The sequence below is a fragment of the Somniosus microcephalus genome, chromosome 7 (genome assembly GCF_052327205.1).
Source record: "Somniosus microcephalus isolate GS21.2 chromosome 7, FLI_Smic_1.0, whole genome shotgun sequence".
In the NCBI taxonomy this organism is placed as follows: Eukaryota; Metazoa; Chordata; class Chondrichthyes; order Squaliformes; family Somniosidae; genus Somniosus; species Somniosus microcephalus.
Window position 1 is genome coordinate 273928138 of NC_140993.1, and position 288358 is coordinate 274216495.

Consider the following 288358-nt stretch of genomic DNA (forward strand, 5'->3'; position numbering starts at 1 on the left):
AGCAAGACATCCTTGCTCCTGTACTCGAATCCTCTCGCTACGAAGGCCAACATACCATTTGCCGCCTTAACCGCCTGCTGCACCTGCATGCTTACCTTCAGCGACTGGTGCACAAGGACACCCAGGTCTCGTTGCACTTCCCCTTCTCCCAATCTAAGTCTGGGACTTGCGACAGCTGTGAGGAATGTGTGTGTGATTGATTGGGGGAAAATATAAAGATGCTTCTGATCTTCTCAGCTCACATGTACACAGTTCCTTCAGGTTGGTCTCCAAGCATTACTTTTCCTCCTTTGCCCCCTGCTGCTGGACGAGGAGGACCGTCAATAGTGCCAAGTAATCTGAACCATGCCAGTTTGAGTGATGTCAACAGATACCTGAACCGATGGATGTGCGTGGCCCGCTAAAATAAAATCTGGGGCTAACATAGAATCATAGAAATTTACGGCACAGAAGGAGGCCATTCGGCCCATCGTGTCTTTGCTGTCCGAAAATCGCCCCTCCCTATCTCTACTCTCCTCCAGCCCCACAACCCCCGAGATATCTGCGCTCCTCTAATTCTGCCCTCTTGAGGATCCCTGATTATAATCACTCCACCATTGGTGGCCGTGCCTTCTGTTGCCTGGGCCCTAAGATCTGGAATTCCCTCCCTAAACCTCTCCACCTCTCTACCTCTCTTTCCTCCTTTAAGACGCTCCTTAAAACTTACCTCTTTGACCAAGCTTTTGGTCACCTGCCCTAATTCATCCTTATGTGGATCGGTGTCAAAGTTTTTGTCTTAAAATACTCCTGTACAGCGCCTTGGGATGTTTTACTAAGTTAAATGCGCTATATAAATACAAGTTGTTGTTGCTGAAACATAGCTATCCAGCCTTAATCCCACACTCCAGCTCTTGGTCCGCAGCCCTGTATGTTACGGCACTTCAAGTGCACATCCAAGCACTTTTTTGAGAGGGTGCCGGTCAGTTCCTTCAGTAACCTCTAGATGGCACCTTCACTTGTTTGTTTCCCTTTGCTAATTGTTACTAGTTTCTCCTGTGTTTATTACTTAACTGCCTTTTATCAGGTTTATTGGTTTCACCTGTTTTTGCTTGTATTTAAGTTCTGTGGTTCCCCCCCCCTCTGGGCTCAGTCTTGACAAGGGGCTGACAAGTTGCTCAGTCTTGACAAGCTGGTTGCCTGATGGTAGCTTGTCTTGAGTTCCTATCTTGACTAGCCGTTTGCCTATGTGGTAGCTTGTCTTGAGCTCCTATGTTTGTAACTGTTTACCTGTGTGATTCTAGTAAAGTACTGTTATTTAAGACTGCATACCTGCTTCTCGCCTCGTCTGTCTGCACTTGGGTCCAGAACCAGCCTCGCCCTGACAGCACGGCCCCGTGACACTTTTTAAATGCGATGTGGGTTTCTGCCTCTACCACCCTTTCAGGCAGTGAGTTCCAGACCCCCACCACCCATAACATTCTGCTTACAATGATGCTTTGACTATAATGGACTGAAAATCACTGACAGCGTGTGTCCAATTTTCCGGCATGCAAATCTCAGCTGGAGGTGAAAGTTTACCCATATTGTCTTTTGGAGCCCTCTTGAGTCCAATAAAGGCCATTCTGTGAGGACACTCGGCCATCTACCACCACTACTGTGGCTGAACTGGTCCATCCTCTGGAGAATCACTCTGTGGTTTCATCAAGTTCGGGAGTGGGATTAGTCTGGGTAGCTCAAGTGGAGAAGTACACTTGATAGGCCGGATGGCCTGTTTCTCTACTGGAGCATTCTCTGGGGCCAATTCTCCTGCCCCTTGCCCCTGGGGCTTTCCTAGGTAGAGGGACTGAGGCGTGGTAGTGCTTGGCCTGTGACTGCAGCAGGTGCAGACCCGGCAGAACCAGTTAAATGGGGTGAGATGGGACGCTCTTGCCTTCCGGCTTCATTTTCTGACTGTTGGGAAGCTCCGCACAGGGGCATCCTGCATAATCAGATAAGACCATAAGACGTAGGAGCAGGAGTCGGTCATTCGGCCCCTCGAGCCTGCTCCGCCATTCAATAAGATCATGGCTGATCTGATCTTGGCCTCAACTCCACTTCCCTGCCCGCTCCCCATAACCCTCGACTCCCCTATCGTTCAAAAATCTGTCTATCTCCACCTTAAATATATTCAATGACCCAGCCTCCACAGCTCTCTGGGGAAGAGAATTCCACAGATTCACGACCCTCTGAGAGAAGAAATTCTTCCTCATCTCAGTCTTAAATGGGTGCCCCCTTATTCTGAAATTATGCCCCCTAGTTCTAGATTCCCCCATGAGGGGAAACATCCTCTCTGCATCTACCCTGTCAAGCCCCCTCAGAATCTTATATGTTTCAATAAGATCCCCTCTCATTCTTCTAAACTCCAATGAGTATAAGAATTAATAATGAGCCACAGAATGGAGACACTAGGACAGGTGACCAAAAACTTGGTCAAAAAGGTCGGTTTTAATGAAGCATCTTAAAGGAGGAGAGAGAGGTGGAGAGGTTTAAAGAGGGAAATCCAGAGCTTAGGGTTTAAATAGCTGTCAACCATTTAACAGTAGAGAGTTTAAATACCGTTATATAATCCTAAATGTGCTTGGTAGCCCGTGCTGTTCTCTCCGGGATCAGTTCTGATTGATGGAAACCATTAAGTTTGCTGCCTTGTACAGATAATGCTTAATGAGACGATGGTGCTGAAATCATTACTTTAAAATCTATCACATTTATCTAAAGCTACCGAACCAGAAATCTATAACAATAGTCACTTTTTTTCCTGATTGGATGAAATGAAACTAGACTATGTACATCTAGAAAGAGTATCAGTCATTCATCTCCCATTCTTGTCTGTGTGTCAGTAAAGCCTGTCGCTCATTGAACCTGCATCAAGCTCCATGTAGATGAATTGAAACTTGTGTGGGGCGGGGGAGGGACGTACCGTGTCTAGCGTCTATGTCAATGTAATATATCATTCTCCAGTTTTCTGTGCATTATGTCCAGTGAGTTGATGATGTCCTGCATCAATTTCATGATGTACAAATTTGCTTCAGTGGATAATGTGAATTAAGGGTTATACTTTGCTCTTTTCATCAATTGTCAATTACCCATCCATCATCGAAATGAATGAACCAGAATCAAGCTGGTGGTTGTGATCAATCTTTGCTTCCAAAGTTTTAATGCAATCTGAGTCATTAACATTAGTGAATGAAAACCAGCCAATCAGGACCCCCCCCCCTTAATAACCATGCCTTCTCATTTCTCAAGCCCCTCGATGGGCATACACTCGGCCAACAGAAGAAATCACACTCACGTTTCATCGAAATGAGCCAACAAAGATTGTGCACATCAATAATCTGACTCTGGCTGCCATTGCTCACCCAAATGCCACAGCAATTATATAACCCTCTGTACAAGGCAACAATTTAATGGTTCCCATTATTCAGAAATGATCCCAGGGGCGCACAGCACCAGCTGCCGAGCACAGAGGATTATACAATAGTATGGGGTGCCTATTGGCAGTCCAACCCAATCCAACCAACGCTGGCATCTTACATACACAAATAAGAGAACTTACAGCTGGTAGGTCCACCACATTGATATATATATATATATATAATAATGTCGTACGTGTCAGTAGTGTAAAGATACTTGTTGATCTCCCGTGGCAAAGTTCTGAAATTGCTCATTTTTGGCAAATTCTGTTCATCAAAGAAATGTGCAAGTCTTGAGGCCGTAATCCCAAACACATTATGCACTAGATACAGTAGTGTTGTGGCTGTGTTACTGGGCTAATAATCCAGAAAACATGAGTTCAGATCCTAGCGTGGAAGTTTAAGAATTTAAATTCAGTTTAAAAGAAATCTGGAAATAGAAAGCTGGTGTCAGTAAAAGTGTTAGATTGTTGCAACAAGCCATCTGGTTCACTAATGTCATAGGGAACGGTAGCATAGTGGCTATGTTACTGGACTAGTAATCCAGAGTATGTGAGTTCAAGTCCCACCATAGCAGCTGGGAATTTAAATTCAATTAATTAAATTTGGAATAATAAAGCTAGTAATGGTGACCATGAAACTATCAGATTGTTGTAAAAATCCATCTGGTTCACTAATGTCCTTTAGGGAAGGAAATCTGCTGTCTTTACCCGGTCTGGCCTATATGTGACTCCAGACCCACAACAATGTGGTTGACTTTTAACTGCCCTCTGAAATCTTGGCTCACCCCCTCCTTCTCAAGGGCAATAAATGCTGGCCTTGCCAGCGACACCCACATCCCAGGAACAAATAAAAAAAATGCTCTCTAGGGAAGGAAGAGGGCTGTCTGTACCTGGTCTGGCCTGTATGCGACTTCACTCCAACACCAATGTGATTCACTCTTAACAGCCTTCTGAAGTAGCATAGCCTAGTTTTCCTCAGATGCACTGAAGTGTAAAATAGTAGTGTCGCAGAGTGAAGTTATATTGCAACTGCAGACTTGGCACTTGCCCCTGTACTTACATTGAACATTAATATTCTCTGAAATATTCGCCTGCTGTGGCCACAGTCACTCGTCAAATTACACAGTCCCAGGTTTATTTTGTTAAATTATTATTTCTAGTTCCCCCCCCACCCTGAAGGTGCTCTCTCTTCCTGGTACGTGCCCCATGATGAGTCACCTTCACCAAAATCAACCTTTCTACTTGTGTGAGTCTGGACAGTGGCAACATTCGAACATAAGAAATAGGAGCAGGAGCCGGCCATTTGGCCCCTCGAGCCTGCTCCGCCATTCAATAAGATTAAGGCTGATCTGATCGTGGCCTCAACTCCACTTCCCTGCCCACTCCCCATAACCCTTGACTCCTCTATAGTTCAAAAATCTGTCTATCTCCACCTTAAATATATTCAATGACCCAGCCTCCACAGCTCTCTGGGGAAGAGAATTCCAAAGATTCACGACCCTCTGAGAGAAGAAATTCCTCCTCATCTCCGTTTTAAATGAGTGCCCCCTTATTCTGAAACTATGCCCCCTAGTTCTAGATTCCCCCACGAGAGGAAATATCCACTCAGCATCTACCCTGTCGAGCCCCCTCAAAATCTTATGGGGGAGAAATTCGGTTGCTAGCGCCACCGATTAACGCCTAAAGAGGCCGAGAAGTGGGGCGCTAGCCAATTTCCGGGCGGGCGCAAAGCGCCTAGCGCCTCGCCCCATATTGAGCATGCATTTAGCGCCAACGCTAAATCTTAGCGCCCGCTCATGGGTGCAGGCAGATTATGACGTCATTTCGGTGTGCAACGCCTTTTGGGCGCCCCGGACCGGAAATTCAGTGGCACCCCCCCTCCGTAGTGCCTGGCGCTATTAGTGACAGCTTACAGGGAACCTTACCCAATCACTCTCGGCCTGGGGGGGGCGTTATTTAAAGGGGACTGGTGTGGTTTAAAAACGGCAGCCATTTCTGGAGCACAACTTCCTCGAGAGCTACAAAGAGTTGCTGAGCTGCACACTGAGAGCCATTTGACCACTGAGCCAGCACAGGCAGACGATCTTCAGCCTTCTGACTATCACCTTGCTGTTGGTGAGCCTTAACAATGGGGAACCTTCCTGTGGGCACTTATTATGGGGGCTGCATTGGAGGGGAACGTCCTGCTGCTGAATCATCTGGAAAGGGCACTGAGATGCAGGGAGAGGGGGGCAGGCATGGCCAGACGGAGGAGGGCCAACAGATGCCGCCACAGCAGACCTTACGCTGGCAGGGTTTTCCGACAGCAGTTTTCCTACATGAACATGTCAGAGGAGCAGTGTGTCAGAAGGCTGCGATTTAGAAAGGAGGTGGTGACTGAGCTGTGCCAGCTGCTTCAGCCAGATCTGCAGCCTCAGATAAGGTGCAGGACATCTCTGTTGGTCGCTGAGAAGATGCCTGCTGGCCTGAACTTCTACGCGAGCGGCTCTTCTCAGGCTGTGCGTCAGAGGCTGATCAGAAGTAGCTTCTAGGCCTCTCTCACGGAATGCTTGCTGCCATTCCAAGAACAGGAATGGAACCGGTCTGATACCCCCAAGCCTGTGAAGGGCAAGATGCATGTAAATAGCAGGCATGGCCATTGTAAATGAAGAAAGTGTTTCATTACACAAAATGTGATTCCTTCAAACATGAGAAAGCTATGGCAACAGAAAGCAAACTAATACACTGACACATAACTGCCTCTCACACCCGGGAGACTGTCCAAAACATAAATCACATTCTGACCATCTTCCTTGGCCTTGATTGCACTGCGCCAACCAAAGCATCCAATGCCCCATCAGTGAGGCGTTCCGCAGTCTGCCTCACCCTTTCCATGTCTTGCTAGGCTGGTGCGCCACAGGTAGGCTCCCACCGCTTTGAAGGCCTACAAGGCAGTGAGTGTGTCTGGTGATGCCAATTGACCTGCCCCTTTAAGAGCTGGCCGGCGCCACTGTGTCTCAGGGAAAGTGATTATTGACAGCACCCTCGCTGTGCCCCGCCGCCGCGAAATTGGGTTGCGCCGCCAGGTTAGCGCCTGATTTAGCGCCGCAATCACCCTCGGGCGCAACAACCCAGTATCATGCCAGGTGGTGCTAAATCGCGACTGGCGCTAGGCTTTGCGCTTTGCCAGAACTAGCACCCCAAACGGGGCTATACCCAATTTCTCCCCGTATATGTTTCAATAAGGTCACCTCTCATTCTTCTAAACTCCAATGAGTATAGGCTCAACCTGCTCAACCTTTCTTCATAAGACAACCCCTTCATCTCCGGAATCAACCTCGTGAACCTTCTCTGAACTGTCTCCAGTGCAAGTATATCCTTCCTTAAATAAGGAGACCAAAACTGTACGCAGTACTCCAGGTGTGGTCTCACCAATGCCCTGTACAGTTGTAGTAACACCTTTCTACTTTTGCAGAGCTCTGAGATGCAGAGGGATCTGGGTGTCCTAGTGTATGGTTAGTATGCAGGTACAGCAAGTAATTAGGAAAACTAATAGAATGTTATTGTTTATTGCGAGGGGAATTGAATACAAAAGTCGGGAGGTTATGCTTCAGTTATACAGGGCACTGGTGGGACCATATCTGGAGTACTGTGTACAGTATTGGTCTCCTTATTTAAGGAAGGATGTAAATGCCTTGGAAGCAGTTCAGAGAAGGTTTACTAGACTAATACCTGGAATGGGTGGGTTGTCTTATGAGGAAAGGTTGGACAGGCTGGGCTTATATCCGCCGGAGTTTAGAAGAGGAAGAGGTGACTTGATTGAAACATATAAGATCCTGAGGGGTCTGGACAGGGTGGATGTGGAGAGGATGTTTCCTCTTGTGGGAGAATCTAGAACTAGGGGTCACTGTTTAAAAATAAGGGGTCGCCCATTTAAGACAGAGATGAGGAGAAATTTTTTCTCACAGAGGGTCGTGAGTCTTTGGAACTCTCTTCCTCAGCGGGCGGTGGAAGCAGAGTCTTTGAATATTTTTAAGGCAGAGGTAGATAGATTCTTGATAAGCAAGGGGGTGAAAGGTTATTGGGGGTAGGCGGGTATGTGGAGTAATCAGATCAGCCATGATCTTATTGAATGGCGGAGCAGGCTCGAGGGGCCGAGTGGCCGACTCCTGCTTATAATTCGTATGTTCGTGTACTCCATCCCCCTTGCAATAAAGGCCAATATTCCATTTGCCTTCCTAATTACTTGCTGTACCTGCACGCTAACTTTTTGTGTTTCATGTATGAGGACTCCCCGATCCCTGTACCACAGCATTCTATAGTCTCTCTCCATTTAAATAATATTTTGCTTTTTTATTCTTCCTGATAAAGTGGATAACCTCACATTTTCCCACATTATACTCCATCTGCCAAATTTTTGCCCACTCACTGAACCTGTCTATATCACTTTGCAGGCTCTGTGTCCTCCTCACAATTTGTTTTCCCACCTATCTTTGTATCATCAGCAAATTTGACTACATTACACTCGATCCCCTCATCCAAGTCATTAATATAGATTGTAATAGTTGAGGCCCCAGCACTGATCCCTGTGGCAAACAGGCTATTCTCCATTGGGGGCATCAGATCCAAGCCTGACTGTGATATCCGAGTGGTAAGGTCAGAAACTGAGAGAAGCGAGATATTAGGAACAAAACCCAACTGTTTATTTACCCGGTGTAGCAGAGAAACATCTCTTACAGGCTGCAGGCAAGACACACAATTCTTACTGCACGATGGCAAGATGGAGGATTCACCTCTGAGTCATACCCATAATGCAATGCCACATTACCATATAAACTGGTGTACCAGGACATTGAATACATGACCCATTACCTTAAAAACTGGTGAATGTGAACCCTTAAGATTTGGCTCCATCTGGTGGATAACTTAAACATTACATCCCAGATTACTATACTGACCATCCTCAACCTCGTGTTACACACCGGCACATTTGGCCGGATAGTGATCAGGAGTTGGAAGCCCGTTTGATAGCCCCTTCTTTGACAGGCACTGAGATCAATTGTATGTCTTCCCCGATCCTGGCAATAATCAACTAAGTTGACACAGAGAACGGGATCTTCCTGGCACCCATGGTTCAGCTGCTAGCCTTTACTAGTTGATGTCAGGGGAGCTCCCAGCGATTATTTTTAAACCTATTTGAGGCTTTCTCCCTTCCCCCTCCCCAGGATTGTATGTCCATAACTTTTTTCCAGTTTAGAATTTCTAAAATTCAATAAAGTGACCATTATTAACTTAGGTTGTAAATTTAATTTACTGGTCTTGAAATTCACTGCTTCTGAACTCACGCCCCCATCCCGCCCCACCGCCGCCCCGCCCCGCGACAATGGCCATGTTTGGGGTGTGGTGGAGGGAAGCTCCGCCCCCAACAGGCTGAGGCAAGTCTGGGACTTGGAGCATTGGGGTTTTTGGGGCAACTGTCTTAGGAGATGACACTATTCAAAATAGTTTAACAAAAGGGTGTTCTTCTGCTGTGAAGCAATAATTTCACAACCAGTTTAAAGAAAGGTAGAATTTTCATTTACATAGCGTCATTCACATCCTCAGGATGTCCCAGAACACTGCAGAGAAAATTAAATACTTTCGAAGAGTAGTCACTTATGTTTTGTAGGGGAACCAAGCAGCCAATTTGCACACAGCACGATCCTACAATTAGCAGCAAGATAAATGAGCTGTTGATAGGAGGCATAAACGTTGGCCAACATACCCTGGTCTTCAAATAGTGCCATGGGATCCTTTATGTCCACCTGAATGGGGCCTCAGTTGAAAGACATCTCATCTGAAAGATGGCACCTCCGACAGTGCAGCGTTCCCTCAGTATTGCACTGGACTGTCAGCCTGGTTTATGCACTCGAGTCCCTGGAGTGGGGCTTGAACCCACAACCTTCTGATTAAGGTGTGCTACTGAGCCGCCTGTCAGAATGATTGGCAACAGTGAATCGATGGCCAGAAACTTCTGTGGGCCACGAATTGGGCATGCTGATCTCTACGCCCAACTGCTCCAGATACATTCTCGCCAGGTGAAGTTCTGTACGTGGAGCACTAAATTATAAAATTTATCCCAATAAGTTCAGTAGATAAACTGCAAGATTTTGACCGACATCTACTGGCCTTGATGTTACAGATGTGATACTAGGCTGTGGAATACAGATGGGATGCTGATGTATGAATTTACAGATGGGGATACTAGTCTACTAAAGTAAGACTTCCAAGTAGTACCAGTTACTAGTTAGATGGCGCATATGCAAGCCACACAATATTGTATCTGCCAACTTGCCCCACAGCAATTCCTTGGACAATCGGCCAAATCTTCCTAGAAAAATAATAGCGCCATTATTAATCCGCAAGTAGGCTAGCAGGTTCCAGGGATGAAGAGATATCGCATGAGTTGCAAATCTCAAGAACTTGCTTCACACAAACGCCATCTCACTCTTAGCATTCCTGTTATTTTTAATAACTTACTGGATTTGTATATTAATTGCCGATTAAACTCACTACAGAAAGTTAATTAATAGCATAATTCCCTTTTAACAATGTGATAATTGTTAATACAATGCTAATCAATCTCTCTGGCCCAGAAATGGAATAATTTAAACTATTGAATTTCATTTCTGCATGTAGTAAATTGTTGTTAGAGTTCTTAAAAATGTCAAATTTAATTTTTTTTTCTTACTTTTCCTTTCTGTCTCTTTTTTCTCTCTCAATCAAATGTGAAAATACTCAACTGGAGGAGGGCTAATTTCAGGGAGTTGAAAGGGGATCTGGCCCAGGTGGATTGGATTCAAAGATTGGCAGGTAAAACTATAAGTGAGCAATGGGAAGCCTTCAAAGAGGAGATAGCTCGGGTCGAAACCAGACACATTCCCACAAGGGGGAAAGGAAGGCAATCCAAAGCCAGAGCTCCCTGAATGACTAAAGATATAGAGGTTAAAAGGAAACAGAAAAAGGAGGTTTATGATAAATGTCATAGAATCATAGAATACTTACAGCAGAGAAGGAGGCCATTCGGCCCGTCGTGCCTGTGCTGGCTCTTTGAACGAGCAGTGGTGCTCAGTCCCACACCCCCGCTTTGTGTCCGTGACCCCGTCATTTCCTCATCACCCAGAACCCGTCCAACTCCCTTTTAAAATTATTTATGGAATCAGCTTCCACCACCTTTTCAGGTCAAGCGTTCCAGATCCCGACAACTCTCTGAGTGAAAAGAATTCTCCCCATCTCCCCTCTCGATCTTTTGCCAATGATTTTCAATCTCTGACCTCTGGTTATTGACCCACTCGCCAGAGGGAAGAGTTTTTCTCTCCCTGCACTATCAAAACCTCCATTAGGTCACATCTTGACCTTCTCTGTTACAAGGAGAACAGTCCGAACTTTTCCAACCTCTCCTCATTACTGAAATCCCTCATCCCTGGTAACATCCTCTGTACCTGTGCTAAGGCCGCGACATCTTTCCTGAAATGTAGTTTCCAGAATTGTCCACAACACTCCAGCTGAGGCCAAACCACTGAGTTATAAAGTTTAGCAAGATCTCTTTGTTTTTATAATCTATTCCTCTATTTATAAACCTAAGTAACCCATATGCTTGTCTAACCATCTGATCAACTTGCGCTGCCACCTTTAAGGATTTGTGTAAATGGACACCGAGGTCTCTCTGCTCATCGACACTTTTCACAATCACACCATTTATCGTTTACTGTCTTTCCAGATTCGTCCCCCAAAGCCCATCACTTCACTCTTCTCCGCATTGACCTCCATCTGCCCTGCTTCTGTCCATTTCACCATCCTGTCTGGGTCATCCTGAAGTCTACAACTATCCTCATCACCATCTACTACTTCGCCAAGTTTTGTATCATCTGCAAACTTTATGATGCTGCTCCCTACACCCATGTGTCGGTCATTTATAAAAATTGAAGAGTAATGGACCCAAAACTGACCCTTGAGGAGCACCACTGGAAACCACCCCCCAGACTGAAAAACATCCATCCAACACCCTCTGCTTCCCGTCACTGACCAATTCCGTTTCTATGGGCTTCCATCTTGTTAACAAGCCTCCTGTGTGGCACTTTGTTGAATGCCTTCCGAAAGTCTATATACACGTCTACTGCACTACCTTGATCAACCTTCGCTGTTACCTCAAAGAATTCAATCAAGTTAGTCAGACACGATTTGCCTTTAACAAATCCATGGTCAGTCTCCATGATTAACCCATGCCTTTCCAAATGAAAGTTTATTTTGTCCCTGATAATGGCTTCCAATAACTTTTCAATAATGTTAGGTTGACTGGCCTAGTTTCCCCGAGTTATCCCTCTCCCCTTTCTTGAATAGTGGTCTAACATTACCAACCCTCCAGTCCTCCGGCACTGCTCCTGTATCCATTGAGGATTGAAAGATTGTGACCAACGCCTCTGCTATTTCTACCGTTGCTTCTTTCAGCAACCTCGGATGCATTCCATCCGGACCAGGTGATTTACCAACTTTCACTAATGCTAACCTTCACTAGCTGTTCCTATCCTGTCCATAACTTCCCTCTCTTCTTTTAGTATAACCTTCACATCATCCACTTCTTTTGTGAGGAAAGATGCAAAGTATTCATTTAATACTTTAGCCATGTCCTCTGCCTCTACAAGGTCTTTAATAGGCCCAACTTTTTCCCTTGCTAGTCGTATATACTTTATATATTTATAAAATGTTTTAGGGTTCAATTTAATGTTGCCTGCTAATCTTTTCTCGAAACCTCTCTTTGCCTCCCCTATTAACTTTTTTCAATTCCCTCCTGTACTTTCCATAATCTTCCAGGTTATTAACTGAATCTTGCACCTGACATTTGCCATAAGCCTCTTTTTTCTGTTTTATTTTAACTTTTATTTCCTTTATCATCCAGGGCGCATTAGCGTTGGATGCTCTACCTTTTCCCTTCACAGGAATCTGCCTAGTTCGTAGCTGATCTCTCTCATCCCTCCATTGCTCTGTTACTACTTGACCCTGCAATCGCCTTTTCCAATCTACCTGCGCTCGGCCCCTTCTTAAATCTCTGAAATTATTTTCTGGTTTCTTTCCATAATTACTTTGAACCAAATTGTGTTGTAGTCACGGTTAGCTAGATGACCTCCTACTGCAGTACACTCCAGCTGCCCGAGTTCATTTCCCAGAACCAGATCCAACACTGCTTCCATCCTTGTTGGACTGGAGACATATTGATTGAGAAAGTTTTTCTGTGCCCAGATCAGAAATTCCTCTCCTTCCCTGCCCTTAGCACAATACTAACCCCAGTTGATATTAAGGTAATTAAAATCTAATATCACTACTCTATGTTTGTTACACGCCTTTGAAATTTGCTGACAAATTTGCTCACTAGCTCCTTCTGTCTGTTTGGAGCTCTATTAAAAACTCCCAACAATGAGCTGAATTTTAATGGAGAAGGCGGGTTGGGAGTGGGGAGGCTCCGAAGTTGTCGGGAAACCCGGGAGAACGGGTTTCCCATAGGCCCTGCTGAATTTAATGGCAGGGCCTGATTTGCATGAGAAGCCTCGGTTTTCCACATGCAGCCAGCCAAATTGAGAGGCTGGCTGGCTACGGGCGGGTAGGCCTGCGGCACTAGGCCACAGAGAGGAGGGAGGGAAGGATCGCATGGTGGCCGGGGGGGGGCGGCCAGTGGAGCACGGGGCGGGGGGGTGGTGGTGTCTGAAGGAATGGGGGGCTGAGAGCAGCACGTGGGGGGGTATGGGGGAGAAGAGTCTGAAGGGATCATGGGCCGGGAGCAGCACGAAGTGGTGACCAAAGTAGTTAGCAGGGGAATGTCTATGGATGTTATTTATATGGACTTCCAGAAGGCATTTGATAAAGTCCCTCATAACAGACTGTTAGCTAAAGTTGAAGCTCATGGAATTGAAGGCAAATTATTGACCTGGTTAGGAAATTGGCTGAGCGGCAGGAGACAGAGAGTGGGGATAATGGGTAGGTACTCCAATTGGCAGGATGTCACTAGTGGTGTTCCGCAAAGATCTGTGTTGGGGCCTCAATTATTCACAACATTTATTAACCACTTAGATGATGGGATAGAAAGCCACATATCAAAGTTTGCCAACGAGACAAAGATAGGCGGCATTGTAAGCAGTGTAGATGGTAGCATAAAATTACAAAGAGATATTGATAGATTAAGTGAATGAGCGAAACTGTGGCAAATGGATTTCAATGTAGACAAGTGTGAGGTCATCCACTTTGGTCCTAAAATGGATAGAACAGAATACTTTCTAAATGGTGAAAGGCTAGAAGCGGTGGCGGTCCAAAGAGACTCGGGGGGTCCAGGTACATAGATCATTAAAATGTCATGGACAGGTACAGGAAATAATCAAAAAGGCTAATGGAATGCTAGCCTTTATATCCAGAGGATGACAATACAAGGGGTTAGAAGCAATGTTCCCCCTAATGTTCTTTTGGGTGCGCAGTCCTTTTAACGGCCCATTCAAGATCTCCTGATAAGTGGCCTGTGCAGGACCTCCAGACAGCTGTGTGGCCGCACAGCTTAGAGCGAACGTTACTTACAAGTCATGCTACAGCTACACAAAGCCCTGGTTAGACCACACCTGGAATACTGTGTTCGGTTCTGGGCACCACACCTTAGGAAGGATATATTGGCCTTGGAGGGAGTGCAGCGTAGGTTTACCAGAAAGATACCCGGACTCCAAGGGTTAAGTTACGAGGAGAGATTACACAAATTAGGGTTGTATTCCCTGGAATTTAGAAGATTAAGGGGTGATCTGATCGAAGTTTTCAAGATATTCAACACTTATAACAAAGCTGTAAATATTTCCCATGTAAACAGTTGCTTGTTACAACATAGCTGGAGTCTGTAGCTAATTGATGACACTGTGGATTAGTCTCGGAGCTCCCTTTCTGCCAGCTCCAGTAGCTGTTTTTCATTTGATGTCAAGGCAATTCTGAGGTAAGCTTGAATTTTTTATTTCAATTTGTTCACTTTTTTAAAAAAGTTTTTTTTTTAGCCTGTTGCTGCCAACCTGGTGGACTCCCCGGCATTGCCCCAGTTCTCTGGCGTCCTGCTTCTCTTTGCCCCACCTGCGGCCTACACCTGTGCCCCACTGATGTTGGATTTGACACCAATGACCCTTTCCACAATTTTAGTTTCTAGTCTTAAACCTGTAACGAAACACTCCACAACACAAAGTTCTTTTATAAGATTTATTCCATACACAAAAAACAGATCATACATTACCGATCTGGGAGCTACTAACAATCCTGACTTGGTCCTAGCCGGCAGCTTGTCTCTTCCCAGGAATAGGCTTGACTTAAGCTGCCTGTGCTTTTGCTATTTAAGCTCTAAAATCACAAACCTACGTGACCACTGGCTTCCTGTGTTATCAGTTATCTCGGTACATCTGCTCCACGCATGATTATATCAGGAGGAGAAAAACAACTCCATATAAAGCAAACTGATAAGGCAAAACTGGAAACTAAGTAAGGCTGCGTCTATCACAAGTAGTAGAAACTAATGATATGGGATCTTTTGGTTTTTGTGGTTAGCCTGGCCTGGGTCTAAGCAAGGTCATGGAGCTATTATTATATTCACATCCAGACATTGTGGTTTTACCCGTCTGGTTCAAGACCGTTCTGCTTGCGGCAGAATTTTGGAGAATCGCTAACAGTTAACATTAACTCCTATAGTTCTGCTGTTCTTCAATGTGACCAGAATGCCTCCGGCATGTTTCAACCTCTTCCAAATACTCCCCGATTCTGTTAAATCTGAATCAGAAAAAGAATGTGGCAATAAAACAAGTGAAATGGGATATTAACAAATGGGTCCAATTTCAGCACGTCATGACAGAAAAATGTTGCTGTACAGCATCCGCAATTAGAGTGCGCGGTTGGGATATACAAACAGGCTGTGCAATACAGCAGGAGACAAGAAAAAGAACCCCTAACATTAAAAAGATAAGTATAGTATACATGACAAAAACAGCAGCAACAACAGCATGCATTTATATAGCACCTATAACACAGAAAAAAATCTGTTCAACTATAAACTGTTGTAGTTCATCAATATAAAATAACAGCTGTCATCACCATCTGATCGCCATGAAAGATATGGTCAAGCAGTTTGCGTGGTTTGTTTGAGCTGTACTCTAATGAGTTTATGATATTTCATTTAATGTAGAGACCTTTGCAGATGTTAAGCTTTGGGATCTCCTACTGTGGATACCATTGCTGGTGGCTATAGACATCTGGGTTCGCAACCTTGGTGTCATATTTGACCCTGAAATAAGCTTCCGGCCATATATCCATGCCAGAACTAAGACCGCCTATTTCCACCTCTGTAACATCGCCCAACTCCGCCCCTACCTCAGCTCATCCGCTGCTGAAACCTTCATCCATGTCTTTGCTACCTCCAGACTTGACTATTCCAATGCATTCCTGGCTGGCCTCCCACATTCTACCCTACGTAAACTTGAGGTCATCCAAAACTCGGCTGCCCGTGTCCTAACCCGCACCAAGTCCCGTTCGCCCATCACCCCTGTGCTCGCCGACCTACATTGGCTCCTGGTTAAGCAACGCCTCGATTTCAAAATTCTCATCCTTGTTTTCAAATCCCTCTATAGCCTCGCCCCTCCCTATCTCTGTAACCTCCTCCAGCCCCACAACTCCCCGAGATATCTGCGTTCCTCTAATTCTGGCCCCTTGAGCATCCTCGATTTTAATCGCTCCACCATTGTTGCCGTTCCTTCAGCTGCCAAGGCCCTAAGCTCTGGAATTCCCTCCCTAAACCTCTCCGCCTCTTGTTCCTCTTTTAAGAGGATCCTTAAAACCTCCCTCTTTGACCAAGCTTTTGGTCATCTGCCCTAATTTCACCTTATGTGGCTCGGTGTCAAATTTTGTTTTATGTAACAGTCTGGTGAAGCACCTTGGGGGACATTTTAGGTGCTATATATATACAAGTTGTTGTTCTATCTCATTACAGAGGCTTTATGGCCAGGGCAAAGCAAGAAGGTAATTTCTCATCAGAGGGGACACAAGGGGAAACTGAAGCATTCTTCTCATTGAAAATATGTGGTGTCTGGCCAGGATTCTGAACGTGGTTTCCAATTGTCATTCTCTTGAACATGGGGAGTTGGAAGCCACAGTCCTTTACTGAACTGTCAAACAACCTGCGTGGTTAAAGCCCATTTGATCAGGTGCAGAGGCTGTGGGTCATTTTGTCTAACCTGAATCTCAGAATTTTAACCAATCACTACTGCAGAAGGTTAAAGGTCTGCCACAAACACTTAACATGAGGTCATTGTCCATCCTGTGTATCAGTGTAGCCATGGTGGCTTCAAAGGTGTCAGAAAGGTCTCCATTGTGTAAAGGAAGAGTTTCAGGAACAATGACATAAGTGCTGGTCAAAGAAGCAGTGCAGGGAGCCAATAGGGCCCTGGGGCATGGCCAAATTCCTGAACAGGGCTCATCAAACTGCTTTGTGGATTCCACTGGCCAGTATTGGAGAGTCCAGTGCCTGCAGTTCCCACGTGAGGGCTGGGAAGAGGAGAAAATTGGCAGGCTTCCAAGTTGGTTGCTTGTGATTTGGAGATGCACAGTGATGCACAGGTGTCTCTGAATTTACTGTCCAATCTCAGGTGCTTGGATGTGAGTTTACTACCTGCTTTCTTAACTGGTGTGATGGCTGTTTTGTGTTCTTGTTTCCTTACATGAGCAGCTTTCTAGGTTTGTTGCTCTGGTGTACAAGAGGTGCTTACTAAGCCTGTTTAAAGCAGTTTGTTTAATGGCTCTCTAGCCTTCTGGTGCTTTTGTTGCTGGGTTGCCAAGTCTCATATTTGCTTCAGGTATCACTGGGTTTGGGCACTCTATACTTCTAGGCATGATGTAGGTGATTAGGAAGGCCTTGATAGTTTCCTAATGTAATATGGAGAAGCTGTGGCGTCCTCATTTTTGGTTATGTGCTGGCAAAGTTGAGGTCATCCTATGGGAATGAACTGTGGCATGCCAAGAAAAACAAGGTTGAAATGGCATCACTCGGGATAGTGTGGCACATTAGTTAGAGTGAGCTGGAGGGCGACCAAAGCCTGGTCTGATATGGACATGGTACTGATACTGCAGCTCAGGCCTCAAGACATGTGTGACTGCTTCAGGAAGGTGTTTATTCTGGACTCTACCTCATTAGGGTCAGATTAGAGGCTGAAGGGAAATGTTCAGAGTCTACAGTAAAGTAACTGGTCTCATCCATCTCAAATTCTACACAGGGAAGCACCAGAGAGAACAAGTTGGGCACGTGTATTCCTGCAGTCTAAAATACAGCCTTTCTGAAGGCCTACGCAGTCACAAAACACTCCAACTACAGTCTTTTGCTGTAGATTTCCACAATTAATTTATTTTCACTGCAAGAAAGTTCTCAGATACCAGAAACAACTGGAAGAAATCCTCGGTCCGTTACATTGTTAGCTTTGATTCCATTAACGAACATTACATTTTATTTTGTCGTGAAAAATAGAAAAATATTCGAGACTTTTGATACCTGCGTCTGAACAGCCTAACATGATATTGGGGTCATTCATAGAATTGATTGTATAAATTACCTCTAATTATCTCGTGTGTATTCCTAAAATGCAGGTTGCAATTCAGTCCGTTTCACAATAAAAAGAAAAGTATAGTTTCCCAATGACTGTGTGACTAGCAGAATTGCCCATGTTCTAATTAGCTCAGATGATTGATATCATGCTGTGGGTGGAACAATGCTGTAATGGAGATCGATACATACAGGTACACAGTCAATCTTGTCAGCATGAATTGACTTAATTCTAAGGAGGAACACAAATTAGAACAAAAAAACAGACATTCCCAACAGCCAACAGCAGCACACCAGAAAGAAAGACTTGCACTTGCACTGCGCCTTCACATCTCTTGTGAAACACCCAAAGGGCATCTCGTACATTAACCTTTGTAATGTAGACAAAAATGGTAGCCAATTTGTACAGAGCAAGATCTCTTGTTGTTAAATAGGCATATGTAGCAGCTAACTTGTAAATAACAAGATCCCATATTGTTAAATAGGCAAATATGGCGGCTAATGTGCACTGGGTCTTTTTGCTTTTATAGATCCTCCTTAAACCATATGGTGACATGAATCAGTCATTCATGAAAGAAAGACTTATGAAATAATAGTGAGTGGCCTACGGGTGGCGCTGTCCAGGGAGAGTATAAATACTCGGACACGGGCCCAGCTTGCACAGGACATTCTTAACAGGAACTAGTGAAGGACATAACTAGACCTCCATGTTGTAAAACAGTTGATTAAAGCTTTGTTTAACTCTTAGACCAAGTGCCTAGTAGTTTTCTTACGTCAATATGAATCAGAAGGGTTGGGTTCAGGCCCCACTCCAGACGAGTGGAGCCTGGATCACTGACTCTGACTACTGGATTAATATTCAGCGGCGGTATTTGCATCTGAGTGATGCAGGTGCCCTCCTCTCTGCATCGTAAAGGGTAGGTGGGGTTATTTAGCCTTGGTTACTGCTCACCTAGGATTTCGAAGATAAAAACCGTGAGAAAAGGAATGGGAAACCACCTCTGCTACTGTTCCCTAGTAAGTGGCTCAAGAATCTCATGTACGAGATGAGTTAGGACCTGCCTCTAGGGCAGAACACAACAGACAGATGAACAGTGACAGTAATAGGGCTGTTCAAGCCACTGTGAACTTCGAATTTGACATTTACTTTAACTAAATTCCACCGGATAATGAACAATTAGCACATCAGCAATAACAATGAGAATGGAGGATGTAGACTGGCAAACACTTCAAAGAAAAATCACCCTGATTAATATTTACTTAACGTATAAAATTGGGTCTTTGATTAAAAGTATTTTGTCCCATTTGCTGTTTTCTTTTTGGGGGGCTGGGGAGGGGTGGGGTGAGAAATGGCTATTTTCTTTTCCTCGATTTTGCTTTCCTGAATTCTCCTTAAACCATTAAACGTGATCAGACCAGCTCTCCCATTGTTACAGAACCAGGACTGCCACTTCTCTATCATTCATTTTACACTACCGCACAAAGCCCAAATGACCCCCATAGAGTTAACACACCCTAAAGCTTTATCTTTTGTAATCATTGAAAGAATTCCTCACCCAAGGTAAGGGTAAAGAACTAACAGAATCAACTGAAGAGAGGATCGGAGGGGATATTTACAAGGCTGTAAAGTAGTCTCAGTGGGCAGCACCCTGTCTCTGAGTCTGAAGGTTGTGGGTTCAAGTGCCACTCCAGGGACTTGAGCACATAAATCTAGGCTGACACTCCCAGTGCAGTGCTGAGGGAGTGCCGCACTGTCGGAGGTGCTGTCTTTCAGATGAGATGTTAAACCGAGGCCCCGTCTGCTCTCTCAGGTGGACGTAAAAGATCCCACGGCCACTATTTCAAAGAATAGAGCAGGGGGAGTTCTCCCTGGTGTCCTGGGGCCAATATTTATCCCTCAACCAACATAACAAAAACAGATTATCTGGTCATTATCACATTGCTGTTTGTGGGAGCTTGCTGTGCACAAATTGGCTGCCGTGTTTCCCACATTACAACAGTGACTCCACTTCAAAAGTACTTCATTGGCTATAAAGCGCTTTGAGATGTCCGGTGGTCGAGAAAGGTGCTATATAAATGCAAGTCTGTCTTTCTTTCTTTCAAACGCCTGAGAAATTTCTGTAAAAATGGAACATGATCTAGCAGTCTCTCTACTCCAGATCCGTTCTCTCCGACCTGGGTAGCAGAATTATTTAATTCAGATTAAAAGATGCAAAGTCACTTAAAAAAATATTTTCTTATTTACCTATTAACTGTTTAAGGAGGCTCAGATTAGAATTCTCAAGCTTCAACGGTGAAAAAAATAAAATAAAATTAGAAACTTTTTGTTTGGATTAGTACAGAATAATCTCACAACATAATTATAATATGACTGTTTAATCATAAACATTTACCTTTAATTGATGATGAATATTTGATTTTAGATAAGTGCAATTTTTTTTTCTTAACCCTTAGACATCTGGATAAGTTCGAGAGAAATGACCGTCTCCCTGGGCTGGCCAGTTCCTCACGTTTTCAGCTCATACATTGTGATGGTGAAGCATACAGTAAATTATACAATGAAAGCTACTAAGCTGTCAGGAGTTGTCTTATTATGTACATCCTACAAAAATAATCACAAATAAAACCTTCAAATGAAAATGTAAACACTTGAATTCTGCTTAACCTGTTCTCTCTCTCCTACTTTCAATGAAATTAGTAAATTTAATTAATTTTAGCTCTTTTCTAGCTTTAAACCTTTAAATATCTACTTTTTTCACTTGGTTCCGACTCTCCATTTTGGAAATGGGAGTTCCAAAAAGGTGGATTTTCATTGGCTGTAAGCAGGCTTTAAAGACAGGTTTTGCAGCCAATGAGACGGCCCTAAATCTTGACTAGATTGCCTCGGTTGTGTCAAACACAGGATCAGTTCGACCTCTGATGTACAAAAGGGGCATCGAACCAGGAGCAGGGTCTGCCAAATAAATCTACTTAATAGCGCCTCCCAGAGCCCAAGTGCACGTCGATGAGCGAGATCTTCCAACAGCACTGTGGCTTGGTTTGGTTAAAATGAGGCTGCTTCTTTTTAAATCTGTTTGTTTTTTCAATCTGCTCCTTGATTGGGCTTCATTTAAGTCCAGGGCAGTTGAGTAGCCTGCTCGCTCCTTGGCCTGTACCAGTGCCACTCTGAATCTGACTGCTCGGAGGTATGTGAGGACTGTTTGGGCGATCTCGCCGATTGTTTCAGAAAGTGCCTGACCTCCACTGTTTCCACCCAGCAACACGGCTGAGATCAGACACTCATCACCTGAGGGAAACTTATTTATGGTCTTGTAGATTTTTATAATCACAGAATCACAGAAACCCCACAGTGCAGATAGAGGCCATTTCGTCCCATCGAGCCTGCACTGACACATATCCCACCCGATCCCCGTAACCCCACGTATTTAATCCCCCTAACACCAAGGGTCAATTTTATCATAGCCAATCAACCTAACCTGCACATCTTTGGACCATAATGGTCCGCAGGCAATCAGCATCTTGATTTATACCTACCCAGATATAATATTTGGAGATAATAAAAACTTAAAGGGTTTGTGTCTGCATTTATGTCTAATTGATAATGGACTACATTCAACCAACCATACCAAAATGCCCAACATAATCAGATCCAATAACAAACACACGTCTTGTGGTGCCTCATCCTTTTTAAGAAGCATGTCAAGCTTTTGTCACAGAGGTGGTCGCCAGCTTTCTTCTCTGGTTATGGTGCCGTAAGTCACAGAGACATCAATTTCGATAAGAATGCCTTCAAAAACTGCGAGCCGCTGTGAATAACAATTGATTTTTTTCCTTTGCCATAAAGCTCTTTAACAATGTACAGGATGATATAAAATATAATCTGCACTCAGATGAGAAGCTGACTTTCTTGGTCGACTAAAACTGACAATTATTATGTTGCAGGACTTTAATATTCTGGAGCATGTCCCAAGTGGACGTGCTCCAAAACTAATGTGTGATCCCGGGAGCCGTTCAGATACCGAGGAGGCAAACGATTTTGAGGTTAAACCACAACTCACTTTAGCCGAAAAACTATATGATAGTCACATGATAACACAACCAGCAAACGTGACGCAGGAACAGGTGTTGTTTGAAAACACACAGTACAGCACATACTCCATGAAAACACACGCAGGTTAAAAAAAAAATCCATCCCTGTACTGGATGCCCAATAACGTGGAAATGGACAATAACGATGTTTAAACTGTCCTTGCCATTGTTAGGTTTTGTAGGGCTAGGATAGTACCAAACCCTTTACAACTGCAGATAATACTGAACTCTCTCTCCAATCGGGGAGAGGAATGCCAAGATTTTCAGCATATCTGGGTTTCATGAAGCATTTCTGAACTCCTTCGTTATTTCGACACAGTCTTTTTGATAGTCTGACTGTCCGCAATGGACCACAAGACAGTTCACCGTTGCTGATAATGTGAGACAAGGATGGCAAGTACCACAGTAAGTAACATCACCTTCACTACACAGACTCGGTGTAACATCAGATATTGACAAGGATATCAAGTGGCACAAAGCCCTTCTTCTTCCCGCTGCGCACCTTAATGAAGCCATTAATCTCTTCACCCTTGTCCACGCAGATCTGCAAATAGAGGGAAGCGTTTAGCAGCAAACTGCACGAGATCCAAGTGGCAACATTAAAACTAGCAGCAATACTCTAGAAGCTCATTCTCAGGAGCTGTGACTGCACACGTGACAGCCAGTTTTAATGCTAATTAACTCCGTCTATCTTATTTCAGATGGGGACATGCGATAAGATCAAAGTCTAATCAGATGCTCCGATGAAACTGCGAGTCATTTTTAACTGCACCGCTTGTGCGGGGACATGGTGGAGCAGAGCGCCCGCCCTTTATACAACCCGCCCGATTTTTGTTCCATTGATTCACCTCTCCAGGTTACCATCCCAGGCCATGAAGTCGAAAATTACCCCCCCCGTATCTTTGAAGGTGAATGTATTATTTAAACTTTTGTGTACATTGCAAAAAGGTTATTAAACTTTTCAGTTAGATAAACCAGCATTCAAAGGTGCTCTGGCGCAAGTGGCAGAAAATACACTGATGCATTTCCGTCATTTGAATATTGCTGGAAAATTGGAAAGCCCTAAGAATGGGAGGGGGGCCCCCAGCAGAATGGGCCCCGGATATATTTCCCTCCCCAGTTCTTTTTCAGTTTGTTATAATGTACTCTTTAGAACCTGAGGATTCACGCAGTGGTTTTGTGAACCAGGATATTAAGCCCATATCTAAGGCCAGCCACAAGCAAAAGAAATGGAGCTGGTCATCTCGTTCAAATACATACACAGAGATGAGTTGCTCCAAACAGAAACAGGCAGATGCTTATCCTGGGTAAGTTAACACAACCATTATAAGAACATAAGAGGTAAGAGCAGGAGTCGGCCATTCGGCCCCTCGAGCCTGCTCCACCATTCAATAAGATGGCTGATCATCGACCTCAACTCCACTTTCCCGCCTGATCTCCATATCCCTCGATTCCCCTAGAGTCCAAAAATCTATCGATCTCAGCCTTGATTACACAGGCTGCATTTTCATAGGCTCCTGCGAAATATTTGCTGTGTCATTTACAGAACATTCCACACACATTCTGTCCAATGCACTCAGAACCTGAGGGGAAACAATCCTCTTTTGGGAAAGTGAATGAATTTGCAGGACCTCATCAGGGGTGTATCTGCAATTTCCTGCAGCCAGTTGGATATGGTGTGACTGTGAGGTGACAACGCAGCCAGTCACTGCAGAGAACCGGGGACGAGTCTGTGGTGTAAAAATTTAGTGCCGCCATTAGTTGGTAATCAAACAGAGTTAGTCATGGGTTAATATGTAGCTGATAAGGTCCACCAGCCGGTATGGTTCCGAGGTGAAAATGACACAAATGCTCCTGTATAAGCAACTTATCCTTGGCCTGAGAATTTGATGATTCCTTGTCCCAGAGTCTCTTTCTCTTGTATCAGTTCCCTTTCTGCTGTCACAGAAATATAAGCTTTGCTCACTACCAATGACAATCCACTACAGCAGTATTTAATCCTCTGTGTTAACATAAAGTTGGGATAATTTCAGCAAAGGTAGAACTAACATTAAGTGAATTTATCCAGGCCAGATCCATTGCAATTTACCCGGGCCAGATCCATTCTCAACCCAATTTCAGTGGGTTGAGAACGGATCTGGCCCGGCTAAGTTGGAATCAAAGATTGGCAGGCAAAACTGTAATCGAACAATGGGCTGCTTTTAAAGAGATGGTTCGGGTACAATCGAGGTACATTCTCAAGAGGGGGAAAGGTAGGGCAACCAAAGTCAGAGCTCCCTGGATGACGAAAGAGATAGCGAGTAAGGTTAACCAAAAAAGGGGGGCGTATGACAGATGTCAGGTTGAGAATACAAGTGCGAACTAGGCTGAATATAACTAGGGAAAAAATAGGATATGAAAGAAAACTAGCAAGAAATATAAAAGCAGATTGTAAGAGTTTCTACAAGTATGTAAAAAGGAAAAGAGTAGCCAAAGTAAATGTTGGTCCCTTAGAGGCTGAGACGGGAGAAATTATTATGAGGAATAAGGAAATGGCAGAAATGTTAAACAAATATTTTGTATCTGTCTTCACAGTAGAAGACACAAAAAGCATAGAAAATATGGTGGGGAACCAAGGGTCTGATGAGAGTGAGGAACTTAACGCAATTAATATAAGTAGAGAAAAAGTACTAGAGAAACTAATGGGACTAAAAGCCGACAAATCCCCTGGACCTGAGGGCCCACATCCTGGGGTTCTAAAAGAGGTGGCTGAAGAGGTTTTGATCTTCCAAAATTCCCTAGATTCTGGAGAGGTCCTGGATTAAATTTCTGCCCTTTTATCCCAGAAGAATAATGAGGCAGATCCACTACCCAGTTAATGTGGAATTTGAAAGGACTTGTCCTGTAACGATTAGGAAATGATCCATTAATTACATTACCACAACCACAATGACCTTTTAAGTGAGGCTTCATTTACTGTACAGGTAGACTACCCTTTATCCGGACTTCCGAAAACCGAAACCCTCTAAAAACCGAAGGTTTTTTCGTTCAGCGTAAGTCGTGCGTACGACTTACGCTGAACGAAAAAACCTTCGGTTTTTAGAGGGTTCCGGTTGCGGAAGTTCGGATAAAGGGTAAGTCGTGCGCACGACCCCCCGCCAGCCCCGACCCCGCCAGCCCCGACAACCGCCGACCCCCCCGGCCCCGACAACCGCCGACCCCGCCAGCCGCCAGCCCCGCCAGCCGCCGACCCCCCCGCGGACCCCGCCAGCCCCGACAACCGCCGACCCCGCCAGCCCCGACAATCGCCGACCCCCCCGCGGACCCGCCGGCCCCGACAACCGCTGACCCCGCCAGCCCCGACAACCGCCGACCCCCCCGCGGACCCCGCCAGCCCCGACAACCCCCCCCTCCGCGTACCCCGCCGGCCCCGACTGACTTACGCTGAGCGTCAGCGTAAGTCGTGCGCACGACCCCCCGCCGACCCACCTTCCGAAATCCGAAATTCTCCTTTATCCGAAACTCGGCTGGTCCCGAGGTTTTCGGATAAAGGACAGTCTACCTGTAATAACAACAGAAAATGCTGGAAAAACTCAGCAGGCCAGGCAACATCCGTGGAGAGAGAAATAGAGTCAACGTTTCGGGTCGAAACCCTTCTTCAGAACTGAGAGGAAAGGCAGGAAGTGAAACAAAAGGCAGTTTGGGGGCTGGGAAATGGGGGAGTGGATGAAAGAAGAGACATTGAGAGATACTCAAGGTGAGACGAGATGGTAATAGGACAGGTAAAGAAACAAACAATGGCTCTAGATGAAGTGTGAAATGCGCTGGCAGAGTGAGAGACAGCTGCCATGTGGGAGAGAGAAAAAAGGAAAAGGCACAAACCAAAGGTGTGGATAAAAAATATAAAAATATAATCGGGGCCGAGGTTATGATCTGAAATTGTTGAACTCGATATTGAGTCCGGAAGGCTGTAAAATGCCTAATTGGAAGATGAGGTGCTGTTCCTCGAGTTTACGGTGAGCTTCCGTGGAACAATGCAAGAGGCCAAGGACGGTGAGGTCTGAGTGGGAATGGAACGGTGAATTGAAATGACAGGCGACCGGAAGCTCGGGGTCATCCTTACGGACTGAACGGAGGTGTTCCGCAAAGCGGTCACCCAATCTGCGTTTGGTCTCCCCAATGTAGAGGAGGCCACATCGTGAGCAGTGAATGCAGTATACTAGATTGCAAGAAGTAGGCTTCATTTACTGTTGTTTTATTTACACTCTATAGCTGTGATATGGCTGAATAGGGCTGATTTTCCAAATGCTTGGAGCCTCCCCCACTGGGAGCACATTTTGGGAAATCGCTCCACAGTTTTCTGGACGGAAATGGTTGGAGCTCGCTCGGGATTTCTCGATATGTTGCCTCGGTGGGCGAGACTCCGTGCTGGGAGGATAGGTTTAGACAGTCACCCCCTAAGTGATCATCAGTGTCAATCAATGTGCCTGTTGGGTCGTCATGTACTTGAACCTTGGCGGTGACAGCAGTGTGAACTCTGGTGGGCAAACTACTGTTGATGGAAATGGGTTTCGACTGCAATGCAATTCGTGTGGGAATGATTGCTGAGGATGGGTGACTGCAGGCATTCTTTCCTCTCGGTTATATGGGTTGACATGCACTGCCTGAGGTCAATTTTGACTGCCTTCGCCTAGCGTTAACGGGGCAATAATAGCCTGAAAATGGAGTTGGGAGCCTTATCGCTCCATTAACACCAGATATGTGGCCGGCTCCATTTTGAAAGTAGCTGACCATTGGGTGGCCAAAATGCTCGTCTGTTTCAGGCAACAGACCCCTTTTAATATGGAAATCGGGGTCTTATGACGTAAAGAGGACACCGATTGTCATTTTAGGTCAAAACTGGTTGGCGCCTGTGCAGCTTCTACTTATCCACCAAGAGGCAGAATCCTAGGGGGTGATTTTCTGAATGGGAAGCTTTTGGAGGCGGGACTCCCACTTGTCGGGTTTCAGTCCCGCCTCTATCAGCTTCTGGCCAACCAGCGTGATTTTCCCCTGACTGACCTTGTTAAGCCCGCCCGGCGGGCTCAGCAGGCCAATTAGGGCGAAGCCGGTGGCAGAGCACGTCAACGTATGACATGTCATCTGTCAAGAATTTTTGAAAGAAGAAATGTCATTGTTTGACAGCTCTGTGAAGCTATCGAACACTGACATTCTGTGTAGCTTGATAAGGTCTTGCATCAACCTTCTTTCTTTTACAGAAATGAGATGTTTGTTGCGTATGAGAATGCAACGGACATCTCTCATCTGCAACACGGAGGTGCGAGACTCTCCGCATAGAAACCGACTGAAGCCTGCAGGAAGAAACAAAGGTAAGTACACTTTTAAAAACACTTTGCACGTACCTCAGATACTCACCTCTCCACTCTTGCACCCATCACTTACCTTCACACCACACCTTTGCAACCCCCTCGACCCCCGCAGACCCAGTACTCGCCTCGCCGGCGGGTTTCGGAGCCTTCTGTAAGCACAGAATCCTATTTTCTGCCTGTTAACTACCTGGTAACAGGCAGTTAATAGGCTTTAATCCCTTCCCGCCTCCAAGGAGACGGGACCCGGCGCGGGACGGCTACCCGCCTCCTGGGAACATGGCATGGAGGCGGGTTGGGGATGGGTTTACTACCCGCCCCCAAATTCTGCCATTTTCCCGGCAGTCCCGCCTCCCGCCTCCCCAGGGCTGAGGAAATCGCCCCCCTATTGTTTGTTTCTATTAGTTCCCATGTAGAAGATCCATGGCAGGATTTTTGTGGATTAATTGGAAACAGGAATAGTGTCTTTCGGGTTGAAGGAGGATTCGGAACAAATATAATGTTAAAATCTGCTAAAGGTACAAAATTAGGGGACTTAAAAATAACAGAGCACAACATGACCAAGCATAGAGGGATGTGGATTAAATGGGGGATTGGGCTGACAACAACAACTTGCATTTATATAGCACCTTTAACACAGTAAAACGTCCCAAGGTGCTGCACTAGAGCGGACAGTCTATTGATGGATATTTTTTGCTGTTGGAAGGAGTGGTGGAGCAGTCTATGTAATAGACTGTAGCACGGGATCGCGATGCATCCATTTTACAGGCCTGAAACGGGCGCCTGAGGTTCCAAGATGGCGGACTGCGTGTGGGGTGATCATTCCGTGCCCAAAGTCTGCCGCCTGCCCTGATGGTAAAGGCTCCGCCGTAGACCTTGAGGGGGCGTGCCAATGTTTCGGTGGGCGGGCCGGCCCATTCAATTTTTTGCTCATGCCCGGTTATTTCCAACGTGAAGCTGGTGAGCGGCGCTGCGAGGAACCTACAGACTGCTGCAGACAGCTTAGTGGGAGGAACATTGGTGCTCGCCTGAAACAGGTTTTAAATGTCAGCTGTGGCTCAGTGGGCAGCACACTCGCCTCTGAGTCAGAAGGTTGTGGGTTCACAGTCCCACTCCAGGGACTTGAGCACATAAAGCTAGGCTGACACTCCAGTGCAGTACTGAGGGAGTGCTGCACTGTCGGAGGTGCCATCTTTCAGATGAGAGGTTAAACCGAGGCCCCGTCTGCTCTCTCAGGTGGATGCAAAAGATCCCATGGCACTATTTCGAAGAAGAGCAGGGGAGTTATCCCGGTATCCTGGCCAATATTTATCCCTCAATAAACATCATTAAAAACAGATTATCTGGTCATTATCACATTCCTGTTTGTGGGAGCTTGCTGTGCACGAACTGGCTGCTGCATTTTGCACATTACAACAGTGACTACACTTCAAATAGTACTTCATTGGCTGTAAAGCGCTTTGAGACGTCCGGTGGTCGCGAAAGGCGCTATAGAAATACAAGTCTTTCTTTTTTCTTTTAGCATATGTAAATAGGGCCTAACGTCGGTTTAAGGTCCCTTTGTGAAATTCGATTGCCAATGACCGCTGTGATCAGTAATCTCAGGTGCTCAGCAGCCAAACCTGTATTTTTTAAAGGGACTGCTGGAGGCTGCCACCAGAAAGACAAGTTTTAATTTTTTTTGCTTACCGTATTGTGGAGCCGGAAGGTGCAGGAGTTCCCATCCTGGCTCCAAATTAAATCCGTGGGCCTCTGTTTGCTCCCCTCCGCCCCCCGCCCCCCGCCCCCCCACCCGCCCAGACTCTCCTTACCACCTTGGCTGGAATCCAAGCTGGCCAATAGTGCTGCCCCTCAGGACCGGTGAGCTGTCTCTGGGGCCGTGACTGGTGGCTGCAGCTCACCGGTAAACATAGAAGATAGGAGCAGGAGTAGGCCATTCGACCCCTCGAGCCCGCTCCGCCATTCAATGCGATCATGGCTGATCATCCAAATTCAGTACCCTGTCCCTGCTTTCTCCCCATATCCCTTGATCCCCTTAGCCTTAAGAAATATATCTAACTCCTTCTTGAATATATTTAATGGCCCAGAAATTCGGGTCTCCACGGGTGAGTACGCACAGGGTACTCACCCGTAGGCCCAATGGAAGTGCCGGTTTCCTGCATGCACTGTGCATGCGCGGGAAACCGGCACTTCCATTCCCCTGAAAGCAGGGGTTCAGAGGTCGAACGCGTGCGCGAGAGAGGCTGCGCGTGCACATCGAACTTCGTTTTTTTTTACAGGTTTTCCCAGGAGGGTAAATAGTTAATTCATGTAATTTATAGTTTATTTAAAAAATGTGATTAAAAAAAAAAATTATTTGAAGATTTAGTGATGTTTTGGGGCCCGTAGTATTTCTAAGTTTTGACAGGTCTTCCAGTCAGACTTATGAATGGAGCATTCCCTGCTCCGATTGGTTCCCCATGGCCCACGTGATCCCAGGGGACACATCGAACTAACTGCGCCCCTGGGATGCGCAAGCACTGCGCGCCGGCAGTTGGAGCAGGCCCAGGATTGTAATTCCACGGGGGCCCACAGCTCAACGGCGGGCGCGCAAGGTAAGTGTAGGTCGGGGGCTTACACCCGCGGGAAGCCCCCGACCCGAATTTCTGGACCATTTAATGAATTGGCCTCAACTGTTTTCTGTGGTAGAGAATTCCACAGGTTCACCACTCTCTGGGTGAAGAAATTCCTCCTCATCTCAGTCCTAAATGGCTTACCCCTTATCCTTAGCCTGTGACCCCTGGTTCTGGACTCCCCCGCCATCGGGAACAGCCTTCCTGCATCGAATCTGTCTAGTCCTATTAGAATTTTATAAGTTTCAATGAGATCCCCTCTAGCGAATATAAGCCTAATCGACCCATTCTCTCTTCATACGTCATTCCTACCATCCCAGGTATTAGTTTGGTGAATCTTCGCTGCACTCCCTCCATGGCAAGAACATCTTTCCTCAGATAAGGTGACCTAAACTGCACACAATACTCAAGGTGTGGTCTCACCAAGGCCCTGTACAATTGCAGCAAGACATCCTTGCTCCTGTACTCGAACCCTCTCGCTACGAAGGCCAACATACCATTTGCCTTCTTAACCGCCTGCTGCACCTGCATGCTTACCTTCAGCGACTGGTGCACAAGGACACGCAGGTCTCGTTGCACTTCCCCTTTTCCCAATCTATTGCCGTTCAGATAATAATCTGCCTTCCTGTTTTTGCCACCAAAGTGGATAACCTCACATTAACCACATTATACTGCACCTGCCATGCATCTGCCCAATCGCCCAATGTAATAAACAAATGAGGTCGGCAGACCAGTCTGCCCTGGTCCTGCCAGTGGCCTCTTCAGGAGCATGCGATGCAACCGGATCGCTTCCCGATTCAGGCATGAACCAACTTTTAGGCCAGTGTTTTTTTTGTTTATGTTGGGAGTCTTTCCCAGATCTGTACTATGGAAAAGGGAAAGGACGGTGATTGGATGGAGGCTAGGGAAAACAAAACCATGGAAGGGCAGGCTGGAATTCCTGGGGCTTGCTGGATATCCTAGGTCATGCTCGTGAGGAATTGAAAACTCCCTGGAGCTACTGATTGCAGGAAGCAGTGAAGTGGTTGAGAGGGAAAGAAACCACTGACTGAGTGTGGATGCACTGGGAGACCAGGAGGGGACTGCTACTGTTGAACTTGTAGTGAGTTAGTCACATTTAGGTCTCTCAGTACAGAGGCCCAAGATTATTCCGTCCACTTTGCTGATAGAATAAATTCAGAAATCATTTGCAACGAAACCATGTCACTACCACCTACTCATGAATGCACGCTTCCCTTAAAACGTCGAGCCACAATTTGACGAGAGGATAATTTGGAGATGTTATTATGTGAACTTTATTTCTTTTCCCCATTGTTAAGACAAAACCGAAGGGGCTTTTAGGCGCTAATTACCTGATTTTCTTTCATATTTATCTGTCCTTCTTCTTTGGAGCCTGTGAATGGTTTGGTGCATCTGAAGACTTTCTCTCCCACCAGCACTCTCTGAACAAACGTTGCAGGAAAATATCCAACTCGCTCAGCAATTTTACCCTGGCAAATGGAGAAGAAAAAGAAACAATAAAGGAGGGATCATTTCACGTGAATCCAGGAGAATCAGAACTACAATGTTACAGCCCGGTCTCTGACCCATGCTGATATCTAGCCAGGCTCCTCACTGGCACTACTGTGTCGTGACCTTGCCTCACGAAGACTGGAGGGGGAGGGGGGACGCCATGCTCTGTCCATTCATGTTTTTCATTCAACCCAGACTGAAGGGATTAAAATCTTCCGTGGTTGGCTCTAAGGATAAACTGGGCCCAGGCAGTTTTAACCCAGTGTCTAATGGGCATTGTCCACAGCACAAAGTTGCCTCTACTTTAGCACTAATAGGCACTGTTATAAATCTCAACATCAAGAAGTTACTTATGACATAATGCTGGACGGCCAGCTGGTGGCGCCGTCCAAGGAGTATAAATACTCGGGCGTCGGCCCCAGCTTGCCAGGGACATTTTTTAAGATAAGGAACTAGTGAAGTACAACTAGACCGCCATGTTCTGAAACAAGTTGATTAAAGCCTTGCTTTATACTCAAACCAAGTGCGTAGTGAGTTTTATTACGTCAGGCACTAAACTAGCAGATTGACTTAGAGATGCAACAGGTTGGCTGGTCTGGGAAATGGGAATCTCGTGCTGTAGGTTCTGTTCAGAGGTTGTGCTTGAGAAATATTGCTGGGTAGAGTAGAGGGAGCTTCATTGCATAGCCCCAAAATTGCAAGACTCCATCTGATTGTCCAATGGGAGCACAGGTCAGGTTTGGAGGTCAGTGTACCTATTTCACTGTACTCTGGATTTTCTGGCCATTAAAATTAATTGGGAATGCCTGAATCGGGCACGGTGACCTCTGTGCTTGGTCTTCCAGACAGGCTGGTACATTTGGTTGCTATTTAATAAGGGATTATTCATCATTCCTGTTAGTTACTTTCCTGGCAGCTCTACACAGTTAAAGAAAACACACTGGAGGAAGATTTCCTATCTAGAGTGTAATGAAATCCTAAACATGCTCTTTATCAACTTCCTCCTTTGCTTATTTACTGGTTTACTGACAGGCCCTGGGTTATATCATCTTGGATTTCTCAGTCATTCTCGCAGCATTGGTAACCGGCACACCAACATGTGGAAACAGGGATACTGTATTTCAACACGCTGCCCCATGACACACAGTGCAACCTCCACATGGGAAGTTCATAATCTCTGATACACCGTCACATCCAGGCTTCACATATACCTACACTATCATCTTACTGCAATGAACTTGCTGGGGAGGATATAAATAGGTTTGTTATCACGAGGAGTTTGATTCAGTGAAATTATTGGCGGTTGAGAGACATGTTGAGCGGTTGCCTGTGAGAGTGGTTGCTGGTGCTGTTGCTGTGGCTTAACAGCGCGCAGAGGGAATTTAACACCTCCTTCAATTTTTTTTCAGGTCTTCATTTTAATCCATTAACAAAGTTAAACCCTTAATCCTCTTACTGGTGGTGCTACACCACTGATCAAGCAGCTGATTATTCGGTTCCTCCTTCCCCTTTTCCCTCTGTAAAATCAATAAGGGTCCAGTGCTTTCAACAATAGTCATACTACATTCTGATTATTAGGATTATTTATTAATGATGGCCAAGTATAGCACAGGAGTCGTATTGCAATACCAGCTTGGCTCAGTTAGTAGCATTTGTGCCTCCGAGTCGGAAGATCGTAGGTTCAGCACCCATTTAAGACTGAGATGAGGAGGAATTTCTTCACTCAGAGGGTTGTGAATCTTTGGAATTCTCTGCCCCAGAGGACTGTGGATGCTGAATCATTGGGGCCGATTTTCCTGGAGCCGTCAGGCGGGCTTTCAGGCGTGTGGGGGGGAAAAAAAATCACAAAAATAGGGGCTCGCGACCCCCCCCCACCTGATTCCCCGCCCTGTCCGACTTTCGCCCCGGCGTTTCAATGCGACCCAAATCAGTCCCGCCTGCAGCAGGCGGGATTGGTCTTTAGGCACCCTAATCACCAATAATTGGCATCTATAATGCCATTTTAAGGGGCCCTTGCTATTTTCAGCCTTTTCCCACGCTAAACACGCCTGGTGGGAACACCGCTGATGAACGCTGGCGTGAACAATATCAGCTCGCTTACTTTCAGCTGCAGGTCAATCAGGAAAGAAGAGATTTAATCAGACAGCACTTGTAGGTTGCAGGACCTTGTTGTTTCAGGCTTGGGGCAACTTGTTCAAGGCTTAGGCACAGCTGTGGAAGGTTGGAGCCTCACACACTTCTCCAGTGTGAGCTCCTGTGAAGCACCGCTCGGCACCCTCACTCAGCGCTTCCTCAATGGAGGCATCTACCAGAAGTATGGGAGGCCCTTTTCCCCTTCCCTTCATGCCATTAGAGGATCTCCAGCAGCAGAGGCGTCAGCAGCAGAACCAGGAACAGCAGGATCAGCAGCAGGAGCGTCAGGCTGCTGCTCACTTACCTGAAGCTGCACAGGCCAGAAGGGGCCAGCGCTTGGATGTGGCTTGAGAGCACCTTGCTGCGCATCAGGGGGCCAGTGGGACCTGTTTCTGCACTGGCAGTCCTACTCAGAAGGACTTCCATGAAGATCTGGTTTCTCTGTTCAATAGATGCCCATCGCTCCTCAAGAGATGTCATTCTATTATGAACACTCACCATGTTTTCCATACCCTGGCGACTTATCTCCTCCATGGAGGTTGCCATCCTTTCCGTGGTGCTCTGTTCATGCGCCAATGACTACACAAAGGCTCAGCTCATCTTCGCTATGGACTCCTCCATTCACTCCACACTCACAGCGACCCTGGAGACAAAACCTGCCAGAGACTCCTGCATCTGTGCATGGAGATCCATCACCTCTTCTCTTGCGGATGGACCCAGAGGCAGAGGGTCAACATGCAGCTGAGCTGAGCTGGCAGAGTCCTGCGCCCTCCAACGAGGACTCTACACTGCTGTCCCTGTCTCCACAATCTGCTGATGCTCACTTGTGAGCTGTGATACACCAGGTGACAACACTACTCTATGTCCCGAAGGTCCCCCTGAGGTGTGAGTGTCTGCGCTGGTGCTGGGTGCGCTTACTTCTTCTGACACTGCGCCCTCAGAGGTTGGAGCTTCCTCTGGGGAGTCTGGCTGCACAGCCTCTTCCTCCTCCACAGTGGGGACGGGGGCTCTGGATGGTACGTGGGGGAGTAAAGGAAGGAGCTAGAGATGTAATGCCAAGGTTCTTCTGGTGACTCCCAGCGAGTTGACATCTGCTGACACCTGCATCCATGCAACCTTGGTCTCAGTGGGAGGCCTCTTCCTCCCTGACCTAGGGAAGAGGACCTCCCTGTGGGCCCCAACCTCATCCAATAATGCCTGCAGTGAATTTGAAGGCAGCTCGGGGTCTGGCACTGGCCACAGCTGCTGCAGGCTCCTCTGCCATCCTGTATGGTTCGTTTGGAAGCCTTCAGAGGATGCAGTGCTTGCTGTGGACCTTGAAAGCACCACGAATGATGACATCATACTGTGGGTCTTTCTGACTGGAAATAGTCAATTAGCAAGGGTTCCCACACGCTGGAAATGAATTGGCCAATTGAGGAAAAATTGCATCGATGTGGGAGACCCATTTAGATTCGTGTCGGAACCCGACATTCGGGGAACCCGACAATTCCCCGCAACTGCGGGAAAATCGGCCCCATTGAGTATAATCAAGGCTGAGATAAATAGATTTTTGGACTCTAGGGGAATCAAGGGTTATGGGGATCGGTCGGGAAAGTGGAGTTGAGGTTGAAGATCAGCCATGATCTTATTGAATGGCGGAGCAGGCTCGAGGGGCCGCGTGGCGGAGCAGGCTCAAGGGGCCGTGTGGCGGAGCGGGCTCGAGGGGCCGTGTGGCGGAGCAGGCTCAAGGGGCCGTGTGGCAGAGCAGGCTCGAGGGGCCGTGTGGCGGAGCAGGCTCAAGGGGCCGTGTGGCGGAGCGGGCTTGAGGGGCCGCGTGGTGGAGCGGGCTCGAGGGGCCGCGTGGCGGAGCAGGCTCAAGGGGCCGTGTGGCGGAGCGGGCTCGAGGGGCCGTGTGGCAGAGCAGGCTCGAGGGGCCGTGTGGCGGAGCAGGCTCAAGGGGCCGTGTGGCAGAGCAGGCTCGAGGGGCCGTGTGGCGGAGCAGGCTCGAGGGGCCGTGTGGCGGAGCGGGCTCGAGGGGCCGTGTGGCGGAGCGGGCTCGAGGGGCCGCGTGGCGGAGCGGGCTCGAGGGGCCGTGTGGCGGAGCAGGCTCGAGGGGCCGTGTGGCAGAGCAGGCTCGAGGGGCCGTGTGGCGGAGCAGGCTCGAGGGGCCGTGTGGCGGAGCAGGCTCGAGGGGCCGTGTGGCGGAGCGGGCTCGAGGGGCCGCGTGGCGGAGCGGGCTCGAGGGGCCGCGTGGCGGAGCAGGCTCAAGGGGCCGTGTAGCGGAGCGGGCTCGAGGGGCCGTATGGCCGACTCCTGCTCCTAATTCTTATGTTCTTATGTTCGACCGTCACCAACAAAAATAAATGACCAGGCCACTACCTTATTGCTATTTGTGCGACATTGCTATGTGCAATTGCCAAAGTAACAACAACGACTACACTTCCAAAGTAATTCATTGCACGCCGAGTGCTGTGGGATGTCCCAAGGCACTCTAAGTTATTTTGTCTATTGATTGTGGGGTAGATGTGCAGCCAAGCCGGCTTCAAGATCAGCTGTGCAGTACCAGCTGGAAGGAGAGGGTGAATGAAGTACAATTATTAAATAATAGATTAACTTTTCATTGATCAAAATGAAGAAATCTAGTGCTTAAAAATAGTGAAAGAAATAAATAAGGTACTAATATAACCCGGTAGCGAAGCTAAAGGCCCACCGCTCCTGAGAGTACATTTGTAAATTATTAAGAGCTGTACCAGCACTGGAACATGCTGCTTCGAACCATACAGCCGTATCTATGCCTTTGTGATGTGGCGGGCAGGGGTGGGTTGGATGTGTGACTGTGACTGCTGAGGGGGGACGGGGGGGGGGGGGTGGGGGGGGGGAAGGCATTTTAACCCCCAAAGACGGGCAGGTTAAAAATCTGAACCCTGACCCCAACCCGCCCACATCCAGTTTTAACGGAGGCGGAGCGAAGCGGGCGGCCAACCAACCCGCTCGCAGGAGGCGGGCTGGCAATTTAAATATCATAATGAGGCTGGGAGCCTCACATTGAACCACCATTTTAAATTTAACCCTTTCCGGCCGGTCGGGTTTCGTCGGCCTGTTGAAAATTCAACTGTCACTTCATATTTGCTTTTCTTTATGTTAAAAATCGTTGCGTTATAGTATATGAAATGCTTGAAATTAACCAAAATGCATATGGTAGCATAGTGGTTATGTTACTGGACTAGTAATTCAGAGAAAATTAGCTTCAAATCGCAGCATAGCAGTTTGAAAATTTGAATTCAATTTGAAAAAAAGTCAATAAATCTGGAAATAAAAAACTGGCATCAGTAACAGTGACCATGAAGTTGTTGGATTGTTGGAATAGCCCACTGGTTCACTAATGTCCTTTAGGGAAGGGAACCTGCCGTCCTCACTGGATCTGGGCCTATATGTGACTCCAGTCCCACACAAATATGGATGACTCTTAACTACCCTCTGAAGTGGCATCGAATCAGGACACGGTAAAAGCGCACCCAGACCAGTCGACCCTGCAGAGTCCTCCTCACCAACAGCTGGAGACTTGCACCGAAATCGGGAGAGCTGTCACACAGATTAGTTAAGCAACAGCCAGACATGGTCCTACTCACAGATTCGTACCTTTCAGCCAAAGTCCTAGACTCCTCCATCATCATCTGTGGCACGACAGGCCCACCAGAGGTGGGGGCATAGGAACATAGGAACAGGAGGAGGCCATTCAGCCCCTCGAGCCTGTTCCACCATTCAATGAGGTCATGGCTGACCTGTACCTTAACTCCATATATCTGCCTTGGCTCCATATCCCTTGGCTAGCAAAAATCTATCGATCTCAGATTTAAAATTATTAATTGAGCTATTTGTAGGAGAGAGTTCCACACGTCCACCACCCCTTGTGTGAAGAAGTGTTTCCTAACTTCTCTCCTGAATGGCCTGGCTCTGAGTTTAAGGTTATGTCCCCTTATCCTAGATTCCTCCAACAGCGGAAAAGGTTTCTCTCCCTCGACTCCATCAAATCCTTTCAAAATCCTAAAAACCTCAATTAAATCATCCCTTAACCTTCTACATTCCAAGGAATACAAGCCTAGTTTATGTAATCTCTCCACGTAATCTAACCCTTGGAGCCCGGGTAACATTCTAGTGAATCTATACTGCACTCCCTCTAAGGCCAATACATCCTTCCTAAGGTGTGGTGCCCAGAACGGCTCCCAGTGCTCCAGGTGTGGTCTAACCAGGGTTTTGTACAGCTACAACAAATCTTCCCTTTTATATTCCAGCCCTCTAATTATAAAGGCTAACATTCTATTAGTCTTTTTGATTACTTTTTAGTACCTGATATTTTTGTACATTTTAGTGATCTGTGTACATGAACTCCTAACTCTCTTTAATGTCCACTGTTTCTAGCTTTTCATCATTTTAAAGAATATTCGGATTGATCCTTTTTGGGGGCCAAAATGGATGAACTCACATTTACCTGTGTTTGAAATCCATCTGCCACAGTTTGCCCACTCACTTAATCTATCAATGTCTCTTTGTAATTTTATGCTCCCATCTACACTACTTACTATGCCAACAATCTTTGTGCCATTGGCAAACTTAGATATATGGCTCTCTCTTGCATTATCAAAGTGGTATTCAGTGGGTGCGGGGGGGGGGGGTGGCGGGGGGTGGATATGGCCCTCGCAGTTCTCAGCGGTGACTCCGGACCATGTGAAGTCTCATAGTTTCAGGTCAAACATGGGTAAGGAAACCTCCTGCTGATTACCACCTACTGCCCTCCCTCAGCTGATGAATCAGTACTCCTCCATGTTGAACACCACTTGGAAGAAGCACTGAGGATAGTAAGGGTACAGAATGTACTCTGGGTGTGAGATTTCATTGTCCATCACCAAGCGTGGCTCGGTAGTACCACTACTGACCGAGCTGGCTGATCCCTTAAGGACAATAGCTGCCAGACTGGACCTACAGCAGGTTGTGAAAGAACCAGCACGAGGTAATAACCGACTTGACCTCGTCCTCACCAATCAACCCGTCTACGCATCTGTCCATGACAGCATTGGTAGGAGTGACCACTGCACAGTCCTTGTGGAGACCAAATCCCATCTCACACTGAGGACACCTTCTGTCGTGTTGTGTGGCACTACCACCGTGCTAAATGAGACAGATTAATAACAGATCTAGCAGCTCAAAACTGGGCAACTATGAGGTGCTGTGGGGGCATCGGCAGCAGCAGAACTGTTTACCACCACAATCTGTAATCTCATGGCTCGGTATATCCCTCATCACCTCGAGGTCCCCATCATCACAGGTGCCAGTCTTCAGCCAATTCGATTCACTCCACGTGACATCAAGAAATGGCTGAGTGCACTGGACACAGCAAAGGCTATGGGCCCCGACAACACAAGACTTGTGCTCCAGAACTAGCTGTGACCCGAGCTAAGCTGTTCCAGTACAGCTACAACACTGGCATCTACCTGACAATGTGGAAAGCTGCCCAGATATGTCCTGTCCACAAAAAAGCAGGCCAATTACTGTCCAATCAGCCTACTCTCAATCATCAGCAAAGTGATGGAAGGAGTCGTTAACAGTGCATCCCATTCTTGACACGTGCCTTGTAGGTGGTGTAGAGGCTTCTGATGCACAGACTACAAGAGCTAGTTGCTCTTGATCATTAAAAATAACAGAAAATGCTGGAAAAACTCAGCAGGCCAGGCAACATCCGTGGAGAGAGAAATAGCGTCAACGTTTCAGGTCGAAACCCTTTGTCAAGACTGAAGAAGCACAGGAAATGAAACAGATTAAAAGGCCAGTTTGAGGGTTGGGAGAGAACAAAAGAGAAGTGAAGAGACATTAAGAGGTATTCAAAACCAGACGAGATGGTGATAGGACTAGTGGAGACAAAAGATGGCTCTAGATTAGGTGTGAAATGCGCTGGCAGAATGGGAGACAGCTGCCATGTGGGAGAGAGAAAAAAGGGGGAAGGGCCAAAACAAAGGTGTGGATAAAAAATATAAGTAAAAATGTAATAGGGGCCGAGGTTATGATCTGAAATTGTTAAACTCGATATTGAGTCTGGAAGGCTGTAACGTGCCTAATCGGAAGTGCTCTTGATCTTTGCCAGGTAAGTGTGCCGGGGACTGCGGATATGATTGGTGGAATAATGCTGGGTGCGAGCAGTCTGGTTCTGGTGCTTGCTGATCTCCCAGGCATGGCTCCTTTCATCGAGCACCATTTCCACAAAGTAATATCACAATTGAGGGGCGAGATTTTCAAGTTGTCACCTGGGCATGAAACCTTGTGCTGCGGATTGGCCTGTTTCTATAACAAGTAGCCAATCCACAAGGGCAGTTTTACACCCCGGGGCAGCCAGTTGAGAATCTACCCCAGGGTTTGTTCAAAACAATCCCCACCATTAATTTTATGTTGTCTTGCCAACCAGCATGGGACTTTGTAGTACGCAGCTCGATAGCTTGTTCCCTGAACTGCAGTGAAAGTTTACATTCAAGGAGCCCCTTTGGATTTACACTCTCCTTACACAATTTTCCCTTTCTGCTGAACTCTTCTGCTTTAATTACATGCATACAGTTTTGCAGGGATTATTTTATGCATGAATAAAAAATTAAGGAGCAATTAAAATGATGAAATTATGCCTTGTAAAGAAAGAACTTGCATTTCTTTAGCGCCTTTCACGACTTCAGGACGTCCCAAAGCGCTTTACAGCCAATGAAATACTTTTGAAATATAGTCACTGTTATAATGTAGGAAGCGTGGCAACCAATTTGTGCACAGCAAGCTCCCACAGACAGCAATGAGATCATGACCAGATAATCTGTTTTACTCATGTTGGTTGAGGGATATATATTAGCCCCAGGACACCAGGAGAACTCTTTGAATAATGTCATGGGATCTTTTACATCCATCTAAGAGGGCAGGTGGGGCCCCGGTTTAACATCTCATCCAAAAGACGGCATCTCTGGCAGTGCAGCACAGGTGAGGTACTGCAAGGAGGTGTCAGCCTAGATTATTGTGCTGAAACCTCTGGAATGGGACTATGAACCCACGACCTTCTGATTCAGAGGCAAAAGTGCGAACGCTGCGCCAAAGCTGACAATGTACAGTGCTGAGGGAGTGCTGCACTGTCAGAGATGCCACCTTTCAGATGAGACGTTAAAGCCGAGGCCCCGTCTGCCCTCTTGTGTGGGCAATAAAGATCCCATCCCACTATTCGAAGAAGAGAAGAGGAGTTCTCCCGATGTCCTGGCCAACATTTATCCCTCAACCAACTCCTAAAAATCAGATGACCTGTTCATTTCTCTCACTGGTGTTTATGGGATCTTGCTGTGCACAAATTGGCTGCTGCATTTCCTTAATTACAGGAAACTCTTTGGTATCCGGCACCGACAGGACCGGCGTGTTGCTGGTTGATTAAAAATTCCGGATAACGGAGAGGGTTATCTACCGAGGCTATTTTTAACAAACAAAAATAAAAAAAATCAAGAAATGTGCAGTATAATTGGGTACTCACCTACAGAATGTTGTGTTAAATGGACTCGGACTCAGCAACATTTCCGGTTATTGAAGTGTTCGGATCGGAAGAGACTTCCAACAGCGCCAAGAAGCCGAGTAGTGGAAGTTTGGAGAACTACCCCCACTGACTAACTCGGCCACCGCGGGAGACTCGGACTCGGACTCGGCAACATTTCCGGTTATTGAGGTGTTCGGATCAGAAGAGACTTCCGACAGCGCCAAGAATCCGAGTAGTGGAAGTTTGGAGAACTACCCCCGCTAACTAACTCGGCCACCGCGGGAGACTCGGACTCGGACTCGGCAACATTTCCGGTTATTGAGGTGTTCGGATCAGAAGAGACTTCCGACAGCGCCAAGAATCCGAGTAGTGGAAGTTTGGAGAACTACCCCCGCTGACTAACTCGGCCACCGCCGGAGACTCGGACTCGGCAACATTTCCGGTTATTGAGGTGTTGTTTTCGGAGTATAAGTTTTGCCGGTTATTAGGGAATTCCGGATATTTAGGTGCCGTTTAAACGAGAGTTTCCTGTACAACAGTGACTACATTTTTTTAAAAAGGTACTTTATTGGCTGTTAGGTGTTTGGGGACATCCTGAGGTTTCTGAAAGGCACTATCGAAATGCAAGATTTTCTTTCGGTCAGCTATGCCCTCTGACCTCCCCAGTCACCCTTTCCTGCTTCTCTTTTTTTCTTCAAGACGTCTGCCGATACAAAATGAGAGTCCTGCTGGCCCCCTCTGCCGCACCAGCTTTTATTGTTAGTTATCCGTGAACTGTACGCAGGAAGTCCAAGGCTGCTGAAAGTTGCACAGGGTGCCCTGAACTGACCTTTAGCAAGTCCTCAACAGGCTAAACACAACTTACTCTCAGACTGTGATCACTACGCTGGTTGCATGGGTAGAGTATAAGAATGATAATGGCCCGGATTTTCCGATCCCTACGGGTGGGTACGCGCTGTGTACTCACCCACAGGGACACCGGAAATGCCGGTTTCAGGCATGTCAAGAATCCTCTTGACAGATCCTCCGCCTGCCCTGGAGAAGGGCCTCTGCGGGGGGGGAGTTCCGCTTTCTGCACAACCTCCGCCCGCTGAAAACCCTTAGAAATCTAACGCCCGGTAAAGGCCTGCGTAAGGCCTGCTTTTACCAGCATAAGAGTTTAAAATATTTTTTTTCCCCACTCATTTATAATTTAAAAATACTTTAAAAAAAGATAAGTTTATTTTTAGCCCTGTAAAAAACTAAATTACCTTTTTCAAAAAATTCATTTTTGTTTAAAATATTTAATTTATTGATGTAATTTTAACTCATTTTAAAAATGTGATTAAAAAAATAATTTATTTAATGTTTTACTGTGTTTTTGGGGTGACCTCCATTCATATATTTGACAGGTCTATCTGTCAAAAGTATGAAGGGAGGTTCCCTTCTCCCATTGGCTCCCCATGGCCCACGTGATCCCAGGGAGGTTTGCGAACCGCCTGCACCCCTGGGATACGTGGGCCCTGCGCATTTCGACTGTGGAGAGGCCCAGGAGAAGAAGTATACGGACCTCGGGAGCCCTCGGGTAAGTTCGTAGATTTTTTTTCCCGATAGGAGGCCTCCGCACGCAGGAAGTCTCCTATCAGAAATTAATGGCCAATAAATGGACAAAGGCTCCATTAGACCCAATCCACAACAACACCCAATTTGCGTGTGACATAAATATATTCATCGGAGGAATGTCTAGATTAAGTATTTGTGCAAAAGCATCTTCCTCTGTAAGTCTCCTTCTGAACCAGACCATCTGTCGTCTTATTTTTTGAAAAATGTGCAGAATGAACCAGCTGTCAGTCCTTTCTTGCTGGAGAGGTTTTGGCCATGAATCTCATGCTGCTTCTGCTACTGTGAGGTCTGTCTAACGCATCACTCCCCAGCAGGGAGAACAACAACAGCAGATATTTATATAGCACCTTTAACGTAGTAAAACGTCCCAAAGCGCTTCACAGGAGTATTTTAAGACAAAAAATTTGACACCGATCCACATAAGGATAAATTAGGGCAGGTGACCAAAAGCTTGGTTGAAGAGGTAGGTTTTAAGGAGTGTCTTAAAGGAGGAAAGAGAGGTAGCGAAGCGGAGAGGTTTAGGCAGGGAATTCCAGAGCTTAAGGCCGAGGCAACAGAAGGCACGGCCACCAATGGTTGAGCGAATGTTGAAATCCAGGCGCTGCTTAACCGGGAGCCAATGTAGGTCAGCGAGCACAGAAGCTGGAACTGGCACCTTGATGGGGAAGTGTGCCAGTATTAACCGGAATGGAGGGGGTGGGGAGAGTGCTAACGCTAATTGAAAGGGAGGAGAAGGGGAGTGTCAGCCTGAACTGGGGAGAGAATAGTGCCAAATAACAACAGAAAATGCTGGAAAAACTCAGCAGGCCAGGCAACATCCGTGGAGAGAAATTAGAGTCGACGTTTCGGGTCGAAACCCTTTTTCAAAACTGGAAAGGAAATGAAATAGATCGAAAGGCAGGGCTGGGAGAGAACAAAAGAAGTGAAGAGACATTAAGAGGTATTCAAAACCAGACGAGATGGTGATAGGACTAGTGGAGACAAAAGACGGCTCTAGATTAGGTGTGAAATGTTCAGGCAGAATGGGAGACAGCTGCCATGTGGGAGAGAGAAAAAAAGGAAAGGGGGGGGGAGGGAAAAACCAAAACAAAGGGGTGGATAAAAAATATAAGTAAAAATGTGATAGGGGCCGAGGTTATGATCTGAAATTGTTGAACTCGATATTGAGTCCGGAAGGCTGTAAAGTGTCTAATCGGAAGATGAGGTGCTGTTCCTCGAATTTACATTAAGCTTCCGTGGAACAATGCAAGAGCCCGAGTACAGTGAGGTCCGAGTGGGAATGGAGCGGTGAATTAAAATGACAGGCGACCAGAAGCTCGGGGTCACCCTTATGGACTGAACGGAGGTGTTCCGCAAAGCGGTCACCCAATCTGCGTTTGGTCTCCCCAATGTAGAGGAAACCGCATCGTGAGCAGCGAATACAGTATACTAGATTGCAAGAAGTACAAGTAAATTGCTGTTTCACCTGGAAGGGGTGTTTGGGGCCCTGGACAGTGGGAAGGGGGGAGGTATAGGGGCAGGTGTTACATCTCCTGCGCTTGCACGGGAAGGTGCCAGGCGAAGGGGAAGGGGTGCTGGGGGTGATAGAGGAGTGGACTAGGGTGTCTCGGAGGGAGCGGTCCCTGTGGAATGCTGAAAGGGGAGGGGAGGGGAAGATGCGTTTGGTGGTGGGATCACTTTGGAGGTAGCGGAAATGGCGGAGGATGATCCGTTGAATGTGGAGGCTGGTGGGGTGAAAGGTGAGGACAAGGGGAACCCTATCGTGGTTCCGGGAGGGAGGGGCAGGGGTGAGGGCAGAAGTGTGGGAGATAGAACAGACACGGTCGAGGGCCGTGTCAACCACGGTAGAGGGGAATCCTTGGTTGAGGAAAAAGGAAGACATGTCAGAAGCACTGGTGTGGAACGGACGTACAATCCCTCTACACCTCCATCCCCCACCAGGGTGGCCTGAGGGCGCTCCGCTTCTTCCTTGAACAGAGGCCCGACCAGTCCCCATCCACCACTACCCTCCTCCGCCTGGCTGAACTGGTTCTCACATTGAACAATTTCTCCTTTAACTCCACTCATTTCCTCCAAATCAAAGGTGTTGCTATGGGTACCCGCATGGGTCCTAGCTATGCCTGCCTTTTCGTGGGATATGTGGAACACTCTTTGTTCCAGTCCTACTCAGGTCCCCTCCCTCACCTCTTTTTCTATCTCTGGGGATAGGTTATTGACCAATATTCACTACAAGCCCACTGACACCTACAGCTACCTGGACTACACTTCCTCCCACTCCGCCTCCTGTAAGGACTCTATTCCATTCTCCCAGTTTCTCCGTCTCCGCCGCATCTGCTCCGACGATGCCACCTTCCACACCAGTGCTTCCGACATGTCTTCCTTTTTCCTCAACTGAGGATTCCCCTCTACCGTGGTTGACACGGCCCTCGACCGTGTCCATTCTATTTCCCGCACTTCTGCCCTCACCCCTGCCCCTCCCTCCCGGAACCACGATAGGGTTCCCCTTGTCCTCACCTTTCACCCCACCAGCCTCCACATTCAACGGATCATCCTCCGCTATTTCCGCTACCCCCAAAGTGATCCCACCACCAAACGCATCTTCCCCTCCCCTTTCAGCATTCCATAGGGACCGCTCCCTCCGAGACACCCTAGTCCACTCCTCTATCACCCCCAGCACCCCTTCCACTTCGCCTGGCACCTTCCCGTGCAAGCGGAGGAGATGTAACACCTGCCCATATACCTCCCCCCTTCCCACTGTCCAGTGCCCCAAACACCCCTTCCAGGTGAAACAGCGATTTACTTGTACTTCTTGCAATCTAGTATACTGTATTCGCTGCTCACGATGCGGTCTCCTCTACATTGGGGAGACCAAACGCAGATTGGGTGACCGCTTTGCGGAACACCTCCGTTCAGTCCGTAAGGGTGACCCTGAGCTTCCGGACGCCTGTCATTTTAATTCACCGCCCCATTCCCACTCGGACTTCACCGTCCTCGGCCTCTTGTATTGTTCCATGGAAGCTCAGCGTAAACTCGAGGAACAGCACCTCATCTTCCGATTAGGTACTTTACAGCCTTCCGGACTCAATATCGAGTTCAGCAATTTCAGATCATAACCTCGGCCCCTATTACATTTTTACTTATATTTTTATCCACCCCTTTGTTTTGGTTTTTCCCTCCCCCCCCCCTTTTTCTCTCTCCCACATGGCAGCTGTCTCCCATTCTGCCAGAACATTTCACACCTAATCTAGAGCCGTCTTTTGTCTCCACTAGTCCTATCACCATCTCGTCTGGTTTTGAATACCTCTTAATGTCTCTTCACTTCTTTTGTTCTCTCCCAGCCCTGCCTTTCTATCTATTTCATTTCCTTTCCAGTCTTGACACGAAACGTTGACTCTAATTTCTCTCCACGGATGTTGCCTGGCCTGCTGAGTTTTTCCAGCATTTTCTGTTGTTATTTCGGATTTCCAGCATCTGCAGTATTTTGCTTTCGTACTAGAGAACAGTGCCAGTTTGAACCAGGCAGGCAAGAGCACCAGTTCAGGCTGGGTTGGAGGGGAGAAGAGTGCCAGGGGGGTGAGGGTGTGGGGTGGAGAGGGAGATGAGAGTCAGCATGAATTGATGGGTTGGAGAGGGAGAGAGTATCTGTGTGAGCGGGTCGGGAGGAGGGTGAATGGAGCACAGTGCCTCTTAAAACTGCCGCCTTGAGCTGGGGTGGGGGGAGATCGAATGTCGGAGAATGATTGTTGAGGTAACTTTTGGAGAAGTGCTTTGTGTGTTAAAAACCCAAATAGGATTCTGTTGTCTCTTTCTCAGATTAAAAATTATTCAACTGTGCTTTAAAGTGTTAAAAATGAACCAAAATACAAAATTTTTAGTCCAGACAAGAATGTCCCCAGAGCCCGCTAGTAAACCATCACTAATTTCCACACTTGTCGGTTTGGGGAGTGGGTGTGGCAGGGGAACACATTTAAGAACATAAGAAATAGGAGCAGGAGTCGGCCATTCGGCCCTTCGAGCCTGATCCGCCATTCAATAAGATCATGGTTGATCTTTGACCTCAACTCCACCTTCCCGCACTAGCCCCATATCCCTTGATTCCCTTAATATCCAAAAATCTATTGATCTCTGTCTTGAATATACTCAACGACTGAGCCTCCACAGCCCTCTGGGGTAGAGAATTCCAAAGATTCACTACCCTCTGAGTGAAGAAATTTCTCCTCATTTCGGTCCTAAATGGCCGACCCCTTATTCTGAGACTGTGACCCCTGGTTCTAGACTCCTCAACCAGGGAAAACATCCTCCCTGTATCTACCCTGTCAAGCCCTGTAAGAATTTTGTATGTTTCAATGAGATCACCACTCATTCTTCAAAACTCCAGAGAATATAGGCCTAGTCTACTCGATCTCTCCTCATAGGACAATCCCCCCATCCCAGGAACCAGTCTGGTGAACCTTCGTTGCTTTCCCTCAAAGGCAAGTGCAAGTATATTCTTCCTTCGATAAGGAGATCAAGACTGTCCACATTACTCCAGGTGTGATCTCACCAAGGCCCTGTATGATGCAGCAATACTTCTTTACTCTTATACTCTAATCCTTTCGTAATAAAGGCCAACATGCCATTTGCTTTCCTAATTGTTTGTTGTATCTGCATATGAACTTTCAGTGATTTGTGTACAAGGACACCCAGGTCCCTCTGAGCACCAACATTTCCCAATCTCTCACCATTTAAAAAATATTCTGCTTTTCTATTTTTCCTAGCAAAGTGGATAACTTCACATTTCTCCACATTATATTCCATCTGCCATGTTCTTGCCCACTCACTTAACCTGTCTATATGCCTTTGCAGCCTCTTTGTGTTCTTCTTACAACTTACTTTCCCACCTGGCTTTGTATCATCAGCAAACTTGGACACTCAGTCCCCTCATTCTCAATCAATGCTAATATATTATCCCCAATCTCATGAGCCCCAATTTTGTGGAATAATCTCTTGCGCGGCACCTTATCGAATGTGTTCTGAAAATACAAACACACTACATCCACTGGTTCCCCATACCTACCTTGCTAGTTACGTCCTCAAAAAACTATTAGATTTGTCAAACACGATTTCCCTTTCATAAATACGCGTTGACTCCGCCCAATCATTTTATGACTTTCTAAGTGCCCTGTTACCATGTACCTAATAATAGATTCCAGCATTTTCCATTCTACTGATGTCAGGCTAACTGGTCTACAGTTCCCTGTTTTCTCTCTTCCTCCTTTCTTGAATAGCGGGCTTACATTCGCTACATTCGAATCCACTGGGAGCATTCTATAATCTAGGGAAATCTGGAAGATCAAAACCAATGCATCCACCATCTCTAGGATGTAGGCCATCAGATCCAGGGGATTTGTCGGCTTTTGGTCCCATTAATTTCTCCAGTACGATTTCTTTACTAATACTAATTTCTGTAAGTTCCTCATTCTCACTAGACCCTTGGTTCCGATGCTCCCCTAATTTTTTTTTGGATGCACAGCCCATTCACACTTTAGCGCCTGCGTGAAAATTAACATTGAAAAAGGCGGTCCCAGGCTGCGCGGGACCAGCAAAGAGCTGCGTGGTCCTGTAGCTGCGCAGCTTAGAGGGAACGTTGCTTGGCTCCTCATTATTTATGGAATGTTTTTTGTGTCTTCTTCTTTGAAGACAGATATAAAGTATTTGTTTAATGTCTCTGCCATTTCCTTATTCCCCATTATAATGGGCCGGATTTTCCGATCGGAGGCTCTCAGCGGGCGGATGTCTCCAATTGGGAAAAATCTACGCACTTACCTGCTGGCTCCGTAGGTCCCGACACTTCCGATCCTGGGCCTCTCCAGGTCCGCGCGCGCAGAGGCCCAGGTATCACAGGGTGCAGGCGGTTCACAGGCGCCCCTGGGATCACGTGGACCATGGGGAACCAATCAAAGAAGGGAATCTCCCTTCACACTTTTGACAGGTCTCTCCGCACAGAACTGTCAAAAGTATGAATGGGGATCACTAAAAAAAGTTAAACATTAAATAATTTTTAAAAAAATCACCTATTTAAAATTAGTTAAAATGACATTTAATGAAATATTTTAAACAAATATTTAATTTTAAAAAAAATTAAAGTTTTTTACGGGGCTAAAAATAAACTTACCTTTTTTACCAGGTGTAAGATTTTTAAAGGTTTTCTGCAGGTGGAGGTTGTGCAGAAAGCGGAACTCTCCCCCCCGCAGAGGCCCTTCACCAGGGCAGGTGGAGGATCTGCCAAGAGCATTCTTCACAGATCGGAAGTGCCGGGTTTTAGTGCGTGCGCTTCGCATTCCTGAAATCGGCACTTGCGAGGCCCCTACGGGAGCGTACACACCCGTGGGGGTCGGAACATCCGGGCCAATATCGCTGTCTCTGCCTGTAAGGGACCCACGTTTACTTTTGCTAACCTCTTCCTTTTTACTTTCCTATCGAAGCTATTTTGCTGTCTTTTGCTAGTTTACTCTCATTCTATTTTCTCTCTCTATCAATTTCTTGGTCCTCCTTTGCTGAATTCTAAAATCCTCCCAATCCGCAGGCCTACTACTGTTTCTGGCCACATTATAAGCCTCTTCCTTTAATCTAATACTATCTTTAAATTTCTCCTGTTAACCATGGTTGGACCATTTTACTTGTGGGCTTTTTATTCCTTAAGGGAATGTATATACGTTGTGAATTATGAATTATTTCTTTAAAGGTTTGCCATTGCTTATCTACCGTCATATCTTTTAATCTAGTTTCCTAACCTATCTTAGCCAACTCGCCCCCTCATACCTACGTAATTTGCTTTGTTCAGATTTAAGACTATACTTTCAGACTTAACTAAATCACTCTTGAACGCAACATAAAATTCTATCATATTATGATCACTGTTCCCCAGAGGCTCCTTTTGTACAAGGTTATTAATTAACCCTGTCTCATTGCATAATACTAGATCTAAAATAACCAATTCCCTAGTTTGTTCCACGAAATACTGGTCTAGAAAACTATCTTGAATACATTCCATGAACTCGTCCTCTGCACTAATTAATGCAAATTTTGCTTGCCCAGTCTATATGAAAGTTAAAGTCCCCCATGATTACTACATTACTGAAACGACTGCACACAATTTTTAGTGTGCGGCCTGCAGCCCTGAGTGGAATTATCCCATAGTCAACAAGATGAGGTTCAAATCCTCAACTGATTTGAAAAAGGAAATGAATTAAAACCCTGTTTTCTCCCAGTGATATATTATTTGTTGCGACTGGGAGAAAAAGGTTTTAAAATAGAAAAAGAAATAATTAAAGAGTCGCTTTCAATACAGTCGAGAAATTGTCTCTTTACAGAAGAAAAAGGGGTGAATTTTTGTCTTTAATATGTGAGCAGTAACCTGGCAGAGCGGGTCTCCACCCGATATAGAATTTAACCAATTTTAATTTCACTGAAATCCACGGAAATGAAAATCGGTGGGTCCCATAACAAGTGGGTGATCTGCTCCTCCAGGCTACTGCCCATGGGGTGTAGACAAAATCTTACCCGTCCCATAACAAGTGGGTGATCTGCTCCTCCAGGCTACTGCCCATGGGGTGTGGACAAAATCTTACTCGTCCCATAACAAGTGGGTGATCTGCTCCTCCAGGCTACAGCCCATGGGGTGTAGACAAAATCTTACCCCAAAAAGTAAGTGCAGAGCCCATTTTCATTGCAGGCTCCAAAAATATTCAGAAATGCATCAATTAAACTCTCAAACATTTCTGGGACACCCCATGAAAATAAACGTGCGTTCAACATTTGTATTTCGCTTTAGAGTAGGGAAAGATTACTTCCTCTGGTTGTGGAGTCAGTGACCAAGGAGTCATCAATTTTAAGTTGTCACTGAGAATGAGGAGAGAGGTTTGGAGAATTATCTTTACACGGAGCTTGGGAGCGTTGAATGCTTTGTCGCAGGGAGTGGTTGAAGCAGAAACCCTTACATCTTTTAAGGGAAGAGTAGATAAACATTTGAAGCAGAGAAAGATACCGGCACATGGAGCAGTGGGATTATTTTTGGATTATTCTCGCAAGGAGCTGACACAGCCTAAGATGGGGCAAATGGCCTCCTTCTATGCTGTAAATTTCTATGGTTCCAAGGTAACTGAGTCTGATGCAGAAGGCTGTCAAATAACTTTTCCCGAGTTCTGCACATGGCCCTTACAACAGTCACCGCAATGGATTCACTAAATCGAACCTCCTAATTTGTTCAGTAAATGCTCAGATACCATTCTCCATGCTACTAGCCGTCATTCTGATGGGTGCATGAAAGATGGTCTAACCTATAACAGAAAATCTTGGATTTATATAGCGGCTTTCACAACCACCGGACGTCTCAAAGCGCTTTACAGCCAATGAAGTACTTTTTGAAGTGGAGTCACTGCTGTAATGTGGGAAACGTGGCAGCCAGCTCCCACAAACAGCAATGTGATAATGACCAGATAATCTGTTTTAGTGATGTTGGTTGAGGGATAAATATTGGCGAGGACAGCGGGGAGAACTCCCCTGCTCTTCTTCGAAATAGTGGCCGTGGGATCTTTTACGTCCACCTGAGAGAGCAGAGGGGCCTCGGTTTAACGTCTCATCCGAAAGACGGCCCTGCCGGCAATGCAGCACTCCCTCAGCACTGCACTGGGAGTGTCAGCCTAGCTTTATGTGCTCAAGTCCCTGGAGTGGGACTTTGAACCCACAACCTTCTGACTCAGAGGCAAGTGTGCTGCCCACTGAGCCACAGCGGACACTATAAGTGCAGTGGCTTGTTTTTATTGTGTGCAGCGAGTGTGTTCAGAGTGATGAGGGACCGTTTTTGTTCCATCTTGTGACCCTGTACAACTGCAGCAAGACATCCTTGCTCCTGTACTCAAATCCTCTCGCTATGAAGGCCAACATACCATTTGCCTTCTTAACCGCCTGCTGCACCTGCATACTTACCTTCAGCGACTGGTGCACAAGGACACCCAGGTCTCATTGCACTTCCCCTTCTCCCAAACTATTGCCGTTCAGATAATAATCTGCCTTCCTGTTTTTGCCACCAAAGTGGATAACCTCGCATTTATCCACATTATACTACAGGGCCTTGGTGAGACCACACCTTGAGTATTGTGTGCAGTTTTGGTCGCCTTATCTGAGGAAGGATGTTCTTGCCATGGAGGGAGTGCAGCGAAGATTCACCAGATGATACCTGGGATGGCAGGAATGACGTATGAGGAGAGATTGGGTCGATTGGGCTTATATTCACTGGAGTTTAGAAGAATGAGAGGGGATCTCATTGAAACTTATAAAATTCTAACAGGATTAGACAGACTAGATGCAGGAAGGATGTTCCCGATGGCGGGGGAGTCCAGAACCAGGGGTCACAGTCTCAGGATACGGGGTAGGACATTTAGGACTGAGATGAGGAGGAATTTCTTCACCCAGAGAGTGGTGAACCTGTGGAATTCTCTACCACAAAAGGCAGTTGAGGCCAATTTATTAAATATATTCAAGAAGGAGTTAGATATATTTCTTAAGGCTAAAGGGATCAAGGGATATGGGAAGAAAGCAGGGACAGGGTACTGAATTTGGATGATCAGCCATGATCTCATTAAATGGCGGAGCAGGCTCGAGGGGCCGAATGGCCTACTCCTGCTCCTATCTTCTATGTTTCCATCATTCTGTGGCAGTCCGCTGTGCCACCTGTATTTGAACCACTACGGCAAGTCAAAGGCTGGCTACTGGGCGACAAGGGTTATCCACTCATGACATGGCTCATGACCCATGCACACGTTCACAGCAGGCATACAATGAGAGCCATGCTGCCACAAGGAACATTATAGAGCACAACACTGGTGTCGTCAAGCAACGCTTCCGCTGCCTGGACCGCTCTGGAGGAGCCCTGCAGTACTCGGCAGAGCGCGTCAAGATTTGTGGTGGAATGCTGCACGCTGCACCACCTGGCCATTATGAGGGCACAGCCCTTGCCATCACCTATCAGGCGCGAAGCTGAGGAGCAGGAGCACGAGGAGGAGGAGGAAGTGGAACAGGAAGTTGAGGAAGTGGACAATGTTTGTATGCGGACAGAATTGTAGAATTCTACTGCACAGAAGGAGAAGAGTGCTAGCTTTCTGAAAGAGCGATCCACTTTGGTCCATGCCCCTGCCCTTTCCATATCCTTTTAAATGTTTCTTTTTCAAATATTTATCCAATTCCCTTTACAAAGCTTTCACAACTATTTCTAGTGGGCTATTCCGTGTCTTACCAACCCTCGGCATAAAAAAATTCTCCCACATCTCAAAAAATAACTGTCCCAAAAACTGGTTGTGCGTGATGTGATTTTTGTTACATATCAGAGATGATCCTTAGCAGCGAGCGTGGGGAATGCGAGTCAGAGAATCCCGGCTGCAGTACTGTAGCTCTGCCTTTAACCCGCCCGCTCTGTTAGTGCAGATTCCCCACAAGTAGCATGCGATTGCCCTTAATTGTACAGGGCCTTGGTGAGACCACACCTGGAGTACTGGGCACAGTTCTGGTCTCCTTATCCTAGGAAGGATATACTTGCCTTAGAGGCGGTGCAACGACGGTTCACTAGATTGATTCCTGGGGTGAGAGGGCTGTCCTATGAGGAGAGATTGTGTAGATTGGGCCGATACTCTCTGGAGTTTAGAAGAATGAGAGGTGATCTCATTGAAACATACAGGATTCTGAGGGGGATTGACAGGGTAGATGCTGAGAGGTTGTTTCCCCCTGGCTGGGGAGTCTAGAACTAGGGGGCATAGTCTCAGGATAAGGGGTCGGCCATTTAAGACTGAGATGAGAAGGAATTTCTTCACTCAGAGGGTTGTGAATCTTTGGAATTCTCTGCCCCAGAGGGCTGTGGATGTTGAGTCATTGAGTATATTCAAGGCTGAGATCGATAGATTTTTGGATATTAAGGGAATCGAGGGATATGGAGATCGGGCGGGAAAGTGGAGTTGAGGTCAATGATCGGCCATGATCTTACTGAATGGCGGAGCAGGCTCGAGGGGCCGTGTGGCCGACTCCTGCTCCTATTTCTTATGTTCTTAATATTTCCGGATGTTTTTCCTTCCTTAACTACTGATGAAACAGGTTCAGAGGACAATCCTCTGCGTGGAATGTATAGCAAAAATATAACTGCAATAACGCAGAACGTATTCAAGATTTAGTTACACATAACACACAGGGAAGTCTCTCCCCCAACCTTTGACCAGAGATGTCTGAGATTACACAGCCGTGTTCAGGCATGTTTATTTGGATTCGGACGTGTATAGGCCTAACTTTCCGAAGCACAAATGTGCGGTTCGAAAGTCGGCCTTTATTTGTCTGTGATCTTGTAATATTTTTACTCATTATTAACGTGCTTTAGATTTCCTGGTTACCGAGGACTAGTGCCGCGGGGGGGATTTGCACGATCTCCAGCTGTGTACATCATTTCCCTGGGGTCTTCACTGTTCATCCGCCGAAGTTATGGCGGGAGATTTACCCCCAGGTGTTTATTCGCTGGGGGAATTATTTCCGATTACAGCTTACAAGATTAAGGAGCCTTACCTTCCACCATTCATCATTAGAGTCGTCGAGCAGAGAAACTCTGTCCCCAACCCTGTGATTTTAAGCAAAGAGATAATGTTAGCCTTTAAGTGAGCAGAACAACCTTAAAACTTCCTCAAATGACAGAGAAGGAGGGATCCTGTTAATATTTGATACTGTAGGAATGTCTAGTTCCTATCCAAAAGACTGAGGTCCACTCAGGCGATCAAATAAACGAGGTTTAATGAAAACTAACAGAGTTTAACGGATAACTACAGGAGAACATCGAATATAGGTCTAGTCAGTTCAGAGGCTCCACGAGGACTGCTTGGGTGGTCCCGTGGCTGACGTCATGACATCATCACGTTTTTCCCACCGGTGGGGGATCACATGATGAACGGCGTGACGTCATCGCGTTTACCTGCGTTATTAAAGTGATCGCGCTCTGTACATTTAAACAGTGAAAACAAAGATACAGACTCAGGCTGTAGCCAACATATTATTAAAGGGAATTATATACAATTGATTGGAGTCCCTTAGTGGCTCCGCCACATGCGCCCCCCCCAGAATTGTCTTTGATAGCAAAAGTAAAACGGCGAGGAGGCCTGACAAGCCTGTCAGATCGACTTCTGTAGCCTTGAAGCAGAAGCTGATGGATGGCGGGCGAGCTGGCGGGCGGTTGCATGTGATCTGGCACGGCGACTGTGGGCGGTCGGCCACGTTTCGGCGGTTGTGCGATCTCGACTGGGCGGTCAAGGTCCAAGTGAGCCGGCTTCAACCGGTCAACCGAAATGTGGTCCGGTTTACCTCCGACATCGACCGAAAAAGATTTGTCTCCCGGCTCGATCACACGGAAAGGACCAGTGTAAGGGGGTTTGAGCGGGTCCCGATGAGCGTCGTGGCGGATAAACACATAGTCGGCGTTCTTCAGCTCAGCTGGGATGTGGGAGCTTTGCAAGCCATGATGCAACGTAGGCACTGGAGCGAAACTTCTGGCTGCCTCCTGGTGGCTGATGAGCTGCTGAGACGCGGACCATGGCTCTGTTGGAGTCGGAAGGAAACCCCCTGGTACGTGTAGCGGCTGGCCATATACGAGCTCCGCCGAGGACGATTGAAGATCTTCTTTAGGTGCCGGACGAAGACCCAAAAGGACCCATGGAAGCCTGTCCACCCAGCCTGCGCCTTGAAGGCTGGCTCGCAGTGCGGCTTTGAGCGACCTGTGGAATCGTTCGCACAGGCCATTCACCTGTGGATGGTAGGCAGTGGTGCGATGTAGCTTGACGCTGAGCCCCTGAGCCACAGCGTTCCAGAGCTCCGAAGAAAACTGCGGCCCACGATCGGACGAGATGTCCGCCGGTACCCCGAAGCGGGCGACCCAAGAGGAGATGAATGCCCTGGCAACGTCTGCGGAAGTGGTGGATGACAGAGGAACCGCCTCCGGCCATCGAGTGGTGTGGTCCACCATTGTAAGAAGATGAGTAGACCCGTGCGAAGGCGGAAGTGGCCCCACCAGGTCCACATGCACATGATCAAACCTCCGTTCCGGAACGGCGAAAGTGGCCAATGGAGCCTTGACGTGACGCTGCACCTTGGCCTTTTGACAGACCACGCAGGTGTTGGCCCAGTCGCGAACATCCATGTGCATGCCCCGCCACACGAATTTGGACGACATCAACTGTTGCGAGGCCTTCATGCCAGGGTGCGACAACCCGTGTATGGCGTCAAAAACTTTTCGGCGCCAGGCGACCGGGACGATAGGGCGAGGATCTCCTACGGAGACGTCGCAGAGTAGCGTAGTGCCCGTGGCATGGAATTTGACGTCGGCCGCTTGGAGGCTAGAGGGGTTGGTTCTGTAAGATTGGACCTCCGGATCCGAGGCTTGATCTGCAGCCATGAGGGCATAGTCGATGCCGAGCTGGACTGCATGAACGGTCGCGCGGGAGAGGCAATGCGCCACCAGGTTGTCCTTACCGGACACATGCTGAATGTCAGTGGTGAATTCTGAGATAAACGTCAACTGACGTTGTTGCCGAGCTGACCACGGTTCGGCGGTCTTGGCCATAGTGAACATTAGTGGCTTATGTCCACAAAAGCCATGAACGGACATCCCTCTAGCAAGAACCGGAAATGGCGGATGGCCAGATAAAGGGCCAGCAACTCCCGGTCGAACGTGCTGTACTTTCGTTTGTTTCACCGTAGTTGACGGCTGAAAAACGCCAGTGGTTGCCACGTCACCTGCACCCACTGCTCCTGCACTGCGCCGATGGCGTAGTCTGATGCGTCGGCGGTAAGGGCGATGGTGGCACCTGGCAGCGGGTGTGCCAGCATGATTGCTTTGGCTAAAGCGCCTTTTGTGTCGACGAACGCCTGGTCCATGTCGACCGTCCAGCCAATCGGATCCTTGCCGGACTTGCCCTTGAGTGCCTCGTACAGGGGCTGCATGAGCAGAGCTGCATTAGGAACGAACCGGTGATAAAAAGTTACCATCCCGAGGAACTCCTGCAGGGCCTTGACGGTCTGCGGGCGCGGGAACAAAGTACCTGCCTCCACCTTCGTTTGCAGGGGAATTGCGCCGTCCGATGTGATGCGATGGCCTAAAAAATCAATCTGCTGCAGGCCGAACTGGCACTTGGCCGGGTTGATGATCAAGCCGTGTTGACTGAGGCGTCTAAAGAGGGTACGCAAATGGCAGATGTGCTCCTCTTTATTAGGGCTGGCGATGAGGATGTCGTCGAGGTAGATGAAAAGAAACTTGAGGTCCCGAAGCACAGAGTCCATCAAGCGCTGGAAAGCCTGTGCAGCATTCTTCAATGCAAACGGCATCCGCAGAAATTTAAACAGGCCGAATGGGGTGATGACTGCAGTTTTCGGGACGTCTTGCGGGTGTACGGGGACCTGGTGGTAGCCACGGACAAGGTCGACTTTTGAAAAAATGGTATTTCCCACCAAATGTGCAGAGAAATCCTGAATATGAGGGATCGGGTACCGATCAGGAGTAGTGGCGTCGTTCAGGTGTCAGTAGTCGCCGCAAGGCCGCCATCCGCCACCAGGTTTCGGAACAATGTGGCGAGGCGAAGACCAGGGACTATTCGACCGGCAAATAATCCCTAGCCGCTCCATCGTGTCGAACTCCGCTTTCGCAGCCGCGAGCTTGCCAGGTTCGAGGCGCCGGGTCCGTGCGTAGATCGGGGAGCCAGTAGTGGTGATGTGATGTTCGACACCATGTTTCGTGGCCGTGGAAGAGAAAGTGGGTCTGGTCAGGTCTGGGAAATCTCAGAGGAGGCGAGTGAAGTCATCCAGAGGTGGGGACGCGCAGGAAACAGTGTGCGACACGGTGTTACCGCGGTGGCACGGGATGGAGTGAAAAGTGGCCGCATTGATCAACCGGCGGTGCCGTACATGCACCAGGAGGCCGTTGGCGCACAAAAGATCCGCCCCGAGGATGGCTTGAGAGACTTTGGCCGTGATGAAATCCCAATAAAACCGCTGGCCGCCGAAATACACCTGGACCCGCCGGCTTCCGAAGGTCCGAATGGCCCTGCCATTAGCCGCCTGGAGGGAGGGGCCATGCCCCCCGGCTTGTAGATCAAGATTTGACGCGGGTAGGATGCTACACTGCGCCCCGGTGTCGCAGAGGAAACGTCGACCAGATAGGGAGTCGTTGATGAAGAGGAGTTTTCCCGAATTACCGATTGCCATCGCAGCCGTGGGGTGCTTGTTATAACCGGTCCTCTTTCGACAGGGTGGCTGCTGGGTTTTTTTTTGAGCGAAAAACTGCAGGGTGGGCGGCAGCATCTTGCTTTCGCACCAAAACGGGCGTGGTAGAAGCACAATCCTGCAGGTTGAGGGGCTGGAGCGGCGTCTGTGAGGGATGGGCGCCTCGTGGCAGCGGAGTACTGCTGTGTCACCGCGAAGATCTTGTCCGCATCGGCAGCCAGCTCTGCGCAGTCGGTGACTTCCGACCTGGCTAGGGCAGCCTGAACTTGCTCCGGTAGCTGGCTGAGGAATAGCTCCCTGAAGAGGAAGCATTCTGGTTCGGAGCCCAGGAGCGTGAGCATTTGGCTCATGAGTTCGGATGGCTTGGAGTCCCCGAGGCCGGGCATATTGAGCAGCCGGTGGGCGCACTCCAAATTTGTGAGCCCGAAGACTTGTAACAACCGTGCCTTTATCGTATCATACTTGCGATCTTCTGGTGAATTACCAAGCAGGCTGACAATCTGCAAGACTGTGGCGCTGTCGAGGGCGGAGACCACGTGATAGTAACGGGTCTGATCTGCAACGATGTTCCTGATTGCGAACTGGGCTTCAGCCTGGATGAACCACGCGGCTGGCTGTTGCTCCCAGAATTGTGGTAGCTTTAAAGCAACGGCGTTCGATTCCATGTTCAGTAACTTCTGCGAAAACCGTTCGCAAAAGTCGGGGTCACCAATGTAGGAATATCTAGTTCCTATCCAAAAGACTGAGGTCCACTCAGGCGATCAAATAAATGAGGTTTAATGAAAACTAACAGAGTTTAACGGATAACTACAGGAGAACATCGAATATAGGTCTAGTCAGTTCGGAGGCTCCACGAGGACTGCTTGGGCGGTCCCGTGGCTGACGTCATGACGTCATCACATTTTTCCCGCCAGTGGGGGAATCATGTGATGAACGGCGTGACGTCATCGCGTTTACCCACGCTATTAAAGTGATCGCGCTCTGTACATGTAAACAGTGAAAACAAAGATACAGACTCAGGCTGTAGCCAACATATTATTAAAGGGAATTACAGGTAGACTATCCTTTATCCGAAAACCTCGGGACCAGCCGAGTTTCGGATAAAGGAGAATTTCGGATTTCGGAAGGTGGGTCGGCAGGGGTCCGCGGGGGGGGTCGGCGGGGGTCCGCGGGGGGGGGGTCGGCGGGGGGTCGTGCGCACGACTTACGCTGACGCTCAGCGTAAGTCAGTTGGGGCCGGCGGGGTCCGCGGGCGGGTCGGCGGTTGTCGGGGCTGGCGGGGTCGGCGGTTGTCGGGGCCGGCGGGGTCCGCGGGGGGGATCGGCGGTTGTCGGGGCCGGCGGGGTCCGCGGGGGGGTCGGCGGTTGTCGGGGCCGGCGGGGTCCGCGGGGGGGTCGGCGGTTGGCGGGGTCGGCAGTTGTCGGGGCCGGCGGGGTCCGCGGGGGGGTCGGCGGTTGGCGGGGTCGGCGGTTGTCGGGGCCGGCGGGGTCCGCGGGGGGGTCGGCGGCTGTCGGGGCTGGCGGGGTCGGCGGTTGTCTGGGCCGGCGGGGTCCGCGGGGGGGTCGGCGGTTGTCGGGGCTGGCGGGGTCGGCGGTTGTCTGGGCCGGCGGGGTCCGCGGGGGGGGGTCAGCGGGGGGTCGTGCGCACGACTTACCCTTTATCCGAACTTCCGAAACCGGAACCCTCTAAAAACCGAAGGTTTTTTCGTTCGTACGCACGACTTACGCTGAACGAAAAAACCTTCGGTTTTTAGAGGGTTTCGGTTTTCGGAAGTCCGGATAAAGGGTAGTCTACCTGTATATACAATTGATTGGAGTCCCTTAGTGGCTCCACCACAATACGAATATTATTCCCCGCTCCAGCACATATGTCAAGGCCGACACGTGTGTACAGTACCGAGGGAGTGCTACACCGTCGGAGGTGGCGGCTTTCAATTTAAATATCTGACTACTCAGAAGGGTGTCACTGGTTGAAGACGAGCAGGGAGTTACATAAGAACATAAGAAATAGGAGCAGGAGTCGGCCATTTGGCCCTTCGAGCCTGCTCCGCCATTCAATGAGATCATGGCTGATCTTCTGCCTCAACTCCATTCACCGGCCCTATCGCCATATCCCTTGATGCCCTCACTAGTCAGAAATCTTTCGACTTCTGTTTTGAATATACCCAATGACTGAGCCTCCACAGCCCTCTGGGGTAGAGAATTCCAAAGATTCACCACCCTCTGTGTGAAGAAATTTCTTCTCATCTCAGTCCTGAATGGCCTACCCTTTATCCTGAGGCTGTGGCCCCTGGTTCTAGACTCCCCAGCTAAGGGAAACATTCTCCCAGCATCCACCCCATCAAGCCCTGTAATAATTTGGTACGCTTCAATGAGATCCCCTCTCATGCTTCTGAATTCAAGAGAATACAGGCCCAGTTTACTCAATCTCTTCTCGTACGACAGTCCCGCCATGCCAGGAATCAATCTCGTGAACCTTCCTGGTTCTCCTGGTGTCCTGGTTAGCATCCTTGCCTCCATTAACACCAACAAAAATAAATTACTGGGTCATTTATTCACTTGCTGTTCATGGAATCTTGCTGTGCTGCTCCGTTAGCCTACACAACACCCGTGAAGGCCCTTCAAGAGTAAACTACCTTGGGAGGTCCCGGGAATGGGATAAGCTGTGACATCAATGCAAATTCTTTACATGGAAACAAAATGTGAGCTACAAGAAATATACAGGAAACTTTGTTATATCCGGCACCGACAGGACCGAGCTGTTGCCGATCTATCAAAACTGCCGGACATACCAGCGTTAATGTTGAAGCATACGGAGGTTTTCATCTCCGTATCTGACAACAAACACTGTTGCTTAGCAACAGCTTCAAACAGTTGGCCCGTACCTTGGAAGCATCTCTGTAGCTTAGCAACAGCTTCAGAGAGACTTTCCAGAGCCTGACTGTTGGGAAAAAAAAGCCACGAGAAGAAAAAAAACCTAACAAAACGGCTCCTGATTTCTGCCGGTAGATCGAGGTTTCCGGACATACAACCTCCGGATAAACCAAAGTCTCCTGTATTTTGCATTTCAGTAAATGTTGGATTTATTGACCTACTCTGATGACTCACTGACTGGATGCACTATGTAGTGTGGGGATTGGCCTCCTTATTTAAGGAAGGATATACTTGCATTGGAGGCAGGTCAGAGAAGGTTCACTAGGTTGATTCCGGAGATGAGGGGGTTGATTTATGAGGAAAGGTTGAGCATGTTGGGCCTATACTCATTGGAATTTAGAAGAATGAGAGGGGATCTTATTGAAACATATAAGGTTCTGAGGGGGCTTGACAAGGTAGATGCAGAGAGGATGTTTCCCCTTGTGAGGAAATCTAGAACTCGGGGGCATAGTTTCAGAATAAAGGGCCGCCCTTTTAGAACTGAGATGAGGAGGAATTTCTTCTCTCTGAGGGTCGTGAATCTGTGGAATTCTCTGCCCCAGAGAGCCGTGGAGGCTGGGTCATTAAATACATTTAAGGTGGAGATAGACAGATTTTTGCAAGATAAGGGAGTGAAGGGTTATGGGGAGCAGGCGGGGAAGTGGCTTTGAGCACGAGATCAGCCATGATCTTACTGAATGGCGGAGCAGGCTCGAGGGGCCAAGTGGCCTTTTCCTGCTCCTATTTCTTATGTTCTTAGAGCAGAAAGATCCCGGGTTTCACTTTGGGTCAATGTTGAGTTCAGTTAGCTTGGCTGCTGGAGGGTACTATCATTGGTCTCAGCGATCCTTGGCTAGGGCTGGAAACAATCAGTCAAGGATCCTGCTGCTAATTGCTCTGCAGTGACCAGTGTGAATGTCTGGTCAGGTCAGAAGAGGTTCAGTTGTAATGGCCCGTCCCCAAACCTTTCTCTCCGTGGTTGAATAGCCCATTTGATATTCACTCTCTCCGTTCATCACCGCTGGGGCACAATCCTGGAATTCCCTACCTAACAAATTAGTTTAAACCCTCCCCCACAGCACCAGTTAACCTCTGCACGAGGACACTGGTCCCAGCCCTGTTCAGGTGCAACCCATCCAGCTTGTAAACAGGTCCCTCATGCCCCGAAACTGGTCCCAATGCTCCATGATTCCGAAGCCCTCCCTCCTGAATCACTTCTCCAGCCACGTATTTGACGTAATAAAACTCACTACGCACTTGGTTCGAGCATAAAGCAAGGCTTTAATCAACTTGTTTCAGAACATGGAAGTCTAGTTGTACTTCACTAGTTCCTTGTCTTACAAAATGTCCCTGGCATGCTGGGGCCCACGCCCGAGTATTTATACTCCTTGGACGGCGCCACCAGCTGGCCGTCCAGCATTATTTCATAAGTAGTTTCTTGATGATGAGATTTATAACAGCATTCACTTGCACTATCTTCCTGTTTCTGTACTCACTCGCACGTGGCCCTGCGAGTAATCCAGAGATTACCACCTTTGAGGTCCTGTTCTTTAATCTTTTTCCTAGCTCCTGAAACTCTGCCTGTAGGACCTCAACCCTTTTCCTACTCATGTCATTGGTTCCAATATGGACCACGACCTTCTGGCTGTTGCCCTTCCCCTCACGGAATGTCCTACATTGAAGCACTGAAGTGATTAGCGCTTTCTATGAGCCCATCGTAAACCTAGCTGGCAGAGCAGAGAGTAGTGCTGGATATCGCTTTGTTCTGACCTCTGTTTGTTTAGTATTACTTTCTGCTGAGCAATGGAACTTTCACAGGCACTTGTAAAGTTTCCATTATAAATCAGGAGAACAAGCCAGTTACATTAAAGCACTGGCTGCGGCGACGATACGTCTTCCAATGAAACCTTGCAGGCACTCAAAGCACAAAGCAGTCTCTGGAACTCGAGCTCCATTCGTTTGAAACAGTGCCAAGAGAAGTTTTGACAGGCAAAACTGGAATTGCTGATACTTTGGAAAGAGGAGAGATGAAATTGAAAGGGACTATTTTTAAGCCCAGGCCTCATTTAATTCAAACCGGCGAGCTGTGGGTGCTAAACGGGCATCTCAATGCAGCTTGCTGGATTGCAGGCTGGCTAATATTGAAATTTGGTAATATTTTACTTAAATAAAAACAGAAAATGCTGGAAATACTCAGCAGGTCAGGCAGCATCTGTGGAGAGCGAGAAACAGAGTTAACGGCCCAGAAATTCGGGACTCCACGGGTGAGTACGCACGAGGTACTCACCCGTAGGCCCAATGGAAGTGCCGGTTTCGTGCATGCACTGCGCATGTGCGGGACACCGGAACTTCCGTTCCCTTAAAGGAAGGGGTTCCGAAGTCGAACGCGTGCGCCGGAGAGGCAGCGCGTGCGCCTGGAACTTACGTTTTTTTTGCAGGTTTCTCCGGGAGGGTAAGTCTCCAGGAGTTACACTTTTAAAAAGCAGGCGCAAGGCCTGCTTTTAACAAGGTAAGTGGTGAATTAATTAAAATTAAAACATTTTTTCCACAGGTTTATTATTTTTAAATACTTTAAAGAAAGGTAAGTTTATTTTTAGCCCCGTTAGAAAATGTAATTAATTTTTTCAAAAATTTAAATTATTGTTTAATATAGTTATTTTATGTAATTTATAGTTATTTTAAAAATGTGATTTAAAAAAAAAAATTATTTGAAGTTTTAGTGATGTTTTGGGGCTTATAGTATTTATAGGTTTGACAGCTCTTCCTGTCAATTTTACGAATGAAGCATTCCCTGCTACCATTGGCTCTCCATGGCCCACGTGATCCCCGGGGATGCATCGAACTAACTGCGCCCCTGGGATACGCAAGCACTGCGCGCCGGCAGTTGGAGGAGGCCCAGGATCGGAATCCCACGCGGGCCCACAGCTCAACGGCCGGCGCGCTAGGTAAGTGCAGGTCGGGGGCTTGCACCCGCGGGAAGCCTCCGACCCGAATTTCTGGCCCAATGTTTCAGGTCGATGACCCTTCGTCAGAACTGGAAAAAGTTAGAGATGGAACAGGTTTTTAAGCAAGTGTAGGGGCAGGGAGAGGGGGGAGGGGAGGAAAGAACAAAAGGGAAGGTCTGTGATAGGGTAGAAGGCAGGAGAGATTAAGAGACAAAAGGGATGATGGTGCGAGGCAAAAGGAGACGGTAATGGGACAAGTTAAGAAACAAAAGGTGGCTCTAGATGAGGTGTAAATGGCAATGGCAGAATGATCGACAGCTGCCATGTGAGAGAGAGAAGAAAAAAATAATAGGGACAGAGGTTATAGTCTGAAATTGTTGAACTCGATGTTGAGTCCAGAAGGCTGTAAAGTGCCTAATCGAAAGATGAGGTGCTGTTCCTCGAGCTTACATTGAGCTTCATTGGAACAATGTAAGAGGCCGAGGACAGAGAGATCAGAGTGGGAGTGAAGTGGAGAATTAAAGTGACAGGCAACCGGAAGCTCGGGGTCACCCTTACAGACTGAATGGAGGTGTTCCGCAAAGCGGTCACCCAATCTGCGTTTGGTCTCCCCAATGTAGAGGAGACCGCATCGTGAGCAGTGAATACAGTATTTTACTTATATTGGGTAAGGACAAGGGTAGTCTTTATGAAGCAGTGCTCTTGGCGCAGTGGTTCACATACCCCACACGATTTCCCCTCCGAATCCCTGATATGTGCTCCTGTCACACAAAGCTCTATACCAGGAGCTCTGACGACATTCAAGGGGCTACAGGCCAAGTTTAGGCAACCTGTCCTCATAATTTAACACCCTAAGCCATAGTAACATTCTGACGTATCTGCAATTCAGGGCACAAGAACCTGGCGATAGGGGCTTGGAATGGGGACTTAAGAGATCCCAGGAGGATTCCTTGACTGGTAGCAGAGGAAAATCCAGCCCATAAAGCCCATCACACTGCTTCAAGCAGATTTGCACACATGATGATTTAACTACATGTGAGGAAGGCCAGCACATGTGAAGCAGTCATGTGGACCTCAGCTTATGTTGTTGGCAGTGTTGTTAAATAGTTTTGTAAAAATACATTACTTAAAAAGGCTAAAGCAGTACTGTCATCACAAAGTGAAGAAGTCTTTTATCATTAAAGCAAATCATTTTCCAGAGTTGGGAATGAACTGTTGTTACAAGTGTAAAATATAATTGTATATTTACTATTAATGAATGTTGTCTGAGAGAAAGAGAGCGAGTGTGTGAGAGAAAGACAGAGAGAAACAGTCAGAAAGAAAAAGAGAAAGTAAGAGACAGAGAGACAAGCAGAATTATTTTCTCGTTGCATTTTTTTTCAGTATCATACAGAGGCCGATAATATTCAGTGTAACTGATGCTCTGAATTTATTTGAATGGAGTGTGTCTGTTTTTAATCACAAGTCTCATTACCGGACAACTGTATACGAGGTTCATCAAGGCATCATTTGCGTTACAGACATGACCTTCTGACCATAATGTGGCTGATGCACCCGAGAAACAACCCATAAGAACATAGGACGTAGGAGCAGGAGTCGGTCATTCGGCCCCTCGAGCCTGCTCCGCCATTCAATAAGATCATGGCTGATCTGATCTTAGCCTCAACTCCACTTCCCTGCCCGCTCCCCATAACCCTCGACTCCCTTATCGTTCAAAAATCTGTCTATCTCCACCTCAAATATATTCAATGACTCCGCCTCCACAGCTCTCTGGGGCAGAGAATTCCAAAGATTCACGACCCTCTGAGAGAAGAAATTCCTCCTCATTTCCGTTTTAAATGGGTGCCCCCTTATTCTGAAATTATGCCCCCTAGTTCTAGATTCCCCCACGAGGGGAAACATCCTCTCAATGCCCACTGTAAGGGAGGGCTGGGTAGAACGGGAGAAGTTTTGTACTGGATGGCTCCAGCCTTCCACAAGGGTCATCAGTTTATCCTGAGGTTTGCCGTCAAAAGGCCAATGTGCCGCCATTGTGTCCCCTCCCCCAAAAAACGGTACTGTCAAAGCTGGAACTCCATCGCACTTGCACCACTATGCAGTCCTTACATGGTTTTAAGCTGAGTTAAAGATAGCCCCTGATCAGTTCCTGTACCGTGCTGAGTGAAGAGAGTAAGGGAAAACTACAAGTATTGCAAAAAAATCAAAATACAAGTGCTGGAAATGACACAGCAGATCAAACTTCCCTCCTGGGAGAGGCCCAGTTTTAATGAAGGCTCTGGGACAGTCATCTGTCTTTGCTCATTCTAGAGGCTGATGGACGTGATGGGGCTGATTTTACAAAGGGGAGGCTCCATGAAAGGAAAATCATGATGATTTCTTGAGACGTGCTCCTGTGGGATGTGGCTCCCTTTAGTGAGCGTGCGTTGGTAAAATCGACCCTAGCATTTCCTCCATTAATTAATAAAGATAAATGTGGCTCATGGCTTTTAACTTTGCTTTTTTTTGTGTTTCTGTATCTATATATATAGAGCTGATTCAAATGAATACCTTCATTATTACACCATCTGGTTCACCAACACAACACAGACCCCGCTGTCAGCTCATCCTGCGGAGTCTCACATAGAAAAAGCAAAGCGACCTGGCAGTGCAATAAATACAGGAGATGAAAAGATGGAAAAGCTCTCTCCTTCTTTTATTCCTTCTCCATTCCTTCTTTCCATGGTCAAATTAAACTTCATTATACATCTCTCATCATGTGTTACTTTTGCTTCAGTACGTCATAGAGTCATGGAAATTTCAGCAGAGAGAGATGGCCGTAAAACACATTGTGTTGCGCCACTGGAGTTCTTCAGTTGCAGACTTCCGCTCTAATATCCCATTCTCCGCGATGGACAAAGGAAGTAAGACTGGGAAAGGAGGATGTTTTAGCACCTTAAAGGGCAAAGGTAATAACTGGTGTGGGGTCAGCACACTCTGGACAATTATAATTATTTCTTGCAGTTACACAAAGCAAAGAGACCGCCTTCAGGATCTGAATAGGCAGGATCTAGCCTGGAGTGCGCTGAATAATTCAATGCAGCAAATTAGCGTGCTGGTGTTGAACCCAGACAAAAGAGAACATGAACAGTTTGATAGAGTAAAGTTTCTGATATAGAAGATTAAATCAGATTAAACTGGATACCTGCTGGTGCTTTAATTATTCTCTTAGCGGCTGAGAATTACAAGAACATTTTGCTCGATAAGTCAGAGGTCAGGAGATTAATAAAATTGCTTTCCAGCAGTTACACTTACTGCATTTCCAGATCGTCATTCTCTTGTGGTATGAATCTGTACAAGGCGACATAACTGAACTGCTGCAATGTGTCCTTGTGTTCCCGCCCTTTCAACTGCAAAAACACGAGAAATGGAAGTAAATAAAGTCACAAGTAACAAAGTGACTTCAGCCATCAGACTCCCTCCTGTCTGATTTACACCCCTTGATTTTGCCTCTATTTTCATATCTTTCATTGTACTTTGTCCTACCCACTTTCCCATGATTTCAACACTTCACCCAACACTTCAGACACTGCGACACATCAGGGAGGGGGAGAAGTACCTGGACTCTGTGTTTCAGGAGGTGGTCACACCTATGAAGTTAATTAATTCAGATGTAGCCCATGGTCAGGGACAGGACGGTGTGACTACAAGTGAGGCAGGTACGGGGATCCAGGAGGTAGAGCTGGAGGAGCCGCAGCCCTTGCTCTTGACCAACAGGTTCGAGGTTCTTACTCCCTGTGGGGACAGGAGCAGGGACTGCAAGGAGGATGAGCAACCTGGCCACAGCACCGTGGAATGGGGGGCCATTCAAGAGGGGGGAGTAAATAGAAATGTTATAGTGGTAGGGGATAGTATTATTAGGGGGATAGATAGAGTTCTCTGCAGCCGAGAGCGAGAGTCCCGAAGGCTGTGTTGCCTACCCGGTGCCAGGGTTAAGGACATCTCCTCTGGGCTGGAAAGAAACTTGCAGTGGGAGGGGGTGGATCCAGTTGTCGTGGTCCATGTTGGTACAAATGACGTAGATAGGACTAGGAAGCCGGTTCTGTTAAAGGAGTATGAGCAGCTAGGGGTCAAATTAAAAAACAGAACCTCAAGGGTAATAAGATTATTACCTGAGCCACGAGCGAATTTGGCTAGGACAAATAAAATTAGAGAGTTAAATGCGTGGCTCAAAGACTGGTGTGGGAGAAATGGGTTTTGCTTCCTGGGACACTGGCACCAGTACTGGGGCAGGAGGGAGCTGTTCCGCTGGGACGGGCTTCACTTGGCCAGTGCTGGGACTAGAGTCCTGGCGGATCATATAACTAGGGCTGTAAAGAGGGCTTTAAACTAACTAGTGGGGGGGAGGTTCCTAGAGAGCAAATAATAAAAATGACAACAGAGAAGGTCATAGACTTAGGTAGCAGTGGGGAAATTAAAAACCAGAGCGTGTCAGGAAGGGGCAGAAGGTATGGAGTAAAAGGTAAAGTAATAAAAAGGGCAAAAGCAGGAACTAAGTGTCACAAAACATATTTGAAAGTTCTCTATCTGAATGCACGCAGCATTCGTAACAAAATAGATGAGTTAATGGCACAAATAACTACATATGGGTATGATCTTGTGGCCATTACAGAAACATGGCTGCAGGGTGACAATGCCTGGGAATTAAACATACCAGGTTATTTAACGATCAGGAAGGACAGGCAGGAAGGAAGGGGAGGTGGGGTGGCTATGTTAATAAAGGAAGGAATCACTGTAATACAGAGAAATGATATTGGGTCAAAAGATCAGGATAATGAAACAGTTTGGGTGGAGGTAAGGAATAATAAGGGGAAAAAAACACTAGTGGGCATAGTCTATAGGCCTCCGAACAGTTGCAACTCTGTTGGACGGAGTATCAATCAGGAAATGGTTGAGGCTTGTAATAAGGGAGCATCTATAATTATGGGGGATTTTAACTATCATATTAATTGGACAAATCAAATTGGGCAGGGCTGCCTTGAGGATGAGTTCATTGAGTGTATTAGGGATGGGTTTCTTGAGCAGTATGTAACTGAACCGACCAGGGGGCAAGCAACCTTAGATCTGGTCCTGTGTAACGAGACAGGATTAATTAAAAATGTCCTAGTAAAGGATCCCCTTGGAATGAGTGACCATAACATGGTTGAATTCCATATTCAATTAGAGGGCGAGAAGGTTGGATCTCAAACAAGCGTGCTAAGCTCGAATAAAGGAGACTATGAAGGTATGAGAGCGGAATTGAGTAGAGTGGATTGGGAAAATAGATTAAAGGGTAAGACGATACATGATCAGTGGTGTACATTTAAGGAGTTATTTTACAACTTCCAAAAAATATATATTCCACTGAGAAGAAAAGGGTGTAAAAGAAAAGACAGCCATCCGTGGCTAAGTAAAGAAATTAAGGATAGTATTCGACTAAAAACAAGGGCATATAAGGTAGCCAAATCTAGTGGGAGGATAGAGGATTGGGAAAACTTTAAAAGACAGCAAAAAATAACAAAAAGATTGATTAAGAAAGGGAAGATAGATTATAAAAGTAAATTAGCAAAAAATATAAAAACAGATAGTAAGAGTTTTTATAGTTATATAAAAAGAAAAAGGGTGGCTAAAGTAAATGTTGGTCCCTTAGAGGATGAGACCGGGAAATTAATGGTGGGAAATATGGAGATGGCAAAAACACTGAATGAATATTTTGTATCAGTCTTTACAGTGGAAGACACCAAGAATATCCCAACACTGGACAAACAGGGGGCTATAGGGGGGGAGGAGCTAAACACGATCAAAATCACTAAGGAAGTGGTACTCGGTAAAATAATGGGACTCAAGGTGGATAAATCACCTGGACCTGATGGCTTACATCCTAGGGTCTTGAGGGAAGTGGCGGTAGGGATTGTGGATGCATTGGTAATAATTTTCCAAAACTCCCTGGACTCAGCAAAGGTCCCGGCAGACTGGAAAACTGCTAATGTAACGCCCTTATTTAAAAAGGGCAGTAGACAGAAGGCTGGAAACTATAGACCGGTTAGCCTAACATCTGTGGTAGGTAAAATATTGGAGTCCATTATTAAGGAGACAGTAACAGGACATTTGGATAATTATAATTTAATAGGACAAAGTCAGCATGGTTTTATGAAGGGGAAGTCATGTTTGACAAATTTGCTGGAGTTCTTTGAGGAAGTAACGTATAGGGTGGATAAAGGGGAACCAGTGGACGTAGTGTATTTAGACTTCCAAAAGGCATTTGACAAGGTGCCACACAAAAGATTATTGCTTAAGATAAAAAATCACGGGATTGGGGGTAATATTCTGGCATGGATAGAGGATTGGCTATCTAACAGAAGGCAGAGAGTTGGGATAAATGGTTCATTCTCAGACTGGCAATCAGTAACTAGTGGTGTTCCGCAGGGGTCAGTGCTGGGTCCCCAACTCTTTACAATCTATATTAACGATTTGGAGGAGGGGACCGAGTGTAACATATCAAAGTTTGCAGATGATACTAAGATGGGAGGGAAAGTAGTGAGTGAGGAGGACAAAAAACCTGCAAGGGGACATAGACAGGCTAAGTAAGTGGGCAGAGATTTGGCAGATGGAATACAATACTGGAAAGTGTGAGGTTATGTACTTTGGCAGGAAAAATCGTAGAGCAAGTTATTATCTTAATGGCAAGAAACTGGAAAGTACTGAAGTACAAAGGGATCTGGGGGTCCTGGTGCACGAAACTCAAAAGGTTAGTATGCAGGTGCAGCAAGTGATTAAGAAGGCCAATGGAATGTTGGCTTTCATTGCTAGGGGGATAGAATATAAAAATAGGGAGGTATTGCTTCAGTTGTACAAGGTATTGGTGAGACCGCACCTGGAATACTGCATACAGTTTTGGTGTCCATACTTAAGAAAAGACATACTTGCTCTTGAGTCAGTACAAAGAGGGTTCACTCGGTTAATCCCGGGGATGAGGGGATGGACATATGAGGAGAGGTTGAGTAGATTGGGACTCTACTCATTGGAGTTCAGAAGAATGAGAGGCGATCTTATTGAAACATATAAGATTGTGAAGGGGTTGGATCGGGTGGATGCGGGGAGGATGTTTCCGATGGTGGGTGAAACTAGAACTAGGGGGCATAATCTTAGAATAAGGGGCTGCTCTTTCAAAACTGAGATGAGGAGTATTATGTCCGTGTATGATTGAGACACGGACAGCAGGAGTTGAACAAAACAAGTCTTTACTGAATGAAGTCCATCGGGAAACTGAAACTACAGAGGCTCACTAGCGCCCTTTATACAGGGGTGGTCACTGCCGGTACTGCAGTCTGAGACCAGTTATTCTCTTAAAGGTACATACACAACAATTCCTCCCCTTTTAGATAAACAGTACATAACATTCATTTAACAACTAAATGATAACTAATTACAATCACAATTGCGGTTGCTAGATACATTGGTTAAGTTTAAGCAATTATAAGTTCAGTCTTTGAGGAGGCTTCCTGATTCTGTCTGGATAACGCCTCTTTGGGGTGTCAGGTTCTTCTGGCAAGGTTGAGTCAGGATCAATGTCGTTGTTTGGTTCATCTGCTTCCAATATCACCGATTCTGCGGTAGCTGCAACTGGTACGTCGATTTCATTGCCAGGTGTATCAGATCGTGGTGTGGAGTTGACGTTTTCCAGTGACTCTAGAATCTGGTCAGCATGGCGTCTTACAATGCTCTCTCCAACGTCCACGGTATACATGAGAGGTCCTTGCCATGTACAAATCGTTCCTGGCTGCCATTTCTCAGTGCGGTAGTCCCGGGCCAAAACTGGTTGACCTATCTTAAAACTCCTGGTCGGCCTTTCATTCATATTCTGAAACTGCCTGTTCTCCACATCTCTTCGGACGTTTGGCTTAACCAAATCCAAGCGGCATCGTAGTCTTCGATTGAAGAACATCATGGCTGGAGTTTGGTTGGTAACCGCATGTGTCGCATTCCGGTAGGCAAACAAGAAGTTGTCCACCTTGTGTTGTAGGGGTATATCTTCATTACACATTGCCTTGATAGCCTTCTTGAATGTTTGAACAAACCTCTCGGCCAATCCATTAGTGGCTGGATGATATGGGGCAGATGTGTAATGCTTAACACCATTGTTCTTTAAGAACCTCCGGAACTCTTCAGACACAAACTGTGGTCCATTGTCAGAGCAAATCTGTTCAGGCAGCCCATTGCTGGCGAATATGGTTCGTAAAACTGTGATAGTTTTTTCCGTGGTGGTTGAGGACATTTTTATTACCTCTGGCCACTTTGAATGTGCATCCACCGCAATTAAAAACATCGAGTCCATGAAGGGACCAGCAAAATCAATGTGCACCCTTTGCCATGGAGATGAGGGCCACTCCCATGGATGTAGAGGAGCTTGTGGTGGGGCGTTTTGGACCTTCTGGCATCCTGCACAGCTCTTGGTCATCTCTTTGATTTCTCTATCGATTCCCGGCCACCACACAAATGCTCTGGCTAAGTTCTTCATTTTTACCCCACCCAGATGACCCTCATGAAGCTCATTGAGCACTCTATCCGTCAACTTTGGTGGAATTACTACTCTGGATCCACACATCAAGGTTCCTCTGCACACTGACAGCTGTTCTCTTCTCGGCGAGAATGCTGGCAGCAGTGGTTCGCCATGTGCTGGCCATCCCTTCACCGTTAAATCATAGACCCGTGATAGTGTCGGGTCATTCCGTGTTTCCTTTTCTATGTTTGCATTCATCACAGGGAGACATTCGACTGTGGTCGAGTGGAATAACTCCATTGGATCCACTGCAAGGTCTTCTTCTTCCACCGTCGGCAACGGTAGGCGTGACAATCCATCAGCATTCCCATGCTGTTTAGTTCCTTTGTACTCGATGTCATATTGGTGTGCCCCTAGGAAAAGGGACCACCTCTGCAGCCGTTGCGCTGTCATTATCGGTACGCCCTTCTGAGGGTTGAAAATGGAGACAAGAGGTTGATGATCGGTTAGTAGAGTAAATTTTTGACCGTGCAGGTAGTGATTGAACTTCTTCACCCCCCACACCAGGCTGAGGGCCTCTCTGTCAATCTGGGCGTAGTTACGCTCGGCAGAAGTTAACGAGCGTGACGCAAAAGCTATCGGCCTCTCTAAACCATCAAGGAATTTATGTGACAGTACCGCCCCTATGCCGTAGGGAGATGCATCACACGCCAGTCTGATCGGCAGTGCTGGGTTGTAGTGAGCCAATACATCTCTTGAAGTGATTAAGTCCTTACTCTTCTGAAAGGCCCGCTTACAGTCATTGCTCCATTTCCATGCTACTCCCGTTCGTAGCAGGGCGTTCAGTGGGTGCAGAATTGTTGACAAGTTCGGCAAAAACTTATGGTAATAATTCACCAATCCGAGGAATGACCTCAGTTGCGACACATTTTCAGGCGCTGGGGCCTTAACAACCGCTTCAATTTTGTCAGGGGACTTATGTAACCCCTCTTCATCAATCACGTGGCCACAATACGATATCTGTTTCTTAAAAAACTCGCACTTGGGGCGGTTGGCTCGTAGCCCATGTTCCCGTAGTGTAGTGAGCACCTGTTCTAGGTTGTTAAGGTGATCACTGTCATCTTCACCTGTCACAAGAATGTCGTCCAAGTAACACTGAGTCCCCGGAATCCCTTGCAGGACTTGTTCCATCGCTCTTTGCCATATCGCCGGAGCCGATGCTACTCCGAATACCAATCGATGATACTGGTAAAGACCTTTGTGAGTGTTTATCGTGAGATACTTCCTAGAGGAATCTTCAACCTCCATCTGCAAGTATGCTTGTGCTAGGTCAATTTTTGTAAAACGCTTCCCTCCAGACAGTGAGGCGAAGATGTCTTCTATCCTTGGAAGAGGATATTGTACTGTGTGAAGGACTGGGTTCACCGTCACCTTGAAATCCCCACAGATGCGAACCTTCCTTGGCTCCTCAGACTTATTGCTTAACGTTTTCTTCATGACAGGAACGATGGGTGTCGCCCACTCGCTCCAGTCGACCTTAGACAACACACCTGCCTTCTCCAGATTCTCCAGCTCTGCCTCGACGGCTGGGCGAATTGCATATGGTACCGGTCTTGCTTTGAAAAACTTGGGAATTGCATTCTCTTCTATTTTTATCGAGGCGGTTACGCCTTTAAGAGTGCCCAGTTCTTGTTGAAATACCTCTTTGGCGTTAGCTAAGATTGTTGACAATCGTCCAGGAGTGACGTCTTCATCTTTTTTACCGTCCACCGTCATTGCATGAATGGAGTGCCAATCTAAGCTTATCTTCCTGATCCATTCACGTCCCAATAACGGTGGTCCACCATTTTGCAGTATGTAGAGATACAATTTCCGTATTTTCTTGCCGTTGTATTCGACAGGCACCCTTATTTTTCCTCTGGGGTATACTTTTTTCCCCGTATACATCGTCAAGACGATGGATGTCTCTCTCAAGGGTATGTGTGAGAATAGCCGCTCGTAGTCTCGTCGATTCATGACGGTTAGTGCTGATCCTGTATCCAATTCCATTTTAACTTGGGACCCTGCTATCGTGAGGGTGACCCAAATGGTTCGGTGATCCTCTTTTGCGATTACATTGTGAAGTTTGAGACAGCTTAGTCTCCTGTTCCCGGAGTCACTATCGCTCATCTGGTCTTCGGAACTACTGTCCGTCATCATTTGTACTTTCTTGTACGGTTCCTTAGTAGCCTTTTTGTTGTTGCTGGTCTTCTTCCCAGACCTGCAAACTCGTGCAATGTGTCCCATCTTTCCGCATTGCCTGCATATTTTGTCCTTGGACCAGCAGTCCTTCTGGTCATGGTTAGTTCTGCCGCCGCGATAACATTTTGCAAATCCCCGTGTCATTTCGTGGGTGCCGTATTCCTGTGGCTTTTGTTGAATTTCCGCAGCTCCCCTGGCTGCTGCTTCGTACGATACTGCCACGCTGAAAGCCTTATCTAGCGTCAGCTCTTTCTCTGAGAGTAACTTCTTCTGTGTTCCTTCACTCAGGAGTCCACAGACAAATTTGTCCCGTAGGGTATCTGCCAGTCCTGCTCCGAACTGGCAGTGCTTTGATAGCTTGCGTAGTTCCGTAAGGTACTCAGCATTGCTCTCATCTTTATGCTGAGTTCTCCTGTGGAATTTAAATCTTTCTGCTATCAACAGCGGTGCAGGGTTTAGGTGTTCCTGTAGGACAGCAACAATTTCGTTAAAACTCTTCGCCTTCGGTTTGGCTGGAGTAATCAGGTCCCGCAATAGGCCGTACGTTCTAGCGCCCATTAAATTTAGCAATACCGATGCCTTTTTCTCATCGGCTATTTCATTTGCTTCGCAATATACCTCGACTCTTTCCACATACGTGGTCCAGTCCTCTATTGTATTGTCAAAGGCAGTGATACAGCCAGTCTTCGGCATCTTGAAAACCTAAAATGGCGCCTCCCGCGCTTTGCCTTCTTCCCCGATTTAACAAAATGGCGCCTCCCGCGCTTTGCCTTCTTCCCCGCTGATTAAGATGGCTCCTCCCATGCTTTGCCTTCTTCCCCGCTGTTGCTAGCGCTGCTTTCCACGGTTTCCGTTGCAACCTGCAGCTCCTCGCGGTTTCCTGCGCGTTTAATATTTCTTTTTTTTCATTATTATTTTCCCGTCGTGGAACAACCCTGTGGGACTCTTGCCTCCCTCTTCTCGGGTCTATACGCAGCCCGGCTTCGTAGCACCGGCCGCGCCCTGTGTGCTCCACCCTCTCTCTCTCCTCTTCCCGACAACGCTGCTCGGCCCCGTTGCAAGCCACCCGCTTGAGTTCGCGACCGCCGCAGCCCAGGAAGGATCAGTGTACTACCTGCCACCAGCCCGATTAGCTGAGCACCGTCGACAGGAACCAGGCCCCGCTTTCGACAGCTTCTCCAGCAATCTTCAACTCCGCTAACACAGGGGCGGATGCCCATGGTCGACGCCCATTTCTACTGCTTCTTTCTGCCTTCTGGCCTCGACCTCTGCTCACTTCGCTGTCGGAGAGGCAGTACTGAGGGAACGCCGCACTGTCGGAGGGGCAGTACTGAGGGAGCGCCGCACTGTCGGAGGGGCAGTACTGAGGGAGCGCTGCACTGTCGGAGGGTCGGTACTGAGGGAGCGCCGCACTGTCGGAGGGACAGTACTGAGGGAGTGCCGCACTGTCGGAGGGGCAGTACTGAGGGAGCGCCGCACTGTCGGAGGGGCAGTGCTGAGGGAGTGCCGCACTGTCGGAGGGGCAGTACTGAGGGAGCGCCGCAGTGTCGGAGGGGCAGTACTGAGGGAGCGCCGCACTGTCGGAGGGGCAGTACTGAGGGAGCGCCGCACTGTCGGAGGGGCAGTACTGAGGGAGCGCCGCACTGTCGGAGGGGCAGTACTGAGGGAGCGCCGCACTGTCGGAGGGGCAGTACTGAGGGAGCGCCGCACTGTCGGAGGGACAGTACTGAGGGAGCGCCGCACTGTCGGAGGGGCAGTACTGAGGGAGCGCCGCACTGTCGGAGGGGCAGTACTGAGGGAGCGCCGCACTGTCGGAGGGGCAGTACTGAGGGAGCGCCGCACTGTCGGAGGGGCAGTACTGAGGGAGCGCCGCACTGTAGGAGGGGCAGTACTGAGGGAGCGCCGCACTGTTGGAGGGGCAGTACTGAGGGAGCGCCGCACTGTCGGAGAGGCAGTACTGAGGGAACGCCGCACTGTCGGAGGGGCAGTACTGAGGGAGCGCCGCACTGTCGGAGGGGCAGTACTGAAGGAGCGCCGCACTGTCGGAGGGGCAGTGCTGAGGGAGCGCCGCAGTGTCAGAGGGGCAGTACTGAGGGAGCGCCGCACTATCGGAGGGGCAGTACTGAGGGAGAGCCGCACTGTCGGAGGGGCAGTGCCGAGGGAGTGCTGCATGTCGGAGGGGCAGTACTGAGGGAATGCTGCACTGTCAGAGGGGCTGTACTGAGGGAGCACTGCACTGTTGGACGGGCAGTACTGAGGGAGTGCTGCACTGTCGGGGGGGCAGTACTGAGGGAATGCTGCACTGTCGGAGGGGCAGTACTGAGGGAGTGCTGCAGTGTTGGAGTTGCGATCTCTCAGATAAGAGGTTAAAAGCAAGGCCCCATCAGGTTGACGTAAAAGATCTCATGGCACTATTCGAAGAAGAGTAGGGGAGTTCTTCCCGGTATCATGGCTAATATTTATCTCTTAACCAACATCACTATCCAGTCATTATCTCATTGTTGATTGTGGGATCTTGCTGTGTGCAAATTGGCTGCTGTGTTTCCTATATTACATTGAAGTGACTGCACCTCCCAAAAAAACAGTACTTCATTGGCTGTAAAGGGCTTTGGGATGTCCTGAGGTTGTGAAAGGCGCCATAGAAATGCAGTTCTTTTTATCAGGAGAAAAGTGCTAAGATGAGGATATCAAAGGGTAAGAAAAGGAATTGAAGATTAATGGGCCATCTTTCGCTGTGGCAGGGCATCTAACAGTGTCTGTTCTTAGTTAGACTTGGCCTCGCACGCTTAGCTTTTTAAATTTTTGGGTGGCAAGCTGCTGAAAGCGCGAGCTGATAACAGCGCAGCGATGGAAACAGGGCATCTGGGACCTGAGTGAACAGGACAAGCAACTGTGTATCTCCCGAATCAGTCAGACTGAAGCGCAGGACCCAAGAAGAAAGTGTAAATGAGAGTGAGTGAATTCAATGTCAAATCAGGTACAGAAAGAGAAATAAAGAGAGGGAAAGAAAGGTTGGATTAAGAGAGAGAAAAAGAGAGACAGAAAGGAAAAGTAAAAAAAAATTAAAAATGTAAAATTTTACGGTCTAGAAATTCATTATAGCCCAGGAATGGGTGGTATCTTTAGAAATGTTTAAGAATTAAGCCAGGCGCTAATGCTTTAGACTGCATGCAAAATTCATCCTCACTACTCAAAGAAATGATTGGGGTGCTAATTCAAGTCTTAAAGGCCTCGTTCAGTGGCATTACACGCAAAGGATGGACCAATATCGGGTGCAGTCTAATCTCAACTCATCATTGCCACAGGCTTTTCCCAGTACTTAAAGGGGAGGTTCATTGATGGTGCAGCATCTCATTCTTAGCATTGCTGGCTGTGCAGCTGCCTCAGCGAGGAGAAGCACAAGAAGGAGAAGGAGCCGGAGGACTGAAGCAGGTGTGCTCATGGTAGATCCACCTCAGTCGGGTGGTCAGGGTGATTGAATGCTTCAACAAATGCTACATACCACCATCTGGACCACAAGCTTCACACACTGCCCAAAGCACCACACCCCCAGCACTCACCCAACAACAATCTCTACCTACCAACACTCACTCCCACATCTCATGCCTCGCACACAATGACAGCTATTCAACTATGACAGGCAGAAGGGTCATTAGTTATTAGAATGAATGTGATATGTGTGATACGTTTTTGCATAAATTTATTAATGGAGTTTGCAATATTTTGTGGTCTCTCTCATTTCACCATTGTGCCCAGGAGGACGCTGTGATAGGGCGTGACACAGGGATGGTATGATGTGCATGTGGTGCGTTTAAGTCATCCTGTTGTGAGGCTGGAGGTCTGTTTGAAGGAGGTAGCAGAGTTCTGTAATGCGGTGCCATCTAATACACCGCTCGTCGCTTAATTGAAGTCAGGAGAAGTGTTGTCGGAATACCCTCGGAGGGTAAAGCCTCCTGGTGAAAGCCCTGATGTCTCTCCTCATCCCTCTGCGCACATGTTCCCGTATTTCTCGCTGCCTGTGCTCCCTCCGCCGTAGATCGTGGAGGGCAAGGTGGCGCCTGAACAGCCCCATTAATGTTGGCAAGTGTAGCAGTTTGAATCTTTGAGCAATATATGGAGCCACTTTGTTGTTGCCAGAAGACTGCTGATACAAAAAAAGCTTGTAATTAAGCATAGGAACTGTTGGAGTGGGTGAAACTGACAAGAAACCACTGAAACTAACCTGCCCTGACAGCTGGGACTGATTAATGCTGATGCCTTTAAATAACATCGCTGGAGCCGGCTTCCTGGAGCTGCACGCCAGCTCTCCCTGTCGCTATCTGGTCCAGGCACTAAGGTAAGTGGCAACAATGAATTTTGCAGATCGGCAGCCAGTGACGTCACGATCTGCTTGGCGTTGAAGTCCCCAGCAGTACCTTGTACTGGTGGCGCAACGGTGGGGGGGGGGGGCGGATTTGCCGTGCGTCGCTGGACTCGCCTCGCCCTGGTGCTACTGCATCAGCGTCCCGTTACCGCCATCTGCTGGCACCAACAGGAGGCACTAAGGCACCAAAATTTTCCCCCTGCATTTTTTAAATCTCCAACAACAATTAAAACCTGAAGGAATGAGACTCCATACTTGTAATAATTGATTCTCAGTGCCAGAGAGGTTGTTTTCTGATAATTAACAGTTACCATGTCGTTATAAGGGTACTTAGACTGGAATAGACACTTTCTGTGGCGAGTTTCGTTCGTATCTATTGTGCAAATACAGTAATTTCATGCCGTTTAATGCATTTCAATGGTGAGCCAGCCAGAGAAATGCAGTTTTTGCGGAGCAGCACATCCTGGACAGTAACTTTTGGATATCTGCGTTTAACCACGCGTCTGCCCCTCGCCTGAAGTTGCTGTACCATTAGCCTCAACATTATTTTGACAGCATGTTCTGGGCCATTGTATTAGCTGAACTGTACAGTAACTTATCCCACTTTGCTAAAGTGCTTCAGGATAAAATCAGTCTAAGATTCGTCTTAGACATCTCCTTTAAGTGTGACACTTTAAAGCTCTCACTCCCTCAGAGTTTTTGTTTGGTTTGCATAGCAACGGTGAATGCACCACACCCTCACAAGACACTTGCCGGGGGGGGGGAATTTTAACCAAAAAATGGGAGGGTTGTGGTTGGGTGGGGAGTTAAAGTGTTAAAAGTCCAAATCCCGGCCCCAATGGGCGTGGGTGGGGGGTGGGGGGACAGCGGGCAGCCAACACATGTTCCCTGTGAGCTGTGTGGCCATGCAGCGCTCCAGCGATTCCACAGCCGGCTTTTCAAAAAGAAAAACGGTATTTTGAATGACCTGTGCAGCCCCTTAAAAGGCCTCCCCCACCCCCCGCAGCACCAAACAAAATTACAGGGAACATTGCAGCCAACCCACTCCCAGGAGGTGGGCCGCCCTTTTAAATGTGCCTCAGATTTAACCTCCATTTTAAATTTAACTGGAGCTGGTGGGGTTTTGCAGGCCTCATGAAACCCGCCAGCTAATGGAAGGCAAGGAATGCTGGATCTAGGAGGCAAGAGCCTTTACACTTAGCTCCTGGATCCAGTGTCCCTCCCTGACCCCCCCCCCCCCCCGTGATCAGAGACCACCCCATGAGGCCTCCGATCACCATCCCAGGCCCCCCCCGCCCCCCGCCATGCTCCTCTGTCCCCCGATCATGCTCCTTTGGCCCCTTGATGATCACCCGCCCCCCGAACTCCTCCGGCCCTCTGATGCTCACCTGTTATCCCCCCCGCCCCCTCCCCCACCTTGCTCTTGCAGCCCTCGGATGCTCAGCTGTTCCAACTTGCTCCTCCGATTGGTCCCGGCCCCCTCCCTATGCTCCTCCGCACCCCCCACCCGATCCCTTCCTCCCTCCTCTCTGCGGCCTAGTGCCGCAGGCCTCCCCACCCGCAGCCTCTCAGCCTCTCAATCTGGGTGGCTGCGGGCGGGAAACGGAGGTTTCCAATGGAAATCAGGCCTCTGCCGTTAAATTCGGCCGGACCCGAGGGAAACCCATTCACCCGGGTTTCCCAACCGCTTCCGAGCTCTCCCCCCCCGCCCCGCTTAAAATTCAGGCTTTTGGATCCTGAATTTTATATGGAGGTGGTATCGTGGAAGATAGAATTCAGTCGTCACTTTGCACCGACAGTTTAGATGTAATCCAAGTGCTGCTCCCTCTCTTCACACCGAATGTGTTAAATAACCAGGACACACACGCACGCACGGGCAGGCGCAGTGCTCTATGTCAAAGAGCTTTGTGCTACGTGAAGCCGTGTTGTTGCATTTTTACCTGGTGAAGTATGCCATAGAGGGAGTGCAACAAAGGTTCATGAGATTGATTCCTGGGATGGCGGGACTGTTGTATGAGAAGAGATTGAGTAAACTAGGCCTGTATTCTCTTGAATTCAGAAGAATGAGAGGGGATCTTATTGAAGCATACAAAATTATTACAGGGCTTGATAGGGTGGATGCTGGGAGAATGTTTCCCTTGGCTGGGGAGTCTAGAACCAGGGGCCACAGCCTCAGGATAAAGGGTAGGCCATTCAGAACTGAAATGAGAAGAAATTTCTTCACACAGAGGGTGGTGAATCTTTGGAATTCTCTACCCCAGAGGGCTGTGGAGGCTCAGTCATTGGGTATATTCAAAACAGAAGTCGATAGATTTCTGACTGGTAAGGGCATCAAGGGATATGGCGATAGGGCCGGTGAATGGAGTTGAGGCAGAAGATCAGCCATGATCTCATTGAATGGCGGAGCAGGCTCGAAGGGCCGAATGGCCGACTCCTGCTCCTATTTCTTGTTATGTTCTAAAAGGACTGATTCCCCGACTGGACAATCCCCACTCACAGGGAATCGCGGCCACTCAACAACTGATTATAGGGGCTGCACGCTCACGATTTCTCCCAAAGTGCTGCACTGAGATTGTCAAAATGGGGAAACCATCCTTGAAAGTTCTGCTTTTTTGGACACAGGGCCAATTTTCTGAGTGCAAGTTGCCGGCATGGATCGTTTCCCACCAGGCCTGAATATTGGGAAATTGTGGCCGCGCCCCAGACAATTTTCTATCTGTTGATCGAAATGGACTGAACATGGTGGGGAGCACAGCTGCCATGCCCTGCTGTGCTCGTCAGCTAGGCGAGGCTCTCAGTCGGCAGCCTGCATTCTGAAAATCTCACTTCGGGGAAAACCCACGATATGACTGAAGAGATCCCAGAATTTTGGAGAAGGTTTCTGGAAATTAATGGCCGGGATTTTCCTTGGAGCTGCTCCCGCTCCGTTGCTGTAACTTTGTCGGAAGTGCGGCTGAGCGGGAGCAGCTCTGAGGAAATTCCTGACGTACGCTTTTCAAATGTCTTCCTGGTCCAGGTACTTGAGATGTCTCTCTCAGGGGAAAAGTTCCCATTGGCGAATTTCACAAGCAAGCTCTTTGTACTGCGCGATACGTCAGGAACACTTTGAACAACAAAGCCAAATCAAAGTGCAGCATCATATTTAATTAAACCTATTTCTTATTACGGTGTGTCCCCTTAACTTTCTAGATGTGCTTTTCTAAACCTTGGCTCAGTGAGCAGCACTCTTGCATCTGAAGGTTGTCGGTTCAATCCCACTCCAGAGACTTGAGCACATGAATCTAGACTGACATGTCTGACACAGTGCAGTACTGAGGGAGTGCTGCACTGTCTGAGGTGCCGTCTTTCGAATGAGACGTTACACCGAGGCCCCATTAGCCCTCTCAGGTGGGCATAAAAGATCCCATGGCACTATTCGGAGAAGAGCAGGGGAGTTCTCCCTGGTGTCCTGGCCAATATTTATCCCTCAACCAACATTACTAAAAAACAGATTATCTGATCAATATCTCACTGCTGTTTGTGGGAGCTTTCTGTGCGCAAAGTGGCTGCAAGTTTGTTCTTCCTTTCTTTCTTTGTACCCTGGTGCCATGTCTAAGCACCTGCTGAGGGCTGGTTAACTAGAGGTGGTTGGCCTTTGGTCTGGTACGAAAGGCTTTGGAGGCAGAGGTGGACCCCATCTCCTGATAGCTGTGTCCCACTGTGGGCTGCATCTCTTGTTTAACTGCCTGCTTGGCTTGGCCTGCCCCCTGTTTCTTACATGCTCTTCCAGCAGACAGCCTAGGTGCTAAACTGGAGACCTGGCATATGCCGCTATCTTGAGAAACAACAGTATTACGTCAGTCAATTCTAGACGTGCCTTTGATAATGGGCCAAGGTTCAGGGTGACCAATGACCAGCAGGATGGCTGGTCTAATGGTTTTCACTAGACCCTGAAGGCCCTGAGAGTGTCTAAAGGCTGGGATTCAGAGCTCTTTCAAGCCTGTCCCCCAGGGCCTCTAGGGTTGTAGTATCTGGTTCAGCTGTAACATTTTTACTTCTGAGTCAGGTGGCCACGGGTTCAAGCCCCAATCCAGAGAAGAATCTAGGCTGACACTTCAATGTAGTACTGAGAGCGCGTTGCGCTGTTGGAGATGCTGTCTTGGATGAGACGCTAAACCGAAGTTCAGTCTGCCCTCTCAGGTAGAAGTAAAAGACTCATGGTACTATCGGAAGAGCAGGAGAGTTCTGCTCGTGTCCTGGCCAATATTCATCCCTGAGCCAACACCACTAAAACAAATTCTCTAGTGTTATGCATTGTGTGTTCTCCTCCCACCTGTGGTGGCGCTGTCACAGGAGATAAATGGTTGGGTGTTCTCGGTTAAGTTTAGCTCTCTTTGTTCGGAACTTTCCAGAACTTCCTTTCCTTCCAATAAAGCACTTCATGTTTGAATCTCTGGGTTCTGAGTCCTAAATTGTGTCTAGGTAGAAAGGTACCGACACAACATCTAGTCATTTATCTCATTGCTGTTTGTGGGACCTTACTGTTTGCAAATTAGCTGCTGCATTTGCCTGCATGACGACAGTGATTGCTTCAAAAGTACTTCATAGGATGTGAAAAGCAATAAATACAAGTTCTTTCTTCTTTTCGATGAGACGAGGCACCAACCTGTCCTGGGGTGTTGCGTTGGAAGGGGACAGTCGCAGAATGAAATGAAGTTGCCACAATGATGTGAGGAAAAAACATCCCTGGTCTTGCGTAAAAATCCAATGGATCAAATCAGGGCCCCGTTCATACGCCGCACCTCCCGGAGGAGTGATCTCAATGCCTGCAAATAGGTGTGATGTTCATCAAACATCCATCTTTTCATAGCAGGACCCATGATATCCGAACCTGCAGCTTCCTCAGTCAATGGAAGGCATCGCTGCAATCTCCCTCTTGCTCAGCGAGTTATTCAGTGCAGTATTCTCAACAGCGCAATCTAGAGATCCCCCCAGCTCTACCCCAGAGGAAAGTCTCTGAGCTGGTCTGTGGGGCAGTTAAGTCATGTGATGATGGTGGTGTAATTGAGAGGGATGAAGCACCAGAGATACAAGGAGCAGGACTGGCACCATCATCGTAATCACCACCAACACTTAAAGGACTTCTTCCCCCCTCCTCATCATCATTATTCTCCTCCTCCTCATCATCATTATTCTCCTCCTCCTCATCATCATTGTTCTCCTCCTCCTCCTCCTCCTCCTTGTTCTCCTCCTCCTCCTCCTTGTTCTCCTCCTCCTTGTTCTTCTCCTCCTCCTCCTCCTCCTTGTTCTTCTCCTCCTCCTCCTCGTTCTTCTCCTCCTCCTCCTCCTCCTCCTCCAGCCCCTCCTTTGCTGTGCAGGTCCTACGGAAGCAGATGAAATGAGGTAAGAATGTGTGTACAGCACTCAGAGAGAGTGACACGATAGGGACAGGTCTGGTGTTTAGTGGCAATTTGACCTTTAAAGTTCTGTAACAAGTGCAGGTACAGGTTCGCACCTACTCACCTGTAGCCGGTGCTGGCCCACAGGCCTTGCCATCCCTGCCTACCAAAGCCGTTTGCCTCTCCTGCAGCTTAGGTGTCTGCTCCTTGAGAGGTCAGCTGCCTTTTGTCTGGAAATCCCCCGCCACTGGCCTACAGGGTAGATAAAGGGGAGCCGGTGGATGTAGTATATTTGGATTTCCAAAAGGCATTCGATAAGGTGCTACATAAAAGGTTGTTATGCAAGATAAGAGCTCATGGATTGGAGGTAATGTATTAGCATAGATAGAGGATTGGTTAATGGACAGAAAGCAGAGAGTTGGGATAAACGGGTCATTCTCAGATTGGCAGGCTGTAACTAGTGGGGTGCCGCAAGATTCAGTGCTTGGGGCCTCAGCTATTTACAATCTATATTAATGACCTAGATGAAGGGACCGAGTGTAATGTATCCAAGTTTGCTGATGATACAAAGCTCGGTGGGACAGTAAGCTGTGAGGAGAACACACAGAGTCTGCGAAGGGATATAGATAGACTGAGTGAGTGGGCAGTAAGGTGACAGATGGAGTATAATGTAGGGAAATGTGAGGTTATTCACTTTGGTAGGAAGAATAGAAAAACAGTATATTTTTTAAATGGTGAGAAACTTTTAAATGTTGGTGTTCAGAGAGATTTAAGTGTCCTCGTAAAGGAAACACAGAGCGTTAGCATATAGGTACCGCAAGCATTTAGGAAGGCAAATGACATGTTGGTCTTTAATGCAAGGGGGTTGGAGTATAAGAGTAAGGAAGTCTTGCTACAATTGTACAGGGCCTTGGTGAGACCACACCTGGAGTACTGGGCACAGATTTGGTCTCCTTATCTAAGGAAGGATATACTTGCCTTTGAGGCGGTGCAACAAAGGTTCACTAGATTGATTCCTGGGATGAGAGGGCTGTCCTATGAGGAGAGATTGTGTAGAATGGGCCGATACTCTCTGGAGTTTTGAAGAATGAGAGGAGATTTCATTGAAACATAAAAGATTCTGAGGGGGATTGACAGGGTAGATGCTGAGAGATTGTTTCCCATGGCTGGAGATTCCAGAATTAGGGGGCATAGTCTCATTTAAGACTGAGACGAGGAGGAACTTCTTCACTCAGAGGGTTGCGAATCTTTGGAAATCTCTGTCCCAGAAGGCTGGATGCTCAGTCGTTGAGTATATTCAAGGTTGAGATAGATTTTTGGACTCTAGGGGAATCAATGGAAATGTGGGTTGGGCAGGAAAGTGGAGTTGAGGTCGATGATCAGCCATGATCTTATTGAGGGACGCAACAGGCTGGAGGGGCTGTATGGCCTACTCCTGCTCCTAATTCTTACGTATCTTTCCCGAGCATCGTGAGCCAGTTTCTCCCGGGACAATAAGAACAGCGAGAGATGAAGTTAAGTATCTGAAGGGATTCTTCCAGGTGGCAGCAGAGAGGAAGGACAATTGCTGGAAAGAAGCTGAAATATGAGAAGCTGGAGTTGTAAGAGGCAACATGTGAAAAAGGTGTGCAAGGGGAGTCCCAAACACAGGCTCCAAGTGTAAGAGTCGGACAGTTTGAATAGGGTGCACTGTCAATGAAGACTTGTCGCTCCATTCAAGAACTGAGTGATTACTTGGGGTGGCTTGCACGGTGCTAAATTGAAAAAGGACGGTCACCCTTCTCTTAACGCATCTGCCTTCGCTGGGCAGGGCATTTTTGTCCAGCACAGATCCACTGTCCTCGAGGTGGGAGGTGGAATTCAGTGCCACTGCCACCTCCCTCCATATGGATCTGGCCACTGCCTTTTGGAGGCCTCTTTCCCAGCGAGCCCAACAAGTGGCCTCTATACATGGTGGATCATATCCAGGAGGATCCTTCGGTCGGATCTGGAAAGCTCTGCCAGCCTCTCCCTGCCTCCACTTGCTTGAGGCCCAGTGTGTGAAGTTGGTGCCATGACGACGTCTTGAGAAATCACCAATAACTCCTGGGATCAGAAATCACTACAGTGACAAAAGTTGGAGGAGGAAACACACACCACTAACCTGCTGTCAACTTTTAATTTGCTGCAAGATTTTAGATTCTGCAACAGCAATCATTAGCATATTAATCATCCTTTTGTTCCGGACCAATCTTCACATGTGTATGGCTCAAGAAACTGGGAAGTATATTCTCTGTAGGTGCTATGGGTATGCGATCTCAACTCTAGTATTTAAAAGGACAATCCAAACTTGCAAGTTGAAGGAATTGGAGTTGGCTGTCAAGAGAACGGGAAGTGTCAGAATGGAATCTAGGCGGGCAAACCCGCTTCACTCAAGCCTCCCTGGGTGCACTGCTGGGACTCTGAGGGGTAGGAGAGAGATACTCTTCCCTAGCAACGGGAGGAAGAAGCTTGCAGCTGAGACAAAGGAGGCATTGTTGGAGGTTGAGGAGGAGGGTCAGCAGCAGGAGCGTGGCTTTCAGTGCAGAAAATGGTTTAATGACCTCAGCAGGTCAGGAAAGGTGAGTACAGTTCAACTACAACACTGGCATCTACCCATCCATGTGGAAAACTGCCCAGGTGTGTCCTGTCCACAAAAAGTAGGACAAATCCAATCGGCCCAATTACATTCTGCTCTCAATCATCAGCAAAGTGTTGGAATCTGTCATGGACAAAGCTATCAAGCGGCACTTACTCACCGATAACCTGCTCACCGATGCTCAGTTTGGGTTCCGCCAGGACCACTCGGCTCCAGCCCTCATTACAGCCTTGGTCCAAACATGGACAAAAGAGCTGAATTCCAGAGGTGAGGTGAGAGTGACTGCCCTTGACATCAAGGCAGTATTTGACCGAGTTTGGCATCAAGGAGCCCTAGTAAAACTGAAGTCAATGAGAATCGAGGGGGAAAACGCTCCACTGGCTGGAGTCATACCTAGCACAAATGAAGATGGTTGTGATTGTTGGAGGTCAATCATCTCAGCCCCAGGACATCACTGCAGGAGTTCCTCAGGGCAGTGTCCTAGGCCCAGCCATCTTCAGCTGCTTCATCAATGACCTTCCCTCCATCATAAGGTCAGAAATGGGGATGTTCACTGATGATTGCACAGTGTTCAGTTCCATTCACAACTCCTCAGATAATGAAGGACAAGGGCAGCAGGTGCATGGGAACACCACCACCTCCAAGTTCCCCTCCAAGTTACACACCATCCTGACTTGGAAATTTATCGCCGATTCTTCGTCGTCGCTGGGTCAAAATCCTGGAACTCCCTCCCTAACAGCACTGTGGAAGTACCTTCACCACACGGACTGCAGCGGTTCAAGAAGGCGGCTCACCACCACCTTCTCAAGTGCAATTAGGGATGGGCAATAAATGCCGGCCTTGCCAGTGACGCCCACATCCCATGAATGATGATGCTGTGTGCATCACCCCACCCCCTCAATCTGCCTTGTCAAACCTACTCCATCACATCACTCCTCACACCCATTTACCTTGCAGGCACACCCATCCTTCTCTTTCTATGCACTTCCTCACATCCTCATCTATCCATCTACCGCTGCCACTCACGCTTATCCTTATGCAATTTCATGCCTCTCCCTCATAGTCATCCTCACCAAATGCACTGCATCCATCGGGTGAACACCTGCCATTACTCTGACACATAGGTCTCTTTCCCTCCTTGCAGCAGGAGAGCACAGAACACCAGGGAGAGGGAGAGAACCAGAGGAAGCCCTCCGCAGATTACGTAGCTCACAACTGTAGAGGAGGAGACACTGGGAATAAGTGGAGTTATGGCTGATGGAGAAGGGGAGACAGGGAGCTCCCAGCTACCCGGTGACACAGTTAAACAAAAGCCGCCCACATGTCATACGGCAGTCATGTTGACTGTTTCAATAGTGAGCGAAATATAATCATCTTCATAAGGATCAGTTGCAACAATCTTACCTTGCTAGTACTCATTCATGCAGTTTATTTCTGACATGGCCCTCACGCGTGCAGCGGGAATTGGTGGATGTGACGGGTGACGAGTTCTCAGAGGAGTCGAGTCCTTCTGAGGGTGCACTGTCACAGGACTCATTCAGACCATGCACCAGCTCAGATACTCAGTGGGACCTGTTAGACAGATAGTTGGGTTTTTACCTGGGGGACTCACACTTCACGAGTGAGCACGAGCAGATGGTGGAGATAGGAAAGTAGTGGAGTGTCCGTGTCGGAGGGCGCAGCCCTCTCCAAGCTGTGCTCAGCTGGGCACAATGCTGTACCCCAGGGGCCATCGATGAAGAGGAGAATGATTGAGCAGCAGGAGATGATGTGAGATGCACAGACAGGCCTTCAAAGCAGACTCACCACCATTGCAGAGAGATTGGAAGAGTCCACCTCAAGCATGAGGTGGGTGATGTCGCAGCCCATTGAGATGATGTCTACTTCCATGGACAGTGTGGCCAGCGCCACGGAACATCATACGCTCCAATCCAATGAGTCCATGCATGCGTTGAACACCAACATGCAGACTCTGGATGCCAACATGTCTGCCACCTTAAACAGGTTGACAGACACGTTAGCCTTGACCTTACGGGGCCGCACTGATCTGCAGCACTGTTCTCCAGCAGAGTGGTAGCAGTGAAGTGCGGCTGGCCCATGAGAGGGATGATGGCGAATGAGGTCATGGAAGTGGGGACTCCACTCAAACGTTTCCACCTCACCCACAGCCCAGCTCTCAGTCAGTAGCCGACATGCTGCCTCGTGTCCCGATGGCCGGGTCTGCCCCAGCACAGGGGCAGGTGGAGCAGTCTTTGGCCGGGTCCTCACGGGCCCCAAAACCCAGAGTATATCGGCCATGAACATCTCAGCAGTCAGGGCAGGGACCTGAGCAGCCGACCTCTACCTCTGCTGAACCCTCACAGGTTGCACCATGTAGGAGTATCAGAGAAAGGAAGAGTTTGGCTTTGTAGTTGCACAAGGCTATGCCCATGGGTGTCTGAGAAGTTTTTTTTTAGGTCACATAAATGTTATTTTTTTTTCACCACTGTCCCGTCTTGTCCATTCTTGGGTGTTACGTGTTAAGTGGCCTTCTAACTTGTTTGATGATGAATGTGAAGACATGAATTGATGGGGACCAACGGGGGATGTTCATGGGGTGGTTGATTGTTTGCAGGACTGCTTTGTGTCAGTGGCATTTGGAGGTGGGGGTTGGGGGGAGGGGGAAGGGTGGCCGTTGCATTTTCTGGTGACATGGGTCCAACTGCTGCAACCTAAGTGAACTGTGTTTTAATAAGGGCATCCCTGGCAGCAATGTGAGCAGCTGGGGGGTGCATCGCCCTCATCACCCTCCTCCTCCCGCTCCGAATCATCCGAGGAGGATCTGAGCTTCTTGCTTTGTTCCTCCCGCTGGTTCCAGCCTTACTGTTGTGCAAAATGCAGCAAACCACGACTATTCTGGAGACCCTGGCTGGTACCGACTGAAGGGCGCCTCCAAAACTGTTGAGGCAGCTGACGCGCATCTGGTGGTGATATGGCATTCATTGTAGCGCTGTTGGGCTTCAGGGTTGAAATTTCTGACGGGTGTCATGAGTCAAGTTTGCAGTGGGTATCTCTTGTCACCTAGCAGACTCCCCTTAAGTCTGCTTTCAGGTCTGAAGAGGTCAGGGAGCTGAGACTGCTGCAGGACAAAAGCATCATTGCAGCTGCCCAGGAATCTTGCACACACCTGCAGAAAGATCTTTTTGTGGTTGCACAGCAGTTGCACTTTAATGGAGTGGAAGCCCTTGTGGTTGACAAACACTCCTGGTTGTTCTGGGGGTGCCCAGATGCCATGTGTGTGCAGTCGATGGTGCCCTGCCCCTGTGGGAAGCCAGCCAGAGCCCCAAAGCTGAGCGCCTGCTCATTCTGACTGGCGTCATCACAGGCAGGGCTGAGATAATTGCCGGCCCTGGCAAACGACCCATCAGTGACCGGTCTAATTTTTGTGGGCGGCCGACTGGGAGATCCTGGATATGTCTGCGGCCGAGTCTTGGCAGAATCCGGAGGCAAAAAAGTTGAGGGCGGTGGTGACTTTGTGAGCCACTGGCAATGCGTGGCCACCAGGTCCAGCAGGGAGCAGGTCTTCTTCTAGGAGAATGCAGATGTCCGCCACCACCTGACGCAACATCCTGAGCTTCCGGAGACACTGGTTGACGTAATAAAACTCACTACGCACTTGGTTTGAACATAAAGCAAGGCTTTAATCAACTTGTTTCAGGACATGGAGGTCTAGTTGTACTTCACTAGTTCCTTGTCTTACAAAATGTCCTGGAAAGCTGGGCCCACCCCCGAGGATTTATACTCCTTGGACGGCGCCACCAGCTGGCCGTCCAGTGTTATTTCATAAGTAGTTTCTTGATGATGATGAGATTTATAACATTCTTCCTGCCTAAAAGATTTGGAAGTCCGACGACTTCCTCTCAATGGATTAGGTGGACCATGAATAGCCGCAGTCTTTTAGATTTTTGTTTATGGCCAGAAGGCACGTCTCCCCAGACCGTGTCTTGGTCCCTGGGCCACTTGATCCGTACTGGTGGATCGACAGGGCCCGTGTTGCTCTGATCGACCCGAGGGAGGCTGGAGAGATCGTGACTCCGGGTACGGGTCCCCACAGGCGCAGAGCTGGCTTCGTCCTGTTGGATAGCCGGGGATTGACCGGCGTCCTGGCCTCGGGTGGCCATCCCACGGGGAGCGCTCGGCTCCCCGAGTGGATCCGGTGGGGCAGCCGGCAGATCTCTCGATGTCCCAGGTAGGGAGTCATCTTCGGGGGAGCGCAGAGTGTCAGCATCATCCCCGTGGGTCCCTCTATCGGTTGGGTCTGTGGAACCGGCCGGACAGGGAGCCAGGTCCCGGAGCGAAACGGTGGACCCCCGGCCATCAGGGTACCGCACGTGCGCAGACATGGGATTGACGTCCGTGAGTTCTACCTCGTCGACGAGCGGATTGTTTTTAGACAATTTGACGAATCTTCGGAGCAGCACGGGGCCGGGAGCTGCCAACCATGATGGTAGAGATGTCCCGTGGGTGGAGTGACGCTGGAAGCTGAAGAATCACTCGTGAGGCGTGACACTGGTAGACGTAGAAAGGAGAGACCTGATGGAATGCAACACGTCAGGGAGCATAGTTTCCCACTGCTGGTCTGGTAGGTTGCGTGACCTCAGCGCAAGACGAACAGTGTTCCAAATGATAGCGTTGTATCTCTCAACCTGTCCGTTACTGATGGGATGGTACGGTGTTGTTTTACTTGTGGCAATTCCCCGTTGGGAGAGATAACTTTTGAGTTTGCTTGACATGAAGGAGGGACCCCGATCAGAGTGGATGAAATTGGCCTTACCGCAAAGGGAAAAGACTTGATCAAGGCATTTGGTCACTGTGGAAGTAAGCATATTGGGACAGGGGAAAGAAAAGGGAAAGCGTGAATATTCGTCCACCATAGTCAGTAAGTAGGTGTTTCGCGTTGAGGAGGGCAATGGCCATTTAAAGTCAATGCTGAGTTGCTGCATTGGCTGCATAGCGTGTATGAGCGAGCCATCCGATGGACGGAAGAATTGCGGTTTTAATTCCGCACAAATTCTATAGGAGGAGCATGTTCTTTTCACATCTTTGTAGAAAATGGGAGATTTTTAGATCGCACAAAGTGCAACATACGGGTAACGCCAGGATGGCATAAGTCAGTATGAAGATCCGCAAGAGTCGAAGTTGACATAGAAGAGCAGAATGCCCGCGTGAGGGTATCCGGGGCCACATTCTCTTTGCCAGGTCGATAATGTATGGTGTATCCAAAGGTGGCCAATTCCATCCTCCAGAGTTGTATTTTGTTATTCTTGATCTTAGTGCGTTTCCGGTTATCCAGCATAAAGGCCACGGAGCGTTGATCGGTTATAAGTGTGAAATGGCGACGAGTGAGAAAATGACTCCATTTACGTACCGCTTCAATGATGGCCGTAGCCTCCTTCTCGACAGGAGGATAATGGAGCTCGCTACCCTGCAAAGTTCTGGACAGAAATGCAACGGGTCGACCACCTTGATTCAAGGTAGCAGAGATCGCCACATCCGATGCATCGCACTCGACCACGAAAGGAAGATTTTCATCCATGGAACGAAGCGTGGCTTTTTCCAGTTGTCGCTTGAGGAGGTTGAAAGCTGAAATGGCCGTTGCCTCCAACGGAAATGACTTTGCGTGAAGCAGGGGCTGGATCTTGTCGGAGAAGTGGGGTATCCACTTCACATAATAGACGAACATGCCGAGTGCCCGACGAAGAGAGCCGAGATTCATAGGGAGAGGGAGCTCCTGAAGCGGACGAAGTCGCTCCGGATCCGGTTTGATGACACCGTTGCCCACCCAGTAGCCAAGGATGTTGACTGATGGTACTGATTTCACAGATTTGGACTCATTTAAGGTTAAGTTGCGACGACGGAGAACGTCAAAAAATTTCTGGAGGTTGGCATCATACTCCTTCTGGTCATGACCAGCAATGGTGATATTATCCAGATATGGAAAAGTGTCCATTAAGTTCTCCTGTTTGACTAGGCTATCCATTGCCCATTGAAAGACAGCCACCCCATTGGTGACCCCAAATGGAAGGTGACAAAACTGGTAAAGCCGACCATTGGCCTCAAAGGACGTATACTTTTTGTCAGAGTCCTTTAACGGTACTTGATGGTATGCGCTCTTTAAATCAAAGGTTGAAAATACCTTGTAGTTAGCAAGGTTATTGACCATGTCATCGATGCGTGGTAGTGGGTAGGCATCCAGGTCAGTATACTAGTTAATAGTTTGCGAGTAATCGATGCAAAGACGTTTCTTGTGTTGCTTCAGAGGATTTTTAACAACGACGACTTGAGCCTGCCAGGAAGATGAACATGGCTCAATGGTACCGTCAGCTAGAAGGCGAGAGATTTCTGCCTCGATAAAGGATCGATCATCTTGGCTGAAACGTCGTGATTTAGTGACTATGGGCTTACATCGGGGGGAACGATTGGCAAACAAGGAGGGCTCGTCGAGCGAAGCTGCCGAAAGCACACAAAACGGTACTTTGGAAATAGTAAGCTCCAGCTTTGACCCTCCAAACTCGAAAGTGAGTCTTTTGTGTTGTTTCTGGAAATCCTGTCCCAGGAGCACATCACTGCATAGGTTCTTGAGCACCCCGAGCCGGGTGGAGAAATAAGTGTGGCCATTGAGAATAAGGTCGACAAGACAAAAGCCAGAAGAGTTGGTGGTCAGTGTCGTCAGAGCCATTGCAATTTCCCTGTCCAAGGGGTAAATACGCAGTTTTAACTTACTGACAGCCCGCTCACTAATGAAGCTGTCAGAGCTGCATGAGTCGATTAGTACACTCAAAATGTGTCCATTTACCGAAACTTTCGTGGCTGCATGGGACAGACTTTGGGAAAAAACAGCTGTGATGGGAGGAGGGGCAGTTTTACCCTTGACAGCTGTAACCTTAGTAGTGGTTCTTGGGGGAGGAGTAGTTTTATAGATTGCAGCTGTAACCTTAGTAGTGGCTCTTGGAGGAGCAGTTTTATAGATAGTAGCTGCAAAACTAACAGCGGCTCTTGACTGGCATACCTTAGAAAAGTGGCCTTTCTTGCTGCAATGATTGCAGGTTGCGTTACGAGTAGGACAAAATTTCCTATAGTGGAACGCACCTCCACAGAAGAAACACTTCCTCCCAGATTGCCAAGATGCCGCTAGGACGGGGTCGTCATCAGTGAAGGCTTCTAGGGTAGGATTGTCATCCGCTAAGTTAGAGTCATCATCAGTGAGGGCTTCTGCCCGAGACCTATCGAAGAAGTCATTAAAAGTGATAGCAGCAGCCCGTGCACGAGGTAAAAGATAGGTATCTGCATTCCTCTTTGCTAAGTCCAGGGAACATGCCTGGTCATAGGCAGCCTGTAACTCGAGGGTTTTATTCTCCAACAGACGCTGGAATATGAAGGGAGACGTAATTCCATTAATAAAGGAATCGTGAATTAGCTCCTTCTGGTACTGCTCAGCTGTGACAGCTTTAAGGTTACAATTCTTGCTGAGCCTGCGAAGCTTTTGAAGGAATTCGTCAAGTGATTCCCCGGGTTGTTGTTGAGTTGTGGCCAATAGATGCCGAGCAAAAATTTCATTTGGGGCCTTAACATATAGTCGCTGTAATATTAGGATAATGGAGTCATAGTCTACACAGTCTTCAATATAGTCAAACACATGAGGAGATACATAATTGGCAAGTATCTCTAATTTATCAGGAACATTCTCACCACACACCCTGAGGAAGTTGCTGAAGGTACGATACCAGTGTTTTCATACCTTAGCAGTTGTAGGTGAATTTGGGTCCAGGTCAAGACAGTCGGGTCTGAGTAGTTTGTCCATGATGGATTGATTACTATGCTGGAGTTCCCTTCTGCAGTTGAAGTCGTAGCTGGCTGTTCCCGAAATCACTCAGAGCGTGGAGTCGATATCAAGTTGATTAAATTGATGTAATAAAACTCACTACGCACTTGGTTTGAGTATAAAGCAAGGCTTTAATCAACTTGTTTCAGAACATGGAGGTCTAGTTGTACTTCACTAGTTCCTGTCTTACAAAATGTCCCGGGCAAGCTGGGCCCACGCCCGAGTATTTATACTCCTTGGATGGCGCCACCAGCTGGTCGTCCAGCGTTATTTCATGAGTAGTTTCTTGATGATGATGAGATTTATAACACTGGTGTTCTGACACGTCAAGGAAATTGAGCCTCTGCCTGTAGATGCTGCTTCATGGGTAATGCCTCCAGCGAGCTGCACCACTCTGCTGGTCACCTCGCTGCTGGTCACCTCGCTGCTGGTCACCTCGCTGCTGGTCACCACTCTGCTGGTCACCTCGCTGCTGGTCACCTCGCTGCTGGTCACCTCTCTGCTGGTCTCCTCTCTGCTGGTCACCTCTCTGTTGGTCACCTCTCTGCTGGTCACCTCGCTGCTGGTCACCTCGCTGCTGGTCACCTCTCTGGTGTGCAGCTACAGTTCTGTGAACAACAGGCTGTGGATGCTATGGCTGGTCATCTTGGTCCTCATCCGAGGTTCAATATTAGGCAGCATAAGCAGCACTCATCCTAACGTGATAGAGCAAACCTCCAAAGTGTTTTAGAAAGTTACCTCCAAAGTGTAGAAAGCAACCACTCAGCAAAAGTACGGTGAACAAACCCTTACCCAATAACAGGTAATAAAGTAGCTGTGAGTTCGGAGGACTTATTGGCATATTTCCCCTGAGACTGATTCAGCCCCCTCAATTACCGCTGTGCACTCACCTTGCTTTCACTGGCAAGTTTCAGGAATCTCGGAAAACCCGTGGACCCGATGTTAAACTAAAAAAAAGTGTTGAAATATCACTCTAATTGAGTGATTAACAATTGGCAATTGGCAAGCCGTCTCTCCAGAGAGGGTTCCGCGCACACAGCCCAACTCGCTCGAGTGAAAGACGGAAGTCGGTGGGCTGGAGCCGGCTACTTAACACACGGTCAATTTCACCGTTTATTACCCCCCCAACTCGTGCAGCCAAACCCAGGCGCTCCTGCAGATTAAAATCCAGCCCAATATCTCGGAATTACTGAATGACATTTCACTCCCAATATTTATTTCCCTCTCCTGGGAGAGTTATAACTCAACTCAATTTGCTTTTTTCTGTCAAGTTATAATTATGGATCCAGGCAGAGTCACTCGAATTTTGATCTTGAGTAGAAGGAGAGGAACTGAAATGCACAAGAGGCTGACTGCATCTTGTCACCACGTGACACAGGCTGATTAGGATGGACCTTTTGCTCCTGTTATTTTGCAGGCCGACCGACCCTGTGACAGGAGACATTTTTCTTTTAGAATCATATTTGATTCTCTTGCATGAAGCATCCATCATGTCCTGACAGATGCTGCTTATTTATCACAGAACACCGAAACCGTGGTAACACTGGCGATATTAAAGCTGAAACCAGCTGCATGTCACATAGTGGATTTCAGATAAATATTTATCATTTGTCAGGTTACACATTTGCTGTTATTAATATTTTTTTGAAAACTTGAAATGAGAACTACCTAGTTATTGACATGTATACTTCTAAAGGGATGTAATTACAGACCTGCTTAAAGTACTCTTTTATTCAAATATTTAATTGTTTTTTTTTAATAAAAGAACCACCAATTTTGAAGATGAAGAAAACCATAACTCCTTGCATTTGACATTATACAAAGGATGATTATCCAAGATGATCCTGACATTGTAAAAGGATTTGGCCGCAGGAAGGAGAGAGAGAGGCGTTGCTTAACCAAGCTGACCTGGGCAATCGTGGACTAGGTGCTGTCAAGCCTGTGGCTCTGGAGTTTTAGAATGTGGAGGTGGCAGCTGCAGCAGCAATGTGCTTGGAGTGGGAGGCTGCAAAGGATTGAGAGAGAATTAAGGCATTTAAAGCAGAAGCATGACAATGAAACAGTAATGGGATAGCAAAATACTGCGGATGCTGGAAATCCGAAATAACAACAGAAAATGCTGGAAAAACTCAGCAGGCCAGGCAACATCTGTGGAGAGAAAATAGAGTCAACGTTTCAGGTCGAAACCCTTCGTCAAGACTGGAAAAGCACAGGAAATGAAATAGATTAAGAGGCCAGGCTGGGAGAGAACAAAAGAGACGTGAAGAGACATTAAGATGTATTCAAAACGAGACGAGATGGTGATAGGACTAGTGGAGACAAAAGACGGCTCTAGATTAGGTGTGAAATGCGCTGGCAGAATGGGAGACAGCTGCCATGTGGGAGAGAGAAAAAGGGGGGGGGGGAAAGGGCCAAAACAAAGTTGTGGATAAAAAATATAAGTAAAAATGTAATGGGGGCCGAGGTTATGATCTGAAATTGTTGAACTCGATATTGAGTCCGGAAGGCTGTAAAGTGCATAATCGGAAGATGAGGTGCTGTTCCTCGAGCTAATGCCTTGGCAGATGGAAAGCCAAAGGAGGGGGAGTTGGGAGTTGGACAGGATGCTGGTGAAGGAATCAGCCCGAGCCTTTTCTAGGGGTGGAAGGAGATTGGAGGTGAGCAGGGAGATATTGATGTCGATTTAACCCAAGTAGAGTTGATCTTGGGTGTGATCAAACCTTGAAGGAGGCGAAGCCTGCAGAATGGAGACATTGAAGGGGCAGCCAGGATGTGCAGGGTGAAGCAGCCTGTGGACAGACACTGAGGCCGGAGTTTTGCGGGGGGGGGGGGGGGGTGGTCAGCGGGCGCGATCGGTGGCGGGTCGGGTGGGAAAGTTTTTTTCCCACAGCGGATTGTCAACCCGCTGTCAACCCGCTGCCTTTCCCAATGCAGGTCTGTCAACGCTGAGAAGACCCAACAAGCAGCAGTGGGGGACCTAATTAAAAGGGTTGTCAGATGCTTAACTGCCTTTTTTCACTTACCTTTTGTCTTTAACCTCATGACCATGGGATCCCCGCTGTGCACAGACCACGGCTGTCAAGCTGAGGCGGGAGTTCAGTAGCCATTGCTCCATCTGATTACTTGACAGCTTCAAATGTATAGTAAAAGCTCCCACCTGACTGATCATCACTTTCCTCAGGCAGAAGCATTTTCTCACTCCATTTCCAGCTCAGATTCTGCAGACTTTCCACTCTCACCTTATTGGAAGAACTCGCTCACCATTGACAGATTGCATCTGTCATCTGTACTTCACCTGCCATCTATTCCATCAACATGGGTGCCCTTTATACTCTCTCACCTTCGTCCTCTGAATCCCACCATGATCAGCCCCAACACCAGCAGCACCAACAACACCACCAACCTTCTCCGCAATCACCTGATGCTGCACAGGACACAGGGCATCAGCACCCGACCACATTGCTGCCCAGGAGGCCAGCGATGGCCTCACCATGGCCACATTTACTTCACTTGACAATGCACACCCTGGCTGCCACATGATGCACCAGGTTGGCACCACCCCACACCAACAACATAAAGCATCCCTACAATGCCAAGCTATTCCTTTCACAATCATCACCACTGCGGTAGCTTTTGCAGGTGGTTGTCAGATGGGTGGTGTTGTGTATGTAACCGTTTACCTTTAAGGGAACTATAGAATGTAACCGTTCGCCTTTAAGAGCACTACTTTAGGGTGGCACTATCTATTGGCTCATGTATACTGTAATACCGATAGTGACCACACCAGTATATAAGTGTTGTGATACGTTAACTAGGGCAGAATCGCCCGAGCCGCTGAATAGTAAAGACGTGTTTTATTCTGTTAACAGTGGAGTCTGTGATTATTTATAATACAACCCACAGACTTAACATTGGCGACGAGTCAGGATTCGAACCCTGCGGCAGTTGTTCCACGGCGGCTTCGTCCGAAGACAGGACGTTGAAGAGAGGTTTCAATCCTCACCAGTCTGGAACCGACAGGCTGGAAACGACAGGCATTAGGACCCTGAAGCCTCCATAACCTCGTGGGTAAGCCGCAGCGTTGGCTGCAAAGACAGGGCGATCGCAATCCCTGATAAGAGCCGCAGTGAAACGCGCGAGCGGGTAAGCCAGAGCCCGGGAGGGAGCGAGCAAGAGCCGCGCGAGCGGGTGAGCCAGAGGCCGGGGGCCGCTTTCAAGTGCGAGGGCAGCCGGGCCATCGATCGCATCCGCTGATAAGGCCCGCACTCGGCCTGAAAGTCAGCGTCGGGGAACGGGTGATAACCGCCATTGAAGTGGGCGGAGAGCGCCGAGAAGCGCGGGAAAACCACCATCGAAGTGGGCGGGGAGAGCGAGAAGCGCGGGAAAGCCGCCATTTTTCGCGGGGAAACCGCTGAAGAAGAAGGAAGAAGCGGGAAACCGCCATCTTGGAAATTATTAAGAATTTCAGGAAAGTAATAAGATTTTTCAGAAAGGCTGGTGTGTTCTCAAGAAGAGAGGGAAAATAAGTATAAGTACAGCAATACTTGTGGTGTTCTCAAGAAGAGAGAAGAAAATTAATTAGAATTTTCAGAAACAAGAAATAAGTAAAGCAATACTTGTGGTGTTCTCAAGAAGAGAGAAGAAAATTAATTAGAATTTTCAGAAACAAGAAATAAGTAAAGCAATACTGGTGGTGTTCTCAAGAAGAGAAGAAAATTAATAATAAGTAAAGAAATACTTGTGCTGTTCTCGGAAAGAGAAGAAGATGCCTAAGCGAGGAAATATTAATGATTTTAATGCTGAAATAGAAGACAGGGCCACGTATGGGGAACGCATAGGAATATATTGCGTAGCCATATACGCCAAGGCAATAACTTTGTTAAATTCGATGGGAGCAAAAACATACGGGCTCTTGAAACATCTAATAGCACCAGTTAAACCAGTGGACCAGACCTTCGAAGAGAGCGTAGCAGTGCTGAAGGATCACTTGAACCCCACACCGTTGATACTGGCTGAACGATTTAAATTTTACGCCAGAACCCAGAGGCAAGATGAAAGCAATGCGGAATACTTAGTCGAACTGCGTAAGCTAGCGAAATACTGCCAGCTTGGAGGGAATTTGACAGAGGCGCTGCGGGACAAGTTCGTATGCGGCTTGGCCAAAGAAGGAACGCAGAAGCGACTTCTGGAAGAAAACGACCTCACACTGGACAGGGCTGTCCTCATAGCTTCATCGCACGAAGCCGCAGCGAAAGGGACGGCGGAAATGCAGCTAAAGGCGGCGGCACTCGGGGTGGACCAAATGACTGCAAGCATTTCCAAATTCTACCGTTGTGGAAAGACAACGCACGACCAGAATCAGTGCTGGTTTAAGAATCAAGAGTGCAGGAAATGTGGCAAACTGGGTCACATCGCGAAGGTATGCAGGTCCAGAAAGAAGACCAACAAACAAAGGAAGCCACCACCACAAGAAAAGTACAACAAGGTGCATCAGGTGGCTGAAAAGAGTTCAGACGAACAAAATTCAGACTCAGACCCAAACAGCCAGGAGTTGGATAGTCTGAGAATCCACAATGTGGGTAAAGTAACTGATCTACAGACGATCTGGGTCACACTAAAAATAGCTGGAGTCCAAGTACGAATGGAGCTGGACACGGGATCAGCTGTATCAGTCATCAACCAAAAGGACTACCACCGACTATTCTCTCACATACCCTTAAGAAATACCAAGTTCGTATTACAGACATACACGGGGCATCGCGTATACCCCATGGGGAAGATAAGAGTCAAGGTGAGAGATAGGGGTAAAGTACACCCAAGAATGAATTTGTACGTACTACCTGAGGGAGGACCACCACTTCTAGGACGGGAGTGGATCAAGAAAATAGACATGGAATGGCACTACCGACAAGCAATGACGAGTGAGGACTCGGTGCAGACAAGCAGCTCAGACTCTGAGCCGGAAGACGATAAGTCCAGCTTATGTATGAAAAACAAGGTTAACATTAACTCACGGACTAAGGTTGGAAAATCGATGGCGTGCATAAAGACAGAGAATTCTGAGTCTGTTCAAGCTACAGACATATGCATTACGGAGGAACACCGGGCTCGAACTCAACGCTATTTCAAAGTACAACAACAATTAGAACAATTAAGTTACCGCCTCGTACAAGAGATGAAAACAATGAAAAAGTTCTATGACACCGAATGGGAGAGTCTGGAAAGACAACAGAACCTACTGGCTCAAGCAGAGAGCGACCATAGAGCCATCGTGACCAATTACCGATCACATCTCCCTGATGATGTTCAGGGGTTAGAATATTTGCATGATCTAGAGATACAGCAGAAGGGCAAATCACGCTGCACTGAGGATTTTGTTATGCAATTAGAGACGGAGCTAGTGCAGGCAAAGTTAAGAGAAGTTGAATCACAGGGTGCTCTTAAGGAGATGCAGAAACAAATCTTGGACATGGAAAAGAGAAACGCTTCTTTACCCGATGAGAATAATGTGGCCATGTTGCAAGAGGAGCTTATAGGGGCGAAACTGAAAGAAGCTAAGCAAAGGATGTTGGAACTTGAAACGCAGAACCAAATCAGCGGTAATCAGCTATGTCAAGCAGAGAAGGAGTGCAAGGGTCTACATGAGAAGGTGCAATATCTCTCAGCCCAAAATAAGGGACTACTCACTCAGTTAAATGAAAGTAAACGGGAAATGGCTGAGATGGACTGCAAGAATAAAGAAGAGTTGATGGCAGTGAGACTTCGAGAGGCAGATAGCATAGCAGCCTTGGCTGAACTCCAACAGGAAATTGCGAAAGAAACAAATGAAGAGGAATCTTCAGGAAGCCAGGATTTTATTCCAGTTCTTCTCTACGACTCCTTACAAGCAGAGTGCGAGAAGTTGAAAAAACAGTATGAACAGGCCCAGACTACAATTCTGGAGGGGGTTAACTCAGCAACCTCCGAAAAGCTAGTTTCGTTGGAAGTATATGAGCAACTAAAGGTTGAACATGAGCAAGAAGTCCAAAGGCTGCAGGAAATTCTTGAGGAGCTCAGGGCCAAGACAGACTCATCGGTAGAAGTTCCATACATAGATGAGGATGTAGAGGTGAAAGACATGGCAGAACTCATAAAAATATGGAAGGAAGCCCAAGACAAATATGAGGCGGCAATTACCGAGGTTGACCGACTTGAAGAACAGTTTCAACTGGGAATGGGCCCTGAACATGAGCTAGAGAGCATCGAGGCGCAACTTCTCCAAGCACTGGAAGCCAAAGTACAAGAGGAAGAGAAGATGAAAGCATTGGAGAAAATGATGGATGAAATGGAGGAGTACGCTGAATTACGTCCAGGGGAACAGGAGAATGGGGAAACAGCTACTTCAGTAGAAGGATTAAATAGCCTGATAACGAAATCCCTGAAGGAAGGGAAAGGATTGAACGCACAAATGAGGCCAGGAGGGAAGGAAGGGCAGACATCCGAGGAAGAGCAGGATGAATATGATTGCTTGAAGAAGGGTTTTGACCTGTTGAGTGACACCGAATGTTATGAGGATGTGGTCTGCCCAAATTGTGATGGGAACTCCCAAAGTGCTGAAATCCTGAGGAAGCACTTAAGGTCTAAGGAACATAGAGAGTTGGTGGCGCTACAGATGGCAGCCGGGAAAAGAGCTCGGAGAGTTTCAAAAAGGCAGAAAAGAAAAAGAAGCAGAAAATAATAACTGTTTAAAATATTATTACTTCTACTACCTCAGTCCGAACACTACGAAAGGTGCTAAATTTGTAAAAAAAATCCAGGGACATTATCAAGACAGCCAGTGGGTTGTATAAGTCCGCACTGCTGGTTCAACAGGACGAAAGTACAAGCTGTTAAAAAAAAAAGCTATGGAGGATGCTGTCTGGAACGAATTAATACCAGAGACTGAATTTATGAACTGTTCCCACAGAGACTGAACCTGTAAACTGATTCCACTGAGAGTATGTTTGTAAACTGTTATATGACGTTGACTCCATTGAGAGTATATTTGTAAATTGTTATATGACGTTGACTCCATCGAGAGTATATCTGCAAACTGTTTATATAAAGTTGAAGATTGTATGTTTAACGGGATTCTGTAAGTAATAAGCTAGGAAGGGAGGAGTGTTGTGTATGTAACCGTTTACCTTTAAGGGAACTATAGAATGTAACCGTTCGCCTTTAAGAGCAGTACTTTAGGGTGGCACTATCTATTGGCTCATGTATACTGTAATACCGATAGTGACCACACCAGTATATAAGTGTTGTGATACGTTAACTAGGGCAGAATCGCCCGAGCCGCTGAATAGTAAAGACGTGTTTTATTCTGTTAACAGTGGAGTCTGTGATTATTTATAATACAACCCACAGACTTAACAGGTGGAACCTAAATGAACCTCACAATAATGAGGCATTCCGGCAGCAATGTGCACCGCAGGTACTGTATTGCCTGCCTCCTCCTCCGCCCCACCTCAGAATCGTCTGAAGAGGCTCTGTGCCTTGTTCCTCCTGCAGGTTCAAACCTCGCTGCAGCGCAATGTTGTGGAGAGCACAGCACACCACAACCATTCTAGAGACCCTGGCATGAGTTTACTGAAGGGCGCCTCCAGATCTGTCCAGGCACCTGAAGTGCATCTTCATCATGCCGATGGCTTGTTCATTGACACATTTGGTGGTCATATGGCAGTCAGTGTATCGTGCCTAGGCCTCATTCCTCGATTTTCTGAGAGGTGTCATCAGCTATGTTTTAAGTGGGTATCCCTAGTCTCCGAGCAGCCAGCCAGCCGATAACTCTCCTTCCAGGTGTGAAGAGATCAGGGAGGGTGGACTGCCCCAGGATGAATGCATCATGGCAGCTGCCCAGGAATCTTGCACACACCTGCATAAAGATCTTTTTGTGGTTGCACGCCAGCTGCACATTGATGGAGTGGAAGCCGTTGTGGTTGACGAACATTCCTGGCTGATCTGTGACTGCCCTAATTGCCACCTGTGTGCAGTCGATGACTCCCTGCACCTGTGGGAAACCAGCCAGAGCCGTAAACCCAAGCGCCCGCTCATTCTGACTGGTGTCATCGCAGGCAAAGTTGACATAATTGGTAGCCCTGGCTACCATCAGTCACCTGTCTTGTGCATTTGTGTGCCGCCGACTGCGACATCCTGCAAATGTCTCCGGCAGAGCCCTGGAGTTTAGAAGAATGAGAGGGGATCTCATTGAAACTTATAAAATTCTAACAGGACTAGACAGACTAGATGCAGGAAGGATGTTCCTGATGGCCGGGGAGTCCAGAACCAGGGGTCACAGTCTAAAGATAAGGGGTAAGCCATTTAGGACTGAGATGAGGAGGAATTTCTTCACCCAGAGAGTGGTGAACCTGTGGAATTCTCTACCACACAAGGCAGTTGAGGTCAGTTCATTAAATATATTCAAGAAGGAGTTAGATATATTTCTTAAAGCTAAAGGGATCAAGGGATATGGGGAGAAGGCAGGGACAGGGTACTGAATTTGGATGATCAGCCATGATCTCATTGAATGGTGGAGCAGGCTCGAGAGGCCGAATGGCCTACTCCTGCTCCTATCTTCTATGTTTCTATGGAAGGAACCAAAAGCAACAATGTTGAGGGCAGTGGTGACTTTGACGGCCATTGGTAGAGCGTGGCCACCAGGTCCAGCTAGCAGCAGGTCTTGTTCCAGCAGGTGGAAAATGTCTGCCACTACCTGAGCCTCCTGAGACACTGGTGTTCTGACATGTCGAGGAAGCTTCTCCTCTGCCTGTAGGCCCTGTGTGCCGGGTACGGCCTCCATGAGCTGCACCTCTCTCTTGCTCCCCTCTCTCCTGTGGAGCTGCAGGTCGGTGACCAGCCGTCTGCTGCTGCTCCTGGTCCTCCTCTGAGGTCCAAAGTAACACAGCGTACATGGCACCTATGCTAATTTGATAGATCCGAGCTCCAAAGTGCAGATTAGATCACACAACCTCCAAAGTGTAGATGAGAGCACCAAAGTGTGTAAAGTAATCCCTCCGCACAAGTCCTCTGAACAAACCCTTTCACATAAGCAGGCAAAAAAGCAGCTGTGAGTGCGGAGTATTTATCGGCATATTTCCCGGTCATGGCTTCAGCCTCAATTGCCGCTGTCCTCTCGCCTCGCTTTCATTGGCGAGTTCCAGGAATCCCAGGAAACCCGTGGAGCCAAAGTTAAACTGTAAATCCCACATCAATATCACTCTAATTGGGCGAATAACATATTGAAATTGACAACCCGCCGCTCCCGAGGGGGTTGAGGGCTCGCGGCCTAACGCATTCAAGTGAAATGCGGAAGTCGGTGTGTTGGAGCGGTCTTCCTGGCGCGCTCGCATTTTTCCTGGATTTCACCCTCCCCCCCCCGACCCAAACCCATGTACTCATCCAAGTTAAAATTTCTCCCGCCCCCCCCCCTCAACGATGTTTCTACATTTTCTCTGCAAAACAAAATATTGTAAAAGCAGATTAAAAACAGCAACCAGCTTTAATCCTAGCAATCTTAAAAAGAGATTTTAATGTTGACTAGGGTGAAGTTGCTCCTGAAACATTAACTTGTCTGTTCTCCGGCCCTCTGTTCCCCGACTGTCCGTTCCCCGACCGTCCTGCTGAGTATTTCCAGCATTTTCTGTTCCTGTTTCAGGTTACCAGCATCTGCAGTATTTTGCTCTTTACTAAGTAGAAGAGCGAATGATCTACCAGCCCAGGGTGATGTTCTGTAATCAACAAATTGGGCCTATATTGTCAGGAGTTTAGAAGAATGAGAGGTGATCTCATTGAAACATATAAAATTCTTAGAGGGCTTGACAGGGTAGGTGCTAAGAGGCTCTTTCTCCTGGCTGGAGAATCTAGAACCAGGGGTCACAGTCTCAAGATAAGGGGTCGGCCATTTGGGACTGAGATGAGGAGAAATGTCTTCACTCAGAGGGTTATGAATCTTTGGAATTCTCTGCCCCAGAGGCTGTGGAGGCTCAGTCGAAGACTATATTTATAAGGACATAAGAAATAGGAGCAGGAGTCGGCCATTTGGCCCCTCGAGCCTGCTCCGCCATTCAATAAGATCATGGCTGATCTTCTACCTCATCTCCACTTTCCTGCACTATCCCCATATCCCTTGATTCCCTTAATATCCAAAAATCTATCGATCTCTGTCTTGAATATACTCAATGACTGAGTCTCCACAGCCCTCTGGGGTAGAGAATTCCAAAGATTCACCACCCTCTGAGTGAAGGCATTTCTCTTTGGCAAGTATATCCTTCCTTAGGTAAGGAGACCAAAACTGTCCACAATACTCCAGGTGTGGTCTCACCAGGGCCCTATATAATTGCAGTAAGACATCTTGGCCTAGAAAATCAGTCTGGAGACTTTTGGGGCGCTAAAGTCGGGCGTTCGCTAAAGTTAGCGCCCGCCGGAAAGTGTAGGCCACATCGCCGAAATTCAGTAGAGTTGGCCAAGAGTTTGGCCGAGCGCTGAAACTGGCGTTGCAATGCCCTCTTCAGGCGCTAAGCCGGCGATGCGGCCTGATAACGCCGAGGCCGGGCGCAGCGCAGGTGCGGTCATGTTTTGATTGACAGCAGACACCCTGACGCCGGCCAGCTCTTAAAGGGGGAAGGGTCGACTTTGACTGCTGCCACGCCCTGCATACTGGAGCCCTGCAGCTAGGCCTCAACACTGCTGGTGGGCCAAAATAGCGCCTGGAGCCATGGAGAGGGCCCGTGAACGAGCGCAGCGCTTCTCAGAGCATGCTCTGAGGGTGCTGATTAATGGTGTCGAAAACAAAAGAGAGATCTTGTGCCCGGACAGTGGCAAGAAGGCTCCCAGGAGCCAGTACAGGAAAGCCTGGAGGAAAATCGCCCGCAGGGTGTCATCCACCTGCGATGTCCCCAGGAGTGCGGACCAATGCCGCAAGAAGTACAACGACCTCACTCGGATGGTGAAGGTGAGTACCCTTTCCAGTGTCCTCCTCATCCTTGCATGTGCACCTCACATTATGGGCAAAGGGACCTCAAAGGACTAATGGGCAGCCCTCCTCCCGCAGCAATGGTACTGGCATGATCATCAATAGCACTTTCTGCACTTAACACACTGGCCAAGCTATTCGACCATGGGAGGCAGTGCACACAGCAACAGGGCACCACACTGGCCAAGCTATTCGACCATGGGAGGCAGTGCACACAGCAACAGGGCACCACACTGGCCAAGCTATTCGACCATGGGAGGCAGTGCACACAGCAACAGGGCACCACACTGGCCAAGCTATTCGACCATGGGAGGCAGTGCACACAGCAACAGGGCACCACACTGTACTTAGAGGCCGTCCTTTCTCTTGCAGGCCAAGCTGGCGCGGAATTTGAGGAACCAGTCTGTCACCGGTGGAGGCCGTCCCGAGTACCAGGCGCTCAGTGAGCTGGAGGAGAGCGTGGCTCGACTAATGCGTGCCCGGGTGACTGGCCCTGTTGCGATCGGAGATGCGGACCCTGTACTGGGACCCACTGGTAAGGACATGACCGGCTGGACCTCTGTCGTTGCCCTTGCGCTTCAGATCTACATCCTTTCGCACTGACCGACAAATGCGCATAATGCCACCACTCAGGCCTCCCTCGCTGACGCCCTGTCCTCACTCTAAAGCTACTCTTGTGCCTTCCTGCTTTCAGCTGGTGAGGAGGAGGTGGTCCCTGAAGCTCAGAGTGCCAGGCCCTTGGAGGAGGAGGACGACGAGGACCAGGAGGAAGGCGGCACATCGGGGGAACCCTCCTCCGCGCCAGGGGATGGCAATGGAGGGGAGACGTCTGGCTTGCAGGAGAGCCAGGGGGAAGTGTTGCAGGGGAGGGCAGATCCTGGGCCCAGTGGGCTCGAGGCACGCGGGAAGGGTCCGGCAGCACGCCGGCCTTCTCCCCAGAGGGGGGAGGTGTTGCAGGGGAGGGCAGATCCTGGGCCCAGTGGGCTCGAGGCACGCGGGAAGGGTCGGCCAGCTCGGCGGCCTTCTCCCCAGAGGGAGAGTCCGCCCTCCAGTCCGGAGACGGTCCTCGCCCAGGAGGTGCGCCTCCTCGATGAGATGTCGGCGGCGTCTGTGCGGCGCCACCAGGAGTTCATGGGGGTTGTGCAACAGATGCCTCAGGCCATTGAGTCCCTGGCTCATAGTGTGGTCGCTTTCGGGGAATCACAGGCCAGGGGGGTCGAACAACTCGCGGCAGTGCACGACAGGGGTGTCCAGCAACTCGCGGCAGCCCAGGACGCGACTCGCGAGATGAGTGGTGCCGTCCAGACACTGGCAGAGCTGATGCGGGCACATACCAGGGCAGTTCGGGCACTCACTTCTGCCACACTCGCTGTGGCGCGGAAGCATCGCCAGGGCACCCGCCGCCCTGCTGCAGCACAGCGGTCTGGCCTCCACCAGATTGCTGCGCTTGCTGCACTGCCAGCCCGGCCGAGTGCCAGTGTCTCTGGCGAGCAGCGCGCGCCTGCCATCAGCCAGCTTGCCCCCATTGGTGCAGCCGACACTGCCACTCCCCCAGCCAAGCTGCGACGAGTTGCTGCTGAGACTGATGCTGGCCAGCCACAGCTGCAGCAGTCAGCAGCCGGCCCCTCCCGGGCCGGGCCTCGTCTAGGCCGACCCCCAAGGGCATCTGCCGACACGCATTGTGGCCCTCATGAGCCTTCCCCCAGCCTTGCCACACCCGCAGGGCCCAGGTTGAGGCGGAGCAGCAGGTCGGGCAGGGGCCAGAGAAGCCTGTCTAAGGACTCGCCCTCTCGGCACACCCATTAGAGTGTGGTGATAGCGGTTTTTTTTATATTGGGGGGCTTGTGTTCTGGGGGGGCATTATTTTGGTAAGGCCGAGGATCAAGGCATTTTTTGTTTTTATGGGGGTGTTTGTGTTGTGGAGGGGGGGGCTTATTTTTGTAAGGCCGATGATGAAGGCCATTTGGATGGGCAAGTTTTGTTAGTCCTCCCCAGGTTTTGGGAGTGACAGATGTTTTTGACTGTTTTTTGGGGGTCTTGTCTGTTTTTCTGTTTCATGTGGGAAGGGCCCTGAGTTTGTGAAATAAAGCTTTTTATTTATTCAGCATGTCCACGTCTCAGGTTTCAAGTGGTTGTTGCGTTAACCGGCTGAGGGCTTGCGGTGCGGCTGCCTTCAGGTGCGTTCATTGCCACAGCCCATTCCTTGACAGGGGGGCCTAGAAGTGTCGATCAATAAGCCCCCGGCGGACGGCCCTTGGACCTTGTGGCTCCCTCCTGGGCTGGTACTCCTCCTCCTCCTCCTCCTCCTCATGGTCCTCCTGCTCGTCCTCCTGAGGTGGTGGTGCAATGTCAGGTGGCAGTGCCTGAGTCCTGCGGATAGCCAGGTTGTGCAGCATGCAGCACACGACGATGAACTGGGAGACTCTATCCGGCGAATACTGTAGAGATCCGCCGGAATGATCCAGGCAGCGGAACCGTTGCTTGAGGACGCCTATCGTTTGCTCTATGATGTTCCTTGTGGCTTGATGGCTTTCGTTGTATGCCTCCTCCGCTGGGGTCCTGGGCGCGCGGAGCGGGGTCATGAGCCATGTACACAAAGGGTAGCCCTTGTCCCCGATAAGCCATCCCCTTGGTGGAGGCTGTGCCTCGAACATGTCAGCCACAGTAGTCTGGCGCAGGATAAATGCATCGTGGCTGCTTCCTGGGAAGCGGGCATTGACAGCTAGGATGCGCTGCCTGTGGTCACACACCAGCTGTACATTTAGGGAATGGTAGCCCTTCCGGTTGCGGTAATCCTCGGCATTGTGGATAGGTGCCCGCATAGCCACATGCGTGCAGTCAATGGCGCCCTGCACCATGGGGAAGCGCGCGATCCTGCCAAATCCGACTGCACGCTGCTCCTGCCTCTGTCGGGTCATGGGGAAGGAGATGAATTGGTGTCTCCTCGCGAAAAGTGCATCGGTGACCTGCCGGATGCAGCGATGCGCGGCGAACTGGGAGATGTTCGCTATGTCCCCAGCAGCGGCTTGGAAGGAGCCGCTTGCATAAAAGTTCAGAGCCACCGTGACCTTCACTTCCACCGAGAGAGACGTCCTGCACATCAGCTGTGGACGCAGATCTCTGTGAAGCAGCTGGCAGATCTCTGCAACCACCTCCCTTCTGAAGCGCAGCCTCTTAACACAATGCGCCACAGTCATGGTGAGATAGGACACCTGCTGCCGGTATTGCCTGAGTGGGTAAGGTCTACGTTGCCGACGCCTGATGGCCCCTCTGCGTCTAGGCATGGCTGGCCCTCTCTCACAGCGTCTGCGAGCCCTTCGCACCTAATGCTGCAACTGAGGGTTGGACCCCCATACAGCCCCCATAATAAAGTTGAAAACAGTGAAATCAAATGAATCAAATGTCAAAGCACTGGCCAGAAGCCAAAAATACCTCTCCTATGTTGTCCCAAATCAGTAAGCTCTGTCCCTTGGTCTCTGTCCAGAAATCCAAAGCAGTAAAGTCATTGCAGCAAAATGGCTGGGCTTTATAGGTCAGTGTAAGTGTCCTTTAATTAGCGCTCCCCGAGGCCCACAGGGCCTCTGTTGCGTTCCACTTCACAGTTCTTAGCAGCGCCACACCCACATTGGGCGGGCGCCACTGAATTTCCGGTTTGGGGCGCACAAACAGCGTTGCACGACGAGATGACGTCATAAGCTGCGCGCACAGCTGAGTGGGCGCAAACACTTTGTGCCGGCGCTAAATGTCAACTGAATTTGGGCGTTGGCGCAGATCGGTCTGCGCCCGGGCGCTAAGTGCCTAGCGCTGGAAATATACCCCTCTTATGGCATTACCGGCTGGTGCAACCAACTGAATTTCTAGGCCCTTTACTCTTATACTCAAATCCTCTTGTAATAAAGGCCAACATACCATTTGCTTTCCTAATTACTTGCTGTACCTGCATGTTAACTGTCAGTGATTTGTGTACAAGGACCCCCAGGTCCCTCTGAACACCAACATTTCCCAATCTCTCACCATTTAAAAAATATTCTGCTTTTCTATTTTTCCTACCAAAGTGGATAACTTCACATTTCTTCACATTATATTCCATTTGCCATGTTCTTGCCCACTCACTTAGCCTGTCTATATCCCCTTGAGGCCTCTTTGCATCCTCCTCACAACTTACATTCCCACCCAGCTTTGTATCATCAGCAAACTTGGATATATTACATTTGGTCCCCTCATCCAAATCATTGATATAGATTGTGAATATCTGAGGCCCAAGCACTGATCCTTGTGGTACCCCACTAGTTACAGCCTGCCAACCCGAAAATGACCCGTTTATTCCTACTCTCTGTTTTCTGTCCATTAACCAACCCTCAATCCATGCTAGTATATTACCCCCAATCCCATGAGCCCTAATTTTGTTTAATAACCTCTTGTGTGGCACCTTATCGAATGCCTTCTGAAAATCCAAATACACCACATCCACTGGTTCCCCCTTATCTATTCTGCTAGTTACAACCTCAAAAAACTCTAACAGGTTTGTCCAACACGATTTCCCTTTCATAAATCCGTGTTGACTCTGCCCAATCCTATTATTATTTTCTAAGTGCCCTGTTACCACGTCCTTAATAATAAATTCTAGCATTTTCCCTATGACTGATGTCAGGCTAACTGGTCTGTAGTTCCCTGTTTTTCTCTCTCCCTCCTTTCTTAAATAATGGGGTTACATTTGCTACCTTCCAATCCGTGGGAACCTTTCTAAAATCCATGGAATTTTGGAAAATGACAACCAATAAAAAAAGAAAAGACTTACATTTATATAGTGCCTTTTTGGAGTGTAGTCACTGTTGTAATGTGGGAAACGCGGCAGCCAATTTGCGCACAGCAATCTCCCACAAACAGCAATGTGATGATGACCAGCTAAACTGTTTTGGTTGTGTTGATTGAGGGATAAATATTGGCCCCAGGACACCAGGGAGAACTCCCCTGTTGCTCTTCGAAATAGTGCCACGGGATCTTATACGTCCACCTGAGAGCTTGGTTTAACATCTCATCCGAAAGACGGCACCTCTGACAGTACAGCACTCCCTCAGCACTGCAGCCAATGCATCCACTATCTCTATAGCCGCCTCTTTCAAAACCCTAGGATGGAAGCCATCAGTTCCAGGGGATTTATCAGCTTTCAGTCCCATTCATTTCTCCAGTACTATTTTTTTCCTAATGCTAATTTCTTATTCAAGATTGAAATCAATAGATTTTTATGCCCAAAGGAATCAAGGGATATAGGTATAGGGCAAGAAAGTGGGATTGATGCAGCCATGATCTTATTGAATGGCGGAGCAGGCTCAAAGGGCTGTATGGCCGACTCCTGCTCCTACCTCTTATGTTCCTACAGAAGTTTCTGGTTCTGTATTATTATTGTTTGCATAAAAATGTAGGCACCAAAATCCCATGTCTCTGACCTCCACCTGTGAATCATCGCCAGTACTGATCCCGCTTGGAACTGTGGAGTCACCTCATTTAATTATGTATTGGCAGTTCAGTCGCGCAATCACATGTGGTGCGCTGGGGATACTTGACAATTAGGAACCGAGCCTCTGAGAAACCACTTTTAAAGCATGTTTTCAAGTGAAGGTAGTAGCAGAGGCCCCTACAGAAGAGAGCAAGGCATTACAGCGAGGCAGAAAAGAGCAATTTCAAGCATACACTCAGAACACAGCACTATGGAGCCAGCCTCTGGCTCACTGGTAGCTTTCCCGCCTCGGAGTCAGAAGGTGCAGGGATCGAACCCCACACCAGACAGTCCCGGCGAGTGGAGTCAGAAGGTGCAGGGATCGAACCCCACACCAGACAGTCCCGGCGAGTGGAGTCAGAAGGTGCAGGGATCGAACCCCACACCAGACAGTCCCAGCGAGTGGAGTCAGAAGGTGCAGGGATCGAACCCCACTTCAGACAGTCCGGGCGAGTGGAGTCAGAAGGTGCAGGGATCGAACCCCACACCAGACAGTCCCGGCGAGTGGAGTCAGAAGGTGCAGGGATCGAACCCCACACCAGACAGTCCCGGCGAGTGGAGTCAGAAGGTGCAGGGATCGAACCCCACACCAGACAGTCCCGGCGAGTGGAGTCAGAAGGTGCAGGGATCGAACCCCACACCAGACAGTCCCGGCGAGTGGAGTCAGAAGGTGCAGGGATCGAACCCCACTTCAGACAGTCCGGGCGAGTGGAGTCAGAAGGTGCAGGGATCGAACCCCACACCAGACAGTCCCGGCGAGTGGAGTCAGAAGGTGCAGGGATCGAACCCCACACCAGACAGTCCCGGCGAGTGGAGTCAGAAGGTGCAGGGATCGAACCCCACACCAGACAGTCCCGGCGAGTGGAGTCAGAAGGTGCAGGGATCGAACCCCACACCAGACAGTCCCGGCGAGTGGAGTCAGAAGGTGCAGGGATCGAACCCCACACCAGACAGTCCCGGCGAGTGGAGTCAGAAGGTGCAGGGATCGAACCCCACTCCAGACAGTCCCAGCGAGTGGAGTCAGAAGGTGCAGGGATCGAACCCCACACCAGACAGTCCCGGCGAGTGGAGTCAGAAGGTGCAGGGATCGAACCCCACACCAGACAGTCCCGGCGAGCGGAGTCAGAAGGTGCAGGGATCGAACCCCACTCCAGACAGTCCCGGCGAGTGGAGTCAGAAGGTGCAGGATTCGAACCCCACACCAGACAGTCCGGGCGAGTGGAGTCAGAAGGTGCAGGGATCGAACCCACTCCAGACAGTCCCAGCAAGTGGAGTCGGAGCATATGGAGGGAGTCATGGGAGAGCCTGGGTGCAGCCGTGCATCTTTGTGCAGTGCTTGTCAATGCCGTAGAATACTGACAGCAGAACTGTCAAAATCAATTTGGACATGGCCCCTTTAAGGAAACCGGCTAATGACATGTCATTAAATGACATCATCAGGCCCGCTTCCTATTAATTGGCCGGGAACCTCGCTGGGTGGGCTTAACAAGCCCAATCAAAAGAAAAATTGCTTGGAGTGTGTGGGCAGCGGGCTGGGACCGCGACACCGACCCCGGCCACCCTGGTTGGTGAAAGTGCGGCCTGTGAGTGGGATTCAGGCGAGAGTTGCTCGTGGAGTTTGTGCGAACGGTGCATGCCTGTCATAGTTCAGAGATGTCCTGGGGTAAATTTTTTAAAAAGGATGTCCGAAAATGTTCTCTTTTCACTATGTCTTCCTTATGTTTAGACGAGTTGCTAACTGTAAGTTGGAGGATACAATGTTTTATAAAGTCACTTTGGACCTGTGCTTCCCAAATCTTTCCACCACTGGGGATTTTCCTCGCCTCATGTCTGGACCTGTATAGACTAATTGATAGAGATTGATTGCTTGCGATGATTAATCAACAACTCCACTGTCATCATATTCTGCGACTGCCAGGATGGTAGAAGGCAAACTGCATGGATCTTGGTCTTTTCTTCTCCAGCAATTCCGATAAGGACAGGCACTTCACACGATGGCACGTACACAGTGTATTATTCTGCTGCTCAATGGCATCTGTGCAACCAAACCTGTCCCTTTGAGACCACAAGGGTTAATTGCTGTAACATCTCGAGGTAAATAGAAGCTAAGTACTCTGTGGGACATCCTGAGGTCCATTAGAAGGTATTTCTATTGTTAACCATATTTCTCTGTGCATTGCTCTTTTAAACATAGAAATTTGCACATGTGACAGACACATCTCATAACATTTTTTAAACGTAAATAAATGGCTGGAAGTGTGTTTTTTCTGCCTTGTAGGGTGAGATTTACCCAAACGGCCTCCCGAATCTTAAGCTGGAGAAGCTTTTGTTACTTGAAGCAAAATCAGTGCTTCTGCTGGAGTTGGCAATGACAATATGAGTGTTATTTGCAATTTAAACAATGGAGCATCTGAAATTTCAACAAAGGGGAAATAATGATGTCCTTCAGCCTTTATGGTACTTCAGCGCCCACCCCTCCTCACACACCTGTCCCTGCCCCTCCCACTCACTGCTTTCTCTTGCCACTGCCCTCCACCTCCCCCATCACTTCCGGGTAACACCGTCCTGAAGCATCAATTTTAATTTCCCCGTGCCTGACAAGAAGAGCATGTGCGAGGATAGAGTGGGTGGGAATGAGGTTAAAATACAGGCAAGCGTGGCAATCACCGGAGCCATGCTGCACACACGAGCCTCATGCCATTTTAAGAGGCGTGTTTTGAGCAGGATGTGAGGCTCTCGCCGCAGGTAGATGAGGACATCACTGAGATTCAAGTGTTGGGGTCCAATGACATCAATGAGACCCCAATGCTATTTTAACTTTATGTCGTGAGTCCAGCCTTGCCAAGGAAACCCAGCGCCATGGGGGAGCAGTTTCAGAAGCAGGCCGAGATGGTCAGTTAAGGAAATCTTAGGCCCCCCACCCCCCAACCCTGGGTTTCCTTCCAGCCCCTGTGCGCAGTCCCTGTTGGCTCCTTCCCTGAATGGCAGGGACCAAACCCCGCAGGTCCCCGGCTGACATCTTCTGAATGGCAGGGACCAACCCCGCAGGTCCCCGGCTGACGTCTTCTGAATGGCAGGGACCAACCCCGCAGGTCCCCGGCTGACGTCTTCTGCCACATTTACCTGTCTCCCACCCGCCAGCCTCATGTTATTAACACCGAGTATATAATCACACATGGGGGCAAAAATTCTGCTACACCAGTGCTGTCCAATACGTTAGCCACTGGCCACATATGGATAATTGGGAATCCCGATGTGGTTAATTGTATTTTTGATCAGTAAATCAAAAATGAGTAATAGACACCATCGTTGGGTATGTGACCTCAATACTCATATTCTCACAGCGTGTGCATGTGTACTTTAACATGTTCGTGCATTTGTTGATACAGTGATAGAGCAAAAAGCAGAGTGTGCGAGTGTTTCTCTTGATCGGCGATTGCTTTGTTCCCTTACTTTCTGAGTGGTGGTAGGAGTGCGATGGAATACTCTCCACTAGCCTGGATGAGTGCAGTTGCAACAACACTCAAGAAGCTCAACACCATCAACACGTTTGATTGGCACCCCATCCACCACCTTAACCATTCACTCCCTCCACCACCGGCGCACCGTGGCTGCAGCGTGTACCATCTACAAGATGCACTGCAGCAACTCGCCAAGGCTCCTTCGGCAGCACCTCCCAAACCCACGACCTCTTCCACCTAGAAGGACAAGGGCAGCAGGCACATGGAAACACCACCACCTCCAAGTTCCCCTCCAAGTCACACACCATCCTGACTTAGAAATATATCGCCGATCCTTCATCGTCGCTGGGTCAAAATCCTGGAACTCCCTCCCTAACAGCACTGTGGGAGTACCTTCACCACACAGACTGCAGCGGTTCAAGAAGGCGGCTCACCACCACCTTATCAAGGGCAACTAGGGATGGGCAATAAATGCTAGCCTTGCCAGCGACGCCCAGATCCCATAAGCGAATTAAAAAAGATGTTTGTTAAGTAAATATGCACGTGAAGTATATTTACCTCCACTGTAGGAGTGTCCAGCAAGGTGTTTCCATTTAAGTTAGAGCATGTGACTAAAACGGTGTTGCTGTTGTCACATCTGTCAGCAATGTTTATTGGACAAAACTGTTCGTCCTGTGTCAGGAGCGCATAATTACAAAATTGTGCACTCGCAGCCCCTGATTTTATGATATATGTCCCAGTGTGCAGCATGAGTGGGTGCAGAAGAATTAATCGCTGATAATTTGAACCCCAAAATACCCCAATACTCTCATAAGGTCAATAATTGAAATTGTATTGTTAAACCAAACGAGTACAAATAGCATAGTGGTAATGTCACTGGGCTAGTAATCCAAGAGACCTGGACTAATGATCCGGACATGAGTTCAAATCCCACCATGAGAATTTAAATTCAGTTAATTAAAAAAAAATCTAGAAAGGAAAAAGCTATAATGGTGACCATGAAACTAGCGGATTGTTGGGAAAAACCCATCTGGTTCACTAATCTGCCATCCTTACCTGGTCTGGTCTATATGTGACTCCAGACCCACAGCAATGTGGTTGACTCTGAAATGGCAGCTCACCACCTTCTCAAGGGCAATTAGGGATGGGCAATAAATGCTGACATCCCCAAAAACCCATGAACAAATTTTAAAAATAGCTCTGATCCATGAGCAATGCCATAGAAGATCTACTAATATAGATCACATGCATAATACATGTATATTAGTTACAGTAAGTGAAATGATACACTGGAGTAGATACACTGCCCGGGCATAAAACATCACCTGGGTACTACGTAAAACTGAAAGTCAGGTGGGGAGGATTGCAGACCCTGCCCAATTTCACCTCTGTTTAAGTTAACAGAAGGAAACATCTGGCAGGTTCTGGTACTGGCATTCAACTCTCCCTGCGCAACGTTCCTCCCGGTCCTTCATCCAGGCTATAATTCACGACACGCGGAATTCTACAACCATCAGTTTTTGTAATGATTGCAGTGTCATACCCTGTAACGCACAGTGCATCATTCAATCTGCTGAAAAAGTGCAGCTGTGTATTATCAGGCTGCGACCCCTCCAGGCTGCGTGGTCTAATTCCTGAGGTCAGTTAGAGGCTAATTGCTCTTAGACTTTCTCTTTTTTCGGTGATAATTTTTTTTAAAGTGTGATTTCTAATGGATAATGTTATGAATTTGCATTCCTGGTTCGGAGCTTCGTTCGCTGGAGCACGTATCGGGAAACCAAGGCTGTACGCCCCTTCATTTTCTACCGGTTAATGTTAAGGAATAGAAAATCATTGGGGAGCAAAGCATCAAATTCCTAATACGACCTCACTGTTGGCGAAGTTCTAGCCTAGGAGCGCCAGTTCATAAAATTCATGAACTACAAATGCAAAGAAAGAATTAAAAAGTTGGGGCCGTTTTTGTTAGGGCAGAGGAGACTATGGGGTGTTTTGATAGAAGTGTTTAAAATTATGAAGGGATGGGGCAGGATAGGTGGAAACAGAGGCCTAGAAATTGAGTGCCCTTAGCGCCGATTTTGCGGCGCTAGAGGGCCTAGCGCTGCAATTGGCGCCGGCGCCGAAATTGCCTGGGGCCCTTCCGCCGCGGTAGACCGGTAGCGCTGCGCCGGCACCGATGACGTCATCGGTGTGCGCAGCGTCCCGGTTGCCATGCCGACGGGCCCCAGCGCCGAAATTCAGTTGCGGCCGCCTCGCCCGTGGCAGCCGCAACTAAGACTCTGGCAACAGAGTCTTACAAGTCTTTGCGCCGGCGCATTAAAGGCCCCGCGGCGGCCGGCCGCTTTCCCGCCGGCCGCCTGGCCGCAGCTCCCTCCCCGGACTTCCCCCCCCCCCCCCCGGAACAGAAGCAAGCCCGGCACTTGTCCGAGGTGCCGGGCTCATTTTTAAAAAGATTTTCGCGGGCCGCGGCCGGGTGCAGGCAGCTCCTCCTTAAGGGAAGGAGGAGGCCTGCACTTCCCGAGCCTGCCGCACCGCATCGGGTGCCGCAGCGCCGGAATTGCGGCGCGAAACGGCAGTTAGCGCCGATTTACCGCCGCAAAGACCCTTCAGTAGCGCCGGCAGCCGTTTGGGCGCGGCCCTGCTGAATTTTTGGCGCGCGCAGGGGGACTTAGCGCCGGCACTAACTTCCGGCGCTAAAGCCCTGGCTAAGCCAAAACTCAATTTCTAGGCCAGAGTGTTTTCATTGTTTAAGGTGTCTAGAAAATGGGGACTAAAGTGCAAGATTTGGGACAGAGAGCAGGCAAAACTTGTAATACACAGAGCTTTGCGAGGTTGTGGAGTTCATTATTCGATTGAAGCGGAGACCCTGTCAGTATTTAAGAATAGGCTAGATAGGTGGTTGAAGGAAAGGGGAATAAAGGGATATGGGAATAGAGCAGGCACATGGGATTATAACCACTGCTCATGTGGAGGGTAAGTTCGGTCTGTTTATGTTGTGACTTCCATGTAACTATGTAAATCTTGTTAAGGTCAATTCGAAGTGATTTTCTGTTGCTAGGGAACTTACTCTGTAGATTGGAAATGATTGGGCTTCTTAATTTTCAGTGTGCCGCAGTGATTTGTAACAGTGAGACACATAAAAGGTGATGGACACGTCGGATAATCCTTCATGTCATGTAGTGTGATTCCATTCCCAAACTGCCCTGACCATGAGGGGATCACAGAACAATGTGATGCCAAACCAACTTTGTGAGGGTTGTTGCTGCCTCTTTTCTGACCTCGATAAATTCTGCTTTTCAGCTTTAGGGTGAATTTTTGTCGGTTATTTCTCTATATTATCTCCTAGAGGAATTCACGTCCTTTATAAGGATTGTGAAGTGCCATATTTCTAATGGATCATAAGCTCGAACAATTCACAACTCTTCTGAAAATACTGGCCTTGAAAAATTGCAGCAATGACAGACTATACTTGGAAGATCACTGTAAATCCCAAAATCTGGAATTTGAAAGGCTGTCGCATAATAGTTGCGATTATTCCACAACTCCTTTGAAAATATCAGATATAGTAAAAAGTGTAGAAATCTGGTGGAACCCACCGGAAAAAGGAAGGGACCTGGTAATGCCGGGTCCCCACCAGCTCCGTAAGTTCCAGGTGATCCGGGCAGAGACGCCTTTCGCCTCCGACGAGACCAATGGTGCCAAGGGGCCGGATTCTGGGTCATGGACATCCTACACTGGGAATTCCTGCCTCGCTAGTTCAGAGGGAACTTGGCTTGTTACTGGAGCCTAGTACTCCAGAGAGAAGAGGCACATCAGCCTGCAGATGAGCGCAAGCGAGTCCCACTGGGGGTGGCTGGGGACCCGTGAAGAAGAGATTGATAATTTAAAACAAAATATTGGATCAGCCCCCTTGGCCAGAGAGGGGGCTAAATGGGGTCTCTTGGTGGAGAGGAGGAGTGGTCAATGGACTTTCGGGCCATACGAGGTGTTGGAGATGTGCCTGTAATGGCATGGATACCCACCGACATTATGCAAATAGAGTGCCCTGCTGCTGTCCAGCAAACACAAGTGCTGGGGGGCACCAGCCTGCAGGGTTCGTGTGTAACTGCTGGGAATGCTGATTTTTGGGGCCTATAACTTCGTATTTCAAACAGGAGAATTTGAATTATTGACAAACCAAGGGGGAGGGTAAGAATCACAGTGTAAGACAGCACCAAGGTTGAAAATATAATCAGGGGCAAAATAAATCAGAAAGTAGTGACACTAAATTCGGGTTTTAAAAACCTGATTGTAGGTGGAAAGGAAAGACTATGGGAGGCAGTAAATTACACAATTTTGAGGCCCTCGGAGAGCACGAATGAGAGGAGGAACCTGAATAATGAGCCATTTCAACGGAGGGCAAGGAAGGTATTGCAGAAGAGCTTAGTATAGAAACAACAAAATTGTAAAACAATTATACACTTCAGTGGGGAGTAGAAGTGGCGAAATGGTTTGTGATTGGAGCTGTTGTTTCACAAATGGTTCCTAAGATGTTCTCATCAGGATTGTTCTCATATTCTTACCAGAGAAGTGGAAGGCTTCCGTTCTTCCCTGATGATGTTTTCGAGCCCATTCTCTAGAGAACCAAATACTACAAAGGAAAGTAAAACAGGCACTATTGCTGACAGTTCTGGTTTCATTTTCCGCGCCTGGTGTAACATTGCACTGCACGCCTCATTAAATTGGAAAAGGATGGATTTTAATATTAATCATTGGCAATTTTCAAAAAGCAAAATGTGAAACAGGACAATAATCAGAATGTGAGAACTGATCAATTACAAAGAATTGTGCTCACATACCATTAGGTCTAACTCAACTATGGACATTAATTAAATGCTACTTAAAATTTATATCAAAAAATACCCGATAAATGAACACAGGCACGCTGATGTAAGAAAACTACGAGGCACTTGGTCCGAGTATTAAACAAGGCTTTAATCAACTGTTTTTCAACATGGAGGTCTAGTTGTGTCCTTCACTAGTTCCTGTTAAGGAATGTCCTGAGCAAGCTGGGCACATGCCCGAGTATTTATACTCTCCCTGGACAGCGCCACCAGCAGGCTGCCCAGTATTACTTCATAAGTCATTCCCACATGAATGACAAGAGTATGAAGAGTTAGAATGTTCAGATGCTAAGCATTCAGGTCCCTGAATACTTCTAGCACACAGATAGTTGAAATACAGATTTGAGTTTCATGCTTACCGCTATCACTATACTTCCTGCTCAAACACGACAGTCTACCTGGAGTATCGGCAGCTTCCTCTGGGACTTCCGCCAGGTCCGAAGCCTGAGATAAGAGGAGAACAGTAAGGGCGTGCGGTCACAAATGGAAACTAAAACCATTCGCAAAGATGACAGTTCAACAACTTCAATATAGAGGTCCGTAACTTCCGATCGGAGACTTCCCGCGTGCGGAAAAAAGTCTACGCTCTTACCTGAGATCACGTGGGCCATGGGGAGCCAATAGGAGAAGGGAATCTCCCTTCATACACTTGACAGATAGACCCGTCAAATATATGAATGGAGATCACCCCAAAAACACAGTAAAACATTCAATAAATTTTAAAAAACCATCAAGTTTTTAAAATGAGTTAAAATTGCATTAAATCAAATATTTTAAACAAAAATTTAATTTTTTGAAAAAATAATTAAAGTTTTTTTACAGGGCTAAAAATAAACTTACCTTTTGTAAAAGTATTTTAAAATTATAAATGAGTGAAAAAAATTATTTTTCAAACTTTTTTCAACTCTTATGCTGGTAAAAGCAGGCCTCACGCAGGCTTTTACCGGGCGTTAGATTTCTAAGGGTTTTCAGCGGGCGGAGGTTGTGCAGAAAGCGGAACTCTCCCCTCGCGGAGACCCTTCTCCAGGGCAGGTGGAGGATCTGTCAGGAGGATTCTTCATAGATCGGAAATGCCGGTTCTCAGCGCACGCGCTTGGCATTCCTGAAACCGGCATTTCTGATGCCCCTACGGGTACGTACACAGCTCGTACCCACCCGTAGGCATCGGAATATATGGACACAATGTGTTAGTTAACAAAAATACAGCAGATGCTGGAAATCTGAAACAAAAACAGAAAAGGCTGGAAACGCAGAACAGGTCAGTCAGTATCTGTGGAGAGGGCAGTCAGTCAACAGTCAGTAAAAGGGGATGTATATATATATAAAAAACAGGCAAAACGACAAGAGAGGAAAGACCAATTGAATGACTGAGATGATCTATTAAATCAATCAATAGGCATTATCTTACATTTTCCTCAGACCTCACTTTGTTAGCTATTCATACAACCTTAGTTTTGATAACGTCTTTTATTTCTTCAATTCTATTACTTGACTGAGATGATCTGTTGCATTCTTCCACTGATGTTTCATCTGTGTCTGTTTGTCCATTTGTGTTTTTATGTTTCCCTCTTTTTCTGATTGTATTAATAGACCCATCTTTTATTTTTCAGTTTTGAAGAAGGTTACATACCCAAAACATTGACTGCCTGGGTTTACCATAGCTATAGATATGCTGGCCTTCATTACAAGAGGATTTGAGTACAGGAGTAAAGAAGTCTTACTCCAATTATACAGGACTTTGGTGAGACCACACCTGGAGTACTGTGTACAATTTTGGTCTCCTTGCCTAAGGAAGGATATACTTGCCATAGAGGGAGTGCAACGAAGGTTCACGAGATTGATTCCTGGGATGGCGGGACTGTCGTACAAGAAGAGATTGAGTAAACTAGGCCTGTATTCTCTTGAATTCAGAAGAATGAGAGGGGATCTCATTGAAGCATACAAAATTATTACAGGGCTTGATAGGGTGGATGCTGGGAGAATGTTTCCCTTGGCTGGGGAGTCTAGAACCAGGGGCCACAGCCTCAGGATAAAGGGTAGGCCATTCAGGACTGAGATGAGAGGAAATTTCTTCACACAGAGGGTGGTGAATCTTTGGAATTCTCTACCCCAGAGGGCTGTGGAGGCTCAGTCATTGGGTATATTCAAAACAGAAGTCGATAGATTTCTGACTAGTAAGGGCATCAAGAGATATTGCAATAGGGCCGGTGAATGGAGTTGAGGCAGAAGATCAGCCATGATCTCATTGAATGGCGGAGCAGGCTCGAGGGGCCGAATGGCCGACTCCTGCTCCTATTTCTTATGTTCTTATGTTATATAATACCCCAGTGAAGTCCTCAACTTCTTCCACTTCACTACCTTCTTTCTAGACTCTAGCTTAAACTTCTCTAATATTACTGCCCACTTCTTTACACCTATTGCACCCTCTGGAATTCTTTCTGCCAGCATTGTGACAAAATATGCGGTAAATTTTACAGTTTGGCACTCGCAGCACTGAGCATTGGTGACTGAAGCATGTAGCAGGGAATTTGGGTGCGGAGAGAAACCTGTGCTGGCTACAGAACCAAGCGTCCCGACTTCTGGGCCCAAATTCCTGGTCCGGGCTCCCGTTGTACGATGTCCTGCGCCTTTAGTGCTGAATCATTACATTTCCCCAATATTCAAGGTGTGCATTGACCAGTGAAATGTAGAGCACCGTGAATATGTAAGGCAAGGTGGGGGGGGGGGGGGGGGAGAAAGGGCAATTCTGCAAGTTGGCACCCACAGCAGGGGGGCAATGTTTGGAGGAAGGACGTCTCGGGTCCCTGCAAGTGCAACTCCCTGCTGGGATTTCGAGCTCCTGACAGAGAATCTCAACTGTTGCCCGCACACGTCAGGAGATTTTCATGGATGGAATATGGTGAGTGCTGCGCCCGCCTTTTCCAGATATGCACGCCTGGGGGGGGGGGGGGGGCAAGGCCCCTGCCGGCAGTGGGCATTTTGAAACCTCGGCCCTCTTGTGTAATTATATTAGCTCTGCCATTAACAGGGAGAATAAAAACAGGAACAAGGTCTTAGCTCAGACTACTGATCAGTGGGAGGACTGAGCTTCGACTGGTGTTAACCAGCCGGGATTAGTGAAGTCACAGTTTAACAATGAGCTGAACTCGATTGCCAAAAGGGTTACTTACGGAGTTACGCTGAGGCGAGTCAGACCCACTGCCAGACCCCGATTTCTTGGTTCTTTGAGCCAGGGAAGTTCCGAACCGGAGAGTTTCATACACTGGGTCTACTTTACTGCCGCAAGCTTCATCAGAAAATGAACAGAAAGAGACAAGTGAGCAGAGGGAAACTGGCAACAATGAGCCTCACAAATAAACAAGACGTACATCTGGCCTGAATACAAGGAAGGTCAGTACTTACCAATAGGCATCACCTCTTTGATGCACCCATATTGTTCATGGATTAATAATGGGGAGCTATAGTAACGCCGGAACCCCTTTGGCTATCAATAGAGAAAAAGCATCCGAGCAGTGATTAGTACAGGATGAGAACACAGAATCATACAGAAGGAATAACAACAGAAACAGAGTTAACGTTTCAGGTCTGGGACCCTTCATCAGACCTGAAACGTTAACTCTGTTTCTCTCTCCACGGATGCTGTCTGGCCTGCTGAGTATTTCCAGCGTTTTCTGTTGTTATTTCAGATTTCTGGCATCCGCAGTATTTTGCTATTATATCATACAGAAGGAAGCTATTCAACCCATCATTGCATTTGGGACATCCTGAGGTTGTAAAAGGTGCTATATAAATGCAATTCTTTCTTTCTTTATTTCCTTCATGCCCTCAGTACATTCCCAAAAGGCTTCACAGTTAATGAAGTAATTCTGCTGTCACCAGTCACTGTTGTTGTGGAGGTTGATGTGGTGGCTGATATGTGCACAGCAAGATCCCAAAGACCGCAATGAGATGAATGCCCAGTTAATCTGTGTTTGGCATGGCTGAGGGAGGAACACTGGTCAGGTCGCTGGGCTAACGTTCGGCTCCTCTTGAATAGTGCCGTGGAACCTTGTTCCTATTGGTCCCCTCCGGCAGTGCATACATTTCTTAAATTGCAGTAGACATCAGCAATTGTAAAAAATGAATTCTTAGCAACAATAAAGTTAACTGCAAAGCTATTCCCTCTGAAAAACAGGTAAAGCTATCAGATTTATTTGCAGTTTCTACATTGTTGCATTTCGTTGCTGCACAGAAGGCCCCTGCGATTTAATCTGTAATCTAGCTTTTCTTTTACAAAAATATACAGTAACCCATTTGCTAAAATGTCTGTCTTAATAACCAACAATTAAAAGGAATTCATGACAAAGTTTAACCAATAAATTAAGTTGGCAGAAACCTGGCGGTAGGCATTTAAAATACCCTTTGGACTTACCCACCGGCCCCCTTACCACAGGTTCCAATTTTAACCTGCTCCTCTGATTAGGTGGGAGGAACACTCGCCGGCAATCGGTGGGGTCAGTCTTTAAATATGCAGATCGGGCTCCGATGTCACCAGGGGTTTGACTGCTGCTTTAACTAGCGGCTTGCGAATGGCAAGCTGTTGCTGCTTTCCCAGCAGGCCAACCTAGCGGGAACAGGAATCGGGGCCGGAAGAGGCACAAAAATAAGCCATTTTACTTTTCGATTTGCTTTGCTGATGGGGCCCGGAGGAGCAGGGGTGTTGCTCCGGGGCCCCCACAAGGAAATTTGTCCCCCTCCCCCGATCGCAAGTCACCTCCCAAATTCTCTCCCAGTACCAGCGTGAATCACAGCTCATAAAGCCTTTGCTTCTTTTCAGGACTGGAACTGGACATTCCACTAGGACCCCCTCCCAATATCAATGTGAATCAACAATTGGGACAGACGCTTCTCGTATCTTGCGATCAATATCTTCAAGATCTCCTATTGGAATGTGCCAAGTCATAATGCCACTTTGGTTAGCCCATTATTCAAGGTGGCGGGGTGAATTTTCAGTTTAGGCACACAACAGATGGGTATGGTAGCGGTTATGTTCGTGGACTAATAATCCACAGAATGTGAATTCAAATCACACCACAGCAGTTTGAGAATTTGAATTCAGTTCCAAAAAAAAATATCTGGAAATAAAAAGCTGGAATCAGCAAAAGTGACCAGGAAGCTGTCAACACCAACGTGGTTGACTCGCGATTATCCTCTGAAGCGCCCTAGCAAGCCACTCAGTTGTATCAAACCACAACAAAGAATAAATATACTGCAGCGGTTCAAGGAAAAGGCCCACCACCACCTTCTCCAGACAACGAGGGATGGGCCAGAAATGCCGGCTTTGCCAGTGATGACAACATAAGAGCAGGAGTCGGCCACGCGGCCCCCTCGAGCCCGCTCCGCCGTGCGGCCCCTCGAGCCCGCTCCACCGTGCGGCCCCTCAAGCCTGCTCTGCCATTCAATGAGATCATGGCTGATCATCCACCTCAACTTCACTTTCCCACCTGATCTCCATATCCCTCGACTCCCTTAATATCCAAAAATCTATCTCTCAGCCTTGAATATACTCAAAGATTCAGCACTCACAGCCCTCTGGGGCAGAGAATTCCAAAGATTCACAACCCTCTGATTGAAGAAATTCCTCCTCATCTCAGACTTAAATGGCCGACCCCTTATCCTGAGACTATGCCCCCTAGTTCTAGACTCTCCAGCCAGGGGAAACAACCTCTCAGCATCTACCCTGTCAATCCCCCTCAGAATCTTGTATGTTTCAATGAGATCACCTCATTCTTCTAAACTCCAGAGAGTATCGGCCCAATCTACACAATCTCTCATCATAGGACAGCCCTCTCATCCCAGGAATCAATCTAGTGAACCTTCATTGCACCGCCTCCAAGGCAAGTATATCCTTCCTTAGATGAGACCAAAACTGTGCCCAGTACTCCAGGTGTGGTCTCACCAAGGCCCTGTACAATTGGAGCAAGACTTCCTTACTCTTATACTCCAACCCCCTTGCAATAAAGGCCAACATGCCATTTGCCTTCCTAATTGCTTGCTGTACCTGCATGCTAGCTTTGTGTTTCTTGCACAAGGACACCCAAATCTCTCTGAACACCAACATTTCAAAGTTTCTCACCATTTAAAAACTATTCTGTTTTTCTATTCTTCCTACCAAAGTGAATAACCTCACATTTCCCTACATTATACTCCATCTGCCACCTTACTGCCCACTCACTCAGTCTATCTATATCCCTTTGCAGACTCATGTTCTCCTCACAGCTTACTGTCCCACCGAGCTTTGTATCATACCAAGAATGAATTTTTAAAAACAGGTGATTAGCGTGCGCTCTGCCCATTGTAACTGCCGTGAAACCTAACTTATTTGAGGCCCAGACCTCGGTCTCAGTGCAGTGCAGAGTGAGAACTGTGTTGTCAAAGATGTCGGCCAGAATTTTCTGTACCTGGGCAGGTTGGGAGCAGGCGGACACCGTGGCAGGTCGCGACCCCGTTCTTCATTCCATCCTGATCAACTTTCCATTAATGGCGCCTATTAAGGTAGCCCTGCACATTACCCGGCCCTATTGAATGCTGCGGGTCTGATGACATCATCGATGACACGTTTTCAGCTGGGATATTTAAAAGGAGCCATGGTCACATTGCATTTGAAGGTTCATCTGGGATTGTGCAGGCAGTGCACTGGACCATTGGAGTATTGGAAAGACTAGCAAACATGACTGCACAGAGTCAGAGGCCTGCACCCAAGTTCTCAGGTGACTCTCTCCATAAGCTTGTGGAGGGAGTGAGAGCACGCAGAGAGGTGTTCTTCCCTTACGATGGGCAGAAGAGACCTCCCCAACAGACCAAAGGAGCCTGTCACCAAATAGCAGAGTCAATAGCAGGGATGTTGTGAGGAGGACCTGGGTGCACTACTGCAAACACTTCAATGATTTCATTAGATCACGAAACGTTAGTACAAAGCCACACTCAACTTCATCCTGCTGTGCCTCTCATCACATCCCCATCACGCTGCCTTCCCAACCCTGCTCCTGCACATCATTACTCACACCAACATACCTTGCATGCCCACCCATCCCTCTCGCTCTATCTACATTATCACATCCCAATCTGAATAACCACCCCTCACACTTACCTTCAGCCTAATGCAATCATACCAACTAACAACACACAAGTAGGCCACTTGGCATTGGCACCTCACTCCATCATAGTCACCCCCTAAAGATTTAACCCATCCATTCCTTACACTTATTCCATCACTCTCACTCAGCCTTCTCTTCTTTCCCTCCTTGCAGGCAAAGAGAGTCCACAATAAGAGGGAGAGAACTGGAGGTGGGCCTCCATCATTGGCCACTTTAACAACAGCAGAGGAGGTTGCCTTGGGAGTGTCAGGAGTCGCAGAGCAGCTGGAGGTGGGAGACGGAGAGAGGGAGACATCTCAGCAACCTGGTGACAGAATTACATCTCATACAGCTACATGGCATACAGTAGTCACTCCTATGGGGACTGATGTCAGCAGCCAGTGAATGTTCATCATGTGCACAATGGCATCTGTACCCATTCTTGATATGACATATCTAACTCATCTCTTGACTCTCCCACAGGTCCATCAAGAGCCCCCACTACTGTCCAGGAGGAAGAGGAAGATGACTCCCCAGAGGAGCCTCCAGTCTCTGAGGGTGCACCGTCACTAGACATAGATAGGACAAGGAAAGAGGTTCTGCTGAGGGAGTTTGAGCAGCTAGGGGCCAAATTAAAAAGCAGAACCACAAGGGTAATAATCTCTGGATTACTACCTGAGCCATGTGCAAATTTGGCTAGGGTAAATAAAATTAGAGAGCTAAATGCGTGGCTCAAAGATTGGTGTGGGAGAAATGAAAAAGCACGGTGGCATAGTGGTTAGCACTGTTGCCTCACAGCGCCAGGGACCCGGGTTCAAATCCGGCCTCGGGTGACTGTCTGTGTGGAGTTTGCACATTCTCCCCGTGTTTGCGTGGGTTTCCTCCGGGTGCTCCGGTTTCCTCCCACAGTCCAAAAGATGTGCGGGTTAGGTTGATTGGCTATGTTAGGGGGATTAAATACGTGGGGTTACGGGGATCGGGTGGGATATGTGTCGGTGCAGGCTCGATGGGCCGAAATGGCCTCTATCTGCACTGTGGGGTTTCTGTGATTCTGTGATTCAAATGGGTTTTGCTTCTTGGGACACTGGCATCAGTACTGGGACAGGAGAGCTGTTCCGTTGGCCAGTGCTGGGACTAGAATCCTGGCGAATCGAATAACTAGGGCTGTAGGGAGGGCTTTAAACTAATTAGTGGGGAGGGAGGTTTTAAGAAAGCGAAAAATAAAAATGACAGCGGAGAAGGCAATAGAGCAAGGTAGCAGTGGGGGAATTAAAAACCAGAGCATGTCAGGAAGGGACAGAATGTATGATGATAAAGATAAAGTAGTAAAAGGGGTAAAAACAGGAATAAATAGTCAGAAAACATATTTGAAAGTTCTTTATCTGAATGCACGCAGCATTCGTAACAAAATAGACGAGTTGACGGTACAAATAACTACACATGGTTATGATCTGGTGGCCATTACGGAAACATGGCTGCAAGATGATCATGACTGGGAACTAAACATACAAGGGTATTTGACAATTACGAAGGACAGACAGGAAGGAAAGGGAGGTGGGGTTGCTATGTTAATCAAGGATGGAATCACTGCAATAGTCAGAAATGATATTGGGTCAAAGGATCAGGATAGTGAAACAGTTTGGGTGGAGATAAGGAATAATAAGGGGAAAAAGTCACTAGTGGGTGTAGTCTATAGGTCTCCTAACAGTTGCAACTCTGTTGGTCGGAGTATAAATCAGGAAATAGTTGGGGCTTGTAATAAGGGAACAGCTATAATCATGGGGGATTTTAACTTTCATATTGACTGGACTAATCAAATTGGGCATGGCAGCATTGAGGAAGAGTTCATAGAGTGTATTAGGGACGGGTTCCTTGAGCAGTATGTAACTGAACCAACCAGGGGGCCGGCAATCTTAGATCTGGTCCTGTGTAATGAGATAGGATTAATAAAAAATGTCCTAGTAAAGGATCCCCTTGGAATGATTGACCATAATATGGTTGAATTCCAAATTCAGTTTGAGGGTGAGAGAGTTGGATCTCAAACCAGCGTACTGAGCTTAAATAAAGGAGACTATGAAGGTATGAGAGTAGAATTAACTAAAGTGGACTGGGAAAACAGATTAAAGTGTAAGACGGTACAAGAGCAGTGGTCTACATTCAAGGAGATATTTCACATCTTTCAAGAAAAATATATTCCACTGAGGAAAAAGGGGAGTAAAAGAAAAGACAGCCATCCGTGGCTTAGTAAAGTAATAAAGGATAGTATCCGACTGAAAACAAGGGCATATAAAGTAGCCAAATTGAGTGGGAGGATAGAAGATTGGGAAGCATTTAAAAGCCAGCAAAGAATAACTAAAAGATTAATTAAGAAAGGGAAGATAGATTATGAAAGTAAACTAGCAAAAAATATAAAAACAGATAGCAAGAGTTTCTACAGCTATATAAAAAGAAAAAGGGTGGCTAAAGTGAACGTTGGTCCCTTAGAGGATGAGACCGGGAAACTAGTGGTGGGGAACATGGAGATGGCAAAGACGCTGAACAAATATTTTGTATCAGTCTTTACAGTGGAGGACACTAAAAATATCCCAACACTGGGCAAACAGGGGGCAATGGGGGGGGGGGAGGAGCTAAACACAATTAAAATCACTAAGGAGATGGTACTCGGTAAAATAATGGGAGTTAAGGCGGATAAATCCCCCGGACCTGATGGCCTACATCCTAGGGTCTTGAGAGAAGTAGCGGTAGAGATTGTGGATGCATTGGTGATTATTTTCCAAAACTCCCTGGACTCAGGAAAGGTCCCGGCAGATTGGAAAACTGCTAATGTAACACCCTTATTTAAGAAGGGAAGTAGACAAAAAGCTGGAAACTATAGACCAGTTAGCCTAACATCTGTGGTTGGTAAAATGTTGGAGTCCATTATTAAGGAAACAGTAACAGAGCATTTGGATAAACATAGTGTAATAGGACAGAGTCAGCATGGTTTTATGAAGGGGAAGTCATGTTTGACAAATTTGCTCGAATTCTTTGAGGACGTAACATACAGGGTGGATAAAGGGGAACCAGTGGATGTAGTGTATTTGGACTTCCAAAAGGCATTTGACAAGGTTCCACACAAAAGATTACTGATCAAGATAAAAAAACCACGGGATTGGGGGTAATATACTGGCATGGGTGGAAGATTGGCTATCTAACAGAAAACAAAGAGTTGGGATAAATGGTTCGTTCTCAGGCTGGGAATCAGTAACTAGTGGTGTTCCGCAGGCGTCAGTGCTGAGACCCCAACTCTTTACAATCTATATTAATGATTTGGAGGAAGGGACCGAGTGCAACATATCCAAGTTTGCCGACGATACAAAGATGGGAGGGAAAGCAGTGAGTGAGGAGGACATAAAAAACCTGCAAAAGGACATAGACAGGCTAAGTGAGTGGGCAGAGATTTGGCAGATGCAATATAATATTGGAAAGTGTGAGGTTATGCACTTTGGCAGAAAAAATCAAAGAGCAAGTTATTATCTAAATGGAGAGAAACTGCAAAGTGCTACAGTACAAAGGGATCTGGGGGTCTTGGTGCATGAAACACAAAAAGTTAGTATGCAGGTGCAGCAGGTGATCAGGAAGGCCAATGGAATCTTGGCTTTTATTTCAAGGGGGATGGAGTATAAAAACAGGGAAGTCTTGCTGCATTTATACAGGGTATTGGTGAGGCCACACCTGGAATACTGCGTGCAGTTTTGGTTTCCATATTTAAGAAAAGATATACTTGCTCTCGAGGTGGTTCAGAGAAGGTTCACTCGGTTGATTCCGGAGATGAGGGGGTTGACGTATGAGGAAAGGTTGAGTAGGTTGGGCCTCTACTCATTGGAGTTCAGAAGAATGAGAGGCGATCTTATCGAAATATATAAGATTGTGAGGGGGCTTGATCGGGTGGATGCGGTGAGGATGTTTCCACTGATGGGTGAGACTAGAACTAGGGGGCATAATCTTAGAATAAGGGGCTGCTCTTTCAAAACTGAGATGAGGAGAAACTTCTTCACTCAGAGGGTAGTAAATCTATGGAATTTGCTACCCCAGAGAGCTGTGGAAGCTGCAACATTAAATAGATTTAAAACGGAGATAGACAGTTTCCTAGCAGATACGGGAATTAGGGGTTACGGGGAGAGGGCAGGGAAGTGGACGTGAGTCTAGGTTCAGATCAGCCATGATCCTATTGAATGGTGGAGCAGGCCCGAGGGGCCGTATGGCCTACTCCTGCTCCTACTTCTTATGTTCTTATAGGCATAAGCGCATCCAGCACCAGCGCAGATATGCACACCTCGGTGGGTCCCACGTGACAGAGTAGTGTTGTCACCTGGTGTCTGACAACTCACAAGTGAGCAAGAGCAGATGGTGGACAGGGACAGCAGTGGAGACTCCTCACCGGAGGGCGCAGGACACTCCCAGCTCTGCTCAGCTGCATGCAGACGCTGAGCCTTGGGGGCCATCCAGAAAGAGGGCGATCCTGGAGGTGCAGCAAGAAGTGCAGGAGGCTTTGACAGGTTTTGTGACCGCGATATCTACAAATGTTCAGAGAATGGAGGAGTCCATCTCCAACATGAGCACCACCGTGTTGCAGGCAATGATGACTGTAGGCTCTTCCATGGAAAGGATGGCCACCTGCATGGAGCAGCTAATACGCCACTCACAGGAGCACATGGTCTCTATGGAGAAGAGGTGGCTATCTTTGGAGAATAGATGGCAGGGGCTCATAGACCTCCTCTCTAGGAGGGATGTCAATGTAGATGTGGGTCCTTGTGGCCCCACTGCTGTGCAGCAAGGTGCTCTCCAGCTCCTTGCTAGCAGGGAAGTGCGGGTGGCCCATGAGAGCGATGACGGTGAGAGTGGACATGGAAGAGGGGGCTCCTGTCAAAGCGCTCACATTTCTTCCCCATTTCCCCCAGCCCCCCCACCTCCTCAATCAGAGCCCCAGATGGCTCCTGGGATCGTGAGTCTGCCCCTGCACAGTTGCAGCAGGAGCAGGCTTTGGCAGGGCCATCACAGGCTCCAAAACCCAGAGGATGCCCGCCAAAAGTGTCAATGCAGTCGCAGCAGGGAAGTGGGCAGGCTGCCTCTACCTCTGCTGAAGCCACAGGGGTAGCACCTCGTAGAAGCACGCGTAATAGAAAGATGAAACACAAGTATATGTACAAGGGTAGCCACTTGGGTGTTTTAATAAATGTTTCTGTAAAGTTTCTGTAACTGTGATGTCACAGATAATAATATTTATTTTCACCACTTTCCGGTCAGGGACAAATTTGCGTGCACCTTTGGAAGTGGCTTAGTGAGTTGGAATGGATGGTGAGACAGAATGTTACCTCCAGCAATGTTGGTCAGTGTGAAAGGAAGGGCCTGGTCATTGTAGGGATGCTTTATGGTGTTGCTGTGGGGTGCGAACCTGGTGCAGCATGTGGCAGCCATATGGGTGTAAGGCGTGAAGTTAAGTAAATCTGGCCATGATGAGGCCATTCCTGGCCTCCTGAGCAGCAATGGTGGGATCTGGACCGCAGGTTCCTCCTGCCCCTCCTCCTCCTCCGAAGAGGCTGTGCACTCAGAGCCTTGCTCCTCATGCAGCGCTAATCCTCACTGCTGTGTTATGTTGTGCAGGGCGCAGCAGACCACGACGATTCTGGAGACTCTGGCTGGTGCCTACTGAAGGGCTCCTTCGGATCTGTCAAGGCATCTGAAGTGCATTTTCAGTATGCCTATTGTCTGCTTTATGACACATCTGGTGGAAATGTGGCTTTCATTATATCCCTCCTCGGCCTCAGTACTTGGCCTCCTCAAGGGTGTCACGAGCCACGTCTTCAGTGGATAGCACTGGTCTCCAAGCAGCCAGCCGGAAAGTCTGTTTGGAGGAGTGAAGAGCTAAGGGAGGGTGGACTGGTGCAGGATGAGAGAGTCATGGCAGCTGCCAGGAATTTGGCGCACACATGCATGCTGATCTTACTAAGGGTGCAGACGAGCTGCACATTGAGGGAGTGGAAGGCCTTGTGGTTAACAAAGCTCCTGGGTGATGATGGGCTGCCCTGATGACCACATGTGTGCAGTCAATGATGCCCTCCACCCGTGGGAAGCCAGTCAGGCCGACAAAGGCCAATGCCCGCTCAGTAACACTGGCTTCATCAGTGGCAAAGTTGATTTAACTGGCTGACTTGTCAAAGAGGGTATCGGTGACCTATGTGATGCATCTGTGGGCAGCCGACAGCGAGATGCCACAAATGTCTGCTGCAGATCCCTGGAAGGAGCCCGAGGTGAAGTTGAGGGCGCTGGTGACTTTGACAGCCACTGGTAAGGTGTGGCCACCCGTTCCTCTGGGCTGCAGGTCTTGCTCTAGCAATCTGCAAATGTCTGCGATGGCCTGGCGTGATAGCCTGAGCCTCCTTTGGCACTGCTGCTCAGTCATGTTGAAGAAGCTCATCCGCTGCCTCTATACCCTGTGTTGGGGGTCTCGCCTCTGGCGCAGTACAGCCCTGTGCTGATGCACTCTGTCCTGTGCAGCATCAGGTGGTTGAGAAGTTGGTGGTGGTGTTGTTGTTGGTGCTGCTGGTGTGCCTGGTGCTGCTGGTGTTGGGGCTCATCGAGGTCTGATTCTGAGGACCGAAGTGAGACAGTATAAACAGCATCCATTCTGATGTAATAGATGGCCGGTCAAGTGGAGATGACAGAAGCAATCTGTCAGTGGTGTGATAGGTTCTACCAATGAGATGACAGTGGATCCTGACTTTTCTGGAAACACTTGTATAGTGTATGTAACCGTTCCACCTTTAAGAGAACTATTTTAAGGGTTGCACTACTTTATCTTGGCTGCGGTATACTGTAATACCGGTGGTGACCACATCGGTATATAAGTGCTGTGTAATGATTTATTGGGCAGTTCCGCCCTGACCTTCGACTAGTAAAGAGCTGTTAACTGCCCAATAAATCATTACACAGCACTTATATACCGGTGTGGTCACCACCGGTATTACAGTATACCGCAGCCAAGATAAAGTAGTGCAACCCTTAAAATAGTTCTCTTAAAGGTGGAACGGTTACATACACTGCAATCCTCCCTTTTTAGCTTAACAGTATATATTCCCCATTAAACATAACATCATAACATATATACACAACTTCATGTAAAAACAGTTCACAGATTCAGTCTCTGAGGGGGCGCCTCCTGCGCCTCCTGACTCGGTCCGGATAACGCCTCGGTGGTGTAGTAGTTCTCGGTGGTGTAGTAGGTTCTCGTTGCTGGGGTGACTCATCTAATAGTCCTTCACTGGACTTAACAGCTTGAACTTTCGTAACTTCAGAACCAGCATTGCTGACTTCTAAAGGCTCGAGTACCTTGGGAAGTTTTTCTACTTCCAGACTGATTTGGCTCAGTTCGGAGGGACCACGTGCGTGACCTGGTAGGGGTGATAATGGTTCAGATGAGTCATCATCTTCTGCTTCTTCTCTATTGTCTTCTATTTCCTCCATCACTTCGGCTTTTGCCTCTGCCACCAATCCCGAGTGGCTTATTACTGCTGACACTGCTCACAAAAGGGTGCTCTTTCTTCTTAGCTTTCAACTGATCAATGAATTTGACATATTCCCTTTCTTGCTCAGCGTTGATTCGATCGGCCTCAAAGGTTGTAATCTCTGGATTACTCCCGGTGCCACGTGCTAGTGGGTATAGGAATAGGAAGATAGAACAGATGAATGCGTGGCTAAAGGGATGGTGCAGGGGGGAGGGCTTTAGTTTCCTGGATCACTGGGTCTGCTTCTGGGAAAGGTGGGACTTGTACAAGTCGGACGGTTTACACCTGAACCAGAGGGGAACCAATATCCTTGCGGGGAGGTTTGCTAGCACTGCTGGGGGGGGTTTAAACTAACTTGGCAGGGGGATGGGGTACAGAGTGGAGCTATAGTAGGGGGTGATTTACAGCCAAATACAGAGGAAAAAACAAGTCAGCTGGGAAGGCAGAGCAAATATGTGAAGGCAAAAGGGAATATGGCAGGGCTGGAAGGCATTTATTTTAATGCAAGGAGTCTTGCAAATAAGGTGGATGAACTGAAGTTGTTGTTGAGCACATGGGAGTACGATATTGTTGCTATCACGGAGACATGGTTGAGGGAGGGTCAGGACTGGCAGCTCAATATTCTGGGGTATAGAATCTTCAGGCGAGACAGAGGGGGGTGTAAAAGGGGAGGGGGTGTTGCAATATTAATTAAGGAGTCAATTACTGCTGTAAGGAGGGATGATATATTAGCGGGTTCCTCTAATGAGGCCTTATGGGTAGAACTTAAAAACAAAAAGGGGGCAAGCACTTTGCTGGGAGTGTACTATAGGCCTCCAAACAGTCAGGGGGAGATAGAGGAACAGATATGTAGGCAAATCTCAGAGAAGTGTGAAAATAATAGGGTAATAATAGTGGGGGATTTCAACTTCCCCAATATAAATTGGGATAGTCAGAGTGTGAAAGGCTTAGAGGGTGCAGAATTCTTAAAGTGCATCCAGGAGAGCTTTTTGAGCCAACATGTAGAAAGTCCTACAAGAGAGGGGGCGGTACTGGACCTAATTCTGGGGAATGTAGCCGGGCAAGTGGTGGAAGTATCAGTAGGAGAGCATTTTGGCGACAGTGACCATAATTCGGTGAGATTTAAGGTGGTCATGGAAAAAGACAAAGACGGCCCGGAAATAAGGGTTCTAAATTGGGGGAAGGCCGATTTTAATATAAGGCAGGATCTGGCCAAAGTGGACTGGGAGCAGCTACTTATAGGAAAATCCACATCAAAACAGTGGGAGACTTTCAGAAGGGAAATAGAGAGAGTACAACACCAACATGTTCCTGTAAAGGTCAAGGGTGGGACCAACAAGCAAAGGGAACCTTGGATGACAAGGGATATACAAAAATGCATTAGAAATAAAAGGGGGGCTTTTGGCAGTTACAAAAGACTAAAGACGGAAGAAGCCCTAGAGGAGTATAAAAAGTGCAGGGGCATACTTAAAAAAGAAATTAGGAGGGCGAGGAGGGGCCATGAAATAACACTGGCGAGCAAAATAAAGGAAAATCCTAAGATGTTTTATAAGTGTATTAAGGGCAAGAGGATAACCAGGGAAAGGGTAGGGCCCATTAGGGACCAAAGTGGCAATCTGTGTGTAGAGCCAGATGATGTAGGCGGGGTTTTAAATGAATTTTTTGCATCTGTGTTCACTATGGAGAAAGACGATGCGGACATAGAAATCGGGCAAGGGGACTGTGGCATACTTGAACATATTAGCATCGAGAGGGAGGAGGTGCTAGCGGTTTTAGCAGGCCAAAAAGTGGATAAATCCCCAGGCCCGGATGAGATGTATCCCAGGCTGCTGTGGGAGGCAAAGGAGGAGATTGCAGGGGCTCTGACACAAATTTTCAGAACCTCTCTGGCCACAGGGGATGTACCAGAGGACTGGAGAACAGCTAATGTAGTACCATTATACAAGAAGGGTAGCAGGGATAAACCAGGGAATTACAGGCCAGTGAGCCTAACATCTGTGGTAGGGAAATTATTGGAAAAAATTCTGAGGGACAAAATTAGTCTCCACTTGGAGAGGCAAGGATTAATCGGGGATAGTCAGCATGGCTTCATCAAGGCTAAATCATGTCTGACAAATCTGATTGAATTTTTCGAGGGGGTGACTAGGGGGGTGGATGAGGGAAATGCTGTGGATGTGGTTTACATGGACTTCAGTAAAGCTTTTGACAAAGTCCCGCATAGGAGACTGGTCAAGAAGGTAAGAGCCCATGGGATCCAGGGTGCCTTGGCGCGTTGGATCCTAAACTGGCTGAGTGGCAGGAGGCAGAGGGTGATGGTCGAAGGTTGCTTTTGTGACTGGAAGCCGGTGTCCAGTGGGGTACCTCAGGGATCGGCGCTGGGTCCCTTGTTGTTTGTGATCTACATAAATGATTTGGATGAGAATGTAAAAGGTATGATCAGTAAGTTCGCAGATGACACGAAAATTGGTGGGGTGGTAAATTGCGAGGAGGAAAGCCTCAGGCTACAGGACGATATAAACGGGTTGGTCAGATGGGCGGAAAAGTGGCAAATGGAATTTAACCCTGAAAAGTGCGAGGTGATGCATTTTGGACGGACAAATAAGGCAAGGGAATACACAATGAGTGGTAGGACCCTAGGAAGTACAGAGGGTCAGAGGGACCTTGGTGTACATGTACATAGATCCCTGAAGGCAGCGGAACAGGTAGATAAGGTGGTTAAAAAGGCATATGGGATACTTGCCTTCATTAGCCGAGGCATAGAATATAAGAGCAGGGAGGTTATGATGGAGCTGTACAAAACGCTGGTGAGGCCACAGCTGGAATACTGTGTGCAGTTCTGGTCACCTCACTATAGGAAGGATGTGATTGCTTTGGAGAGGGTGCAGAGAAGACTCACCAGGATGTTACCTGGGATGGAGCGCCTCAGCTATGAAGAAAGACTAAACAGGCTGGGGTTGTTTTCCTTGGAGCAAAGAAGGCTGAGGGGGGACCTGATTGAGGTGTACAAAATGATGAGGGGCATAGATAGGGTAGACAAAGAGGAACTTTTCCCCTTAGTAGGGGGGTCAATAACAAGGGGGCATAGATTCAGGGTAAGCGGCAGGAGATTTAGAGGGGATTTGAGGAGGAACTTTTTCACCCAGAGGGTGGTTGGAATGTGGAACTCAATGCCTAAAAGGGTGGTAGAGGCAGGAACCCTCACAACATTCAAGAAGCATTTGGATGAGCACTTGAAATGCCATTGCATACAAGGCTATGGACCAAATGCTGGAAAATGGGATTAGACTGGACAGGGATGGATGGGCGGCGCAGACACGATGGGCTGAAGGGCCTCTTTCTGTGCTGTAAAACTCTATGACTATCGCGCAGACGGTTTGTGTGTTCCTGCTCCATTTTCTCAATCAGCTGCTTCTGCTGTCTTCCCAGATTCTCCAGCTCTGTGTCAAAGAACTTTTTCTTTGCATTCATCTCTTGCTCAAAACGGCGAGTCATTTGTTCTAATTGCTGTTGTAGTTTGAAATTGAGTTGAGTTCGAGCCCGGTGTTCCTCAGAAATGTGCATGTCTATAGACTGGACAGACTCAGAATTCTCTGTCAAACTATGTTGTTGTTGTTCAGTGGAATTCTGTTCTGATACTTTGTTCTCTTCTGAAGCATTTATGCACTCCTTCGTTTTTCCATCATTAGTCTGCAAGTCCATTTTAGGCTTGTCTTTTGCACATGGGCTGGTCTTACCATCATCAGTTCCAGAGTCTGAGCTGATTGTCTTCACCGAGTTCACCGAGTTCTCACTCTCTGCTTTTTCACTGTCACTGCTGCATATGCCCTCATCCAATATTCTGGACAATCGTTCAGGTTTGACATCTTTCTTTTTCCCGGAATCTACCATTATTGCTTTTAGGGAGTGCCAGTCCATATTTATTTTCCTGATCCACTCCCGTCCCAGAAGTGGTGGACCTCCCTCAGGTAGTACATATATGTCCATTCCTTGGTGTGCTTTGCCCTTGTGTACCACCTTGACTTTTATCTTTCCGATGGGGTATACTCTTTGCCCCGTGTATGTCTGCAATACTATCTCTGTATCCCGTAGGGGAATATGTGTGAATAACTTTTTGTAATCTTGCTTATTCATGACCATCAACGCCGATCCGGTGTCCAATTCCATCTTCACGTGGACTCCTGCTATCTGCAGTGTGACCCAGATAGTTTGTCGGTCAGCTTCCTTACTCCCATTGTGAATTCTCAGACTACCCAGTTCCTTGCTGTTGGAGTCTGAATCCGAATTCTGTTCATCCGAACTTTTCTCAGCCACCTTATGTACCTTTCTGCACTTTTCCTCCGGTGACTTTTTGTTGCTGGTCTTCTTTCCTGACCGGCATACTTTAGCTATGTGACCAAGCTTGCCACATTTTCTACATTCCTGGTTTTTAAACCAGCATTGGTTCTGATCGTGTGTTGTCTTCCCACAACGATAACATTTCGTTGTACCCAAAGCCATTTGATCTACGCTGAGTACCGCTGCCTTCAGCTGCATTTCCGCAGTGCCTCTCGCTGCGACTTCGTGCGATGCTGCAATAGTGACAGCCTTATCAAGTGTAAGACCATTCTCTTCCAGTAGCTGCTTTTGTGTTCCTTCTTTCGACAATCCACACACGAATTTGTCTCTCAGTGCCTCCGTCAGTCTTTCCCAAAACTGACAGTATTTTGCCAGCTTACGCAGTTCAATTAAATACTCCGCGTTGCTTTCCTCTTTCCGTTGCGTTCTCGCATAAAATTTAAATCGTTCTGCTAACATCAGCGGTGTGGGGTTCAAATGATTTCTCAGGACAGCAACAATATTAGCGAAGGTCTGATCCGCCGGTTTAGCTGGTGATAGAAGATGCTTCAATAGCCCGTATGTCTTCGCACCCATTGAGTTTAGTAAGGTTAGTGCTTTATCTTTATTTGATATTTTATTTGCCTTACGATAAATCTCTATGCGTTCTACATACATGGCCCAATCTTCAACATCGGGATCGAAATCGTTGATGTTACCATGCTTAGGCATCCTCGCAATCTTCTTGAAAAACAAAATGAAATTTTTCTTTTATTTAATTTTTTTCAAAATGGCGGTTTCCCGCGCTTGTCTTCTTCCCCCGCCTACGAAAATGGCGGCTTCCCACGTTTGCCTTTCTCCCCCGCTGGCTGTAATGGCGATTGCCGTATTGCTGCGTTCGCCCTCCCCAGCGGTTCTCAAATCGTGCCTCCCAGCCCCTCTTGCAGTCCGGTCCTTTCCCCCGGCTGCGGCTGAGTTCTCCGCGGTTCTTAAAAAAAATTATTTTTATTTTCTCCCGCGCCTCGCGACCTCGGTAGCTGCCCGGCCTTTTTCACCGGTCGCGGTCGAGCTCTCTCTCGACGCTGTTGCGTCTCCCAGCCCGCTTGCAGCCCGGTCTCTCACACCGGCTGCGTTTGTATTCACCGCGGCTTCCGTGCCTTACGCTGCCCCAGTCTCAGCGCCTCTGGCCCCGACTTCTGTCCGGCTCTTTTCCCCCCGGCCGTGGTCGAGTTCTCCGCCCTTATATCCTCCGTTCTTCCCTCCCCTATTTCACAGCCAACGTGGCCGACTTGCTGCTCGTCGCTGATCGGCTTACCCACCACCGTGATAGAAGGGATGATCACTGCCTGTTGCTGATGGAAGGCTTCGTGTCAGAATTCTTCCGTCGCTCTGCAGACTCGAGTCTTCTCTCAGCAGAATGATGAGGGCGGATGCCTCTTCTCGACGCCCGTTAAACTGCCTTGGATGTATCTCTGCCGCAGGGTAAGATCGTACTCGTCGCCACTGTTAAGTCTGTGTGTTATATTGAGAATTACTACACAGACCACAAGAGTAAAAGTTAACAGGTCTTTACTAGTCGAAGGTCAGGGCGGAACTGCCCAATAAATCATTACACAGCACTTATACATAGATACATAGAGATAGGAACAGGAGTAGGCCATTCGGCCCTTCGAGCCTGCTCCGCCATTCAATGAGATCATGGCTGATCTTCGTCTGAGATCATAGCTGATCTTACCAGTTCAGTACCCCGTCCCCGCCTTTTCTCCGTAACCCTTAATCCCCTTAGCCTTCAGAAATATATCCAATTCTCTCTTGAAAATATTTATTGAATTAGCCTTCACAGCCCTCTGTGGCAGGGAATTCCACAGGCTCACCACTCTTTGAGTGAAGAAATTCTTCCTCATCTCTGTTTTAAATGATTTGCCCGCTATTTTTAGACTGTGGCCCCTGGTTCTGTGCTCCACGGCCATTGGAAACATTCTCTCTGAATTCAGCCTGTCCAGGCCTGCCATAATTTTATATGTTTCGATGAGATCCCCTCTCAATCTTCTAAACTCCAGTGAGTACAAGCCCAAACTATTTAATCTCTCTTCGTAGGTCATTCCCGCCATTCCAGGTATCAGCCTGGTGAATCGCCGTTGCACTCTTTCCATGGCAAGAACATCCTTCCGCAGATGGGGCGACCAAAACTGTACACAATACTCCAGATGCGGTCTCACCAGCACCTTGTACAGCTGTAGTAAGGTATCCCTATTCCTATACTCGAACCCCCTTGATATGAAGGCCAACATACCATTTGCCTTCTTAATCGCCTGTTGCACCTGCATGCTCTCCTTCAGTGACTGGTGCACAAGAACACCCAGGTCCCTCTGCACTTCCCCATCTCCCAATCTATTGCCATTTAGATAATAATCTACCCTCCTGTTTTTACCCCCAAAGTGGATAACCTCGCATTTATCCACATTATAGTGCATCTGCCACGTATCCGCCCATTCCCCCAACCTGTCCAAATCGCACTGTAGCCTCCTGACATCCTCATCAGAGCCCACCCCTCCTCCTAGTTTAGTGTCGTCAGCGAATTTGGAAATATTGCATCCAATTCCCTGATCCAGATCATTTATATATATTGTGAACAGCTGGGGTCCCAGGACAGATCCTTGCGGCACCCCGCTGGTCACTGCCTGCCACTCCGAAAACGAGCCGTTTATTCCAACTCTCTGTTTTCTATCCGCCAGCCAGTTCTCTATCCACGTTAATACTTTGCCCCCAATCCCATGAGCCTTAATTTTGCATGATAATCTTTTGTGTGGGACCTTATCGAAGGCTTTCTGGAAGTCAAGGTACACCACATCCACTGGCTCTCCCCCATCTATTTTACCAGTTACTTCCTCAAAAAATTCCAGCAGATTAGTCAAACACGATTTACCCTTTGTAAATCCATGTTGACTCTGTCCGATCCTTTCCCCATTTGTCAAGTGCTCCGCTATTTTATCCTTAATAATGGACTCTAGCATTTTGCCCACAACCGATGTAAGGCTTACTGGTCTATAATTCCCTGCTTTCTCTCTACCCCCCTTTTTAAATATTGGGGTAACATTAGCTACCCTCCAATCCACGGGTACTGTTCCCGAGTCAATGGAGTTCCGGAAGATGATCCTTAGAGCATCTGCTATCTCCAGGGCCACCTCCTTAAGTACCCTAGGATGTAGTTTATCAGGCCCTGGGGATTTGTCGGCCTTCAGTCCCCTCAACTTACCCAACACCATATCCCTAGAGATACTAATTTCTGTCAGCTCCTCCCTCTCATTAGTCCCTATGTTTGCCGATATTCCTGGGAGGTTATTTGTGTCCTCCTTTGTGAATACAGAACCAAAGTATGAGTTTAATTGGTCTGCCATTTCCTTATTCTCCATTATATATTCTCCCGAATCGGACTGCAAGGGACCGACTTGGGATTTTACCAGTCTTTTCCTCCTGATATACCGATAAAAGCTTTTGCAGTCTGTCTTTATGTTTGCTGCAAGTTTACTTTCGTATTCTATTTTCCCCTTCCTGATTAATCCCTTTGTCCTCTTTTGCTGTATCCTGTACTGCCCCCAATCTTCCGGTCTGGTGCTTTTTTTTGCCAGTTGATATGCCCTTTTTTTTGATTTTATGCTGTCCCTAATTTCCCTCGTTATCCACGGTTGAGTCACCTTTTTAGGTTTATTTTTATGCCAAACCGGTATAAACATGTTCTGGAATTCTTCCATTCTATCTTTGAATGCTTGCCATTGTCTATCCACTGTCAATCCCCCCAGAAACACCACCCAATCAATCTTACCCAATTCCCGTCTCATACCCTCGTAATTCCCTTTATTTAAGTTCTGGACCTTAGTCTCTGATTCAATTTCCTCACTCTCCATCTCGACTGAGAGCTCGATCATATTATGATCGCTCTGACCCAAGGGGCCTCGTACAAGAAGATTGCTGATAAGTCCCTTCTCATTGCACAATACCCAGTCTAAAATGGCCTGATCTCGAGTCGGCTCCTCGACATATTGGTCCAGATAACCATCCCGAAAACATTCCAGGAATTCCTCCTCCTCAGAATTTTTACTAATTTGGGTAGTCCAATCAATATGTAAATTAAAGTCACCCATGATGACAGCTGTGCTCTTATCGCACGCTTCTCTAATTTCCCTTTTTATGCCTTCCCTCACCTCCATTTTACTATTTGGAGGCCTATATATCACACCCACTAACGTTTTCCTCCCCTTGCTATTTCTCATTTCTACCCATACAGATTCCGTTTCATCCGAGTTAATATCCTTCCTTTCCATTGCATTAATCCCCTCCTTTACCAGCAATGCTACCCCACCTCCCCTACCTTTTTGCCGATCCTTCCTAAATATTGTATATCCCTGGATGTTAAGTTCCCAGCCTTGCCCACCCTGCAGCCACGTTTCTGTAATCCCAATCAAATCATACTTGTTTACCTCTATTTCCACAACTAATTCATCCACCTTGTTCCTAATGCTTCTAGCATTAAGATACAAAGCCTTCAGGCTTGCTTTTTTCACACTCTCATTATGAATTAGTTTGGCCCTTTGTGTTTCTCTCCTTTGCTTGTTGCTTCTCACCTTTCTACCATCTATTTCTGACTTCATATGATTTCCCTCTTTTCCACTACCTAGGTTCCCATCCCCCTGCCAAATTAGTTTAAATCCTCCCGAACCGCCCTAGAAAATATTACCCCGAGGACATCGGCTCCCTCACAGTTCAGGTGTAGACCGTCCCCTTGGTACAGGTCACTCCTCCCCAAGAACTGGTTCCAATGCCTCAGGAATTTAAATCCCTCTCCCATGCACCACTGCTCAAGCCACGTATTTAGCTTATCTATCTTACTTTCTCTAAACTTATTAGCTCGTGGCACTGGTAGCAATCCAGAGATTACTACCTTTGAGGTCCTACTTTTCAATTTAGCTCCTAACTCCCTAAATTCAGCTTGTAGGACCTCCTCCCTCTTTTTACCTACATCGTTGGTACCTACATGTACCACGACAACTGGCTGATACCCCTCCCCCTTCAGAATGCTCTGCACCCGCTCCGAGACATCCTTGACCCTTGCACCAGGGAGGCAACATACCATCTTGGAGTCTCGGTCTCGGCCACAGAAACTCCTATCTATCCCCCTTACAATTGAATCCCCTATCACTATAGCCCTATCCCTCTTTTTTCCGCCCTTCTGTGCAGCAGAGCCAGTCATGGTGCCCTGAACCTGGCTGCTGGTGCCTTCCCCTGATAAGTCATCTCCCCCAACAGTACCCAAAACGGTAAACCTGTTTTGGAGGGAGATGACCGCAGGCGACTCCTGCACTACCTTCCTGCCTTTACCCTGCCTTTTGGTCACCCATTTACTGTCTGAGCTAGCCTTTACCTGCGGTGTGACCAACTCACTGAATGTGCTATCCACAAGATCCTCAGCATCGCGTATGCTCCAGAGTGAGTCCATTCGCAGCTCCAGCGCCGCCATGCGGTCTGCTAGGAGCTGCAGCTGGACACACTTCCTGCACACATAGTTGTCAGGGACAGTGTCCCTGATTTCCCACATGGCACAGGAGGAGCATGGCACGGGTCCGAGCTGCCCTTCCATGACTTAACCCTTACAATACCCTTTTATTTACTATGATTTAACTTAATTATTGAATTCTACTTAGAATAAGTTTGTGAAAGTACTCACCAACCAGTCACCTACCTGTTTTCTGGTGTTGTATTTTCACTGCCGCCTCCTGTCCTGGAACCTTTTCCACCTAGGTTAGGCTCCTGAAATAAAATAAATTGAACCTACCTTTTCAACTTCCCCTAACCCCTAAAAGGTTAGAGGAGGTGGAAGGGTGGGAGACACTACACTGTAGTGTTTCGGGTTTAGCAACAGCTCCACCTATATAGGGGTTACTGGCCTCCTGCTCTCCTGATTGCACCAGCTGTGAAAGAAAAAGCCCGCGAAAGGTGAGCTTTTAAACTCTCCCGCCTCGGGCTGCTTCCGCGCAGGTCCGCTGCTCCTCCGGTCTCGGGGCTGTGGGCCTCGGTGCCTCTGACTGCTCCCTCTCAAGCCTTTAAGCTCTCCCGCCTCGGGCTGCTTCCGCGCAGGTCCGCTGCTCCTCCGGTCTCGGGGCTGTGGGCCTCGGTGCCTCTGACTGCTCCCTCTCAAGCCTTTAAGCTCTCCCGCCTCGGGCTGCTTCCGCGCAGGTCCGCTGCTCCTCCGGTCTCGGGGCTGTGGGCCTCGGTGCCTCTGACTGCTCCCTCTCAAGCCTTTAAGCTCTCCCGCCTCGGGCTGCTTCCGCGCAGGTCCGCTGCTCCTCCGGTCTCGGGGCTGTGGGCCTCGGTGCCTCTGACTGCTCCCTCTCAAGCCTTTAAGCTCTCCCGCCTCGGGCTGCTTCCGCGCAGGTCCGCTGCTCCTCCGGTCTCGGGGCTGTGGGCCTCGGTGCCTCTGACTGCTCCCTCTCAAGCCTTTAAGCTCTCCCGCCTCGGGCTGCTTCCGCGCAGGTCCGCTGCTCCTCCGGTCTCGGGGCTGTGGGCCTCGGTGCCTCTGACTGCTCCCTCTCAAGCCTTTAAGCTCTCCCGCCTCGGGCTGCTTCCGCGCAGGTCCGCTGCTCCTCCGGTCTCGGGGCTGTGGGCCTCGGTGCCTCTGACTGCTCCCTCTCAAGCCTTTAAGCTCTCCCGCCTCGGGCTGCTTCCGCGCAGGTCCGCTGCTCCTCCGGTCTCGGGGCTGTGGGCCTCGGTGCCTCTGACTGCTCCCTCTCAAGCCTTTAAGCTCTCCCGCCTCGGGCTGCTTCCGCGCAGGTCCGCTGCTCCTCCGGTCTCGGGGCTGTGGGCCTCGGTGCCTCTGACTGCTCCCTCTCAAGCCTTTAAGCTCTCCCGCCTCGGGCTGCTTCCGCGCAGGTCCGCTGCTCCTCCGGTCTCGGGGCTGTGGGCCTCGGTGCCTCTGACTGCTCCCTCTCAAGCCTTTAAGCTCTCCCGCCTCGGGCTGCTTCCGCGCAGGTCCGCTGCTCCTCCGGTCTCGGGGCTGTGGGCCTCGGTGCCTCTGACTGCTCCCTCTCAAGCCTTTAAGCTCTCCCGCCTCGGGCTGCTTCCGCGCAGGTCCGCTGCTCCTCCGGTCTCGGGGCTGTGGGCCTCGGTGCCTCTGACTGCTCCCTCTCAAGCCTTTAAGCTCTCCCGCCTCGGGCTGCTTCCGCGCAGGTCCGCTGCTCCTCCGGTCTCGGGGCTGTGGGCCTCGGTGCCTCTGACTGCTCCCTCTCAAGCCTTTAAGCTCTCCCGCCTCGGGCTGCTTCCGCGCAGGTCCGCTGCTCCTCCGGTCTCGGGGCTGTGGGTGTGGTCACCACCGGTATTACAGTATACCGCAGCCAAGATAAAGTAGTGCAACCCTTAAAATAGTTCTCTTAAATGTGGAACGGTTACATACACTACAACTTGCAACCTCTAGAAAGTTAAATCTGTGCTGACAATGAACTCAGCAACAGCATCTGCCTTAGGAAAGTGACCAGGTGTCAGGTGGGAGTTTTTATTGTATTTTTCATGCTGTGCACTAATGAGCTGGATCAATGGCCACTGAACTTCCTCCTCAGGTTCACAGACATGGTTCCCGAGCTGCGTGATTCCTGTGCTCATCCAGGGAAATTTGAAAGGTAGGGTTAAAAAGAGGTTTAAGGGTCTGACAAGTACCTAATAATCATATAAATTACCTCGACCGCCTCTGCTGTTCAGGTCGCTGCCGTGTTGGCAAATACCCCCGAGGGATGGGCGCGTGGGGGCAGAATGACGGTGGGTTCCCGACCCGCTCCAAGGTTTATCAAATTTCTCTCCCAATCTGCCTCCAATGCGCCGGCACAGATTCCCGAAAATTCCGGCTGTCATCTTTCAGATGAGATGATAAACCAACATACTGTTTGTCTATTTGACTGGATATAAAGGAATCTGTGGCACTTATTGAAAAGCAGGAAGTTCCCTCGGTGTCCTGGCCAATACTTATCCCTCAGCCAACATAACAACAAACAGATTATCCGGTCACTATCACATCGCTGTTTGTGGGAGCTTGCTGTGCGCAAAGTGGCAGCCGCGTTTCCCACATTACAACAGCGACCCCACTCCAAAAGTACTTCATTGGCTGTTAGGCACTTTAAGACGTCCGGTGGTCGTGAAAGGCGCTATAGAAATGCAAGTCTTTCTTTCTCAACCAGCACCACCAAAACAGATTAACTGGCCATTCCTCTCATTGCAATTAGTGGGACCTTGTTGAAGCAAATCTGCTGCTGTGTTTTCCTACATAACAAGTGGCCGCACTTCAGAAGTAATTTATTGATTGTGAAGCAGCTTGCTACATTCTTGGAATGTGAAATGCGCTTTATAAATGCAAGTTGTTGTTTTCTCTCCCGAACAATACAGAAATCACATTTAATATGCTTGAGTTTGTGGAGAGACTGCATACTGATAGAAACACAGGAACTGGTCCACCATTCAATGAGATCATGGCTGATCTGCGACCTAACTCCATCTATTTTCTTGGTTTTATACAGGTTCTCAGCTAATAGGAATGAACAACTCGAGTGCATTAATAATGCAGACAGTAATTCCAATGCATCAGAGGATATCAGCATAAATAGAGCAAAATATTTTATGGCATGCAAAGCCTCCAGTCAAGGTGACCGTGTTACTGGATTTCTCATAGTAGAGATTGGTGTCAGACGGAATATTAGAGTAAGTTTTCTGATTGTACACTATCGGGCGGGTGCAGCACATCTTTGGAGAGAGAAACAGAGTTAACGTTTCAGGTCGAAGACCTTTCGTAGAACTGAGTTCTGACGAAGGGTCTTCGACCTGAAACGTTAACTCTGTTTCTCTCTCCACGGATGCTGCCTGGCCTGCTGAGTTTTTCCAGCGTTTTCTGTTGTTATTTCGGATTTCCAGCATCCGCAGAATTTTGCTATTGTGCGGCACATCATTGCCCGTGTGTGCATGATTTTTTGATAGGTGCCAAGGGCCAAGTGATTGGAAAACCTACCTCATAGTACATTTAATCTAAGCAACAAGATAAACAAACAAAATGTTACTGGGTTCGTTCATCTCTAAATTGTCTTACCTCGCCTACAATATTACTTGATCGTTTTTTTTAGCAAAACAGTAACGCCAATTAGGCTGGCGAGGAGATTGATTTTCTGTCACGACCTCCCATCCAGTTTTTAGTGATTGTTTGAATTTTGCGCTAGTCACGGAGAAGGAATTTCCCCCCTTTTGCAGAATTAAACACTCCTCGTGGCAAATGGAGTACTTCAAGCAAGCCCACGTTAAATAGTCCGTATGGAGGACAAAAATCCCTCCAAAATAACCTTCAGTTAGAGAGCTCTCAGCAACCACCAGAGTGAAAAGATTTCCATCCCATGAGTTTGTGACGGATTCAGCCCTTGCTCCTAAAGGTGAAGGGACAGAATTCTACCTACTTCAAAAATAAAATATCGATTTATTATTTTAAATTTAGCTGCAAAATCAATGCTGCTCATATATTATCGTCACGGGTCTTCATTACAAAACTATTTAATTGCGTAATTAGCTATGTAACAATCTAACATTTAAAATTTTATAAATCTTAATTTCAAATTAGCTGAAAAAAGATAAATAAATAATTGAGCTCACATCATCATCTTACATGGAGCAGTGTCTAGCTGTATTCGTACAGCAGCTGAAATATGCAACAGATATGACTCATTTTATTGTATTAATGACCCTTTTTAATTCAGGCTCCTACATGCATGGTGGCCTGATGATGGCTGATTATCATCAAGCCCTGAAACATTTATCAAGTCATCTCTAGGTTTTGTATTTCAAACCAGCGCGATGACAAACATTTTACTCCAGCACAATGTGGACATTTGGCATGTTCTTTCAATGACAGGTCTGATTACTTGCCTTGCCAGCTGCCTTTCACTTACAAAACACAACTTTTGCTATTTTTGATAAAAAATTTAAATGATCAGCTTCTAAATGTCAGTGCAATGAAACACTATCCTGCGTACATAATGTTCAGGCAACCCAATCTCGCACCAGTGCTTTCAAATGAATGATGTGCCTTCAGTTTCATTGGCCCAGAAATTTGGGTCTCCTCGGGTGAGTACGCACGAGGTACTCACCCGTAGGCCCAATGGAAGTGCCGGTTTTGTGCATGCACTGCGCATGCGCGGGAAACCGGCACTTCCGCTCCCTTAAACGAAGGGGTTCAGAGGTCGAACGCGTACGCCGGAGAGGCAGCGCGTGCGCATCGAAGTTACGTTTTTTTTGCAGGTTTCTCCGGGAGGGGAAGTCTCCAGGAGTTACACTTTTAAAAAGCAGGCGCAAGGCCTACTTTTAACAAGGTAAGTGGTGAATTAATTAAAATTAAAACATTTTTTCCACAGGTTTATTATTTTTAAATACTTTAAAGAACGGTAAGTTTATTTTTAGCCCTGTTAGAAAATGTAATTAATTTTTTCAAAAATTTAAATTAGTTTAAAATAGTTATTTTATGTAATTTATAGTTATTTAAAAAATGTGATTTAAAACAAAAAATGTATTTGAAGTTTTAGTTATGTTTTGGGGCTTATAGTATTTATAGTTTTGACAGCTCTTCCTGTCAAATTTATGAATGGGCATTTCCCTGCTACCATTGGCTCTCCATGGCCCACGTGATCCCAGGGGACGCATCGAACTAACTGCGCCCCTGGGATACGCAAGCACTGCGCGCCAGCAGTTGGAGCAGGCCCAGGATCGGAATCCCACGCGGGCCCACAGCTCAACGGCCGGCGCGCTAGGTAAGTGCAGGTCGGGGGCTTGCACCCGCAGGAAGCCCCCGACCCAAATTTCTGGGCCATTGTTTTAGCATTTCGCCCCTCCCATTCCCCTGAAGGTATTGATCCCTTGCTGGAATGTGGCTCTAGGGACACTGGTCAACCTCTGGTAGCATCTCCAATTGGCCACTGTTAACATGTGATCCTTGCCAGCAAGGGTTGGCGGGCTTGTTGACTGCTGGAGGAATCAGAGCCGAGCCTGAGCTAAATCGGACTCGCGGGACAACAAACACAGGCCAGTTCTGATGAAAGGTCTTTGACCTGAAACGTTTAACTCTGTTTCTCTCTCCACGGATGCTGCCTGGCCTGCTGAGTTTATCCAGCGTTTTCTGCTGTTATTTCAGCCAAGAACCTTGGCTGATTCTCCCTTCCCTAACTTAGGAGTGCGGAGGCCAGCTGTGGGGCCTCTACTTCTGGCCCTGGCTGAGATCACTAACTTAGCACAAAGCAGGGAGAGAACCTGGGACCTTCCCAGCCTGTGCGGCTCACCTACTCACTGCCTTAACTGACTCTGTTGTCTGGGAAGAATTCTGCTATTTCTTTAATAAACTGTTGCTTGATACTAATGTCATACCCAAGTTGCTCTTGACATAAAGAATATAAAAAATGGGTCCCACTGTCATACCAACCACACAGTGTGCTACACCGAGCCTTCTGGGAAAGGTTTTCAGATTACAATTTCTAAGTTTTTAAAGCTGGTTTTATTTATTTTTTATTGTTCGTTCACGGGATGTGGACGTCGCTGGCAAGGCCGGCATTTATTGCCCATCCCTAATTGCCCTCGAGAAGGTGGTGGTGAGCAGTTAAGAGTCAACCACATTGCTGTGGGTCTGGAGTCACATATAGGCCAGACCGAGTAAGGACAGCAGATTTCCTTCCCTGAAGGACATTAGTGAACCAGGTGGGTTTTTATGACAATCCGGTAGTTTCATGGTCACCGTTTTTATTCCAGATTTATTTCATTTACTGAATTTAAATTCCCACAGCTGCCGTGGTGGGATTTGTACTCATGTCTCTGGATCATTAATCCAGATGTCTGGATTACTAGTCCAGTAACATAACCACTATACTACCATAGCCCGAAATTTATCCGGTTAATCTAAATTATGAGCGGAGGGTGTCTACTTAAATTAAATGAGTTTCCAAATAAGAAAATCTGTTTGCAGATTTATGGCAGAACAGCTACACTAGTTCCTCTCGTCTTTATAGGTGGGCAGGTTAGGATCTATATTTAGATCTCCAACGATGTCAATTAACCTCCAGCTGTGGCCACTTTCAGTCTAAAAACTAGTCTACAACGCCAGCCTTCACGAACATGCCTTTGCACTCCCTTCCATATTCCATACTGCCGGGAGAGATTTGCACGAGTACTTCTCATGGGCCCTGTCCCCCCGGCAACCCGAAAAGTCCCTTCCCCCAGCCCGGGTGATTTTCCCAGATTCTTTTAAACAAACAGTTGTTACGGTACATTAACCACTTTCGGGACTGTATTCGTTTTCCTAGGCCAGAGTGAAAAAATACGATTGACTTTGTGGAAAGAATGTTATGAATTGAGAAACACTCTACAGCCCTGTCACTTTTGTTTTTGAATATTTACCATTAAAGTGTTCCATAAAATCATTTTTTTTAATAAACTGTTACGTGATGGAAAATCTGTGCAGATTTTAAAAGCTGCAAAGCTCAATCAGTCCGCAAGGGATTAATCTCTGGGCCCACAGTGTTGGGTCTGTTGCTATGGTAACCGTATTATATACACAGTGTTGCTTACCAGTTTGCCCATGCATCGCTGCTGTTCAATGCCGTCAATGCATTTGTGATGGATGCTCATCTTACAAGCCTTGCAGCGCAGCCCAAGTTTGGCATTGGTGCCTGTCAAATGCATATGCATCACTAGTCAGATCAATATTTTCCATATATCCCGTAGGCAATTAAGTGATCTGAACGAACAGAGAGTACGTTTAATAGCTAACATTCACCTTAAGCTAGACCAGTTCAGACCAATGGAAAGAAATAACAATTGAGCCCTCTTAAAACCAGGTCAGGCTTGATTCTTTTTTGCTGTTAAATGATTATTTTCTCTCTTTGTTCAGCAGTCTCTTGGTTTCTGTTAACATTGCCTTTTAATCCGCACTAGAATGACATAGAATATGCAATACAGGAACAGGCCATTAGACCCAACCAGTTTTGTGTTGTGATCAATCTCTATGTGAGCAGCAGTGCTAATCCCGTGAGCCTGCCCTGTTCCCATATCCTGTTATTTTCTTTTTCTTTCAAACACCTATCTAACCTATTCTTAAATGTTGACAAGTTTCCTGCTTCAATCACTAACTCTGGTAGCGCATTACACAGCCTCTCAACCCAATGTATACAAAAACGTTTCTCTTGCTATCTGTCCTAAATCTCTTGAGCTTCATTTCTTTTTATTCGTTCATGGGTTGTGGGCATCGCTGGCAAGGCCGGCATTTATTGCCCATCCCTAATTGCCCTCGAGAAGGTGGTGGTGAGCCACCTTCTTGAACTGCTGCAGTCCGTGTGGTGAAGGTGCCCCCACAGTGCTGTTAGGGAGGGAGTTCCAGGATTTTGACCCAGCGACAATGAAGGAACGGCCGATATATTTCTAAGTCAGGATGGTGTGTGACTTGGAGGGGAACTTGGATGTGATGGTGTTCCCATGCGCCTGCTGCCCTAGTGCTTCTAGGTGGTAGAGGTCGCGGGTTTGGGAGGTGCTGCCGAAGAAGCCTTGGCAAGTTGCTGCAGTGCCTCTTGTAGATGGTACACACTGCAGCCACGGTGTGCCGGTGGTGGAGGGAGTGAATTTTTAAGATGGTGGATGGGGTGCCAATCAAATGGGCTGCTTTGTCCTGGATGGTGTCGAGCTTCTTGAGTGTTGTTGGAGCTGCACTCTCCCAGACAAGCAGCGAGTATTCCATCACACTCCTTACTTGTGCCTTGTAGATGGTGGAAAGGCTTTGGGGAGTCAGGAGGTGAGACAGTCATCACAGAATACACAGCCTCTGACCTGCTCTTGTAGCCACAGTATTTATGTGGCTGGTCCAGTTAAGTTTATGGTAAATGGTGACCCCCAGGATGTTGATGGTGGGGGATTCGGCGATGGTAATGCTGTTGAATGTCAAGGGTCGGTGGTTAGACTCTCTCTTGTTGGAGATAGTCATTGCCTGGCACTTGTGTGGTGCGCATGTTACTTGCTACTTATCAACCCAAGTCTGAATGTCATCTAGGTCTTGCTGCATGTGGGCACAGACTGCTTCATTATCTGAGGAGTTGCAAAAGGAACTGAAGACTGCAATCATCAGTGAACATCCCCACTTCTGATGTTCTGATGGAGGGAAGGTCATTGATGAAGCAGCTGAAGATGGTTGAGCCTAGGACACTGCCGAGAAACTCCTGCAGCGACGTCCTGGGGCTGAAATGATTGGCTTCCAACAACCATCTTCCTCTGTGCTAGGTATGACTCTAGCCAGTGGAGCGTTTTCCCCCCAATTCCCATTGAGTTCAATTTTACTAGGGCTCCTTGATGCTACACTCGGTCAAATACTGCCTTGATGTCACTCTCACCTCACCTCTGGAATTCAACTCATTTTGTCTATGTTTGGACCAAGGCTGTAATGAGGTCTGGAGCCAAGTGGTCCTGACGGAACCCAAAATGAGCATTGGTGAGCAGGTTATTGGTGAGTAAGTGCCGCTTGATAGCACTGTCGATGACACCTTCTTAGACTTAATCTCATATCCATGTTCACAGATTCTAGACCTCGCAATTGTTGGAAGCAGTCTGTCCCTTCTCTTCATAATTTTAAGCACCTCTGTGTAAGACTGAACTGGTCAGATTTGCCCTAGCCAAGCCTATCTGCAGAGAAGCATTGGGCTCTGTTTGCCATCTCCCAATCATGACAAGACCTGGAGGTACCATGGCCATGAACCGATTTCTTACCATGTCTTGTTACAATTCATTGGAGCATAACAAGCTCTACAACAGAGAGGGAAATAGATATTCTAAACATGGTGTGATCTTGCTGGGTTTTAAATCATTAATGTTCACTGGAGACCCTGTTAAGCAAATGGAGCTACATTTTTCAGCAGTGCTAGTATTAATGTAATAACCACATGTAGTGATGAATTTCTGTCAATAGATGTCGTCAGTACTACATTTCATAAATATGGAGTGTTCTTAAAACACGCTTTACAATCCCTAAATAGTAGCTCGGAGCTGAAATAAAACTAAATTACAGATATTCCTACACCATGATAGTCATCAAGCGTCAGAAGTCATCTTTCATTACTCACTGTTTAAATGAGGATTCTGGCTCCATATCAAGTCTTCAATACTTCTAAGCATTTAAAACCCATCACCAACATAGTTTTTGTGCAGCATGTTATAAACTGCTTAACATATTTAGGTGGAATTCTTCGGTTTGTTATTTTAGCAACAGGTTAACAACCAACATAGATTAAGTGGTTGGGTAAAACTATGGCAGATGTGGGAAGATAAATCCGAGTATTTTCTAGAGGGTGAGAAGGTAGCAACTGTACAGGAGCAGAGAGATTTGAGAGTCTAAGCACACAAATCATTTAAAGCTAGTAGACAGGTACAAAAAGCAATCAAAAGGGCTAATGGAATCTTGGCCCTGATCTCGAGGGGGCCAGGATACAAACGGGAGGAAGTGATGCTGCTGCTGTACAGAGCCTTGGCCAGAGCCCACCTGGAGTTCTGGGCATCGCACCTCAGGAACGGTATATTGGCTTTGGAGGGGATACAGCGCAGATTCACCGGAACGATACCGGGGGCTTAGTGGGTTAGAATTTGAGGACAGGGTGCATAAACTTGCTGTGTATTTCCTCAAGTATAGAAGATTGAGGGCAGTTCTGATGGTGGTGTTTAAAATATTAAAAGGGTTTGATAGGGTAGATATAAAGAAACTATTTTTCTCTGGTGGGGAAATCAAGAACAAGGGGACATAATCTTAAAATTAGAGCCAGGTCATTAAGGAGCAAAATCAGGAAGCACTTTTTCACAGAAAGGGCAGTAGAAATCTGTCTTCCCCCAGAAGGCTTTGGATGCTGGGACAATTGGAGCTTCCAAGACCAAAGATCAATAAGACTATAAGTGTATCAAGGGATATGGAGCTCAGGCAGGTAAATGCAGTTGAGGTACAGATCAACCACGATCTAACTGAATGCCGGAGCAGGCTCAAGGGGCTGAATGGCCTCCTCCTGTTCCTAGGTTAAGGATGTTGTTTAGTACAGGAATTTCACTCGAATTGGCAGGGGTCAGATATAGGGAAAGCCAAGCTCAGTGAACCAAGAGTGAAAAGATTCATATTAACAAAAACCTTATGAACTAGCGAGAAACAGAACTCCTTAATGGGCAAAAAATATATCATTTTCAGCTGGGTTTTAGCTCCTTTAGTGAAATATTTACTTTTGTAAATGAGGTGATATTTCATGTGGAATGTAACTTTCAGAGCTTAACTGCACTGAGTAACTTGGTTTGGTGTCATGTTTAACCCAAATGTATTATTGCTGCATAAATTAATTTCACAAGTGAGCATTTTATAAAACCGCTGTACTGTGCTTTCACCAATATCCAGATGTTGAAACCACGGGGCTTAGGGATTTTAAATCCTGGATGCCGGGCACAACTCTGCCAACGTCAGGAGGAACAATACTGATCAAAACCTGCTTGGTTTTTGAACCATTAGGTTGGGCGTACCCGAGAACATAGAGCATTCTTATTAAAGTGCTCCCAATACTAAATATTGACTCGTTTAATATTCTTACAATGCTGTTTTGGTGTTATCAGCACTTGCATTAGAAGTTTTATTCTTTCATTGCCTATGAAAATGGTTATATTCAGTGTATCTGAACACTGCAAAGTATTAATTGAAGGATGGGTAATACCTGTTAATAACAGTTATTCACCAGAGAGTCATCTCTATAATCATAAAGATTATCAATATGCCTGCACACTTCATTGCACAAGGAGGATCTTGCTTACCAATGATCATGTGGTTGCAGGTATCGCAGAAGGTTGGTTTCTTGAAGATGTATTCCAAGAAGGAATGTGTCCTGTTCTCAGACTGTCTCTGGGTTTTGGTTGGGGTGGAGGTTTGACTTTCCGAAAGTGGGAGCTGTCCGGTGCTGGAACCGACTCCAGGCAGCAGCTCCACCTGAAGCTTTGTCTCACTGCTCGTCCGCAGGAAGAAGTTCTCCGCACTTTTACTTCTCAGGCCTTTGGTCTTGAAGGACAGTGAACGCTTCAGCTTCTGCAGCTGCAATTGAACGGAAAAGGTGTTTAAGTAGATGAGAGGCATGGCGAGGATGCGGGAAAAGCTGGACGTCTAGCTGCGGTTGTGTTGAGTCCCAAGAGCTCTAGCTTTGTGTCGGATAGAGTACGTAGGGTTACTTTAGCCGAGCTACTTTTGAAACTGTATCCTTGGAAAATACTGCAGAGATCAGATTTCTGGCCTTTCATTGTTTGTGTCCAATTAATAACACAGTGCTGTCAGGGGCCTAGCATAGACACAGACAAATATTGTTTGTATATGCTTAAAACAATTCTCAACAATTTCCTCCTCTCCCCTCCCCTCCCGAAGGTATTTGCTACGACAGCCTGTTACCCTCTGATGGTTTGCTGAAAGGCTGTTATTTATGTGTTTGCCTAAATGGTGAATGGCGACATGCTATTCAGCAGTGACGGGCATCACTTCCAAGCCAGATTCCGTCGCTACCCAATGTCTACAAACATAAACTTCCAGCAGGAGGGTTCGAGTACAGGAGCAAGGATGTCTTGCTGCAGTTGTACAGGGCCTTGGTGAGACCACACCTTGAGTATTGTGTGCAGTTTTGGTCCCGTTATCTGAGGAAGGATGTTCTTGCCATGGAGGGAGTGCAGTGAAGATTCACCAGACTGATACCTGGGATGGCAGGAATGACGTATGAGGAGAGATTGGGTTGATTAGGCTTATATTTGCTAGAGTTTAGAAGAATGAGAGGGGATCTCATTGAAACTTATAAAATTCTAACAGGACTAGACAGACTAGATGCAGGAAGGATGTTCCCGATGGCGGGGGAGTCCAGAACCAGGGGTCACAGTCTAAGGATAAGGGGTAAGCCATTTAGGACAGAGATGAGGAGGAATTTCTTCACCCAGAGAGTGGTGAACCTGTGGAATTCTCTGCCACAGAAGACAGTTGAGGCCAATTCATTAAATATATTCAAGAAGGAGTTAGATATATTTTTTAAGGCTAAAGGGGTCAAGGGATATGGGGAGAAAGCAGGGACAGGGTACTGAATTTGGATGATCAGCCATGATCGCATTGAATGGCGGAACAGGCTCGAGGGGCCGAATGGCCTACTCCTGCTCCTATCTTCTATGTTTTCTGTGAGTCACTGGGCAGCGATAAGGAACAGAACCCCAGCCAACATTCCCCTCCCCAAACCAAACCCACCGAGGCTAACTGGTACCGCTCTCTCTGACTCAGGGGAGATTGGCTTCTTACTTTCTGGATTTTCATTCAGATGTTTTTCTCCTGTTCAGCACCACAGATCATTCCCGTAAGTGAGGCAGAATATATCGGGCCGGCCTTTGCTCTGAGCAACGACCGAACAGTGTCGGCCGTTCATTACACTGGCCCACAGACGTTCGATGGGATTTTGCCCTGGAAGTTACTGTAAATGAGAGAGCCAAGCAGTGCGACGCCCTCTACACAGCAGCTGGGACCTATGTGAACAGGGCAAGCAACTGTGTGTCTCCTTAACCAGAATGAAGAATCGTCAGTGAGCAGCGCAGCATCTGAACCGGGATGTGTCAGTTAGAATATTTAATTCAATGACAAAAAAAAGGTACAGAAAGCAAAATAAAGAGAGGGAATGAAAGATAGGATTAAGAGAGAGAGTTAAAAGAGACAGAAAGGAAAAGTAAAAACAAAATCAGAGCGACTGACCATTCTTCTAAACAAAGCAAGGAAATGTTACAATAAAAACATTAGAATATTAACAACCCACCTGATAGACAGTTAGGCCCCGATTCTAACTGTCCTCACCTGGTGGAAACTGGAGTGGGGGAAAGGCAGTTTAAATAAAGCGAGTCACCGACCCTCTCTGATCCCACTGCCTTCTCGCCAGACCCTGATATTAACCTGCTCTTTTGAGCAGGCGAGCAGGACACCCCCAGGAAGGAAGCAGGGTCCTACTTGATGTCATCAGGACCCGATTTGCAATTTTAGTTGGGCGTCTGAGCCGGGGGTGGGGTGGGGAGGAGAGGAGGCGGGGGGGGGGCAGTGTCGGCTTTCCTGTCAGGCAAACCTGTCAGGAGCCGGATCCTGGGCCAGAAGAGGCCCAGAAGATACGTTTTTAAGGTTTTATTTTAGATTTCCTTGAAGGGGAGAAGTGTTCCTCCAGGATTCACAAGAAAGCCTTGGGCCTTCCCTTGCATCAGGCTGCCTCCCTCACGATCTTTGACAGATCCTTCCCTGCCCCCCACCCCACTTCCGATCCTGCCAAGAGACTTCTCCCCCCCCCCCCCCCCCCCGATCCGGCCCAGGACCTTCCCCCACCCCCCCCGCCCCCGATTGCCAAGGACCATTCACATGGAGACTAAAATAAGGCAGGGTGTAAAACCAGCATTGGGCCCAATCCCGTCAGTTTCCCGATGGGCGGGTTAGGTTAACATTGCCCTCATTCTGTCTGTTGGATATCCAGCCAAGCTGGCACGTTGCAGTAAACCCAATTTAAATAGACTAGCAAAGAAAAAGTCAGAAATTAAAACCATCACAGCTTTCTTTTGATATGAAATGTGATGAAATTCTCCACTTGTCACAAGGCTAATTTACCAAAGAATAAGGATCGAGCCTGGGAACTTGCTCACCTGCTTGGGTCAGATAAACCCGCTCTTTGTTAAAATGTAAAATTTTCATTGCGATGTGGAATTGCTTCGTCATTGTGCACGCCCATAAACTGCACAACCTCTATGGTTCGACTAAGGAGAGAAAATAGGGTAGGGGGACTGGTTTTGGATTGTTTCAGCAAAGACTCAACACAGGCACAGTGGTCCCCCTTTGCTGTAAAGTTCTACGGGTCTAACAAGTTTCGATCACGATCAGGAAAGTACCTGGGCCCTAGAAATCTGTGGGGTGGCCCATCTTGAGGCTCACTCCGCATCTCCAGAAAGTCTGGTACGAGTGCTCGGGTCGGTGGGCGTTGGCCTTCCCAGCCCCCCCAGGAACAAAGTTTAACTGCTCTGAGCCCCTTCCTCACAAATGGGGCCATTTAAAAAAAAAAACCCTCTGTGCCTAATCTTTGGGTGGGTCTCCCTCGTGATTGTGGCCTGGACCATCATGTGGTCCCCACAACCACTAGTGGGTCAGCAGATACCCCTGCTTCCACATTCTCACCGCTCTGAGTAAAGGAGTTTTTCCTGAATTCTTTATTGGATTTATCAGTGACTATCTTAGATACATGGCTCCTAGTTTTGGACTCCTACATAAGTGAAAACATCTTCTCTACGTCTAACCGATTGAATCCCCACATAATTTTGAATATTCGGTCAACCGCTCAGTCTTTTCTTTTCTAGAGACAAGGGGCTAGAAATTCAGTATCGCCACTTTTGGGGCGGTAAAGTCGGGCGGCCGCTGAAGTTTGCGCCCGGCGCAAAGTCGAGGCCACTTCGCCGATATTCAGTTGCATCACCCTAAGAGGTTGCTGCAGCGCTAAAACTGGCGATGCACGACTATCTTTAGGCGCAAAGCCGGCGGTGCTGAGCGATACCGCCGAGGCCGGGCGCAGCGCAGGTGCGGTCATTTGTTGATTGACGGCAGACACGCTGGCGCCGGCCATCTCTTAAAGGGGGAAGGGTCGAGTTGTTTGGCTGCCACGCCCTGGACACTGCAGCCCTCCAGCTAGGCCTGAGCACTGCTGCTGCACCTATTTAGCGACCAGGACGATGCAGAAGGCCCGGGAAAGAGCGCAGCGCTTTACTGAAGCTGACCTGAGGCTGCTGGTTCGCGCTGTGGAGCGAAGACGCCATATTTTGTTTCCAGACACTGGCAAGAAACCGGTGACCAGCATCTTCCGCAAAGCCTGGAGGGATGTCTCCAACAGGGTGACATCCAACAGTGTGGTTGGCAGGACTCCTGTACAATGCAGGAAGAAGTTTAATGACCTCACTAGGATTGTCAGGGTGAGTACTCTTTCCACTGTCCTCCTCATCCTTGCATGTGCACCTCACATTATGGGCAAAGGGACCTGAAAGCCCTAATGGCCAGCCCTCATCCCGCAGCTATGGGACTGGCATGACCATCAATTGCACATTCTGCACTTTACACACTGTCCAAGCTATTCCACCATGGGAGGCTGTGCAGACAAGATCAGGGCTACACACCGTACTTAGAGGCCATCCTTTCTCTTGCAGGCCAAGCTGGCTAACAATAAGCGTAGCCAGCTTGCCACCGGGGGAGGCGGTCCTCGGCACCAGGAGCTGACCAACCTAGACCAGCGCGTGGAGCGCATCATGGGAGTCCGTGTCATTGGCCCCGTTGCCACTGGAGATGCCGACCCTGTTCTGGGCACCAATGGTAAGGACCTGACCTTTTGGACCTCTCTCGTTCCACTTGCGCATCAGATCAACATCCTTTGCCACTGTCCGACCAATGCGGTGAATGGCACCACTCATGCCTCCCTCGCTGACGCCCTGTCCTCACTCTAAAGCTACTCTTGTGCCTTCCTGCTTTCAGATGGTGAGGCGCCAGGTGAGGAGGATGTCCCCGAAGCTGCCAGTGTCAGCCCCTCGTCGGAGGAGGAAGAGGAAGGCGGGCCATCAGTGGCACCCTCAGCCGCGCCAACCCATTGCGATGTAGGGGACACGTCTTCCCTGGAGGGGAGCCTGGGGGAAGGGTCGGTGGGGAGTGCAGTTCCTGGGCCCAGCGGCCTGCAGCGACGCGGGAGGGGTGGGGAAGCTCGGCGGCCTTCTCCCCAGAGGGTGAGTGCGGCCTCCAGTCCGGCGACGGTCAGCGCAGAGGAGGTGCGCCTCCTCGAGGAAATGGCGGTCGACTCGGAGCGCAGGCACACGAAGCTCATGGGGGTAGTGGCACGGATGCCTGACGCCATAGAGTCATTGGCGAAGAGTGTCAAGGAATTCGGGGCATCACAGGCCAGAAGTCTGGAGCAATTCGGGGCATCACAGGCCAGAAGTCTGCAGCAATTCGGGGCAGCTCAGGCCAGGAGTCTGGAGGAAGTCGGGGCAGCTCAGGCCGCTAGTAGCCAAATGATCAGTGGTGCCATCCAGTCACTGGCTGGTCTGATGCGGTCACAGGCCAGGGCAACACGGGCACTAACTGCTGCCACACTCGCTCCGTCAGCCAGGCATCGCCAGGGCACCCGCCGCGCTGCAGCAGCACAGCGGTCTGTCCTTCAGCAGATTGCTGCGCATGCTGCAGTGCTGGCCCGGGCGAGTGCCAGTGTCTCAGGCGACCAGCGAGCGCCTGCCATCAGCCAGCTTGCCCCCATTCCTGCTGCCGCCACTGCCACTCCCCCAGTGGAGCTGCCACGGTCTGCTGGACAGACTGATGCTGCCCAGCCACAGCTGCAGCAGTCACCAGCCGGCCCCTCGAGGGCCAGAGCTCGTCTAGGCCGACCCCCAAGGGCATCTGCCGTCACGCCATGTGCCCCTCAGGAGCCTTCCCCCAGCCTTGCTGCAGCCACTGGGCTCACTTTGAGGAGCAGCAGCAGGGCGGGCAGGGGCCACACAAAGATACCCAAGGCATCGCCCTCGCGGGCCAAAGAGTAGAATCTGTGCCCAGTTGTGTTTGGTTTTGGAGGCCGATAATTTGATGTGAGCTGTTTGAAGGCTGAGGCTGTGATGTTTGTTTTTGACGAAGGCCGAGGATGACGGCCATTTTTGTTTCACACTTTTGTTAATCCTCTCCAGGTTGTGGGAGCGAGTAATGTGTCTGAATGTTTTTTGGGGGTTTCTTGTGTTTTTGTTTTTCATGTGGGAACGGCTCGGAGTTTGTGCAATAAACAATTTTCCTTATTCATATTGTCCATGTTTGAACGTTGAAGTTTTGGTTGCCTTAACTGGCTGAGGGCTTGCGGAGCGGCTGCATTCATGTTCTTTCATTGGCACAAGCCATTCCCTGACAGGGGGCCTAGAACCTACGTTCAATAAGCCGCCGACGGGTGGCCCTTGCACCTTGTGCGTCCCTCCTGTGCTGGTCCTCCTCCTCCTCCTCCTCCTGCTCTTCCTCCTGAGGTGGTGCTCCAACCTGAGGTGGCAGTGCCTGAGTCCTGCGGATAGCCAGGTTGTGCAGCATGCAGCAAACGACGACGAAATGGAAGACTCGCTCCGGCGAATACTGCAGGGCTCCGCCGGAACGATCCAGGCAGCGGAACCGTTGCTTCAGGACGCCAATTGTTTGTTCGATTATGTTCCTGGTCGCTTGATGGCTGTTGTTGTATGCCTCTTCAGCAGGGGTCCTGGGCGCGCGGAGCGGGGTCATGAGCCAGGTACACAAAGGATAGCCTTTGTCCCCGATAAGCCATCCTCTTGGGTGAGGCTGTGCCTGGAACATGTCAGCCACAGTTGTCTGTCGCAGGATAAAGGCATCGTGGCTGCTGCCTGGAAAGCAGGCATTGACAGCTAGGATGCGCTGCCTGTGGTCACACACCAGCTGTATGTTGAGGGAATGGTAGCCCTTCCGGTTGCGGTAATCCTCGGCATTCTCCAGCGGTGCCCGCAAAGCCACATGCGTGCAGTCAATGGCGCCCTGCACCATGGGGAAGTCTGCTATTCTTGCAAATCCCACTGCACGCTGCTGCTGCTTGTCCAGGGTCATGGGGAAGGAGATGAATTGACGTCTCCTTCTGAAAAGGGCATTGGTCACCTGGCGGATGCAGCAATGCACGGCGAACTGGGAGATGTTAGCAATGTCCCCAGCAGCGGATTGGAAGGAGCCGGTGGCATAGAAGTTCAGAGCCACCGTCACCTTCACTGCCACCGACAAGAGACATCCTGCACCTCAGCTGTGGCCGGAGATCTCTGTGAAGCAGCTGGCAGATCTCTGTGACCACCTCCCTTCTGAATCGCAGCCTCCTAACACACTGCTCGTCAGACATGTTGACATAGGAGAACGGCTGGCGGTATACCCTGAGTGGGTAAGGCGTCCCTTGCCGACGCCTGTTGCCCCCTCTGCGTCTAGCTAGGGCTGCCACTCTCTCACGGCGTCTGTGAGCCCTTTGGACGTAATGCTGAAAGCCAGCGTTGACAGCCCCCATAATATGCTGGCAAACAATGAAATCTCAATGAAGGCAAAGAGAATTACAAAGCTGTGGCCTGAAGCCAGAAATACCTGTCCTAGTGTTGGGCCAAAGCAGTAAGCTCTCTACCTTGGTCTCTCTACAAAAAACCGTCTCAAAAGAGTGAGTGCAGCAAAATGGCTGGCCTTTATAGTGCAGGGGAAGTGCCCTTTAATTTGCGCTCCCCGCGGCCCGCATCGGCTGTGCACCGTTCCACTCCACAGTCCTTAGGGCCGCCAGGCGCACAATGGGGCGGCGCGACTGAAGTTCCGGTTTGGGGCGCCCAAAGGGCGTTGCACGAGGAAATGACGTCATCATCTGCGCGCGCAGCTGAGCGCGCGCAAAGACTTTGCGCCGGCGCTAAATGTCTACTGAAGTTGGGGGGAGGCGCAGATCGCGCTGCGCCCGGTCGCTAAGCGCCTAGCGCTCGAGATCTACTCCTCCTAAGGCGCTAATGGCTGGCGCACGCAACTGAATTTCTAGGCCAAGGGGCGTAAAATTTGGATCTGTAGCGTCCGTTTTTTAGGCGCCACGAGGTCCAAGATGACGACTGCACGTGTCTGGTGGGAGTTGAGCGTCCGCTGCAGGTATGCAGAGTAGGCAGCTCATGACGTCAATCAGCGTCTAACGCTGATTTGACGCCAGTGCCACCATTTTGGAGCTTAACGCCCTCTCTTAAGCTCACACAGCTGATCACACACGTTCAGCAGTAGGAAGGACCCCCCACCAGCACGATATAAAGGGATCATCACCTACTTACAGGCGAGTTGCTGGTTGATTTCTTCTGGCGGTTGCTATGATTCTACAAGTGTCTGGTGCTTTCTATAGTTGTTTAAAGTTGCTAAAGTCTACAGGGAGTGGTGTGGCAGGTACTGAAGGACTTCGGCCTGACTTCAAGGCTTCTGCACAAACCACTCGCTGCCAATCATGGGGGCACTAGTAGAAATCACCCTTGGAATACAGCAGGACTGGGAGAATGAACAGAGGGCACGCAGAGCAGGACAAACTGCTGGAAGGAGGAGGAGGAGGAGGAGGGGGAGAAGGGCTCTCAGCAGGAGGCCACATCCACACAGGGTGTTCAGGGAGCAATTCACCTATCTGAACCTCAGCGAGGAACAATGTGAGAGATGTCTGCGCTTCACTAAGGACACCCTCACTGAAATCTGCCACTTGCTGCAACCTCAGAGCAGGGCGAGGGCCACACTGCCAGTGGCTGTGAAGGTGACCGTGAACTTTTATGCGTCGGGCTCCTTCCAGGCTGGAGCAGGAGATATTTGCCATTCACTGTTGCATAAGGGAGGTCACTGAGGCTCTGTATTCAAAGAGAGCCAACTACGTTTCATTCTCTCTTGCCAGAGAGCAGCAGGTGGAGCGAGCACGTGGCTTCGCTGGGATTCAGAATGTAAGAAATAGGAGCAGGAATAGGCCACTTGGCCCCTCGAGCCTGCTCCGCCATTCAATAAGATCATGGCTGATCTTGGGCTCAAAGCCACTTCCCAGCCCACTCCCCATAACCCTTCACTCCCTTATCTTGCAAAAATCTGTCTATCTCCACCTTAAATGTATTTAATGACCCAGCCGCCACAGCTCTCTGGGGCAGAGAATTCCACAGATTTACGACCCTCCAAGAGAAGAAATTCCTCCTCATCTCAGTTCTAAAAGGGCGACCCTTTATTCTGAAACTATGCCCCCGAGTTCTAGATTTCCCCACGAGGGGAAACATCCTCTCTGCATCTACCTTGTCGAGCCCCCTCAGTATCTTATATGTTTTGATAAGATCACCTCTCATTCTTCTAAATTCCAGTGAGTATAGGCCCAGCCTGCTCAACCTTTCCTCATAAGTCAACCCCCTCATCTCTGGAATTAACCTCGTGAATCGTCTCTGAACTGCCTCCAATGCAAGTATATCCTTCCTTAAATAAGGAGACCAAAACTGTACGCAGTACTCCAGGTGTGGTCTCACCAATACCCTGTACAGTTGTAGCAGGAATTCCCTGCTTTTATACTCCAACCCCCTTAAAATAAAGGCCAACATTCCATTTGCCTTTGATTACTTGCTGCACCTGCAGGCTAACTTTTTGTGCTTCATGCACAAGGACCCCCAGGTCCCTCTGAACTGTAGCATTTTGTAATCTCTCTCCATTTAAATAATAGTTGCTTTTTTATTTTTCCTGCCAAAGTGTATAACCTCGCACTTTCCCACATTATGCTCCATCTGCCAAATGTTTGCCCACTCATTTAGCCTGTCTATATCCCTTTGCAGGTTGAGTCCTCTGCACAACTTGCTTTCCCACCCATCTTTGTATCATCCGCAAACTTGGCTACATTACACTCGGTCCCTTCATCCAAGCCATTAATGTAGATTGTAAATAGTTGGGGCCCCAGCACCGATCCCTGTGGCACCCCACTAGTTACCATTTGCCAACCGGAAAATGACCCATTTATCCCGACTCTCTGCTTTCTGTCAGTTAGCCAGTTCTCTATCCATGCTAATATATTACCCCCAATTCCGTGAGCTCTTATCTTATGCAGTAACCTTTTATGTGGCACCTTATCGAATGCCTTCTGGAAATCCAAATACACCACATCCACTGGTTCACCTTTGTCCACCCTGCTCGTTACCTCCTCAAAGAACTCCAGCAAGTTTGTTAAACATGATTTTCCTTTCATAAAACCATGCTGACTCTGCTTGACTGCATTATGATTTTCCAAATGCCCTGCTACTGCTTCCTTAATGAAGGACTCCAGCATTTTCCCAACGACAGATGTTAGGCTAACTGGTCTTTAGTTTCCTGCTTTCTGTCTCCCTCCTTTCTTAAATAGGGGTGTTACATTTGCGGGATTACAGGCTTCCCGATGGAGCAGAGGGCCGTTGACTGCACGCACGCTGCTTTTCAGGCCCTGCATGTCAACTCTGCCATATACCAGAACCGAAAGGGATTCCACTCCCTCAACGTCCAGCTGGTGTGCGACCATAGGCAGCGAATCACGCAGGGCCATGCCCGGTATCCTGGAAACAGTCATGATGCTGTCATTCTGCGGCAGTCCACGGTGCAATCTGCATTTGATCCACCTCGGCAAACCAAAGAGTGGCTACTAGGTGACAAGGGCTAACCACTGACGACATGGCTTGTGACTTCTGTGTGCAACCCATGCACATGTGCACAGCATTCATACAATGAAAGCCACGCTGCCACACGAAATGTGCTAGAGCAGACCATTGGTATGCTAAAACAATGTTTCTGCTGCTGGGACCGCTCTGGAGGAGCCCTGCAGTACTCGGTAGAGTGTGAGTCAAGACTCGTGGTGGTCTGCTGCATGCTGCACAACCTCGCCATCATGAGGGCACAGCCCTTGCCACCAGTTATACAGCGACCAGCTCCGGAGCATGAGGAGGTGGCACTCTAGACAGGCCCTTTCTTGTCAGAGTGTCCGTGAAGAACTCATCCGAGTGTGATACCAGTAAACGCAACCCAAATTCCCCATTCCCCAACAGTCCCACACCTTACCTTCTCTCTATCATTGACCATCACAGCATCTGCTTGGCCACAATGCAAAAGTAAAATCCACCATAAAAATAAACATTCCAAACCAATTTTATGATTTAAACCTTTACAATATTTCATTGAAAAGTCAACTAATCACCCTTATGCATTCACTTAGTCACTGTCTTCCATGTAACTTTGCCTGCCCTAGTGCTCCTACGCAGTGCTACCCCAGTGGCTGTAGCATGGCTGGTGGAAGGCTGCTGACTTTCAATGGGGGAGACTGCAGATGGCCTTGGAGGATGACCTCGAGCAGCTCTGGGCCTAGAAGGCCTGGATGTGAACTGTACTATCTCGGCATGGGCGGCAGCAGGCTGGGCTGGGCTAGCTGACAGGCAACAGCAAGGGCACCGGCAGAGTGGCAGGAGTGGGAGGACAAATGTCATCCTGAGAGAGGACAGCAGGTTCGTGCTCCACGGAGCCACTGCCACACCCCGGGGGGCGGTGCCTCAGCAATCCTAGTAATCTGTTGGAGGACTTTAAGTAGTGCTAGCCTCACATGACCTTGGGCCCCTGGTGATGTGTGCAACCAATCACCAGCGGGGTTAGTGCTAGCTGCACGCTACAATCATGGAAATGAGCAGGCAGCACCAAGTCGGCATACTGCTTGCATCACATTGAGTAGGCGCGGGTTAATTGCGCATCGCGATCCCCATGCCCATTTTCGCGACTATCGAATTAAGACCCCAGTATCCTCAGCCTGTTCAATCGTTCTTGATAGTTGTACACTCAGTTCCTCTATCCTTTTAAATCTTTTCTGCACCTTCTCCAGTGCCTTTATATCCTTTTGTAATATGGAGACCAGAACTGTGCACAGTACTCAGAGTGTGGTCTAACCAAGGTTCGATGTGAGTTTAATGTAACTTCTCTACTTTTGAATTCTATTCCTCTAGAAATGAACCCCAGTGCTTTGCTTGCGCTTTTTATGGTTTTGTTAACCTGCGTTTCTACTTGTAATGATTTGTAAATCTGTACCTCCAGATCACTTTGCGCCTCTATCCCAATTACACACTTTGGGGGGAATTTTAACCCCCAAAAATGGATGAGTTTGGGTTGTGAGAGAAGCAAAAATGTAAAAAAAATCTCACCCCCGAATCTAACCCGCCTCAAACCTGACCACCTTCATTTTTAACGGAGGCGGGACTGGGCAGGCAACCAATCCGCTCCCAGGAGGCGGATCGCTCATTAAAATATTTTAATGAGGCTTCGCGCCTCAGATTTTTTCCTCTGTTCCAGTTTGAACGCCGGCCGGCCGGATGGCCTGGGCCTCGGCAACCCGCCAGCGAAAGGGAGGCAAGGACTGCTGCATGGAACAGGCAAGTGCTTCATCGCCCCCCCCCCCCGATCGCCGTCCACTTCCACGACCTTCTCCACATCTCCTCCGATCTCTCCCGGCCCCTTCCACAATGTCCCCCCCAACCCCCCCATCCAACCTCTCTCCCCCTCGCCCCCTGCTATTTCTCATCTACATCCTGCCCCTCAGCGCCATCATCTGAAGACATGTCAGGTTCCAAATATACACCAACAATGCTCAGCTCTACCTCACCACCACTCAACCCCTCCACTGCCTCTGTGTTTTCAGACTGCTTGTCTGACATCCAGTATTGGATTGTTTTATTCGTTTATGGGATATGGGCGTTGCTGGCAGGGCCAGCATTTATTGCCCATCCCTAGATGCCCTCGAGAAGGTGGTGGTGAGCCGTGTTCTTAAACCGCTGCAGTCCGTGTGGAGAAGGTGCTCCCACAGTGCTGCTAGGGTGGGAGTTCCAGGATTTTGACCCAGCGACGATGAAGGATCGGCGATATATTTCCAAGTCAGGTTGGTATGTGGCCTGGAGGGGAACTTGGAGGTGGTGGTGTTCCCATGCGCCTGCTACCCTTGTCCTTCTAGGTGGAAGAGGTCGCGGGTTTGGGAGGTGCTGCCGAAGAAGCCTTGGCGAGTTGCTGCAGTGCATCTTGTAGATGGTACACACTGCAGCCACGGTACGCCGGTGGTGGAGGGAGTGAATGTTTAAGGTGGTGGATGGGGTGCCAATTAAGCGGGCTGCTTTGTCCTGGATGGTGTCGAGCTTCTTGAGTGTTGTTGGAGCTGCACTCATCCAGGCAAGTGGAGAATGTTCCATCACACTCCTTACTTGTGCCTTGTAGATGGTGGAGAGGCTTTGGGGAGTCAGGAGGTGAGACACTCGCCGCAGAATACCCAGCCTCTGACCTGCTCTTGTAGCCACAGTATTTATGTGGATGAGCTGCAATTTCTTCCAATTGGGAAGCTGAACCATTACCTTCAGCCCCACCACAAACTCTGTTCCCGAGCTACCGATTCCATCTCCCTCTCTGGCCACTGTCTCAGGCGGAACCAGACTGTTCGCAACCTTGACCTCCTATTTGACCCTGAGCTGAACTTCCAACGCCATATCCTCTCCATCACCAAGACCGCCTACTTCCACCTCATAATATCATCCGTCTCCGCCCTGCTGCAGCTTATAAGCTGCTAAAAACCCTCATCCATGCTTTTGTTACCGCTACATTCGATTATTCCACTGCTCTCCTGCTCCGTCTCCCGCCTCCCATCATCCATAAACTTGACCTTGTGGCGTTGGGGAAACACTGTGTGTATGTAGATAAACCTGTATAATCCCCTTTTAACTGCTGTATTTCCCCCCCCCCCCCGCAAGACAGTTGCAAGCTGAGAGGAATAAGGCATGTTCAGACTTGCCTGCTGCTGAGAGAAGGAAAACCAATCAGGTTCCAGCAGGTGACCAATCCGTGAGTCATCACAGGATCGCGGGCTTTACGAATTCAGTACTGTATTGTGAGAGTTGGAGTAAAGACCTATTTCTTGTAGCTCGCTGTGTTGCCTATTTCTTTACGCGGGAGACTTTAGTCTCCCACATTGGTGACCCCGAATGTCGGCGGCCGAAGCCCCCGACTCACGTAGCCCTACAGAGGCCAGCAACGACCCGACGGCAACCAGCAGCAGCCCGATGTCGGCCGGCGCCGCGTCCTTGAAGCTCCCCACCTTCTGGGAACACCAAGCACCAGCTTGGTTCGCGCACACGGAGGCCCAATTCACCCTTCGCAGGGTTCAAGACGATGAAGAAAGGTACCTCCACGTAGTCTCAGCACTAGCAAGCTCCACCGCCGCCGAAGTTCTCGACCTGCTGGGGAACCCACCACAGACCGGCAAGTACTCAATCATTAAGGGCCGCTTGCTGCAGGCTTACGGCCTGTCCGGGGAGGAGAGGGCCCGTAGGCTTCTTTCACTACCAGGCCTCGGCGACTCTACCCCGACCCAGTTGATGAGCCGGATGCTTGCGCTCCTGGGCTCTGAACCGCAGTGCTTCTTGTTTCGGGCCCTTTTCCTCAGCCTGCTTCCTCAGCAGGTACAGACTGCCCTCGCGGGGTCCCCGATCATGGACTGCGTACAACTGGCAGCCGCCGCGGACAAAGTCTTCGCCGTCGCCCAACTCGGCTGTGCAGCCGCGAGGCCCCCCGACACCACCGAGCGCGCGCCGCCACGCCAGGCCGCAGAACTATGCTACTACCACGCGCGTTTCGGCCACAAGGCCCAACGCTGCAGAGCACCCTGCTCTTTTGATCAAACCAAGATGGCCGCCCGGCCCAACGCCGCACCCCCGCCGCCACGATGGCCATCGGCACCGCAGGTAAACTGCTGTACATAACCGACTCCCTTTCAGGGCGCAGATTCCTTTGCGACACCGGAGCCCAATGCAGCATAATTCCTGCCTCCCAGCTCGACATCCAGGCAGGCTGCAGCGGCCCACCCCTCGTGGCGGCAAATTGCGCAGCCATCGCTACTTTTGGAAAGCGACGGGCCGAGGTTTGTTTCAACGGCCAGCGATTTACGTGGGATTTCGTGACGGCCTCGGTGGCACAGCCCTTGCTGGGCGCCGATTTTCTTTGCGCCCATGGACTCCTGGTCGACGTCCGTGACAGGCGCCTGATCGATGCAGCAACTTTCACTTCACTGGCCTGCCAGCAGAGCAACAGCCCGGCCCTCGTCGGGTCCTGCTCTGCCCCGGCGGATGACGACTACGCCCGCCTACTCGCAGATTTCCCGAGGCTCACACAACCGACCTTCTCAGCTGCGGCAGCCAAGCATGGTGTCGAGCACCACATCACCACTACGGGACCACCAGTGTTCGCCCGAGTCAGACGCCTGGACCCAGCCAAGATGGCGGTGGCCAAGGAAGAATTCGCCACGATGGAGAAACTGGGCATCATCCGCCGCTCGAACAGCCTCTGGTCGTCCCCCCTCCACATTGTGCCCAAGCCGGGCGGTGGCTGGCGCCCCTGCGGCGACTACAGGCGGCTCAACGACGCCACCACGCCCGATAGATACCCCATTCCGCACATCCAAGACTTTTCGGCACACCTAGCAGGAAAGTCCGTCTTTTCCAAGGTCGACCTGATTCGCGGCTACCATCAGGTCCCCGTCCACCACGCAGACGTCCAGAAGACGGTGGTCATCACCCCCGTTGGACTGTTCGAGTTCCTGCGCATGCCCTTCGGGTTCAAGAACGCTGCACAGGCCTTCCAACGGCTCATGGATTCCGTCCTACGGGACCTGAGCTTCCTGTTCGTCTATCTGGACGATATCCTCATGGCCAGCACCAGCAAGGCCGAGCACATCGCGCATTTGCGCTCTCTTTTCCAGCGCCTCAGCCAACACGGGCTAATTGTCAACCCGGCCAAATGCCAGTTCGGAGCAGCCCAAATTGACTTTCTCGGCCACAGAATCTCGCCAAGGGGAGCCATTCCCCTACCTTCCAAGGTGCAGGCGGTGGCGGACTTTCCCCAGCCCACCTCGGTCAAGGCGCTGCAGGAATTTTTGGGGATGGTCAATTTCTATCACCGTTTCGTGCCCAAGGCCGCCTCACTCATGCGCCCCCTCTACGAAGCCACCAGGGGCAAAACAGGCAAAGAGCAACTCACCTGGTCCAGTGAGATGGCGACAGCCTTCCACCAGACCAAAAGCGCCTTGGCCAACGCCACACTACCAGCCCACCCCATCCCGGGCACCAAGACCGCCCTCACCACGGACGCCTCGGATTGCGCCGTCGGCGCTGTCCAGCAACAGTGGGTCGAAGGCGCGTGGCAGCCACTGGCATTTTTCAGCCAACAGCTGCATAAGAACGAGCAGGCCTACAGCACGTTCGACAGAGAGCTCCTGGCCCCGTTCCTGGCAATCCGGCACTTTCGTTTCCTCCTGGAAGGCCGGCCGTTCACCGCATTCGTGGACCACAAGCCGCTCACTTTCGCCATGGCCAAAGTAACTGAACCCTGGTCCGCGCGCCAACTCAACTTCATCTCGGAGTTCACCACGGACATCCGCCATGTCGCCGGCAAGGACAATTTGGTGGCCGACTGCCTCTCAAGACCCTCGCTCCACGCAGTGCACCTGGGCGTTGACTACGCCAGCATGGCGAGAGACCAGGCCACCAACGCGGAGATCCAGGCCCTCAGGACGTCAACCACCAGCCTCACTCTGGCCGACATCCACTTCCACGCAGCCGGCACAACCCTCCTGTGCGACGTCTCAGTCCCTTCGCCTAGGCCGGTCGTCCCATCCGCCTGGCGCAAGCGAGTTTTCGACATCATCCATGGCCTCTCACATCCAGGGATGCGTGTGTCTCAGAAACTCATGTCCGCCAAGTTCGTCTGGCCTGGACTCCACAAGGATGAGAGAGACTGGACCAACACATGCGTGGCGTGTCAGCGCGCTAAGGTCCAGCAGCACACCAAGGCGCCATTGGAGTGTTTCCCGGTGCCCGAGAGGCGTTTCGACCACGTCCACGTCGATCTGGTAGGCCCCTTGCCGCCGTCGCACGGTTTCACACACCTGCTCACGATCGTCGACCGCACCACCAGATGGCCCGAGGCGGTTCCCCTCGCCTCCACCACCATGACCGACGTCGCGCGAGCATTCGTCTCGACATGGGTGGCCCGGTTCGGCGTGCCGACCGACATATCCTCGGACAGAGGCCCCCAGTTCACCTCCCACTTGTGGAATGCCATCACCGCCGGCCTCGGCACCAAGTTGCACAGGACAACAGCCTACCACCCGCAGGCCAACGGGCTCTGCGAGCGCTTTCATCGTTCCTTGAAAGCCTCCCTCCGCGCCAGCCTGGCCGACACCAGCTGGATCGACAAACTACCCTGGGTCCTCCTGGGATTGCGCACCGCGCCCAAAGAGGACCTCCGCGCCTCCGTGGCCGAGATGGTCTACGGCCAACCGCTCAGAGTACCAGGCAACTTCCTCCCCCTGACAACGGAGCCGTGGTTGGCCGCCAGACAGCTTTCCCTGCACCAGGACGCAGCCCAGCAATTCCGTCCAGTGCCCACTTCACAACACGGCCCGCAGCCGTCCTACGTGCCTCGGGACTTACGACATGCGGAGTTCGTCTTCGTGCACCGGGACGCGCACAGAGGCCCGCTGCAGGCACCATACACTGGCCCCTTCTCAGTATTGGAGACGGGGTACAAAGCTTTTCTTATCGACGTCGGCGGGAAGCCGGACCTTATTTCAGTAGACCGCCTCAAACCGGTGCACCTGGACCTCAGCTTCCCGGTTCGTCCGGCTCTTCCCCCACGGCGGGGCAGACCTCCCGCGTTGGCGGCGGCCCCACAAGAGGACCAAGACACGCCAGAACCTTACTTCCCGGCCGCCGCCCCACCTTCGCCGGCAGCCCGTCCAGCCAGCCCACCGGCAGACCAGCCGCCAGACCAGCCGACGAGCCAATTGGCCGACCTCCCAGACAGCCTTCCTCACACGCCAGATGGCTACTACAGCCGCTACGGCCGTTTGGTCAAACCTCCGCAGAGACTGACTTTTACAGTTAACGAGGATTCTGGGGGGGCGTATGTGGCGTTGCCACATTGGGGAAACACTGTGTGTATGTAGATAAACCTGTATAATCCCTTTAACTGCTGTATTCCCCTTCCCCCCGCAAGACAGTTGCAAGCTGAGAGGAATAAGGCATGTTCAGACTTGCCTGCTGCTGAGAGAAGGAAAACCAATCAGGTTCCAGCAGGTGACCAATCCGTGAGTCATCACAGGCTCGCGGGCTTTATGAATTCAGTACTGTATTGTGAGAGTTGGAGTAAAGACCTATTTCTTGTAGCTCGCTGTGTTGCCTATTTCTTTACGCGGGAGACTGCAGTCTCCCACAACCTCATCCCAAACTCTGCTGCCTTTATTCTAACTTTTTTTTAAAAACCCGTACCAAGTTCCGTTCACCCATCAGCCCTGTGCTCGTTGACCTACATTGTCTCTTGGCCCACCAACACCTCAATTTTAAAATTCTCTCCTCGTGTTCAAATCCCTCCATGACCTCACCCCCTCCCGATGTCTGTAACTTCCTCCAGCTCTACAAACCTCAGAGAACCCTGCGTTCCTACAATTCTGGCCTCTTGTGCATCCTCCACTATTCCATTGTCCCACCGATGGCGGCCGTGCCTTCAACTGTCGAGGTACTACGCGCTGAAATTCCAATTCTAAACCTCTCAGCCTATCCACATCTCTCTCCTCCTTTAAGGCCCTCCTTAAAAAACTTACAGCCAGCTGCCCGAATATTTCCTCCTTTAGCTCGGTGTCAACTTTTGTCATATTACGCTCCTGAGAAGCACCGTGGGCCATCTCCCCAAATTAAAAGGCGCTATACAAATGCAAGTTGTTGATATTGCTGTGACCGGGGAATGGGGGGTGGGATCATCGGAGTTGGGCTCCAGGCAAGGGGAAGAGAGTGAAAATTAACTGGGGGTCAGGGGAGAGGGGGATCGGGGATGGGGGGAGAGGGGGGTCGGGGGAAGAGGGGGGGGTCGGGGGAAGAGGGGGATCGGTGGAGATGGTGATCGGGGGAGGGGGGGAGGGGTTCAGGAGAGACAGAGACTGGAGACGGGGGGGTGGGGTCAGCGAGTTTGGCGCTCGGGTGGGGTGGCAGAGGGGGAGACTGGGGATTGTGATGGGGGTGTGAGACCCCACGTTTCCTGCAGAGCCATGAGTAGCAGCAGCAATGTGGTGAGTGAGAGCCATGCCGAGAGGGGTTCTGGAAGTATGGCCGGCGGGGGCGGGGGGGGTCCAGGAATACTGGAGAGAACAGTTCTGAGAACACTGGGGAACATCCTGAGTACTGGAATCACTGGGAGAGTGATCAGTGGATCTGGGAGCGAAGTCTCAAGGTCTGGGAGCACGGAAGGCGGTTCTGAGATTAGGGGGCACTGGGAACGTGGTCTCGGGCTTTGTGAGCACTGAGGAAGACCCGGGATCTGGAAGTAGAAGGAGAGCGCTTGGGCTGACGGTTTAAGAGCATTGTGGGCAAGGTAACATTCGGGATTGCTGGAATCTGGGAGATTTGACAGGGAAGCAAGGTCTAGTTGACTTGTGAAAATGGGGGGTCTCTCCAGACGCTATAACCCAAACACTGACCCATTTCAAACCATCAGGCCTCAACTCCTCACTGTGTTTCTGCCCATCATCTCCCTTCCCCAGCCTGTCCACAGCCCCTTTTATGTCGTTAGGTAACCCCCATCACTTTCTCCAGTGTCAGCCATTTCCTGTCTTTACTGCATTTAAGCATAAATTTTATGGCTGGAAATAATAGCCTGGAAGGTACACAATTTCCTGATGTGCTCTCCCAGTGAGTAACAGGTGGGCAGAAGTACAAAATGTAGCCTTTAGTGCACTAGTCGACAAACAATCTGTAATAAACATAAATTTCCATAAACAAACAAAAATAACCTTAAAAAAATGCTCAAAAGTTCATTGTTTATACAGATCTTAAGTTTAGATCTAGACAATTCCTAAAGCTTCAAAAAATCATAGGGAAGATACATATTTAAACTCAATTTTCAGTAGTAATAAACACATTCTCTATAATCTATCTTTCTTTTCTAACAAAGGAACCATGATTACCCGATGTTGCCTCTGAAATGTTTTCTGTTATGAATTGCTCAGACAGACAACAGCATTTTGCCATCACTCGCCTGAAGTAAAGTTTTGACAATTCAATCACCAGTTTCTTTCATAGTCTTCTGGAGAAAATAAAAAAAATCTAAAATCCACACAGGATGAGTTAATTAACCCTTCTTCCTTCAACTCTTGCATGCAGGGATATTTTGCAAATGGCACACACTCAAATGCAAGACTGAATCTTGGGAATTCCAGACTACAGTTGTAGTTGAAAGTACGTGAGGTAAAAATCTCCTGTCAAAGCCCAGGGCTTTTGAGACAGGCTAAGGTCTTGAATCAAAAACCTTAAATGATGAAGGCATCAAAAGACACAACCGCCATCATAATGGGTAAATTTAATCATGTTATTGTAAAAAAAATATATTTTGTTTAAAATCCTGTTTTTGGATATTAGAATTTCAGTGATCGAGGAAATGGCGGATAAAACTTTATCAAAAACATTTTGACTGATTTGATTGACTCATCAACCAACTATGATGGTGAAGGAAATCTTTCAAATAGTGTGTGAAGCATTATAAATCCTCAACTTGTCCAGACACCTTCAACGATTTCTGTACTCAAACCCCCAGGTTTCTCTGTTCCTGCACCCTCTTTAACATTGTCCCATTTTGTTTATATTGCCTCTCCTCCTTCTTCCTACAAAAATGCATCACTTCACACTTCTCTGCGTTAAACTTCATCTGCCGCCTGTCTGCCCATTTCACCAGTCTGCCTGTGTCTTCCTGAAGTCTGCTACTTTCCTCTTCATTGTTTACTACTTTTCCAAGTTTCAAGTCAGCTGCAAACTTTGAAATTATCCCCCGTATACCCAAGTCCAGGTCATTAATATATATCAGAAAGAGCAGTGGTCCTAATACCAACCCCTGGGGAACTCCACTGTATCCGCCCCTCCAGTCTGTAAAGTAACTGTTCACCACTACTCTCTGCTTTCTGTCCCTCTGCCAATTTTGTATCCATGCTGTCACTGTCCCTTTAATCCCATGGGCTTCAATTTTGCTCACAAGTCTGTTATCTGGTACTTTATCAGATGCTTTAAAAAGTCCATATAGACATGAACTGCACTACACTCATCAATCCTTCCCGTTACTTCATCAAAGAACTCAATCAAGTTAGTCAAACATGAATGGAAAAGTCTATTACCATTTTCTGCCCCTCTTGCCTTTGTATAAAATCAGTATCATAATATGTTATGATAATAAAATTATGAAAGTTTTTGATAGAGTGGATACAGAGAGAATGTTTCCACTTGTGGGGAAGAGCATAACTAGAGGCCATCAATATAAGATAGTCACCAAGAAATCCAATAGGGAATTCAGAAGAAACTTCTTTACCCAGAGAGTGGTGAGAATGTGGAACTCGCTACCACAGGGAGTGGTTGAAGCGAATAGTATCGATGCATTTAAGGGGAGGCTAGACAAGCATATGAGGGAGAAGGGAATAGAGGGTTATGCTCATAGATTTAGATGTGGAAAGACGGGAGGAGGCTCAAGTGGAGCATAAACGCCGGCATGGACTGGTTGGGCCGAATGGCCTGTTTCTGTCCCGTATATCCTGTGTAATGTAATTCTATGTTACGTAGGGGCAGATGTTTGCTGTCAGTGCTTGGGCAGTAATCTGACAGAGCAGAACAACTGCCCTTTGTAGAACCTGCCCACTCTTCATTCCATTGAAATGAATAGAATGACAATGAGGCGAATTTGATGAAGTCAGACCTTCTGCCCTGCCAGGTCAGCACCAGTTGGTGAAGGTGAAAATCCACCCCACAGGATTTTCAGATATTAAATGTTGACATCACAAATGTGAATCAAAATGTGACAACAAGTAGCAAGGTATTTTGGCAGGAAGCATGGAATTTACATTTGATATACATAGATACACACACACAGTTAAAACAAGATGTATGCTATTAGCACTGGGCGATAAAGCTCATTAGTCCAGCACTAGCATTTCATACATAGACTCACCTCCATGGCCTGTGTAAATCTGGTGTTTCCTTTTCTAACACTAACAGATCTCCCATGGCATTGCTCAAGGTGAGTCAGAGTTTATGCTGTTGCTAGGGGGGATGGGGTGTCGGGCTGTGGAAATGGTGGAGTGACGCACATCTCCACTGAAAGGATTTGAGAAGCTGTTTGCAAGAGATCACCCCAGAAATAATGATGCTATTTTTGATTGGTTCCTGGAAAATGAATAAACAGTATTTTCCGTAACCACTTCAGGTAGAGAAATACATTTTTCCCCTTACATACCATAGTTAAATATGTAAACAGATATCTGCATGAAATAAGGGACAGCCGCTCTTTATCTTCAAGAGGTAATTTTACAAATTGCACTCTTACCGCAGAGCTGGGATCTCTCAATGGGAATTCAAGCACGCGGACACTCATTTTTGATTGGCTTAACTTTCCCTTTCTCTTGTTACTAGTTGTTTCTGTCTGCCCATTTTTGATTTGTAGGTTTTCTGTACTCAGTGATCAGTGATTTTCATTTCTGATTGGCTGATGCTATGTGAATATGGAATTCAAGCCAATTAGGTGCGAGCGTGAAACAGAGATCTGTAGACCTCTAGTTGCTCACAACAACTACTGTTTTATAAGTATTCACTGGTAAGGACCAGTATTATCCCTTTAAGGCCACAGAGTCTCATTGCTGTTCAGTAAAGAAAACCTCAGGTGAGTCAGAGCTTAATTGCTGTATAGGCGAACACGATAAAATGAAAAGGTTTGTCTTGCTCAGATTATTTTTGGAGATAAGCTTCGTGACTCTTGTTTGAATGTACTATTTTCTGTTAGTAGGGGAGTTACTCTGTACATTCCAAATTAATGACTCTTTGGGGGGAATTTTGCCGGCGCTCAGGGGGAATTTTGCCGGCGCTCAGGGGGGCAGTTTTGGAGGCGGGACATCTGGCAAAATTGCAAAGATTGACAGCGGGTCGGAAACCCGCCGTCAACCCACCTCCAAACAATCTTCCCAGGTGTCGGGTCCCTGATTTGCGACTGGACCCGACACCTAGCGGCGGGAAGAAGATTATAGGCACTTAACAGCTTGTTAACAGGCAGTTAAGAGGCTTTTTGCAATTTTGACAGGTGTACTGCAGGCTCCCCGACGTCCGGACACCACGCCAGGTAAGTGTGGTGTGTTGTGAGTCTACTGTAATCTTTGTGCATTGATGACAGCTGCAGAAGTGGCATGAAGGATCCAATGGTACACTGGTGAGTTTCAGAGGTAAGAAAATGTCGGGAAAATCATTTTTAATGTATTTAGACTTTTCTGTAAGTTTTGAATTGTTTGTGTAGTCCCACCTCATTGGGACCACCTCTCTCACCAGTGACAGATCGCTTCTGTAACCTCACCTGCAGCTGCCATCTGTTCTACCTAAGGAGGGAGTCACTGGAGAGCCTGGGTGCAAAAGCTCACCTGTGAACAGTGATTGTCAGCATTTGCAGCACCTCAATGCTGTCAAACATTGAAAAAAAAATCAGCTGTCAAAAAAAATTGTGCGTGGCCCCTTTAAGAAAACCGGCAGATGACACGTCATCAAATGACGTCATCAGACACCGTTTTTTTCTTAATTGGCTGGCAAGCCTGCAGGGCGGGGCTTAACAATGCCAATTGACGCAAAATCGTGTCTGTGTGCCGGACGTCGCTGGGGGCGGGATCGGAACCCGGAAGGCAGCTGTCCCGCCCCCAAGCTGCATCGAGAGTTAAGATCGTGGCCTTTCTCTTCTTTTTTAAACATTGTTTGAAAGGATAAGCCAATCAACTGCAAAGAAAGCTGCTTGAAATAAATATAGCTATAATTGAGGGTGACACACATAGGGTGATGAGACAGGCAGGGAACGTATGCATCAACACCATTTTCAATATATGACTTGCAGATGTCACATGGCTTCAGTAGAACTGAGAATATGCGTCAAAGATGGATAAGGGAGAGTCAGTCAAAAATAGTCAGACCTGGCAATGTGGAAGAGTGACTTATTTTTGGAATAAGCAGAGTTGTATAGTTTGGCTGCAGAATCGGTTTGTGTTTTTGATATAAATGTGACTCTTAAAGTTGACAGTTATAGATGTTTTATTCTAGTTATGCATGAGTCTGGTGTAGCTGAACATTATGGGTATCAATGCACAGACGTGCTGGGAACAGGGGGTGGGGGAGACCCAGAAATATGTGCAGTGTGTCCGTCAGTGGCTTTTTAACACAGCCACTTCATTAACATTTGATTTCCGGGTGTCGTGTATTGATTGCGAGTTTGACACCAGTCAATACGGTAATGTAATGTGCATTGCATTATGGGAATTACCCAGGAAAACGGCAGTTGGCCATTTTAAAGTGAACATCGCAGTTATAAGCCTGTCTGCCTGACTCTGATTTAATTTGACGTATCTACATGCTTGATTGAACGCATTAAAGCATAGATACAACACTGGGTTTCCCGTTCAATTAGCGTAAGCGGGCGTGATGATGACCCACATGACGTGATCGCAACTCCAGTATTTAAAGAGACTCTCCAAAGATGCAAGTTGGAATTGTCATGGAGAGAGAAAGAAGTGCTGGAATGGAGTCGAAACGGGCAAAGGCTGTGCCCCGCTTCACCGACGCCTCCCCGGATGTGGTGCTGGGGGCTGTGAGGATACGGTTCCTTAGCAATGGGAGGTAGAAACCGGCTGGCAATACAAAGAAGGCATGGTTGGTGTTGCCAAGGAGGTCAGCAACAGGAGCATGGTGCCACGCTCCTGGAGCCAATGCAGACAGCGCTTCAATGACATGAGCAGGGCAGGAAAGGTGAGAGCAATGGCATATTACCCTTCAGAGGGTTTGTCTGGGTGTGCGAGTACAGTGGGGGGTTGGCTGGGTGTGGGTGCACTGGGGAGGGGGATTGAAATAACAACAGAAAATGCTGGAAACACTCAGCAGGCCAGGCAGCATCTGTGGAGAGAGAAACAGAGTTAACATTTCAGGTCTGGGACCCTTCATCAGAACTGGAAAAAGTTAGAGATGGAACAGATTTTAAACAGGTGCAGAGGCAGGGAAAGGGGGAGAGGAGGGGAGGAAGGAACTAAAGGAACATGCTGTGCTAGTGTAGGAGGCAGGAGAGATTACATTTTGCAAATGGGGATGGCAGAATCATAAACAGCCTGAAAAATGGGGGCAGGGGTTAGAGTCTGAAATTGTTGAACTCAGTGTTGAGTCCAGAAGGCTGTAAAGTGCCTAATCGGAAGATGAGGTGCTGTTCCTCGAGCTTACGCTGAGCTTCCGTGGAACAATGCAAGAGGCCGAGGACGGTGAGGTCCGAGTGGGAATGGAGCGGTGAATTAAAGTGACAGGCGACCGGAAGCTCGGGGTCACCCTTACAGACTGAACGGAGGTGTTCTGCAAAGCGGTCGCCCAATCTGCGTTTGGTCTCCCCAATGTAGAGGAGACCGCATCGTGAGCAGCGAATACAGTATACTAGATTGCAAGAAGTACAAGTAAATCGCTGTTTTACCTGGAAGGGGCGTTTGGGGCCCTGGACAGTGGGAAGGGAGGAGGTAAAAGGGCAGGTGTACAGACTGCAGTTAAACTATAATTGACAATTGCATCCTAGTAACAAAGCAGTAAGCACATCAGCAACTTAAAGCCGGTTCCTAGACACAGCTGGAGGCACATCTTTTAGGATGTTCTTGGTGTGTGACATGGGCGGGTTAAAGGATGGACAAGTGGGGCAGGGAGGTGTGCTGGTCGGGGGAAAAACCACCTTCAACAACAACAAATTACATTTATACAGCGCATTTAACGAAGTGAAACATCTCAAGGCACTTAACAAGAGCGTTATCAATATATAAAATGTGGACACCGACCCACAGAAGGAGATATCAGAGCAGATGACTAAATGTTTGAACAAAGAGGTAGGTTTTAAGGAACATCGTAAAAAGAGGCGAGGGAGGTGGAGAGGTTTAGGGAGGGAAGGCCAGAGCTTAGGGCCTAGGCAGCTGAAGGCACGGCCAACGATGGTGAAGTGATTAAAATCGGAGATGCACAAGAGGCTAGAATTGGAAGAGTGCTGAGATTGCGAAGGGTTGTATGGCTGACGGAGGTTACAGAGATAGGGAGGGGTGAGGCAATGGAGGGATTTGAAAACAAGGATGAGGATTTTAAAATTGAGGCGGTGTCAGACTGGGAGCCAGTGAAGGTCAGCAAGCATAGAGGTGATGGTTGAACAAGATTTAGAGCGAGTTAAGATATGGGCAGCAGAGTTTTGGATGAGCACAAGTTTACGTAGGGTGGAATGCGGGAGGCCAGCCAGGAGTGCGTTGGAATAGTCAAGTCCAGAGGTAACAAAGGCATGGATGAGGGTTTCAGCAGCAGATGAGCTGAGGCAGGGGCGGGGAGCTGGGTGATGTTACGGAGGTGGAAGTAGGCGGTCTTGATGATGGAGCGGATATGTGGTCGGAAACTCATCTCGGGGTCAAACACAACACCAAGGTTGCGAGTGGTTTTGTTTAGCTTAAGACAGTTGCCAGGAATGGAAACGATGGTCAGGAACCAGAGTTTGTGGTGGAGACCAAAGACAATGGCTTCAGTCTTCCCAGTATTTAGTTGGAGGAAATTTCTGCTCATCTGTGCATGTGTAATGAGACAGGGTTAATTAGTAATCTCATAGTAAAAGATCCTCTGGGGAAGAGTGATCATAATATGATAGAATTTCACATCAAGTTTGAGTGTGAAATTATTAAATACGAAATGAGAGTCTTATGATGGTAGATAAGCAGTGGCAGACATTTAAAGAAATACTCCAAAATTCTCAATGAATATATATTCCATTGAGAAAAAAACTGCATGGGAAGTGATCCGTCTGTGGCTAACTAAAGAAGTTGAGGATAGTATTAGGTTAAAAGAAGAGGTTTATAATGTTGCAAAGAATATTAGTAAGCCTTAAAATTGGGAGAGCTTTAGAAACCAGCAAAGGATGACCAAAAAATTGATAAAAAAATGAAAAATTACAATGAGTAAACTAGCAAGAAACATAAAAGCAGATTGTAAGAGCTTCTATAAGTATGTAAAAAGGAAGAGAGTAGCAAAAGTAAACGTTGGTCCCTTAGAGGCTGAGACAGGAGAAATTATTATGGGGAATAAGGAAATGGCAGAGACTTTAAACAAATATTTTGTATCTGTCTTCACAGAAAAAGACAAAAAAATACCAAAAATAGTGGGAACCAAGGGGCTAATAAGAGGTGAGGAATTTAAAGTAATTAATATCAGTAGAGAAAAAGTATTTGAGAAACTCGTGGGACTAAAAGCCAACGAATCCCCTGGACCCAGTAGCCGACATCCTAGGGTTCTAAAAGAGGTGGCTTTTGAGATAGTAGATGAATTGTTGTGATCTTTCAAAATTCCCCAGATTCTAGAATGGTCCCAGCAGATTGGAAGGTAGCAAATGTAACCCCGCTATTAAAGAAAGGAGGGAGAGCGAAAACAGGGAACTACAGGCCAGTTAGCCGGACATCAGTTGTCGGGAAAATGCTGGAATCCATTATTAAGGAAGCGGTAACAGAAAATATGATTAGGCAGAATCAATACAGTTTTATTAAAGAGAAATCGTGTTTACCAAATTTATTAAGAGTTATTTGAGTAACTAGCAGGGTAGATAAAGCAGAACCAGTGGATGTAGTATATTTGGATTTCCAAAAGGCATTTGATTAGGTGCCAAATAAAATGTTGCTATGCAAGATAAGGGCCCATGGGATTGGGGGTAATATATTACCATGGATAGAGGATTTGCTAACAGACAGAAAACAGAGGGTAGGGATAAACGGATCATTTTCCAGTTGGCAGGCTGTAACTAGTGGGGTGCCGCAAGGATCAGTGCTGGGGCCTCAGCTATTTACAATCTACAGTATATTAATAACTTAGATGAAGGGACTGAGTGTAATGTATCCATGTTTGCTGATGATACAAAGCCAGGTGGGAAAGTAAGCTGTGAGGAGGATACAAAGAGCCTGCATAGGGATATAGACAGGTTAAGTGAGTGGGCAAGAACATGACAGATGGGCATCCATGAGGTGCTGTGGGTCATCAGCAGCAGCAGGATTGTATTTCACCACAATCTGTAACCGCATGGCCCGGCATTTCCCTCACTCTACCATTACCACCAAGCCAGGGGACCAACCCTGGTTTAATAAGGAGTGTATAAGAGCATGCCAGGAGCAGCACCAGGTGTACCTGAAAATGAGGTGCCAACCTGGGGAAGCTGCAACACATAACTACATGCATGCTAAAAAGCGGAAGCAGCATGCTATAGACGGGGCTAAGCAACCCCACAATCAACGGATCAGATCAAAGCTTTGCAGTCCTGCCACATCCAGTCGTGAATGGTGGTGGACCATTAAACAACTAACGGGAGGAGGAAGCTCCATGAACATCCCCATCCTCAATGATGGTGGAGCCCAGCACGTGAGTGCAAAAGACAAGGCTGAAGCGTTTGCAACCATCTTCAGCCAGAAGTGCCAAATGGATGATCCATATCGGCCTACTCCCGAGGTCCCCACCATCACAGAAGCCACTCTTCAGTCAATTCGATTCACTCCACGTGATATCAAGAAACAGCTGAGCGCACTGGATACAGCAAAGGCTGTGGGCCCCGACAACATCCCGGCTGTCGTGCTGAAGACTTGTGCTCCAGAACTAGCCGCGCCTCTAGCCAAGCTGTTCCAGTGTAGCTACAACACTGGCATCTATCCGACAATGTGGAAAGCTGCCCAGTTATGTCCTGTCCACAAAAAGCAGGACAAATCCAACCCGGCCAATTACTGCCCCATCAGTCTACTCTCAATCATCAGCAAAGTGATGGAAGGTGTCATCGACAGTGCTAGCAAGCGGCACTTACTCACCAATAACCTGCTCACGGATACCCAGTTTGGGTTCCGCCAAGACCACTCGGCTCCAGACCTCATTACAGCCTTGGTCCAAACATGGACAAAGGAGCTGAATTCCAGAGGTGAGGTGAGAGTGACTACCCTTGACATCAAGGCAGCATTTGACAGAGTGCGGCATCAAGGGGCCCTAGTCAATGGGAATCAGGGGGAAAATGCTCTACTGGAGTCATACCTAGCACAAAGGAAGACGGTTGTGGTGCTTGAAGGTCAATCATCACAGCCCCAGGACATTGCTGCAGGAGTTCTTCAGGGCAGTGTCCCAAGCCCAACCATCTTCAGCTGTTTCATCAATGACCTTTCCTCCAATATAAGGTCAGTAATGGGGATGTTTGCTGATGACTGCACAGTGTTCAGTGCCATTCACAACTCCTCAGATAATGAAGCAGTCCATGCCCATATGCAACAAGACGTGGATGACGTTTAGGCTTGGGCTGATAAGTGGCAGGTGACATTCGTGCCACGGAAGTGCCAGGCAATGACTATCTCCAACAAACGAGTGTCTAACCACCTCCCCTTGACATTCAACGGCATTACCATCGCCGAATCCCCCACCATCAACATCCTGGGGGTTACCATTGACCAGAAACTTAACTGGACCAGCCACATAAATACTGTGGCTACAAGAGCAGGTCAGAGGCTAGGTATTCTGCGGCGAGTGTCTCACCTCCTGACTCCCCAAAGCCTTTCCACCATCTATTTAAAATATCTATTTCCCTCTCTGTTGTAGAGCTTGTTATGCTCCAATGAATTGTAACAAGACATGGTAAGAAATCGGTTCATGGCCATGGTACCTCCAGGTCTTGTCATGATTGGGAGATGGCAAACAGAGCCCAATGCTTCTCTGCAGATAGGCTTGGCTAGGGCAAATCTGACCAGTTCAGTCTTACACAGAGGTGCTTAAAATTATGAAGAGAAGGGACAGACTGCTTCCAACAATTGTGAGGTCTAGAATCTGTGAACATGGATATGAGATTAAGTCTAAGAAGGTGTCGTCGACAGTGCTATCAAGCGGCACTTACTCACCAATAACCTGCTCACCAATGCTCATTTTGGGTTCCGTCAGGACCACTTGGCTCCAGACCTCTTTGCAGCCTTGGTCCAAACATAGACAAAATGAGTTGAATTCCAGAGGTGAGGTGAGAGTGACATCAAGGCAGTATTTGACCGAGTGTAGCATCAAGGAGCCCTAGTAAAATTGAACTCAATGGGAATTGGGGGGAAAACGCTCCACTGGCTAGAGTCATACCTAGCACAAAGGAAGATGGTTGTTGGAAGCCAATCATTTCAGCCCCAGGACGTCGCTGCAGGAGTTTCTCAGGGCAGTGTCCTAGGCTCAACCATCTTCAGCTGCTTCATCAATGACCTTCCCTCCATCAGAATGTCAGAAGTGGGGATGTTCACTGATGATTGCAATGTTCAGTTCCTTTTGCAATTCCTCAGATAATAAAGCAGTCTATGCCCACATGCAGCAAGACCTGGATGACATTCAGACTTCGGTTGATAAGTAGCAAGTAACATTCGCACCACACAAGTGCCAGGCAATGACTATCTCAAACAAGAGAGAGTCTAACCACCGACCCTTGACATTCAACAGCATTACCATCGCCGAATTCCCCACCATCAACATCCTGGGGGTCACCATTTACCATAAACTTAACTGGACCAGCCACATAAATACTGTGGCTACAAGAGCAGGTCAGAGGCTGGGTATTCTGTGATGACTGTCTCACCTCCTGACTCCCCAAAGCCTTTCCACCATCTACAAGGCACAAGTAAGGAGTGTGATGGAATACTCACTGCTTGTCTGGATGAGTGCAGCTGCAACAACACTCAAGAAGCTCGACACCATCCAGGACAAAGCAGCCCGCTTGATTGGCAACCCATCCACCACCTTAAACATTCACTCCCTCCACCACCGGCGTACCGTGGCTGCAGTGTGTACCATCTACAAGATGCACTGCAGCAACTCACCAAGACTTCTTCGACAGCACCTCCAAATCCCGCGACCTTTACCACCTAGAAGGACAAGGGCAGCAGGCGCATGGGAACACCACCACCTCCAAGTTCCCCTCCAAGTCACACACTATCCTGACATAGAAGTATATTGGCCGATCCTTCATCGTCGCTGGGTCAAAATCCTGGAACTCCCTCCCTCACAGCACTGTGGGAGGACCTTCACTGCACGGACTGCAGCAGTTCAAGGCGGCGGCTCACCACCACCTTCTCAAGGGCAATTAGAGATGTGCAATAACTGCTGCCCTTGTTAGTGACGCCCACATTCCATAAACAAATTAAAAAAAGTGAAGAAATGTGAGGTTATTTAGTTTGGTAGGAAGAATAGAAAAACAGAATATTTTTTAAGTGGTGAGGAGCTATTAACTGTTGGTATTCAGAGAGATTTAGGTGTCCTAATACAGGAAACACAGAGTTAAGCATGCAGGTACAGCAAGCAATTAGGAAGGCAAATGGCATGTTGTACTCCAACCTCCTTGCAATAAAGGCCAAGAGTAAGGAAGTCTTACTACAATTGTACAGGGCCTTGGTAAGACCACACCTGGAGTACTGTTCTCAGTTTTGGTCTCCTTATCTGAAAAAGGACATATATGCCTTAGAGGCAGTGCAACGAAGGTTCACGAGATTGATCCCTGAGATGAGAGGGTTGTTCTGTGAGGAGAGATTGTGTAGATTGGGCCGATACTCTCTGGAGTTTAGAAGAATGAGAGGTGATCTCATTGAAACATAAGGTTCTGAAAGGGATTGACAGGGTAGATGCTGAGAGGTTGTTTCCCCTGCCTGGAGTTTCTAGAACTAGGGGGCATAGTCTCAGGATAAGGGGTCGGCCATTTAAGACTGAGATGAGGAGGAGTTTCTTCACTCGGAGGGTTGTGAATCTTTGGAATTCTCTGCCCCAGAGGGCTGTGGATGCTGAGTCTTTGAGTATATTCAAGGCTGAGATCGATAGATTTTTGGACTCTAGGGAAATGGGGATCGGGCAGGAAATTGGAGTTGAGGTCGATGATCAGCCATGATCTTATTGAATGGTGGAGCAGGCTCAAGGGTCCGAATGGCCGACTCCTGCTCCTAATTCTTATGTTCTTATGTTCATCTAATATTAGATGTCGGACAAGCAGTGTGACAAATCAGAGACAGTGGCGTGGTCCAAAGAGGTGATGGTGAGATCGAGCTGAATGTCGTCGGCATACATGTGGAACCTGATATTGTGTTGGTGGATGATATCGTTGAGGGGCAGCACATAGATGAGAAATAGAAGGGTGCCAAGAATAGATCAGGGAGGCAAGGGCAACAGAAGAGGCAGCGGGGGGAGTGGGAAGAATTGGTATGGGGAGCTTTGGGCGAGAATCCAAATTTTTTTGCAGGCCTCAGACAGGTAATGTTGCAGAAATCAATGCCACAAGGCCCCATGCTTTGGAGTAAGAGCTGGGGATTCAGTGACAGGTACATCATTTAAGTGGGACAGAAAAGTGATTCAGACAGGCTTGATGGCTGAAGTGTGATAGAACTGTGCGCATAAATATTCATTTTATAATACAAGCTAGGTACAAGCTTAAATGTTTGGCATTACATTCATGAGAGCATAATATAAGAACATAACAAATAGGAGCAGGAGTAGGCCACACGGCCCCTCGAGCCTGCTCCGCTATTTAATAAGATCATGGCTGATCTCATACCTCAATTACACTTTCCCGCTCGATCCCCATATCCCTTGATTCCTTTAGTGTCCAAAAATCTATCGATCTCAGCCTTGAATATACTCGTCGACTGAGCCTCCACAGCCCCCTGGGCTAGAGAATTCCAAAGATTCACCACCCTCTGAGTGAAGAAATCTCTCCTCATCTCAGTCCTAAATGGCCGACCCCTTATCTTGAGACTATGAGCCCTAGTTCTCATCTCTCCAGCCAGGGGAAACAACAGCCTCTCAGCATCTACCCTGTCAAGCTCTGTAAGAATTTCATTAAATGCTTTTCAATATCTCAGCCTGCTCTAAGTAAGCTATGTCGAGATAGTCATAATCTTGTATATCTGCATCTGATTAAACTGCTGCCATTCTTATCACTGTTCACCTAGCACAGAACACCAGTTGTCAAGGTGTATTTGTCTAGACCAATAGGGCAGTCTGTACTACTTTGAGCAGCTAAGGCTTGTGCAATTAGTTTTATATCTCGTTCCTGTTACTCTTGTGTATGGTCTTGCTACAAAACATCTTTATAATGAGCTATACTCTTCAATGTCCCAAATAGTACAGCACAGTGTCAGCATCACGGGACTTTGGGCAATTGCAGTGTTGGTGAGATGTTCTTACTGTATCGATGCCTGTGTGACTGAGGCAGATGCCATGGATAATGTCACGATGGTCACTGCTGAACTGCACTGTGGGTGGTGATTGGTCCATTCTAACCAGATCACCTTCCACTACTGTGCAGCAAGTGACTGTTCAAACTCTGTTCTACCAGCCTTGGTTGTATTATATTCTCACTAAAGGCCTCTGGGGGAGAAATTGGAAGCTTTAGCGCCGGGCACTGCCGCCATGAAAGACAGCGGCCGGCGCTCTTCCGCCAGCCGGTCGCGGATCCATCGGCGCGGGCCATTTTCGAGCTGCCGGTAAACACTAGCACCAGGGACATTGAAATGACAGAGATCGTGATGCCAGTGAGTGTGCAATGCTCACTTGACGCCTGATCGCCAACACTGGATTCACCTGTCCTATTACCTTCCGGTCGCCTGTCATTTTAATTCACCGTTCGATTCCACTCAGACCTCACCGTCCGCGGCCTCTTGCACTGTTCCACGGAAGCTCAGCGTAAGCTTGAGGAACAGCACCTCATCTTCCGATTAGGCACTTTACAGCCTTCCGGACTCAATATCGAGTTCAACAATTTCAGATCATAACCTCGGCCCCTATTATATTTTCATATTTTTTATCCACACTTTTGGTTTGTGCCTTTCCTTTTTTTTCTCTCTCCCACACGGCAGCTGTCTCTCACTCTGCCAGCGCATTTCACACTCCATCTAGAGCCATTGTCTGTTTCTTTACCTGTCCTATTACCATCTCGTCTCACCTTGAATATCTCTTAATGTCTCTTCTTTCATCCCCTCCCCCATTTCCCAGCCCCCAAACTGCCTTTTAATCTGTTTCATTTCCTGCCATTTTTTCTCAGTTCTGACGAAGGGTTTCGACCTGAAACGTTGACTCTGTTTCTCTCTCCACGGATGTTGCCTGGCCTGCTGAGGTTTTCCAGCGTCTTCTGTTGTTATACTGGATTTAGCCACTTACCTTACCGACAGGGAGAGCTGGCGTCTACCAGCAGGAAGCTGGCTGCAGCAGCGATGTTTAAAGACACTGTCCCCCAATCCGCTGTACCTGACAGGGTTCTGCAGTTTCAGTGCCTGTTTGCTACTTCCTGCAACTGAAACAGCTTCCTTTAGTTATTTCAAGTTTTTTTAGTAACAGGGAGTGTTGATTCAAGTGCATAAGTCCCTCAATATTTTTTAAAGGATTCTGCTCACAACACTTGCTCACAGTCACGGGGGCAAAAACAACTGCACCAGTGTCGGCCTTACAACAAGCACCAGGCATTTGTGCATGCCTCTACTTTTTGCCCTGCGAGGGCGATGCCTTGCACATCCTTGCCTGGCCCCTGCCCGCCCTGCTGCTCCTCCTCAATGGGAGCCCAGTGGCTGCAGCAAGGCTGGGGGAAGGCTGCTGAGGGGCAGATGGCGAGACGGCAGATGCCCTTGGGGGTCGGCCTGCACCAGCTCTGGCCTTGGAGTGGCCGGCTGCTGACTGCTCCAACTCTGGCTGGGCGGCAGCAGTCTGTCCAGCAGCTCGTGGCAGCTGCAATGGCGGAGTGGCAGTGTCGGCTGCAGGAATGGTGGCAACCTGGCAGATCGCAGGTGCTCGCTGGTCGCCTGACGCATTGGCACTCGCACGGGCCAGCACTGCAGCATGCGCAGCAAACAGCTGAAGGACAGACTGCTGGGCTGCTGTTGCGCAGCGAGTGCCCTGGCGATGCCTGGCTGATCCAGCGAGGGTGGCAGCAGTTAGTGCCCGTGTGGCCCTGGTCTGTGTCCGCATGACACCAGCCAGTGAATGGACCGCACGACTGAGCACTTGGCTAGAAGCTGACTGTGCTGCCGCGAAGTCCTGCAGACTCCTGGCCTGTGCTGCCGCGATGTCCTGCAGACTCCTGGCCTGTGCTGCACTGAAGAGTTCCAGACTCCTGGCCTGTGCTGCACTGAATTGTTGCAGACTCCTGGCCTGTGCTGCCCCGAATTCCTGCACACTGCTTGCCAGTGACTCTATGGAGTCAGGCATCCTTGCCACTGCAGCCATGAGCTCAGTGTGCCTGCGCTCAGCCTGGACGGCCATTTCCTCTAGGAGGCGCACCTCCTCTGCGCTGACCGTCGCAGGACTGGAGGCCGCACTCACCCTCTGGGGAGAAGTCCGCCGAGCTTCCCCACCCCTCCCGCGTTGCTGCAGGCCGCTGGGCCCCGGAGCTTCACTCTCCTCCGACCCTTCCCCCCGGCTCCCCTCCAGGGAAGATGTGTCCCCTACATCGCCATGGGCTGGCGCGGCTGAGGGTGGCACTGATGGGCCGGCTTCCTCTTCCTCCTCCTCGTCTTCCGAAGGGCTGACAGTGGCAGCTTGAGGGCCCGCCTCCTCACCTGGCAATTCACCATCTGAAAGCAGGAAGGCACAAGAGTAGCTTTAGAGTGAGGACAGGGCGGCAGCGAGGGAGGCATGAGTGGTGCCATTCACTGCATTGGTCGGACAGTGGCAAAGTATGCTGATCTGATGCGCAAGTGGAACGAGAGTGGTCCAAAAGGTGATGCCCTTACCATTGGTGCCCAGAACAGGGTCGGCATCTCCACTGGCGACGGGGCCAATCAGCCGGCCTCCCATAATGCGCTCCACACGCTGGTCGAGGTCGGAGAGCTCTTTGAGGTCAGGACGGCCTCCGCCGGTGTCAGTTCGGTTGCGCCGGTTGTGCGCCACCTTGGCCTGCAAGAGAAAGGACGGCCTCTAAGTACAGTGTGTAGCCCTGATCTTGTCTGCACTGCCTCCCATGGTCGAATAGCTTGGACAGTGTGTAGCCCTGATCTTGTCTGCAATGCCTCCCATGGTCGAATAGCTTGGACAGTGTGTAGCCCTGATCTTGTCTGCAATGCCTCCCATGGTCGAATAGCTTGGACAGTGTGTAAAGTGCTGAATGTGCAATTGATTTTCATGCCAGTCCCATAGCTGCTGGATGAGGGCTGGCCATTAGGGCTTTCAGGTCCCTTTGCCCATAATGTGAGGTGCACATGCAAGGATGAGGAGGACACTGGAAAGGGTACTCACCCTGACAACCCGAGTGAGGTCGTTGAACTTCTTCCGGCATTGCACAGGAGTCCTGGCAACCACGCTGTTGGAAGACACCCTGTTGGAGACCTCCCTCCAGGCTTTCCGGTAGGCGCTGGGCAGCGGCCTCTTGCCACCTTCTGGGAACAAAACATGGCGCCTGCGCTCCACTCCGCCAACCAGCACCCTCAGGTCTCCGTCGCTGAAGCGCTGCGCTCTCTCCCTGGCCTTCTCCATAGTCCTGGGCGTTGTACAGGTGAGCTGAAGTGGTCAGGCCTAGGTTGAGGGCTGCAGTGTGCAGGGCGTGGCAGGCAAACAAATCCACCCTCCCCCTTTAAGAGATGACCGGCGCCAGAGTGTCTGCCGTCAATCAAGAACTCGCCGCACCTGCGCTGCGCCCGGCCTCGGGGGTATCGCTCAGCACCGCCGGCTTAGCGCCTAAAGATAGTCGTGCATCGCCTGTTTTAGCGCAGCAGCAACCTCTTGGGGCGATCCGACTGAATATCGGTGAAGGGGGCGCGACTTTGCGCCGGCCGCCAACTTTAGCGGCCGCCCGACTTTACCGCCCCAAAAGTGGCTATACTGAATTTCTAGGCCAAAGGGTCTTAGGAATCATAGTTCGCTTTATTGAGGAGCAGCAGTTTAAGTTAAGTACAACACGCAATCAAGATAGACATATGACCGTGACAAGCAGCTGGCATCGGTCCCGATCGGACAGACGGCTGGCGCACGCGAACTGTTCTCCGGCTTACGGCCTTTCGCTCTCTCATCTAGAGCCTCCAAGAATGGGTTGAGTCGGCTCCCTGAAGAGTGTTAGACCAGCCTCACTCTTAGAGTCATAGGCCTAGAAATTCAGTTGCGTTCGCCAGCCGTTAGCGCCATAAGAGTAGATCTCGAGCGCTAGGCACTTAGCGGCCGGGCGCAGAACGATCTGCGCCTACGCCCAACTTCAGTAGACATTTAGCGCCGGCGCAAAGTGTTTGCGCGCGTTCAGCTGCGCGCGCAACTTATGACGTCATTTCGTCGTGCAACGCCGTTTGTGCGCCCCAAACCGGAACTTCAGTGGCGCCCGCCCAATGTGGGCGTGGCGCTGTTAAGAACTGTGAAGTGGAACGCAGCAGAGGCCCTGCGGGCCTCGGGGAGCGCTAATTAAAGGGCACTTAGACTGAACTATAAAGGGCAGCCATTTTGCTGCAATGACTTTAGTGCAACGGATTTCTGGACAGAGACCAAGGAAGAGACCTTACTGATTTGGGCCAACATAGGAGAGGTATTTTTGGCTTCTGGCCAGAGCTTGGAAATTTGACTCATTGTGATTTCACTGTTTGCAAGTATATTATGGGGGCTGCATGGGGTTCCAACCCTCAGTTCCAGCATTATGTGCAAAGGGCTCGCAGACGCTGTGTGAGAGGGGCAGCCATGCCTAGACGCAGAGGGGCCATCAGGCGTCGGCAACGTAGGCCTTACCCACTCAGGGAATACCGCCAGCAGGTGTCCTATCTCACCATGACTGCCGCGCAGTGTGTTAAGAGGCTGCGCTTCAGAAGGGAGGTGGTTGCAGAGATCTGCCAGCTGCTTCACAGAGATCTGCGTCCACAGCTGATGTGCAGGACGTCTCTGTCGGTGGAAGTGAAGGTCACGGTGGCTCTGAACTTTTATGCAAGCGGCTCCTTCCAAGCCGCTGCTGGGGACATAGCTAACATCTCCCAGTTCGCCGTGCATCGCTGCATCCGGCAGGTCACCGATGCCCTTTTCACAAGGAGACACCAATTCATCTCCTTCCCCATGACCCTAGAGAGGCAGGAGCAGCGTGCAGTCGGATTTGCGAGGATCGCCGACTTCCCCATGGTGCAGGGCGCCATTGACTGCACGCATGTGGCTTTGCGGGCACCTATCGACAATGCCGAGGATTACCGCAACCGGAAGGGCTACCATTCCCTCAATGTACAGCTGGTGTGTGACCACAGGCAGCGCATCCTAGCTGTCAATGCCCGCTTTCCAGGCAGCAGCCACGATGCATTTATCCTGCGCCAGACTACTGTGGCTGACATGTTCCAGGCACAGCCTCCCCCAAGAGGATGGCTTATCGGGGACAAAGGCTATCCTTTGTGTACATGGCTCATGACCCCGCTCCGCGCGCCCAGGACCCCTGCTGAGGAGGCATACAACGAAAGCCATCAAGCCACAAGGAACATCATAGAGCAAACGATTGGCGTCCTCAAGCAACGGTTCCGCTGCCTGGATCGCTCCGGCGGATCTCTGCAGTATTCGCCGGATAGAGTCTCCCAGTTCGTCGTCGTTTGCTGCATGCTGCACAACCTGGCTATCCGCAGGAATCAGGCACTGCCACCTCACGTTGGACCACCACCTCAGGAGGACGAGCAGGAGGACCATGAGGAGGAGGAGGAGGAGGAGTACCAGCCCAGGAGGGAGCCACAAGGTCCAAGGGCCGTCCGTCGGCGGCTTATTGAACGACACTTCTAGGCCCCCTGTCAGGGAATGGCTTGTGGCAATGAAGGCACATGAATGCAGCCGCTCCGCAAGCCCTCAGCCGGTTAACGCAACAACCACTTCAAACATCACACATGGACAAGCTGAATAAATAAAAAGCTTTATTGAACAAACTCAGGGCCCTTCCCACATGAAACCCAAAAACACACAAGACCCCCAAAAAACAGGCAAAAACATATCTCACTCCCACAACCTGGGGAGGAATAACAAAACTTGTCCATCCAAATGGCCTTCATCCTCGGCCTTACCAAAAGAACCCCCCCCATAGACAGCACAACCACCCCCATATAAAAAAACATTTGCCAACACACTCTACTTTGTGTGCCGACAGGGCGAGTCCTTGTCCAGGCTTTTCCGGCCCCTGGACGACCTGCTGCTCCGCCTCAACCTGGGCCCTGTGGGTGTTGCAAGGCTGGGGGAAGGCTCTTGAGGGGCACATTGCGTGACGGCAGATGCCCTTGGGGGTCGGCCTAGACGAGCTCTGGCCCTCGAGGGGCCGGCTGCTGACTGCTGCAGCTGTGGCTGGGCAGCATCAGTGTCTGCAGCAGCTCGTCGCAGCTTTGCTGGGGGAGTGGCAGTGGCGGCTGCAGCAATGGGGGCAAGCTGGCTGATGGCAGGCGCTCGCTGGTCGCCAGAGACACTGGCAGTCGGCCGGGCTGGCACTGCAGCAAGCGCAGCAATCTGGTGAAGGCCAGACCGCTGTGCTGCAGCAGCGCGGCGGGTGCCCTGGCGATGCATGCGTGACACAGCGAGTGTGGCAGCAGTGAGTGCCCGTACTGCCCTGGTCTGTGCCCGCATCAGACCAGCCAGTGACTGCACGGCACCACTGATCAACTGTCCACTCGCGTCCTGTGCTGCCCTGAAGTCGTCCCGACTCGCGTCCTGTGCTGCCCTGAATTCGGCCCGACTCGCGTCCTGTGATGCTCCGAATTCGGCCCGACTCGCGTCCTGTGATGCCCCGAATTGTGCCCGACTCGCGTCCTGTGATGCCCCGAATTGTTCGAGACCCCTGGCCTGTGCTGCCGCGAGTTGTTCGAAACCCCTGGCCTGTGAGGCCCCGAAATCGGACACACTATGAGCCAGGGACTCAATGGCCTCAGGCAACCGTGCCACAACCCCCATGAACTTGGTGTGCCGCCGATCCGAGTCCGCGGACATTTGATCAAGGAGGCGCACCTCCTGGGCGAGGACCGTCTCCGGACTGGAGGCCGGACTCTCCCTCTGGGGAGAAGGCCGCCGAGCTGGCCGACCCTTCCCGCGTGGCTGCACGCCACTGGGCCCAGCAACTACACTCCCCTGCAACACTTCCCCCCCTCTGGGGAGAAGGCCGCTGAGCTGCCCGGCCCTTCCCGCGTGGCTGCACGCCACTGGGCCCAGCAACTACACTCCCCTGCAACACTTACCCCCTCTGGGGAGAAGGCCGCTGAGCTGCCCGACCCTTCCCGCGTGGCTGGACGCCACTGGGCACAGGAGCTACACCCCCCTGCAACACTTCCCCCCTCTGGGGAGAAGGCAGCCGAGCTGGCCGACCCTTCCCGCTTGGCTGGACGCCACTGGGCACAGGAGCTACACTCCCCTGCAACACTTCCCCCCTGGCTCTCCTCCAGGGAACACGTGTCCCCTCCATTGCCATCCCCTGGCGCGGATGAGGGTTCCCCCGATGTGCCGCCTTCCTCTTGCTCCTCCTCGTCCTCCTCTTCCGAGGGACTGACACTCGCAGCTTCAGGGACCTCCTCCTCACCAGCTGAAAGCAGGAAGGCACAAGAGTAGCTTTAGAGTGAGGACAGGGCGTCAGCGAGGGAGGCATGAGTGGTGGCATTCTGCGCATTGGTCGGACAGTGGCAAAGGATGTAGATCTGAAGCGCAAGGGGAACGAGAGAGGTCCAAACGGTCATGTCCTTACCATTGGGGCCCAGCACAGGGTCTGCACCTCCAATTGCAACGGGGCCAATCACCCGGGCACCCATGACTCGACCCACGCGCTCCTCCAGGTCAGAGCTGCTGGAACTGGGCACGGCCTCCCCCGGTGACAGTCCGGCTCTTCAGATTCTGGGCCAGCTTGGCCTGCAAGAGAAAGGACGGCCTCTAAGTACAGTGTGGTGCCCTGTTGTTGTGTGCACTGCCTCCCATGGTTGAATAGCTTGGCCAGTGTGGTGCCCTGTTGCTGTATGCACTGCCTCCCATGGTTGAATAGCTTGGCCAGTGTGTCAAGTGCAGAAAGTGCAATTGATGTTCATGCCAGTGCCATAGCTGCTGGATGAGGGCTGGCCATTAGGGCTTTGAGGTCCCTTTGCCCATAATGTGAGGTGCACATGCAAGGATGAGGAGGACACTGGAAAGGGTACTCACCCTGACAATCCGAGTGAGGTCGTTAAACTTTTTCCGGCATTGGACACCAGTCCTGGGGACATCGCTGTTGGCTGTGACCCTCTGGGCGATTTCCCTCCAGGCTCTCCTGTACACCCTCTTGGGAGGCTTCTTGCCACTGTCCGGGAACAAGATATGGCTTCTCTTCTCCAAAGCCCTAACCAGCACCTTTAAATCATGGGCAGAGAAGCGCTGCGCTCGCTCACGGGCCCTCTGCATCCTTCCTGGCACTATTTCTCTCCAGCAGCAGTGTTTAGGCCTAGCTGGAGGGCTGCAGTATCCAGGGCGTGGCAGCAGACCAAGTCGACCCTTCCCCCTTTAAGAGCTGGCCGGCGCCAGGGTGTCTGCTGTCAATCAAAACATGACCGCACCTGCGCTGCGCCCGGCCTCGGCGGTATCAGTCTGCACCGCCAGCTTAGCGCCTAAAGATAGCCGTGCAACGCCAGTTTTAGCGCTCGAGCGAACTCCTTGGCCAAAGCTACTGAATATCGGCGAAGTGGCCTCCACTTTCCAGCGGGCGCAAACTTTAGCAGCCGCCCGACTTTACCGCCCCAAAAGTGGCTATACTGAATTTCTAGGCCATAGAGTTTTACAGCACAGAAAGAGGCCCTTCGGCCCATCGTGTCTGCGCCGTCCATCAATCCCTGTCCAGTCTAATCCCATTTTCCAGCATTTGGTCCATAGCCTTGTATGCAATGGCATTTCAAGTGCTCAACCAAATGCTTCTTGAATGTTGTGAGGGTTCCACCACCCTTTCAGGCAGTGAGTTCCAGATTCCAACCACCCTCTGGGTGAAAAAGTTCCTCCTCAAATCCCCTCTAAATCTCCTGCCCCTTACCCTGAATCTATGCCCCCTTGTTATTGACCCCCCCACTAAGGGGAAAAGTTCCTCTTTATCTACCCTATCTATGCCCCTCATCATTTTGTACACCTCAATCAGGTCCCCCCTCAGCCTTCTTTGCTCCAAGGAAAACAACCCCAGCCTGTTTAGCCTTTCTTCATAGCTGAGGCGCTCCATCCCAGGTAACATCCTGGTGAATCTTCTCTGCACCCTCTCCAAAGCAATCACATCCTTCCTATAGTGAGGCGACCAGAACTGCACACAGTACTCCAGCTGTGGCCTCACCAGCATTTTGTACAGCTCCATCATAACCTCCCTGCTCTTATATTCTATGCCTCGGCTAATGAAGGCAAGTATCCCATATGCCTTTTTAACCACCTTATCTACCTGTTCCACTGCCTTCAGGGATCTATGTACATGTACACCAAGGTCCCTCTGACCCTCTGTACTTCCTAGGGTCCTACCACTCATTGTGTATTCCCTTGCCTTATTTGTCCGTCCAAAATGCATCACCTCGCACTTTTCAGGGTTAAATTCCATTTGCCACTTTTCCGCCCATCTGACCAACCCGTTTATATCGTCCTGTAGCCTGAGGCTTTCCTCCTCGCAATTTACCACCCCACCAATTTTCGTGTCATCTGCGAACTTACTGATCATACCTTTTACATTCTCATCCAAATCATTTATGTAGATCACAAACAGCAAGGGACCCAGCACCGATCCCTGAGGTACCCCACTGGACACAGGCTTCCAGTCACAAAAGCAACCTTCGACCATTACCCTCTGCTTCCTGCCACTCAGCCAGTTTAGGATCCACTCTTGTATGGCTCTCCCCTCCACCATCTGCTATTCTCTGCCTGGAACTCGATATTTTGTTCTAATGTTTGTTCCAGCTGTTTCTGTTTAAATTGCGCCTCGTCACGCCCCCGCTGTTCCCACCGCCACCGATTGTGCAGGGCGGCAATGCTTTCCTGCCAACCTTCACTTTCTTTCTGTAGCCTATCTGCCTGTTCTTTTAACTCTGTTTTTTTGTTTAATTGTGAAGCGCACACGTGTGCTCCGGAGGCCAACTTATCTCAGCCTTTTTTCAGCTTAAGCTTGAGTTTCTGGACATCCTCAGAGAGTCTGTCAAGAACATAGAAACATAGAAGATAGGAGCAGGAGTAGGCCATTCGGCCCCTCGAACCTGCTCCGCCATTCAATGAGATCATGGCTGATTATCCAAATTCAGTACCCTGTCCCTGCCTTCCCCCCATATCCCTTGATCCCTTTAGCCTTAAGAAATATATCTAACTCCTTCTTGAATATAGTTAATGAATTGGCCTCTACTGCCTTCTGTGGTAGAGAATTCCACAGGTTCACCACTCTCTGGGTGAAGAAATTCCTCCTCATCTCTGTCCTAAATGGCTTACCCCTTATCCTGAGACTGTGACCCCTGGTTCTGGACTCCCCGGCCATCGGGAACATCCTTCCTGCATCTAGTCTGTCTAGTCCTGTTAGAATTTTATAAGTTTCAATGAGATCCCCTCTCATTCTTCTAAACTCTAGCGAGTATAAGCCCAATCGACCCAATCTCTCCTCATAAGTCATTCCTGCCATCCCAGGTATCAGCCTGGTGAATCTTCGCTGCACTCCCTCCATGGCAAGAACATCCTTCCTCAGATAAGGCGACCAAAACTGCACACAATACTCAAGACGTGGTCTCACCAAGGCCCTGTACAACTGCAGCAAGACATCCTTGTTCCTGTACTCGAACCCTCTCGCTACGAAGGCCAACATACCATTTGCCTTCTTAACCGCCTGCTGCACCTGCAAGCTTACCTTCAGCGACTGGTGTACAAGGACACCCAGGTCTTGTTGCACTTCCCCTTCTCCCAATCTATTAACATTCAGATAATAATCTGCCTTCCTGTTTTTGATACCAAAGTGGATAACCTCGCATTTATCCACAGTATATTGCATCTGCCATGCTTCTGCCCAATCACCCAACCTGTCCAGCTCATACTGGAGTTTCTCGGCATCCTCCTCACAGCACACACGTCCACCCAGCTTTGTGTCATCTGCAAACTTGGAGATATTACATCTAGTTCCCTCGTCTAGATCATTAATACATATTGTGAATAGCTGGGGTCCTAGCACCGATCCCTGCGGTACCCCACTAGTCGCTGCCTGCCACTCGGAAAAAGATCCGTTTATTCCAACTCTTTGCTTTCTATCTGCCAACCAGTTCTCTATCCAAGTAATCATAGTTCCCGTCACACTCCTCTAGTCTGTCTGTCGCCCCAGTCTTCTCTGCCAGCCTATCTATCAACTGTTCCCGGTGATATGCCAACGCCATTATATCTCTGGTTTCACACATTCAACACGCTCCCTCGAACTCTCTCAGAGAGTTCCCTACCCAATCTAAGGGTCGATCACGCGCGGTCGACCAAGTGTTCCCGACTCTCTCAACAACAAGGTCTGTATGACTCCTGCTCTGTGATCCCACTTCTGACATCACTGTAACTTCTTAAACATTCATTGTCAGGGAAGCTTCCACACTTTAACACACACTTTCACACAAACTGAAATTCCAGCATTTCTTAAGGTTCCTTTCACTCAGCAAATCTTGTGTTTTATTTTTCTCGGCACAGAAAGCTTCCGTGTCGGTTTCAACTTTATGTGAGTAGCAGCCTTTGTGGTTCCGGAAGATCTCGGGATCCTTACACGGTGCCCGCAAAGCCACGTGTGTGCAGTCAATGGCGCCCTGCACCATGGGGAAGCCCGCTATCCTTGCAAAGCCACATGAGCACTCATCCTACTTCTCTCTGTGGCGAGAGAAGCCAATGTAGTCCTTTGTCCTGGGTATCTGCATACCTAATCCTGCTTCTCTCGTCCCACTTCTCCCTCATCCCTCAATCTCTTCTGACTGAGAAGCTGCAGATGGTGTAAACACCCACTTCTTACTTTCTCCTCTCCCCTCACCACAACCCAACCCTTGTCTCTTTCTCATTTCATATAGCCAGGAACTGGAACCTGCCCAGTCAGTGGTGGAAGAGGAAGAAAGTGAAGATGAAGAGACACCGCCACTCGATTTCATAGTCACGCCACCAACTCAGATACTGACACCACATATTTTGGACCAGTGCTTCTCAAACTGGGGTCTGGAGGGACTGTCCAGGGGGTCTGTGACTGTTAGTAATTTCAAGCCTGCTCCTCTTTATAAAACCGACACTGATTCAGTTCTTGCGAATTATTCCCAACGGCTGGGCTCACCACCTCACGCAGGCCCGCAGCTCTCACTCACTTAGCAATGAATGCTTCCTGCTGGTCGAGCCGATTCCTCTCCGTGGCACCGCGACTCTGTGCCATCCTCCCGACATGTGATCAGAGTGCCTCCCGGGCCCTTCAGACACGTGGCTGAATGTGTTCACACAAACATGCACAATCCCACAGTGCAGCCAGTGGGACAATGTGGCAATGAGTCGTCCTTACCAGCAGCATCCCAGCATGTGCATGGGCGCTCGTGCCCTCACTCGCCTTCACTAACCTGCTGACGGCTTTAAAAATCACCCCCAACACCCCTTCCCCTTCCCACGGTACCTTCCCGTACAAGTGCAGGAGATACAACACCTGCCCTTTCACCTCCTCCCTTCCCACTGACCAGGGCTGCAAACACTCCTTCCAGGTGAAACAGCGATTTACTTGTACTTCTTGCAATTTAGCATACTGTATTCGCTGCTCGTGATCATAGAAATTTACAGCACAGAAGGAGGCCATTTGGCCCATCTTGTCCATCTCAGCCGACAAAGAGCTATCCAGCCTAATCCCACCTCCCAGCTCTTGGTCCGTAGCCCTGCAGGTTAGAGCATCCCAAGTGCATATCCAAGTACTTTTTAAATGTGATGAGGGTTCCTGCCTCTCCCACCCTTTCAGGCAGTGAGTTCCAGCCCCCACCACCCACTGGGTGAAAAAATTTCCCCTCAAATCCCCTCTAAACCTTCCGACCAATTACTTTAAATCTCTGCCCCCTGGTTATTGACCTTTCTGCTAAGGGAAATAGGTCCTTCCTATCCACTCTATCTAGGCCCCTCATCATTTTATACACCTCAATCGAGTCTCCCCTCAGCCTCCTCTGTTCCAAAGAAAACAACCCCAGCCGATCCAATCTTTCCTCATAGCTAAAATTCCCCAGCCCAGGCAACATCCTCATATATCATCTCTGCACCCTCTCTAGTGCAATCACATCTTTCCTGTAATGTGGTGACCAGAACTGTACGCAGTATTCTAGCTGTGGCCTAACTAGTGTTTTATACAGTTTAAGCATAACCTCCCTGCTCTTGTATTCTATGCCTCGGCTAATAAAGGAAAGTATCCCGTATGCCTCCTTAACCACCTTATCTACATGGTCTACTACCTTCAGGGATCTGTGGACATGCACTCCAAGGTCCCTTTGTTCCTCTACATTACTCGGTGTCCTACCATTTAATGTGTATTCCCTTTCCTTGTTAGCCCTCCCCAAATGCATTACCTCACACTTCTCCGGATTGAATTCCATTTGCCACTGTTCTGCCCACCTGACCAGTCCATTGATATCTTCCAGCTGTCTGCAGCTTTCTCCTTCATTATCAACCACACGGCCAATTTTTGTATCATTTGCAAACTTCTTAATCATACTTCCTATATTCAAGTCCAAATCATTGCTAAACAACAAAAAGCAAAGGACCCAGTACTGATCCCTGTGGAACCTCACTGGAAACAACCTTCCAGTCACAAAAACACCTGTCGCCCATTACCCTTTGCTTCCTGCCACTGAGGCAATTTTGAATCCAACTTGTCACTTTCCCTTGGATCCCATGGGCTTTTACTTTCATGACCAGTCTGCCATGCAGGACCTGATCAAAACCCTTGCTAAAATCCATATAGACAACATCAATCGCATTACCCTCATCGACCCTCCTTGTTACCTCCTCAAATAATTCAATCAAGTTAGTCAGACACAACCTTCCCTTGACAAATCAATGCTGACTGTCCCCGATTAATCTGTGGCTTTCTAAATGAAGATTTATCCTGTCCCTCAGAATTTTTTCCAATAATTTTCCCACCACCAAGGTTAGGCTGACTGGCCTGTAATTACTCAGTCTATCCCTTTCTCCCTTTTTAAACAACGGAAACAGGTCTCCTCTACATTGGGGAGACCAAACGCAGATTGGGTGACCGCTTTGCGGAACACCTCCGTTCAGTCCGTAAGGGTGACCCCGAGCTTCCGGTCCCCTGTCACTTTAATTCTCCGCTCCACTCCCACTCTGACCTCTCTGTCCTCGGCCTCTTACACTGTTCCAGTGAAGCTCAGTGTAAGCTCGAGGAACAGCACCTCATCTTTCGATTAGGCACTTTACAGCCTTCTGGACTCAACATCGAGTTCAACAATTTCAGACCATAACCTCGGCCCCTATTTTGTTATTTATTTTTATTTTTTTTCTCTCCCACATGGCAGCTGTCAATCATTCTGCCATTGCCATTTACACTTCATCTAGACTCATCTTTTGTTTCTTAACTTGTCCTATTACTATCTCCTTTTGCTTTGCACCATCATCCCTTTTGTCTCTTAATCTCTCCTGCCTTAAATATCTGTTGCCCCCCAACTTTTTCAAGATCTGACAAAAGGTCATCAACCAGAAACGTTAACTCTGTTTCTCTCTCCACGATGCTGCCTGACCTGCTGAGTGTTCCCAGCATTTTCTGTTGTTGTTACAGAAGGCAGCTGATGGGGTGCACATAACCAAATGCTTGATGCACTGGAAAGACTACCAGAAAGCCCATGCTCAATGTCAAGGAGCATGGAGGAGTCCAGCACCAACCTGGTAGTGGCACAGAGCTTGGAGCCCTTCCTTTCTAACATGGAATGGGCGGTCACCTCCATCAGCACACTTGTGGAATCAACCACGATGCAGAGTCTGATGGGCGATATCTCCACTTCCATTGCAGCACAAACAGCTTCCACCAAAAGTCAGACTGCTGCCATCACGGCTCTGGATACCAACATTCAAAGGGGCTTCCAGGGTGTCACAGCACTCCAACAGATTACAGGAAACCCTTTATTATCCGGCACCAACGGGACCGGCGTGGTGCCGGTTTATCAAAAAGTCCAGATTACAGAGAGGTATAGTTTAAAAGGTACGAGAGCTCCGTACACAGCAACAAATCCAGGCTCCCCTGTTGCTTAGCAACATATGCAGGAACTCCGGCCACAGACCAAGCGTCCCTGTTGCTTAGCAACAAGTGCACGAACCCCGGTTACACAGCCATAGATCCAGGAACGGCCACTAATATGAAGTAAAACTTACCTGAACCTACTCCTGAATTTTGCCGGTTAACAGAGATTTCCGGTTATTTAGGTGCCGGTTAAAAGAGAGTTTCCTGTACTAGGATTGCTGAGGCGCCGCCCGGGGAGAGTGGCAGTGGCTCCGTGGACCAAGAATCTGCTGTCCTCTCTCAGGCATTCGTGCTCCCAGCCCTGCCACCCCGCCAGTGCCGTTACTGTTACCTGTCAGCCAGCTGGCCCAGACTGCTGCAGCCCAAGCCGAGATGGTGCAGTCTGAAGCCCGGCCTTCTCAACCCAGAGCTCGCCCTCCAAGGCCATCTGCAGTCTCCTCAGTTGAAGGTCAGCTGCCTTCCACCAGCCATGTTGCAGCCACTGGGGAAGCACCTCATAGAAGCACTTGGAGAGGCAAAGGCACATGGAAGGCAGGCACTAAGGGAATGCACAAAGGTGATTAATTTATTTTTGTATGTTTATTATGTCATGATTTAATTGATAAATTTGGATTGGAATGAGTATTTTGTGTAGGCTTTTATTTTGTGCATCGTGGGAAGGATAACAATGTGATGGTCAGTGGTAGAGGAAAGGGAAGATGTGTGGGACTGTTGGTGAATGGGGAGGTGAGGTTGGGGTTACTGGAATCGCTCATTAATTATTTCAGCATGTAGAGCCCAGTCAGAAAGGGGCTGTCTACGTTGCAGCCTCTCTTCTTCTTCTTCCACTTCCTATCCCTCCTTCTCCACAGCTTCATGTCTGATGGATGGTGGCAAGAGCTGTTCCCTCATAATGGCCAGGTGGTGCAGCGTGCAGCATTCCACCACAAATCTTAATACCACTCAGCTGAGTACTGCAGGGCTCCTCCAGAGCGGTCCAGTCAGCGGAAGCGTTGCTTGACGACACCAGTGTTGTGCTCTATAATGTTCCTTGTGGCAGCATGGCTCTCATTGTATGCCTGCTGTGAATGTGTGCGTGGGTCATGAGCCAGGTCATGAGTGGATAACCCTTGTCGCCCAGTAGCCAGCCTTTGACTTGCCGTAGTGGTTCAAATACAGGTGGCACAGCGGACTGCCACAGAATGATGGAATCGTGACTACTGCCAGGATAACAGGCATTGACCTGCATGATTTGCCGTCTGTGGTCGTACACCAGCTGCACATTGAGGGAGTGGAAGCCCTTTCGGTTCATCAAAATGGCCGAGTTGAGATGAGGCGCCGCAAAGTAATGTGCGTGCAGTCAATGGCGCCCTGCACCATGGGGAAGCCTGCAATCCATGCAAACCCTCGTGCTCACTCTGCCTGCTTGAGGAAATGAGGTGAAGCTGTCTCTCTTTGTATAGAGATCCTCAGTGACATTCTTATACAATCCTAGAATCACAGAAAGTTACAGCACGGAAGGAGGCCATTTCGGCCCATCGTGTCCGCCCCGGCCAACAAAGAGCTATCCAGCCTAATCCCACTTCCCAGCTCTTGGTCCGTAGCCTTGCAGGTTAGAGCATCCCAAGTGCACATCCAAGTACTTTTTAAATGTGGTTAGGGTTCCTGCCTCTACCACCCTTTCAGGCAGTGAGTTCCAGACCCCCACAACCCTCTGGGTGGAGAAATTTCCCCTCAAATCCCCTCTAAACCTTCCCCCAATTACTTTAAATCTGTGCCCCCTGGTTTTTGACCCCTCTGCTAAGGGAAATAGGTCCTTTCTATCCACTTTATCTAGGCCCCTCATAATTTTATACACCTCAATAAGGTCTCCCCTCAGCCTCCTCTGTTCCAAGGAAAACAGACCCAGCCTATCCTCATAGCTAAGATTCTCTACTCCCAGCAACATCCTTGTAAATCTCCTCTGTACCCTCTCTAGTGCAATCACATCTTTCCTGTAATGTGGTGACCAGAACTGCACGCAGTACTCTAGCTGAGGCCTAACTAGTGTTTTATACAGTTGAAGCATAACCCCCCTGCTCTTGTATTCTATGCCACGGCTAATAAAGGCAAGCATTCCGTATGCCTTCTTAACCACCTTATCTACCTGGCCTGCTACCTTCAGGGATCTGTGGACATGCACTCCAAGGTCCCTTTGTTCCTCTACACTACTCAGTGTCCTACCATTTAATGTGTATTCCCTTTCCTTGTTAGCCCTCCCCAAATGCATTACCTCACAATTCTCCAGATTGAATTCCATTTGCCACTGTTCTGTCCACCTGACCAATTTATTGATATCTTCCTGCAGTCTACAGCTTCCTTCTTCAGTATCAACCACACAGCTGATTTTAGTATCATCTGCAAACTTCTTAATCATACCCCCTATATTCAAGTCTAGATCATTTATACCACAAAAAGCAAGGGACCTAGTACTGAGCCCTGCGGAACCCCACTGGAAACAGCCTTCCAGTCACAAAAACACCCATCAACCATTACCCTCTGCTTCCTGTCTCCGAGCCAGTTTTGAATCCAACTTGACACTTTGCCCTGGATCCCATGGACTTTTAACTTTGTGACCAGTCTGCCATGTGGAACCTTATCAAAAGCCTTGCAAAGTCCATATACACTACATCAAATGCACTACCCTCATCTACCCTCCTTGTTAACTCCTCAAAAAATTCAATCAAGTTTGCCAGACACGACCTTCCCTTAACAAATCCGTGCTGACTGTCCTTGATTAATCCGTGTCTTTCTAAATGAAGATTTATCCTATCCTTCAGAATTCTTTCCAATAATTTTCCCACCACTGAGGTTAGGCTGACTGGCCTGTAATTACTCGGTCTATCCTTTTCTCTCTTTTTAAACAAGGGTACCACATTAGCAGTCCTCCAGTCCTCCGGCTCCACACCTGAAGCCAGAGAGGATTGAAAAATGATGGTCAGGGCTTCTGCTATTTCCTCTTTTGCTTCGCTTAACAGCCTGAGATACATTTCATCCGGGCCTGGGGATTTATCCACTTTTAAAGCTGCTAAACCCCTTAATACTTCCTCTCTCACTATGTTTATTTCAGCTAATATTTCACACTCCTCCCCCGATAGCAATGTCTGCTTCACCCCTCTCCTTTGTGAAAACAGACGCAAAGTATTCATTAAACCCTACCGACGTCTCCCGCCTCCACACAGATTACCCTCATGACCTCTAATAGGCCCCACCCTTTCTTTAGTTATCCTCTTACTCTTAATATATTTATAAAACATCTTTCGGTTTTCCTTGATTTTAATTGCCAAGAATTTTTCATGCTCTCTCTTTGCTTTCCCAATATCCTTTTTAATTGCACCCCTGCACTTGCTGTACTCCTCCAACGATTCTGGAGTATTTAGCCCTCGGTATCTGTCATACGCCTCCCTTTTTTTCTTTATCCTACCCTGTATGTCCCTAGACATTCAGGGGGCTCTAGATTTGTTAGTCCCACCTTTTTTCTTTAAGGGCACATATTTGGTCTGAACCCTCCGGATCTCCTCCTTGAATGCCTCCCACTGCTCTGACACTGATTTACCTTCAAGTAGCTGTTTCCAGTCCACTATGGCTAAATCCCCTCTGAGCTTAGCAAAATTTGCTTTTCCCCAATTTAGAATTTTTATTCCTGGTCCATCCTTGTCCTTTTCCATAACTACCTTAAATCTAACAGAATTATGGTCACTAGCACCAAAATGCTCCCCCACTGATACGCCTTCTACCTGCCCAGCTTCATTCCCTAAAACTAAGTCCAGAACCGCCCCCTCCCTTGTTGGGCTTGCTACATACTAGCTAAAAAAGTTCTCCTGGTTGCATTTTAGGAATTCCACACCCTCTATACCCTTCACACTAATTTTATCCCAGTTAATATTGGGGTAGTTGAAATCCCCTACTATTACTACCCTATAGTTTTTGCACTTCTCAGAAATTTGTCTACATATTTGCTCTTCTATCTCCCTCTCACTGTACTGCATAATGAGAGATGTTGCTTATATCTGCAGCAGCAGCCTGGAAGGAGCCAGGTGCATAAAAGTACAGAGCATCAGTCACCTTGACAGCCACAGGCAATGCTGTCCTCGCCCTGCTCTGAGGCTGCAGTTGTGGCTGCAACAGTTGGCAAATTTCAGTCACGACCTCTAGTGAAAAGCAGACTTCTCAAGCATTGGTTGAGGTAAGAGAATTGCTCCCTAAACACCCTCTGTGGATATGGCCTCCTGCTGAGAGCCCTTCTCCTCCCTCTTCTAGCAGCTTGTCCTGCTCTGTGTGGCCTCTCCATTCTTCCAGTCATGCTAAATTCCAAGAGGAAGACCGACCAGACCACCCATGTCTGCAAGCAACTGGTTTCAGCACAAGCCTTTAAGTCACCAAAAAAGTACTTCACCAGCCAGACCACTCCCTGTAGACTATTGAAACTTAAGACAAGTATAGAAAAGCTCCCAGAACATGTAACATTGCAACTATAGCAAAATACTGCGGATGCTGGAAATCCGAAATAACAACAGAAAACGCTGGAAAAACTCAGCTGGCCAGGCAACATCCGTGGAGAGAGAAACAGAGTCGACGTTTCAGGTCGAAACCCTTCTGTAGATGTTGCCTGGCCTGCTGAGTTTTTCCAGCATTTTCTGTTGTTATGTAAAATTGCAGCATCAGCCAGAAGAAATAATCCAGCAGCTAACCTGTAAGTAGTTCATGATCGATTTAAATAGCGCTGGTGAGGGGGTCCTTCATGCTGTTTAATGTCTTGTTCAGCTGTGCGAAGTTAAGAGAGAGGGCATAGGCTGCAGCATGGAGCGTGAAAATGACAGCACTGGCGTCAAATCAGCGTTGCAGACTAATTGATGTCATGATCTGCCTGCTCTACATGGTCCCAGCAGTCATTAGGTGCGCGCGCGCACACACCTTTACAAATATGGCACCCATCGGAATCACGGATGCCATTTTCGACCTTTAGGAGGTCTCCTCGCACCCAAACAAACAGGCGCTACAAAGCCCAATTTAGGCCCCCCACCCCCACCCCTCCCAATGAGTTTTGGTGATTGACTCAGGGGATTTGGCCCATACACATTTTCATCCTCCAATACAGTCTCTTTCACATCATGGTGTGTATTATGTAACACTGCTTTGACTGCCTTGCTTCCCATATCCTTACTAATATGTCAGAAAGTACAATGTTCTTTGCATAAAGATCCCATAGCACTATTTGAAGAGGAGCAAGGGAATACAGGTGTCGCGACCAACATTTATCTCTCAACCAGCAACTGCAAAAGAACAGTTTAACAGGTCATTTATCTCACTGCTGTTTGTGGGACATTACTGAGAGCAAGTTGGCTGCTGTGTTTGCCTACATTGCAACAGTGATAGCACTTCAAAAGTAATTAATTGGCTTAGAAGTGCTTTGGGACACGTGGAGTTCTATCCTTATATCTTTAACAACTGTTACTTTCCTTCCAGTCCACGTATATCCGGTGTTATTTTGCTTGGTAACTGCTTGGGAAGCAGACAAGGATCATTACTGCATCTTGATTGTCTACTCTTATTTCACACAAATCATATTCTACGGAAACACATAGAAACATAGAAACATAGGAGCAGGAGTCGGCCCTTCGGCCCTTCGAGCCTGCTCCGCCATTCAATATGATCATGGCTGATCCTCTATCTCAATACCATATTCCCGCTCTCTCCCCATACCCCTTGATGCTTTTTGTGTCTAGAAATCTGTCTATCTTCTTCTTAAATATATTCAGTGACTTGGCCTCCACAGCATTCTGTGGTAGAGAATTCCACAGGTTCAGCACCCTCTGAGTGAAGACATTTCTCCTCATCTCAGTCCTAAATGTCCTTCCCTGTATCCTGAGACTGTGACCCCTCGTTCTAGACCCCCCCAACTAGGGGAAACATCCTCCCTGCATCCAGTCTGTCTAGCCCTGTCAGAATTTTATACGTTTCAATGAGATCCCCTCTCATTCTTCTAAACTCCAGTGAATACAGACCTAGAAGACCCAATCTCTCCTCATACGACAGTCCTGCCATCCCAGCAATCAGTCTGGTGAACCTTCGCTGCACTCCCTCTATGGCAAGTATATCCTTCCTTAGGTAAGGAGACCAAAACTGCACACAGTACTCCAGGTGTGGTCTCACCAAGGCCCTGTATAACTGTAGTAAGACATCCTTGCTCCCGTTTCAAAACTGTGCATTCCTGTGGTTGTAATTTACAACTCACTAATGCAACGAAAAATTGACATTTCCTACATTTTAGCCCAAAACTCCCAAGAACTCTGGAATGACCTTTTCTCTATAGCAGCTTTATTCTTTGTACATTCAGTATCAGGATTCTTCCCTTGTGCTGACATTGCCCTACTTTTGTTACAAATAAATCAAATCTCAATCTTGTTACACTACCGTGTGCTAAATTTAATTTCCATCCCTTTGCGGTTGTGCCAATTATGCAGCATAATGATAAACCCTGGTTTATTTAAGTTACTGACCTCACCTTAACTGCAGCAGCCAGAAGGTTTAACACGGAAGAAAGACAGACTTGCATTTCTATAGCGCCTTTCACGACCACCAGACGTCTCAAAGCGCTTTACAGCCAATGAAGTATTTTTTTTTTTGAAGTGGAGTCACTGTTGTAATGTGGGAAACGCGGCAGCCAATTTGCGCACAGCAAGGTCCCACAAACAGCGATGTGATAATAACCAGATAATCTATTTTTTTTGTTATGTTGGTTGAGAGATAAATACTGGCCCCAGGACACCGGGGAGAACTCCCCACTGCTCTTCTTCGAAATAGTGGCCATGGGATCTTTTACATCCACCTGAGAGAGCGGACGGGGCCTCAGTTTAACGTCTCATCCGAGAGACGACACCTCTGACAGTGCAGCACTCCCTCAGTACTGTACTGGGAGTGTCAGCCTAGATTTATGTGCTCAAGTCCCTGGAGTGGGACTTGAACCCACAACCTTCTGAATCAGAGGTGAGAGTGCTGCCCACTGAGCCACAGCTAACAACTCCAAACGTGTTTCCGGGTGTACAAATGGGATGTATAAAATGATAAATCTTGAGTATTGTGTGCAGTTTTGGTCGCCTTATCTGAGGAAGGGTGTTCTTGCCATGGAGGGAGTACAGTAAAGATTCACCAGACTGATACCTGGGATGGCAGGAATGACGTATGAGGAGAGATTGGGTCGACTGGGCTTATACTCGCTGGGGTTTAGAATAATGAGAGGGGATCTCATTGAAACTTATAAAATTCGAACAGGACTAGACAGACTAGATGCAGGAAGGGTGTTCCCGATGGTCGGGGAGTCCAGAACCAGGGGTCACAGTCTAAGGATAAGGGGTAAGCCATTTAGGACTGAGATGAGGAGGAATTTCTTCACCCAGAGAGTGGTGAACCTGTGGAATTCTCTTCCACAGAAGGCAGTGGAGGCCAATTCATTAAATATATTCAAGAAGGAGTTGGATATATTTCTTAAGGCTAAAGGGATCAAGGGGTATGGGGGGAAAGCAGGGACAGGGTACTGAATTTTGATGATCAGCCATGATCGCATTGAATGGTGGAGCAGGCTCGAGGGGCCGAATGGCCTACTCCTGCTCCTATGTCTCTATGTCTCTATGGGCTAGAAACTCAGTTGGTTGCGCCAGCCGTTAGCGCCTTAGGAGGAGTAGATGTCGAGCGCTAGGCGGCTAGCGCCCGGGCGCTGCGCGATCTGCGCCTCGCCCCAACTTCAGTAGAGATTTAGCGCCGGCGCAAAGTCTTTGTGCGCGCTCAGCTGCGCGCGCAGATGATGACGTCATTTCCTCGTGCAACGCCCTTTGTGCGCTCCAATCCGGAACTTGAGTCGCGCCGCCCCATTGTGCGCCTGGTGCCCCTAGCGACTGTTGAGTGGAACGGTGCTCAGCCGATGCGGGGCGCGCAAATTAAAGGGCACTCCTCCTGCAGTAGAAACGGCAGCCGTGTTGCAACACTCCTTCTTTGTGAGAGACGGATCTTCTGGTTTGGGAGGAGGAGGAGGAGGAGGTGGAGTGCCCGTACCACATAACAAACGAATGCCGGCCTGTCAAAAGCACAAATGCACCCCTCCCCTTTAAGAGCTCACCGGAGCCAGAGTGTCTGCCGTCAATCAGCAGCTCGCCGCACCTGCCCTGCGCCCAACTTCCGGGGTTTCGCCCCGGCCCGCCGGCTTAGCGCCTAATGATAGTCGTGCATCGCCTGTTTTAGCGCAGCAGCAACCTCTTGGGGCGATGCCACTGAATATCGGCGAAGGGGGCGCGACTTTGCGCCGGGCGCAAACTTTAGCGGCCGCCCGACTTTACCGCCCCAAAAGTGGCTATACTGAATTTCTAGGCCTATGTCTCTATGGGCCAGAAATTGGGCTCTCCCCGGGTGAGTACGCACGGGGTACTCACCCGTAGGCCGAATGGAATTGCCGGTTTCCTGCATGCACTGCGCATGCGCGGGAAACCGGCACTTCCGTTCCCCTGAACGAAGAGGTTCAGAGGTCAAACGCGTGCGCAGGGGAGGCTGCGCGTGCGCTTTGAACTTAGGTTTTTTTTTTATACAGGTTTTTTTTTAATATACAGGTTTTCCCGGGAGGGTAAGCCTGCAGGATTTACACATTTAAAAAGCAGGCGTAAGGCCTGCTTTTTGCAAGGTAAGTGGTCAATTAATTAAAATTAAAACATTTTTTCCACATGTTTATTATTTTTAAATACTTTAAAGCAAGGTAAGTTTATTTTTAGACCTGTTAGAATATAAAATATTTTTTTCAAAAATTTAAATTATTGTTTAAAATAGTTATTTAATGTAATTTATATTTTATTTAAAAAGTGTGATTTTTAAAAATTTATTTGAAGGTTTACTGCTATTTTGGGCCCGTAGTATTTATAAGTTTTGACAGGTCTACCTGTCAATCTTATGAATGGGCTTTTCCCTGCTCTGATTAGCTGCCCATGGCTCACGTGATCCCAGGGGACGCATCGCAGTAACTACGCCCCTGGGACACGCAAGCACAGCGCGCCGGCAGCTGGGCCAGGCCCCGGAGCGGAATTCCACGGGGCCCTACAGCTCAACTGTCGCCGCGCAAGGTAAGTGCAGGTCGGGGGCTTACACCCGCGGGAAGCCCCCGACCCGAATTTCTGGGCCAATGTTTCTATGACCCTATGACCCTATTTCTCCAACTAGGTTGATGGCAATTTTACCTCTGCTGAGACAAAGCTTAGTCGCGAGATTGGGAAAATGTTAGCGATTACAGACGCATTTTCCCCTTTTTAAAATCGGAAAATAGGGGAAATGCTTGTTGTTAATTCTAATTTAGAAGTTTCAAATTGCCATTACAGGGTGTACCCTTCTGAAACATTTGATTCCTGAGAATGTGGCTTTTTGGCAGTAACAAAAATAGACCCCTTTGGCTGATTATTCTCATTATCCCCCGTGTCCGACATTGGCAAGGTAAGTTCTGACCTGCTTTCCTAGACAAACTGAACTTCTTTCACCGCTTTTCAATTTTAGAATAAAACGCATCTCTTGCTAAAGTTAGCACCGTTCCTTCTGTCAGTCATAATTAATTTTCCTTCGTTTGTCTTGGGTATGTGGCCAAGACGATGCCCAATGTTTAAAGCAGTGTACTTAAACAAAATGGGAGTGTGATCATCAGCACTCTTTCAGGGGTGTCATTAGGGAAGCAGCTACTGCTTCACACTGACTTTTAACTGGTCAAGTGTGACTTGGGTGTCTAGACCCAAACAGACTCCATAGTGCAGAGGAGTTAGACTACCTTCTTCCAGGGAGCATCACTCCACTCCAGGCTGGGCCCTGACTCTGGATTCAGGCTGAATTTACACAGCAGTGACGGTGTAAAGTTAAGCTGCTTTACACGGACAACCGAGGTGTAGAATCATCAAATGGTTACAGGACGGAAGGAGGCCATTCAGCCCGTTGAGCCCGTGCCAGCTCTCTGCAAGAGCACTTCAGCTAGTCCCACTCCCGCGCCCTTTCCCCGGAGCCCTGCAAATTTTTTTCCTTCAGGTATTTATCCAATTCCCTTTTGAAAGCCATGATCGAGTCTGCCTCCACCACCCTTTCAGGCCGTGCATTCCAGATCCGAACCACTCGCTGCGTAAAAAAGTTTTTCCTTATTTCACCTTTGGTTCTTCTGCCAATCACCTTAAATCTGTGTCCTCTGGTTCTCGACCCTTCTGCCAATGGGAACATTTTCCCTCCATCTACTCTGTCCAGACCCCTCATAATTTTGAACACCTCTATCAAATCTCCTCTCAATCTTCGCTGCTCTAAGGAGAACAACCATAGTTTCTCCAGTCTATCCACGTAACTGAAGTCGCTCATCCCTGGAATCATTCTCGTAAATCTTTCTGCACCCTAAGGCCTTCACATCCTTCCTAAAGTGCGGTGCTCAGAATTGGACACAATACTCCAGTTGAGGCCGGACCAGTGTTTTATAAAGGTTCATAATTTCCAGGCTTTTGTACTCTCTGGGGTCAATTTTTTGGCAGCCGTCGGGCGGCTTTTCATGCGGCCGGGGGCCGAAAATCGCCGAAAAAGCGGGTCGGGACCCCCCCGCCTGATTCCCCGCCCCGTCCGACTTTCGGACCGCCGTTTCTCCGCGACCCGCTTCAGTCCTGGCCGCCGCTGACGGGACTGGTCGTTGGCACACTAATGACCAATTATTACCTTGTTGAAGTAGATTTTCTGGGGCCGTTGCGACTTTGGGGCTTTCCCCACATCAAACACGGCTGCGGGGAACCCTGCTGATGAGACCTGGCGTGTAGCTTGCCGGCTTGCTTGCTTGCAGCTGCAGGTCAATCGGAGAAGCTGCGATTTAAAGGGACAGCACTTGTATGTTGAAGGACCTTGTTGTTGCAGGTTTGGGGCTACTTCTTCAAGGCTTAGGCACAGCTGTGGAAGGTTGGAGCCTCACACACTTCTCCAATGCGATCTCCTGAGAAGCCCCTCTCGCCACCCTCACTCAGCGCTTCCTCAGCGGAGGCATCTACGAGAAGCATGGGACGCCTTTTTTTCCTTTCCTTCTTGCCATTAGGGGATCTCCAGCAGCAGAGGCGGCAGCCGCAGAACCAGGAACAGCAGGATCAGCAGCAGGAGCACCAGGCTGCTGCTCACTCACCTGAAGCTGCACAGGCCAGAAGGGGCCAGCGCTTGGAAGTGGCTTGAGAGCACCTTGCTGCGCTTTAGGGGGCCAGTGGGACCCGTTTCTGCACTGGCAGTCCTACTCAGAAGGACTTCCATGAAGATCTGGTTTCTCTGTTCAACAGATGGCCATCGCTCCTCAAGAGATGTCATTCTCTTATGAGCACTCACCATGTTTTCCGTACCCTGGCGAGTTATCTCCTCCATGGAGGTTGCCAACCTTTCCATGGTGATGCGTTCATGCGCCAATGACGCCACAAAGGCTCTGCTCATGGTCGCTATGGACTCCTCCATTCGCTCCACACTCGCAGCGACCCTGGAGACAAAACCTGCCAGAGACTCCTGCATCTGTGCATGGAGATCCATCACCTCTTCACTTGCGGATGGACCCAGAGGCAGAGGGTCAACATGCAGTGCAGCTGAGCTGAGCTGGCACAGTCCTGCACCCTCCGACAAGGACTCTCCACTGCTGTCCCTGAATCTGTTGAGGCTCACTTGTGAGCTGTGAAACATCAGGTGACAACACTACTCTATGTCCCGAAGGTCCCCCCGAGGTGTAAGTGTCTGCGCTGGTGCTGGGTGCGCTTACTTCTGCTGACGCTGCGCCCTCAGAGGTTGGAGCTTCCTCTGAGGAGTCTGGCTGCACAGCCTCTTCCTCCTCCACAGTGAGGACGGGGGCTCTGGATGGTACTGTGGGGGAGTAAAGGAAGGAGTTAGAGATGTAATGCCAAGCTTCTTCTGGTGACTCCCAGCGAGTTGGCATCTGCTGACACCTGCATCCATGCAGCATTGGTCTCAGTGGGAGGCCTCTTCCTCCCTGACCTAGGGAAGAGGACCTCCCTGTGGGCCCTAACTCCATCCAATAATGCCTGCAGTGAAGCCTCGTCGACTTTGAAGGCAGCTTGGGGTCTGGCACTGGCCACAGCTGCTGCAGGCTCCTCTGCCATCCTGTATGGTTCATTTGGAAGCCTTCAGAGGATGCAGTGCTTGCTATGGACCTTGAAAGCACCACAAATGACGACATCATACTGTGGGGATTTCTGACTCGAATTGGACAATTAGCAAGGCTTCCCACATGCTGGGAATTAATTGGCCACTTGAGGGAAAATTGCGTCGAGCTGGCTGACACTTTTTTGTGTGTCAGAAACCCCACATTCGGGGAAACCCGACCATTTCCCACACAAGCCAAAAATCGGGGCCTATGCCTCTATTCATGAAGCCCAGGATCCCATAAGCTTTTTTAACCGCTATCTCAACCTGCCCTGCCACCTTCAATAACTTGTGCACCTATACCCCATGGTCTCTCTTTCCATGCACCCCCTTTAGGATTGTATCTATAGTTTATATTGCCTCTCCTCGTGTAAACACATGCACTTGTAAAATTGGGACTGGTTTCATTGGAACAGAGGAGATTACAGGGTAATTTGACAGAGGCATTTAAAATTATGAAGGGATAGGATAAAGTAGATAGAAACAGACTGTTTTAGTGGTTGAGGGGTCTAGAATGAGAGGGCATAGAAAAAAAAGATTAAATGTAAGAGATTTAGGACAGAGCAGGAGAAAGTTTTTTTTAGACAGAGGGTTGTGAGGCTGTGGGCTGCACTGTGGATCTAGTGATTGAAGCAGTGACCTTGTCAACGTTTATGAATAGGTTAGATAGGTGGTTGAAGGAAAGGGGAATAAAAAGATATTGAACACGGCGGGTACGTGGGATTTAACATCAGTTGTGGAGACGCTACTAGAATCTGTCAGATGTACGGAGCACTTGAACAAATATGAGCTGATCAGAGAGAGCCAGCATGGCTTCAAGGGTAAGTCATGTCTCACTGATCTAGTTCAATTTTTGAAGAGGTCCCTAATAAAAAGACTTGCATTTATATAGCACCTTTCACGACCACCAGACATCTCAAAGTGCTTTACAGCCAATGAAGTACTTTTGGAGTGTAGTCACTGATGTAACATGGGAAACACAGCAGCCAATTTGCGCACAGCAAGCTCCCACAAACAGCAATGTGATAATGACCAGATAATCTGTTTTTGTTATGTTGGATTGAGGGATAAATATTGGCCTCAGGACACTGGGGAGAACTCCCCTGCTCTTCTTCGAAATAGTGCCTTGTGATCTCTTACGTCCACCGGAGAGAGCAGACGGGGCCTCGGTTAAGGTAGATAAGGGAGTGTCTGTGGATGTTATTTATATGGACTTCCAGAAGGCAGTCAATAAGGTTCCACAGAAAAGATTATTGGCAAAAATAAAAGCAGATGGAATTGGAGACAGCCTCTTGACTTGGGTTGGAAATCGGTTGGGAGCTAGGAGACGGAGAGTGGGGATAAAGGGAATGTACACTGATTGGCAGGATGTAACAAGTGGTGTCCCCCAGGGATCTGTTCTGAGGCCTCAACTTTCAGCATATTTATGAATGACTTGAAGGAATAGAGAGCTGAATATCCAAGTTTGCAGATTAACAGTAAGTTAGTGCAGATGGGAGCGGGAAGATCCAAAGGGACATAAACAGATTGAGTGAACAAAACTGTGGCAAATGAAGATCAATGTGGGGAAGTGGGAGGTAATTTGTACCCAAGAAAGATAAATCGGAGTATTTTCTAAATGGCGAGAAGCTAGGAACCGTGAAGAGTGAAGGGATTTGGGAGTCCAGGTTCACAAATCATTAAAAGCTAGTAGACAGATACAGAAAACAACAAAAGGGCTAATGGAATGTTGGCCTTGATCTCAAGGAGGCTGGAATACAAACGGGAGGAAGTGATGCTTCAGTTATACAGGGCCTTGGTCAGACGTCATCTTGAATGCTGAAGTCAATTTTGGGTACTGCACCTCAGGAAGGATATACTGGCCTTGGAGAGGGTGCAGTGCCGATTCATCAGATACGGAGTCTTAGGGGGTTAAATTATGAGGACAGGTTGCATAAACTTGGCTTGTATTGCCTTAAGTATAGAAAATTGAAGGGTGATCTGATCGATGTGTTTAAAATGTTAAAAGGATTTGATAGGATAGATATGGAGAGACTATTTCCTCTGATGGGGCAGTCCGGAACATAAGAATATAACAAATAGGAGCAGGATTAGGCCACTCGGCCCCTCGAGCCTGCTCCGCCATTCAATAAGATCATGGCTGATCTTGGGCTCAAAGCCACTTCCCTGCCCGCTCCCCATAACCCTTCACTCCCTTATCTTGCAAAAATCTGTCTATCTCCACCTTAACTGTATTTAATGACCCAGCCTCCACGGCTCTCTGGGGCAGAGAATTCCACAGATTTACGACCCTCTGAGAGAAGAAGGAGCTAATGTAGGTCAGTGAGCACAGAGGCGATGGATGAATGGGACTTGGTGCAACTTAGGATATGGGCAGCAGAGTTTTAGATCAGCTGAAGTTTACAGAGGATGGACGACTGGCTAGGAGAGCGTTGGAATAGTTGAGTCTGGAGGTAACAAAAGCACAGATAAGGTTTCAGCACCAGATGAGCTGAGGCAGGGGCGGAGACAGGCGATGTTATGGCGGTGGAAGTAAGCTGTATTGGTGATAGAAAGGATATGGGGTTGTAAGCTCAGCTCAGGATGAAATCGGACACCGAGGTTGCTAACAGTCTGTTTCAGCCTCAGACAGTGGCCAGGGAGGGGGATGAAACTGGTGGTTAGGGAACAGACTTTGTGGTGGGGACTGAAGACAATGGCTTCGGTTTTCCCAATATTTAATTGCAGGATATTTCTTCTCATCCAATACTGGATGTCAGACAAATAGCGTGGAGGCTGTGGAGGGGTCGAGAGAGGTGGTGCGGTAGAACTGGGTGACATCAGTGATGTAAGAAAACTACGAGGCACTTGGTCTGAGTATTAAACAAGGCTTTAATCAACTGTTTTTCAACATGGAGATCTAGTTGTGTCCTTCACTAGTTCCTGTTAAAGAATGTCCTGAGCAAGCTGGGCCCATGCCCGAGTATTTATACTCTCCCTGGACAGCGCCACCAGCAGGCCGCCCAGTATCATTTCATAAGTCATTTCCACATGAATGACGAGATTCATGTCAATCAGCGTACATGGGGAATCTGACGTGTTTTCGGATGATGTTGTCGAGGGGCAACATGTAGATGAGAAAGAGAAGGGAGATTCCAGAGGTAATGGTGCAGGAGCGGGAAGAGAAGCCATTGCAGGAGCTTCGGGGGCTCCGACTGGACACATAAGAATGGATCCAGGCGACGTTAATCCCACTCAGCTGGACAACGGAGGAGAGGCGTTGAAGGAGGACGGAGTGGTCAAACGTGTCAAAGGTTGCAGGCAGGTCAAGAAGGATAAGGAGGGATAGTGAACCAAAGTCCATCAGACAGGATGTCATTTGTGATTTTGATAAGGGCCGGGTCAGTGCTGAGGCAGAAACCTGATTGCAGAGGTTCAAGCATGGAGTTGCGGGGAAGATGGGCACGGATTTGGGAGGTGACAACACATTCAAGGACTTGAGAGGGAATGGAGATTGGTGATGGGGGGGTGCTAGTTTTCAAGGACAGAAGGGATCAAGGGTGTTTTTTTTGAGGAGAGGGGTGATGATGGCAGATTTGAAAGGAAGGGGGGCAGTTTAACCATCTTCTCTTAATTTGCTGTTGATTTTGGGATTGGTAATGGCCCGGGTTGAGTAAACAGACTTGGAGGAGCTACTGCCGCATGAAAATGTGAGGGACTGAATCATCATTAGTAAACACTGTCATTAATACTGCTGCTTCAGTCATCATGCCATTCCAATCCCATATTCTAATGCAGCCTTCTCCACATTGTTGGGCACAGTACTGCCTACAAAATAGTTCCCAAGGGCTGTTATCTGCAAAATGCAGAAAAGACACTGGCTCATAATTTCCCCTGCACTGATATTTTGTGACTGAAGCATTCTTCATAACCGTTGCAATTCCTGTTGATGAAAATCTCTCACGAGGACAGGTTTCCTTCCTGGAGTACAAATCTCCATTGCACACCCAGCAGTCACCGGCCAATCTACTTACAACTGCAATTATACTCATTTTCACGTCTCCCAAGCAACTAACAAGCCAAAGATGTTAATCCAGCTGTGCACGGAGCGAAATGACTTTAGCTACAGTGGCTGAATGTAGTGGAGGATCCTCGATTCACCGTCTGACACCGGATGCACGTTAGTTGTAAGTGTGTGGCGTCTGAGTCATGGGATTTGTCAGGTGATGAGTCAGGTGATTCCTTTGTTCTCTCTCTCTTTGTGTTATCTGAAAAGCAGCAGGTTCTGCAGCTACTGTGAGCTTACTTGTTATTTTATATACGTAAATAAAATGTTGATACTCTTTAGATCAAATCACGGCTGCGCCTACTATTATCGAGCTATCGACACCTGGTGGCGGCACTGGAAGTGATTGTTTGAAGCGGCCTTCTCTATTTCGGTGGGCATCTTGGTAGCCGGCACAGGTTTTAAAGTTAAGCAAAAACTGAGGCATGTGCACGATGGCATCGCGAGGTGCTCTACCGCCACCTCGGGATCTCAATATCCACAATGCGAATGTTGCGGAAAAGATTGGAGCGAGCCTGGAAGCGCTGTGCCCCGGCGCCGGAGCTTGGCCAGGAGCCGGAATTGGTGCAGGTGTCGACGCTTCTCAAAGTAACAGAGGAAGAAGCTCAAAGTGTACTACACGTGGGTGGACTGGGCCGAGGATGGAGACAGACAGTGCTGAGGAAATGTTTTCATTACTGCCAACCGCACAACAATGTTCCTTTTGAGAGATATAAATTGAACAGGAGAATGCAGGATGCTGGTGAAACTCATGACCACTATCGTGCAGCATTGCCGAAACTCACCAAAGGGTGCGATACTCAGAGACCGTCTCGTGTTTGGAATTGCGGACTCAAGGGTGCAAGAGAGACTGCTTCGAGAGGCAAATCTAACCTTGTCGAAGATTCTGTGATTCTGTGATTCTGAAGATGGATGAGATTTGTCACGCAGCTGAAAGCATGGTGGTGTAATTCAGTCAGCGGGGAGTTGTGGGGACAGAATGTGAGTGCAGTACATAAAGCCAAGGAAACCCCAAGGCGCGACAGAGACAAGCTTCGGGAAAACGCTAAAGAATCGCCAAAGACTGGCGAGTGCTGCAACTGCGGGAAGAAACACAAGTTTCACAAGCGGGAGCTGCACCCAGCCTTTGGGAAGGTGTGCAACAAGTGCGGAAAGAGAAACCATTTAGCAGCAAAATGCCATGGAAAAGAATCGCCTCCACGCAGACAGACAGTTAGAGCAGTAGATGAAGAACCAAGGACAAAAGAAGTCTTTGTCACCAATGAGATCAGTGCGGTGGGTTTGGATGACTCACAGTGTCACACTTAGGCTGGAGTCAGGCAACTACCTAAGATTTCAAATAGACACGGGGGCCATAATGTAACGTCATTCCGCTGCACCTTTACAAAAAAGCAACAAGAGATTTTAAGCTAGCAAAGGTGGAACTGTTGAAGTCAGCGATTGTAGTTTATGGCAACACAAGTCTCCCCAAGAGGACAAGTACGAATTCTGGTCCAATGTGGTGACTATAAGTATAAGCTGGACTGTAAGCTAGTCGAAAGCACGACTCTGTGACCTCTGCTGGGTAGGAAGCCCTGCCTGGGCATGGACATCATTAGGTACAATGATAATGATGAAATTAATAGAACACCATCTACTGGAGTAACAGCATACACGATCAATGACGACAAGCCACTAGCTAAGGAGTGTTTAATACCGAAACATCCTCGAATATTCAGTGATCGGCTAGAACAAGTTGAGGGAGAGTACCAAATCAGGCTTGACAAGGCAGTAGATCCAGTCCAACATGTCCCGCGTCGAGAATCAGTGGCTTTAAGGGATAAGCTGAAGGAAACCCTAGATGGTCTGGTCAGACAGGACATCATTGCTCCTGTAACAATACTGACCTCATGGATCAGTTCGATGGTAGTCATACCTAAGAAGAATGGAACACTAGGCATCTGCTTGGATTCTAAAGACCTAAACAAGGCTATCAAGCGAGAACATTATGCTCTACTGACTATTGAAGATGTGGTTGCTCGTCTACACAGTGCTAAAGTAATGGCACATAATTCTCAACACCCGAAATGGGTTTTGGCTTGTGAACCTCGATGAACAGTCGTCATATCTTACAACATTCCACACACCTTTTGGACAATCCCACTGGAAGCGTGTGCCATCTGGGATCAGCTCAGCGCCAGAAGTTTTCCAACAAAAAATGCATGAGCTGGTGGAAGGACTGCAAGGGATAAAGGTCATTGCAGATGATTTTGTGATAGTTGGTTTTGGAGAAACACCTGAAGTAGCAATTTGAGACCATGATAAACCACACGAAGCTTCCTTACATCGATGCAGTGATCCTGGAGCGGTGTTAAACAAAAATAAAATGAAACTTCTCATGCAAGAAGTTCCTTTTATTGGACATGTGGCTAAGGGAAGAGGACTATGTGTGGATCCAGCCAAAGTTAAAGCGGTTTTGGAGATGCCGACACCAACTGATGTAGCAGGGATCCAGCGACTGCTTGGACTTGCTCAATATCTGAGCAAGTTTCTCCCACATCTGTCAGACACTCAACACAGAAAGACGCCGAATGGTTCTGGGGACAATTGCAAGAATTTGTGCTGCAACAACTTAAAGTAGTGGTTACCAGGTCTTAGGTGTTACAATCTCAAGGAAGAAGTCACTTTACAATGTGATGCATCTCAACTTGGAATTGGAGCAGCAATGATGCAGAGTGGACAACTGGTTGCGTGTGCATCAAGGGCATTGACAGCAGCAGGGACGAGATACGCACAGATCAAGAAAGAACTTCTTGTGATCATGTTCACCCGTGATAAATTTAGCACCTTAGCCATGCCCTCTGCCTCCACAAGATCATCTTTTTGGTTCCTGATCAGTCCCACCCTTCCTTTGACTACCCTTTTACTATTTATATGTTTATAAAGTGGGTGACACTCTCGCCTCTGAGTCAGAAGGTCGTGGATTCAAGTCCCACTCCAGAGACTTGAGCACAAAAATCTAAGCTGACACTCCCAGTGCCGTGCTGAGGGAGCGCTGCACTGTTGGAGGTGCCGTCTTTCGGATGAGACATTAAACTGAGGCTCCGTCTGCTCTCTCAGGTGGCACGGTGGCATAGTGGTTAGCACTGTTGCCTCACAGCGCCAGGGACCCGGGTTCAAATCCGGCCTCGGGTGACTGTGTGTGGAGTTTGCACATTCTCCCCGTGTTTGCGTGGGTTTTCTCCGGGTGCTCCGGTTTCCTCCCACAGTCCAAAGATGTGCGGGTTAGATTGATTGGCCACGATAAAAATTGACCCTTAGTGTTGGGGGGGATTAAATACACGGGGTTACAGGGATAGGGCTTGGGTGGGATGGCTGTCGCTGTAGGGACTGGGTGCTAGGGTTTGGATGATCAGCCATGATCTCGTTGAATGGCGGAGCAGGCTCGAAGGGCCGAATGGCCTACTCCATCTTCTATGTTTCTATGTAAAAGATCTCACTGCACTATTTCGAAGAGGAGCAGGGGAGTTATCCACGGTGTCCTGGCCAATATTTATCCCTCAAATCAACATAACCAAAAAAACCAGATTATCTGGTCATTATCACATTGCTGTTTGTGGGAGCTTGCTGTGCGCAAATTGGCTACACTGTTTCCTACATTACAACAGTGACTGCACTTCAAAAAGTACTTCATTGGTTGTAAAGCGCTTTGGAACATCCGGTGGTCGTGAAAGGTGCTATAAAAATGCAAGTCTTTCTTTCTGTAAAAGACTTTTGCTTTCCCTTTCATGAACCCTCAAATTTATCCTCATACACTCCTTGCTCCTCTCAGCTCGCCTCTCTGCTTTTTGTACTCAGTTTACTGCATTATGAGCGTGACATTTATCATAAGCCTCCGTGTTTTGTTTCATTGTAATCTCTATATGGTTAGTCATCCAGAGAGCTCTGCTTTAAATGCCCTTCCTTTCCCCCGTGTGGGAATGTGTAGTCTGTACCTGAACTATCTCCTCTTTAAAGGTCACCCATTGCTGACTGACTGTTTTACCTTCCAATCTTTGATTCCAATCCATCTGGGCCAGAGCCCCTTCCAACTCACTGAAATGAGCCCTCATCCAGGTGAGTATTTTCACATTTGATTGTTCCTCGTCCTGTTCCACAACTACTCTAAACCTAATGAGATTGCGATCGAGGTTTCCTAAATGCTCCCCCACTGAAACATGCTCCACATGTCCCACTTCGATGCCCAGAACCGGATCCAGCACTGCTTCCTTCCTCATTGGGTTGGAAACACACTGATCAAGAAAGTTCTCGTACACATTTTAGGAATTCCTCCCCCTCCTTGCACTTAAATCGGTTATTTTCACAGTCTATATTAGGATAATTAAAGTCCCCCATTATCACTACTCTATAGTTCTTGCATGTTTCTGAAATTGCAAATTTTCTCCTCTATCTCCTTCCCACTATTTGGTGGCCTATAGTATACACCCAGCAGCAGAATAGTTCCTCTATTGTTCCTTAATTAGAACCAAATAGATTAGTCTTTGAACCTGCAAGTACATCATCCCTTTCCAGTGCTATAACAGTATCTTTGATCAATACTGCCACCCTCCTTCCTTTTTTTCCTTCCCTATCATTCCTGAATAACTTGTAGCCAGAAATATTAACGCAGTAATTCCTCCCCAAACGCGTGAGTACGGGAGGGGTACTCACGCGTCTGGCCGGAGGAAATGCCGGTTTTCAGCATGCACAGCGCATGCGCTGAAAACCGGCATTTCCTCTCCTCTAACCCAAGAGGTGAAGAGGCTAGCGCATGCGCTGTAGGGGGCAGCGCGTGCGTCTTGGATTTCCTCTGTTTTGGGGGATTTGCGCATGTGTAAAGGCGCTTGTAAAAAGCACACGTAAGTATTTATTTTTACAGGTAAGTGGTGTTTTAGTGCAATTTAGAATTTTTTTTCCCACAGGTTTATTATTTTAAAGAATCTACAATAAGGTAAGTTTAGTTTTAGACCCTTTTATTAAAAATTTATTTTTTTCAACAAAAAAAAATTGTTTAAATTATTTTTTTTAACTTATTTATACTTAATTTAATGATTGGGATGTTTTTTAAATTTTTATTTAAAGTTTAAATAGTGTTTTGGGCCCCCGTAGTTTTCATGAGTTTGACAGCTATTACTCTCAAACTCATGAATGAACCTTCCCCTCCCCTGATTGGTTGTACAGTGCTCACCTGATCCCAGCCGGCACATCGCACTAACTACGCCGCTGGATCAGGTAAGCACTGCGCGCCGACATCTGAACCGGGCCTGTGACAGGAAATGCAAGCAGGCCCGGGCTTCAGATGTCGGCACGCAGGGTGAGTGCAGATCGGGGGCTTGCACACTCGGCAAGCACCCGATCCTAATTTCAGGGCCATTAAGTTCCCAACCCTCTGCTGTGTGACTATGTACCAGGTTTGCTTTTAAGCATAAGGGCTGTGTGGATTGAGGTGAACTGGCCCATCAAAATTCCTTTCTATAGCACACATAGGGGGCATTGGCAAAAGGAGTTGGCCATTCAGCCCCTTGGGCCTGCTTAGTTGTTCAATTCGATCCTGGCTGATCTGCAGCTCAACTCCATTAACCTGCCTCTGCTCCACATCCCTGGGTAGCTTTCACCCAATAAAAATCTCTCTAGTCTGTCTTGAAAGCTCCAATTGTCCCAGCAGCCACAGCCTTTTGGGGGGAGTTCCAAATTTCTACTACTCTTTGTGTGGGAAAAGTGCTTCCTGATTTCACTCCTGAGTGACCTGCTCTAATTTTAAGAATATGCCCTTAAAGCTTGTTTTGCTATTATGACATGGATATTAGAATTTGCATAATCCTTCTATTTTCACAGCAACTACACTACTTGTGACATCCTTAAGATTTCTTGGTGTTTATGGCATATCTCTCTGAAACTGTGACTTTTAGGTCATGTCCATCTATGTCCTGTGCCGTTGCTGTATAGCTAATATGCTGCCTTACCTTTGTGCTCTAATTGTAAGCCATGCAGCTCTCGATGCACCTCTTGCAAGATCCTCCAGTTGTTAACACAGACTTTGCATTGTCTGTGACACATTGTCATCCTCGTGTTCATGCTCCAAGGTAGGGTCCATGCCCAACATGACTTGAATGCTCTTTCCACAGATACTACCAGGCCTGTTGAGTGCATCCAGTGTTCTCTGCTTTGGTTTCAGATTGCCAGCATCTGCGGAAGTTTAAATTTTGCCGCCATATCATTTTTGGGGGACAATCCTCCCTCGTCGGAAATATAAGTTCTTTTCTCCATCACACAGTTCACAAGTCCCTGTAATGCCCCGTCCAGTAATCTGGTTTTTTCTCTGCATTTGTTGAGACAGTTTCAGAGAACTCGTGTATTCCACAGCTGGGATAACAAACTTCTTGACATTTTCTTAACTGCTCGGTTGCCTTGTTGACCCCTGGATAAAGGCGAAACGAGTCGAGGGTTATGGGGCGCAGGCAGGGAAGTGGAGTTGAGGCCAAGCTCAGATCAGACATGCTCTCACTGAATGGCGGAGCAGGCTCGAGGGGCTTATGTTCTTATGATTATGAATGCAGGTGTAGCAAGGTTGCCTACTTTTTCATCAGCAATCAAAAAATCATATTTGTACAAAATGCACTTTTCAAAATGCCATTTGTTAGCAAATTCAAAATAACAAAGAAAATAGTATTTACACCTGTTTAACAAAAGACCAAAATGAGGGTCCTGTGCAAACCCTTCAGTTCCTCCACACAGATCTTAGTCTATCAATTTAGATCTTTTGATACATATTCGAATTGCTCTCACGCATCAACATCACGTGTCCAAAAAGGTATCACTAAATACAAGAGATACAACATCCTAATGCCCTAAAATGTTTTGATTTGATAATAGAATGCTGCAGCACAGGAGGTCACTTGGCCCATCGCGCCTGTGCCAGCTCTGGACTAGAGCTCTCCAATGAGTCCCACTCCCCTGCTCTTACCCCAGAGCCCTGTCATTTTTTTTTCCTTCAAGTATTTATCCAATTCTCTTTTGAATGTTATTATTGAATCTGCTTCCACCGCCCTTTCAGGCAGCGTATTCCAGATCACAGCAACTCGCTGAGTAAAATAATGGTTTCTCCTCTCGCCTCTGGTTCTTTGGCCAATGACCTTAAATGATATGGCGGCAAAAATTAAACTTCCGCAGATGCTGGAGATCTGAAACCAAAGCAGAAAACACTGGATGAACTCAGCAGATCCGGTAGCATCTGTGGAAAGAGCATTCAAGTCATGTTGGGCATGGACCCTACCTTGGCGCATGAACACGAGGATGGCAATGTGTCACAGACAATGCAAAGTCTGTGTTAACAACTGGAGGATCTTGCGAGAGGTGCATCGAGAGCTGCATGGCTTACAATTAGAGCACAAAGGTAAGGCAGCATATTAGCTATACAGCAACGGCACAGGACATAGATGGACATGACCGAAAAGTCACAGTTTCAGAGAGATATGCCATAAACACCAAGTGACCCTCCTGCCACTGGAAACAGTTTCTCCTTATTTACTCTGTCAAAACCACTCATGATTTTGAACACCTCTATCGAATCTCCTCTTAATCTTCTCTGCTCCAAGGAGAACAACCTCAGCTTCTCCAGTCTCGCCACATAACTGAAGTCTCTCATCCCTGGTACCATTCTAGTAAATCTCCTCTGCACCCTCTCCAAGGCCTTGACATCCTTCCTAAAGTGTGGTGCCCAGAATTGCACACAATACTCCAGCTGAGGCCGAACCAGTGTTTTATAAAAGTTTAGCATAACCTCCTTGCTATTGTGCTCTATTCCTCTATTAGTATAGCCCAGGATCCCGTATGCCTTTTTTAACAGCCTTATCAACTTGTCCTGCCACCTTCAGAGATTTGTGCACATTCACCCCCAGGTTTCCGTTTCTGCACCCCCTTTAAAATTGACCCCCTTCTGTGCTATATCATTCTATTATTATATTGCCTCTCCTCATTCTTCCTACCAAAATGTATCATTTCACACTTCTCTGTTAAATTTCATCTGCCATGTGTCTGCCCATTTCACCAGTCTGTCGATGTCCTCCTGAAGTCTATTATTATCCTCCTCATTGTTTACTACATGTCAGAGTATCATATCATCTGCAAACTTTGAAATTATGCCCTCTATACCCAATTCCATGTCATTCATATATATCAAAAAACTAGTGGTCCTAATACCAATCCCGTGGGATCACCACTGAATAATTCTCCGGTCTGAAAAACAACTGTTCACCACTACTCTCTGCTTTCTGTCCCTCTGCCAATTTTGTATCCATGCTGTCACTGTCCCTTTAATCCCATGGGCTTCAATTTTGCTAACAATGGCATTTGAAAGTCCATATACACATCATCAACCGCACTGCCTTCATCAACCCTCTCTGTTACTTCATCAAATAACTCGGTAAAGTTTGTCAAACACGATTTGCCTTTAACAAACTTGTGCTGACTTTAATTTATTAGCCCATATTTTTCTAAATGACAATTAACTTTGTCCCGGATTATTATCTCTAAAAGTTTCCCCACCACTGACATTAGGCTGACTGGCCTTTAGTTGCTGGGTTTATTCCTCTTCCCCTTTTTTGAACAGAGGTCTATCATTTGCAATCCTCTGGTACTGCGTCCATAGCTAAGGAGGATTGGAAGAGTGTGGCCAGAGCCTCTGATATCTCTACCCTCACTTCCCTCAGCAACCCAGGATGCAGCTGATCCAGACCGGGTGACTTTTCTACTTTGAGGTCTGCCAACCTTTTAAATACCTCTTCATTCTCTATTTTTATCTTATCCAATATCGCTACTGCCTCCTCCTTTACTGCTACACTGACAGCATCCTCTTCTCGAGTGAAGACAGATGCAAAGTCCTCATTTAGTACCTCAGCCATGCCCTCTGCCTCCACAAATCTCCTTCTTTGATCCCTAATTGGCCCCATCCTTCCTTTGACCACCTTTTGCACAAATATAAAACGGAAGTTATGGAACTGTGTGAATTTCCTGTCACCAACCAGATTTGAATTTTCTAATTGTTTATAGTACTGCCAGTTTATATCTAGCTCAACAAAGACGATTATAAAAAGTGATTTAACAAAAAAACCGCAAATGCTGGGAATAAACAGCATCTGTAAAGTGAAAGACACCTGTTCGGGTGTGGAACTCTTCATCGTGACAATATGGGGGTAATGTTTAACTGCAGCTCCCGGGCGGTATCTGTCAGAGCACAATCCCTGTCTGTTATAGAATGCCCCCCACCCCAGCGATTTAAATGGAGTGAAAATCGAGGCGGCTTCTACAATGGGTGGGCAATTCACTCTGCCAGGTTACCGGCCACACAGGGAATGCTGAAATTTACCTCCATATATATCTTCACTTTTCAGTTCTCATTCCAGTCTTCAGTTCTGATGAATGGTTACACATCGAAAACATTAAGTTGGCTTGTGTTTTTACAGATGCTGAATGATCTCCCATGTATTTCCAACATTTTCTGTTTCTATTAAGACTAGTGCCTATGGCTGGACAAACTGCTTAACATACAGTTGCATGTACTAATCGTGAAGTAAAATACTAGGGGGGAGAAATTTGGTTGTTAGCGCCACCGATTAACGCCTAAAGAGGCCGAGAAGTGGGGCGCTAGCCAATTTCCGGGCGGGCGCAAGGCGCCTCGCCCCATAGTGAGCATGCATTTAGCGCCGGCGCTAAATCTTAGCGCCCGCTCATGGGCACAGGCTGATTATGACGTCATTTGAGTGTGCAACGCCTTTTGGGCACCTCGGACTGGAAATTCAGTGGCGCCCCCCTCCGTAGCGCCTGGCGCTAATAGTGACAGCTTACCTGGGCCTTACCAAGTCGCTCTCGGGCTGGAGGAGCGTTATTTAAAGGGGACTGGTGTGGTTTAAAAGCGGCAGCCATTTTTGGATCACAACTTCCTCGAGAGCTACAAAGAGTTGCTGAGCTGCACACTGAGAGCCATTTGACCACTGAGCCAGCGCAGGCAGATGATCTTCAGCCTTCTGACCATCACCTTGCTGTTGGTGAGCCTTGACAACGGGGAACCTCCCTGTGGGCACTTATTATGGGAACTGCATTGGAGGGGAACGTCCTGCTGCTGAATCATCTGGAAAGGGCACTGAGACGCTGGGAGAGGGGTGGGCATGGCCAGATGGAGGAGGGCCAACAGGCGTCGCCACAGCAGACCTTACGCTGGCAGGGTTATCCGACAGCAGTTTTCCTACATGAACATGCCGGAGGAGAAGTGTGTCAGAAGGCTGCGATTTAGAAAGGAGGTAGTGACTGAGCTGTGCCAGCTCCTTCAGCCAGATCTGCAGCCTCAGATAAGGTGCAGGACATTTCTGTCGGCGGCTGAGAAGATGGCTGCTGGCCTGAACTTCTACGCAAGCGGCTCTTCTCAGGCTGCGCGTCAGAGGCTGATCAGAAGTAGCTTCTAGGCCCCTCTCATGGAATGCTTGCTGCCATTCCAAGAACAGGAATGGAACCGGTCTGATACCCCCAAGCCTGTGAAGGGCAAGACGCATGTAAATAGTAGGCATGGCCATTGTAAATGAAGAAAGTGTTTCATTACACAAAATGTGGTTCCTTCAAACATGAGAAAGCTATGGCAACAGAAAGCAAAACGAATACACTGACACATAACTGCCTCTCACACCCGGGAGACTGTCCAAAACATAAATCACATTCCGACCATCTTCCTTGGCCTTGATTCCACTGCGCCAACCAAAGCATCCAATGCCCCATCAGTGAGGTGTTCCGCCCTCTGCCTCACCCTTTCCACGTCTTGCTAGGCTGGTGCGCCACAGGTAGGCTCCCACTGCTTTGAAGGCCTACAAGGCAGTGAGTGTGTCTGGTGATGCCAATTGACCTGCCCCTTTAAGAGCTGGCCGGCGCCACTGTCTCTCAGGGAAAGTGATTATTGACAGCACCTTCACTGCGCCCCGCCGCCATGAAATTGGGTTGCGCCGCCGGGTTAGCGCCTTAAGAGTAGCATGCATCGCCTGATTTAGCGCCGCAATTACCTTTAGGGGCGCTGCAACCCAATATCGCGCTAGGTGGCGCTAAATTGCGCCTGGCGCTAAACTTTGCGCATCGCCAGGACTAGCGCCCCAAACGCGGCTATACCGAATTTCTAGGCCTAAGAATTTCTCTGCTATACACTTTTTTTCTTGCACACTTTCAATTGTAATGCAGGATTTTCCGATGTGCCAACTATTTCTCAGTACCTTTTGGTTGCTATAGTTGAATAGATGATTAAAATACTGAAAGTTGTGTAGCATGTTATATAGAAAGCGATTTTGAAACCTTAGTTGTAAACATGGTCAAGTGCATGGTTGGGGCAGGCTTGAAGGGCTGAATAGCCGACTCCTGCTCCTCATGATAGTGGAGGTGACGGGTGCTGACAGCTAAAAAAAACATTCAGGAGTAAATACCGTACATGTAAACAGAAAATGGGTACAGTTATCGGCTACGAATGTTGCGAATACCTGCTGTAGCAACATTACAGTATTCAAAGGAGTGTTTGTGGCCAAAGACTGATCGATAGAAGGGATCAGACTGTGCAGTTTAGCACTGGCTGCAGTCAGACACCGATACTTCCTGTCAAACAGACCTATTCGGCACAGTGAGAGTTTTGAAAAGAAGGACAGACATCTCTAAAGGTTTATGCCATATGCATTAAAAAAAGTCAGAACGGATTGTAAAACAGTATTAACAAGGTAAAGCTGTTTTGTTTCCTCTTCAGGCTAGACTTTGTGCTTCTTGACTATGAATGGGCAGTAACCCTGGACCAGAAGAAACATTTGTCACAGATTAACATATAAAATATCGACTTTGAAAGTTGTAATACCCCAGGTACTAATTTAAACGGTTTTAAAGAGCTACAGCCACTTGGTAACCGGCGTCTAAGATACTTTTACGAGCTTTCTAAATAATGATTTATGACTGGCCTGCTGGATGCCTTTTTAAAATGTGGTTTCAAGCAGATATTAAAACGTACAACAAACACAACATCAGCTGCAACGCCTACCCAGCCCCGTGCTTAAAGTGTCCGATATCTAACCTGAGCTTTTGGAACAAGATATTATTGTTTGCTCCAAGAATATAGTTTGCCAAAAAAAAAACTCCCAAATGCAATGACCAGACTCAATAAAAATAAATACATATGCTTTTTTCCCCCAAAAAACTCATAACCAAACTCCATATTTCGTTTTTTAAACCGGCAATCAGCTTTCCAATTACAATCTTGACGGGGGATTTTTTCCCCCAGTGAAGGTTCGAACGCACGCTGGATTTCAAGATTGAATTCCAGAATGTTTAAATCCATATCTTGTGTGGAATCCTCATTTTTTTATAAGAAAGAAAATAACTCAAAGATGTTATGCTGTAAACAACTACTGATGGGTCAACTATGCGAAGAAGTTCCAAAATGAAATAAATGAATTAGTGGGCGTTCCTCCTTTAATGTTTCTTTGAATTCAACTGTTTATATTTCTAGGAAGCTTTAGGTGCCATTTGAAACCCACCCCCCCTCGGCCATTTATTTCCATTTCAGTATGTGTGAGAAGCACCATCATATTCATTTTGCTTTAGAAGAAACACAGCCACATTAAGTGGGGGGGGGGGGGGGGGCACTATTTCTACACAGTCCCTTTTTTTGGGCGGGGGGAGATTTTGCCACAGTTCCTTGTTCTGGGGGGCAGTATTTCCGCGGAGACACTTGTTTCGGGGACAGTCTCTCCAGTCTCTCCCCACAGCTGCTCCCCATTGTCTCTCATCCCCATTGCGGTCAGGACTTCCCCGAAGGGGAGCAGCTTCCGGCCACACCAACCAAACTGTACAGAAATCCCTGCTGCAGGTAGTTTCTGGACTCGGCTTGAGGGGCCTGCTCACTTCAGTTACCCCCCCCCGCCCGTCTTTCTGGTCACTTCAGTTACCCGCCCCCCCCAGCCCCCACACCCACCAGTAATTTCAGTAACTGCCCCTCTCCCCCCTTCAGTAACTGCCCCTCTCCCCCCTTCAGTAACTGCCCCCTCTCCCCCCTTCAGTAACCGCCCCTCTCCCCCCTTCAGTAACCGCCCCTCTCCCGCCTTCAGTAACCGCCCCTCTCCCCCCTTCAGTAACCGCCCCTCTCACCCCCTTCAGTAACTGCCCCCTCTCCCCCGCTTCAGTAACCGCCCCTCTCCCCCCTTCAGTAACCGCCCCTCTCCCCCCTTCAGTAACTGCCCCTCTCCCCCCTTCAGTAACCGCCCCTCTCTCACCCCCCCTTCAATTAACCCACCCCCTCCCTGCCAGCAACTACAGTTGCCTCTCCCTCTCTCTCTCTCTCATTATCTCCCTCTCATCCTCTCGTTATCCCCCTCCCTCTCTCTCTTTATCCCCACCCCTCTCTCTCGTTGCCCCCTCTTTCTCGTTATCCCCCTCTCTCGTTACCCCCTCTCTCTCTCTCTCGTTATTCCCTTCCCTCTCTCTCTCTCTCTCGTTATCCCCTCTCTCTCTCGTTATTCCTTCCCTCTCTCTCTCTCTCTCGTTATCCCCTCTCTCTCACTCTCTCTCGTTATCCCCCCTCTCTCCTCTCTCTCTCCTCGTTATCCCCCCCTCTCTCTCTCATTATCCCCCTCTCTCTCTCTCTCTCGTATCCCCTCTCTCTCTCTCTCTCTCGTTATCCCCCCCTCTCTCTCTCTCTCGTTATCCCCCCTCCCTCTCTCTCTTTCGTTATTCCCTTCCCTCTCTCTCTCTCTCTCGTTATCCCCTCTCTCGTTATTCCCTTCCCTCTCTCTCTCTCTCTCGTTATCCCCTCTCTCTCACTCTCTCTCGTTATCCCCCCTCTCTCTCTCTCTCTCGTTATCCCCCCTCTCTCTCTTCGTTATTCCCTTCCCTCTCTCTCTCTCTCTCTCGTTATCCCCTCTCTCTCTCTCGTTATCCCCTCTCTCTCTCTCTCTCGTTATCCCCCTCTCTCTCTCTCTCTCGTTATTCCCTTCCCTCTCTCTCTCTCTCTCGTTATCCCCTCTCTCTCTCTCGTTATTCCTTCCCTCCTCTCTCTCTCTCGTTATCCCCCTCTCTCGTTATCCCCTCTCTCTCTCTCGTTATCCCCCTCTCTCTCTCTCTCGTTATCCCCCTCTCTCTCTCTCTCGTTATCCCCCTCTCTCTCTCTCTCTCGTTATCCCCCCTCTCTCTCTCTCTCTCGTTATCCCCCTCTCTCTCGTTATCCCCTCTCTCTCTCTCTCGTTATCCCCTCTCTCTCTCTCTCTCGTTATCCCCTCTCTCTCTCTCTCTCGTTATCCCCCCTCTCTCTCTCTCTCGTTATCCCCCCTCTCTCTCTCTCTCGTTATCCCCCCTCTCTCTCTCTCTCTCTCGTTATCCCCCTCTCTCTCTCGTTATCCTTCCCTCTCTCTCTCTCTCTCGTTATCCCCTCTCTCTCACTCTCTCTCGTTATCCCCCCTCTCTCTCTCTCTCTCGTTATCCCCCCTCTCTCTCTCTCGTTATCCCCCTCTCTCTCTCTCTCTCTCGTTATCCCCTCTCTCTCTCTCTCGTTATCCCCCCCTCTCTCTCTCTCTCGTTATCCCCCCCTCTCTCTCTTTCGTTATCCCTTCCTCTCTCTCTCTCTCTCTCGTTATCCCCTCTCTCGTTATTCCCTTCCTCTCTCTCTCTCTCTCGTTATCCCCTCTCTCTCACTCTCTCTCGTTATCCCCCCTCTCTCTCTCTCTCGTTATCCCCCCTCTCTCTCTCTTTCGTTATTCCCTTCCCTCTCTCTCTCTCTCGTTATCCCCCTCTCTCTCTCTCTCGTTATCCCCCTCTCTCTCTCTCTCTCGTTATTCCCTTCCCTCTCTCTCTCTCTCGTTATCCCCTCTCTCTCTCTCGTTATTCCCTTCCCTCCCTCTCTCTCTCTCTCGTTATCCCCTCTCTCTCTCGTTATCCCCCCTCTCTCTCGTTATCCCCCTCTCTCTCTCGTTATCCCCCTCTCTCTCTCTCTCTCGTTATCCCCCCTCTCTCTCTCTCTCTCGTTATCCCCCCTCTCTCTCTCTCTCTCGTTATCCCCCCTCTCTCTTGTTATCCCCCCTCTCTCTCGTTATCCCCTCTCTCTCTCTCTCGTTATCCCCTCTCTCTCTCTCTCTCGTTATCCCCTCTCTCTCTCTCTCTCTCGTTATCCCCCTCTCTCTCTCTCGTTATCCCCCTCTCTCTCTCGTTATCCCCCCTCTCTCTCTCTCGTTATCCCCCCTCTCTCTCTCTCTCTCTCTCTCGTTATCCCCCCTCTCTCTCTCTCTCTCTCGTTATCCCCCCTCTCTCTCTCTCTCTCTCGTTATCCCCCCTCTCTCTCTCTCGTTATCCCCCCTCTCTCTCTCTCTCGTTATCCCCCCTCTCTCTCTCTCTCTCTCTCGTTATCCCCCTCTCTCTCTCTCTCTCTCGTTATCCCCCTCTCTCTCTCTCTCTCTCGTTATCCCCCCTCTCTCTCTCTCTCTCTCGTTATCCCCCCTCTCTCTCTCTCGTTATTCCCTTCCCTCCCTCTCTCTCTCTCTCGTTATCCCCTCTCTCTCTCGTTATCCCCCCTCTCTCTCGTTATCCCCCCTCTCTCTCTCGTTATCCCCCTCTCTCTCTCTCTCTCGTTATCCCCCCTCTCTCTCTCTCTCTCGTTATCCCCCCTCTCTCTCTCTCTCTCGTTATCCCCCCTCTCTCTTGTTATCCCCCCTCTCTCTCGTTATCCCCTCTCTCTCTCGTTATCCCCTCTCTCTCTCTCGTTATCCCCTCTCTCTCTCTCTCTCGTTATCCCCTCTCTCTCTCTCTCTCTCGTTATCCCCCTCTCTCTCTCTCGTTATCCCCCTCTCTCTCTCTCGTTATCCCCCCTCTCTCTCTCTCTCTCGTTATCCCCCCTCTCTCTCTCTCTCTCTCTCGTTATCCCCTCTCTCTCTCTCGTTATCCCCCCTCTCTCTCTCTCTCTCTCTCGTTATCCCCCCTCTCTCTCTCTCTCTCTCGTTATCCCCCCTCTCTCTCTCTCTCTCTCTCGTTATCCCCCCTCTCTCTCTCTCTCTCTCTCTCGTTATCCCCCCTCTCTCTCTCTCGTTATCCCCCTCTCTCTCTCTCTCTCTCGTTATCCCCCCTCTCTCTCTCTCTCGTTATCCCCCCTCTCTCTCTCTCTCTCTCTCGTTATCCCCTCTCTCTCTCTCTCGTTATCCCCCCTCTCTCTCTCTCTCTCTCTCGTTATCCCCCCTCTCTCTCTCTCTCTCTCGTTATCCCCCCTCTCTCTCTCTCTCTCTCTCGTTATCCCCCTCTCTCTCTCTCTCTCTCTCGTTATCCCCCCTCTCTCTCTCTCGTTATCCCCCCTCTCTCTCTCTCTCTCTCGTTATCCCCCCTCTCTCTCTCTCTCGTTATCCCCCCTCTCTCTCTCTCTCTCGTTATCCCCCCTCTCTCTCTCTCTCGTTATCCCCCCTCTCTCTCTCTCTCGTTATCCCCCCTCTCTCTCTCTCTCTCTCATTATCCCCCCTCTCTCTCTCTCTCTCTCGTTATCCCCCCTCTCTCTCTCTCTCTCTCTCGTTATCCCCCCTCTCTCTCTCTCTCTCTCTCGTTATCCCCCCTCTCTCTCTCTCTCTCTCTCGTTATCCCCCTCTCTCTCTCTCTCTCGTTATCCCCCTCTCTCTCTCTCTCTCTCTCGTTATCCCCCCTCTCTCTCTCTCTCGTTATCCCCCCTCTCTCTCTCTCTCGTTATCCCCCCCTCTCTCTCTCTCTCTCGTTATCCCCCTCTCTCTCTCTCGTTATCCCCTCTCTCTCGTTATCCCCCTCTCTCTCTCTCTCGTTATCCCCCCTCTCTCTCTCTCTCGTTATCCCCCCTCTCTCTCTCTCTCGTTATCCCCCCTCTCTCTCTCTCGTTATCCCCCCCTCTCTCTCTCTCGTTATCCCCCTCTCTCTCTCTCGTTATCCCCCTCTCTCTCTCTCTCGTTATCCCCCCTCTCTCTCTCTCTCTCTCTCTCGTTATCCCCCCTCTCTCTCTCTCTCTCTCTCGTTATCCCCCCTCTCTCTCTCTCTCTCGTTATCCCCCCTCTCTCTCTCTCTCTCTCTCTCTCGTTATCCCCCCTCTCTCTCTCTCTCTCTCTCGTTATCCCCCCTCTCTCTCTCTCTCTCTCTCGTTATCCCCCCTCTCTCTCTCTCGTTATCCCCCCTCTCTCTCTCTCGTTATCCCCTCTCTCTCGTTGTCCCCCCTCTCTCTCTCGTTATCCCCCCTCTCTCTCTCTCGTTATCCCCCCTCTCTCTCTCTCGTTATCCCCCCTCTCTCTCTCTCTCTCTCGTTATCCCCCCTCTCTCTCTCTCGTTATCCCCCCTCTCTCTCTCTCGTTATCCCCTCTCTCTCGTTATCCCCCCTCTCTCTCTCTCGTTATCCCCCCTCTCTCTCTCTCGTTATCCCCTCTCTCTCGTTGTCCCCCTCTCTCTCTCGTTGTCCCCCCTCTCTCTCTCGTTATCCCCCCTCTCTCTCTCGTTATCCCCCCTCTCTCTCTCTCGTTATCCCCCCTCTCTCTCTCTCGTTATCCCCCCTCTCTCTCTCTCGTTATCCCCTCTCTCTCGTTACCCCCCTCTCTCTCTATTTACCCTCTCTCTCTCTCTTTCTCTCTCTCCCCGGTACCTTGGACTCCTGCTGGCTCAGGGTTGAAGCCGGGGACCCGGGCGTCTCTCCGCCGTCCCGCTGGTTCTCCTCCTCGGTGCGGTCAGTAGCGGGCTGGTCCCGGCTCTCCTCCGCCGGCAGCTCCCGGTTCGGCATCTCGGGTCCCGGCTTCTCTCTGCGGCCACGGTGCGGCTCACGGCATTCCCGGGCCAGCGGGCGGTGCGGAGCCGGCAGGCGGGCGGGCGGTACCGGGCAGGGCGGGCGGTAACAACGCCCGCGGCTCCCGCTCCCGGCGCTCGCTCGCTCTTCAATTATTCCCGGGATCCGCGATGGCCATCAGTCTCGACGCTTTTCCCAACTCTCGGTGGAGTTTTCACTGGGTTTTCCCCTCGGGATCCTCACGTATTTCCGGCTGCGGGATCGATAAAGCAGCAGCCGAGGGGAGACATCGATGGAGCCGAGGAGAGGAGAGGAGAGCCCAGCAGCCCAGCCCAGGCTAATGCAACTTTGATGTCTGTCCGTCCTTTGCCAGCCGATCAGTGAGGACAACAAGCGCAGCCGAGCGGCGCCGCACCTGTAGCTGGCGAGGAGTCGGCTTCTTGTTCAATAAAAGTTTGCAGCACAATCCCGGGTCTGTAGCTGTCTGTCTGCAGCCTCCTGCATTCCTACACCCTGCCCATAGTGCTCGATGTGTTGCCCCCTCCCTCCTGCTCCAAGAGCTATAACTTCATGATTTGTTCATGCTCAAAAAAAATACAGCGATTTAAAAAAAAATCATTTTATGGGATGTGGGCGTCGCTAGCTATGCCAGCATTTATTGCCCATCCCTAATTGCCCTTGAGAAGGTGGCGGTGAGCCGCCTTGAACCGCTGCAGTCCGTGTGGTGAAGATCCTCCCACAGTGCTGTTAGGGAGAGAGTACCAGGATTTTGACCCAGCGACGATGAAGGATTGGCGATATATTTCCAAGTCAGGATGGGGTGTGACTTGGAGGGGAACTTGGAGGTGGTGGTGTTCCCATGCGCCTGCTGCCCTTGACCTTCTAGGTGGTAGAGGTCGCGGGTTTGGGAGGTGCTGCCGAAGAAGCCTTGGCGAGTTGCTGCAGTGCATCTTGTAGATGGTACACACTGCAGCCACGGTGCGCCGGTGGTGGAGGGAGTGAATGTTTAAGGTGATGGATGGGGTGCCAATCAAACGGGCTGCTTTCTCCATAGATATCAATGCTTCTTGCCCTCTCTTCAGATAAAGTGATGATTTGGAATAAACGGGTCTTTTTCCGAATGGCAGGCAGTGACTAGTGGGGTACCGCAGGGATCGGTCCTAGGACCCCAGCTATTCACAATATATATTAATGATCTAGACGAGGGAACTAGATGGCCTAGAAATTGAGTTGACGCCGCGCCAGGGCTTTAGCGCCGGAAATTTAGCGCTGGCGCTAATTCCCTTGCGCGCGCCAAAAATTCAGTAGCGCCGCGCCCAGACGGCTGCCGGCGCTACTGGCGGGCGTGAGTGCCTCCCAATGGGCGCTGAGTGCCAAATTGCGGTGCTAATCCGGCGCTGCGGCACCCGATGCGGTGCGGCAGGCTGGGGAAGTGCAGGCCTCCTCCTCCCGTTAAGGAGGCGCTGCCTTCACCCGATCGCTGGCCGTTTGATTTTTTCAAAAATGAGCCCGGCACCTCGGACAAGTGCCGGGCTTACAGGCCAGACGCATCTGTTCCGCGGGGGGGGGGTGGAGGAGTCCGGGGAGGGAGGTGCGGGCAGGCGGCCGGCGGGAAAGCGGCCGGCTGCCGCGCGACCTTAATGCGCCGGCGCTAACTTGTGTAAGACTCGGTTGCCAGAGTCTTAGTTGCGGCTGCCACGGGCGAGGCGGCCGCAACTGAATTTCGGCGCTGGGGCCCGTCGGCATGGCAACCGGGACGCTGCGCACACCGATGACGTCATCGGTGCCGGCGCAGCGCTACCGGTGCAACGCCGCTTTAGGGCCCCAGGGAATTTTTCAACTGGCCATAACTCTGGCGCTAGTCCCTCTAGCGCCTCAAAAGCGGCGCTAAGGCTAGTGAATTTCTAGGCCGATGTAATATCTCCAAGGTTGCAGATGACACAAAGCTGGGTGGGCGTGTGTGCTGTGAGGAGGATGCTGAGAAACTCCAGCATGATTTGGACAGGTTGGGTGATTCAGCAGATGCATGGCAGATGCAGTATAATGTGGATAAATGCGAGGTTATCCACTTTGGTGGCAAAAACAGGAAGGCAGATTATTATCTGAACGGCAATAGATTGGGAGAAGGGGAAGTGCAACGAGACCTGGGTGTCCTTGTGCACCAGTTGCTGAAGGTAAGCATGCAGGTGCAGCAGGTGGTTAAGAAGGCAAATGGTATGTTGGCCTTCGTAGCGAGAGGGTTCGAGTACAGGAACAAGGATGTCTTGCTGCAGTTGTACAGTGCCTTGGTGAGACCACACCTTGAGTATTGTGTGCAGTTTTGGTCGCCTTATCTGAGGAAGGATGTTCTTGCCATGGAGGGAGTGCAGCAAAGATTCACCAGACTGATACCTGGGATGGCAGGAATGACATATGAGGAGAGATTGGGTCGATTGGGCTTATACTCGCTGGAGTTTAGAAGAATGAGAGGGGATCGCATTGAAACTTATAAAATTCTAACAGGACTAGACAGACTGGATGCAGGAAGGATGTTCCCGATGGCGGGAGAGTCCAGAACCAGGGGTCACAGTCTAAGGATAAGGGGTAAGCCATTTAGGACTGAGATTAGGAGGAATTTCTTCACCCAGAGAGTGGTGAACCTGTGGAATTCTCTACCACAGAAGGCAGTGGAGGCCAATTCATTAAATATATTCAAGAAGGAGTTGGATATATTTCTTAAGGCTAAAGGGATCAAGGGATATGGGGAGAAAGCAGGGACAGGGTACTGAATTTGGATGATCAGCCATGATCTCATTGTGATGAAATATTTCCATTCGTCACTGCCTGTGACTGAGATCGGTTTCAGTGTCATTTCCCTTCCCCCAGACCTCATTGTATTGTGTACTGGAATGTGCTGTATTGTATACTGGAATGTGCTGTGTGTAGGGCTCCGCCCATACCTGGCCCCGTTTGTAAGCTAGCTTTCAGTCTAGCCCCAGTCTCCAGAAGGACGATATCTCTCTCGCTTACGTGTTTCGTTCTAAGTTAATAAAAGCCTTGTTTTGTTCTGCTACCTTCGAGTCTCGGAATTATTGAGGCACATCAATTTTATTAACTTATTTTCAACACTATGGATCAACTCCTGAAACCCGAACGTTTGGATTTGGATCAACATGCTCCGGATGCATCAGCACGCTTCGGACACTGGTTTGAGTGTATGGAATTCTTCCTGGACAATTCCACAGCCGTCAAAGACGCTACGGACGCTGCAAGGATGAGACTCGGAATTCTGCGGAATTGGGTAAGCCACCGGGTTTACCCCCTCATCCAAGACGCTGAGACGTACCTGGCCGCCTGCGACATCTTAAAGGCGCATTACCAGCAGCCTACGAATGAGGTGTATGCTAGGCACCTGCTCGCCACCCGCGCACAGCGACCTGGGGAATCGGTGGAGGAGTTCCTAAGCACCCTGAAAATGCTTGGCAAAGACTGCAAGTGCCGAGATGTAAAAGCCGCAGTGTACACTGACGAGCTTGTTCGCGATGCCTTCATCACAGGCCTCAGCTCCACTTACATCCGGCAAAGACTGCTGGAAAAAACGGGGTTGGACCTGAAACAGGCTGCGGACACCGCGCGATCCCTGGATGTGGCCCAGAGAAACTCGGACGCCTACTCTTCAGCCCGCGCCGTCCACGCCACCACGTGTGCACCGAGGGCGCCGCCATCTTGGAAGGCATCTTCCCCGCCCGACAGCCCAACACCGGCTGGGCCCCGCTCTCCCCCCAGAAGCCCTACGACAGCCGCGACGCGTCAGGGACCCAACTGCTACTTCTGCGGGCAGCCAAAGCACACCAGAAACCTGTGCCCGGCGAAAGGCACCACCTGCTTTAAGTGCGGTAAGAAGGGGCACTTCGAGAAGGTGTGCAGAGGGAACCCCGCCGGAAAACCAACCGCCGGAAAACCCGCCACAGCCGCGTGTGCGCCGTGGGAGCGGCCATCTTGGACGCCATCTTGCCCGACCTCGTGGGGTCCGCCATCTTGTGAGCAGACAGCGTGGACGCCATCTTGTATCGATCAGGGCCCTACAGTGGCATCGGTCACAGTGGACCAGACCAGGCCGCACCCGCTATCCAGATCAATGGTGGACATCGAGGTAAACGGGTGCCGGGTTAAATGCTTAATTGACAGTGGAAGCACGGAGAGCTTTATCCACCCAGAACTGGCACAACAACTCTCCCTAAAGGTGGTCCCTACTCAGGGTACCATCTCTATGGCTGACAAAACCCAGACATCGACCATTCTGGGTTACTGCACGGTACAATTGTGCGTTAACGGAACTGTATATGATAATTTTAAAGTATTAATCATGAAGAACCTATGTGCGAGCGTGATCTTGGGCCTGGATTTCCAGTGCAACCACCAAAGCATCACGCTCAAGTACGGTGGGTCCCAGCCGCCCCTCACAGTGTGCGGTCTGGCTACCCTGAAGGTAAAGCCGCCTTCGCTATTCGCGAACCTTACCCCTAACTGCCGGCCAATAGCGACCAAAAGCAGGAGGTACAGCTGGGAGGACAGGCGGTTTATCGCGACCGAGGTAGACAGGCTCCTGAAAGAGCGCATTATTGAACGCAGCAACAGCCCGTGGCGCGCCCAAGTGGTAGTGGTAAGGGGTAGCGAGAAGAAACGGATGGTGATCGACTATAGTCAAACGATCAACAGGTACACCCTACTAGACGCCTACCCGCTACCCCGCATATCAGAAATGGTGAACCAAATCGCCCAATACTGGGTGTTCTCCACCATCGACCTCAAGTCAGCGTACCACCAGCTCCCTATCAGACCAGAGGACCGCCCGTACACCGCCTTCGAGGCGAACGGACGCCTCTACCAATTCCTCAGAGTCCCCTTTGGGGTGACGAATGGGGTCTCGGTCTTCCAGAGGGAGATGGACCGCATGGTCGATGACCACCACTTGCAGGCAACCTTCCCCTACCTCGACAACGTCACCATCTGCGGTCACAACCAGCAGGATCACGACTCGAACCTCGAGAGGTTCCTGAAAACCGCACAAAAACTCAACCTCACCTATAACGAGGACAAGTGCATTTACAACACCACGCGCCTCTGCATACTAGGCAGCGTGGTGGAGAATGGGGAAATCGGACCAGACCCCGACCGATTGTGCCCCCTACGGGAGCTGCCCCTGCCCAACACTCCCAAAGCCCTGAAAAGGTGCCTGGGGTTATTTTCTTATTATTCCCAATGGGTCCCCAACTACTCCGACAAAGCCCGCCCCCTCTTGAAAGCATCCTCTTTCCCGCTCTCTGCTGAGGCCCACGCCGCCTTCAAAAGCATTAAGCAGGATATTGAGCGGGCCACGCTACAGGCAGTGGACGAGAACACTCCATTTCAAGTGGAAAGTGATGCGTCTGACTTCGCCTTGGCGGCCACCCTCAACCAGGCGGGGCGGCCCGTAGCTTTCTTCTCGAGGACCCTCCAAGGGCCCGAGATCAGACACTCCTCCGTGGAAAAGGAGGCCCAAGCCATCGTGGAGGCAGTGCGCCACTGGCGCCACTACCTAGCCGGCAAACGCTTCACCCTACTTACCGACCAGCGGTCGGTAGCGTTTATGTTCAATAATAAACAGAGGGGGAAGATTAAAAATGATAAGATTCTTAGGTGGCGGATCGAGCTCTCCACCTTCGAGTACGACATCATTTACCAGCCAGGGGCCCTTAACGAATCCCCTGACGCCCTCTCACGAGGGATGTGTGCCAGCGCCACCGGGGATCGGCTACAGACCCTCCACAACGACCTCTGCCACCCAGGGGTCACGCGGCTGTTCCACTTCATAAAGTCCCGTAACTTACCCTACTCGATTGAGGAAGTTCGGTCCCTGACCAGGAACTGCCGCACTTGCGCTGAGTGCAAGCCTCGGTTCTACCGCCCAGATAGAACCCACTTAATCAAAGCTACACGGCCCTTTGAGCGGCTCAGCTTAGATTTCAAGGGCCCCCTCCCGTCCGTCGACCGCAATGTTTACTTCCTGAACATTGTGGACGAATACTCCCGGTTCCCATTCGCCTTCCCCTGCCCAGACATGACCAGCGCCACGGTCATTAAATGCCTCAACAGCCTGTTCTGCCTGTTCGGTATGCCGAGCTACATCCATACGGATAGGGGGGCGTCCTTCATGAGTGAAGAGCTATGCCAGTACATGCTGTCCAGGGGGATCGCCACGAGCCGTACCACCAGCTACAACCCCCGGGGTAACGGCCAAGTGGAGCGAGAGAACGGGACAGTATGGAAAGCAGTCACTCTAGCTCTAAGGACCAAGGGCCGCCCTATCTCCCGCTGGCAGGAAGTCCTCTCGGATGTGCTCCATTCGATACGGTCGCTATTGTGTACGGCCACTAATACCACGCCTCATGAACGAATGTTTGTCTTTCCCCGGAAATCCACCTCAGGCGTATCCATGCCGTCATGGCTCTCCGCCCCAGGCCTGGTACTCTTGCGAAGGCATGTGAGGGGCCACAAGACGGACCCTCTCGTGGAGCCAGTACACCTACTCCACGCCAACCCCCAATACGCATATGTCCGGCACGCCGACGGAAGGGAGGACACCGTGTCCATAAAAGACGTCGCCCCAGCCGGCATCGACAACAACCACGGCAATAGCAGCAACGACGATCACAGCAACTCTTACCCACCCACTACTCTTTCATCACCCCCGGAAGAACACCGACCAACGGCACCCCCACCAACTACCCCTTCAACAACCCTGGCGGCACCCCCGGCAGAGACCCAGGAGGCTACCGGGGACACCCAGCCGACACCCGCGGCACCGCAACAGCCACGTCGGTCGCAGAGGACTATCAAACCCCCGAACAGACTAAATCTATAGAAGGGGTGAATGTGATGAAATATTTCCATTCATCACTGCCTGTGACTGAGATCGGTTTCAGTGTCATTTCCCTTCCCCCAGACCTCATTGTATTGTGTACTGGAATGTGCTGTATTGTATACTGGAATGTGCTGTGTGTAGGGCTCCGCCCATACCTGGCCCCGTTTGTAAGCTAGCTTTCAGTCTAGCCCCAGTCTCCAGAAGGACGACATCTCTCTCGCTTACGTGTTTCGTTCTAAGTTAATAAAAGCCTTGTTTTGTTCTGCTACCTTCGAGTCTCGGAATTATTGAGGCACATCACTCATTGAATGGCGGAGCAGGCTCGAGGGGCCGAATGGCCTACTCCTGCTCCTATCTATGTTTCTATGTTTACCCAGTCAGGACAAAGCTATAAAATAAAAAGGAGAAAATTAAAAAAAAAACTTACCTAAAATAAAAACCGAAGATGCTGGAAATACGCACCAGGCCTTTCAGCTGCTTTAAAACAGAATTAGGTGTCGGAATATATCTCAGAAACTCAATGTGACCGTCTCTATTCCTGCCTTCTGAGGCGGGTCTTACACCCAAAGGGTTAATTTGTCTCTTCTCTTTACCGATGCTGTGGACCTGCTGTTTATTTCCAATGCATTATGTTTTTCAGCTCCCCTATATAGCAGAGTATCATGAAAAGACTGCTTAAAAAAAAGAGGGATTTATTTTGATTTGGGGTTTACTGAAATTTTAGGTCATCTAGAGACTTGGCTCAAGTGGTAAACAAGTCAGAATAGTGGCTGCCCTTACCCATGCTGCTTCACTCGGGCCAGATTATGGGCCTGAAATTGCTAGGATGTCATGTCATTAGAATGGCGCAAATCGTGAAATTGCTGGATTTACAACATTATTACGAATGATTCCCACCGCAGCCATTGAGGGCTGGTAAATTAATGTCGTGAACGACCCTGGTAATGACGTGATTTATGGTCCTGACATGACACTAAAACTTGGAGGCCCATAAAGGGATCATTTAAAACAGTGAAGTCTCACTCCAGCAGGTAGAGAATTGTTCTGAGAAGTTTAAAAAAAAATTATTTTTATGTCATTGTCATCCACAGTCCTGTGAGTGTTGGAAGGCAATAACATTCAGAACACAAAGCTGTTTCGACACTCAACAGGTTCACTCATTCAAATGCAAGTTAGGTAGATTTCTTTCAGAAAATGACATTTTGGGACCCAGAATGTGAGTAATGTGAGACATGACAAGTGCAGCGTGCTTGGGAGGAAAATGGCGACTTTGGACCTATGGTTCCCAAAGCTCACCACCACTGGGGGTTTTCCTCGTGTTGACTCTTTTTATTTCGGGCAGTTGCCGAATTAAGTTTCAGCACGTGCCCCCATTTTAAAGGGGCACAACCAATAAGGACTGTAACTTAAAAACAAATTAAAAGGAACCTTAACGAATCAAATTAAAAAAAAAAATGTTTTCCTCGTGTTGTCTCTTTGTGCGGCAATTGCCGATTAAAAGTCAACCATGTGCCCCCTTTATAAAGGAGCACAAACAATAAAGACTGTAACTTAAAACAAATAAAAAAGAACCTTAACAAATCAAATTAAAATGTTTTTTTTCCTCGAGTTGTTTCTGGGTCTGTTGTTGACTAATTGATAGAGATTGATTGCCATGTCAACAATTCCATTATCGTTCTATCATTATGATTACCAGGATGGTAGAGGGAAAACTAGGTGGACCATGGTCTTTTCTCATGTAGCAATTCCTATGTCCCTATGAAGCATCGCAATGGGTGTTTCACTGTTCCTAATGATGATGGACACTGGTTCTGGTTCTATACTTCCTGGGTCACAGAGGTTTGTACATTTCACACACCTAACCTGCCATTCACCCATTAACTTCTCAAGACCAATACATCAATTTCCAAACACAAATGTGTTACAATGTCTTCTGCTTGTTCTTTATCATTTTTGCCTTACTGATCCTTTGTCTCTTTTTTCAGTCTCTTAATCTACTCTCTTTCCCTCTCTATTCCTCTTTCTGTCTATATTTCGTTTGACTCTAATTCACCCTATTTCCTTCTCCGTTGCTCACTCTGTTTCTTTCTCTATCTTTTATTTCATTGGTCAAGGAGATAAACCCTTGGGCACGATGTTCACGAGGTCCCAGATGTGACACTGACATTATTGGATTAACGTTTACAGCGCAAATATCGTCTGATCTCAATGATGAGCATAAAAATCCAATCAACGCCACTCACCTCCAAACCTGCCATTGCAGCAATTTCTGGCCCAAATAATTAGCTTCGCACTAAGGAGTGTGAGTAAACACAACCAACATTTTGACCTGCATACGAATTAATTCAGTTTTACAATATGTAAATCTGGAATAAAGAGCTGGGATCAGTAAAAGTGACCATGAATCTGTCGGATTGTCTTAAAAACCGTACAGGTTCACTAATGTCCTTTAGGGAGGAAAACTGCTGCCTATATGTGACTCCAGTTCCACACTGCCCTCTGTAAATGAGATTACAGTCATTTAAAGCAAAGTAATTAAAATACTTTGGGCTAGAAATTCATTATAGCCCAGGAATGGGCGGTAAAATTAGAAAAGCTGGACGGCTGAAAATTCAGTAGCCTTAGCGCCTCATTTGAGGCGCTAGAGGGCCTTGCGCCGGAGTTATGGCCAGTAGTGAAATTCCCTGGGGCCCTAAATCGGCGTTGCTCCGGTAGCGCTGCGCCGGCACCGATGACGTCATCGGTGTGCGCAGCGTCCCGGTTGCCGTGGTAACCCGCCCGAACTCCGAAATTGAGTTGCGGCCGCCTCGCCCGTGGCAGCCGCAACCAGCGTTTTGTCAGAGGTGCCTTACTGCAGTTAGCGCCGGCACATTAAAGGCCCCGCGGCGGCCGGCCGCTTTCCCGCCAGCCGCCTGCCCGCAGCTCCCTCCCCGGACTTCTCTCCCCCCCCCCCCCCCGGAACAGATGCAAGCCCGGCACTTGTCCGAGATGCCGGGCTCATTTTTAAGCAGATTTGCGCGGGCCGCGGCCGGGTGCAGGCAGCTCCTCCTTAACGGATTCACCTCGCCCCGCCGCTACTGAATCAGCGCCTGGCGCTAACGGGAAGCGCTAAACAACTGAATTTGTCTCCCTTTAAGTCTAAAAGGTGTGTTAAAAATAAAATCTACACAATTTATTTAAAGCTCAAAGCCTTTTCAGGAAGCTGAACAGATCTTAATATATGATGTCACATGAAGGCTGTGTTTACTCAGTGATATTGAAACTGCTACAAAGAATAAGAAGAATAAAACCAGATCGACCACTTGGCTGCGACCTAGGTGCTGAATTAGGAACACGCAGCCCAATCGACCCTGGAAAATCCTCCTCATTAATATCTTGTGCCAAAGTCAGGGGAGCTGTCCCACAGGCTGACATAGCCATAGTCACAAAATCATACCTATCACCATGTCCCAGAATCTCCTATCACTATCCCTGAGGTGGGGGTAGAGTGGTGCACAGTCATGTGGGAGTGACCCTGGAAGTACTCAACATTAATTCTGGATCCCATGAAGTCTCATGGCTTAAGGTCAAACATGAGCAATGAAACCTTTTGTTGATTACCACCTCCCTCCCTCCCTCAGCTGATGAATCAGTACCCCTCCGTGTTGAACACCACTTGGAGGAAGCTCTGAGGGTAGTAAGGGCACAGAATATACTCTAGATGGACGTGAAGGGCATAGCTGCCAGTCTGGGCTTGCAACAGGTGGCGAGAGAACCAACACAAAGGAATAACCAACTTGAACTCGTCCTCACCAATCTACCTGTCGCAGATGCATCTGTCCATGACGGTATTGGTAGGGGCAACCAACACACATTCCTTGTGGAGACAACCTGAGGACACCCTCCATCGTGTTATGTGGCACCACCACTGTGCTAAATGGGATAGATTCAGAACAGATCTAGCAGCTCAAAACTGGGCATCCATGAGGCACTGTGGGCCATCAGCTGCAGCAGAATTGTATCCCAGCACATCCCTCACTTCTCCATCATCATTAAGCCAGATGGCCAACTCTGGTTCAATGAGGAGTGTAGAAGAGCATGCTGGAAAAAGTACCTGAAAATAAGCTGCCAAGCTGATGAAACTACCTGACAGGACTATAAGCATGCTAAAGAGCAGAAGACGCATGCTGTAGACAGACCTAAGCGATCTTGCAACCAATGGATCAGGTCAAAGCTCTGCAGTCCTGCCACATCCAGTCGTGAATGGTAGTGGACCATTAAACAACTAATGAGAGGAGGAGGCTCCATGAACATCCCCATCCTCAATGATGGTGGAGCCCAGCGTATGAGTGCAAAGGACAAGGCTGAAGCATTCGCAACCATCTTCAGCCAGAAGTGCCAAGTGGAACATTGATCTCTGCCTCCTCCTGAAGTCCCCACCATCGCAGATGCCCATCCTCAGCCAATTCAATTCACTCAATATGATATCAAGAAATGGCTGAATGCTCTGGGTACGGCAAAGGCTAAGGTCCCGACAACATCCCGGCTGCAGTACTGAAGACCTGTGCTCCAGAACTAGCCACTCCTCTAGCCAAGCTATTTCAATACAGCTGTGACACTGACACCTCCCCTACAATGTGGAAAATTGTCCTGGTATAAGCAGGACAAATCCAAGCCAGCCAAATACTGCCCAAAAACAAGAAGGCAGATTATTATCTGAATGGCAATAGATTGGGAGAAGAGGACGTGCAACGAGACCTGGGTGTCCTTGTGCACCAGTCGCTGAAGGTAAGCATGCAGGTGCAGTAGGCGGTTAAGAAGGCAAATGGTATGTTGGCCTTCATAGCGAGAGGGTTTGAGTACAGGAACAAGGATGTCTTGCTGCAGTTGTACAGGGCCTTGGTGAGACCACACCTTGAGTATTGTGTGCAATTTTGGTCGCCTTATCTGAGGAAGGATGTTCTTGCCATGGAGGGAGTGCAGCGAAGATTCACCAGGCTGATACCTGGGATGGCAGGAATGACGTATGAGGAGAGATTGGGTCGATTGGGCTTATACTCGCTGGAGTTTAGAAGAATGAGAGGGGATCTCATTGAAACTTATAAAATTCTGACAGGACTGGACAGACTAGATGCAGAAGGATGTTCCCGATCGTCGGGGAGTCCAGAACCAGGGGTCACAGTCTAAGGATAAGGGGTAAGCCATTTAGGACAGAGATGAGGAGGAATTTCTTCACCCAGAGAGTGGTGAACCTGTGGAATTCTCTACCACAGAAGGCAGTAGAGGCCAATTCATTAAATATATTCAAGAAGGCATTGGATATATTTCTTAAGGCTAAAGGGATCAAGGGATATGGGGAGAAAGCAGGGACCGGGTACTGAACTTGGATGATCAGCCATGATCTCATTGAATGGCGGAGCAGGCTCGAGGGTCCGAATGGCCTACTCCTGCTCCTATCCTCTATGTTTCTATATTTCTATGTTTCTATTAGCTTATTCTCAATAATCAGCAAAGTGATGGAAGGTGTCATTGACAGTGCTATCAAGCGGCACTTACTGACCAATAACCTGCTCACTGATGCTCAGTTTAGGTTCCATCAGAACCACTTGGCTCCAGTACACACTACAGCCTTGGTCCAAACATGGACACGAGCTGAATTCCAACGGTGAGCTGAGAGTGACTGCCCTTGACATCAAGGCAGCATTTGACCGAGTGTGGCGCCAAGGAGCCCTAGTAAAACTGAAATCAAGTGGGTCAGGGGGAAAACTCTCCAATGGCTGGTGTCATACCTAGCACAAAGGAAGATGGTTGTGGTTGTGGGAGGCCTTTCATCTAAACCACAGGACATCGGTGCAGGAGTTGCTCAGGGGAGCATCCTAGGCTTAAATATCTTCAGCAGGTCATCAATGACCTTCCCTCCATCATAAGGTCAGAAGTGATGACTGCACAGTGTTCAGCTCCATTCGGAATACCTCAGGTAATGAATCAGTCCATGCCCACATGCAACAAGACCTGGACAACATCCAGCCTTAGGCTGCAAGGTGATGGTAACATTCGTGCCACACAAGTGCCAGGCAATGACCATCTTCAACAAGAGAGAGCCGAACCACCTCTGCTTGACATTCAAAAGCATTACTATCGCATAATCCCCAATGTCAGCAGTGTGATAGAGTACTCTCCACTTGCTTGGATAGGTGCAGATGCAACAACACTGAAGAAGCTTGACACCATCCAGGACAAAGCAGCCATAAGCGCATTACAGCCAATGAAGTACTTTTGAAGTGTAGTCCCTGTTGTAATCTTCTCTTCTTAGGCAGTCCCTCGGAACCGAGGATGACTTGCTTCCACATTAAAAATGAGTTCTCAGGTGACTGATGAGTCCAATGCGGGACCTACAGTCTCTGTCACAGGTGGGGCAGACTGTGGTTGAAGGGACGGGTGGGTGGGGTGCTTGGGTTGACATGCGCTCCTTCCGCTCTTTGTGCTTGGCTTCCGCTTGCTCCCGGCGAAGAGACTCGAGGTGTTCGGCGCCTTCCTGGATGCTTCTCCTCCACTTTGTGTGGTCTTGGGCCAGGGATTCCCAGGTGTCGGTGGGGATGTTGCACTTTTTCAAGGAGGCTTTGAGGGTGTCCTTGAAGCGTTTCCTCTGTTGTAATATAGGAAACGTGGCAGGCAATTTGTGCACACCAAGTTCCTTCAAACAGCAATGAGATATATGACCAGATAATCTGTTTCATTGATGTTGGTTGAGGGATAAATGTTGCTCAGGAGTCCTCCCCTGCTCTTCTTTATAAGATGTGGAATTTTTTATGTCCACCTGAGAGGGCAGACAGCAGCTCTGACAGTGCAGCACTGCCTCGGTACCGCATGCAGTGAGATATCAGCATAGATTTTGTGCTCAAGTCTCTTGAGTAGGACTTGAACCCACACCTTGGGCTGAATTTTGCCAGCGCTCAGAGGGTGGGTTCGGAGGCGCGTCAGCTGTCAAAATAGCAAAGATTGACAGCGGGTAGAGAACCCGCTATCAACCCACCTCCACGCACGTCTCCCAGGTGTCGGGTCTGCCTGCGCAGAACAGACCCGACACCATGCAGCGGGGGAGGCAATTCACATCATTAAATGGGTTGTTAACATCCAATTAATGGTTATTTTAAGCCTACATTTCAAACTATAACTCGACCTGCTCCACCAGCTTTACATTCGGGCAGTAAGTTGAAAATGACCCCAATCATCATCACAAGAAAAATGTATTGGATTTTACAAGAAAAACAGACACACAGGGCACGATTTTCATTGGGCCGTGGAGGCGGGATTGGAGGCGTGCGGGGGGTTAAAATCCCGAAATCGGGGGTCCCGACCCCATCCCGCACCAACCCGCCTCCATGCCAGTTTCAAAGGAGGCGGGTACCTGCCCCGCACTGGGACCCGCCTACCCGAGGCGGAAAGGGATTAGTGCCAATTAACTGCCTGTTAACAGATAGTTAACAGGCAGTTTTTAGCCTAATCCCTATTTTTAATGTTGAAGTGTGGGATTCCCGACGGCTCCAAACCACGCCAAGTTAGAGGAGGCGGGCCGTCGGGCTGAAGGGCTTGGAGGGGTCGAGATGTCCGGTGTTCAGGGGAGTGATGGGTGCATGAGTGCAAAAGTAAGTGGGTTTGGTGTTTATTTGGTGTTTAAATAAGTTTTGCTTACGTGTACTTACCTTTACAGCCTTCCTTCCCTCAGGTCTCGGGAGTCCCTCATCTCACCGGCACAGAAAGCAGAATGGCTGCGAGCTGTCAAAAATTGCAGCATTCAGCTTTCTGTTCCGGGGAGATCTCTAATTCATCTTGAGAGGAAGGGATTAACTTGTAGTACAGATTGTCAGTGTTTGACAGCTTCAAACAGCTGTGAAACGCTGATATTTCATCTGTCTAAAGGTCTTGACAGATGAAATTTCAATCTGTGACGTCACCCGTTGCCGGGTGGCCCTTAATTGGTCTGTTGAGCCCGCTGGGTGGGCTCAACAAGGTCAATCAAGTCTAAATCGTGTGGGTTGGCTAAAACTTGATGGAGGCGGGACTACAACCCCAAAAGTTGTAGTCCCGCCTCCTACCCGACTTCTCAATGAAAATCCAGCACACAGGTTAGATTGCCTGCTACTAATACGTAACTGGAAAATCCCAAGCATGTTCCATCCACAATGGAATGAAAAGTGCAGGCAGCACAACCCGCAATTTTCTGATGACGGGGGTTGATTTTAACTTTGGGGAGGCTGACTGGTGGAGTCCTGGCAGTGAAGAGCCTGGTGGCAACTTGAGGGCCGGGCCTCATTTAAATAGAGCCAATGAGCTGTGGACGGCAAACGGGTGCCCTGATGTAACTCGCCAACACAATGTTGGGTGGTCTGGCCAGCAGGAAGGTAAGTCCCCGCGGGGGGGGGGGGGGCGGTGCTGGCGTTACTATTGCAGAAGTGGCAGATGCAATATAATGTTGGAAAGTGTGAGGTTATGCACTTTGGCAGAAAAAATCAAAGAGCAAGTTATTATCTAAATGGAGAGAAACTGCAAAGTGCTACAGTACAAAGGGATCTGGGGGTCCTGGTGCATGAAACACAAAAAGTTAGTATGCAGGTGCAGCAGGTGATCAGGAAGGCCAATGGAATCTTGGCTTTTATTGCAAGGGGGATGGAGTATAAAAATAGGGAAGTCTTGCTGCAGTTATACAAGGTACTGGTGAGGCCACACCTGGAATACTGCATGCAGTTTTGGTTTCCATATTTAAGAAAAGATATACTTGCTCTCGAGGCGGTTCAGAGAAGGTTCACTCGGTTGATTCCAGAGATGAGGGGGTTGACGTATGAGGAAAGGTTGAGTAGGTTGGGACTCTACTCATTGGAGTTCAGAAGAATGAGAGGCGATCTTATCGAAACATATAAGATTGTGAGGGGGCTTGATCGGGTGGATGCGGTGAGGATGTTTCCACTGATGGGTGAGATTAGAACTAGGGGGCATAATCTTAGAATAAGGGGCTGCCCTTTTAAAACTGAGATGAGGAAAAACTTCTTCACTCAGAGGGTAGTAAATCTATGGAATTTGCTACCTCAGAGAGCTGTGGAAGCTGCAAAATTAAATAAATTTAAAATGGAGATAGACATTTTCCTAGCAGATAAGGGAACTAGGGGTTACAGGGAGCGGGCAGCGAAGTGGACGTGAGTCTAGATTCGGATCAGCCATGATCCTATTGAATGGCGGAGCAGGCCCGAGGGGCCGTATGGCCTACTCCTGCTCCTATTTTTTATGTTCTTATGTTCTTATGACAGCCCAGCGACTCTGCCTGGCCCCCACAAAAATAATTAAAAACGGCTCTTTTCAGGACCTCTTCTCTTCCATCACCTGCGAAACTGGTCGGAGCATGCACGCTGCGCAGACCGGTTCTGTCCTAAAATGGCAATCAGGGTCCTACTATGTACATCATTAAAGAGGCAATAAGTCGACCGACCCAATTTTGAGGCCATTGCCACCCTGTCAACACATGTGCATGAATGTTGCTTTCTCTTTTTAAACAAAAGGACCAGGCTGGTAATCTAAACTGAAGGAATAGAGCCAAATTTGGATATTTGCAAATGACTCCAAACGAGATAATTTTAGGTTCAAAATTCAAATCAGGTCTTGCAGAGACTGAGTTTGAAAAATAAAATGAAACCCATTGTGTTCTATAAATTGATGTTAAACTGGCAGTCTTAACAGTAAATACTTTCATTTCCATACTGCCACTAACTTGTCTGCTTTGTAACTTTAAGTTCTGAAAGATTTAATTTGTTTTGTCAGTAAGCTAAATTTTGAACCACTTTCTTCACTGAAAACTGCACAGTTCCTCAGCTTCAAGCTGCTTTCTTGAGCTCCCTGACAAAACATGACTGAGGAGGATACAACTAAAGACATATCCTGGAATGATATCCAACTGATTCATTTTTACTGTTGTCTCAGAGTGCTATCTATATATATATATAAAAGGATCGATCTGTCTGTCTGTCTGTCTGTCTGTCTGTCCTTCGGTGTGTCTGTCCGGCTATACACTCTAAAGTTATAGAGCATACCTACACGCGCGTTACATCAAAAGAAAGCTTACGATTCCGGAACGGTCATAAGCGTATTTACTTTTCGGTCGGACAAAAATTCTTCAGACAATATACAAAAAACCTTCAAAATTCCACTCATTATCTGCTAATTAGCATTGAGTGACGTCAAGGTTGACCAATCCTGTGACCTGATGATTGACCAATCCTACAGTTCAGTCACCTGATGGTTGGCCAATCGCTGCGTCTGTGGGCGGGACTAATGATTTTGAACTCAGGCATCGGGCAGCCATTACTTCAACTACTTCCAGCTCAAAATCTGCTAATCCAGCTTCGAAAAAGTTAGTATCTCTTTTAAAAATAACATAAGATTTACCAAAAACGTTTTATAAGTACTTTCACTTTCATCTTTGAAGGTATTAAAAAGTAGAAATGTTGCCCGGCAGCAGATTCACAGAGGGACAGAGAGACAGGGCCGAAAGCCTGGGACTCGATTTAAACCACCTGGCCCAAAACAGTTAGCCTCTCTTTTAAAAATAACATAAGATTTACCAAAAATGTTTTATAAGTACTTTAACTTTCATCTTTGAAGGTATTAAAAGGTAGAAATGTTGCCTGGCAGCAGATTCACAGAGGGACAGAGAGACAGGGCCGAAAGCCTGGGACTCGATTTAAACCGCCCGGCCCAAAACAGCCCTGGCAACGCTGGGCCCCCCCAGCTAGTGTAATATACAATGGCTATAAAAATGATTGAAAATAATGCAGTCACTACAGAAGCAGATGATATTTGAGCTAGCAAAGGGTCAATGTTTTCAGAACAAAGGGGAAGAAGGGAATTGGGGAGAAGAAAGGTCAGAAATCCGTACATACCGAAACTGAAAGAATAAAAAAATGAACAAATAAAATAAATTAATAAGAAAAATAAAGAAAGAATTGGTAAAAAAAAATAGAAACGGAAGGAATCAGGAGAAAAAACCTGGAAAGAAACAGTAAAGAATCAGTGAGAAAGAATCAGAAGGATTCAATAAAAATCAAAAAGCATTATTAAAAGAAAAGAATCCGTAAAACGAAACCGAGGAATTGGTAAAAAAAAAAGGGAGAAAATGAAACTAGGAATTAGAAAAAAAAGGAATTGGAAAAAAACAGAAGGAATAAGTTTAATGTAAAGGAATCACAAAGAAGTAGAAATAGAATCAGGAAAAAAGCAGATGGAAGTGATAAAAACTAATCAGTAAGAAAAGGAATCGATAATAATAGGGAGCGAAGGAATCAATAAAAAAGCAGAAGAAATCAGTAAAAAAAGGAATCAGCACAATGAAGAGGGAATCACTAAAATCAGCAATAACATCAAATAAAAAAGGAATCTGTACAAAATTTAGAAGGAATCGGTAAAGTAACAGAAAGAATCAATGGAAAAGACAGAGAATGAGTCAAAAAAACAAATCAACTGAAACAAATTGTACAAATCAGTTAAAAAACAGAAGGAAGCAATACATAAAAATAAGCAAGGACTAAGGAATCAGCAAACCAGAGAAACAAAGGGCATCATTGACAAGACACCAAATCATAGCAAGAAAAATCCCAGCAAAAATGAAGATTTGCTGCTATTTGGGTATATGTTTACAAGTTGGTGCTCTCAATCACCGAGCTTTGTCCACCTGGAGGACAGATCAGCAATTTTAATATCTAGGTCAATGGGCCCTGCAGAATCTTTCTGTCCACCATGAGATTCGCAAAATTTACTTACTTGTGTAAGCATATCTAAAAGCTTTTTAACAAAATACTGTAAATAAAATCAATTGGAATGTTTTACCTCAAGTACGGCAGACTGTGACTTCCAGTTTCTATGTATGGCTAATGGCAAAGAACCTCACCCCAAGGTCCAAGCGTGATGCTTGCAATTTTATCAATTTACGAGATGAGGGACTTCAGTTACATTGATAGACTGGAGGAGCTGGGGTTATTCTCCTTAGAGCAGAGAAGATTGAGAGGAGATTTGATAGAGGTGTTCAAAATCATGAGGGGTCTGGACAGAGTAGATAGAGGGAAGATGTTCCCATTGGCGGAAGGGTCGAGAACCAGAGGACACAGGTTTAAGGTGATTGGCAGAAGAACCAAAGGCGACATGAGGAAAAACTTTTTTACACAGCGAGTGGTTAGGATCTGGAATACACTGCCTGAAAGGGTGGTGGAGGCAGATTCAATCACAGCTTTCAAAAGGGAATTGGATAAGTATCTGAAGGAAAAAATTTTCAGGGCTACGGGGAAAGGGCGGGGGAGTGGGACTAGCTGAAGTGCTCTTGCAGAGAGCCGGCATGGGTTCAATGGGCCGAATGACATCCTTCCATGCTGTAACCATTCTATGCAACATCCCCACCGACACCTGGGAATCCCTGGCCCAAGACCGCACAAAGTGGAGGAGAAGCATCCGGGAAGGCGCCGAACACCTCGAGTCTCTTCGCCGGGAGCAAGCGGAAGCCAAGCGCAAATCAACCCAAGCGCCCCACCCACCCGCCCCTTCGACCACCGTCTGCCCCACCTGTGACAGAGACTGTAGATCCCACATTGGACTCATCAGTCACCTGAGAACTCATTTTTAGTGTGGCAGCACGTCATCCTCAGTTCCGAGGGACTGCCTAAGAGAGAGAACCATTCTATGATTCTATGAACTGCACGTACTTGGAAAATTAACCCGTGGCATCATTCAAACAGAATTGGATATGAGGAAAAGGCAAGGACATGGGATTAAAGTAGGTAGCTCCAGTTCAACAGCTTGTGTGGGCACTGACACAATGGGCCAAATGGCCTCCTACTATTATGATTCTAGGAACTAGACATGGTGCTGTTTGGCTTCACTTCTGGGAACTGGCCCGGACTGATGGGATTAAAACCCTTTGCCCATTGACTGTAAGTACTAAGCAGAAGATAGATTAAGCAGCAGTTCCTGGGATCTGAGCATAACCTGTCTTGCGAACAGGCATGATATTTGCCATCTGCCATCCCAGTTTCTGTTTCTCTAGACCAATTATTAATGAACTGGACATGTGTTGACAATTATTTTGGTAAGCACCTGTTAAGGATGGATTTCACTGGCACTATTGTCTCATTCACATAAATAGCAATGAATGATATTATTAAAGGAGCCTTGGCCCTGAATTCCTGCCTATTAGAGTGGCGTGGGATCTTCGGTGCAGTGAGATTTCCGCTCGGCCTTTAATTGCCCCTGACGCTGGTCCATTTCTGGTAAGTATTCAGCCTATTTACGATGCCACCCTCCCAGCTAGGCGACAGGAGGGCGCTGCAGTGTAAGTGGGCCGCCACAGTTTTATTTAAGTTTCCAGTTCTCTATTATGCCGGTTTCTCTCAGCAGTCATTCTGTTGTTATCCAATCAGTTCTCTTTATATTCACAGAAGGAGGTGTGCCTGCCCCACAGCCACCAGAAATTATGGCTGGAGGAAAAGGGGTAGAACTGGAGGAAATCAGGGTTGGGGCACAACCAAGGGATGGGTGGAGGTCCCGCCCCAGATTCCACCCCTGAATGCGCATATTATTATGTCTTTACACCAATTTAAGGGAGGAAATTTGGGGTCGTTCCATTGTCTTTATTTTAAAATCCATTATCTAGTAGAGACTTGCAAACAAAATAGAAATCCAGAAATTTCAGTTGGCAATAGAGCCATAGAAGTCCATAGCACAGAAGGAGGCAGTTCAGCCCATTATGGCTGTACCTGTACTTTGCTTGAGTAATCTAAAACTAATCCCGCTGCCCGATAATCAGTCTGGAATCACAACTTTCTGTAACTCAACATTGGGAAGACTAAGACCATCATCTTTGACCCCCATCAGAAATTCTGCTCCTTTACCAGCACTTCCTCATCCTCGTCTACCTCCGCTCCACCACTGTAGCAGGTTAAACCAGTCTATCCAACCATTAATGTCTTGTTTGAATCTGATCTCATTTTCTAAACATGAATGCAAGTTCCCTTAAAAAATGCAATGATGTCTGCCTCATCTACTCAATACTAGTGAACGAATGCTTGACAGGTTTAGAAGACATTCTTCTTTTTAACTTGTTCTCAGGATGTGGGTGGCATTGGCAAAGTTACATTTATTGCCCATCCTTAGTTGCCCTGAGACAGTGTGGTGGACCTTCATCTTAGTGTGTATAACTGAGTGGCTTCCGAGGCCACGTCATGTAATGTGGGCTGAAGTTGCATATAGACCAAAACTGGGTATTGGTGGCAAGTTATCTTCCCTGAAAGACATTAGTGAACCCGTTGGGTTTTTATGACAATCTAGCAGCTTTCATGGTTAATTTTTCTGGTGCCAGCCTACAAATTATCAGATTTTTAAAATTCAATCTCACAACTGGCATGGTGGGATTTGAGCTCATAAGCTCGGTAGTCAAATGCCATAACCACTGCTCTACTGTACTCTTCTACAGGCTTCTATTTAAATGCAGGTTTTAATCCATTGATTTTAAATGGGTTAATGTCTGTGATTAACATCATGGACCAAGGAATGTCATACAAATGAGTTATGCATTGGCCCGGTCATAGCAATAGTCATTTCTAGCTGTAAGCAAGACACTGCTATATTAGAGTATTTATAATTCTTGAAGACTGTAGGATTCACTGTTAAAGTCCAATGTAAGGGATTAGTAGTTTAAGTAATGCTTCCATGTGCAAACATATGCTGTAGTTTTCATCGGATTTCTGATAGTCTTCATCAGCGTGAGCATATATTTCTCTCGTGATGTTCTGTTAATTTACTGGTGAAACTGTTCAATTGGATGTTACCGTCACCAAGCTGTTTCAGCAATCTTCATCGGACCAGGACTTGACGTTTCATGCAAATTTCATTCAAAACTGAGATGAGGAGAAACTTCTTCACTCAGAGGGTGGTGAATCTATGGAATTTGCTACCTCAGAGAGCTGTGGAAGCTGCGACATTAAATAAATTTAAAACGGAGATAGACAGTTTCCTAGCAGATACGGGAATTAGGGGTTACGGGGAGCGGGCAGGGAAGTGGACGCGAGTCTAGGTTCGGATCAGCCATGATCCTATTGAATGGCGGAGCAGGCCCGAGGGGCCGTATGGCCTACTCCTGCTGCTACTTCTTATGTTCTTGTGTTCTTATTTGTGTTTCAAATAAAGCTAGGAATGTTTTCTCAGTAATCTGAGATTTAAAAATCCATGACCATTTGATGACTCCTATATCATTCTTAACCAAGTTACCATCGCATGGCCTTCTACCAAAGCTCTGTTAATGACTATATAGTTAGATCACTCTATTTGTTTTGTACATGATGAATCATCTTTTTCCACTAACTCAGGAGTTCTCCAGGGTCCTATCCTATCTCCCACACTGTTCCATCTTCATATTCATTGCCTCGTCCGGCCCTTTTCCTTTCTGTTTATGTAATTCTACATCCATCGAGTTGCAAAGAATTTACAGCACAGTAACAGGCCATTCAGCCCAACTGGCCTAGGCCCGTGTCTATGCTCCACAGATGCCTCCTCCCACCTTACTTCACCTCACTCTATCAACATAGGTGATCTGAAGAAATCTGATAACTTCATTTCACGTAAAACATGAGGGGCGCAATCTTGCCAGCCCTGAGGAGGCGGGTTTGGAGGTGGGACTGCCGGGAAAATGGCAGAATCTGGGGGCGGGTGCCCATCTTGCCAGGAGGCGGGTAGCCATCCCGCGGCGGGTCCCGTCTCCTTGGAGGCGGGAATGGATTACAGCCACTTAACTGCCTGTTAACAGGCAGAAAATAGGATTATCCTCTTTTTGCCCTCACAAGTGCGGGCTTCCCGAAAGCTCCGAACCCTGCCAGGGTCACCGAGGCGAGTAGTGGGCCTGTGGGGGTCGGAGGTGCAAAAGTGCGCTGTGAAGGTAAGTGATGGGTGCAAGTGTGGAGAGGTGAGTATCTGAGGTAAGTGCAAAGTGTTAGTAAAAGTGTACTTACCTTTGTTTCTTCCTGCAGGCTTCAGTCGGTGGGCATGCGGAGAGTCTCGCACCTCCGCGGTAGAGATGACAGATGGCCGTTACATTTTCCAATGCAACAACCATCTAATTTTTACAAACGAAAGAGGTTTGATGAGGTCTTGAATTCAAGGACTCATCAAACTACAGAGAATGTCAGTGTTTGACAGCTTCACAGAGCTGTCAAACGATGACAATTCAGCTGTCAAAAATTTTTGACAGATGAAACGTCATACGCTGACGTTCTCTCTAACTGGCTTTCCCTTAATTGGCCTGCTGAGCCCACTGGGCGGGCTTAACCAGGTCAATCAAGGGAAAATAGCGTGGGCTGGCCAGAAGTCGATGGAGGCGGGAATAAAACCCGACAAGTGGGAGTCCCGCCTCCAAAAGCTCCCCATTGAGAAAATCCAGCCCGTAATGTGCAAAGCCCGACCAGTGAAAGTTAAATTCAAAATGGAGATTAAAGCAGAGGCTTCCAGCCTCATTATAACATTTAAGTCAATGACCTGCCTCCTGGCAGCGGATTGGCTGTCCGCCCTCCCATTCTGCCTCCGTTAAAACCAGAAATGGGTGGATTGGAGGCGGGGTCTGGTTGGGATTCAGATTTTTAACACTTTAACTTCCCACCCGTTTTATTAGAAAACAATTTCCCCCTTAAAGGCAGCACTTTCATCCCGTCAGGCTGGGGTGATTCTGACCTCGGGTCCCAGAGCTGGAAGGTCACGGTCTAGCCCATTGAGCCATCCACTTCCCTTTACAAGTGTTAAAATCATAGCTGGCCTTTTATTGCAAAAAGGAAATGTACTGTTTGAAGCTGTTTCCTCTTTTGCATTCGCACATAATTCTAATGCCCAGAGGCAAAGATTTATAGAAATAGAAGTAACATAGCCTCAGTAAATATTGAGTCATCAACATTGACTCCGGACCCCATGAAGTCTCATGGCATCAGGTCAAACATAGGCAAGGAAACCTCCTGCTGATTACCACCTACTGTCCTCCCTCAGCTGATGAATCAGTACTCCTCCATGTTGAACGCCACTTGAGAGTAGCAGGGGCACAGAATGTACTCTGGGTGGGGGACTTCAATGTCCATCACCAAGAGTGGCTCGGTAACACCACTACTGACCGAGCTGGCCGAGTCCTGAAGGACATAACTGCCAGATTGGGCCTGCGGCAGGTGGTGAGAGAACCAACACGAGGGAAAAAACGTACTTGACCTCATCCTCACCAATCTACCTGTCGCAGATGCATCTTTTCATGACAGTATTGGTAGCAGTGACCACCGCACAGTCATTGTGGAGACAAAGTCCCGTCTTCGCACTGAGGACACCCTCCATCGTGTTGAGTGGCACTTCCACCGTGCTAAATTGGATAGATTCAGAACAGATCTAGCAGCTCAAAACTGGGCATCCATGAGGTGCTGTGGGCCATCAGCAGTAGCAGAATTTTATACCACCACAATCTGTAACCTCATGGCCTATCTGGCATATCCCTCACTCTACCATTACCATCAAGCCAGGGGACCAACCCTGGTTCAACAAGGAGTGTAGAAGAGCATGCCAGGAGCAGCACCAGGTGTACCTAAAATTGAGGTGCCAACCTGGGGAAGCTGCAACACAGGACTACATGCATGCTAAAAAGCAGAAGCAGCATGCTATAGACAGAACTAAGTAAACCCACAACCAATGGATCAGATCAAATCTCTGCAGTCCTGCCACATCCAGTCGTGAATGGTGGCGGACAATTAAACAACTAACGGGAGGAGGAGGCTCCATGAACAATGATGGTGGAGCCCAGCACGTGAGTGCAAAAGACAAGGCTGAAGCGTTTGCAACCATCTTCAGCCAGAAGTGCCGAGTGGATGATCCACCTCAGCCTCCTCTGAGGTCCCCACCACCACAGAAGCCAGTCTTTGGCCAATTTGATTCACCCCACGTGATAGCAAGAAATGGCTGAGTGCACTGGATCCAGCAAAGGCTACGGGCTCCAACAATATCCTGGCTGTAGTGCTGAAGACTTGTGCTCCAGAACTAGCCGCGCCTCTAGCCAGGCTGTTCCAGTACAGCTACAACACTGGCATCTATCCGACAATGTGGAAAATTGCCCAGGTATGTCCTATCCACAAAAAGCAGGACAAATCCAATCCGGCCTATTACAGCCTCTTCAGCCTACTCTCAATCATCAGCAAAGTGTTGGAACCTGTCATCGACAGTGCTATCAAGCGGCACTTACTCACCAATAACCTGCTCACTGATGCCCAGTTTTGGTTCCGTCAGGATCACTCGGCTCTCGACCTCATTACAGCCTTGGTCCAAACATGGACAAAGGAGCTGAATTCCAGAGGTGAAGTGAGAGTGACTGCCCTTGACATCAAGGCAGCATTTGACCGAGTGTGGCATCAAGGAGCCCATGTAAAACTGAAGTCAATGGGAATCGTGGGGAAAACTCTTCACTGGCTGGAGTCATACCTAGCACAAAGGAAGATGGCTGTGGTTGTTGGAAGCCAATCATCTCAGCCCCAGGACATCGTGGCAGGAGTTCCTCAGGGCAGTGTCCTAGGCCCAACCATCTTCAGCTGCTTCAATGATCTTCCCTCCAACATAAGGTCAGAAGTGGGGATGTTTGCTGATGACTGCACAGTTTTCAGTGCCATTCGCAACTCCTCAGATAATGAAGCAGTCCATGTCCGCATGTAACAAGATCTGGACAACATTCAGGCTTGGGCTGATAAGTGGCAAGTAACATTCGCACCACACAAGTGCCAGGCAATATCTCCAACAAGTGAGAGTCTAACCACCTCCCCTTGACATTCATAAGTATTACCATCGCCGAATCCCCCAGTTACAATATCCTGGGGGTCACCATTGACCAGAAACTTAAATGGACCAGCCACATAAATACTGTGGCAACAAGAGCAGGTCAGAGGCTGGGTATTCTGCGGCGAGTGTCTCACCTCCTGTCTCCCTAAATCCTTTCCATCATCTACAAGGCACAAGTAAAGAGTGTGATGGAATAATCTCCACTTGCCTGGATGAGTACAGCTCCAACAACGCTCAAGAAGCTCAACACCATCCAGGACAAAGCAGCCCGCTTGATTGGCACCCCATCCACCACCTTCAACATTCACTCCCTCCACCACCGGCGCACCGTGGCTGCAGTGTGTACCATCTATAAGATGTACTGCAGCAACTCGCCAAGGCTTCTTCGGCAGCACCTCCCAAACCCGCGCCCTCTTCCACCTAGAAGGACAAGGGCAGCAGGCGCATGGGAACACCACCACCTGCAAGTTCCTCTCCAAGTCACACACCATCCTGACTTGGAAATATTTTGCCATTCCTTCATCGTCGCTGGGTCAAAATCCTGGAATTACCTCCCTAACAGCACCGTGGGAGCACCTTCACCACACGGACTGCAGCGGATCAAGATGGCGGCTCACCACCACCTTCTCAAGGGCAATTAGGGATGAGCAATAAATGCTGGCCTTGCCAGCGACGTTCACATCCTGTGAGTGAATAAAAAAAAGCTAAAGGAGGTTTCTGAGGACAGGCAGGGGGGTGACACAAGTGGAGATGCGGAGGGGGAAATCGGCTGAAAGAACAGCCATTGAAAGTGTAGCAGAAAGTACAGAGGACTGGAGGGTGCCTGATGTACCAAATGGCTAGAGAAAGCTGTTGCATTTTGACTCTGTTCCCCCCTTCTTATCCTAGATACTTTGTCTTCTGTATTTTAGATTATTGTCATAATGACACCAAGAGTACCATCACTGACCCTGTTGGTAGGTAAGGTTGTTAGGTACGTGCCCAGGATAATCAAGCTCGAGCTAATGGATCTAACCTGTGCTTCCACAGGACCCTCCTCACATTTTTGAAAAGCAGTAGAGCATCATATCAGACCATGTTATAGACATGAACGAGCAAATTCATTGAACAAAATATGAACAATAATATAATACACACACAAATATATATATATATTTATAGTAAAAATTACACTAACCAGCTTGGTAAATGCAAAACAACAACTGGTCACAATCTATGTGCTAAGTTGTGATTTGTAGTTAACATTTGTCTACATAATGTTCTTTTCCTCTTCTAGTCTTTCCAACTAGCCCAAGCTAAAGTGGTCTAACCTTTTACTGAAGGTTTCAATCAAGTCAACGCAACTGAACTCAACTCAAGTCATTTGAACAACTTAGCATATTTAAACACATCTCAAACAGTTGCTGGGACTTGGTTTTAAATAACTGTTGGCCAGATTCAAAAGTAACTGTATAGTTATGCATAGTTGAGCAAGTAACACATAATAGGGTAGATTTGTCAGGGTGTTAATGGTCACCTGTCTTATGTTCATTAATAAATAGACATTCTTATTATGAACACTGCTAGCTTTTGCTAGACACTTTTATTGAGCACATGTGGACTAGGTACAGTATCTGTAGAGGCTTCCATCTTGACTGCTGCCTTGTGGGTAGCCTAGTGCCTCATGGGTAATGTAGTCTTAATATACATACAGCTGGGTAGTGTAGTCTTATACATACAGCTATATACAGCTCTACACAGCTCTACGGCTCCACCTAGTGTCCACTATAGAATGACATGTTATTGATCATTACATCCCCCTTTCTTTGAGGTTTAACAAAATCAATATCAATCAACTTTCAAGAAAACAATAAAGATAATATCAGTAATGTAGTGTCCGTGTGTTGATAAAGACACTGAAGACAGGAGTTGATTCATAGGTATTTACGAAGCAAAGTCTGGGGGGGGGTTCTAACGATATACACAATATACAGGCTTATATAGCCCGAGTGGCAATTACCGGCATTACAGCACATCTGGGGCTCTTAAAGGCACATACACCACAATTCCTCCCCTTTTAGCTAACCAGTACATTATATTTTAAGTAATTATTAATTACATGTTCTAAGCAAAATAATATACATTGCTGTAGTTAATTAATTATAAGTTAGTCTCTCAGGAGGCTTCCTGACTCGGTCCGGATAACGCCTCGGGGGTGTAGTAGGTTCTTTTGGCAAGGCTGATTCGGCTTGAATGCCAGTGTCGGGTTCATCGGGTTCCAGTATCACTGGATCGGAGGTAGATATGGGTATCTCTACTTCATCGTTAGATGTATAGAGTTGTGGTGTAGGTTGTCCCTTTTCGGATGACTTTATGATTTGGTCAGCATGGCGCCTTATTATGCTTTCTCCGATGTCCACGGTATATATCAGTGGTCCTAGTCGTGTGCAGATAGTTCCAGGCTGCCATTTCTCGGTACGGTAGTCCCGGGCCAAAACTTGTTGACCTATCTGGAAGGTTCTAGTTGGTCTTTCATTCATGCCTTGAAACTGCCGGTTCTCCACGTCCCTTCTGATGTTGGGCTTGACCAAATCCAGCCGGCATCTTAGGTTTCTATTGAAGAACATCATGGCGGGAGTTTGGTTGGTAACCATATGTGTTGCATTCCTGTATGCGAATAAGAAGTTATCCACCTTGTGCTGAAGTTTTATGTCTTCATTACCCATGGCCTTTATGGCCTTCTTGAAGGTCTGGACAAACCTTTCAGCCAATCTATTGGTGGCGGGATGGTATGGGGCGGACGTGTAGTGCTTAACCCCATTGTTTTTTAAGAACTTTCTGAATTCTTCGGACACAAATTGCGGTCCATTATCAGAACATATCTGTTCCGGCAGCCCATTCCTGGCAAATATGGTCCTTAATACTGTGATGGTTTTTTCCGTGGTGGTGGAGGACATCTTTATTACCTCCGGCCACTTGGAGTGTGCATCAACCGCGATTAAGAACATTGAGTCCATAAATGGACCAGCAAAGTCGATGTGCACCCTTTGCCAGGGAGATGAGGGCCACTCCCATGGATGTAGAGGGGCTTGTGGTGGAGCGTTTTGGACCTTCTGGCATCCTAGGCAGCTCTTGGTCATTTCTTCGATGTTTCCATCGATACCTGGCCACCATACAAACGCCCGAGCTAGGTTCTTCATTTTCACTCCACCCAGATGCCCCTCGTGAAGCCCCTTTAGCACTTTATCCTGGAGTTTGGGTGGAATCACCACTCTGGATCCACACATCAAGGTTCCTCGGCACACTGACAGCTGTTCTCTTCTTTGCGAGAATGCTGGCAACAGTGGTTCGCCATGTGCTGGCCATCCCTTCACTGTTAAATCGTAGACCCGTGAGAGAGTCGGGTCATTTCTCGTCTCCCTTTCAATGGCAGAATTTATCATTGGTAGACATTCCACTATGGTAGAGTGGAACATCTCTACTGGGTCTACTGTAGGTGCCTCTTCTACCGTTGGCAACGGTAGGCGCGATAAACCGTCAGCATTCCCATGCTGTTTTGACCCTTTGTACTCTATGTTGTATTGGTGTGCCCCTAGAAAAAGGGACCACCTCTGTAGCCTTTGCGCTGTCATAATGGGAACACCTTTTTTAGGGTTGAATATGGAGATGAGGGGTTGATGGTCAGTCAACAAGGTAAATTTTTGTCCGTGTAGGTAATGGTTGAATTTCTTCACTCCCCATACCAGGCTGAGTGCTTCCCTGTCGATTTGGGCATAGTTACGCTCAGCTGAGTTTAATGAGCGTGACGCAAAAGCTATCGGCCGTTCTGAGCCATCAGGGAATTTATGGGATAATACTGCTCCTATGCCGTAAGGGGATGCATCGCACACCAGTCTGATTGGCAGTGATGGGTTGTAATGAGCCAAAACTTCTTCGGATGTGATTAAGTCTTTGCATTTATGGAAGGCACGTTTACAGTCTTCGTTCCATTTCCAAATCACTCCTGTTTGTAGAAGTTCATTAAGAGGGTGTAGAAGAGTTGATAAGTTCGGTAAAAATTTATGATAGTAATTTATTAATCCCAGGAACGACCTTAATTGTGAAACATTTTCAGGTGCTGGGGCTTTTATAACCGCTTCAATTTTTTCAGGTGACTTATGCAACCCTTCATTATTAATTATGTGGCCACAATATGATATCTGATTTTGGAAAAATTTGCACTTGGGGCGATTCGCTCGTAGGCCCCGTTCTTTCAGTCTAGTGAGCACCTGCTCCAAATTGGCAAGGTGCTCATTGTCGTTTTCTCCTGTTACAAGGATGTCGTCTAGGTAGCATTGAGTCCCCGGAATCCCTTGCAGGACTTGCTCCATAGCTCTTTGCCAGATAGCTGGAGCTGATGCTACTCCAAAAACCAGTCGATTGTACTGTTACAGGCCTTTGTGTGTGTTTATCGTGAGATACTTTTTAGAGGCCTCCTCAACCTCCATCTGTAGATATGCCTGTGCCAAGTCAATTTTGGTGAAACGTTTCCCTCCGGATAGTGAGGCGAAAATATCTTCTATCCTCGGAAGAGGATACTGTACTGTGTGAAGGACCGGGTTTACAGTCACCTTGAAGTCACCACAGATGCGAATTTTTCTCTGTTCTTCAGATTTATCTTTATTCAATGCTTTTTTCATGACTGGAACGATGGGTGTTGCCCATTCGCTCCAATCTATTTTGGATAATACGCCTGCTTTTTCCAAATTCTCCAGCTCTGCCTCGACTGCTGGACGTATTGCGTATGGCACCGGTCTTGCCTTAAAAAATTTGGGAATTGCTGCATCTTCCACTTTTATTGAGGCGGTGATGCCTTTCAAGGTTCCTAGTTTCTCTTGAAACACTTCTTTGGCATTGGCCAAGATGTCTTTTAATCGTTCAGGTATGATGTCATCATTGTTTTTTTCCTTACTGGTCACCGTCAGTGCCTGAATGGAGTGCCAGTCCAAACGTATCTTCCTGATCCATTCACGTCCCGACATTGTAGAATGTATAAATACAACTTTTGTATTTCTTTGCCGTTGTATACAACAGGCACCCTTATTTTCCCTTTGGGGTATACTTTCTGCCCCGTATATGTTTTTAAGATAATGGATGTGTCTTTTAGAGGTATATGCGAAAATAGCCTCTCGTAATCTCGTCGATTTATTACGATTAGAGCTGATCCTGTATCTAGCTCCATTTTAACTGGGGACCCTGCTATTGTGAGGGTAACCCAAATGGTTTGGTAATCATCTTTGGCAAGTACATTATGTAATTTGAGACAGCTTAGTCTCTTGTTTTCGAAGTCGCTATCGCTCTTCTGGTCTTCGGAGCTACTGTCCGTCATCATTTGTACCTTCCTGTACTTTTCTTTATTGATTTTTTTTTTCTGTCAGTGGATTTATTTTGTCCAGATCGGCATACCCGTGCAATGTGTCCAATCTTTCCGCATTGCCTGCATGCTTTGTCCTTGAACCAGCAGTCCCTCTGGTTATGGGTGGATCTGCCGCAGCGATAACATCTTTCGAAATCCTGTGTCATTTCATGGGTGCCGAAGTCCTGTGTCTTTTGTTGTATCTCTGCAGCTCCTTTTGCTGCTGCTTCGTATGATACAGCCATACTGAAAGCTTTGTCCAATGTTAAGTCTTTTTCAGAAAACAGTCTTTTTTGTGTTCCTTCACTTAAGAGACCGCAAACGAATTTGTCTCGAAGATAATCTGATAGTCCTGCCCCGAATTGGCAGTACTTTGATAGCTTTCTTAATTCGGTTAGGTAATCAGCGTTACTTTCATTCTTGTGTTGATTTCTCTTGAAGAACTTGAATCGTTCCGCTATCAGCAGCGGTGTTGGGTTTAAGTGCTCCTGCAGGGTATCAACAATTTCTTTAAAATTCTTGTCCTTTGGTTTGGCTGGAGTTATTAAATTTCGTAACAGCCCATATGTCTTTGTGCCCATTAAGTTCAGAAGTACTGAAGCTTTTTTTCATCTTCTATTCCATTTGCAGTGCAATATACCTCTACTCTTTCCACATATGTGGTCCAATCCTCTATTTCGCTATCAAAAGCATCAATATTACCAGACTTAGGCATTTCAGAAAAGATATGGCGCTCCCCGCGCTTTTTTTTCTTTTCTGTAGCAAAGATATGGCGCTTCCCGCGCTTTCCCGCCGCTGCTGCCGATAACAACGCTGTTTACTGCGGTTTCCGTTCTCTTTTTTTTTTTTAATTTACTGTTGGAGACTCGTTCCCGCCGGAGGTCTGAATGCTGACCTGCTTGCCGCGCCGGCCATCTCCCGAGTGCTCCCTCCCAGTCCGTTATTGCTTGCCTCCGATTTCGCTGCCTGTCTCAGCTGTAGAGCCAGCCGCTGGAGCCCCAGCCTGATGCCCAGGAAGGATTAGCGCAGTACCTGCCACCAGCTTGGCCAGCTGGTGAAACCACAGCTTCTTTCACTTCCTTGAGTCTTCTGGACGCCCGAGGAATCGATGTCCTTGAGGTGCTGCCGAATTGCAGGTAAGTCCGTTTCCACTTCGTCGCCACTGTAGTGTCCGTGTGTTGATAAAGACACTGAAGACAGGAGTTGATTCATAGGTATTTACTAAGCAAAGTCTGGGGGGGGGTTCTAACGGATATACACAATATACAGACTTATATAGCCCGAGTGGCAATTACCGGCATTACAGCACACCTGGGGCTCTTAAAGGCACATACACCACAAGTAACACTTTTGTTAGTGCTCTATAAACATAAACATTTTCAAAACAGTCAACACATTTTCAAAGCTTTACATTGTACTCAAAGATTAAGTCTATCAGGCTTTTTTACTTCACGTGTGGATATTCTCAACACGGGTAAGTCTGATGTGTCTTCATGAGATTGTTCTGGCGGTGAATGACAAGATGCAGTTGCGGCATTGTCATCAATCTGCTCTTGTATAGATCGAGGTCTCCTTGCGATCTTTGCTTGGAGAGGGTTTCAGTGTTTCCTTCACTCTTCATGCCATAACTCTCAATGTAGTCAATGCACTCTCGAAAAAACTGCTGGCAGCTGGATCCCATCATACAGCATAGTCCTCTCAGCAGCCTCGGCTAATGGAACACCAAAGATTGGCCTGAGGGAAGAAGGAGTATCCACCGGAACTGCTTCCTGCTCTGGTGCAGGCTTCTTCTTTTTCTTTTTCTCTTTCCACTGCTTAACAACATCTGCTGCGGTTATATCTTTGGACTTTTTCTCCTTGTGTTTTTCCTCTTTGTGCTTTTCTTCCTTTGGCTTCTCTTTGACCTTAACGTCTTTTTCTTTCTTCTTGGAGAAACTAGGCTTTTTGAAGACATGGATACCCTTTGGCCTTTTCATCCTTGATGGGCTCTCTGCTTCATCACCTGAGTCATCTGGTCTGCTTATGGCACAGTTTATACGGTAGACTCTCTTGACCAGTTCTAAGTCTTCACAAGCTTTGTCACCTAGTATCGAATCAAGTCTTTCAGCCACAACAGAAAACATGAGATGATGTACTTTGTCTTTGACTGTCACTTTAAGTCTGCATACACCTAAGCTATCTATTTTCTGTCCATTATAGCTCTTCAGTAGTACTGACTTTTTCTGTATTTTGGGCTTTTCTTTCATATTTTTTATGTCACTCATACTGATTAAGTTTGCTTTTGCCCCAGTGTCCAGTCTCAATGTAACTAATGCTCCATTTATCTGCAGTGGGATCATCCATTTGTCCACTTTTACTGCATTGACTTTATGTTCAGCATTGTCCATTTCTGAGGGCTGCACATTTTCTGTATCGTTTTTGATATCGTCACATGACACCATTCCTACAAAAAATGTCTCACTTAGATCAGTGTCCTCAATTACATTAACTCGTTGCCCTTTCTTAGTTTTTACTTTTGAAAAGCATTGTTTGGCAAAGTGATTCTTTCCATTACACTTTGTGTACATTTTTCCAAACGCTGGGCATTGTCTTAACTGGTGTTTGTAACCACAGCGTTTACAATTAAAAATTTCATCCTCCGATTGCTTTTCATTTCTGTTCTGCCCATGTTTCTTCCCCTTATAGGGCACAGCACCGACAGCAGCATTATCACTCATTACAATTGCATCATTATTGATTTCACTGAAAGTCTTCGCGTGCTTTCGAGCTAGCTCGCTGGCTTGGCATATTTTCACCGCATTTTCCAAATTTAGTTCGGTTTCTCTCAACAGACGTTCCCTGACTTTTTTTTATCATGAATACCAAACACAATCTGGTCACGAATCATGGATGATTTCAGCTCAGAGAAATTACATGTCTGTGCTTTCAGTTTCAGATCAGTTATAAAGCTATCAAAAGTCTCATTTTGTTGCTGTGTCCGAGAACGGAAGATGTATCTTTCATACGTCTCATTCTTTTTGGGAGAGAAATGTGCATCAAATTTTTTTAGCACATCTTCTAATTTTTCTCTGTTCTCCTCTGGATTAAATACAAATGTATTAAATACCTCTATCGCCTGTGGCCCTGCAACCGTAAGCAGCAACGCTATCTTCCTTGCATCTGGCTTCGTACCAAATCCGATGGCTGCAATGTAGAGTTCGAATTGTTGTTTAAGAGTCTGCCAATTGTAGTCGATGTTTCCTGTGAGTTTCAAACGCTCTGGTGGCTTCAAATTCTCCATGTCGCTTTTCACAATTTTCAGCAGATCTTCACCATCCTGGTACCATCTTATGTTCATTAATAAATAGACATTCTTATTATGAACACTGCTAGCTTTTGCTAGACACTTTTATTGAGCACATGTGGACTAGGTACAGTATCTGTAGAGGCTTCCATCTTGACTGCTGCCTTGTGGTTAGCCTAGTGCCTCATGGGTAATGTAGTCTTAATATACATACAGCTGGGTAGTGTAGTCTTATACATACAGCTATATACAGCTCTACACAGCTCTACGGCTCCACCTAGTGTCCACTATAGAATGACATGTTATTGATCATTACAACCTGGGCAGAGTGTAGAGAGGAGAATCCGTTAGATTCTGTGAGGGGAGTGCAATCCTATCCACCAGACTTCCCGTCCTATTCTCTGCCAAGGCCCAGATGGGAAAAGGTGAAACCCAACGCCCCCCATTTGCTCATTTTCTCCCTCAAGCTTTGAAGATAGACCAACAAAACCTTGCAGTATTTGTACCGAATAAGGCTGGGAACATAACTCTGACTATTATAAATTCCTTCAGTTGGATTTTCCTCTTAATGCACCTGGATATAAAGGATCACACTGCAGCACAGAGAGAGAAGAATCAGATGGGGGTGGGGGGGGACCGCATGTGTTTGATGGAGTTGCTCAACTTTCCGCCCATTTCAGTGAATCAATGAAAAGCTACAGTCACGTGATTTCCCCCTGCTCGATATTCCTCTAGATATTGCACCCAGGTGATCCTTGACGCCCAGGCACAATAACAGGAAAATCTGGCCCCTCCTTGTCTTATGACTGAGTTGAGAGCTGCTACATCTCTTTGACTAAAAGAAAGGCTTCATTGGCCCGGATTCTGCGGTAAGAATAACGGCGAGGCTATCAGCACAGTTAGAAATCAGTAGAAATCAGTAAGTTGCTGTCCGAGTTGCCCTGCTCTTCCACAAGCTTCGCTACACCGGTACCTCGCCAAAAGATTTGGCATTCAAACACATGAAGGGTGTGAAGATGCAGCACTTACCCACTGGATAACACAAAAGACCAGAATTAGGGCTTGTCCATTCAAGTGTAAGTTAATTTTTAACGGCGTGATAAGTGTTAATTTCTGCCAGACAACCTCTCTGGCACTGAAAATTAACTTGTACAAATGTGGAGACTCGTTCATTCAGATTTTAATTATTGTTGGAGATTGAAAAAAATGAAAAATTAAAATGATTTATTTTTTTAACTTTTTCTTTCTGTCTCTTTTATCTCTCTCTCTCTTAATCCCATCTTTCTTTCACTCTCTTTATTTCGCTTTCTGTACATGATTTGACATTCCTGGCTCAGACCCTTGTCTCAGTAAGCATTCTTCAGTCTGATTGGTTAAGGAGGCACCCTGTTGCTTGCCCTGTTCGCACAGGTCCCAGATCCCCTGTAGAGGGTGCTGTGCTGTTTTGACTCTCTATTGGCCAGAACTTCGGGTCCCCACGGGTGAGTACGCGCTGGGTACTCATGCGTAGGCTCAACGAAAGTGCCGGTTTCGTGCATGCACTGCGCATGCGCGGGAAACCGGAACTTCCGTTCCCTTAAAGGAAGGGGTTGACAGGTGGAACGCGTGTGCCGGAGAGGCAGCGCATACGCCTGGAACTTCCGATTTTTTTGCAGGTTTCTCCAGGAGGGTAAGTCTCCAGCAGTTACAGTTTTACAAAGCAGTCGCAAGGCCTGCTTTTAACAAGGTTAAGTGGTGAATTAAGTAAAATTAAAACATTTTTCCACAGGTTTATTATTTTTAAATACTTTAAAGAAAGGTAAGTTTATTTTTAGCTCCGATAAAAAGTGTAATTCATTTTTTCAAAAATTTAAATTATTGTTTAAAATAGTTATTTTATGTAATTTATAGTTATTTTAAAAATGTGTTTAAAAAAAAAAATTATTTGAAGTTTTAGTTATGTTTTGGGGCCGATTTCTATTTCATAGATTTGACAGGTCTTCCTGTCAAATCTATGAATAGAGATTCCCTGCTACGATTGGCTCTCCATGGCCCATGTGATCCCAGGGGACGCAACGAACTAACTGCGCCCCTGGGATACACAAGCACTGCGCGCCGGCAGTTGGAGGAGGCCCAGGATCGGAATCCCACGCGGGCCCACAGCTCAACGGCCGGCGCGCTAGGTAAGTGCAGGTCGGGGGCTTGCACCCGCGGGATGCCTCCAACCCGAATTTCTGGCCCAAAAACTAGAAGTTCGAGTGCAAAAGCACACAGAAAGTCTGTGGGCAAGTGTAATTATAATGAATGGCTAGCACTTTTCGTTCACCACTGACCACAAAATCTAGGCCTTCATTTTTGCCACAGAGATCATGGAGGTAGTGAGGGGGCCGAGGAATATCTGAAGGTGAGTGCAAGGCACAAGAGTCTTATAGTCAATTCTCTGGGACATTGGAAGCCAGCGGGACTGGAGCTTGGTGAGGACAGAGATGATGGGGACAAGGGCCTTGGTGTGGATGGGGATATGGGCTTCTGGAGCCCAGCAAAGAGAGCTTTGGAGAAGTCCAGTCATGAGATTGTAGGGGGTGGTGTGTGTGGTCAGCTTCGCCTCTGACTCCTGAGTGGTTCGAATCGCTCCCATTCCCTTGGTTCTAGACCTTGGACTTATTTGGGGATTGTAATGAAATTGCAGCAGAAAACTGAGTTGGTGAAAGAACTTAGATTTCATTTGAGACAAGAAAATATACACAACACAACAATCTGATCACTCTAAAAGGGGGAACACTTCGGAACATATGAGGGAGAATAACAATAGACAGAATACTTCATCCCTCCCAATCCCACTACACTAACTAAGTTGGACTTCAGAGGACCAGGGATAATGCTCACCAAACGACTTCTTTTGACAGTTGTACAGGTTCGCGATTTTGGGGTTCTCCAGATGTGGCGGTTGGGGCCTGCCGTACCCCAGATGTGGTAGAAGACTTCATCTGCATTGCTGTTTCAGTCTCCACGTGTCCGCTGATGCGGTCGGGTGCGTATTGGATCTATCGGGTAAGTACCCAATTTCTTTTGGTCAGAAATAGGGTTTAGAGTCTTTCCATCAAATCTTACCCAGGGGTAAGTCAGAATAGTTTGTAGAGTGGAAACAAACTTGCGAATCTTCGGTTTCTTCCAGGTTGGTTCCTTGTCGGTCGCGGTGGCCCAATATTACCTAGTTGCTGGTAATATTTTCGGTTGCTTGTTTCTTGGGGCCTTTGGTTGCCATGAGGCGTTCGATGATGTCTTCTCCTGGCTCGGACTCCTGATACTTTTGTGACTTAACGTGGCTTTTGAAGTCTTCTTCTTCTCTTCTACATGAGCCGTGCTGTATTGAACGGACCGAAACCGAACTGCTGTCTTCTTCCGGACTGTACTGAACCGAACTCCTTGACTGAACGAACTGACTCCCCAACCAACTGAAAAAGCAGGCCCCAAGTGGCAAGTAACATTCGCACCACACAAGTGCCAGGCAATGACCATCTCCAACAAGCGAGACTCTAACCATCTCCCCTTGACATTCAATGGCATTACCATCGCTGAATCCCCCACTATCAACATCCTGGGGGTTACCATTGATCAGAAACTGAACTGGACCAGCCATATAAATACTGTGGCTACAAGAGCAGGCCAGAGGCTGGGAATTATGCGGTGAGTGTCTCACCTCCTGACTCCCCAAAGCCTTTCCACCATCTACAAGGCACAAGTCAGGAGTGTGATGGAATACTCTCCACTTGCCTGGATGAGTGCAGTTCCAACAACACTCAAGAAGCTCGACACCATTCAGCATAAAGCAGCCCGCTTGATTGGCACTCCATCCCCCACCTTCAACATTCACTCCCTCCACCACCGGCGCACTGTGGCTGCAGTGTGTACCATCTACAAGATGCACTGCAGCAACTCGCCAAAGCTCCTTCAACAGCACCTTCCAAACCCGCGACCTCTACCACTTAGAAGGACAAGGGCAGCAGACGCATGGGAACATCACCACCTACAAGTTCCCCTCCAAGCCACACACCATCCTGACTTGGACCTGTATCGCCGTTCCTTCACTGTCGCTGGGCCAAAATCCTGGAACTCCCTTCCTAACAGCATTGTGGGTGTACCTACACCATATGGACTGCAGCGGTTCAAGAAGGCGGCTCACCACCATCTTCTCAAGGGCAATTAGAGATGGGCACTAAATGCAGGCCTAGCCAGCGACGCCCACATCCCATCAATGAATTTAAAAAAAAACAACTAAACTCTCCACCCCGTAGTCCTTCTTAATTGTTATATAGGTAAGGGTATAAAACCCCTTGAAACACAACAAAACTGGCGACGAGGACGACGGACTTGCGCATCACTTTGCACTGGAATCGGCGATGTTTAAAGTAAGAAGTTCCTGTCTTTTCTTAATGGCGCGCCCACAGTTTAGTGCTGATGCAATCGCCGCGTAAAGGTGGCGGTTCGTGTGTTACACAAATAAGAAGGGGGAGAGTAACGATACAGTGAAACGAAGTGGAGGAAAAGGACTGTACAGAAAAAAAAAATAACAAAATGGCTATGCTAACCGGAGCGTTTGGACCATTTGATGAAACGGCGGAGCAATGGAGTGCTTATACAGAGTGTTTCGGATTTTTCGTGACTGCAAATGGCATTAAAGATGATGTGAAAGTGGCGACGTTCCTCAGTGTGATTGGAGCAAAAACATTTGGCTTGTTACGGAGTTTGATGCACCCGGATAAGCCCGGCGCTAAGACAGCATAGTGGTTAGCACTGCTGCCTCACAGCGCCAGGGACCCGGGTTCGAATCTGGCCTCGGGTGACTGTCTGTGTGGAGTTTGCACATTCTCCCCGTGTTTGCGTGGGTTTCCTCCGGGTGCTCCGGTTTCCTCCCACAGTCCAAAGATGTGCGGGTTAGGTTGATTGGCTGTGATAAATTGACCCTTAATGTTAGGGGGATTAAATACGTGGGGTTACGGGGATAGGGTGGGATATGTGTTGGTGTAGGGGTTATGGGGATCGGGTGGGATATGTGTCAGTGCAGGCTCGATGGGCCGAAATGGCCTCTATCTGCACTGTGGGGTTTCTGTGATTCTGTGATATGATCAGATTGTGGAAGTTTTGGAAGAACATTTCACACCCAAGCCGCTGCTGATTGCTGAGAGGTTCAGGTTTCGCAAACAAAACCAAGGGGAGGGTGAGTCCATGGCCGAATATGTTGCAGTGCTAAAGAAACTAATTGAGCATTGTGAGTTTGGTGAAACTCTAAATGACACTGTCCGTGATAGGTTTGTGTGTGGATTAAGATGTGAAGCAACACAGAAGCGCTTGCTCACGACTGACAAACTGACGCTTAAATCAGCAGTGGAGCTCGCTGTGTCTATGGAGTTAGCAGCTAAAGATGCACAGCTGTTGGGGGCTGCAACAAGAGTGCACAGGGTAACAGCTACACTGGATAAGCATGCAAGGGGCGCCAGAGAGTGTTACAGATGTGGAAGGTCAGGTCATCAGCCATCTGACTGCTGGTGTAAAGACCTGACCTGTCAGAAATGTGAAAAGAAAGGACACATTGAACGTGTGTGTAAAGGGCAAAGCAAACAATCCTACACAGAGATACACAAAAACAAACAAGGAAACACATCCAACTGGCGTTCTAAAAAGAAAAACCTACACATGGTGAAACAAGAACAGGAAGACAGTGACACAGACTTTGATGGGGAGCTGAATCTCCATGTGTTAACGGTGAATGGAGGCTCATCAGGCTATGGAGTCACTCCACTACAAGAGGGAATACCGGTCAAAATGGAGCTGGATACTGTAGTGATCAATAACATGTCATTCTGTGGTGGACACTAGGTGGAGCAGTAGAGCTGTATATAGCTGTATATATAAAACTACACTACCCAGCTATACATACATTAAGACTACATTACCCATGAGGCTAGGCTACCCAGAAGGCAACAGTCAAGATGGCAGCCTGCACACAGGAGCACACATGGAAGCCTCTACAGATACTGTACCTAGAGAACGTGTACTGAATAAATAACTAGCTAGAAGCTAGCTGTGTTCATAATAAGAATGTCTAGTTATTAATGAACATAACATGGTACCAGGAGTGGGGTAGCGTGGTGCACAACTTGCGACCCATTAGTAGTTCAGCAGGTGAAGAACCACAGTGATCAATAACATGTCATTCTGTGGCGGACACTAGGTGGAGCAGTAGAGCTGTATATATCTGTATGTATAAAACTACACTACCCAGCTATACATACATTAAGACTACATTACCCATGAGGCTAGGCTACCCAGAAGGCAACAGTCAAGATGGCAGCCTGCACACAGGAGCACACATGGAAGCCTCTACAGATACTGTACCTAGAGAACGTGTACTGAATAAATAACTAGCTAGAAGCTAGCTGTGTTCATAATAAGAATGTCTAGTTATTAATGAACATAACATGGTACCAGGAGTGGGGTAGCGTGGTGCACAACTTGCGACCCATTAGTAGTTCAGCAGGTGAAGAACCACAGTGATCAATAACATGTCATTCTGTGGCGGACACTAGGTGGAGCAGTAGAGCTGTATATATCTGTATGTATAAAACTACACTACCCAGCTATACATACATTAAGACTACATTACCCATGAGGCTAGGCTACCCAGAAGGCAACAGTCAAGATGGCAGCCTGCACACAGGAGCACACATGGAAGCCTCTACAGATACTGTACCTAGAGAACATGTACTGAATAAATAACTAGCTAGAAGCTAGCTGTGTTCATAATAAGAATGTCTAGTTATTGATGAACATAACATATACGGGGGTCGCTGTCTCCTTGATTTCAGAGAAGCTATTCAAAGAAAAACTGAACCACCTATCATGACGCCGGCCAAGCTCATCTTAAAGACCTACACTGGGGAAACAGTCCCAATGCTGGGTAAGACGGAGGTCAAGGTGGAGCTTAATGGACAAACCGTGATGCTGCCAGTTTACATGGTCAAGGGTGACTATCCATCCCTGATGGGCAGGCCATGGTTGGAGAAAACTCATCTGGATTGGAAAAAAGTGAATGCGGTGTCAGTTGAAGAGACGGGGCTACCGGCAGTGTTGACAAAGCATGCGGCTGTCTTTCATGGAGAATTGGTGAGTATGAAGGGGATTACGGTCAAACTCAAGGTGAAGCCTAACAGCCAGCCACGATTCCCGAAGGCCAGGAACGTTCTCTACGCCCTCAGACCAAAGGTGGAGGCTGACCTGGAGCGTCTGGTCAAGATAGGGGTCCTGGTGCCAGTTTCGCACAGTGAGTGGGCCATGCCCGTGGTACCAGTGATGAAGAGTGACGGCACGGTTCGCTTATGTGAAGATTTCAAAGTAACAGTGAATCCTGTGCTCTCAGCTGAACAGTACCCCCTCCCCATCATTGAAGGTCTTTTCGCGGGTCTAGCAGGCGGTCAGAAGTTTAGCAAAATTGATCTATGCCAAGGCTACTTGCAGATGCATGTAGAAGAGGACTCACAGAAGTACCTCACCATCACCACCCACAAGGGCCTCTACAGGTACTGCCGCCTACCCTTTGGTATAACGTCAGCACCAGCATTGTTTCAGCGGGCTATGGACCAGATCTTAAGCGGCATTCCAGGGGTACAATGTTATCTCGACGATATCCTTGTCACAGGAAAGGACGACAACGAGCATCTGCAGAACCTGACGAAAACACTGGGAAGACTTGAAGAATATGGCTTACGCGTTCGCAAGGACAAATACGAATTTTTCAAGCCATCAGTGGAGTACCTAGGCCATGTCATCGACGCGGACGGCCTACACACAGCACCGTCGAAAGTGAAAGCCATTGCCGACGCTCCTGCACCTACAAATGTCGGCCAGCTGCGGTCATTTTTAGGTCTCCTGAACTATTACGGAAAGTTTATTCCACAGCTGGCATCACTGTTGAAGCCATTACATGAGTTGCTGTGTCAGGGCAAGGCCTGGGCATGGACGAAGGAGTGCGAAGCTGCATTCAAGAAAGCCAAAGCAGCTTTGACTGACCCCAGAGTGTTGATGCACTTTGACCCGTCGTTGCAGATTCAGCTGGCCTGTGACGCGTCGCCTTATGGCGTCGGCGCGGTCGTGTCCCACATCTTTCCCTCAGGCGAAGAGAAGCCGATTGCATTTGCGTCAAGGTCCCTGAGCAAGGCGGAGGTGAAATACCCGCAGATCGAAAAAGAGGCTTTGGGCATCATCTTTGGAATCAACACTACTTGTTCGGAAGGAAATTCACCTTGCTGACGGATCATCATCCTCTGACATCGATCTTTGGTCCACACACAGGAATACTCTCCCTGGCAGCGTGCACGATGCAGCGCTGGGCGCTGATGTTAAGCGCTCACAATTACAACATCAAATACCGGAGGTCAGCAGCACATGGCAATGTGGATGGATTGTCAAGACTTCCGCTGCCTGTGCCCTCTGAAGGCTGTGAGCAGAAGATTTTCTACTTTGACATGGTGAGCAATGCCCCTGTCACGGCCCGGCAGGTCAAGAAAGAGACCAGAGTGGACCCTACGCTATCCAAGGTGCTGGATCGGGTGATGCGAGGAGATGGATCACGGGTGTCAGACGCACCACCTGAGCTCCTACCTTACCTGTCAAGAGGGAAGGAGTTGTCTGTCACGTCAGGATGCCTCCTTTGGGGCATGCGAGTGATCATACCACCAAAGCTGCGGAAACATGTCCTCAACGAGCTGCACTCAGGACATTATGGTATTGTCCGGATGAAGGAGCTGGCATGAAGCTACTTCTGGTGGCCCGGTCTGGATCATGAAATTGAAGTTGAAGTGAAATCATGCCCATCATGCGAGACAACCAGTGATATGCCAAGAGCAGCGCCACTGCATCCATGGGAATGGCCGGCAACACCGTGGCAACGGATCCATCTGGACTTCGCGGGACCAGTGGAAGGAGCGATGTTCCTGGTCGCGGTGGACTCCCATTCCAAATGGCCGGAGGTTGCAGTAATGTCTGTTGTGTATGTACCTTTAAGGGAATAACTGGTCTTAGACTGCAGTACCAGCAGTGACCACCCCTGTATAAAAGGCCCTAGCAGGCTTCTGTAGTTTCAGTTTCAAGCTGCCTCTTGTTCAGTAAAGTACCTGTTAACTGTTCTCCCGAAGTCCGTGTATTATTGAGGCGCGGACTTTACAGTGGTGACAAGTAAGTTCGAACTCACCTGCAGTGTGGCATCATCTCACGGGGATCTCGCCTGAAAGGAAGGTCCTGCAAGGTCGTAGTCTGAGCAACGGGCGTTGACCGAGGGCAACTGCCCAAAGAATCCATCGGTGTTTGCAGAATTGCGGGAGAGACTGTGGTTCCAGCGAATCGTGCTGGTAGCAGGTAGCGCGCTGACCCTTCCGGACTGCGGCGGGCTCAAACTCGATCGAGCGGCTCTACAAATCGGGCCGCGCAGCGTCGCCGGGAAAAGAAAACAAGAGAGAGAGGGTGGAGCGCACAGGGCGCGGTCGGTGCTCGAGAACAGGACAGCGGAGAGAAACCAAATTGGGGGGGAAGGAAAGCGAGACGCGCCGAAGCTGCGGGTCACCGCCATTACCCCGTAGAACGCTAGGAGCAGCGTGGCAGTAAGGGGAAGAAGCAAAAGCACGGGAGGTGCCATCTTATCCCGTTGGGGAAGAAGCAAAAGCGCGGGAGGCGCCATTTTATTCCATTGGGGAAGAAGCAAAAGCGCGGGAGGCGCCATTTTAAATCGCCCAAGATGCCAAAAAGTGTCAGTATCACTGCTTTCGACAACAAGGTAGAAGACTGGACCACGTATGTAGAAAGAATCGAAGTGTACTGCAAGGCAAATGAGGTGGCCGATGGAAAGAGGGCGTTGGTATTATTAAATCTGATGGGTGCGAATACGTACGGCCTATTGCGGAATTTAATTACCCCAGCTAAACCAATGGAGAAAACTTTTGAGGAGATTGTTCATATCTTACAGGAACACCTAAGCCCTACACCACTGCTGATAGCAGAAAGATTCAAGTTCCATAAAAGAAACCAGCACAAAGATGAGAGCAATGCTGACTATCTTACGGAATTATGCAAATTATCGAAGCACTGCCAGTTCGGAGCAGGACTGGCAGACACCTTACGGGATAAGTTTGTCTGCGGGCTCCAGAGTGAAGGAACCCAGAAACGACTACTTTCAAAAAAGGACCAGACGCTAGAACAGGCTTTCAGCGTGGCAGTATCCTACGAAGCAGCAGCACGGGGAGCTGTGGAAATACAACAGAAACCACAAGAATGCAGCGCTAACGAAATGGCGTATGGAGCCGAAAAGTGCCATCGCTGCTGCAGAACAACCCATGAGCAGAAGGACTGCTGATTTAAAGACAAAATATGCAGGCAATGCGGAAAAATGGGACATATAGCAAGAGTCTGCAGGTCGGGAAAGAAGACCAACACGACAAGAACTAATAAGGAACAGTACAGGAAAGTAAAGAAACTGACAGATAGTAGTTCCGAAGATCAGGAGAGTGATAAGGACTCCGGGAGCAGGTGACTAAGTTGTTTAAAATTACACGACGTGATTGCAAAAGAAGATCACCGAACCATTTGGGTCACCCTCATGATAGCAGGGTCCCCAGTGAAGATGGAATTGGACACAGGATCAGCCCTAACTGTCATGAATCGACGAGACTATGAGCGGCTATTCTCACATATACCCTTAAAGGACACGTCCATTGTATTGAAGACATACACGGGGCAAAAGGTCTACCCCAGAGGAAAAATAAGGGTGCCAGTTGAATATAACGGAAAGGAAACACAGAAACTATACTTGTATATACTACGAGATGGAGGACCACCATTATTGGGACGTGAATGGATCCGAAGACTACAATTGGATTGGCATTCCATTCTGGCACTAACTGTGACTGACAAAAAAGATGATGACGTCGCACCTGGACGTCTGTCACAAATTCTATCTGACGCGGAAGAGGTGTTCCAACAAGGACTTGGGACTCTAAAAGGAGTAAAGGCAACCATAAAGATTGAGGATAACGCAACCCCAAAATTTTTCAAGGCCAGACCGGTGCCATACGCGATACGCCCAGCTGTGGAAGCTGAACTGGAGAGTCTGGAGCGTTCGGGGGTGCTGTCTAAGGTGGACTGGAGCGAGTGGGCCACACCCATCATTCCTGTAATGAAGAAAGCATTGAGCAGCACGCCTGGGGAGCCAAGGATGGTTCGCATCTGTGGGGACTTCAAGGTGACTGTGAACCCAGTCCTGCACACAGTACAGTATCCGCTTCCGCGGATAGAAGATATTTTCGCCTCACTATCTGGAGGGAAACGTTTTACAAAGATTGACCTGGCTCAAGCGTATCTACAAATGGAGGTGGAAGAAGCATCTAGGAAATACCTCACGATAAACACTCACAAAGGCCTTTACCAGTACAATCAACTGGTATTTGGGGTAGCATCAGCCCCGGCTATGTGGCAGAGGGCAATGGAACAAGTCCTGCAAGGGACCCCGGGGACCCAGTGTTATTTGGACGACATCCTGGTTACGGGCGAAAATGACAATGAACACCTTGCCAACCTGGAACAGGTGCTCACGAGATTGCAGGAATATGGGCTACGAGCCAACCGTCCCAAATGCGAGTTCTTCAGGAGACAAATCTCGTATTGTGGCCACATGATTGATGAGGAAGGGTTGCATAAGTCGCCGGACAAGATTGAGGCTGTAGTCAAGGCTCCAGCACCAGAAAATGTGTCGCAACTGAGGTCGTTCCTCGGGTTAGTGAACTACTACCATAAGTTCTTGCCGAATTTATCTACAATTCTGTACCCACTGAACGCCCTCCTTCAAACTGGTGTAACATGGAAATGGAGTGATGAGTGTAAGCGTGCCTTTCAGGAATGTAAATGCCAAATCACTTCAAAAGAAGTATTGGCCCACTACAACCCAACACTACCGATTCGGTTGGCATGTGATGCGTCACCTTATGGCATTGGAGCGGTGCTGTCACACAAATTCCGTGACGGTTCAGAGAGGCCAATAGCCTTTGCATCGCGCTCGCTAACCTCAGCCGAGCGTAACTACGCCCAGATTGACAGGGAGGCCCTCAGCCTGGTGTGGGGGGTGAAGAAGTTCAATCACTATCTGCACGGGCAGAAATTCACCCTACTGACTGATCATCAGCCCCTGGTCTCCATTTTTAACCCAAAGAAGGGCGTTCCAGTGATGACGGCGCAATGGCTGCAAAGATGGTCACTTTTTCTAGGGGCACATCAGTATGACATAGAGTACAAAGGTACGAAACAACATGGAAACGCTGATGGGCTGTCGCGCCTACCGTTGCCTACGGCGGAAGAAGCACCTGCAGTGGACCCGGTGGAGATATTCCATGCGACCATAGTTGAATGTTTGCCTGTTACAAACGCAAGTATTGAGAAGGAAACCCGAAATGACCCGACACTCTCTCGGGTCTATGATTTGACGGTGAAGGGATGGCCAGCATATGGCGACTCACTGTTGCCAGCATTCTCGCAAAGGAGAGAACAGCTGTCAGTGTGCCGGGGAACCTTGATGTGTGGATCCCGAGTGGTAATTCCACCCAAGTTGAGAGATAGAGTACTCAATGAGCTTCACGAGGGTCATCTGGGAGGGGTAAAAATGAAGAGCCTAGCCAGGGCGTTTGTGTGGTGGCCGGGAATCGATAAAGAAATCGAGGATATGACCAAGAGATGCACAGGATGCCAGAAGGTCCAAAACGCTCCACCACAGGCCCCGCTACATCCATGGGAGTGGCCCTCATCTCCATGGCAACGGGTACACATTGATTTCGCTGGTCCATTTATGGACTCAATGCTTCTAATCGCTGTGGACGCCCATTCGAAATGGCCAGAGGTCATTAAAATGTCCTCTACCACCACGGAGAAAACTATTGCAGTCCTAAGGACCATCTTCGCCAGGAATGGGTTGCCAGAACAGATCTGTTCCAACAATGGCCCACAGTTTGTGTCTGAGGACTTCCGGAGGTTCCTGAAAAATAATGGGGTGAAACATTACGCATCTGCCCCATATCATCCAGCCACAAATGGATTGGCTGAGAGGTTTGTTCAGACCTTTAAAAAGGCCATCAAAGCAATGTATAATGATGACATACCACTGCAACACAAGGTGGATAACTTCCTGTTTGCTTACCGGAATGCGACACATGCAGTAACCAACCAAACTCCAGCCGTACTGTTTTTCAACCGGAGACTAAGATGTCGCTTGGATTTGCTCAAACCAAACATAAGACGAGATGTTGAGGATAAGCAGTTCCAGCACATAAATGAGAAGCCAACCAGGAGCTTCAAGATAGGGCAACCAGTCTTGGCCCGCGATTACCGCACAGAAAAATGGCAGCCAGGCACGATATGCACACAGCAGGGACCACTAATGTACACAGTGGACGTTGGAGAGAGCATCGTGAGACGCCATGCTGACCAGATTCTAGAGTCACAGGAACAAGCCAAACCTGTACCACAAGCATGTGCACCTGGTAATGAGCCCGAAGTACAGATTGCGTCTACATCAGAAGCAGGGGTATTGGAAGCTGACGAACCAACCAATGACAATGAGCCAGAATTGACTCCACCGCCAGAACAGGATACTCGAGAAAGGCGCTATCCAGTCCGGATCAGGAAGCCTCCTCAAAGACTGAACTTATAAATGACTATTTCAGTTGATGTATATATTATTGAGAAAATCGTAATTGTAATTAATTATTATTTAGTTGTTAAATGAATGTTATGTACTGTTTATCTAAAAGGGGAGGAATTGTTGTGTATGTACCTTTAAGGGAATAACTGGTCTTAGACTGCAGTACCGGCAGTGACCACCCCTGTATAAAAGGCCCTAGCAGGCTTCTGTAGTTTCAGTTTCAAAACTGCCTCTTGTTCAGTAAAGTACCTGTTAACTGTTCTCCCGAAGTCCGTGTATTATTGAGGCGCGGACTTTACAATGTCCACTACCACTACGGAGAAAACCATCGAGACTCTGAGAGAGATGTTCGGGCGATTTGGTCTGCCGGAGCAGATCGTAACCGACAATGGAACACAGTTCACATCCCAGGAGATGGAGGAGTTCCTCAAGAGCAATGGAATCCAGCACACGTTCTCCGCGCCTTATCATCCATCCACGAATGGATTGGCGGAGAGATTTGTCAGAACGCTGAAACGCGCGTTGAAAGCGGCAAGAAGTGATGCTCCTCTAAAGCAGCGCCTGAATGCTTTCTTGCTGAAATACCGAAACACGCCTCATGCTACGACTGGAGCATCTCCTGCTTACCTACTCATGGGAAGGCAGCTACGGACACGCCTTGACCTGCTGAGGCCAACGTCCACAGAAGCAGTGGTGCACGCCAATCAGAGCACATCTCTCAGAACCCATTTCCCGCACTTCTGCTCTCACCCCTTCCCCTCCCTCCCAGAACCACGATAGGGTTCCCCTTGTCCTCACCTTTCACCCCACCAGCCTTCACATTCAACGCATCATCCTCCACCATTTCCACCACCTCCAACGTGATCCCACCACCAAACACATCTTCCCCTCACCTCCCCTTTCAGCATTCTGAAGGGACCGCTCCCTCCGCGACACCCTGGTCCACTCCTCAATCACCCCTAACAGCCCTTTTCCTTCACCTGGCACCTTCCTGTGCAAGCGCAGGAGATGCAACACATGCCCTTTTACCTCCTCCCTTCCCACTGTCCAGGGCCCCAAACACCCCTTCCAGGTGAAACAGCGATTTACTTGTACTTCTTGCAATCTAGTATACTGTATTCACTGCTCACGATGCAGTCTCCTCTACATTGGGGAGACCAAACGCAGATTGGGCGACCGCTTTGTGAAACACCTCCGTTCAGTCCATAAGGGCGACCCTGAGCTTCCGGTCGCCTGTCACTTTAATTCTCTGCTTCACTCCCACTCTGATCTCTCTGTCCTCGGCCTATTACATTGTTCCAATGAAGCTCAACGTAAGCTCGAGGAACAGCACCTCACCTTTCGATTAGGCACGTTACAGCCTTCTGGACTCAATATCGAGTTCAACAATTTCAGACAATAACCCCTGCCCCCCATTTTTCATGCTGTATGATTTTTGCCATTCCCATTTGCAACATTTTATCTTTCCTGCCTCTTACATAAGCACAGTATGTTCTTTCAATTCCTTCCTCCCCTCCTAACCACCGCCCCCCCTCCCTGTCTCTGCATCTGCTTAATATCTGTTACATCTCCAGCTTTTTCCAGTTTTGATGAAGG

At 48.4% G+C, this 288358-nt stretch overlaps 1 protein-coding gene and 1 long non-coding RNA gene across 3 annotated transcripts; one reads left to right on the forward strand and one right to left on the reverse strand.

Moving 5' to 3' along the window:
- The first annotated feature begins 9128 nt into the window (after positions 1-9128).
- Positions 9129-20688, forward strand: LOC147115347 (uncharacterized). The gene is made up of 3 exons (XR_015079116.1): positions 9129-10261; positions 14286-14405; positions 20490-20688. It is a non-coding gene; the product is annotated as an uncharacterized LOC147115347 (long non-coding RNA).
- Positions 14652-239240, reverse strand: stac (SH3 and cysteine rich domain). 2 transcript variants are annotated; one of them, XM_085993817.1, is made up of 12 exons: positions 238525-239240; positions 156628-156901; positions 152383-152483; positions 124188-124269; positions 123956-124071; positions 121145-121229; positions 120465-120532; positions 67275-67369; positions 54431-54482; positions 31434-31571; positions 22544-22668; positions 14652-15220 (listed from the first exon to the last, which is right to left on the reverse strand). In XM_085993817.1, exons 1-11 carry the CDS (start codon positions 238657-238659, stop codon positions 22570-22572), a joined length of 1245 nt encoding a protein of 414 aa, XP_085849943.1. In that variant the 5' UTR covers positions 238660-239240; the 3' UTR covers positions 14652-15220; positions 22544-22569. The 2 variants fall into 2 exon arrangements, with proteins under 2 accessions (XP_085849943.1, XP_085849942.1); XM_085993816.1 differs by lacking the exon at positions 14652-15220 and having other exon boundaries at positions 20656-22668.
- Positions 239241-288358: the final 49118 nt, after the last annotated feature.

Coding starts and splice junctions, on each gene's coding strand:
- stac (XM_085993817.1), bottom strand. CDS start 238,659: ATGCCGAACCGGGAGCTGCCGGCGGAGGAGAGCCGGGACCAGCCCGCT. Junction 152,484..156,627: donor CTGCAACCACATGATCATTG/GTAAGCAAGATC, acceptor TGCATTTGACAG/GCACCAATGCCAAACTTGGG. Junction 121,230..123,955: donor ACTCGCCTCAGCGTAACTCC/GTAAGTAACCCT, acceptor CTCTTATCTCAG/GCTTCGGACCTGGCGGAAGT.